General features: G+C 42.8%; 6 protein-coding genes, 1 long non-coding RNA gene, 3 other non-coding genes and 3 pseudogenes across 22 annotated transcripts; 7 read left to right on the top strand and 6 right to left on the bottom strand.

The window, feature by feature from the left end:
- The first annotated feature begins 1,702 nt into the window (after window positions 1-1,702).
- UBA1 (ubiquitin like modifier activating enzyme 1) lies at window positions 1,703-24,246 on the top strand. 3 transcript variants are annotated; one of them, XM_036270597.1, is made up of 27 exons: window positions 1,703-1,827; window positions 2,545-2,652; window positions 10,400-10,516; window positions 10,654-10,712; window positions 10,814-10,982; window positions 11,069-11,203; window positions 12,162-12,268; window positions 12,513-12,603; window positions 12,715-12,847; window positions 13,343-13,440; window positions 13,547-13,693; window positions 13,822-13,998; window positions 14,128-14,232; window positions 14,325-14,405; window positions 14,950-15,105; window positions 16,787-16,952; window positions 17,048-17,244; window positions 18,239-18,303; window positions 18,544-18,739; window positions 19,452-19,526; window positions 19,631-19,820; window positions 21,528-21,616; window positions 21,883-21,975; window positions 22,094-22,285; window positions 23,499-23,600; window positions 23,702-23,802; window positions 23,940-24,246. In XM_036270597.1, exons 3-27 carry the CDS (start codon window positions 10,400-10,402, stop codon window positions 24,073-24,075), a joined length of 3,177 nt encoding a protein of 1,058 aa, XP_036126490.1. In that variant the 5' UTR covers window positions 1,703-1,827; window positions 2,545-2,652; the 3' UTR covers window positions 24,076-24,246. The 3 variants fall into 3 exon arrangements, with proteins under 3 accessions (XP_036126490.1, XP_036126491.1, XP_036126489.1); XM_036270598.1 differs by lacking the exon at window positions 2,545-2,652 and having other exon boundaries at window positions 1,718-1,831; XM_036270596.1 differs by lacking the exons at window positions 1,703-1,827; window positions 2,545-2,652 and adding an exon at window positions 5,556-5,759.
- Window positions 24,247-26,865: 2,619 nt separating this feature from the next.
- Window positions 26,866-38,203, top strand: CDK16 (cyclin dependent kinase 16). 10 transcript variants are annotated; one of them, XM_036270627.1, is made up of 16 exons: window positions 26,866-27,250; window positions 31,942-32,149; window positions 32,713-32,864; window positions 32,966-33,091; window positions 33,213-33,269; window positions 33,367-33,481; window positions 34,118-34,212; window positions 34,310-34,372; window positions 34,617-34,740; window positions 34,880-35,000; window positions 35,103-35,200; window positions 35,284-35,389; window positions 35,475-35,517; window positions 35,642-35,732; window positions 36,792-36,869; window positions 36,955-38,203. In XM_036270627.1, exons 2-16 carry the CDS (start codon window positions 31,948-31,950, stop codon window positions 36,990-36,992), a joined length of 1,509 nt encoding a protein of 502 aa, XP_036126520.1. In that variant the 5' UTR covers window positions 26,866-27,250; window positions 31,942-31,947; the 3' UTR covers window positions 36,993-38,203. The 10 variants fall into 10 exon arrangements, 9 of the variants coding, with proteins under 9 accessions (XP_036126520.1, XP_036126517.1, XP_036126519.1 ...); XM_036270624.1 differs by having other exon boundaries at window positions 27,229-27,250; window positions 35,454-35,517; window positions 36,955-37,469; XM_036270626.1 differs by lacking the exon at window positions 26,866-27,250 and adding an exon at window positions 27,267-27,691.
- Window positions 38,204-41,211: 3,008 nt separating this feature from the next.
- Window positions 41,212-56,569, top strand: USP11 (ubiquitin specific peptidase 11). The gene is made up of 21 exons (XM_036270637.1): window positions 41,212-41,370; window positions 48,330-48,439; window positions 48,609-48,739; window positions 48,927-49,044; window positions 49,434-49,579; window positions 49,697-49,758; window positions 49,880-49,979; window positions 50,328-50,501; window positions 50,605-50,763; window positions 51,113-51,337; window positions 51,470-51,553; window positions 51,665-51,759; window positions 52,641-52,847; window positions 53,517-53,608; window positions 53,777-54,001; window positions 54,092-54,162; window positions 54,390-54,502; window positions 55,376-55,525; window positions 55,610-55,725; window positions 55,892-55,980; window positions 56,056-56,569. Exons 1-21 carry the CDS (start codon window positions 41,225-41,227, stop codon window positions 56,197-56,199), a joined length of 2,757 nt encoding a protein of 918 aa, XP_036126530.1. The 5' UTR covers window positions 41,212-41,224; the 3' UTR covers window positions 56,200-56,569.
- Window positions 41,855-44,664, top strand: LOC118635755. Its single transcript, XR_004960556.1, has 3 exons — window positions 41,855-42,014; window positions 43,318-43,458; window positions 44,168-44,664. It is a non-coding gene; the product is annotated as an uncharacterized LOC118635755 (long non-coding RNA).
- Window positions 56,570-91,324: 34,755 nt separating the features above from the next.
- LOC118635750 (60S ribosomal protein L6-like) lies at window positions 91,325-92,293 on the bottom strand. Its single transcript, XM_036270635.1, has 2 exons — window positions 92,216-92,293; window positions 91,325-92,098 (listed from the first exon to the last, which is right to left on the bottom strand). Exons 1-2 carry the CDS (start codon window positions 92,291-92,293, stop codon window positions 91,325-91,327), a joined length of 852 nt encoding a protein of 283 aa, XP_036126528.1.
- Window positions 92,294-106,055: 13,762 nt separating this feature from the next.
- On the top strand, window positions 106,056-138,509 carry ZNF157 (zinc finger protein 157). Its single transcript, XM_036270618.1, has 5 exons — window positions 106,056-106,088; window positions 108,621-108,826; window positions 135,265-135,391; window positions 135,684-135,779; window positions 136,868-138,509. Exons 1-5 carry the CDS (start codon window positions 106,082-106,084, stop codon window positions 138,091-138,093), a joined length of 1,662 nt encoding a protein of 553 aa, XP_036126511.1. The 5' UTR covers window positions 106,056-106,081; the 3' UTR covers window positions 138,094-138,509.
- Window positions 138,510-155,582: 17,073 nt separating this feature from the next.
- On the bottom strand, window positions 155,583-161,257 carry LOC118635449 (annotated as a pseudogene).
- On the bottom strand, window positions 159,300-159,405 carry LOC118636751. The gene has a single exon (XR_004960737.1). It is a non-coding gene; the product is annotated as a U6 spliceosomal RNA (small nuclear RNA).
- A 95-nt stretch (window positions 161,258-161,352) lies between the features above and the next one.
- Window positions 161,353-207,608, bottom strand: ZNF41 (zinc finger protein 41). Of its 2 annotated transcripts, none has more exons than XM_036270615.1 (5): window positions 207,551-207,608; window positions 185,710-185,955; window positions 173,082-173,208; window positions 172,721-172,816; window positions 161,353-163,801 (listed from the first exon to the last, which is right to left on the bottom strand). In XM_036270615.1, the coding sequence occupies exons 2-5, from the start codon at window positions 185,779-185,781 to the stop codon at window positions 161,751-161,753; spliced, it is 2,346 nt and encodes a 781-aa protein (XP_036126508.1). In that variant the 5' UTR covers window positions 185,782-185,955; window positions 207,551-207,608; the 3' UTR covers window positions 161,353-161,750. The 2 variants fall into 2 exon arrangements, with proteins under 2 accessions (XP_036126508.1, XP_036126507.1); XM_036270614.1 differs by lacking the exon at window positions 207,551-207,608 and adding an exon at window positions 191,437-191,525.
- Window positions 207,609-209,443: 1,835 nt separating this feature from the next.
- On the top strand, window positions 209,444-209,655 carry LOC118636869. Its single transcript, XR_004960833.1, has one exon.
- A 2,537-nt stretch (window positions 209,656-212,192) lies between these two features.
- Window positions 212,193-212,318, bottom strand: LOC118636824. The gene has a single exon (XR_004960797.1). It is a non-coding gene; the product is annotated as a small nucleolar RNA SNORA28 (small nucleolar RNA).
- A 1,506-nt stretch (window positions 212,319-213,824) lies between these two features.
- LOC118636530 lies at window positions 213,825-214,457 on the bottom strand (annotated as a pseudogene).
- A 42,272-nt stretch (window positions 214,458-256,729) lies between these two features.
- Window positions 256,730-257,678, top strand: LOC118636578 (annotated as a pseudogene).
- The last annotated feature ends 29,076 nt before the right edge of the window (window positions 257,679-286,754 follow it).

Raw genomic sequence — 286,754 nt, 5'->3', positions numbered from 1 at the left:
GTCCTCATATATGGCCAACAGTACTAAATGGCACAGCCACTCTGGAGAACTGGCTGTTTCATATAAAGGTAAGCATACACTTATCCTAAGACTTAGCAATCCCATTCTTAGATATTTACTCCAAATAAATGCAAACATGTCAAAAAATTATTTTATGTGTATTCATAGCAGCTGTATTCATAATAGCTAGCCAAAGACTGGTAATAACCTGAACATCCAACAAGAGGAGAATGGATAAATTATGGTCTATTCATATAATGGAATACAACTCAGCGATAAAAAGGAACAAAATACTGATACAAACAATATGATTGAATCCCACAAACATGTTGAGGGGGAAAAGGACACAAAGAATGTAGACTGTGAGTCCACTTATGTGGAGTTCTCAATCAGATGGAACCCATTTACAGTGACAGCAATCAGAGGGTGTTCACTGGAAAGGATTGCAAGGTCACTTTCTGGAACAATTAAAAGGTTCCATATCCTTTTTTCTTTCTTTTTATTTATTAAAAATTGATTTTTAGAGAGGAAAGGAGAGGGACAAAAACATCCATGTGAGAGCACAACATTGGTGGGCTGCCTCCTGCACCCCCTTTACCCGGGATAGAACCTGGAACCCAGGCATGTGCCCTTGGCCCGGAATCGAACTAGCAATGTGTGGGAAGATGCCCAACCAACTGAGCCTCAAAGGTCAGGGCTTTTTATTTATTTAATCCTCATCGGGGGATATGTTTTGACTGATTTTAGAGCGAGAAAAAGAGAGAGAGAGATCATTGCCCTGTGTTCCCTGACCAGGGATAAAACCTGCAACCTACATATGTGCTCTGACTGGGAATCAAACCCGCCACCTTTTGGTGTATGAGAGGACGCTCCAACCGACTAAGCCGGAACAGGGCAGGCTCCATATCGTGACTAGAATGCTTCTTCCTCACTCTCGCCACTTCCGCCATCTTAGTGCGATGGCCTCATCACTTCTTCGCTTTTCCACTGGTTTTTCTGCTTCCGCCTTTCTCCTCAGTTTGTTCTCTCTCCACAAAGAGCAGCAAGATAGTTTATATAGTATGAGTCCTTTCTACCGATCTTAGAATAAAAAACAAATATCTCTGTCTGGCTTACAATAATACCCTACTTGACATGTCCTCCATTTTATCTCGCAGTGCTCTCCCTCACGCCTTTCCAGTTACACAGAATCCCGTGCTCTTCCTCAAACACGCCAAGGACTTCCAACCTCAGGGCTTTGCACCTGATATTCCCACTGTCCGAAATGGTCTCCCCCGTGTTACATGTGGCTGTGGCTCGCTTCCTCACTTTTCACTTGCTATCTTCTCCGAGAGGCATTCCCTGACTACTTTACAGGGGGTATCAGGGGAGGTCTCTTTGAGGTGAGGCAAAGTATAAATGAGAAGGGAAAGATCTGATGGAAGAGTGTTTTGCTTCCTTTTCCACCCGCGAGAGCACCACTCCCGGAATTCCACAGTTCAGGTTTACTTTTTCCAATACCCTGGCCGCGGATGCTCACCACGTGCACCAGGCACCGGCCGGACCGGACTACTACCCCCAGCATGCCTCGCGCTTTCAGGAAGAACCACAGCTTGTAGGGGTGTTTGGGTCTGACACGGCCGCGGATGGCGCAGGAGCAGGGACGGACGCCCCTCTAGCTGAGTGGCTGTGGTACATTCCAACCGAGGCACTCCAAGGCCCCGCGCTTTCGAGCTCCGCGCAAACTCTGGCTCTTCTTGTGCGACGGAGGAGCTGGTTTGATCTTCCGTTGCCCCGTGGCGTCGGCTCATCTCCAGCAGGAAGGCGAGGCTTCGCTCGACGCAGGGGGTGAGTTTGAGTACGGTGTCTCCAAGCCCCTGGCTAGCATTTGAGGGAGGGGGGTTTCTGTTTCGGGGATCCCCCCCAATGGGCATATTTGGAGGCTCTGGGCCCGGGGTGGCTTTTAGGGGAGGCTGTTTTGAGAGGGACCCTTAGGAAGTGGTCTTTGGGGACTCCAGGGTGGGATGTGGGAGTGTTTTAGGGAGTATCCCTTGGAGGCAGGATTTGTATACTCCTCCGAGACAGGGTTTAAGGGGATGTTTGAGGAGACCCTTAGGGTCTATGTATGAGTACTCTGTTCATGGGGCAGGATTTGGGGTGCTCCTTAAGAGGTAAGCGAAGTTTGATGTTCCTGAAGTCAAGGCGAAATTTTGGAACGGCTTGTTCCAGGAGCGGTCCTGGTGACTGTGGGAACGTTTGGGACCAACGTGGCATTGTGAGGGTTATCTGTGGCCTTTGTGACCTCTGGTTATATGATGCGGTCCCTCCCCCCTCGCGCCCCCCCCCCCCCCGTGCTTGGGGACCCGGGGCGGAAAGACTGGAGACATCGAGGCCCACAAATTGGTAGGGAGATTAGCCCCTGGCCCATACTGTGGAGGGTATGCTGGAGCCCTAGGCGCTTCCCGAGGGGACAGGGTGCCACCGGGCCTTGGTTAGCGGCTTTATCCATTATTCATGAGGAGGTGGGGCTGTGAGGAAGTCATTTTTTGCCTCTTTTGCACCTAGTCCGCTGGAAGTATGGCTTGTGAATTATTCAAGAGGGGCGGATCAGCATGCTGAAGGGGCGTTCTACAGTCTGTCTGGCAAACTAGAACTCATTGACTAATCGTAAAGGTGAGTAGCTCCCCGAGTTTTCTGTAGCTTTTCTAGGGGTATTGTGCATAATTCATGAGGGGCGTAGCTTTCATGGCTTTATCTGCATGATCCACTGTTAGCTTTCCCTTATGCTCCAGGATTTAAACCTTTCGTGTAAGAAAGGGACGTGTAAGAAAGGGACGAAGCCTCGAGGCCTCATGCATAGTTCATTCTTTATAAGCCCAGTGATCCCAGATTATCAACAAAGGCTCTAGATTCAAATCCTGTTGATCTTTGTCCACTGTGTGATCTTTGGCAAATCTTTCTGTGAGCCTGAAAAATGAATGTGGGCAAAATGATGATCACATTAGTTTACACTCATTTAGCACTTTGTTAGCCCATTTAATCCCCACAACAGTACTGGGAGATAGCTTATTATTATCACATTTTATAGATGAGGAAACTGGGACACCAGGAGGGTAAGTAATTTGCCTACAGTTACAGTGGCTGAGCCAGCATTCAAACCTAGCCAGTCTAGTTCCAGTCTGTAGTCTTTTTCTTTTTTATCCTCACCCAAGAATATTTTTCCATTTATCTTCAGATAGAGTGGAAGGGAGGAGAGAGAGACATCAACATCAACGTGAGAGAGACACAGTTGGTTGCCTCCTGCACTACCCCAACCAGGGCCAGGGACGAACCGCAACCGAGGTATGTGCGCTTGACTGGAATCGAACCTGGAACTCATTGGTCCGTGGGCTGATGCTCCAACCACTGAGCCAAACCGGCCAAGGCCAGTCTGCAGTCTTAATCAAATGTTATAATCGTGCCCCCCATTTAATGGTACTACTACTAATGTTAGTCATGTAGTACAATGTGCCAGGCACTGTTTTAAGCCTTTTCTACATACTTACTCATTTAAACTCCGTGACAAGGTAGGTTACTATTCTCATTTTATGGGTGGGGAAACAATGGCCCAGATAAGTGAGGTGTCTGGCCCCAGGTCACACAGCTAGTAATCAATGGGTAGAATGATTTTTGTGAGGGTTTAAGAAATCTCTAAGGAGGTCACCTTTGAGCTGAGACCTGAAGGACAAGAAGGAACCAATTTCCTGATCAGTGGCACAATGCACAGAAAGGAAACACCACAGGAGCCACCATATCTATTAATGGGATCTATTGTTTTTCGACAGTGTTGGGTGCTTATTGTGTGCCTGGGGTTTGGTGATCTGGTAGTCTGTCCTACCTATTTAATGTACATTGGTAGCCTTAGTATTCTAGTGCCCTTCTGGGACGGTATTTTTTTTTTTTTTTTATCCTCACCCAAGGACATTTTTGCATTTATCTTCAGACAGAAGGAGAGAGGGAGGAAGAGAGAGAAACGTCGAAGTGAGAGAGATACATTGAGTGGTTGCCACCCACATGACCCCAACTGGAGCTGGGGACAAACTGCAACCGAGGTACATGCCCTTAGTGCACTGGTTCTCAGCCTTCCTAATGCCACAACCGTTTAATACAGTTCCTCATGTTGTGGTGACCCCCAACCGTAAAATTATTTTTGTTGCTACTTCATAGCCAATTTTGCTGCTGTTATGTCTTAGGCGACCCCTGTGAAAGGGTTGTTCGACCCCCACGGGGGTCTCGACCCACAGGTTTAGAATCGCTGCAGCGGAAACTGAACCCAGGACTCTCCAGTCCGCGGATCGACGCTCTAACCACTGAGCAAAACCGGCCAGGACTTAGGGCTTTATTTTAAAAATAATGCCCCAAGTTTGCGGCTTTAGTGGCTGGAAATACTCTCACCCACCCACAACTAATTTTTTTTAATTAAATGAGATTTTATTAATTTGTTTTTGTTACAGATGTTTCTCCTTTTTCCCCCATTGACATCCTCCTCCAGACACCCACAACTAATTTTGTTTACATAAATATATTTACATATTACCTTTGTATTGATATATAATATTTAAAAATTTAACAGTGTCCTGTGCCAGCACTGCCCTGAACTCATTCTATAATTCATAGTCTCTGATTTTGATAATGTATATTGCCTTTATAAGGTAGACTACTATCCCTATTTTACAGGATTGGAAACTGAGGCCCCTGTCAAAGGCATGTAGTGAGTTTGGATGTGGTTGGACCAAGGCAGCCCTGGTTCACATGCAGTTAGTCAGGGGTGGGGAGGAGGCAACTACACTTCCCCTGGGTTTCCCCTGTGGCTTGATGGCTGGTCTTTAATTATTCATGAACAGGAAGGCATGCCACGTTGCCATGCTGGAGTACGGTAATCCTTACTTGCTGGGCAGAGCTGTCCAATCAGCCTCATAAGTGTGTGGGACCTTTCTTGACCTCCCTGATTTCCAGGTTGAGCTGCTGCAGCATCCTTATTTATTATTCATTTGGGGGTGGGGAGTGTTTTCCCTGTAGTAGCCCTATTTCCCTGCTTACAGGGTATTAGATGAAGCAATAGGCGGAACTGTCCCTTTTGTTCCAGCCCACCGGGATTCATGCATTATTCGTGAACGATGCCTTGGTCTCTTTGGCTTCCGGGCTGCTGCAAGATCATTCATTATTCACGAGCAGTGGGGCGTGGCTTCATGTTTTAACATTGACTTTCTTGTTGCCGGGTGTTAAGTCAACCAACCACTTAGCCTCATGCATAATTCATGATCAGGAAGTGTGGGCTTGATGCCCTCTCTTGGTTTCCATGGCAGCCTGGCTGCAGCAATGTGTTCATTATTCAGGTTCAATGGGGCGTGGCCTGTTGTTTTACCTGTTTTCCTACCTGTTTTCCCAGTTAGTGCCATAGTAGCCACCAGGTGGAGCTATTCCTCTTTGAATGAGTCACGGACGGGCTGGGTCCAAAATGGGCGCGGCCTGCCTGCATCCGGGTTCCTGGGGGTGGGGCCCAAGGTTTTGTTCCGGCCTCGCGCTCAGCGGCGGCCATCTTGTGTCGGCTGCTGAGTTAAAGGAGGTGGCAGGGACGAGCGCAACCACTACAGCCGGGGGAGGAGAAGGCGGCTCAGGCGGCGGCGACTCTTAGCGGCCCAGACGTCAGGGAGGAGGAGGAGAAGGAGGAGGGTGGCGGCCGAGCTTGGCTTCGGCTCCTAGAGGAGTTGGCGGCGGCGCGACCCGGGGAACCGGCATTGGTAACGAACGGCTGTTCTCAGCGCCTTGGCAGGGGTTTCGGGATGCATTGGAGGGGACAGGGCCGGCGCTGGGCCAGGCTGATGTTGGGGCGGGCCGTGGCGACTGGGACGCTGGAGATCGGGGTGGGGGGGTCAGATCTTGGGGCGGGGCCGATATTTCCTGGCAGCGATCAGCTAACTATTAAAGATCTTCCCTGGAATCTCCCATCATACATCCCCTAGTCCCTCATTATTTGCCCTCGCAGCTTTAAAGAGGGGCCAGACCCTGGGATGGGAGGATTCATAGGCTTTCACTTCTGAGACAGCTCAAGCATCTTCCTTCAGACATCCCACCACACACACAGTCTGCCCTCAGAGCTTCCAAGGGGATAGACCCTGTGAAAGGCCATTTGGGCCTGGCCTCCATGTCAGAGATCCCTCTTCCACATCTTAGGTCTCTCAACCTCACCTGGCCCTAGCATCTTCCATCAGAAACCCTCTGGGCCCCACACTTCTATTCAGAGGCTCCTAGCATTTACCTTTAGAGACTCCTTTCAGTTTCTAGAATCTGCCCCTAGAGACTGTGTCTACTATAAAAGAATGCCTCCTTTTTCATAGTACCAGTATTTTTTTTAGAAACTATTCCTTGCAGGCCTCAGCATCTCCCTCATCAGATACACCTAAACCCCAGTATCTTCCCTCAGAGCCTCCCACGGGACCAAGCACCAGAGAGGAACTGTTTGGACACGTAATCCTCCATCAGAGATCCCTCTGCCAGCATCTGCCCTTGCAGACCCTGTTGGCTCCTAGCCTCCTCCATCAGAGACTTGCCTCTCAGACCCCACCCTTCACTCAACCTCTGCCTTCAGAAGCCAACCAGGGTTCCAGCTTCTCTCACAGATCCCTTAACCTCATATTAGGCTTCAGAATCTGCCCTCAGAGCCTTTCTAAGTGTACACCATCTTCAGTCAGAGGCCCTCCCTCAGCTTTTGTTTTCAGCTTCATAGGACCCCCAACATCACAGTCAAGATGTCCCTTCCCGAGCAGTCCCAGTTGTCCTCCATCAGATTAGAAAACCCCCTTCTCAGCATCTACTCTGCAAGCCTCTATAAGATCCCACATAACCAGTCAAAGAAACCCAACTCCACTTGGTATGACCTAGCCAATATCTGCTTACTGAACTTTTTTTTTTTTTTTTAAATCCTCACCTGAGGACATGTTTCCATTTTTTGTTCAGATAGAGTGGGAGGGAGAGGGAGAGAGAGAGAGAAAGAAACATCGACGTGAAAGGGACACATCGAGTGGCTGCCACCTGCACGACCAACCAGGGCCGGGGACAAACTGCAACCGTGAACTTTTTAAAGAAACCCAGCTTAGCCTCCCCTTTCCACCTCTCAGAGAAGCTTTGGTCCCTAACCTATACCACTGAGATTGAAACAAGGCCTTTGTGCTCTGGTAGAAATCCCACTCCCGCCCTACCCTGGGCCTCAGCATCCACCTCATAGCCTCCTGGGACTCTGGCATAGATGTCAGAGACACCTTTCCCCATGCAAGTCTCTCTTTTTTTTTTTTTTTTTTAATTTTCACCTGACGACATTTTTTCATATTTTATTCAGAGAGAGTGGGAGGGAGAGAGAGAGAAAAACATTGACGTGAAAGGGACACATCAAGTGGTTGCCAGCCACACTACCCAACCAGGGGCCAGGGACAAACTGCAACCGAGGTACATGCCCTTATCGGGAACCGAACCCGGGTCTCTCTGGACTGCAGGCCGACGCTCTAACTGCTGAACCAAACCAACCAGGGCGCAAGTCCCTATTTTTGATCAAAGATTTCTCTTTGCCACTAGCACCTGCCCCCAAGAAAACCTCAGGGCCCCAGCATCCTCCTGATGGAGGACACCCCTCCCCCCAGACCCCAGCCTTTTCCTACAGCTTCTTTTGGCCCCAGAATCCCCCACCCATTCCAGGTGCAGCTTCCACAGGGCCCAGCAACTGCCCTCCTACCTCCTAGCAGCCTCTGGGGGGGGGGGGGGTGTCTAATGTAATTTCTTGGCGTTTCCCAAAAGATCCTTTCCAAAAATTTGGGTCTTATCAACCTTGCCTGGCCTGCCCCACCTGGCCCTTAAGGACTTCTGACACCCCCTTTCCCGCCTCCCTGGACTCAGACAACTGCCTCCTGACTCCTCTCTTTTATGTTCCTAGGGACTTTTCAGTTAATCCCTCCTAGGAGGCTTGACAGGCCCCAGCATCCTGTGCCCTAGGTTCTTCATTCTAATAACCTGACCCTGTGCCTGCCCTCTCTCAAACCTGCTTCAGGACTCCTACCTCAAACCTTCTCTGGTTTGAGTGATAGAGAATGCGCAGGCTTCAAAATCACCAGTGTGGAGACCTCAGGCAAGTTCTGAAACTCTGAGCCCCCAGTTGAGCTTTGCTGAACAGTTGATAGTAATTTCGTCCTGATTGGGATCTGAGCATATGTTGAGGGAGAAGGGCTATTGATTTTGTGCGGGTGTGGGGGATTTTTAGCTCCTCTCTGGGGTTTCTGCCCCAGACCTCTTCTGCTTGCCTTGAGACTGACCTGTTCCAAATATTTGCAAATGAAATTCACTCTAGAGCAGTCAACCAAAACCTGCTCAGTCAGACCCTTGCTGCTAGCACTAGGGGTCCAGAGGTAGAAGGTGAAAATGTTAAAGATCTCTCTGGCCCTGGATCATTTCACTTGGGAGATGGTGTGTCCCAAACAAGAAAACTAGTGACAAGGCAAGGAGATAAGTAATGCAGGCCGCTGCAGGTGCCAAGGGAGGAGCTTACTTACGTCCTCAGATCACTGAGTTCTGCCCACAGACCTTGATATTTTTAACCTTCCCAGCAGCCCCTTGAGGATATTTCCATTTGTCCCCGCTTTTGGAGAAAATGGGGCTCAGAGGAAGTGAGATACCTACCTAGGTCAGAGAGTCAATGAATGGAAAAATATGATTTGCCTTTGTCTCCCTAATTCACCAAGTCTCTTCCTACCTTTGTTGATTCTTAGCATTCCTAATAATGTAACTGGTTGACTTGGGCCCTAGCCAGCTTCTTGCCTGCTGGGTTCTCCCTCACCCCTCATCCCTAGCACTGTGCCCTGAGTCCTGACTCTATTCCCCCAGGAAGCATTTGGCAAACAGTCCTGCAAGCTCTGGGCAAGTGACTGAAGTTCCCTGGGCCTTTGTTTTCTTTGTGATGTGGGCATAAGGTTATCGGGTCCATGGGCATTGTCAGGATTAGACAAAGCCCTTTGACTAGTAAGTCCTGGGTAGATAGCAGGGAGCTCTTGACATCTTGCTTAGCACTAGAGTGTGATAGGTGCCAAGATGGAATCTTAGGTACATTGGGGATACTCAGTGTGATTAGGTGTTAAAATGGACTCATGTAGAATAGAGGCTTGGAGGAGGCTTAGAAACAATGAGAAATGATTCTCCAGCATCTGAATCCAGTCACGGCCCCACCCCCGGATTTCACTTCCACAGCAGTCTGTATTGTTCTGTCTCTGGGACCTAGTGTGTGACACTTGGCAAGTTAACTTGCCCTGTAAGCTCAGGTTTTCCCATTTGTCTGGCAGGGATGCTCAACCCTGCCTTGCATGGTCAGGACCATTGATGGGATGACATCTGATCACACTGGGAGGCAGCTTTGGCTTCAGGCATAGCAGATCTTGGTCTGGGTCCAGCTTGGTTACTCTCTGTGGGAACCTCAGTCAAGTCATCACACTTCTCTAAGTGAATTTCTTCAGTGTGAGTTGGGCAATGTTATTGCTACTATGTAGTCCCAACCCCATGGGGTTGCCCTGAGAACAAAGTGAAGCAAGGTGCATTAAGTGCTTAGTATGATGTCTATCCCAGAGAGGACTCTAGTAAACACTTATCCTTATCTTAACCTGCTTAAGAGACTTTATATGCAGACAAGGCTTGGGAGGTATGTGTCCTCTCTCTCCCTGCCACTTCTTATTGGCCTGGGTATTTTCTAGAGCTGTGGTGGGAGGAAGGGGGAAGGTTTGGGCTTTGTAAAACTTTTCCCTGAGCCCCTCTGGGGACTGGGTTCTCTGCTATCATGCCATGATGGATGTCCAAGCTGCATTTCCCTCCTGTACTCCTGTCACCGGGGTTAAGGGAGAGGAGAATGGCTTTTTGTTCTTGCCCACCTGTTCTGTGCCAGGCTCTATGGTCTTGTTGTATCGCAGCAACTCCATGGGGTAGGTAATTGGTGTTATCACCCCAATTTTACAGGTGAGGGAACTGAGCTTGTAGTGGTTAAATGCGATCTGTTAAGGAGTGGCAGGCTGACCTGAATCTCTATACCTCCTCTGATCCCCACAAGTACATTCGTCTTGTCACTCCTTTTACCCTACAGGATTGGCGTCTCTCCCTCATTATGCTGGGCTGGGGAGAAAGGCGAATGGCCTGGTGGTCAACAGCATGGATTGCAAGCCAGACCACCTGGGTTCAGATCTTAGCTCTGACAGCTGTGTGACCTTGGGCAAGTCACCTCATCTCTCTGTACCTGTCTCCTCTTCTATAAAATGGGGATAATAGCCCTTAAATCTTGTCTTCCCCCACAGTCGCCACTAACCAACAGAAACATCCATGTTCTCCAGGCCCACCTGACCCTCCTTTTTCCCTCCAGATGTCCAGCTCGCCGCTGTCCAAGAAACGTCGCGTGTCCGGGCCTGATCCAAAGCCGGGTTCTAACTGTTCCCCTGCCCACTCTGTGTTGTCCGAAGTGTCCTCAGTGCCAACCAACGTGAGTGTCTTCTTCCTGGAAACTGGCAGGCGGGGTGATGGGTGGGAAAATCTTTTGTATCACTGTCCATCTGTACACACCCTATGCACCCTACTCCTGCATGTCTCCTTGAACCTGTTCTTCCCCTCTATCCCTAGGGAATGGCAAAGAACGGCAATGAAGCAGACATAGATGAGGGCCTTTATTCCCGGCAACTGTAAGTGGGGTCAAGGTTAGGCGGAGAGGTGGGAGTGGGGCTCTGAGAGGATGTGGTCAGGAGGGCCAGGCCCTGACCCGGCATACCCCCTAACCTGGCAGATACGTGTTGGGTCATGAGGCGATGAAACGGCTCCAGACATCCAGCGTACTGGTATCAGGCCTGCGGGGTCTAGGAGTGGAGATTGCCAAAAACATCATCCTAGGTGGGGTCAAGGCTGTCACCTTACATGACCAGGGCACCGCCCAGTGGGCTGACCTCTCCTCCCAGGTACCTCTTCGCAACCCCTTTCTTCCCTGCCAAGACCCCAGCCCCCCAGGCTCCGTAGCCACTTCATTTTGCCTTCTACTCTGCAGTTCTACCTGCGGGAGGAGGACATTGGTAAAAACCGGGCTGAGGTCTCCCAGCCCCGCCTCGCTGAGCTCAACAGCTATGTGCCTGTCAGTGCCTACACTGGGCCCCTCGTTGAAGACTTCCTTAGTGGCTTCCAGGTACCTCGGGCACAGCCCAATTCTCTTAGAGCCCATCTCTGGTGTGTTCATTGTCCAATATTTAATGGACTGGACGTGTGCCAGGTTTCCTGCTGGCGGTGCAACTAGAGGATGCAAGCAGGATTTAGATGCTAGACCTGCCTTTTCAGGGGGGAATAGATGTGGATAGCTAGATAGTAGTAGTACAGCATAAAGGGTTCTGAGTGCAGACAGGAACCAGACTGCCTTGGTGTGAGTTTCTGCTTCTATTAGTATGACCTTGGGTGGGTCATTTAGTCTCTTGTGCCTTATTTTTTCTTGTTTGTAGACTCTGGAGTGGTAGTAAAACCGACCTCACAGAGTTTTTGTGAGGGCTAAACACTTAAAATAGCAGCTGGCACATGATAAGGGCCATCTGGTTGTTTGTCAAATAAAAACTCCGGGCTGGAAAGAGGAGCCTTGGGAGCTGAAATTTTGCCCTGGGGTGTTCTGGCAGCCAGGGTGCACTGCCATTGAACCTTGAGGTAGGGGTAGGAGTTCACCCTGATGGGGAAGGGTAATAATTCAGGCAGAGGGCAAAGTCCCAAGGATCGTGTCTGAGTAGGCATTGTCTTGAGAATTGGGAGCAGGTGGGTGTGGTAGGAGTGAACTCAGACTTTGGCTGGGACAGTTTTATCTCGTCTGTGTCTCACAGGGCATGGCATGGCATGGTTGTAGGTAGGCAGCAGTGGGTGTTGGCACATGAATGAGTCAGATGTTCTCCAGACTCTGTCCTCCTAGCTGCCTCTTTACCTTGCCTGCCGTGGTCTAGGGATTCGATTTCTCTTCACTTAGTTTCACTGGGTCTGAATCTGATACACAGTAGATACTTTGTGTTTGTGAAAGAGCTGAACTAGCAAAGCCCTTAATTTCCTGAACCCTCCCACCAACCTTTCTCCATTATTCCCACTGCTAAGCCTCCACCTCTGCCTGTCCACAGGTGGTGGTCCTCACCAACACCCCCCTGGAAGACCAGCTGCTGGTGGGTAAGTTCTGTCACAGTCATGGCATCAAGCTGGTGGTGGCAGACACACGGGGCCTGTTTGGGTGAGTGTCCCCACCCTTTTCCCCCAACCCCTGCCAGGCCAAGGTCAAGATCCCCAAGCTCTCACTGCCTTCAATTACCTGGGTTTTAGATTCTGTGTGTTTGCCTCCCCATGTGGCATGAACACCATCTGATTCCTGGTGGGGATGGGCTGATTTGCTCAGCAAGTATTGGCTGCATCTTAAGGGACACATGGGGTCCCCTGTGCATGGAACTTGGGCATCAGCCCTGTTGCCCCCTCTACAGGCAACTCTTCTGTGACTTTGGAGAGGAAATGATCCTTACTGATTCCAATGGGGAACAGCCGCTCAGTGCTATGGTTTCTATGGTTACCAAGGTGAGAAAACCAGCCTTCGGGGTCCTGGCAGGCAGATGGGCAACAGCAGACCTTCTTATCTGGTCCTGTTACCCTGAGCTTACCTCTGAGACGCACTCTTCCTTTAACCAGGACAACCCTGGTGTGGTTACCTGCCTGGATGAGGCCCGACACGGGTTTGAGAGTGGCGACTTTGTCTCCTTTTCAGAAGTACAGGGCATGGTTGAACTTAATGGAAGTCAGCCCATGGAGATCAAAGTCCTGGGTAAGCTTGAGCTATGGAAGAATCAGGAGATAGAAGGTGTGTCCCTGGGCTCTGAGTCGGGGGAGACACACCCTGGGTGTCTGAGTTGAACCAGAAACAGTCTCCAGGGGTCCAACTACAGCTAGTAGGCATGGGGAGAGGTGTTTGAGCTGTTACTGGGAGAACAAGTCCCTGGTATCTACACTGAGGGGGAAAGGTATCTAGTATTTGAACAAAGCAGATCAGAGGATCCACTTATGTCCGAGCTGATTTGGACAGGGAGCAGGGAATGTCTTCCAGTATAGATTTGGGGCCAAAGACAGTGGGGTCTCATGGGCTCGGAGCTGGGTCTAGGGCAGAAGGGAGATGGTTTCTGATGTCCAAGTGGAACCTGGGGTGGAGAAGAGATGGCTTCTGATGTCTGAGCTAGGTCAGTAGTGGATTTTTCCTTATCTTGTGGGTGTTAACGGGTTTTAGGGAGGCTAGGTATCCTGACAGCTTCCCCGTCTCCCCCAGGTCCTTACACCTTTAGCATCTGTGACACCTCCAACTTCTCTGACTATATCCGTGGCGGTATCGTCAGTCAGGTCAAAGTACCTAAGAAGATCAGCTTTGTGAGTGTAGGGGGTGGTGGGCTGTAGGGTGGTTCTGGGCATTTCTAGGTTCTCCATTCCTCTTTTCTGGTTCTGATACCCTGCCCCCCCCCCCCCCCCCCCACAGAAATCTTTGCTGGCCTCACTGGTAGAGCCCAACTTTGTGATGACGGACTTCGCCAAGTATTCCCGCCCTGCCCAGCTGCATATTGGCTTCCAGGCCCTGCACCAGTTTTGTGCTCAGCATGGCCAGCCCCCTCGGCCTCACAATGAGGTGGGTGGGTAATTGAGCCAGCCAGGGCAGATGACCTTGGCACTGAAGGCCCACCATGCCTCTCTACCTGTCCACCCTTTACCACAGTGGCCTGATAGGAACATTCTTGGTTCATTCTGCCCCACCAGGAGGATGCAGCAGAGCTGGTGACCTTAGCCCAGGCTGTGAATGCTCGAGCTGTGCCAGCTGTGAAGCAGGAGAGCCTGGATGAGGACCTCATCCGGAAGCTGGCATATGTGGCTGCTGGGGATCTGGCACCCATAAATGCCTTCATTGGGGGCCTGGCTGCCCAAGAGGTCATGAAGGTCAGCATGGATGGAGAATGGCAGTGTTGGGGTTGAGCCAGGCACCTATCTGACTCCATTACTTGCTATTCTACTACCTTTTGCCTCCATTAACCACTGACCACTTTCCCCCACTTCCCCAATTTCCAGGCCTGCTCTGGGAAGTTTATGCCCATAATGCAGTGGCTGTACTTTGATGCTCTGGAGTGTCTCCCTGAGGACAAAGAGGCCCTCACAGAGGACAAGTGCCTCCCGGTATATGAGTATGGCCCACAGGGAAGGTGCCATTGGGGAGCATTTCTGGCAAGGCTCCTCCTCTTTGACCCTTTTCCCTTCTTATTTCCCAGCGCCATAACCGTTATGATGGGCAGGTCGCCGTATTTGGCTCAGACATTCAAGAGAAGCTGGGCAAACAGAAGTACTTCCTGGTGAGTGATCCCCTTGGACACCTTCTCCTTTCATTTCCCCTGGCCTGTGGACACCTTTTCTGGGGTCTCCTACCTTCTGAGGGGAGGGTCTTTTGGTTCTTACACCTCTATCACATGCCTTTTGCCATTGTCTTGATCTTGAGGGAAATCCTGGTACATCTTTCTGCTAACCCCCCTCTGGTGCTGCCTCCCTCAGATGACTGGTTATTTCTTATAGCCCTGGGACTGGAGTATGTGACACTAGACCAGTGGTTCTCAACCTTCTTAATGCTGCGACCCTTTAATACGGTTCCTCATGTTGAATGTGGGCAGACCCGTCTGGAGATGGATAGAGGAATGGTGTCTTGAAATATGTGTTTTCCAATGGTCTTAGGTGACCCCTGTGAAAAGATTGTTCGACCCCCAAAGGGGTCGCAACCCACAGGTTGAGAACCACTGCACTAGACCCTCATCCAGGTTCTTTCTGTTTTCAGGGAGAGTGAGGAGTAATGGGTGACTTTAAGCTAACCTAGGTTAACCATGCTGTCTCTTGGCTGTTTCCTAGGTGGGTGCAGGAGCCATTGGCTGTGAGCTGCTCAAGAACTTCGCCATGATTGGGCTGGGCTGTGGGGAGGGTGGAGAAATTGTCATCACAGACATGGACACCATTGAAAAGTCAAATCTAAACCGACAGTTTCTGTTCAGGCCCTGGGATGTTACGGTGAGTTGGGGGGAAAGGGCTTTGTCATCTCACTTTTGTCTTGTGTTTTGTTCCTATCCTTTCTGGAAAGGAGGCTTTCCATCTTTTTCTTTCCTTCAGCTCTTTCCATCAGTTTTTCTATCACTCATTCAACAAACATTTATTAAGTACCCTTCCACTGAATCTACAATTTTTCATCTCTTTTTTTTTTTAATCCTCACCCGAGGACATTTTTTGATATTTTGTTCAGATATAGTGGGGGAGAGAGAGAAACATCACTGTGAAAGGAACATATCGAGTGGCTGCCACCCACACGACCCAACCAGGGCCGGGGACAAACTGCATCCGAGGTACATGCCCTTAGCGGGAACCGAACCCGGGTCTCTCCAGACCGCAGGCCAATGTTCTAACCACTGAGCAACCGGCCAGGGCTCCTTTTTTTTCTTTTTCCTTGATCTCTCACCAGTACTGTTGGGACAGTGTGTGTTGGGAATCCTCCAAACTACCTCCAAGTTCAGTGATTCACTAGGAGAACTCACAGGACTCAGCATATAGTCAATTGTATTCACAGTTATAACTTCTTCCAGCAAAGGATGCAGAGCAACATCAGCAAAGGGAAAAGGCACCAGGGTAAAGTCAGGGAAACCAGGCAAAAGTTTCCAAGACTCCTTTCCTAGTGGAGTCACACAGGATACACTTAATTCCTCCCAGTAGCCAGTTGTAACCTGTGAAATGTTGTCAACTAGGGAAGCTTGTTAGAGACTCGGCACCCAAGGTTTTTAATTTTTACTGTGAACTGGTCACATAGGCACTCTGTTGGGCACGTACTCAAGTTCCGTACTTCCAGGAAGTAAAGCATGTATTGGGCACAAACTACATTGTTTGCATAGGTAGACTAAGCACACAGAGCCATCTTTGTCAGGAATGGTAAGAACACTTCCAGAATCCAAGTTCCCAGATGCCAGCTAAGGGCCAGCCTTGCAAGCAGGCCTTTCTTTAGGGAGTGCTTTGTGCCTGCTGGGTTCACTCTTCTCTGCACAAATGGAACCTGGGTTATACAGGATTCTAGCTGGGAAGCTTAGAAGTAGGGGACAGTGTTGTTTATAGTTCATGATAAGTGCTGTGCAAACGAAACAGCAAAAACAAGGGAATTTGGGTAGGTCCAAAACATGTTTGCAGTTTTGATCACAGTGGTTGAGGAAGGGTCTGCAGAATCAAAGGGTGTGAGGGAGTGGAAGAGAGTGCTCCAGGCCACGATCCAGAGGTGGGAGGGTAGTAGGAGATGAACTAGAGGAAATGCAGCCAGCTCCTTTGACCCTCAGTGGAGGTCAGAGCCAGGGTAGAGTTCTGAGCAGAGGAGGGATAGGACCTAACTTGGGGCTTTGAGAAGATCCTGCTTGTGTGTACTGAGATCATGTTTTATTTGGGTGAATGTACCCCAACCCCAGGTGCTGTTACCTGAAAGAACAATAGGTGTTGGGTAGGCAAAAGACCAGATGGGTGGCCTGTTGTCTCCAGTCAGTGTCTGGTCATTGCTTCCCTTTCCACTGAGTCCCTGCCACATTTGTCACTGCTCTAGCCATGTGGCACTGTCACGAACTGTCTCCTGCTAAACCAGGGAGCCTCCTGAGGTTGGTTGGGTGAATGCACAAATAACTGAACTGTTTACCCATTCATCCCTTACTCCCCCACCCCACCCCAGAAGTTAAAGTCTGACACCGCTGCTGCAGCTGTGCGCCAGATGAATCCACACATCCGGGTAACAAGCCACCAGAACCGTGTGGGTCCTGACACAGAGCGCATCTATGACGATGATTTCTTTCAAAACCTGGATGGTGTGGCCAATGCCCTGGACAATGTGGATGCCCGTGAGTTTGGAGGCGGGTGAGGAGGTCAAGGACAGGGTGAGGGTGTCAGGGGTGCCTGTCTTTCTGTCCTCTCCTGATGTCCCTCCCGCCCCTAGGCATGTACATGGACCGCCGCTGTGTGTACTATCGCAAGCCACTGCTGGAGTCAGGCACACTGGGCACCAAAGGCAACGTGCAGGTGGTAATCCCATTCCTGACAGAGTCGTACAGCTCTAGCCAGGACCCGCCTGAGAAGTCCATCCCCATCTGCACACTGAAGAACTTCCCCAACGCCATCGAGCACACCCTACAGGTGAGATCAGCTTTGGTGGGGTAAGGGAAGAGCGCAGGTAGTCTGCCTTTCAGTATCCTGGCCCAAGGCCTTCGCCTATGGCCTTGGGGTGTTGCAAGACTAAGTAAGAAAATGTGCTTTTTCTCAAAACCTTCCTCAATTCCCATCTGGCAGCCTAGGTTTTTAGCATGGTCTTTTTTATTTATATATTTTATTTTGGAAGTGTTTTAACATTTAAACAAATATGGAGTAGTGTGGTGAACATTCAAATACCACTGGTTACCTAGATTGAAGAAATTTTCATGTTTTGTCACATTTTCTTAGATTTGTGTATTTTTTCTTTTGTGCTGAAGTGTGTCATGGACATCACTACACTTTTGCTCCCTGATACTTCAGTATGCTTTTGTGATGGGAAGATGTGTTTTCACATAAAAGGTCTCTTAACCTTGATTTTTTTTTTTTTTTTAATCCTCACCCGAGGACATTTTTTCATTTTTTTTGTTCAGATAGAGTGGGAGGGAGAGAGAGGATGAGAGAGAGGGAGAAACATCGATGTGAAAGGGACACATCAAGTGGTTGCCACCCACACAACCCAACCAGGGCCGGGGACAAATTGCAACCGAGGTACGTGCCCTTAGTGGGAACCGAACCCGGGTCTCTCTGGACTGCAGGCCGACGTTCTAACCGCTGAGCCAAACCGGCCCGGGCTCAACCTTGATTTTTTTATTTATTGAGGCATAACATCAAGTAGGTACACAGAGCTTAAGAATAATTTTTTTTTTTTTTCACACATACACTAACGTAACCACTGCTGATGTCAAGTTCATTGGTTTTTAAATTGAGGTCCTGGGGGTGGGGGAGTGGGGAAGGTTAGGAGCAGTGTTTGAGGGACTTTCCTTCTCCCAGAGCAGTGTTCTTCGTATTTGATTTATTCATTGGTGGTCTTTCTATAACATCTCTGGAAACCCACTTTGTCAGCCATTGCCCCCATGTAATGTGTTTGCTCTGTCTGCAGTGGGCTCGGGATGAGTTTGAAGGCCTCTTCAAGCAGCCAGCAGAAAACGTCAACCAATACCTCACGTAAGTAACCAAATGCACCTGCGTCCCATCCCCTGCCTACCAGCCAAGGCATCTTGTCTGCTTTCCTCACTACTATAACACCCAGCACCAGGCGAACTTCTCATGAATCAGTGGATGCTCAGGCCTCATACCATTGGGGGTCAGGACTAGCTTTCCATGGAGAAAGTGGAGTTGCCCTGGAGCCCACTCCTAGGGCCACTGTGTAATCCTGCCCCTTTGACCACTCCCAATTCCTGATAGAGACCCCAAGTTTGTGGAGCGGACCCTGCGGCTGGCGGGCACCCAACCCTTGGAGGTGCTGGAGGCCGTGCAGCGCAGCCTGGTGCTGCAGCGGCCACAGACCTGGGCCGACTGTGTGACCTGGGCCTGCCACCACTGGCACACCCAGTACTCTAACAACATCCGGCAGCTGCTGCACAACTTCCCTCCTGACCAGGTAATGCCCACTTACCAGGTCCTTTTGGCAGAATCTGAAACAAGAACCTGCTGTGGGCTCCCCCCATGTGGCTCCTCCCAGTTATTAGTCTAGCTGTGGCAGGTGCCCCAAGGCATGGGGATCTCAGAAGAATGATTAAGCCTGACTTGTTTTTCCCATCCCCTTTCCTTTGAGCAGGAGACTTTGTTTCCCTTACTTGTGCTATGGGCTGAGTCATACCAACTCACAGGGCTGTAGGGATTATGGAGGAGAACTTTTGGAGTCAAGAGCACAGGAATCAGTGTGAATTCAACCCCCAGCTCCATTTGCACTTGGGCAAGACATATAACTTCTCATTGCACCTCAGTTTCCTCTTCGGTGAAGTAGATAATAGTATCTACTTCATGGGGATTTTTGTGAGGATCTATTGACATTCACTAATACTAACTTTGTACAGTGTTTGGCAACCCATAAAAGTTAGTTGAATGGCTGTGTGTCTTGCACAAAGCAAATGTCCAGAAATTGGTGGTAGTTTTCTCAGTGAAGTCCCTGCTTCAGCCTGGCATCAGAACCTCCATCTGCAGTCTGGGTCTTTCATGATTGACTCCGGCCCTCTGTGCGTGCCCAACTATAGTGAGTCAGGGCCCATCCAGGGCCAAGGTGAGAAGTTAGGATTGTTAGAGAGGTCTCCACTCTTAGGTCCTGCTCCTCAAAAATCTTTCTACTCCCTTAGCTCACAAGCTCAGGAGCTCCATTCTGGTCTGGACCCAAACGCTGTCCACACCCGCTCACCTTTGATGTCAACAATGTAAGTCTTCCCTGGGGTCGGTGGGTGGGTGGGAGTGTGGGAAGGAGACAGAGACTCCCCAGATGAGGGCTGATGTGCTCCCCCTTCTGGACCCTACCTTCTAGCCCCTGCATCTGGACTACGTGATGGCTGCCGCTAACCTGTTTGCCCAGACCTACGGGCTGAAAGGCTCTCAGGACCGAGCTGCTGTGGCCACACTCTTACAGTCTGTTCAGGTCCCTGAGTTCACCCCCAAGTCTGGCATCAAGATCCACGTCTCTGACCAGGAACTGCAGAGCGCCAGTGCCTCTGTTGGTGAGGGTTTTTGGCCAGTCGGCTAGGAGTCACCACCCCACTTGTTCCCTGCCCAGCACAGCCTCCCCACTCAGTCCTCTGCCCCTGACTCTGCTCTGTGACTCCCGAGGCTTCCCCCACACCTTTCCTTGAGCTTCCCTTCCTCTGAAATTGAAGAGGGTTGGTTAGGGCAAATTCCCTCACTCCTTCTCCCTTACCACTCTCTAGCCCTCAGAACTAGCTGCTTATTTCTCTTCCTCCATGCGTATCTGCCTTGAAAGAAAAGATGTTCTCTGTTTTCTCTTGATCTGTTTATCTGTGGGGGTATGATCTCTACCAGTGTTCTTTCTTCCTTGTTATTTGCCTCCATCTTCCTACCTCCATGTTCCTCTGTATGTCTTCACCCTAGTATTGCCCTCCATAAAACTTCCCTTTCCCCAGATCCCCCATCTCTCTCCCTCAAGTTATACTGTGTATCAGAGGAAAAATAGTAACTTTCAGGGTTTATAGGCTATATAACCTCTGCAGCTATCACCTCTGCAGTTGAAGCACAAAAGCAGCAATACACAACAAGTAAATGAATGAATGTAGCTTTGTTCCCACAACATTTTGTTTATAAAACATGTGGCAGGCTGAGTTTGGCCCATGGGGCCTTAGTTTGCTGACCCTTGATCTAAGTATTTATCTACATATCCTTCCCTCCATTTCTCTCCCTCCATAGATATTGCATCTGTAACTATATTGCTTCTCCTGCATTTCCCTTCCATTCTCGCCACCCCACCCCCGTACTCTCTACATATCTTTTCCTATCTCTCATCATCTCTCATCTTCCTTTGCAGACGTCTACCCCCACATGTTCCTCTCTCTATATTTTTTCCCATCTTTCCTTTTCCCTTCATTTCTTTTCACCCATATACTTTCTTCCTTTTTTCATATATGTATGTATAGGTAGCATAATGTAAAATGTATATAAAACCTCCTACCTATCTCAACCTCTTATATGCCTCTCTTCTCTCCTTTTTTTTTTATCCTCACCCGAGGATATTTTTCCATTTTTTGTACAGATAGAGAGGGAGGGAGAGAGAGAAAGGGAGAGAGAGAGAGAAACATCGACGTGAAGGGACACATCGAGTGGCTGCCACCCGCACGACCAACCAGGGCCGGGGACAAACTGCAACCGAAGTACGTGCCCTTAGCGGGAACCGAACCCGGGTCTCTCCGGACCGCAGGCCGATGCTGTAACCGCTGAGCCAAACCGGCCAGGGCTCTCTTCTCTCCTTTTCATGTCTTCTCTCTCCCCCTCCATATTCTTCCTCTATATCCATGATATCCATGTCTGCATATTTCCCCCCACCTTCTCCTCTGTATATCTTTTGCATCCTCCCTTCCCCCATATTCTCCTCCATGTCTCCTCATCTCTCTGTACATTATTCTCCCCAAGATCTTCATCTCTCCCACCTGGATCTCTCCATCTCTACTTTTTCCTAGTGTCATCATTTCAGTTCCATAGTGTCTCTAGAGGTCTTGATATCCCCCTATTTCCTGTCTTCAGGTTTGTGCTCTGTTACCTTGCTTTACCTCTCCCCCTTGCCCTTCCTCCCAGGTTGGCTTTCGTTTTCAAGTCCTTTATCTACCTGAACACTTTTTGCCCCAACCTGAGTTTCTCAGGATTTTCATCTCGGACCCTGGCCTGAGAACTAAAGAGCTGTTGGTGTCTTCTTTCTGCAGATGACAGCCGTCTAGAAGAGCTCAAGGCCACACTGCCTAGTCCAGAAAAGCTCCCTGGGTTCAAGATGTACCCCATTGACTTTGAGAAGGTGCTGGGTGGGGACCCTTGGTGGGGAGGGGGTGGGGCTAAGCAAGATGGGAGGGCAGAACAGATGTCTATGGATCTGGAGGTGGCCCCAGACCTTTGTAGGGATTGTATCATGGGCTTGCCATGCGGCCCTGAACAAATAGATTGTTCCCAGCCATGCCTTTGTGATCTGAGAGAGCCCAGCAGGTAACTGCAGTGTCCCCAAAGGGCAGTAATTCTCTTCCCTGCTCTGATCCTCTCTTCTCACCTTCCCCCTACCCATAAAAGGATGATGACACCAACTTCCATATGGATTTCATTGTGGCTGCATCCAACCTCCGGGCAGAGAACTATGACATTCCTGCTGCAGACCGGCACAAGGTGAGAGTATCTAGACCTGACGTTTCACTACCCCTCCCAGGCTTGAGTTCCCTGCATTCCATCCCTTCCGTATCTTCCTCCTTAACTACCACCTTTCTTGATTTCTCCTGTCTTACAGAGCAAGCTGATTGCAGGGAAGATCATCCCAGCCATTGCCACAACCACAGCAGCCGTGGTTGGCCTTGTGTGCCTGGAACTATATAAGGTGGTTCAGGGCCACCGACGGCTTGACTCCTACAAGAATGGTTTCCTCAACTTGGCCCTTCCTTTCTTCGCATTCTCTGAACCCCTTCCTGCACCCCATCACCAGGTGAGGCCCTGCATCAGGGAAGATGGGCTTGTGGATGGGGTGTTTTCCATAGAGCTAGCTCTAGTTTGCTAAGGCTTTTGCCAAGTGAGGGTTTCTGTCAATGTGTACCTCCTCCTTTTGTCCACCTCTTGTTCATTTATTCACTCTTTTTTTTTTTTTAGTATCTTCTGTGCTAAGCACTGGTTTTATTCTGCCTGTGGAAGTCCTCAGAAAAGATGGGATATTTTTATTGTGCCCTAGGAGATTGTCAATAAATGTACAATCATAGCAACCAACATTTATTAGGTGCTGACTGCACTAAGTTCTTTTACTTGATTCATTTGTTAGTTCACTTAAGTACTTATTGAACAACTTCCGGAAAAGAGCAGGATAAGGAAGACTTGAGAGTACCAGGTGGTAATGGGGTGGGTTTAGATTTTATTTTTATTTATTTATTTATATTTTAATCCTTACCTAAGGATATTTTTTCATTGAGTTTTAGATAGAGTGGGGGCGGGACATCAATGTGAGGGAGACACATTGATTGGTTGCCTCCCACACGACCCCCACCGGGGCCAGGGATTGAACCTGCAACCGAGGTATGTGCCCTTGACTGGGAATCGAACCCGCGACTCTTTGGTCTGAGGGCCGATGCTTTAACCACTGAGGCAAACTGGCCAGGCCAGGGTGGGTTTGGGATTTTAAATGTGAGATGGTTATAAAAGACCTTGCTGAAAAGATGACATTTGAGTCCAAACTTGGAGGAAATGAAGAGACAGACCATGCAGGCTCTGAGGGGAGGGCATTTCAGACGAGGACCAGCCTCTGCAAGGGTAGGAGTGTACCTGCTTGGCATGTTTGAGAAAGAAGTTGCTAGAGCAGAGTGAGTAAGATGAGTAGAGAGTAGGACTGTAATAATGGAGGGCTTAAACAGTCATGAGGTTTCAGTGTTTATTCAGGGTGAGGCAGAAGCCACAAGAAAGCTTCAGGCAGCCCTGGCCGATTTGGCTCAGCAGTTGGAGCGTCTGCCTGCGGATTAGAGAGTCCCAGGTTTGGTTCCCACTAGGGGCACGTACCAAAAAAAAAGAAAGAAAGAAAGAAAGAAAGAAAGAAAGCTTCATACAAAAGAGGCTTGTGATCTTGCTTAGCATGTCTCTGTATGGGGAGTGGGGAGAGTGATGTGGCTGGACCCTCTGGTGGCCTCTATCACACTGGCCTGCTCCTTGTTCCATAGTACTATAACCGAGAGTGGACGTTGTGGGATCGTTTCGAGGTACAGGGGCTGCGACCTAATGGTGAGGAGATGACCCTCAAACAGTTCCTTGACTACTTTAAGGTGAGGCCCCTTTCCTCACTCTTACCCTACTTGGAGGCGGAGTGTGCATGTGACTGTCCTGTCCACCCCCATGACACTGCTATCCCCCTTCTCTCCTCCAGACAGAGCATAAATTGGAGATCACCATGCTGTCCCAGGGCGTGTCTATGCTCTACTCCTTCTTCATGCCAGCTGCCAAGCTCAAGGAACGGTTGGATCAGCCGTGAGTTGAGTGGCAGGGAGCCTCATCTTTCAGCTATCCCATTCCTGTTCACTACCCTTCATCTTCTGGGCCCCCACCCACCCACCTGCCCTTCCTCCCACCTTCTGCCACCTGACACTCTGTTCCCCTGTCCCCAGGATGACAGAGATCGTAAGCCGTGTGTCGAAGCGAAAGCTGGGCCGCCATGTGCGGGCACTGGTGCTTGAGCTGTGCTGCAACGACGAGAGCGGCGAAGATGTCGAGGTCCCCTACGTACGATACACCATTCGCTGACCCCAAGTACCCCCTCTCTATAGCTCTTCCAGCCCAGGGTTCCCGTTTGATCTCTGGCAGTGGCCCAACTAGCCAAGCCTGGTATTCCTCCTCGTCCCCTACCTGAACCCCTCTTGCCACTGCTTCCTACCTTGTTCAGAACCTTGAATCCTAATAAACAGTTATTAACTCAGATGTGGCATTCCCTGCTGGTTCCAGGGAAGGAAGGGATTTCCTGGAGCTGTGTGGTTCAGGTGGTAACCCAAAAGGCTAAGCCCCACCCCCCAGCTGCCTGTTTCCTGGGCAAAGAAAATGAGAATTACTACCTTCTTCCTCCTGCCCTCCCTGCTTAGAAGGAAGTGGAGGCACTGGTGCGGACATAGAGACTGGGTTACCTGGGTCCAATTTATTTGAGCTGAATTCCAAGTCTATCCTCTTTGTCTCCCTAACACCTTGCCATATTGATGCTGGGTCAGTGTGGCTTATGTCCTTGGGTCAGATCCCTTCCCACCTGGCTTGAAGCTCTCAGACCCTGGATAGGCCTTTACCATCATGGTTCCCGGTGCCAGGAATGCCTGTGGTGTCCTTAATTCAATCTCCCTGCTGGAGGAGGGCCCCATAGTTTTTATGCAAATATTTAACTGAGGACACCTGTAAAGGAAAGATTTTCCTACCCTTCCCCCTGCCCCACAGCTGTTCTGTCTGTCTGAGGCCTAACTTTGAGAAGAGTCTGCTGTGGGTTGCTGATTGGTTAGAGTAGGCAATGGGAGGCTTACCTGAGGCCCTACCAGGACTGCACACACTGTCTGCCCTTGGTCTTGGCTGAATACGCCATATAATTGAAAGCACCAATCTGGCTACTTGGTGCCTGAGGATATCACTCATACCTCTGTCCTTCACCCAGCCACATAGAAACAGACTCCTCAGACCTGGTTATTGGGAATAGCACAAGCTGTCTCAAGGGCCAGCTTCAGACACCAAGTATTATGTGTGTCCTTGGCCACCTTTCTCTTGCAACTTTTTTTTTTTTCTTGAGTGACCTCATCCTTGTACGCTTCCTTTTTATTCCCCACCAGGACACTTGGGACTAAGGTGCTTTACTTCTGGCATCTAGTTAGTGGCGATACTAGCTGTCTAGGTCAAGTGGAGGTTTTCCTACCACAGGTATTTTTTCCATTATTGCTGCTCTAAAGTACCCCCCAAATACTCCACACCTCTGTCCACTGTCTTCACCACTGCAGCATCTGAGGCTTGTACATAAAATTTCTCTGCCCCCTTTCTCCACTATCCCAGCTCCTTCATGGGTACTCGAGATACTTGGTTCACTGGGTCCTCTACCATTACAGCTCCTGATTCTCCAGACACTTGTCTCTTGTTTCCCCACCACAGCTCCTGGTTCCCTTTGCTGCTTTATTTGCATCTGACTGATACCATTCATCCGGAACTCAGAATTCCTGCTTCCATCTTAGTTCCCCAACACATGACATTTTACTTCTGTCATATTTGTCTATCCTTATAACACCATCAAGATAGGGCTCAGTGGGCAGGAGTTGGGTGACTGCACTTAGCCCCCTTTGTCCAGTGCTGCTTATGATAGGAGACCCCAATGGATCAAAAAGATCCCTGTCCTGAGGGGGTGGAGTGCATATTCTAGGGTGAAACCCAGAATAGACAACACAGTGAGTAAATTGTGTTAGAAGTGGATTGATGGTATTCAAAAGGTCTATAGAGCCAGGTCTGGGGATCTGGAATGATGGCCTGGCAGGCATTTTAAAATAGGGTAGTCAAGGGAGGCTTCATGAAGGTGACACTGAAGTAAGGACTTCGAAGAAGTGAAATGAGGCATATGAATATCTGAGGGAAGAACATTCCAAGTAAAGGGAACAGCAAGTGCCAAGTCCTGGAGGCTGGGTTGTGCCTGCTTTATTCAGGAACAGCTAGATTAGTATGGCCGGAGTGGAGTGAGAGGAAGGGTAGGATATGACATCAGAGAAATGATGGACCTGATTGTCTAGCCCTGGTGGGCTTTTGTCAAATAGTATTTCCTCTGCCAGCGTGGTCTGATGTATCACCATTAGTATAAACCTTACTGAAAAAGTAACTGGTGTGAGCAAGGTTGTCATAGTAAAGGTCATCCCAGAAGAGCCGGGGAAGCTGGCTTTGGACGGGGTGCAATAGATGTTCCTGAAGATTGCTGCCGTTTGAGTGGGGCTTGGTGTAGTTTTCCAGGCAGAGAGGTGAGGGATTAGGTCTGCCTGGTAGTGCTTGATACAACAGACACCCAGTAGAACAGAACGCGGGCAGGGCTGTAGGGAGCAAAAAAAGGGTGGCAGGAAAACCCAATTTAGGGTGCAAAGGTAAAACCTCTCATGAAGCAGAAAAAACCCGCTCTCAGCCTAAAGTCGCAAGCATGTGCAGTGATGCACTCGCCCGTCTAAAGGTCCGCCTTTCTTCTCACCGTAGGCTCCACCCCATGAACCTTGCTGAGAGATGGGAGGGGTTAAAAGCGGGATAAAAGACAATTGAACGTTGTTTTGGCCAATCACCTTGCTGTGTGTTTGGCCTATGGTGAAAGGAGCTCAGAACAAAAAGGAGGGCCCGCCCCACGGCGATGAAAACCGGGCAGAGGTGTGGTAGGTAGCGAAGTCACGCCTCTTCAGCCCAGCCACGCCCTTCATTCTTGCACGGCCTCACCCCAGGGAGCAAGTTTGATTGGCTGGGCGACAACCTCAAAGGGCGGGACCATACACCGTCACAGTGGGAATAAGCTAGCGGTGTGGGAGTGTGGGGGAGTGGGAGGGAGAGCAGCTGGGCGGTAAAGGCCAATGATTCAACGGGCAGCCTCTCCTAGAAAAGTCATCTTCTCGCGAACCTTTAAAATTGCTGTCTCCCGAGGCACCTCAAGGGACTAGGACTGACTGCCTCATCTGTCTTTCCTCCCTGCAAAAGTCCCGTTTGCCACCATGGGGATGTACCAAGTGAGATCGAGTAGGGGGAGCGAGTGGTGACTGACAAGCTGCTTACTAACTGCAGCCCACTTGCTAGCAAACTTCTAGCAAGATCGGAACTGAGTACTAAACAACCTCTACACTCCTCCCTGGCGCCGTTCCAGGGCTGCCGCCACATTCCCTGGTGGGCGCGCAATGGCCACGCCCCCTCCCGCGGCGGACGGGTCTTTTGGTACGTGCAGACCGAGGTGAGTCCCCTCCTTCCCACTTCACCCTGTCCAGCGCGTGCGTGCGCATGCGCGGAGCGCGGCGCGCGCGGTAGTTGGGTCGTAGGCTGTTCGGCCCTGGGATCCACCGCGTCTCCGTGAGCAGTGGACTCTGAGCCGCGAGCCGCCGTGAACTCTTGGATTCGAACCGGTGCCGACGAGTTCGGGGGCATCGCCAGCAGCGGCCAAGCTCATGGCCGGCTGAGCGGGACGCCGCCTCCGCCTCAGCCACCGCCGCCGCCGCCGCCTCCTCCTCCTCAGCCGGCGGCGGCCCGGGCCCAGCAGCCATGGCCGAAGACTACTGGGACGGGCGCCTGCGGCGTACAGGAGGAGAAGGAGGTCGCGCGGCCTCAGCCCGGGCCGCCGCCCCAGGCGCCTCCGCGCCGGCCCCGCGGCGCTGAGGTTGCTCGCGCGCCCCCGCCGGTGAGCGCGTCACCGAGACGTGGGGTGGGGACTGCCCTTTCTCCTACAGAACCAACCCAGACCCTAGTCAGTGCCCAGGGGTCTGGGCTGCACCACTGGCAAGGGCCTCCTCCCCGCAGCGAATTGCCCAGAATGCACCAGGGCAGGGGGTCATTCAGGGCCTCCCTGACCTTGGCCCCGCCCTGGGCCCGGTCTGGGAGCTGTGGGTGGGAAGTACTGTGGGTGCTAATGGGGAGCGGGGTGATCGAAGGACTAGAGGGTGTGGAAATGGGTGGCAGAGTGGTGAAATGTCGAGGTTTGCTAATGAGGGCCTGAGTTACAGAGGGGTAAGAGCTGTGTAAGGTTTGGGGTCCATTGTGTGCTAATGGCGGGGGGGGGGGGCGGTGCAAGGAGGTGCAGGGACCTAAGCTTGTATAATAGGTGAGTGGATGTCACAGAAGTGCTGAGATATGCAAATAGGGTTTTAGCTGTAGAAAGGTCCTCTGTGTGTTAACGGGGAATAAGGTGGTAAAGGTACCAGAAGGTGTGCTAATAGGGTCAGGGTTTGAGGTCCTGTGTGGTGATGAGGGTCAGGATGGTGTTAATACTGTGTATTTGTCCCTGAAGGACTGCAGTGTGTGAGGGTCCAGAGTGCGCTCATGGAGGGCAGGGTAGTGGAGGAACTAGAGTGTTTGCTAATGAGGATCAAAGGTGTAAAACGTATGTATGTGTGGTAATAAAAGTCTGAGTAGTATGAGGCCCAGTCTGTGCTTATGTGGGCAGAGTAGCTATCAGCTTTGGATGTATGGAGCAGGGGGGTGAGACAAGTGTCTTAGCACTGTAAGAGGTTCAAGATGATGTGAGATCAGTGTGTGTCCATGAGGACTGGGGATGTCTCTGAGACTAGGTTGTGATAAGGGGCAGGGTAATATATAAAGTTAGAGTGACTGCTAGTGTGGGTTTAGAGCCATGGAGGCGCTTAAATGTATGCCAGTGTGGGGAGAGTCAGCGTTGTATGAGATCTGGAATATGCTAATAAGAGTCAGAGCACTGTGGAGACAGTGTGTGCTTGTGTCCATGGAAGACTGGGATGTGTTGAGGTTCCAGGGAGTGCTAATGAGGGGTAGAGGTGTGGAGGGTTTCTAGTGTGCAATAAGGAAGATGAGAACTGTGAAGGGTCCAAGTGTGAATCAGCAAGGGTTATAGCTGTGGAAGAGTTGAAGCAAAGTGAAATAAGGAACAAGAATGTGTGAAGGTCTAGGTGTGCTAAAGTGGATTTGAGCCATGAATGGCTGAAGTGTGTGCTAATGGGGTTGGGGCTGAATAAAGACTTGTATGCACTAATAAGGGTCAGGCCATTATAGAACCGTGTGTTTTCCCCTGGACATAGGCTTGAGTAAGGGTTCAGGGTATGCTAATGGGGAGGCACTGTGTGAGGCCTAGTTGTGCTAATAGAGGTCAGGGTGAAGTGGAGGTCTAGCTTGTGCTTGTGGGAGGTGGCAGGGACAGGGTAGTAGGAGAACCAGAATATGTGTTAGTGATCGTTGTAGCTGCGGAAGGGTCTAAGCTTGGGTTAAAACAGGTCAGGGATCTGCAAGGTTCACTTTGTGTTAATGGGATTTAGGGCACTGAAAATCCAGTGAGTGCTAATGTGGGTCATCTGTAGAGGGTCCCAAGTGCATGTTAATAGGGGTCAGAATCATGTAGGGGGACCAGTACGTTAATAGGGGGTGAGTGCTGTGGAGAAGCTAACAGGCAGCTGGGCCTGGGAGGGACCCAAGAATGTGGTGGTAGGAGTTAACTTAAAAGGTTCTGTGTTCTATTGGGGCTTTGTGTGCTGGTGGCAGTTAGAGATAAAGAGAAGTTGCAGGTGCTGATAGCAGTTAAAATGGTAGAAGCCTTCTTGAAGGCCCAATGTATACTGAAAAAAGAGGACATGAGGGTCCAGTGTGTGCTTATGGAAGTCCGGACAAGATGAGGATGGTATGTTCCTATGGGCGTTAGTAGAATGTGATGACTGTGTTCTCTCTCCGTGTGGTGTGAGGTGGTGAATGTCCTTGGATATGAGTATTCAAGTTTTACTGCATATTAATGTTCAAGTGTCTCTGTTCACAGGGGCCCACCCAGGGCCCCCTTGCTGTGGGTGTTGCATGGTACAAAGATTTTATTCCCCATCTTCCTAAAAATCCCCCCAAAACTGAACTCTGGAACATGTCCAGCCCTTGGAGTTTCCAGTTAGAGGTCATGGACCCATAGCTCCTCTGGCTCCCTCCTTGTGGTCCATCTAACCCTATTTACAGCCCCATCCTCCCCCCGCTCCTCCATTCCCTGCCATAGCAGACAAATGGGCTGGATATCTGCCATTCAGACACAAGACAGTCTTTTGGGGCTGCCATGCTTCACCTTCCTCAGCCTCTGGTCCAGTGTTCAGCCTCCTGGGTTAGGATTTTATTGTTATTCTGTGTTTTCTGTATGGACATCATTGTCTTTTCTGAGGTCTTTCTATGAGGCTGGCCCCCTCTATCCTCTATCCCTCCTGAGGGTGGTGAGGTCAGGCAGGCAGAAGTGGGGTGTGGGGGCCTCTGGAGTAACACTTGATTTCAAGGTAACAGATGACCCACTTCTCGGATCCAGCCCCAGCCTCATCCTCGACCTCCTATCTAGCTTCACTTCCCTTGGGCCCAGGGCCATCTTAGGCCCTGCTGTGAGTCCAGATGGTTCCTGGGCCAGGTCTTTCCCCCTCCTTGCTGGCCCAGAGCCCAGGAGGAAGCAGAAGAAGGCCAGCCTAAGCCCTTTGGTGGCCCCGTTCCCTCCAGCAGCCCCATCTAGGTAGGTCATCTTCCTGCTGATGCCAGCATCCCTGAGCCACCTTGTCTGGGGTTGTTCATGAGTAGCAGGGACTCACCCTGTTCACCCTGATAGAGATTGGTTTTAGGCCCTCAGCCCCCTGATTTCATTTATTTCTACCATAAGCACTTTTTGAGCATCTACTCTGTGTCAGTCACTGTTCCAGGTCCTCAGGATATAGCCGTGACCTAAACAGACAGAAATCTACCCTGGCGGAGCTGATCTTCTAGTTATGGCGGTGAGGAGACAGACAGTAAAGAAGTAAACCAATAAGTAGATGGTGTCATTTCTGAGGAGGTGATGAGTTCTGGGGGGTAATTGACAAGGTGAGGGAGCTCAGGATGGTTGAGATTTTAAATAGGGTTATTTGTGGAGGGTTATTCATGAAAAAGGTAATATTTGAGCAATGGCTTGAAGGGGGTGAGGGAGTGAGCTGTTTTTGAAATCTGAGGGAAGGGTATTTCAGGTACCAGGAACAGCCAGTGCAAAGACTCTGAGGTGGGACTGCTGGGTGTGGTTGCAGAACAACACAAGGGGGAGGTGAGGCCAGAGAGGTAATAGGGGTGAATGGGGTAAGCCCATGTGGGCCGCATTGAGGACTGGGACATTTATTGGGGGTGATAAGGGAGATGTGATTCATTCTCAAGTAGAGGAGAAATGTGACCTGGCTTGTAAAAATCTGGGTGGGACCCTATGAGTCCCAATCTGATTGGACCTTTCCAGCAGCCCTCGGGACAGCTGTTATGCATTGAGATTCCCCCCACAACCCCACTTAGTGGTTGGATCTGGGCCAGACTCCCACCCCCACCCCACACCCCTCACTTGGGTAGATCAGTGGCATAGTCCACTAGTCACCATGACAATAGTTGCTAGGGGAGGTTGGAGGTCCTTGTGGCCATAAAGAGCAGTCTGCCTTGGTAGCTGGGGGTGATATTGGGTTGGTGCTGGCAGAAAATGCCATTCTATAGGCATACCCAGGACCATGTCAGTCATTCTGAGGTCCTGGGCAGTCCCCCTGCCCCACCCATCCCACCCATGGCTGGTTTCATCACTGCCACAGCACCCAAGAATGCCTGCTGCTCCCACAGTGAGGCTGCCCCCATAGAGACCAGCATTCCATCATTTGGACCCTTGTCCTCATCCATCCATCCAGGAGTCAATACTCAGGTGGGCTATTTAGGAGCGGGGTCCCCAGGGGCTGGCTGTAGGTGGGCAGGCACTGACAAAGGTCTCCATCTATGCCAGGTTTCTAGGAATCCTGAATGGTTCCAGGGCTCCACAGTGGTTGGGTGGGCACTGACAAAAGTTCATGTCAGTGTCCCTCACTAAGTTGTCATGGGTTTTAGGGGGCCCATGGTTGTTAGGCAGATGCTAACATGGGACCCATTCCCATCCATACCTGCCCCCCACCCCTACCCTCTCAGGTCGCCATGGATCGGATGAAGAAGATCAAACGGCAGCTGTCCATGACACTCCGAGGGGGCCGAGGTGTAGACAAGACCAACAGTGCCCCTGAACAGATAGGCCTGGATGAGAGTGGTGGTGGTGGCGGCAATGACCTTGGAGAGGCCCCCACCCATGCTGCCCCTGGGGAACCTTGTTCTGGGCGGGGACTACTCAGTTCTGCACCAGGTGGGTCTGCTGACCACTTCTGCCCCTAGACTGGTTCCTAGATTCTGCCTCCCAGCTGAGTTCCTATTAGACTTGTGTTCTTTTCATTTTTCTTTCTCCATTTTCTCCCCCTGCCCTGCCATCCTCTCTTAATATTGTCTCTATATCTGTGCCCCTTTTGTTGGCTTTCTGCCCAGGCCTTGGAGAGGAAGGGTGCCCTCCCTGCCAGATGCCCCAAACCTCCTTTTACCCTTCTCCTACACTCTATGCCAGTCCCCTCAGGCCTCCTGGTGCCTGCCTGCCCTGGGCCTTTGGCTACCTCTGCCTGCCCCTGGCCCCAGGCTAGCTGCAGTCTCAGCTCACCCCTGGAACCGGGTGTTCCACTAGGTGACTATTCCCCCTGCCCTGTTCAACCTTCCTGACCTGTCTGAACCTCCCTAGGCCTTACCGCCCTCTCCCTGAAGGACCCCAGGTTGCTCTGGGGACCATATGCACACCTGTATGATGAGGGAATATATTCATGGGGAAGAGGATGTTGGGGGTCCTGAGTCCACCTGGCCTGCCCTCCCCGTTCCCACCACCAGAGATTGTTCATGAGGACTTGAAGATGGGGTCTGACTTGAAAATGGGGTCTGACGGGGAAAGTGACCAGGCTTCAGCCACGTCCTCGGATGAGGTGCAGTCGCCAGTGAGGGTGCGCATGCGCAACCATCCTCCTCGCAAGATCTCCACTGAGGTGCTTTAACCCCCCATCCGGGAGTGGGTGGGGCTGAAAAAGAGAGTTGGACCTGGGGCAGTTGAGCTCATGGTCCTGTTTCTCCCTGTCTTGCCTACTAGGACATCAATAAGCGCCTATCACTACCAGCTGACATCCGGCTGCCCGAGGGCTACCTTGAGAAGCTAACCCTCAATAGCCCCATCTTTGACAAGCCCCTCAGCCGCCGCCTCCGCCGTGTCAGCCTGGTGAGCATCTTCTGTTCCTGTCCTCTCCTATTTCCTCCTCCTCCTCTTTCCCTACCTCCTTCACCACTCCCCCCAGACCCCTTCCCTGAGTTTGCTTCAACCTGCCTCCTTTACCCCACAGTCCGAGATTGGTTTTGGGAAACTGGAGACCTACATCAAGCTGGACAAGCTGGGCGAGGTGAGGGACAGCCAGGAGGCCCATGATGGGGATGGATGTCAATGGGAACTCCCTGCAGCCTCAGGCTCCTCTCCTGTAACTGTTCCTCATTCACCAGGGTACCTATGCCACTGTTTATAAAGGCAAAAGCAAGCTCACAGACAACCTCGTGGCACTCAAGGAGATCAGACTGGAACACGAAGAGGGGGCACCCTGTACCGCCATCCGAGAAGGTACAGACATCTGGGAAGATCTGCCCAGGCTTCCTGGGCACTCCCTGTGGTACACACACCCACACCCCCCATAGTGAGAACAGGCTCGAGGTTCTGGTACTTCCTTCCTGATACTCTGGGCTTTATGAGAAGGTGCCCATCACCCACATATCTAGGTAATAATCAAGGTAACTAGGAATCTGGTTGTGTTTGGAGAAGAGGCAGATGAATTAGAAAGCAAAGTTCTTGCTTTGGTTCTGAGAACATCCCTGAAAGTGCTCACCAATTTACTTAATACAGTAGTTAGTTGTAGTCAGAACGTCACATACAATAAATTTGAATTGCATAGAAATTGAGTGTGCAAACTCAGTTCCAAATGAAGCTGCAGGCCTGTGTCCTGAGGATTTTAGCAATGCCCCTTTTGAGAAACCAAAGTGAGTTTTGAAAATCTAGTATCACGTCATCCTGGGGCTGCAATCCCATGTTCTTGTTTCATACTCTTCTCTGAGCCTTAGTTTCCACATCTGGAACATGGGGACATACCTTCCTGGCATCAGGTGGGTTAGAGCTGGTGGCTGTGAGCTACCACCCCAAACTGAACAGGGAAAGTAGGAAGCCCTGGGTGGGGCCCTGACTCTCCTCCCATGTTTCCTTCAGTGTCCCTGCTCAAGGACCTCAAACATGCCAACATCGTCACACTACATGACATTATCCACACGGAGAAGTCCCTCACCCTTGTCTTTGAGTACCTGGTAAGATTGGGTGGCAGTGGATCCCAGGGGAAGGTGGGGAGATGGCCAGGAGCCACAGGATATGAGCCTTCTATCTTCCTCTACCTTCTATCCTCAGGACAAGGACCTGAAGCAGTACCTGGATGACTGTGGGAACGTCATCAACATGCACAACGTGAAAGTGGGTGTGGGGCAGGAAACGGGCACAAGGGGGCCCCCACTCTCCCACTCCACCCCACAAATCTCCCAGAAATGACTTCCCATTTGGCTTTTTTGCTGGGAGGCATTGAGGGCATTTGGAATCCTCTCTTTTGTGAGACAGGGCTCTGGGCTCAGGGTCTGTGTTTGGGAGGGGGAGCAGTGCCTGCTGGGAGTCAGTATGCTGGATATTCTTTGACCTCTGCCTGCCATTCCTGGATTCCCAGCTGTTCCTGTTCCAGCTGCTCCGTGGCCTGGCCTACTGCCACCGGCAGAAGGTGCTACACCGAGACCTCAAGCCCCAGAATTTACTCATCAACGAGAGAGGAGAGCTCAAACTGGCTGATTTTGGTACCCTCAACCTCCCCTTCCTGGTGATCCCCCAGCCTTGCACTCCAAGCCTCTCCCTATCCCATGACCACCTAACCTCAGTCCCCCAGACTGCTCAGGACCACCTCGATTCCAGTTGCCCCTTCTCTCTGCCTACCAGGTCTGGCCCGGGCCAAGTCAATTCCAACGAAGACCTACTCCAATGAGGTGGTGACACTGTGGTACCGGCCCCCTGACATCCTGCTCGGGTCCACAGACTACTCCACCCAGATTGACATGTGGTAAGGACAAGTGGAAGTGGCAGGGGCCACTTGGGTGGCTTGGTCACAGTGGCCAATGAATCAGCTGCCTCCCTATTTATTCACTGTGCCCTCCCTGCCCAGGGGTGTGGGCTGCATCTTCTACGAGATGGCAACAGGCCGGCCCCTCTTCCCAGGCTCCACGGTGGAGGAACAGCTGCACTTCATCTTCCGAATCTTGGGTAAGGAGGGACGAGCCCTAGGAGCTGTGGGGACATGTAGGGAGGCCCTCTGAAATGCTTAGGGTAATGCCTCTTCCCGCCAGGAACCCCAACTGAGGAGACATGGCCAGGTATTCTGTCCAATGAAGAGTTCAAGACACACAACTACCCCAAGTACCGCGCTGAGGCCCTTTTGAGCCATGCACCCCGGTGAGACTGGTGGGTGGGTGGGTGTGTGTTAGGGGCCAGAGTGCCCAAACTCAATTTAAAGCAGGTCCCCTTGTCCTTGTGGTAGACTTGATAGCGATGGGGCTGATCTCCTCACCAAGCTGCTGCAGGTGAGACCACCTTCCTGAGCCAACCTTGGGGCCTGGGGGGTGTGGGGAAATGGGGAGCGTCAGGTGGGGAGGAAGAGAGGCCTACTATGTGAAAGTGTCAATTCTCCCCCTTCTCCCTACTCAGTTTGAAGGTCGAAATCGGATCTCTGCAGAGGATGCCATGAAACACCCATTCTTCCTCAGTCTGGGGGAGCGAATCCACAAACTTCCTGACAGTGAGTGGAGCTGGGGAATGGAGTGGCCTGTGGGGGCTGTGGGGAACAGGATTGCTGTAGACAGCTGAGCAGGTTTTACAGGGCTCTGCTTCGTCTCCTCTAAGGGGGTACACACTTTGTTCACATGGTGTTTATTACAGACAAGTTGCTTAGTTTTCAGTTCCTTTTATCTTTCATGGAAATTTTCAAATATGCATAGTAACAGATACAATATCACTTTACCTTTTTTAAAGTAAACATTTCCTTGTAAGGTTGTATACTAAGAAATGCACAGATCATAAGTATACACAGCACAATGAGTTTTCACAGACTTAACACACATACAGGGCAGGAAATAGGATGTGAAAAGTTCCCCCAAAGTGCCCTCTTGGTTCCTTTAGATATTCCCAGCCTCTCCCCAAGGGTTACCACTAGATAGACTTCTCACAGCTTAGGTAAATTTTCCCTGTCCTTGTACTCTGCAGAAATGGAACCATAAGGGGTGTTCTCTTTTTACATCTGACTTTTTAAAACTTTTTAATATAGATATTTTTAGTTAGATCTATGTTTTATGTAGTAGACCAAATAATAATACGAGTCCCCAAGTACTCTATCAGGTCATCAAGTTGTGGTCAGTCTGGTATTATCTATATATTCCCTCTGGTTATTTTGAATCAAATCCCAGTCTTATTATTCATCTATAAATAATTTTGGCATATATCTATAAAATATTTCTTAAACATAATTATTATTGCACCTAAAAATGGCCCACTTTGCATATCTCCCCACTGGACTAATCTAAATCAAATCCCAACACCATCCATCACCTAGAGTTAACAGGTGATAATTGCAATAACATTATCACACTTGACAAAATTAATGATTTCATGGTGCCATGTAATAGTCTATACTCCGTTTTTCCTAGTTGTAGCTCATTTGTGTGTGGGATTATTTGATAGATGAAAGTCAAGCCTAAAAGAAAAGGCAACTCTTTCTAATTCCCCCAATGGGGCTATATGGCAGGTGGTTCTGGATGGCCCCATGGGTCATTTCCTACTTCTGTCTCCCTTCTACCCACAGCTACTTCCATATTTGCACTAAAGGAGATCCAGCTACAAAAGGAGGCCAGCCTTCGCTCTTCATCGATGCCTGACTCAGGTAGGTGTGGCCCTCGCCCTCTTCCCTGCCCCATCCACCTACTTGCTTGTTCACCAACAGCCATCCGCTCTGCTTTTGCCCGCAGGCAGGCCAGCTTTTCGTGTGGTGGATACCGAGTTCTAAGCCACAGACCCAGGCCCCAGCAGGCAGCAGCTGGAGGGATGCCACACCCCTCACAGGGCAGCCCCCAACTGCATCCTCCCTGCTTGCTGCCTGCCTACCTGCCTGATTCATGCTCGCCTGCCCACATGTTCCCTGCTGCCTGTCCAAACATCCATTGGCCTGTTTGCTGGGTGCTAACAAAGCTCTCATTGCTCCTTCACCTGGTCTGTCTGTCTCTCTCTCTGTGTCTTAGTAGTAGCCGGCGGACAGCATGGCCGTGCCAGCCTCCCACACTGAGGCCAGGCCTATACCCCTCCCCATCATACCCTTCCCCAGGACCACTACCCCATGGCCAGCAGGGGTCCGACTAGCCCAGGCTGGGGATCTCAACTCAGACAAGATGTGGCGATGCCTTGGGTTTGAGGTTTCCCTTGCCTGCTTTCCTGCCTGCCCCACCTGCCTCATGTTGTGTGGGCCTTTTTTTTGTTTCATTCATTGTTTTTTAATTATTTTAAATGAGGTTTTCATTTTTTAAATGCAATATCTCTGTATACAGACTGGCTGGGCCCCACCCCCTATCTGTGGCCCTCCCACAGTATTTTGTGCAATGAAGCCCTGCTCCCAGTCTTTCCAAGGCAGGGACACAGCCCCTATTCAGAGCCCTGACCATCACCAGAACCTGGGGTTGGCTAAGGGAAAGCATGCCTTGACCACTCACCTTCCTACCCACGCCCATCCCCCTGCCTGTCATCCCCAGCCGAAGGGGTACCTAAGGACTACCGGAGACTCTCTGGGAGATGGACATGGTGGGGGGCCCCCAGTCTTTCCCTCCTGCAGTTCTATAGCTGGGTCCTCCTTCTGTCTCAGGGTCTCCCTAGCCTAGCCCTCTTGCCCCCATCCCACTCGGTGCTGTTGAGTAGGGGCCCTGCCAGGAACTGACCAACTCAGCAAGGAGCCATAGTGTGTATATATGCACAGGCAGGGATGGGTGCATGGGGGGTTGTGCCCAAGTGTTAACCCCTAGCCCCTGGGGAGGGTGAGGCAGGGCAGGGACAGTCTCTGGGGTCAGTCCCAGATGGGTGGTTACCTCCCCTTCCTCCACTCTAAACCCTGGGGCCCTCAAATGGGGTGGGAGGGCATGGGTGGGGGCCCTCCTAGTGGGGTTTGGGAGGTTGGGTTCCTGAATGCACCATAATCGCTGTATGAAATATTAAAAAGTCTAAAGTGAAAAATGTGATTGCAAATCCCTGCAGAGGTGAAGGTGGACTTGACCCAGGGTGAGTACTAGGACTTTGGCAAATTCATACCTGGTCCCCATAATCTAGGAGAGCAATGGGAGTGGGCCAGGAACAGGTCATGACTATCAAAAAGGCATCTGAGGGGTTGCACACGCAACAGTGGAGCACTGAATTGAAACAGGGCAGGCTGAACAGAGGAATTAGATTTACCCAAGAATAAATGAGGCCAGATAGAGGGTAGAGACAGGAAGGTATATAGAGGCCATTTGTTTGAAAGACACTTGGACGGCCCAGTAAAACCAGGAGGTAGGGAGGTGAGGCAGAGAGGCCTAATTATAACCACCACATGCCTGACCAGGACGCCATGAGGCAGGCCAGTTGGAGAGAGACTTTAAGATAGATTTTGGACCACTGAATAGGTATGGGAATCCTATAATACTTGGGTTAAAAATCAGGAGTGAGGTCATAAATGGAACTGCAAGTTTGGATCATTGGTGTCTAGAAAATGATAAAAAACCATGGTGAGGCATGGGTGAAATGACCCTGGGAAGGATGCAGTGGTTTGTGAGAGACACAGATGGAATGACACTTCCTGGGACTTGACCTCCTGTGTGAGCATAATGGAAACTTCTAACCCCTGTCTCACCATTTTGGGCAAAGCCAAGAAGAGACATCCAGGCAGAATAGATGGGTTGGGCAGGGCCAGGCAGATGCTACAGGTTATAGCAAGCTCAATTAAGTAGCTGGTTAATGAAGTCCAGAGACCCAAGGGCTTCTAGTTACTCCAGTGTGTTCCTATAAGCTCTTGGTGATAGCTCAGCTTGCAGCCTTATGGTTCCGCAATGGCTGCCGTATCCCCAAAGATGGGAAAGCAAGCAGGGAAAACAGGGCATCCCTTCCCTGCCTGTTTCCTTGGAACAGGTCCAAAACTTCCACAAGTTCCTGTGCCATCCTTTGGCTAAAATAAGATGATATGGCCATCTGTGGCAGCAAGGGATGCTAGGAAAATGAGGACCTTGCAAAGAGGACAGGATTGCCAGGCCAGACTTAGAAGGGCTAGAATTCACACAACTGTTGCTCTAGGAAGAAGTGGTAGGATCATTGGTGTGGGCAGAGGTTGGCCTCTGGAAGGTGGAGAGACCCACTCCAGGTCTGGGGAGGTAGGCCTGTTGGATTGTAGGACCGATGGGCTACCCAGGTAAATGGGGAGGGGAAGTCTGCAGAGGGCAATGAGGAAAGTCAATTCAGAGACAAGATACAGCTGGACTTGAGCAATGTGGCAGGAGCCAAAACTCAAATGACACTCTTGGGGCCCCCCCAGGTGAAAGGACTGCTCCCTTTTCTCAGAGTTTACACAACTGAGTTGTGACACCTCCGTCTGTGCCAGGTGTAGGCTGAGGGCTAGAATCACAGTAATAAACACAATCCCTGTCCTGCAGAGGTTAACATAGAGGTAAATGATGAGATTGTGTGTATGCCAGGGTTGGGGGAGGACTGAAATTGTGCAGGGAGAGGGTATTCTGGATATACTCCAGGGACCTGTGTGCATGAGCTTAGAGAGTGGAAAGGCAAGATGTGTTATTGCCTGTGGAAATGGGTGGTGAAGTGAAGGAAGTTGCTGAAACAGATCCAGAATCATGAGTGTCTTGGGGAGTTTGTGGGATGATTGGGTGGGGATAGCCAACAGACAGACAGGTAGATGCAGGGAGCCAGAGAAACCAACATACACCTGAAACTAATATAATGAATGTCAACTATAATTGAAAATGAAAGTTACCATCAACAGGTAGGGCCAAGAGCCTAGTGCAGTGGTTCAGAACTGGAAATAATCCTGCCCTGCCCCCGAGGGACATTTGGCAATGACTGGACACTTTTGGTTGTCCCAACTGGGGAGTGCTACTGGTATCTGAGTGGAGTCCAGGGATGCAGTGAAACATCCTACAATGCTACCCCCAATGGAGAAATGCCAACAGTGTCTAGGTTTAGAGACTCTGGACTATTGCATTGGTTGTTAAACTTTTGGTCTCAGGATCCTTTTATATAATTAGAAGTTGAGGACATCCAGAAAAAAAATTTTTTTTTTTTTTTTGCTTATGTTTCCTCTGAGATATTACACCGCACATGCAAGAGAATGACAGTGAAAATACTTTTGACTTCCGTGAACCCTCTTGAGAGGGTCTCCTGAACCGTGGAAAGCCTAGAACCACAGTTTGAGAATCTCTGGCCTGGTGTTTAAGGTCACAGCTCTGGAATCCAGACTTGCTGAGTTCCAACCACAGTTCAGCCACTTACAAGCCGGGGCGAAGCAAAGTGAATTAACCTTTCTGGTCCTCACCTTGTCCTGCCTAGGCCTTGGGCGACAGTGATGTTATCTGCTGCCTAAGGCTACTGTTTACCTGCAATAAAGCAAGGCTACTAGTAGTTATTATTGATGTAACTCCGACAAATCCACGGGGCCTGGGGCTGAACTGCCTTCAACATATTTGTTGAGAGACATAAATCTCGTTCAGGTAGGGAAGTGGCCCGAAGGCTGGGTGGCGTTCTGGAGGTGGTGACCTGTTTTGCATTGGGTTTGAGAGACGGGTAGTGCATCGAAAGATGGGCATTCTGATCATGCTAAGAAAAACGCCGTCCCCAACAGCACGGACCGAGAAGACCCAGAACTTTTGTGTGTCCCAGTCCACCTCGAGACCTCTGCCTCCACCTTCCAAACAACCTCTTGCCCTGATTGAACATGGCGTTTGAATTCCACAAGACACTTATGTCTTTCTTAGTTCCCAAATGCAGGTTTAGGTTTTCCCTGCCTATTTACTGGTCGCAGAGATTTCCTCCCACGGTCCGATGCCGCCTACCCCTTGGACGCTTGCACCGCGGGGTCCATTTCCAATATGATAATAGACCCTCGACTGTTTAGGGGGCTCCCTTTCCGTTTCCGGGACTAGAGTCCGGAAGTGGCGGCTGAGGGGCCGCTTCCTATCTCCCACTGCGGGGGCTGTGAGAAGAGGGCGAACGGCGATGGCGGCGGTCGCAGCGAATCTGCCGCCTGAGGTGAAGGATGGAGACCCTCCGCGCGAAGAGGTGCGGGACCTGGACAGCCAGCGGCGCGAGGTCGAGAATGGCGAGAGTGGGCGAGAGCGGCCACTGCGGGCTGGCGAAAGCTGGTGAGGCTCGGCTGCGAGAGGAGACTCGGCTGAAGAGATAGCGGGAGTGCTAGCGATGGTGGGGGACGTGGCGGGGAGGTCCGCAGATCTGCCCTCAGGGTGGGGGAGTGGCCTGTGAGGTCTGGGAAAGGGGCGGGGCCTGTGTGGTGGAGCCTGACGCCTGAGAACTAGATGGGGTTTGTTGTGGAGAGATAAGAGGGCAGGGTCTGCGAAGAAAAGGCCGGCCGCGAGGGTGGGCTCGGGCGTGCGTGGGCGTGCGTGGGCGTGCGTAGGGGCACTTGGAGCCTGGGAAGGAGGCAGTCTCTACAACGGAGGCTGGGGGGCGTGGCCTTCGTGGCGTCACATGGCTCTAGGGGCGGTTGTGGTTGCTTTGCCGCGCCTGAGATGGAGGCAAGGCAGTGACGTCAGGCAGAATCGCGAAATCCGAGCCCGACGGCTGTGGGCGGGCATAGGGAGCCCGCGCCTGGGAACGAGGCTCGTGACGTAGGCCGAGGGGCGTGCCCTGAGGCCGTGGAAAGACTGCAGCAGAGGGGAGGTGGTGCCGGTGAAGCAGAAAATGGCGTCTGCGAATGAGCAAAGTTTGTGACGCGGCGAGGTTTTTGCCTCTGGCGGAGGCTTTCTTCCAAGGAGAAGAGAAAGTGCAGGTGATTGGCACGGGAGGGGCCTTCGATATTACATATGTTTTCTGTTTTACTACTGTTTTGTTTTTGTCATCGGGGAAAAAAGCTATTTTTTAAAAATGCCAATGAGTATCTTCATAAATCGGTTTGCTTTACTGATTTCATTGCTAACCAATGCTTGCAATGCACTGTTACTGGGTTCGTTTTCTTTCTCGCCGAGTTGCATTTCGTTTTTAAAATTGTGAAATGCATAAGCTCTAAATAGATTATATAAAACGTTTATTTTATAAAAATAAATGGTCTGTGCTATTAAAAAATTTCAAGATGGTGAAAGACAAAAGATGAACTATTCCAGATTGAAGGAATTAATGGGAGCTGTAACAAGTTATGATAATTAAATGCAACGTGTAATCCTAGATTGGACCGCGGGAGCAGAAAAAGTAACCTAAAAACCAGACTTTTATCTCATAAAATTAATTTTTTCTCTTTTACTGTAAGAGATGTTAATGGGTGAAATTTGACCAGTTCTATAGATTAGATATTAGTACTGCTAATTTCTTGCTATTAATAATTGTATTGTGGTTTTGAAAGAGAATTCTTAGTACATGCCGAAATATTTAGGGGTTTCATCATGTAAGCAACTTATTCTCAAATAGGTGAAAAAATAAGATATATAAAAATGTACTTAAGGAAACAATGATCGAGCAAATGGGTAAAATTTTAAATTTGGAGCATCTGGATGAAGAGTGTACAGGAAGTCTTTATGTTATTTTTGCAATTATTCTGAGTATTTCAAAGTAAAAAACTTGAAGAATAATAAAACAAAAATTTGTGACTTCAACACGCAAGTTAAGATTCAGACTGTTACCCTAAATATACTTCTGTGCTCTTCCCAGATGAAAATTCCCTTCCCTGTGCCACGGAACACTGTTAACCTGAATTTTTTATTTAGTTGATGTTTTTCCACCATTGTGCGCATTCATAAATAGTATTTGTGGTCTAAGCGTTCATTTTGTGGAGGATATATATGAAATCATATTGGGTGCATACTGTGTGCCTCGTATCAGATGGTACATGGTATCCACATGACGTCATTGGTGACGTCCTTGATCACTTGATGAAGGTGGTATCTGCCCGGTTTCTCCACTATAAAGGTACTCTTTTCCTCTTTCCATACATAGTTCTTTTAAAACATAATTTTTGTCCATCTACTTCTCAAAACGTTTTAACAGCTTCCCATCTAAGGCAGTGTAAATGCTAAAATTCTTACAATAACTTGGAAGGCTTTATGGTTGGAGACTGGTCCCGCGCTCTGATTTCTCCTCAGCTCTCTCTTGATTACCCTCCCCCTCACTCTCTCCATCCGGCCATATTGGACTCTTGCTGTTGTTCGTCTAACGCCTCGAGCGGGCTCTCACCTGACGGCCTTTACAGGGAGGTTTGCCCGTCTTACAGAGTCACGGTACTGGTAAATATATATATATATATCTATTCCTGTTACTGGAAAGACAAAGTCGAAATTCCCTAAATTGGGAATTCGAAATCGAGCTTTTTTATTATTTTTTAACCATTATGTTATAGCTTTCCAGCAAGGAAAAGCCTTAATCCATCCTGAGAATAAACAATAACTGGAATGTTTTTATAGCCCTTTGGAGGTGTTCAGAGTTCCTTATGGGGGTATTGAAAATGTTTTGGAATTAGATAGATTGTGGTTGCACAACATTGTGAATGTATGAAATGCCACTGTATTTGCTTTTAAAGTGGTTAATTATGTTATGTGAATTTAAAAATTATGTTTTGTCAATTTAAAAAAAATATCCCACCAATGTTGATTAAGTATTGAAGCCAGTTTATGTCTGCTATTGTGGATAATATCATGAATCATTTTTCCTTAACTCCATTTTTTTAAAGCTTACCTCTTTAGGTAAGAGCAAAGCATCTCAAGGTTCTTTATTTGCCGTCCATTTTCTAGGGTTTTGCTGCAGTGGTCAGGAAATTTGTGCTTGTAAAGCATTTTAAAGTCATGGACTAACTCCAAAATCATATACCTCATATCAGCAATTAATTAATGTGGCTATCTGAACTGATTTAATTTTAAGAGAGGCTTATATTTCAAGAGTAAATCCAAATATATGATAGTATAGGTTCCTTGGCAAATTTTAGTTTTTCTTTTTGAGGATGAACCATCTACAGGCGTAATTAAATCAGAGAAGGCGGAATGAGTCTCTTCTCTAGAAGATCTATGCAGGGTGTGGGTAGTTTCCTAACAGGTAAGCAAGCATGGGGTTCTTTGTTCAGGTAAAGGAAAGAGGGTGATTGGATTCGGTGTTACAGAATGGATAGTAGTGTGTGAAGGGAAAGCAGCAACATGTTCATTGAAGGTAAGGACTAGCCTAGAAATGTTGGGATTATTCTGTTGATGGAGAAAGCTGCACAGCATAGGGGAACCACTGATTTAATGAAGACCCTAGAACTAAATCAACTGAAATTTTCATGTTCGCTTGGAGACTGAATGCTGCTATAGCTCTTGCAAAAGGTAGGATATGCCTTGGTGACTGGATCTAATTCTTTTGTAATTAAGTCAGATTTTTCATGAACTAAAAGGAAAGGGGATTTGTGACTCTAGAATCCTGAAGGGGGGAATCTTTTGCTAGACAGTCACTATAGCAGTCTTTGTTGCTTGAACACGAGTATGCTTTTTAGCTTGAAAAGTATGCAGTTATTGAAAAAGGTTTACATTAGCATATCTAATTATATATGTGAGTATAATTAACCTAGGACAATAAACTTCGTTTTGTCGTTTTTAAAAATATTAAGTTTGAAAAATAAAATAGCTTTTATAAAAAATTAAATTAATCAAAATTTGGAGAATTTTAGATGAACCTAATTATGCCTATTGTCATTCCTTTTATAGCTTGAAGGAGCAAATTTTTGTTATCTCCCAGAGATAGTTTAGGCATAAAAGACCATTTTAATAGTGTTGTTATTCTGAATTTGGAGCCTGATTTGGGAAGAACAAATCAAGAATGGTTGTTAGAAAAGACAAGGTATAAATTGAAGTAAAAACAAAAAATACTGGAGTCAACTTTGTAAAAAAAAGAAAACAACACAGTGATAAACAGCAAAGATTATTAGGAGCTTAACTTTTATTTTTAAAGCAAGGAATCTTTTTTAAAAATGAGCTATGGTATTTTAAAAATTAGTTTAGGGGATGTCAGAAAGCCAAGAATTAATAATAATTTGGTAACAAAAAAGGAATTTCTAATCTGGCATAAATTAATATGGACATTTTACAGAAAAAGGTCTAAATTCTAATTTTCCTCCTTTGGTACTTTTATGTAACAGTTTACAGCAAATTACTTGTTTATATGCCTTTATATGTGTATTTAGACTTATGCAGGTAGATAAATAATAAATTCAGAACCATGTAATACTACATTTGCCATTTGGACAGGTTAATCATGTCTCTTAATTTATATCCAAGTTTCTATATCTCTGTAATTATTGTAGCTAATATAATTAACCAACTATGTAAATTATTATCTTAACCAAAATAACCAGTTTTCTTTTCTCTAGATACAAGAGAAAACTGGAGGAAAGGGAATATTATTTAATAACTTACTTTTCCATAAGCACATATTTCATAGCATTTTAACAAATTTGAGGAAACACAAGTAAACATAAGTGACTTAAGTAAGATCAGTTGTATTTCTGTATACTGGCAATAAGAAATTAGAAAATTAGCCCTGACCAGTTTGGCTCAGCGGTTAGAGCCTCGGCCTGCGGTCTGGAGAGACCCGGGTTTAGTTCCCGCTAAGGGCACGTACTTCGGTTGCAGTTTGTCCCCGGCCCTGGTTGGTCGTGCGGGTGGCAGCCACTCGATGTGTCCCTTCACGTTGATGTTTCTCTCTCTCTCTCTCTCCCTTCCTGTCTCTCCCTCCCACTCTATCTGTACAAAAAATGGAAAAATATCCTCGGGTGAGGATAAAAAAAAAAAAAGGAAAAGAAATTAGAAAATTAAAATTTAAAGGAGACCATTTACGATAGCATCCAAAAAAAAAAAGATCTAATACCAAGAAGTAAATATAACAATGTGGTTGCTTTTCAATTAGACAATGATCTCTGTATGACTGATGCCTGGGCTGACAGATTATGAGACATCCTAATTTCAGAGTTTTAAAAAAATTTTAGTATCTTTGAATTAAAGAAACATGGTAGTAATTTGTATAAAACTTCAGTCTTCTATGAAGCCTTTAGAAATTCAGGTTGTAGCCAGGTCTGGTTGTTTTGCTTACATCTATAAAGAGTGTTTTTAATGTTAATTTTCCTTAAAAATCTGCTTTTTAAAAAAGAAATTAAGTAATACCTCCTTTTGCATGGAAAGTCCCGTTGAGTTAGCTTAACTGAATAAATTAACCTCATAGACTGTCAATGGAGGCAATGAAAACTGCGAAGGGGAGGGATGAAGGGTCAGAGATTTGTGGCAAGAGCCTCCTTGGTGGGAAGGATGTGTGTCTTTGGCATGAGTGAAGTGTAGGGTCTGTGAGGATCAGAAAAAAAACAAAAACAAAACCCCACAGAAATTGGTTGCCTGCTTGTGACTATCCCAGGGTTTCTCTATTCCTCCCCCCTCCCCCCCAATCTCTCTAATCCTTTATAAACTATAAATAAAGGCCATCTTAAAGAACCCCTTTTATGGAGTTTAATTGCTGGAAAACTAACCCATACAATATTACATATTTTCATCGGTTTTGTACTTTTTAAAAAAGTTTATTTGATTTGAGGCTGTTAAATATCCAGGACAGCCTTTTATGTGTTATAAATTCCATAGCTGAGCAGGTTTGGGAGGAGGAATAGGGATTGTGTGTCTGTGTGTAAATTAGCTTTTGTGTTGAAGCCCTGGGATTAAACAGTAACAGTTAACATTTATTTCACACTTAATATGTCAGATATTTTTCAGACTTGAAAATTTCAGGACATTTTACAAAGGCATATTTCATCAGTCCCAACTGTTTAACCTAGCAGTGCATGTAAAGTTTCTCCTTTAAAAGAGAACTGATGGAGCTGTATATTTAAAAATGGTTCAGATAGTAAATTTTATGTTGTATGTTTTTTATCGCAATGTTTAAAAAAGCTAATCACCATAAATTCAAAAGTTTATTATAAAGCCAAAAGAAATCCTAGATACGAAAATGATGAAAAATGGTGATATGCACTCTTTGAAGGAAAACCTTCTGGTTCTTTCAGCATTTGAAATCTTTTTCAGTTTCTGAGCAGATTTTCAGAATTTACTAATCCATTTCTTAGCTGAACAGTTTTGCCTCCATTTATGTCTTGTTACAAACACTGCACACTTAACAAGGGGCCAAAGCCTAATGACATTAACTGCAAATAACATTTTGAGCCTAACTTAACTAACTGCTTTACACCACAGACAAGTGAATTATTGTCTTTTCTATAATAAAACCTCATGTTTCCCAGCACTGTGGGTGTGGGTTTTTTCCCCTCTATTGAGCACATCTGCTCTTAATCAAATCTCTTCTAATATCTTAAAAAGTTAGGTAATCTAACCCTGGCTGGGTAACTCAGTTGGTTAGAGAGTTGTCCTAATACACCAAGGTTTCAGGTTCCATCCCAAATCAGGGCACACACAAGAATCAACCACTGAATGCATAAATAAGTGGAGCATTAATAAATAGATGTTTCTCTCTCTGTCTCTCTCTCTCCCTGTCTCTCTCTGTCTCTCTCCCCCTCCTTCTCCCTTCCTTTCTCTCTAAAATCAATAAATTAAAAAAAAATTTTTTAACTTAAGTAATCTATCCAAATCTGAGTTTCACTGAATAGGTTTTGCTTCTAATTTATTTTTATATGGTGCTGAAACTTTTTTTGTTGTTTTGAATTCAGGGAGAAACTTTTTTTTTAATCCTCACCCGAGGACATTTTTACATTTTTTTGTTCAGATAGAGTGGGAGGGGGAGAGAGGAAGAGAGAGAGAGAAACATCTACGTGAAAGGGACACATCACATCAAGTGGCTGCCTCCCACATGACCCAACCAGGGCTGGGGACAAACTGTAACCAAGGTACATGCCCTTAGCGGGAACCGAACCTGGGTCTCTCTGGACCACAGGCCAATGCTCTAACTGCTGAGCCAAACCGACCAGGGCAGAAACTTGTTTTTTAAATTGAGATATAATTGACATTTAACTGTCAGTTTCAGGGATATATGAAATTTGTCTTGATTTATAATGTGTTGGTACTTTTAGTCTAATAACCTTGGAAAATGGTAAAACTCACCCCCAGATAACCATGTGACACCCCCTGTTACCTCTCTGGTCCAGGTTCCTTGTGGGGCAGCACTGGTACAAACAGTGGGAAGTGTACGTGAAGGGACGAGACCAGGACTCCAGCACCTTCCCTGGCTGTATCAATAATGCTAAGCTCTTTGAAGGTATCAGACCTCTGCCTCCCCACATCAGCCTAGCCCTGGAGTTCTTTTGCCTTCTGTCCCTACAAATGATCATAGGCCCTTCTCTGTTAGGTCGATGGTGAGATGACCAGATAACTCATTACTTTCCTTCTCTGATTCTTCCTCTACCACCTCCCCCTGCTCCCCACAGATCAAGTAAACTGGAACCTCAAGAAGGGACTGGTAGAAGGTGAGGACTATGTGCTGCTCCCAGCGGCTGCTTGGAATTACCTGGTCAGCTGGTATGGTCTAGAGCATGGCCAACCGCCCATTGAACGCAAGGTATAGTGGATGGGGGGGGGAGTGTGCTAGGAGGTAGATTCTGTGGGGGTAGGAGGAAGGCCTTATAGGCCCAAGATGGGTCCAGACCCTTAGAGGTGGTTGTGCTGCACGCGCGCGCATGTGTGTGTGTGTGTGTGCATGTGTGCTATGTGGGTACACTTGTGTGTGTGCTCTTCCACCCTGTCAGGTCGTGGAGCTGCGTGGCATCTATAAGGTCGAAGTGTACCCAGTAGAACTGCTGCTTGTCCAGCACAGTGCTATGGACACACCTCACACTGCTCAATTCAGCCAAACAGATTCTGTTGGTGAGTCTAAGGGTCACTAACGAGTTGGCATTCCCAGCCACGGGTCATAGCTCGGTGACCTAAGAATGCATGGGGTTCGACTGTGGCAGACTGAGATAGCACTGGGCAGACTTTGAAGGACCGAGAATGCCTTGGACAAGTTGAACAGAGGCCTGAGAGGTCCCAAGTGTATGTGAGTTGCATTCTGGCGGTGTAGCTGGTGTGGCAGAGGACATTCTCTGGGTGTCTCAAATCCTGAGTATGGTTCAACCATTGGAGGATTGATTGGGGGCACAAGGTGTTGACCAAATGCGCAAGGTCTGTGGGGATGAGGTAGGGTCTGGGACCAAGATGGGTCGATTATTCAGGATCCCAGGGCAACCTTGAATGTGTTCCTTTACTCTTCACAGACCTAGTTTTGCGTGCTGCTCGAGAGCAGTTTGTGGTGAGCCCCCAGGAAGAGACACGGCTTTGGGTCAAGAACGCAGAGGGCTCTTTTGAGAGGTTGTGCAACACACGTGTCACAGTGCTTGACGCTGCTCTCAAGTCTGGGCAGGTAAGGGTGGGAGGGCTTTTCTTTCCAGCAATGCTCAGACTGGGGGAGGTGAGGGTTAGGTGCCCATAGGCCCCCCACGAATGCCCTTCCCATTTTTCTTTCTCTTCCTCCAAACAGTTGGTCGTCATGGAGACCCGAAGCAAGGATGGCACTTGGCCCAGCAAACAGCCACGCACTGCGTAAGCCCTTGGGGTGTTTCGTCCAGAGCGGGGTCCTACAGTAGGCCGAACAGTGGAGCCCATGAGCACAGTTCACCTACATGTAATAGACCCTCAGCTGATAGTTTCTCATCCACCACAGGAGCAGTGCATTGAAGGAGGATGAGAACTTCCAGGGCCAGCCAGGCATCTGTGGTCTCACCAACCTGGGCAACACGTGCTTCATGAATTCAGCCCTGCAGGTGGGGCCATTAGGGCTATTTTTGGCACAGTCACAGGGGTGGACTTCAAGCATTGGGGATTGAGGACAGAGCTAGAGGGTCTTCAGGACAAAGGGTCACAAGTCTAATTTCACATGTTCACGTTCCTTCCTGAAACATCAATAGCTTCTCCTGCTTTCTTTTTCTTCTCCCTCTTGTCACTAATTCTTCCTTTTCCTGAGGTACTTGCCGTCTTCTCTCCCTTACTCTTGCACCTTTTCTTCCCCCATCCCATCCCTCTGCCCCTTCTGTCTTCCCCCTTCCTCCTCACCTCCTTTTCTTGGTTCCTGCCATGGTCACCTCTCTCTCCTCTACCTCATTCTCCTGCAGTGCCTCAGCAATGTGCCACAGCTTACCGAGTACTTCCTAAAAAACCGCTACCTGGAGGAGCTCAACTTCTGCAACCCTCTGGGCATGAAGGGCGAGATTGCAGAGGCCTATGCGGACCTGGTGAAGCAGGCTTGGTCTGGCCACCACCGCTCTATCGTGCCCAATGTGTTCAAGGTGTGACTCAGGCCTGGGTTGCCCCTCCCCCCCCCCACACACACACTACACTTCTCTTGACTCTGTTAACCTCTTGCACTGTTGGCCCTGTCCATCTTCTCAGACCAAGGTCGGCCACTTTGCATCCCAGTTCCTGGGGTATCAGCAGCATGACTCACAGGAGCTGCTGTCGTTCCTTCTGGATGGGCTGCATGAGGACCTCAATCGTGTCAAGAAGAAGGAATATGTGGAGCTGTGTGATGCCGCTGGACGGCCTGATCATGTAGGTGTTCCTGAGAGACCTATCCTGAGAGCCCCATTAAAGCCACTAGGGCCTTTTCCTCAGGGAGTCTCTGGCTTCCCTAGGATATCCCACCCCCACCTCAGTCCCAGTCTTGGCTCCAACACCACATCTGCCTCATACTCAACCCAGAGTTCACCCCCACCCAGTCTACTGCCCAAAATAAACCCCAACCCTGACAGTGAGGTCTCTAGACAGTCCTAGCCGTAAATCTACCTCTGAACTTTACCAGTGACCCTAACCTTAACTTGAATCCCATGCACATCCACCCTAAACCATGGTTCCCTCTGTCCTGGGCAAGCCCCACCACCCACCATGATACTGTCAACAGGAGGTCGCTCAGGAGGCCTGGCAGAACCACAAACGACGGAACGATTCTGTGATTGTGGACACTTTCCACGGGCTCTTCAAGTCCACTCTGGTGTGCCCTGATTGTGGCAATGTGTCTGTGACCTTTGACCCCTTCTGCTACCTCAGTGTCCCACTGCCTGTCAGCCACAAGAGGGTCATGGAGGTCTTCTTTGTCTCCATGGACCCCCGCCGCAAGCCAGAGCAGGTATGGGGGAATGGGAACATAATGAGGGAAGTGTAGTCAGAGCCCTCTTGATTACTCTGTTGTGCCTTAAGGTTCCTACACTAACTCCCTGCATGCCCTTCTGCTCTTTTGTGGACACTGTTTCTCCCTTAGCACCGGCTCGTGGTCCCCAAGAAAGGCAAGATCTCAGATTTGTGTGTGGCCCTGGCCAAACACACTGGTGTCTCGCCAGAAAGGGTGAGGCTTTGCGGACGGAAGGAGGGTAGGACTCAGGGACAGGGAGGCCGAAGGGCCTGTGGAGGGAGACCCTACAGACTGACCAGCCCCCTCTCGGCATCCTGTTCCCAGATGATGGTGGCCGATGTCTTCAGTCACCGCTTCTATAAGATTTTCCAGCTGGAAGAGTCTCTGAGCACCATCTTGGATCGAGATGATATCTTTATGTGAGTGAGGGGACCAGGGAGATTGAGGTTCCTCAGGAACATCTTTTGCTTAATAACTTTCCTTCTTTCTACCTCATCCCATTAACAGGGCAACTGCCCTGCGAAAGGCTTCAGCCATGTGCCTTAGTGAGTCGGGCTTGGGGCCAGCAGTAGGGTGGGGTGACAGATCCTCTTCTTTGTTATGTGGGGGAGGGGGTGCTCCTCCTTTTTCTTTATGTTATTCAGCACTTACTTAGCACCTCCTGTGTAGCAGACAACTCCTTTCTCGTGTTGCAGACCTCAAAAACACTAAGCTGTTTTCTGAACATGGGAACATTCAAAACAACATTAAAATCTTGAGTAACTAAAATAGAAAGTGCTTCATGAGTATGAAAGTTCTTTATAAGCCAAGCAGTGTTTTCCAAAAAGAAAATGGTTTTAAATCCCTTTGTCACTAAAAGTTTTTGTTCACTCCCTTAGTCCTTTTTTAAAAAATATTTTTCCTTTATTGATTTTAGAGGGAGAGGGAGAGAAACATCAATGAGAGAGACCCTCAATTGGCCGCCTCCTGCATGCCCCCCACTGGGGATCGGGCCCACAACTTGGGCATGTGCCCTGACTGGGAATTGAACCAGTGACCTCTTGGTGCATGGTCAACGCTCAACCACTGAGCCACACTGGCCAGGCACCCACCTCAGTGCTTTGATAACACCAAAATACTTTATAAAACATCACATAAACAATGTGCCACTTAAATTGTCTAACAGTTTGTAAAGCACAACACACTTCAGACCCTTCTAAAAATATTTTCAGGCTGTGAGGGCTAAGTGGATGGAGCAACGGATCAGTCTGAGAGGGCTTGGGTGTCATGATTGGGCATAACCTGATGTTCATCCCTGCAGATATGAGGTGTCAGGCAGGTCTTCTATCACTGAGAACACCAGGGAGGATGTGGTGATCCCTATCTACCTGCGGGAGCGCACCCCAGCCCGGGACTACAACAACTCCTACTATGGCCTCATGCTCTTTGGTCACCCACTTCTCGTGTCAGTGCCCCGGGACCGGCTGTCCTGGGATGCCCTGTACCACATCCTGCTGTACCGCCTCTCGTGAGTCTGCCCTTAAGGGGACGGGTGGGATCTGAACTCAAACTTGGGTATCTAGCTGCTTGGCTACCACCTCCCTTCCATGGCCACAAGATAGCTCAAACTTCATATGGCCAGAGACGGACATGTAGGTTTTGTCTTTCTCTAAACCTCTGGCTTTGCCACCACCTCTCCTAGGTGCTAGGGATACACAGGTGAACAAAATGGACAAAATACAGGCAACTTCATCTTGTACTTATTGTCTCCTTGGAGAGGCTTGCTTACTTGTGCTTTTTACCAGTAGATTTTCATGGAGTTTATAATCCAGAGTCCTTACCAAGACCAGCAGAGTACTGTGCTTGCTGTCCGGCTTACCCCCTCCTTCATGTTCCACTTATAAGTCCACTCCTCAGAGGCTTTCCCCAACTGAAATTTATAGCAGATCGAGTGTCTGTGTGCCAGGGGTTTTTCCACTTAACGATCCACACTCCTTAACTGTGGCACACCATATCCTCTTTTGTTGGGCTGCATCTTCATCTGTTTCTATGTCATCTCCTGAGAGCTTTAGGGCTCTTTGTTAACAACTTCTTGTGTGGGGCTTACCAGTGGCTTCCCATCACAAGTAGAGTAGAATTCTGGGCTCTGCCCTCCCTACCTGGTGTCCCCCACGAGTCTCCTCTGCTCTTTCCATAGACGCTATGTGACCAGACCTAGCTCAGATGATGAGGACGATGGTGATGAGAAAGGTGAGGAAGAGGAGGACAAGAGGATAGACAAGGATGAGGGTTTGTACAAGCGGTTCTGTGGCCAGAGGGAGGGTTGGGGAGGAGTCAGGTTAAGTCTGATCCCCACAGGGTCCACCTCGATAGTCATTACCTCTCATCCACTGGGGTGCATACTGACCCATCTCTGACATTCTACCCTATCCTAGCAGACATCGAGGATAAGAACAGCATCCCCAAGTCTGGAAATGCAGTGGGGGGGCAGCTCCCAGGACCCTGGGCCAGAGCAGGCTGGGCCCAGCTCTGGAGTCGCTAGCGGGAGCCGGGCCCCTGTGGACAACTCTCCTGGACCATCTCACTGGCCCCAGAGAGCACGGCGCAAGCACCTGTTCACCCTGCAGACAGTGAACTCCAATGGGACCAGTGACCGCTCAAACTTTAACGAGGATACTCATGGTGTCTCCTTCAGCTGTGATCCAGGGTTGGGGAGGTGGGAGGGGTGTTTCCTTGGCAGCAGTGCCCATGACCACCTCCCTCATCCCCTAGCCCAGCCCTACATTGCCATTGACTGGGACCCAGAGATGAAGAAGCGTTACTATGACGAGGTGGAGGCTGAGGTAAACAAGAACCTAGGGATGAGGGGCAGGGGGTGGACCCTTGTAGCTTCATCCCTTCAAATCTTCACACATCCCCCCAAGTCTTCCAAGCTGTGACCACAGAGTTCCCAGGGCTTCATATTCATGTTTTCAAAGTCCATGCTCTAAACTGCTCTGCTCTGTGTGTCTTCCATCCCCACTCCCTTTTATCTGTCCACACCCGGTGGGCCACCACTCTCCCACCCTAGGGCTACGTCAAGCATGACTGCGTTGGGTACGTGCTGAAGAAGGCTCCGGTGCGGCTGCAGGAGTGCATTGAGCTCTTCACCACTGTGGAGACCCTGGAAAAAGAAAACCCCTGGTGAGGGATTAGGGCCTCTGGGGCTCTAGCTGGGTGGGCCCGCCTGCCCAGGTCCCTATTACCTCTAAATATACCTCCTCCTCCCCTCCTGTCACTCTGGCCACCAACACCCCAACCATATTCCCACCTCAGAGCCTTTGCCAGAGCTGTTCTTCGAGGAATTCTTTCTCCAGTTCTGGACAGGACTCCTTCATTTTGTTCAGGTTTCCAGTCAAATGTCATCTTATCAGAGATGTTCTCTTACTACCCCATCACCTCCATTCCTTACCCCACAGTACTCTTTTCTTCCTGGCTGTGCATTACTCCCTGGGTCGGTAACACCACTCGATGTCACATCCTAGATCCCTGTTCACGTCATTATTTGTCTTTGTTAGAGTAAACCCTCTGAGGGTGAAGATTAAGTTCACTGTGTGTCTCCTCACTGATTATAGTAGTGTGGGGTATACAGTAGGTGTTTAATATATCCTTACAGAATAAACAGATAGCCAAAAAGAACAAGACAGTCTCAAAAATAAGAGCAACATCTGGAGCAGCGGAAAGGGAACAGAAATACAAAGTAGTGCCAAAGGACTGAGCAGTGCAGTCAGTGAGTGCCTGGTGAGTGAAATAGGAGAAGAGGAAGCAAGAGGGCCAGAGGCAGGCTCTGAAATAAGACTAGTGCTGTCTTATTGACCAGAAACCAAACAAAAATACACACCAGCACAAAAGCATATACAGAGAAGACAGTTGGTGAGCTCTTCAATGATGAACAAACTACAGTAACAAGCAGGCTAGAAATGGAGCAGCATCTCTGGACTGGACAGGGCTCATGAAGGCCACCTGGTACAAGGCATACCCGGAAAATGTCTGTATTGACTTGAGCTCTGTCTGTAGGTACTGCCCCTCCTGCAAGCAGCATCAGCTGGCCACCAAGAAGTTGGACCTGTGGACACTGCCTGAGACGCTCATTATCCACCTGAAGCGCTTTTCCTACACCAAGTTCTCCCGTGAGAAGTTGGACACCCTTGTGGAGTTTCCTATTAGGTCTGGGGCCCAGGGAGGCTGGCTGGGGGAAGGCAGGGAGGGGGGGAGGGGGCATGCTGGTATTAACCCTCCCCCCACCCACAGGGACCTGGACTTCTCCGAGTTTGTCATCAAGCCGCAGAACGAGTCAGCCCCTGAACTGTACAAATATGATCTCATCGCAGTGTCCAACCATTATGGGGGCCTGCGTGATGGACACTGTATGTGGCAGGGGCATACCCTGGGGGAGGGTGGTCAGGATATCCCAAGGGAGTTACTAGATGTGTGAGTTAGTGGTGAGGTCATCAGGGTGGGAGGAGTGAGAGTGAACCTGGACACCTCTTAGGTGCTGGAGGGTGGGTGAGGACAGCTCCCCCTCTCTTTCAGACACAACATTTGCCTGCAACAAGGATAGTGGGCAGTGGCACTACTTTGATGACAACAGCGTCTCACCTGTGACTGAAAATCAGATTGAGGTGTGACTTTTGTCCTCTCTTCTCCCCATCTTCCCCCCACCTTAGTCCACACTGACTCCCGTTCTCTTCCTGCAGTCCAAGGCAGCCTATGTCCTCTTCTATCAACGCCAGGATGTGGCACGTCGCCTGCAATCCAAGCCTCAGCCTGGCTTGTCTGACCCCCCAGCACCTCCTGCCTGTGATCCCCTACCCAAATCTGAGTTCATGGATATAAACTGAGCAGCACTGGCCCTGCCGCAGGAAAGGAAGCTGTCTCTGCTCTCTTCCTTCCCCTCTCCACTCCTGTCCTCTTACCCATGTTAGGTGCCCCATGCCAGGCATCACAGGCTTAGTTGTGGCTACTGTTCTCTTGTGCCGCCATATTGCTCTTTCCTGGGGAGAAGAGGTTGTGTTTCCTCCCAGCAGTGTGTCCCTGCCTGTGTTTGCCCCTTAGAGCATTAACTTTCCCTTCTATTCTCTATTTATGGTTGTTCCCCTTTCTCTGTCCTCAACCTGAGGTGTACTGAGCAGGTGGTGGTGGTGTACACCTGAACACAGAGTGTATTTTCTTATCAAGACCCTGTACTTTCTGCTGTGTATATATATAAAGTGCCAGTGTGTTCCTTGGCAGTGTGGGGTTTGTTCGTTTTTTTTTGTTCACATACTTACTAAGCACCAGTTGTATGCTGCACGGTTATGTGTACTTATTGAATGCTAGATGTGCGGTGGATGCTGCTCTGAGTGCTTATTGAGTGCTAGTTGTGTGCCAGATGTTATTCTAAGTACTTTTGAAGCACCATCTGCATGCCAGACACGATTCTGAGCACCAAGTATATGCATGCCCACTATTTTCCAGAGCATTTTACACATACTGACTCATAATCTTCACAACAGTCTCACACAAGAGTTGTCATTTCCAGTTTCAGATGGGGAAACTGAGGTACAAAAGTCAAGCAATTGCTGAAGTTATGTTGGGAGATAAGCACATCTCATCGGTTAACACTGGTGTTGGTCTCTGCAGGGGCCATTTGACCTCTGGGCCCTGGATGGAAATCTATGTGAACATGGCCTGCACTACAATTGATGGGGAAAGGTGCACCTGGAATAGATAGGCATGCACTTAGGCAAATATGTGGTTTCTGGGCATGAAGATGTTATGCAGACCATTTCACAGGCCCCCAGTAGTGTCCTAAGAAATGTAGAGGTGGTACATCTGGCCCAAACCAGCCAACCTGACAGGATAAAACTTGTGTCTATGTTGCCTCTGTACTTAACCCCTATCCCATGACCTCAGCCCCCCGACCAGGCAGGATCCCTCCAGCCTCATCCCAGAGAAGAGTGAGCTGGACAATCTACCACAGAATGGCTCTCACATAGTGTGAGCATAAGATGCCATTTAAGCACTGAACATCCCCATCTTACCCCTCCTGTAGGTGTCAGTTATCTCAGAAATGGCTTCGGTGGGCACAGCTGTGGGATGGAGTGGAGTGGACAAATGTGTGGCATCTCGACATAAGCCCCTGATCCTTCACACTGACGAAGGGAATCCTCAGTGGCATTTGAGGGACCATTCTCACAGAGCCTCAACATTTCCCCAGCCTGATGCTGCACCAAACCTACTCTGAGGGAGTCACTCGGCCCAGCATTACTATCCACAAACCCAGTCACACAACACCAGCAAAATTTAAGGTAGTTCCTGTGAGGAACCCCCCAGCCCCCACAACTGACTTAAAGAGAAGTAACAGACTGCCCTGGCCAGTTTGGCTTAGTGGTAGGAGCATCAGCCCAAGGACCCAACAGTCACAGGTTCAATTCCTAGTGAAAGGTATATACGTGGGTTGCAGGTTTGATCCTGATCCCAGTTGGGGTCATGTGGGAGGCAACCAATTGATGTTTCTCTCCCTCCTTTCCACTCCATTGAAAAACCAGTGGGAAAATGTCCTAAGCTAAGAATTAAAGCAAATATTAGTTCTAGGTCTGACTGGATCCAGGAACTCAAAAGCTGTCATTTAAATCTGAGGTGGGCCCTGGCCGGTTTGGCTCAGCGGTTAGAGCGTCGGCCTGCGGTCCTGAGAGACCTGGGTTCGGTTCCCGCTAAGGGCATGTACCTCGGTTGCAGTTTGTCCCCGGCCCTGGTCGGTTGTGCAGGTGGCAGCCACTCGATGTGTCCCTTTCACATCGATGTTTCCCTCTCTCTCTCTGTTCCTCTCTCTCCCTCCCACTCTACCTGAACAAAAAATGGAGGAATGTCCTCGAGTGAGGATTAAAAAACAAATAAATCTGAGGTGGGCTGTATAAACACTATTATCCCATTTTGCAGATAAGGAAGTAGGCACAGCCCTGGCAGGTTTGGTTCAGAGGTTAGAGGGTCAGCCTGTGGACCAGAGAGACCCGGGTTCTGTTCCCGCTAAGGGCATGTGCCTGAATTGCAGTTTGTCCCTAGCCCCGGTTGGGGTCCTGTGGGTAGCAACCAGTTGATGTGTCTCTCACAGTGATGTTTCTGTCTCTCTCTTCCTCCCTCTCTCCCTCCCACTCTATCTGATGAATGCAAAAATGTCCTTGGGTGAGGATAAAAAGATTTTTTTTAAAAAGGAAGCAGGCATAAAGAACTGGTTCAAAATGGGCTGTAAGGACAGAAAGACCTCATTGCCTATGAATAATTAGTCCTGGGCAAAGTCCTCATAAAGTGAAGTCATTTAAAGTTACTTCCCTGAGCCCTGGCCGGTTTGGCTCAGCGGTTAGAGCGTCGGCCTGCGGTCGGAGAGACCCGGGTTCGGTTCCCGCTAAGGGCATGTACCTCGGTTGCAGTTTGTCCCCGACCCTGGTCGGTTGTGCGGGTGGCAGCCACTTGATGTGTCCCTTCACATCGATGTTTCCCTCTCTCTCTCTTCCTCTCTCTCCCTCCCACACTGTCTGTACAAAAAATGGAAAAATGTCCTCGGATGAGGATTAAAAAAAAAAAGTTACTTCCCTGATTTAACCAAAGGCATCTTGAAAAGACAACTTGCATAGGAATCAAGAGAAATAAAAGACAACAGACAATTACATAGAGACATCTCAGGTTAGAATTCTCGGGCATCAGTATAAAGGAGCTATCTTTACTCTGGTCATGGAAATAAAGACGATTACAAGTAAACAAGAGTCCGGCTGGTGTGGCTCAGTGGTTGAGCATCGACCCATGCATCAAGAGGTCACTGGTTCACCCTGGCCCATTTGGCCCAGTGGTTGGAGCGTCAGCCTGCGGACCAGAGTCCCAGGTTCAGTTCCCGCTAGGGGCACGTACAGGGGGCGGGGCGGGGGAGGTCACTGGTTTGATTCCCGGTCAAGACACATGCCCAGGTTGTGGGCCAGATCCCCAGTGGGGAGCATGCAGGAGGCAGTCAACCGATGTTCTCTCTCATTGACGTTTCTATCTCTCTCTCCCTCTCCCTTCCTCTCTCTCTAAAATCAAGAAAGAAAAAAACATTTTTTTTTTTTTAAAAAGAGTTGAAGTAGCAACTGACACCACAGAAATACAAAGGACTATAAGAAAATACTATGGCCCTGGCCAGTTTTACTCAGCGGTTAGAGCATCGGCCCATGGACCAGAGAACCCCGGGTTCGGTGTCCACTTGGGGCACATACCTCGGTTGCAGTTTGTCCCCACCCTGGTTGGGATTATGTGGGTGGCAACCACTCAATGTGTCTCTCTCACATCGATGTTTCTCTCCACCCCCTGCCCCCCGCCACTGTATCTGAAGATAAATGCAAAAATGTCCTCGAATGATAAAAAAGAAAATACTATGAACTATTATATGCCAACAAATTGGACAAACAAGGTGAAATGGAGAAATTCCTAGACTCATACAGTCTTCCAAAACTCAACCAGGAAGAGTCAGAAAACCTGAACAGACCAATAAAAAAAAACAAGGAAATTGAAGCAGTAATAAACTCCCAGCAAACAAAAACCCTGGTCCAGACAGCTTCACAGAGTGGTTTTATTAAACATTCAAAAAACACCTATTCTCAAACTATTCCAAAAAATTCAGGAGGAACAAAGACATTCAAGTTTTTTTTGAGCCCAGCATAATCCTAATTCCAAAGCCAGATAAAGACACTACAAAGAAAGAAAATTACAGGCCAATATTCCTGATGAACATAGATGCCAAAACCCCCAACAAAATATTAGCAAACTGGATGCAGCAATATATTAAAAAGTATTCACCATGACCAAGTGGGATTTATCCAAGGGATGCAAGGCTGGTACAATATTTGCAAATCAATAAATGTGAAACACTACAGAACATGAAAGATAAAAATTATATGGTCATATCAATACATGCTGAAAAAGCATTTGACAAAATCCAGCACCCGTTCTTGATAAAAACTCTCAGCCAAGCGGGAATAAAAGGATCATACCTCAATATAATAAATGCCATATATGACAAACATACAGCCAACATCATCCTCAATGGGCAAAGACTAAAAGTGTTTCTCTTAAGAACAGGAACAAGACAAGGATGCCCTCTTTCGCCCCTCTTATTTAACATAGTACTGGAAAGTCTTAGGCACAGCAATCAGACAAGAAGACACAATATAAGGCATCCAAATTGGAAAGGAGGACGTGAAACTCATTATTCACAGATGACATGATATTGTACATAGAAAACCCTAAAGACTACACCAAATAGCTTCTAGATTTGATAAATGAACTTGGCAAAGTAGCAAGATACAAAACTAACATCCAGAAATCTATGGCATTTTTTTTTTTTTTCCATCCTCACCCGAGGACATTTTTCCATTTTTTGTTTAGGTAGAGTCGGGGGGAGAGAGAGGAACAGAGAGAGAGAGAAACATCGATGTGAAAGGAACACATCGAGTGGCTGCCACCCGCACAAACCGACCAGGGCCGGGGACAAACTGCAACTGAGGTACGTGCCCTTAGCGGGAACCGAACCCGGGTCTTTCAGGACCGCAGGCCGATGCCCTAACCGCTGAGCCAAACCGGCCAGGGCAAATCTATGGCATTTTTATACACCAATAATGAACACTCAGAAAGAGAAACTAAAAAAAAATCCCATTTACCATTGCAACAAAAATTAAGATACCTAGGAATAAACTTAATTGAGGAGGTAAAAGACCTGTTCTCAGGAAACCATAGGACATTGAAAAAAAAAAAAGAGGAAGATATAAAAAAGTAGAAGCATATACCATGTTCATGGATTGGAAGAATCAACACCATTAAAATGGCCATACTACCCAAAGCAATCTATAGATTCATTGTAATGCTATTAAAATACCAATGGCATATTTCACAGATCTAGAACAAATACTCCCAAAAGTTTATATAGAATAAAAATAACAAAATAGCCACAGCCATCTTGAAAAAAAAGAAAAACAAAGTTGGAGGGGTCACAATTCCGGATATCAGGTTATACTACAAAGGCATTGTAATCAAAACAGCCTGGTACTGGCACAAGAACAGGCATACAGATCAATGAAACAGAACAGAGAACCCAGAAACCGACCCAAGACATTATGCTCAATTAATACTGACAAAGGAGGCAAGAGCATACAATGGAGTAAAGACAGTCTCTTCAATAAATGGTGTTTTGCCCAGCTGGTGTGGCTCAGTGGTTTAGTGGTGACCCATGCACCAAGAGGTTGCCAGTTCAATTCCAAGTCAGGGCACATGCCCAGGTTGCAAGCTCAGTCCCTAGGGGGGACATGCAAGAGGTAGCCAATCACTGTTTTTCTCTCATCAATATTTCTATCTCTCTCTCTCCCTCTCCCTTCCTCTCTCTCTCAAAGTCAATAAAAAACATTTTTAAAATAAAAAAATAAATACAGTAGTGTTCAGAAAATTGGACAGGTACATGCAAAAAAATGAAACTAGACCACCAACTCACACCATACACAAGAATAAACTCAAAATAAATAAAAGACTTAAAATATTACTTGTGAAATCATAAAAATCCTAGACAAAATTGCAGGCAGCAAAATCTCAAGACATCACATGTAGCAGAATTTTTACCAGTACATCTCCTAGGGCAAGAGAAACAAAGAAAAAAATTAATACATTGGACTATATCAAACTAAAAAGCTTCTGCACAGCAAAGGAAACCAGCATCAAAATGAAAAGGAAACCCACTGTATGGAGGAGCATATGTGCCATTGATACCTCAGATAAGAGGTTAATTTCCAAAATATATAAAGTACTCATACAACTTAACAAAAGGAAGACAAACAACCCAATTTAAAAATGGGCAGAGGTCCTGGCTGGTTTTGCTCAGTGGTTAGAGCGTTGGCCTGCAGAATGAAGGGTTGTAGGTTCGATTCCCATTCAAGGGCACATACCTGTGTTGCAGGTTCAATCCAAGGCCCCGGTCGAGGTCGTGTGGGAGGCAAACAATTGATGTGTCTCTTTCACATCGATGTTTCTCTCTCTCCCCTTCCGTCTCTTCCACTCTATCTAGGAATTAATGGAAAAAAAAATAATTTAAGGTGAGGATTATCACCAACAACAAAAAAAATGGGCAGAGGACCTGAATAGACACTCTCCAAAAATGACATACACATCGCCAATAGACATGAAAAGATGCTCAACATCTCTAATCATCAGAGAGATGTAAATTTTTTTTAAAGTTTTTTTCCTTATTGATTTTAGAGAGAGAGGAAAGGAGAGGGAGAGAGAGAGAGCATCGATTGGCCATCTCCTGCATGCCCCCCACTAGGGATCAGGCCCACAACCTGGGCATGTGCCCTGACTAGGAATTGAACCAGCGACATCTTGGTGCATGGGTCGACGCTCAACCACTGAGCCACACCGGCTGGGTGACAGTTTCTATTTCTAAGTACTTTAAAGATGTTACTCTACTGTCTTCTTGTTTGCATTGTTTTCAGTGAGAAACCTGCTGTCATCCTTATCTTTGTGCCTGTGTATCATCTTTTTCCTTTGGCTGCTTCGAAGATTTTCTCTTTAGTATCATTTTGAAGAATTTGATTATGACATGCCTTGGTGTAGTTTTCTTCATGTTTCTTGCCCTTGGGTTTCTTTGAGCTTCTTGAATCTGTGGATTGCAAGTGTTTGTCAAATTTGGAAAAACTGCCCTGGCCGATTTGCCTCAGCAGTTAGAGCATCGGTCTGCAGACCAGAGAGGCCCAGGTTCCGTTCCTGCTAAGGGCACATACCTTGATTGCAGTTTTTCCCCGACCACGGTTGGGGTCATGTGGGAGGCAACCACTCGATGTTTCTCTCTCTCTCTCTTCATCTCTCTCTCCCTCCCGTTCTATCTGAAGGTAAGTGCAAAAAAAATATCCTCCGGTGAGGATTAAAAAAAAAAAATTTGGAAAAACTGTGGTCAGGCCCTGGCTGGTATGGCTCAGTTGGTTGGGCATCATTCCACGCACCAAAAGGTTGCCAGTTCAATTCCTGGTCAGGGCACATGCCTGGGTTGTGGGCTCAATTCTTGGTAAGGGATGTGCAGGAAGCAGCTGATCAGTGTTTCACTTTCACATCAATATTTCTCTCCCTCTCCCTTTCTCTCTCTCTAGAAATCAATAAAAATAATTATTTAAAAAAATGTGGTCAGCATGTCTTCAAATTTTTCTTTTTTGAAGCTCCCTGCTTCTCCTTCATGGACTCCAATTACTCATTGTCCCTCAGCTCACTGGTGCTCTCTTCTTCTCTTCCTCCTCCTCCTCCTCCTCCTCCTCCTCCTCCTCCTCCTCCTCCTTCTGATTCTTTTTACTCTGTTTCATTTTCAATAGTATCTATTTCTGTACCTTTAAGTTGACTATATTTCTGGGGGGAATGTGTAATGTACTGTTCATCCCATCTAGTGTATTTTTCAACCAGGACATTGTAGCTGTTCATTTGGGTCTTTTATATTCCCAATGTCTCCTGTTAACTTTTTGAACATATGGCATGCAGTCATACTGATAACTATGGTAATGACCCTCTCTGCTAATTCTAACATTAGTGTCAGTTCTAAGTCAGTTTTGATTGATTGATTGATTGATTATTCTCCTTATTATGAGCTGCATTTCCCTGCAAAGGCATTTCTGGCAATCTTTGGTTGGATCTCAGACATTGTGAATTTTCCCTTACTGGTTGCTGAATATTTTTGTATTCTTATAAATCTCCTGGAGTTTTGTTCTGGGATGCACCTAGTTTTCTTAAAAAGTTTGATCTTTTCAGGTCTTGCTTTTATGATTTGTTAGGCATTTCCAAAGAAGTGTTTGTTCTAAGGCTAATTATCTCCCACTACTGAGTTCTCTGGCCAATGATCTGTGAATTATGAATGTTTCCAGTCTTGCTGGTTGGATTAGCCACTTTTCCTCACCCTGTGTGAACACCAGGCATTGTTCCCTATAACCCTTTTGGATGGATCTTTCCCCAGTCTTGGGCAGTTTCCTCACACACATACACAGAGTGATACTCTGCTGACTGTTCAAAGAAGACCTTCTGTAGATCTCCAGGGTCCTCAGCAGATCTCTCCTTTCCGGTACTCTGCCCTATGGACACTTGTCGTTCTGGTCTCCATGGACTTAGCTCTGTCTCCTGCAGTCGAGGAGTCTGCTGGATTCTGCCTGAGTTCCCCTTCCTGAACTGTGGCCTGGACGATCTTTTTAGGCACTAAGTTGGGGGATTCATAGGGCTCACTTCATTTGTTTCCTGTCTCTCGGGGAATCACTGTTCCTCATTTCCTGATATTCATTGTTTTGTTTTGCTTTTTTATTTGATTTGATTTTGAGAGAGAGAGATCAATTTGTTGTTCCACTTATTGATTGCTTTTGTATGAGCCCTGACCAGAGATTGAGTCCACAACCTTGATGCACCAGGATGACGCTCTAACCAACTGAGCTACCCGACCAGTGCTCTGATGTCCAATGTTCTGAAAACTATTGTTTTGTGTTTTTCGTCAGGTTCCATTGTTGTTTTAGGCAGCAAGGTAAATCTTGTTCCTGTTGCTCCATCTTTGTTGGATTCAGAAGTGCTTTTCCTTAACTTTGTAAAATTTACTTAGCTGTTCTTTTTCTCACTTCTTGAGATGGAGGCTTAGCTCATTAATTATTCCAACTTTTGCCTTGATGTATATTAGGTATATTAGGTACCTTGTAATCTTAGGTAGTAAAAGAGATATATGGATTGTAAAGACCTTATATACACAGATTTATTACCTTTAACACTGTTGGATTCTTTAAATTCTTTCAATCCAAAAACAGTAATACATTTGTGATATGCTTACAGTTTTTTTGTGCTATGATAGTCCTCATCTTGAAAAAAAAAAATTCCTTAATAACTTGTCAAAATAGGATATAAACATGAATATCTATATATTTTTAAAAACTTGTTATTATAGTACCTTTTAAAAAGTATACATTCTTGCTCAGCTGGTGTGGCTCAGTGTTTGAGCGATAACCCATGGACCAAGAGTTTACCAGTTCGATTCCCGGTCAGGGCACATGCCTGGGTTGCCAGCTTGATCCCCAGTGGGGGGCATGCAGGAGGCGGCTGATTGATGTGTCTCTCTCATTGATGTTTCTGTCTCTTTCTTCCTCTCCCTTCCTCTCTCTCTAAAAGTCAATAAAAATATATTTTTAAAAAATTATACATTCTTTCAGTGTAGTAAGGAGATAGGAGAGAGAGAATAATCTGAAAGTTAAAAAGAAATATGGAAGTTTGAAAAAAGTAAGGAGAAGGGAGAACAGAGATGTCGAAAAAAATGAGTAGCACATGATAAACTGAGGTTTACAGTTATAATTTCCATAGAATACAATGCATGGCTGGTCATGGTCCACATGCCATCCCATTGAGCTGGTCACTTCTTGTGTTAGCTACCCTGTGAAATGGTAAAAACACTATAAAAGAAAACTTAATTGTGACTAGAGTTTTTTCATGTTGTTCAGAATGAACAATGTGAAAAAGTCTGGGCAACAAGAAAGGGAAACAAAGGGTAAAGGGAGGTCAAGGAAACATTTTTCATTGCTTTGACGCAGAGGCAACCCTGAGCACAGCTGTGAAGTAGATAAGGAGCTGGAGGACAAGTTCAGAGAGTCTAGTAACCTGCCTGTTGCAGATGACAATTATCAAAGGGTGTGTACTGACTTGGTGGAATTTCTGTGATTACCTGTGAATTATGTATCAAGCAAAAAACATGCAGGGAATCAGCCAAAACGCTGCTACTTGTTTACACAGACTAAGAGAGAAGCTTTCGGGGCTTCTTTGACGTTCTCTGCCTTCCTCTATTCCTAACCTAAGAACAAAAGGCAGATCTGGGCCAAGGTGCTCACTCTTTTTTTAATCCTCACCGACGATATGTTTTATTCATTGATTCTAGAGAGAAAGGAAGAGTGAAGGAGAGAGAGAGAGAGAGAGAGAGAGAGAGAGAGAGAGAGAGAGAGAGAGAAATATCAATGTGAGAGAGAAACATCTATCATTTACTTCCCATATGTGCCCCAACTGGAGATTGAACCTGCAACCTGGGTATGTGCCCTGACTAGGAATCGAGCCCATGACACTTGGGTGCATGGGGTGATGCTGCAACCACTGACCCACACTGGCCAGGGTGATGTGCTCACTTTTAAAGTCAACGGCTTGGCTTCCTCTCTCCACACTCACCCTAATTGCCTAACCCACCTGTACACCAAAGGCAAACAGAAGTTATCTTTTTTAATCTCCTAGGGTCCTAGCCCACTGTTATGGGCTGAACTGTGTCCCCCTCAAAATTCATATGTTAAAGTCCTAACTCTCAGTACCTCAGAATAACTGTATTTGGAAATAAGATCTTTAAAGAGGTTATTAAATTAAAATGAGGTAATTAGGCACGAATCCAATATGACTGGGTCATTACAAGAAGATCTAGAGGCATGAAAGGCACGTGCTCAAAGAGGAAGGACCATTTGTGGACACAGAGGAGATGGCCTTCTGCAAGCCAAGGAACAAGGCATGACAAGAAACAAGCTGCCCACACCCTGACCTTGAACGCCCAGCCTCCAGAACTGTGAGAAAATAAATTTCTTTTGTTTAAGGCCCACAACCCACCAAAGAATGAACAATGTCTGAAACTAGGGTTCCAAGGGACCATCCTCTTTTTCTTTTTTCCATTACCAAGGAAGATCCATATCCTAATCTCTGAGCAGCTCTAGAATCTGGCTTTTTTCTATTCTAGAAACTAACAAAATCTTGGTTTGGGTTTGCTCTAGCAGTTACACTCACTAAGGGGCTCCTCTCTCTCTCTCTCTCTCTCCTTCCCTCCCTCCTTCCCTCCCTTCCTCAGTAGGCTTTTCTGCACCCAGCTGAAAATGGGGCAGGGGTAGAGAGAACCTTCCCTCTGTTCAAAAGGAGACTACTAAAAGCAGCAGATTTTGTGTCCATTTGGTAACACTACTGCTTCTTCCCAAGCTCCCTGTCTAGGTTTAAGCCAACCCTTTCCTTTTGTGATGTATGAATAGGCCTGAGCTTCGATGAAGGTAAAATTTGTGTTTTAAAATAAAATCTGTTTTCAAATTTATCCTGGAGACAAAAACACTTTAATAATGATTAAAAATTGTGTAGTGCTCTAATGCCATAAAAAAACAGTCATGTGTATGAGACTTCAGAAATTACAAAAGCCTTCCAGATACATTCTCATTTGCCCTCTGTGATAATACTGTGGGCTGTGGTGTTATCGATGCCATGTTGCAGATGATGGAACTGCTGCTCGGGAGATTAGGCATTTTGCCCTTGCCCAAGGTCATGTAGCAAGTAAGTGGTATCTTGTAGCCAAGTCTTCTCTCTAAAGCCTCACTCTTTCTACTATTCTATTTCTTCTAACATGTGCCAAAAATAAATTTTATTTGTTTAGAGAAAAAGTATGTTTCAGCCCTCCTTAATGAATTTGATCATGTGTAAGCTTTTCTTTAAAAAAAACCTGGCTGGTGTGGCTCAGTGGTTGAATGTCGACCCGTGCACCAAGAGATGACCAGTTGGATTCCCGGTCAGGGCACATGCCCAGGTTGTAGGCCAAATCCCCAGTGGGGGGCATGCAGGAGGCGGCCAATCAATGTTCTCTCTCATTGATGTTTCTCTCTCTCTCCTTCTCCCTTCCTCTCTCTAAAAAAAAATTTTTTTTTAAGAAAGAAAATGTATCTCTATAATTTGAAGGAGTGAATCATGTTGGTAGGACAAACTCTAGAGATCAGTTAATTATTTTAGATCATCTCATTCTTTAGGCTTACCTCTTTGCATCCCACCACAGTGGGATTAATGCTTTCCTAGTTTGTGAAGGGTTTACCATCACAGGATGAGCACAGGAAGAATGTCAGGTTAATGGGGAATGCTACTTTCTTAGTCATTCTGGCATGATGTTTGAAGTAAGTGGTTTTAAAAAAAGTAAGTAAGCGGTTCAACAAAGCTGGCTTTCTCTAGAAATGCCCCCCCCTCCCCAATTTCAACTCTCTGTGGTAGCTCTTTGTTTTAACCCAGAATTGATAAAAGGAGGTGGTTATTTTGTTGCCCAAGCAGAGACTGAACACCACCTGCTTTGACTACTACAAAGTAGTTCCATGTCTCTACCCCTATCTTTGGCAATGAGGACTCCCACAATGGAATGGCACAGGGCTGACTCTTCATTTTTACAGGACACAGAAATACTGGAAGCTTCAGATTGTGCTATTGTGTAATTTTTAAATGAAGGTGAAGTTTTATTTACAAGAAAACAAATTAAAGAAGAGTTTTTTTGTGTGTGATTTTAGAGAGTAAAAAGAGTTTATAATAATCATAGTTCAAAGTTTACATCTTTTCTGATGTTAAAACTCAGCAGAAAATTCCAACAGAAGTCATTTTATCGGAGATAGGCCAGGGGACTGCCCAGCAGAGTTAGACATATCAAGTGGGCTACTTTTATTGGATTTACAAAATTATTGAATGATTTTTTCAAATGTGTTCGAGAGAGAGGAAGGGAGAGAGAGATAGAAACATTCATGTGAGAGAAACATCGATCAGCTGCCTCCTGCACGCCCTGCACTGGGGATCGAGACCACAACCCAGGCATGTGCCCTGACCTGGAATCAAACTAGGACCTCTCAGTCCAAGGGATGATGCTGGATTCACTGAGCCACACTGGCTGGGTGGATTTACAGAATTAAACAGATGGCAAGGAAATGTATTAAGTGTGTGTGTTACTTGTTGACTATATCTGAAGCCCTAAATCTCTTAGCAAAGAGGTCTCAGCACAGAGAGAAAGTGAGTACCGAACCCACAGCTGGTGTGTGTTTTCCTGAGATCTTTATTTTTTTAATTATTTTTGTGTTTTCCAGTTTTATTGTGATATGATTGACATATTACATAGTATCGGTTTTAGGTGTACAGCATGGTGATTTGACATATGTATATACTACAAAATGATTAGCATGTTAAGTTTAGTTAACATCCATCACCTCACATACCTAGATTTTTTGGAGGAAGAATAGACATCTTCAATTTCTTATTGGAATGCTTTGATGTTTTTTACTTTTCCCATGATACCCTTCTAACACCCTTCCTTATCCTCTCCTCTATGTTTCCTCCAACAGTTTCCTAAAGTAGAATTTGTGGGAAACCTGCTCTTTTTTTAAGAGCTCTTTTTTAGGAGCCAGCCCCTTTGTGTAATAGTATTCCCAAAAAGTCAGGAATTGTGTGTCTATTTTGGAAGTACAATTTTTAAAACCGTAGCAGTCACTGATGAATTTCCCTAAAAGCATAGCATCAAAAAGTAATACTTGCACTTTTAAAGCATAAGTAGATTATAGAATTCGAGATAAAGGAATATATTTGTATTGATTTTTAGAGAACGATGAAGGTAGAGGGAGAAAGAAAAAGAAACATCCATGTGAGAGCGAAACATCCACTGAGAGCAAAACTTCCATCAGCCGCCTCCTGCACGTGGCAACCTTTTGGTGCACTGGATGACACCCAACTGAGCCACACCAGCCAGGGCAGGAGTATCACATTCCAGAGCTTGGTTATGGCCTCAAAATAGTGCTTTGTGTATAATAGATATCATTCTCCAGTGTTAAGGAATGCCTCCCTCATCAGAAGTTAGCATTTTCCAGGGGGTTCTCCGTGCCATCTTACTCTAGGAAAATGTACACACTCAGGTTCTATTCAGAGGTCTGCTTCTAACGCCAGCCTCGGGCTTTGACCTCGTTCTCTACATCTGCAAACGTAATATGTTGGATTTTGCTCTGAGCACAGAATTCTTGCTGCTCTGAGTTTCCATGGTTCCAGGAGCACAGATGAAATAACAGCATAACCTAAATTTTGTAGGAATGTATTGCTTAACTGTGTTTAGCGTGTGTATTAGTATTCTGGGAAGAATATCATTATGGTGGGTGAATTCCCAAACAATGATAAACAATAAAACTGAGAACAATATGGCTGACTGTCTCTATGGCAACCTCCATTAACTACATGTATGCATATTTTACTCATTTTGGTAATTCATATTTTAAAATACAAATGATTTTATGTTTACAATTATGCATTGGTGACCATCATTTACTGTGACAGCAGTAATTATTGGCTGTAGTTTCCGCTCCAGAACCAGGAGAGCTGCGGGGGAGGTACGGGAAAGAAGGAGATGGGTGGAGGAGACACTGAGAGAGAGATGACTCATTTTAACCTTTTCTGGAAAAAAACAAGTGATTACTTCAGAAAAAGATGATGCTAGTATCTACTCCCCCGACCCACTCCCAAACACCTTTCCCACTGATGTATAAAATGCTTTTCTGTATTGACTTTGCCCTTCAACCACTGTCTTCAGGCTTCTGTTCAAGTGGTGTGTAGACCTGAGAGCACTTTGCATTTAAGTGAATCTGGGGGGATCTTTTTGGCAGAGATGCTCAGTTGTCTTATGCATGTTGTGAACAACTCTTTGAGGTCCTCGCTTGCTAAAGTCTCATCATGAGAATTTAAGAACTGCTACAGACCATCTTCAATAGCCTTATTAAACCAGATGGCTGAACAAACTGTAACACGGTGAACCTGAGGCTTCTCAGGGTCATTACTAATATGACAGCCAGTCATATTCAGGCCATGACATCTTCAAGGCACATGCAGTTTGATAAATCACTTTTTTCTCCCTGGCCTTCTGACAATTTTTATTGTGTTGTTAGAAAAGTACCACAAATTTTAATTAATTTGCCAGCTTCACTGTCATCTCCTTTGAGAGCTATGAAATTGCATATTTAAAAAAGGATCCATGCCCGACCAGTGTAGCTCAGTGGTTGAGCATCGACCCATGCACCAAGAGGTCGCCAGTTCAATTCCTGGTCAGGACACATGCCCAGGTTGTGGGCCCGATTCCCAGTGGGGGGCATGCAGGAGGTGCCCAATCAATGTTCTCGCTCATAGATGTTTCTCTCTGTCTCTCCCTCTCCCTTCCTCTCTCTCTATAATCAATAAAGGAAAAAAATTAAAAAACAAAAAAAAAGGATCCATGTCCTGGTTCAGTTGGTTATAGCATCGTCCCAATACACCAAGGTTGCAGGTTCAATCCCTGGTCAGGGCACATAAAAGAATCAACCAATGAATGCATGAATAAATGGAACTACAAATAGATGTTTCTGTTTCTGTTTCTCTCCCTTCATCTCTTTCTAAAATCAATTAAAAAATTTTTTTAAAAAGATCCACAAGGAAAATACCATGTGATTTTACTTATATATGGAATCTTAAAAAACATAAATGAACAAACAAAACAGAAACTCATAGATACAGAGAAGAAATTGGTGGTTGCCAGATGGGAGGGGTTTGGGGGACTAGGTGAAAAAGGTGAAGAGATAAAGTACAAATTTTCAGTTATAAAATAGTCATGGGGGTGTAAAGCATAGCATAGGGAATATAATCAATAATATTGTAATAATTACATATGGTGCCCTGGCCGGTTTGGCTCGGCGGTGGGAGCATCGGCCTGCGGACCAGAGAGCCCCGGGTTCAGTTCCTGCTAGGGGCACACACCAAAAAAATAAATAAGTAAATAAAATAAATAAATAAATAATAATAATAATTACATATGGTGCCAGGTAAGTACTAGACTTATTGGGGGAGGATCACTTTGTAAGGTTTATAAATGTCTAATCACTATGTTATATACCTTAAACTAATATATTGTATGTCAACTGTAATTGAAAAATAATATTTTAAGAAAGAAGGATCCATAGAAGGCAGGGGCTCCTCTGTGATTCATGTTGGTCCAAGGAAGCATGATGTTATTTTATTTGCGTGTTGCTGAGGACCAGGGGTTGAATTGACAATTGAATGGCATGAGCTGTTGTCACAGAAGGTGATGTTTCTTAGAGGGTCTTTTCTTATAACATCTGAACAATTGTGCAGAAACTGCTAATTAGCTGCTCTCCTAAAATATTTTGTAAAAGTGATGCTATGGGTTTGAATGCCCCAGCACAGATTTCTTCTCATTATGAAGGCCTAGGCTGCCCTGGCCAGTGTGGCTCAGTTGGTTAGGTGTCACCCTGTGGTACCGGAAGGTTGCCCGGTCAGGGCAGATGCCCAGGTTGCAGGGTTGATCCCCGATGTTTCTCTCTATCTATCTCTTTCTCCCTCTCCCTTCATCTCTGTCTAAAATCAATAAAAACATATTTGAGAGAAAAAAACCTCCCTTGCTTCCCCAAGCAGGACAAGCAGTCTTCAGCCGAGCTTTTCCTCACAGACAGAGAACTATGGCAACTAAAGTGTTCACAAGGAATGTTAACATATTCAAAACTCTTCCTTATGGCCTCAGGATTTCAGCAAATATCCCTGTCATCTGTCTGCCTGCTTTTTCTGTCACTCCTAAAATTCTGACACCATGCCCATGGTCATAGCCACTCCTGTGTCTATTGGAATATGCTTCCTGCTTTTCTCATTCCCCTTCTGTTTTTCACGCTTCTCTCCAACTCAGCTGCTTCTTTTTTTTTTTTTAATCCTCACCCAAGGACATTTTTCCATTTTTTTGTTCAGATAGAGTGGGAGGGAGAGAGAGAGAGAAACATCCACGTGAAAGGGACACATCGAGTGGCTGCCACCCACACGACCCAACCAGGGCCGGGGACAAACTGCAACCGAGGTACGTGCCCTTAGCGGGAACCGAACCCCGGTCTCTCTGGACCGCAGGTCGATGCTCTAACTGCTGAGCCAAACTGGCCAGGGCTCAATTTCTTATTCACAGTAATTCTCTTAGTGAGAATCAAGGGAGGTTTTTGTTCTCAAAACATATAACCGATTTTTCTGCTTGTTCTGACAGATTTTTCTTTGTTTTTGTTACTGTACTGAGACCCAGAAAAGTAACATTTTCTTTTTCATTTATAAACATTTCTACCTTTTCTCCCAAAGATAGTTCACCACAGTTGAACTATAATATGTGGCATGTAGCACACATTCCTTTCCTTAGTCCTTGAAAATAATTTTTAGCTTTTGTTCTGCTATATTGTTATTCTCAGCTACTTTTTGGAAAGCTCAGTGCAATAACTTGCTGCTCTTTTAAAGGCCATAGTGATTTAAAAACCAAAAGTTTTTATTTATCACCCCAAAAGTCCTAATGCAGCCAATAAAGATTGTGAAATGGCATGAAACAACAGGAGAACAGGTTTCAGGCCCAGAGCCTCCCCCAAAGAGTAAGAGTTAGCTAAAATTGAATAACACTTTTGTTTTCCTTGTATTGACCCCAGTATTTAAAGGGGGAAAGCAATAACTTAGAAAAAAAAAGGTTTTCGTGATCACATAAACATTCTCCTTTAAGAACATAAATTGTTAAATAAAGTTGATTTGACTTTTTTTAAGCCAGTCAAATTTAGCAGTGGGGGGAGTTGATTTGATTTTTAAAAAACGTAAATGAACAGGTTAGAAGTTATCATGTTACTACTATTTTAATCAAAGTAATTCACGATGACTGTAGGGATTTTTCAAATAGCCACACTGGAACTCAGAGAAGAAATAGGAGGGCATTGGGGGGAGGTAGAAGAGGGCACAGGGGGAATAAATGGTGATGGAAGGAGACTTGACCTGGAGTGGTGAACACACAATATACAGAGGGTGTATTATAGAATTGTACACCTGAAACCTATATAATTTTATGAGCCAGTGTCACCCCAATAAATTCAATAAAAAAAGAAATAGAAATGCCAGGTAAAGAAGCCAGATCTTTCTAGTATTTTGCTTCTTACTGGAATATTGTGACTGTTATATAAGTTGCTATGTAACTATGATGCAATTAAAAGTTTGATTAATGTGTAGGATCAAAAACTGCAAATAAAATAAGCTTTTGGCCCTGGCAGGTTTGGCTTAGCGGTTGGAGCGTCAGCCTGCGGTCCAGAGAGATCTGGGTTTGGTTCCCGCTAAGGGCATGTACCTCAGTTGCAGTTTGTCCCCGGCCCTGGTTGGGTCATGTGGATGGCAGCCACTCGATGTGTCCCTTTCACATTGATGTTTCTCAATCTCTCTTCCTTTCGCTCTATCTGAGCAAAAAATGAAAAAATGTCCTCTGGTGAGGATAAAAAAATATAAATAAATAAAATAAAGTGAAAAGAAAAAAAAAAGCTTTTGGTTCTCTTTTTAATCCCCCTCCAGAAGCCCAAATATACATTGAATATGCAGCAGGGTGAGGGTGGGGTGGCAGCCTCAGATCAGACATTGGGAGCCAGAAGGCAACCAAGCACAAAGGAGAAGTCAGCCAGTGTGCAGGGAAAGGATGCCCTTCATACGTGTGCACTGAGAAGACTGTGGCTTGCACACCAGTCCTTGCACTGTACCGACTACCAGTGCTATGGATTAGTGTTGGTGACATTGCCAGAGTACTCCAGCTGGTCTCATTTGTCGGGCATGCATTTTCCATAAACATGAACATTTTCATCTTATTTTCCTGCTTTAAGATTTTGTTTAATGTAACATTATGCTTTAACTTTATTTATTTATTTTTTTAAATCTCACCGACTCTGTAGAGCCCTTTATTTTAAATATATATATATTTATCCTCACCCGAGGACATTTTTCCATTTTTTATTCAGATAGAGCAGGAGGGAGAGAGAGGAAGAAAGAGAGAGAAACATCGATATGAAAGGGACATATCGAGTGGTTGCTACCCGCACGACCCAACCAGGGCCGGGGACAAACTGCAACCGAGGTACATGCCCTTAACAGGAACCGAACCCAGGTCTCTCTGGACCACAGGCCGACACCCTAACTACTGAGACAAACAGGCCAGGGCTATGCTTTAACTTTTTAAAAAAATTTTTTTCTTTATTGATTTTAGAGAGAGAGGAAGGGAGAGGGAGAGAGAGATAGAAACATCAATGAGAGAACATGAATTGGCCGCCTCCTGCATGCCCCCAACTGGGGATTGGGCCTACAACCTGGAGTATGTGCCCTGACTGGGAATCAAACCGGTGACCTCGCTAGGTGCATGGGTTGATGCTCAACCACTGAGCCACACCAGCCGGGTTGTACTTTAACTTTTGAAAGGGGAAAAGAATTGTAACCTCAAGAGGAAGAACATGTTCTGTGTTGTAGTCATCCAGTGTTTGCTCCAGCTCCTAAGCTTGTGTAAGGAGCCCAACGTTAGGTGGAAGAAAGGGACATTGTTGGTCCTACCTCCACGCCTGAGATTTTGGACAAGCCACTTTCCGGACAGGTACAATACTATGTGCTCATTTGATTTAGGCTGTTGTTGGCCTAACTAATCTCCAGATACCCCTTTCACTGTAAAAGGTCTGTGATCTGTGTTTTAAGACTGCACAGATGGCCCTGGTCGGTGTGGCTCAGTTGGTTGAGCATCTTCCTGGGCACTGAAATGTTGCCAGTTCCATTCCTGGTCAGGGCACATGCCCAGGTTGCAGGTTTGATCCATGTTTTGCTCTCACATCGATATTTTTTTCTCTCTCTTCCCCTCCTTTTCTCTCTCTCTAAACATCAATACATTATTTTTTAAAATTAAAAATAAAGACTGCACAGATGAATTTATTTCTTTTCATTGGGATGTTTTTCTGAGAAAATTACAGTTACGATTTCCTGTCTTCCCTTTTAGAATCTCTTAGTAACACTCCACATCCGAGCTCCCACGGGTACACAATGGCTAATGCACTGCAGAGTTCTGCACTCCTCACAGGTGGCAATGCGTCAGGGCTACGTGAGCTGATGTGGGCAATTGTAAGATGAGGTGACATTGGGAAGATGTTTTATCAAAATGCTAAAAGTGCAAGAAGCATATCCTCCCTCGCATTTCTGCACATACATGTCACTCAGGCAAGCAGTTTCTCTCTCTTCTTTTTTTTTTTTATCCTCACCTGAGGACATTTTTCAATTTTTTGTTCAGATAGAGTAGGAGGGAGAGAGAGAAAGAGAAACATCGACGTGAAAGGCACACATCGAGTGGCTGCCTCCCGCACAACCCAACTAGGGCCGGGGACAAACTGCAACCCAGGTACATGCCCTTAGCGGGAACCGAACAGGGGACTCTCTGGACTGCAGGCCGACGCTCTAACCATTGAGCAACCGGCCAGGTCAGCAAGAAGTTTCTAAGCAGCAGTGTGGTGGCAGCTGTTAGGCTACCTTCTCACATGTCTATGGATTCAGCCAGAAAAGAGACAGTGAGGCCAAGAGCATTCAGACAGTGTATTACTTACAGAAACAGCACAAGTAAGACCAGTATGGTGTCAGCTCTCACGTCCCTAGTCCCACAGGATGACAATGAACCAAAGGGGCCAGATGACGGGCAGCACAGGCAGTGAGTTGCTCTGTCATTGAAGAGCCAACTCTCTACCACAGCCAAGTAGTTTTGCAAACATATACAGGAGCCTGCAGCTGTACCCTAAGTGTGGTCAAGGTGGGAAGTCCCAGCCACATCAGAGCCAGGGACGTGGGTGGGAAACTGCCTCATTGTGGCTCCTCACCAGGCTGCTTGTCCTGCTGTGTCCTGGGAAAATCGCAGGACCTTCAGCCAAGACTCATGTCAGATTTCAGTCAAGCTTATGTCTTTGTGGCTTACATGGAGATGCACACGGTCACTATGGTGCCATGGCAAAGCTATTCCTCTGCAGCTTCTTGGCCTGACCTTTTATGTATCAAGCTAAGAATTCTTTTTAGAAGCATGGCCACCCCATCAGATACCCCAAGTAGTTGTACTGATAGAGGCTTGGATGTAGTCCTTACTATAGGCATATCTTGGATATTGTGAGGTCAGTTCCAGACCACCACAGTAAAGTGAGTTATAATCTTTTTGCTGGTAGAAGGTCTCGCCTTCAATTCGTAAAAAATAGAAAAATACACACATCTGTGAAACACAATAAAGCAAAATGCAATAATACGAGGTATGCCTGTATTTGTCTTAAGTGACATAACATGGATATGACCATGGCTATGACCTCCAGTAGAATAATCAGACCCACCTGGAGAACAGACCACAGATGGGCTCCTGGTCTGGATCCAAGACAGCTACATATGTCATTACTCTAAATGCAGCAAAAGGTGTTGGCATTTGCACACACATTGCCTCAGATGGCCAGCAAGGAGACCAGGGCATGGGATCGTCCATCACCAGCCAAGCTAGAGAGTTTAGACTGGTTTGTGTGTGGCAGGCAAGTACAGGCCTGGTGTCCATGTTAGAAGTGGTCCCCCTTACGACATAAACTGCAGCAGGAGTGGAGTCATTTATTACAACAGAGATAAAACAATTTTGTGTGCCTCGTGGTAGACAAACTCTTTGAGCAAAGCTAAGCAGTTCCCCCAAAGCAAGCTGAAGTGTTTCTGAGAATGATGAGGCCACCCTATCCAATAAAGCCTCTCACCACTGCCACTCAGGGGGTCTGGATTCTGCTAATAGGTTTGTAGTAAACTTAAGCAACAGCATTTTCTTGGGGTCCGGGACAAGGTTACCACAACATTCTGAGATGACAGAACAGGTTAGCTGTCCTGCAGGCAAGAGGCAAGAGAGCCTAATGATCCCCCACATACCCCACTGTGCCAAACCCCCCAGGTCTGAGGTGTTCCTTCCCCATCAGTCCAGGTTGTCACTCTCCTTTTGTGACCATGTGATGGTATCCCCAGTCTCTGAAGCACCCATGTCTTCTAATCTCTCCCACATCTGCCTCATACCGTCTGTCTAGACTAATCCTGAGGTAGCCCAGTAGTTTCTTCTTTGTATATCTTGTCACCTCCTACCTTTGATTATTGTCATCAGTTTCCACAACTGCCCAGACCAGCCACCTAACCGGGTGGGAAGAGAAATACCAGATTAGTATCTCCTACCCCCATCTCTTTTCAGCCACTTGCCAAGTCCAGTCACCCGACTTCCTGCAGGTAGGCACGGAAGGGGAAAGGGCAGAGTGAAGAGGCCTTTTTGTGTGGTCAGGGGCTCTTAAGGCCAGTCTGAGCCTTTTCCCCTTCCTCCCAACCTTATGATTAAACATTATCTCCAAATGTGGAGAATTGCCACATCTAGAGCCCATACTGTTTATTTTTTGTGTGGCTGTGGTTAAATTTTTTCCATTGATTTTTAGAGAGAGTGGAAGGGAGGAAAGGAGGAGGAGAGAGAGAAAGAGAGAGAGAGAGAGAGAGAGAGAGAGAGAGAGAGAGAGAGAGAGAGAGAAAGATCGACATAAGAGAAACATTGATTGCCTCCGGCATGCACCCAACCTAGGTCAGGAATGTAACCCACAACCCTTCGGGACACAGGCTGACACTCTAACTACTGAGCCACACGAGCCAGGACGCATACTGCCTGTTTTAAATATATACCCCACTAGCAGCTGATCCCTGATGGCCCACTTATCTTTTTTTAGTTTTTTTCTTTCACAAGTCCATTTTATTTTTTAATGTCATTCACACCTGAAGGTGATACAGGGCATGAAATGCCAGTGAATGGCCTCCTGCCTGGTAATTTTTGCTAAAAGGTGACACCATTTGGTGGTGATTGGATGTGTTCAAGGAATCTAAAATATTGCTCAGTTCACCTAGGAATCCTTGGACAACACGTCGCCACCTGCTCTGCACACGGGATAGTGCCATGCCCTGAATAGGCACCTACTGCAGTGAGTGCCCGAAGACCTAAAGCGGCAGGGAGGGAAGGGTCTAGAGGGTCTATTGTCAGGACTGGCCAGGTCCAGAGCACTGAAGCTATCTGTCATCCAGCTGTGTAACTGGTAGTCTTTTGCCAGGTTCCTTGGCTTCATATACTGGAATCACGAGGCTGTGTTCCGGGGCCCAGTCCTTAATCGTAGCTGGGTTACTGTACCCTGTGCAGCACTGTGTCCAGGTGTCCACGGTTCTACCCTGGGTAGTGCAGGGCTAACCAGCTTGTTGATCCTTAATGAACATCCTAAAAGTGTCCTGTTCCATAGACATCCACCCATACGGGTCACAAACAGGGGTGTGGGACTTGTGCAACCTGCTGCCATCTTGCTTGTCCCCACAGAGGTTGACACTTGATCAGCCTCGATGCCAAACTATACTGTCTGTGAGTCCAGAGGAAGCTCCACAGCTGGCAACTCTGCCCATTAAGCATAGTTTCCCTCTTCATGCAGTTTTTAAAAAAAATCCTCACCCGCCCTGGCCGGTTTGGCTCAGCGGTTAGAGCGTTGGCCTGCGGTCCAGGGAGGCCCGGGTTCGATTCCAGCTAAGGGCACGTACCTCAGTTGCAGTTTGTCCCCGGCCCTGGTTGGGTCGTGTGGGTGGCAACCACTAGATGTGTTCCTTTTACATCGATGTTTCTCTCTCTCTCCCTCCCTCCCACTCTATCTGAAAAAAAAAATAGAAAAATGTCCTCGGGTGAGGATAAAAAAACAAACAAACCCTCACCCAAGGATATTTTTCTATTTATCACCAGATAGAGTGGGAGGGAGGAAGAGAGAGAAACATCAATGTGAGAGAGACACTTCAACTGGTTGCCTCCGGCACGACAAGAACAGGGCCAGGGACGCACTGCAACCAAGGTTGACCTTGACCGGAATTGAACCCGTGACTCATTGGTTTGCAGGCTGATGCTCTAATTGCTGAGTCAAACCGGCCAGGGCTTCATGCAGTTTTTTTAAAAATTTGAAATAATAGCCCTGGCTGGTTTGGCTCAGAGGTTAGAGCGTTGGTCTGCGGTCCAGAGACACCCGGGGTCGGTTCCCGCTAAGGGCACGTACCTCGATTGCAGTTTGTCCCCGGCCCTGGTTGGGTTATGAGGCTGGCAGCCACTCGATGTGTCCCTTTCACATCGATGTTTCTCTCTCTCCCTCCCTCTCTCTCCCTCCCACTCTATCTGAACAAAAAAATGGGAAAATGTCCTCAGGTGAGGATAAAAAAAATTTGAAATAATAATAAATTCACATAAAATTGCCCCCTAAAAACAATACAAAGAGATTCCATGTATCCTTTATGCAGTTTTTGCATAACTATAGTACAAAATCAAAATGAGGAAATTGACATTGGTACAATCCACCCTTTATTCAAATTTCACCAGCTTTACATGCACTCGTGTGTGTGTGTATGTGTATGTGTGTGTGTGTCTCTCTCTCTGTGTGTGTAGTGCTTTCAAATTCTATCACATGTGTAGATTCGTGTAACAACTGCAGTCAAGACACGGAACTGTTTCATGAGCACAAAGAGCCCAGTGCTAAGCCTTTATAGTTTCCCTCCCCCATCCCTGTCCCCTTGGCAACCACTAATCCATTCTCTATCTCTGTAATTTGTTATTTCAAGAATGTTACACAAATGGAATCATACATTATGAAATTTTTTGAGACTGGCTTTTTCCACACAGCATGATTTCTTTGAGATCCAGCTAAGCTGTATTTATCAACAGTTTGTTAAAAAAAATTTTTAATGTTTTTATTGATTTTTAGAGAGAGAGGAAAGGAAAGGAAAGGAAAAGAAAGAAAGAAAGAAAGAAAGAAACATCAATGAGAAAGAAACATTGATTGGCTGCCTCCTGCACACCCCCTGCCAGGAATGGAGCCCGAAACCCAGGCATGTGCCCTGACTGGGAATTGAACCAGTGACCTCTCGGTGCATGGGATGACACTCAGCCAACTGAGACACACCGGTCAGGCAACAGTTTGTTCCTTTTTAATCACTGAATATATTCCATCATATGGATGTACCGCCATCTGTTTAACCATTCGCTCACTGAAAGATATCTGGGCTATTTCCAGTTTGGGGTTATTATGAACAAGGCTGCAGATTTTTATGTGAATGTAAGTTTTCATTTCTCTGAGATAAATGCCCAGGAATGCAATGCTGGGTCATATGGTAGCTATATGTTGAATTTTATAAGAAACTGCCAAACTGTTTTCCAGAGTAAGTGCACTATTTTACATTCTCACACGCAATGTATATACTATGGGTGATCCAATTTCTCTGCATCCTCTCCAGTATTTAGTGTTGTCAGTATTGTTTATTTCAGACATTTTTTTGTTAATCCTCACCTGAAGATATTTTTCAATTGATTTTAGATAGAGTGGAAGGGAGGGAGGGAGGGAGGGAGGGAGGGAGGGAGGGAGGGAGGGAGGGAGAGGGAGAGAGAGAAAAACCATCGATGTGAGAAAGACACATGAATTGGTTACCTCCTGCATGTGCCCTGACAGGGGCTGGGGGTAGAATCTGCAACCCAGGTATATGCCCTTAACTAGGAATCAAACCCTAGACCCTTTGGTGCATGGGCCAATGCTCTAACCACTGAGCAACACTGGCCAGAGGGACACCTGATTTTTGTTGTATCCTGGACATTTTGTGTATTATACTAGGAAATTTGGGATCCTATTTAAATCTTAAGTTTTAGCAGTCAGTTATCCTGTTTAGGTTTAGCATGCAGGTCCTGATCTTTTGGGGCTGGGACTCCAATGTCAATTTAGTTTTAGTGACCTTACAATGTCATTCTGGTCTGCTTTGTTTGCCTGGTGCCCCTGGAGCACCATCTCAGTCTTCACTGGTTACAGGGATGGATGTTGCTTCCCTGGTCCTGTCTGGTGCCCATGAGTGTGGGATGAAAGATGTGAATTGGGCTGGGAAAATTGGACAGCTACATGTAAAAAAATGAAACTAGACCACCAACTTACACCATACACAACAATAAACTCCAAACAGATAAAAGACTTAAATGTGACTTGTGAATCCATAAAAATCCTGGAAGAAAATGCAGGCAACAAAATTTCAGACATCACATGCAGCAGAATTTTCACCGATACAATGCCTAAGGCAAATGAAACAAAGGAAAAAATTAATAACATGGGACGACACCAAACTAAAAAGCTTTTGCACAGCAAAAGAAACAACCATCAAAATGGAAAGGGAGCCCAGCCAGTGTGGCTCAGTGGTTGAGCATCGACCCATGCACCCAGAGGTCGCTGGTTCAATTCCTGGTCAGGGCACATGCCCAGGTTGTGGGCCAAATCCCCAGTGGGGGGCATGCAGGGGGCAGCCAATCGATGTTCTGTCTCACGATGTTTCTATCTCTCTCTCCCTCTCTCTCTAAAATAAATTGATTTTTTTTAAATGGAAAGGGAACCCACTATATGGAAAAGCATAATTGCCAATGATACATCAGATAAGGGGTTAATTTCCAAAGTATATAGAGTATTCATACAACTCCACAAAAGGAAGACAAAGAACCCAATTAAAAAATGGGCAGAGAATCTAAATAGACACCTCTCCAAACAGGACATACAAATGGTCAAGAGACATATGAAAAATGCTCAACATCACTAATCATCAGAAAGATGCAAATTAAAACAACAATGAGGTATCACCTCACACCTGTCAGAATGGCTGCCATCAACAAATCATCAAACAAGTGTTGGCGAGGGTGTGGGGAAAAGGGGACTCTAGTACACTGCTGGTGGGAATGCAGACTGGTGCAGCCATTATGGAAAACAATATGATGTTACCTCAAAAAATTAAAAATTGAACTTCCATTCGCTCCAGTGATCCCACTTCTAGGAATATATCCTAAGAAACCTGAAACACCAATCAGAAAGAATATATGTACCCCTATGTTCATAGCAGCACTGTTTACAATAGCTAAGATCTGGAAACAGCCCAAATGCCCATCAGTAGATGAATGGATAAAAAAGCTGTGGTTGCCCAGCCGGTGTGGCTCAGTTGTTGAGCATCCACCCATGCACCAAGAGGTTGCTGGTTTGATTCCTGGTCAGGGCACATGTGAGGGGCATGCAGGAGGCAGCCAATCGATGTTCTCTCTCATTGATGTTTCTCTCTCTCTCTCTCTCTCTCTCTCTCTCTCCCTTCCTTTCTCTCTAAAATCAATAAAGGAAAATCATTTTTTTAAAAAAAGCTGTGGTACATATACACAATGGAGTACTATGCAGCTGTAAGAAAGAAAGATCTCTTATCCTCTGAGACGACATGGAGGGACCTGGAGAGTATTATGCTAAGTGAAAAAAGCCAAGCAGAGAAAGACAAATACCACATAATCTCAATTTATATATGGAATATAATTAACATATTAAGCTGATGAATAAAATAGGTCCAGAGGCATGGAGTCATGGAGTCATGGAACAGACTGTCATATCTCAGAGGAGGGAGGGAGACGGGAAGAGATTAATCAAAGAACTTACATACATATATGCATAATCAATGGACACAGACAATAGTATGGGGAAGGCCTTGGGTGGGCTGAGGAGGGGGGTAAATTGGGGAGGTGTTGGGGGACATCTGTAATACTGTCAACAATAAAAAAATGTATATCTCATAGTCTGTGTGGAAAGCTGACAGTTTTCAGAAGTGGAACAAGCCTTGAAAGAGGGCAGAATGTCCCATCAGTTGTCTTTTTGATGCAACGTCTCTAGAAGAGGTACAGACTATCCAGTCTAGCCATCCCTGAGGAGACCTGTCCAGTTTCATTTTGCTAATTCTCCAAATCAAAGTTATTTCTGCTCTTAAAGATTGCTCCTATTGCCCTGGCCAGTTTGGCTCAGCAGTTAGAGCGTTGACCTGTGGTCCAGAGAGACCCAGGTTTGGTTCCCGCTAAGGGCACGTACCTCGGTTGCAGTTTGTCCCCAGCCCTGGTTGGGTGGTGCGGGAGGCAGCCACTCGATGTGTCCCTTTCAGGTCGATGTTTCTCTCTCTCTCTCATCCTCTCTCTCCCTCCCACTCTATCTGAACAAAAAGTGGAAAAATGTTCTCGGGTGAGGATAAAAAAAAAAATAAGATTGCGCCTATTAAACAGTTTTAAATAATCTTTTATAATCTGGAGAGAACACTTTTTAAGATTGATGAATGAACTATCTTTTTTTAAAAGCCCATGTCTTATTAAAAAATTTATGTAACATGGCACTTATGGTCAGGGTGATGGCATAGCCCTGGCTGGTTTTGCTCAGTGGTTAGAGCGTCTGCCTGTGGACCAGAGAGTCACAGGTTCGGTTCCCACTAAGGGCACGTACCTTGGTTGCAGTTTGTCCCTGGCCCTGGTTGGGGTCGTGTGGTGGCAACCACTCGATGTTTCTCTCTCCCTCTTCCTTCCTCTCTCCCTTCCGCTCTATCTGAAAATAAATGCAAAAATGTCCTCAGGTGAGGATAAAAAAAAAAAAGAAAAACTACAGAACACCATCATTCAGAACCACCTGACATCGAGTTGAATGGAAGGCCTATAACTACAAAATTAAAGAAGAAGCCACATCAAGACTGGAATGAGAGGTGGAGGGGCGGACAGGTTGCTCCCACACCCACGTCTGGTGGATAAAAACCAGGAGGGACACCTCAGCTGGGAAGGTCCTCCCTGAGAAGTGAGGAGTCCCCACCCCACACCAGGCCCCACAGTTCAGGGTTCCAGTGCCAAGAAAAGAAGTCCCCATCACTTCTGGCTGTAAAACCAGCAGGAACTGAGGCTGAGGGAGGCTGAGGCTGCTGAAACCCCAGGCAGTTCCTCTTTAAGGGCCCTCGCACAGACTTGCATGGACTTACTTGGACTTGCTCCCTCTGAGCTCAGAGGGGAGGCAGCTTGAAAGGCACTAGAGACATAAGGGGAAGAACGGAGTTGTTTGGCATTGGGGCTAGAGCTGGAGGGGCAGCTTTTTCCTGAACAGACTTGCTGTGGGAGGCATTTGTTCCTTTGGTGAGCCCTTCCCTGGGACAACAGACGGCCGCCATATCTGGGACTCCAGCAACCTGGCTCACACTGTTTGCCCTGCCCTGGTGATTCCCTGAGGCCCTGCCCTACCCAAACTTCGGGCCCACCCATGCTGATTCCAGTGGTTTTACCATAAGATTGGCTTGTCTTGGATCCTGCTTCAGATTTTCCTAAAATAAACAAACAGCTTCTGATTTCAGTGAGCCCCATACCTTTCGTTAAGTGGCCTCAGGCCCAGCACTAGAAGCAGCCATCAGCAGATCACTTTGTACCTTATGCCTGGTGGCCTCGGGTAGAACACAGGCAGAGGCTGACTCTGCCCCAGAGCCAGCACACCCAGTGGACAGCTTCAGACCACATCGAAGCACCACCACCCAACCACCTCCACAAGTGACACACTCGATGAGTGGACTCAGTGAGTACCAGAGCCCTGATGAAGTAAGTCTTGCTCTGTTTGTTGGGCCCCTACCCTGCTGATCCTGAAAGGGAGTCAGAGGCCAGTGGGCAGTGGGTACAGCCAGTCCTTGCAGCTGATCAGTCTGAGTAAATCCCTCCCATTGATGTTCCAACAGCAATCAAGACTCAATTACAACAGAAGGGTATACAGTCCACACTAGGGGTGCACCTCGAGGGCCCGGTTGGGGTGATTAGGGAGGCCGTGCCTCTGGACCCTACAAGATACCTACAACAATAAGCCACCCTATGAAGCCTAGGATACATAGCGACTCTACCTAGGACATAGAAACAAACACAGGGAACCAGCCAAAATGAGGAAACAAAGAAACATGTCCCAAGTGAAAGAACAGAACAAAATTCCAGGAAAAGAACTAAACGAAATGGAGATAAACAATCAATCAGATACAGAGTTCAAAATACTGGTTATAAGGATGCTCAAGGGACTTAGTGAGACCTTAAGGAGAACTCCAAGGAACTTAGTGAGAACATCAACAACATAAAAAAGGACCAGTCAGAAATGAAGGATGCACTAACTGAAATAAAGAATAATTTACAGGAAATCAATACTAGAGTAGGTGAAGCCAAGAAGCAAACATATAAAGAGTTTCCCAGACAAGAAAAAGCTAAAGGAGTTTATCACCACCAAACCAGTATTACTGTATAGGCAACCATGTCACTTGCAAATAGGGACAGTTTTTTTCCTCTATACAACCTGTATGCTCATATTCTTTTCCTTGTATTATTATGCTTATTAAGATTTCTAGTACTATGGTGAATAAGAATCATGAAAGCAGATATTCTTGCCCTGTCCCCTATTTTAGAGGGAAGTAATTCAGTCTTTCACCAACAATGTAATGTTAACTGTAGGGTTTTTTTGTAGATGCTCTTTACCAAGTTGAGGTAATTCTCCTCTATTCCTAACTTGAGAGCTTTTTTAAAAAATCAAGAATGGGTGTTGGATTGTGTCAAATACTTTTTCTGAATCAATTAATATGATTGTATGATTTTTTTCTTTGATTTGTTTATTTTCTTTGGTTTTTGGTTCTCTCTATTTTTCCTGCCTTAGTGTGGGTTACTTCATATTTTTTAGAATTCCATCTTGATTTATTTAGTTTTTTTGAGTGTATGTCCTTCCTTGTACAGTTTTCATAGTGGTTGCCCTGGGTATTGAAATACACAAATGAATTTATTATAGTCTACTGTGTATTAATCATGTATTTTTATATTCTGTTTTATGAATCTTTGACGTCTGGGGCCTTACAGACTCTGGAGGGGCTGCCCCTCCAAGGATTAGCCATTTCCTAGAAATAATAAGCAATTTGCCTTTGAGTACACCTTTTAAATGCAAACCAACTAATCCAGAGCCCATACTCTTAACCACCTATCAGGCTGTCACACTCCTTTATCTGATGTTTTTATTTTCCCCTCCCCTTCTTTAAAAATTTAATTAATTTTTAAAAAGATTTTTTAAAATGCCCTGGCCGGTTTGGCTCAGCGATTGGAGCGTTGGCCTGTGGACCAGAGAGTCCTGGGTTCAGTTCCCGCTAGGGGCACATACCAAAAAGGAAAGATTTTTAAAAATATGTTTTTATTGATTATTTAGAGAGAGGAAGGGTGAGAGAGAAACTTCAATAGGCTGCCTCCTGCATCCCCCCCTATTGGGATTGAGCCTGGAACCTGGGTATGTACCCTGACTAGGAATCAAACTGAGACCTCTCAGTCCATGAGGCAATGTTCCATCCATTGAGCCACACCAGCCAGGCAAAAAATTTAATTAATTTTTTGCTTACTATATTACCAGTGTATTATAAAAGAGTATAATTCTGAAACAGCCAGATGGAAGAGATACATAGGGCAAGGTTTGGGGGAAAAGGCACAGAGCTTCCATGCCCTCTCCAGGTGTGCCCCTTCCCAAGATGTCTTCCTGTTTACCAACTCAGAAGCTCTCCAAACACTGTCCTTTTGGGTTTTTATAGAGGTCATTACAGAGGCATGACTGATTAAATCATTGGCCACTGAAGATTGAACTCAATCTCCAGGCCCTCGCCCCTCCCCAGAAATCAGGGAGTGGAGCTGAAAATTCCAACCCTCTAACCACTTGGTTGTTCCCCTGACAACTAGCCCCCACCCTTAGGTAAGTTCCCAAAGTCACCTCATTAACAACAAAACATAACTTACTGCTCTCTTCACTTAGGAACCTTTTTTTTTTTTGGTACATGCCCCTAGCGGGAACCAAACCCGGGACTCTCTGGTCCACAGGCCAGCGCTCCAAACGCTGAGCCAAACCAGCCAGGGCACCACTTAGGAACTTTTCAGGGTTTTAGGAGCTCTATGACAGAAATAGGGATAAAGATCAAATATATATTTCTTATTAGAAATCACAACATCACAGTCCACCCCCTGGTCTTTGAACATGGATCTCTTATAGCAAAACAATCATAAAAGTAAAAGATAATAAACACATTACTAGAATCTCATTTAGTCATTAATAACTATCTAGTCCATCATCATATCATGAAAATGTCTCCTAGAACAAGACCACTCATATTTATGGGTTTCAATTCCATCTTGTGAGGTTCCCAAAGCAGGAGTGGTCTCAGCAAATATGTGGCTTCACCCTTTCAGGCATCTGGTATAATCAAGCTAGGAGTATCATTTCTTGCTCTGAGCCTCTTTTGAGATGTTAATGTAATACCATCTTGGATTTCTCCCATTACATACCCCATTTTTTCATCCCTTACCCTCAGCTACTATTTTTCCTTCTCTTCATTTGCACCCAAACTTTTCCACCTCTGGAAGGGACATTAGGTTTGGCCACTGTGCTGGCCTAGATTGCAGGCAGCAGTATTGGTCTAGCAAGTGCCTCCTCCCCAGTGCTCTCCTGTCCGCGCAGAGTAAGGTTACACAGGTGCAGAAGCAGTGAGTGGGTTGTCTTTACCACCAGGCAACAGAGCTGCATTCACTGTTAGCCACAATTCATCCCGACGGGGTGAAGGAACATCTTGCCCTATCAGGCTCTTAGGAATTCTAACATAAAGGTTAAAAACACAGGTGCAGCCCTGGCCAATTTGGCTCAGAGGTTAGAGTGTCGGCCTGCAGAGTGAGGGGGTAAGAGGTTCAATTCCTGGTTCAAAACCTGGGTTGCAGGTTTGGCCCTGGTCACAGTTGAGAGGGAGGCAATCAATCCATGTGTCTCTCCCACATGGACGTTTCTCTCTCTCTCCCTTCCATTCTATCTCAAAATCAATGGGAAAATATCCTCATGTGAGGACTAAAAACAAACACAAATAAACAAACCACAGGTACAATTTCTTGCTTAGAAATCATCTCTGTTTCCAGCCCTTATTGTTTCAACCCTGGTCCTGCTATTATTGCATCAAATAGAAGGAAAAAAGTTGATAGGATGTGGGGAAGAAAGAATACTAGCACCTTCCCCACCTCCTTGTCTACCGGAAGAAGAAAAATCTATCCAGTAGGAAAACTCCTTTAGCCCCACTCATGTTCATGTTCAATGTGAGCACCCAGCATGAAGGCATGTATGCCAGGCCTTCATGCTTTTATCTCCCTATTTTAGACCATCATTGTTGTGTGTGTGTGTGTAATTCAGATTTTATTGTTTATTAATTATGTCATTCCACACAATTTTAAGTAAACAGTTTGAGAAAATATACTTGGGAGTGTTAAACAGTAATGGCAGTATTGATGAGAGAATATTCAAGTGCTTTACATAAGATAGTAAGAGGCACCACTGCAACCATTGGCCCTCCCCACTCCAGAATTTGTACATTTCATATAAAAAGAGTAAAAATAGTTCATTGGCACTTTATTAGCTTTATTATTTGCAATCTATCAATCATGATATGCTTGAACAATTTCAGAATCTTTAGAGCAAAACAAAGTATTTCTTCCACTAGCAGCTATAGCAGTTTGTTTCTTTAAATAATAAGCAAATCACCCAGCCGGTGTGGCTCAGTGGTTGAGCATCGGACCATGCACCAAGAGGTCATGGGTTCGATTCCCAGTCAGGACACATGTCCAGGTTGTGGGCCTAATCCTCAGTGGGGGGCATGCAGGAGGTAGTCAATCGATGTTCTCTCTCATTGATGTTTCTATCTTTCTCTCCTTCTACCTTCCTCTCTCTCTAAAAATCAATAAAGAAAAAAAATTTTTTAAAAAGCAAATCAACACAACAAAAGCTATACACAAACCCAAAACAAAAGGCATATTTTAGTGACCCTGAATTTTAATATTTTGCTCTATCATATTATTTCAAGAAATAAATGCAACTCAGCTTTTGAAAACGAGATTAGACTTCTTTACCATAATTATATTTACTTTATAATTTAAATGATTTAACTGAAGCCAATGTTAACCTAGTAAAAACCATGAACACAACTCAAAGTGCTCTTATGCTAAGGAAACGTCTTTAAAACATTTTTAAAATATGTTTTTATTGATTTCAAAGAGAGGAAGGGAGAGGGAGAGAGAGATAGAAACATTGATGAGAGAGAAACATCAATCAGCTGCCTCCTGCACGCCCCCGACTAGGGATCAAGCCCTAAACCTGGACATGTGCCCTGACTGCGAATCAAACCAGGGACCTACTGGTGCATAGGTTGAGACTCAACCCCTGAGCCACACTGGCCGGGTAAATGCCTTTAAAACTTAATTGTTGTGCCCGGCCGGTATGCTCAGTGGTTGAGCATAGACCCATGCACCAAGAGGTTGCCGGTTTGATTCTCAGTCAGGGCACATGCCCAGGTTGTGGGCCCGATCTCCAGTGGGGGACATGCAAGAGGTGGCCAATTGATGTTTTCTCTCATCCATGTTTCTATCTCTCTCTCCCTCTCCCTCCCTCTTTCTCTAAAAATCAATAAAGAAAAAAATTTAAAAAAAAAAACAAAAACAAACTTAATCGTTGTGTCAAAACTCAGACCCAAGCTGCACAAGTATAACTGAGGAACCAACAATCTACTCTTCTAGACACCACAGCAGCATTTCTAACTATTTTTAAAGCTGGTGAGCAGATACAGAATCACTGTAAATTACACAAAAACATCAATAACTTCCTGGTAAAACTGCACTAATAGTTTCCTTTATTAATTATTATTTTTTAAAAAATCAAACGTACTATAGTTCAGCATTTGAAATACTTCTGTCTATTATTACAAAGATGCTTGGGTTGAGAAATACATTTGAATACTTGAAAAGAAACAAAACTTGAAATGTGGTTTTATGTTAAATCATTTAGAAAACCTCAGTTACCAAACAACTAAAAATACACAATAGCAGATAAATGGAAATTTATCAAAACCACTGTCGCTAACAATACAAAAATTAAATATTAAGGCATCCTTTACTCCCATCTTAGTATACACAGTGAAGGGAAATGTTTTAAATTGGAACCAGCACTTCTATTTAGATGCTTCCCAATGCATTTGACCAATTCATTTTTTTATATTCTCCTATTCCACATACCATGGAAAGCTTTCATGATCAAACATGATGACTCAAACCAAGAGAAAAGTATACACAAATATTCACTAATTGAAGAGAAGCAGTTCACCCTTGAAAAATAAAAAGGAGCTGCAAAGAATATCATGCGTAAAGCTCAAATGCCAGTATTTAAATTTCTCTGGAGCAGTTTATGCTTCAGTAATTCTGAGAAAAAAGAGACGGACACTTCATTAAGATGAGAAGCTTATTAATATGGATCATACTGCAGAATAACTGTTCACTCAGTATTCTATTGCCCTGGGACAAGAGTTTTTGAAAGAAGCTTCATACTTCTTCTTTTTTTTAATGATAGATCAGTTATTTAATTAGGTCCTTTGTAAGGAATTTAGAACACCATTTTATGGGGATAAAGTCCATTTGTGAGAGCAAACACAGAGCGGAAGTAGCCCTGGAGCTGAGGAACAATTGATTTTTGGCAGAATTTGTGGGTCCACGGCTTTCTGGTCAACCTTGCGCTGCTCAGTAATCTCATATTTCTCTTTCTCTGTGTCGAAGATCTCACCCTCCTGGTGCCTGGGCTTGCGCAGCTTCTTCTTCTTGAAGTAAGCATCAATGAGATGTTTGGGGATTTTCACACCACTGATATCAGTTTTGGTGGAGGTGGCAATGACAAATTTCTGGTGTGTTCTACGCAGAGGAACTCGATTAAGGGACAGAGGTCCAGTCACAAGTAGTAAGGCACTGCTCAGCTGCTTCAGGAAAATCACCTTCTTGCCTCTATGGCGCCCAGTGAGGACGATCAGGATCAGAATGGTCCCTGGAGTGATGCTGGTTCGCAATTTTCTCACATGCTGACTGAAGTGTTTCTCGCCCTGGCTCAACAGCTTCCCAGGCACATCTTCAGTAGCATAATATCTAGGCATTTTGCGAAGTTTAACCACTCGGGTACCACCATTCTTGTCGCCACCAACTGGTTTTGTGACAGTAGCAAGAACTTTCTCCTTTTTCTTTTCAATCCTGGATTTAGCTTCGGAATACTTCCTCTTGTACATGGCCTTTCGGGAATACATAGCTGACCAGGAATATCTGCCAATTTCTCTGACTAGGTCAGGGTTTCGGCTGCAGTGGGGCTTCCCCTTAAGCATCTTGGCCTTGAGGTTACCCTTCTTAATCTTTTTGTTTTTTGTGGTACGTGCCCCTAGCGGGAACAGAACCCGGGTCTCTCTGGTCCGCCGGTTGACGCTCAACCTCTGAGCCAAACCGGCCAGAGCACCCTTCTTAATTTTAACCTTGCCACCAGCATCAGCCTTCTTGGCTCCAGGTTTCTTCTGCTTAGTATCTGGCTTCTCAGGTTTTTCCCCCGCCATCTTGCAAGATGGGAAAAACCATACTTCTTCTTTAAATATATATATATATATATATATATATATATATATATATATATATATAATTGATTTTTTTTTAGAGCATCTGCATTTACCACCAGGTAAGCAAAACCAGGTCTAGAGTCAGTGTCTTTTCCTGTCAAGGCCCATTTGTAGTTCCCCAGGGCCACCAGGTAAGTCTCACTTGCCAGCTTTGTTCTAGGCCTCTCCCCCAGGGAATCTGCCACATAGCCATTTGCACTCTCTGTCTCCCTTCTTGGCAAACAGGACAGTTGTTATTGGCATTTTGTGTCTCAAAAGGTGCAAAAGGATAATGTCTACATTCAGCCCATCTCTGCATTCTGCAGACCCCCTATATCCACTCATCTATGGACCCAGCTGGCCACCTGAAGCAAGTACGTTGGGATATTGGCTTGTCAATTCCAATTACCTTCCAAACCTGGAAAGGAGTTCTGATGGGCATTGACATGTCCTACTTTAAAGCATCTCACAAATTTCCATAGACTCCTGCCCTGCAAGGGCATCCTTTAATAAGCCAGGTTTCCATTGTCCTCCTGCCTGACCATAGGGCCAGGTTATTGGCCACTTCCCAAGAGTCCATATAAACCTAAACACAGGGGCTTTTACCACTGTTCAGGTCTTTCATAACTGCTGCGGAAAAGCATGCAATTCAGACCACCAGGCTGATCTGTTTTACCTTCTTCAGAGTGGTGACCTTCCAAACAGTATGTTGTCCATTCACCTTGGAACTGCTGTCCATAAGCCAAGCAGCTCTTTGCCAGTCAAAGGCCATTTATAAAGCACTGTCCAAGTGAAAATAGAATCCAGCAGGTCCTCACACACTTCCAGAGTCAGTCCTAGGGGAAAAGAGGCTCCCTGTTCGTGAATATCCCCTCCTTGCATTCTCTCAATAACATGATCCTGTATAAAACATTTCCACATTACTGTGGCGCTCTTCTGGGCTCTGCCATCCCCATTAGGGCACTTCTCCAACATCATTGTAGATGTTGTAGGTATTTCCAGTTTAAAGATCACTTTATGCCCTGGTGGGTGTAGCTCAGTTGGTTGAGCATAGTCCTGTGCACCAAAAAGTCGGCAGTTTGATTCCTGGTCAGGGTACATACCTGGGTTGTGGGTTTGATCCCTTGTTGGGGTGTATAAAGGAGGCAATTGATTGATGTTTCCGAGACCGATCGATGTTTCTCTCTCACATCGACGTTTCTCCTTTCCTCTCTCAAAAAGAAAAGAAAAGATTACTTTATGTCCTTCAGTCATAGGGGTAGCTTCAATTAATAATGTCTGATAGCAAGGTAGTAAATGCCATTCTAAAGATTAAAGGTTCAATCCCATAAGACTTCCCCTTCCTTACCACTTCAGATACTAGTCGTAAACCCTGGTTACCCGTACTCCAGACCAAATGGCTATAGGCCAGAGGTTCTCACCACCCCCTCTTTGGGTTAGATTAATCTGCTAGAGTGGCTCACAGAACTCAGAGAAACATTTTACTTACTAGATCACCAATTTATTATAAAAGGATATAACTCAGGAGCAGCCAGATGGAAGAGATGCACAGGGCAAGATGTGAAGAAAGGGTGAGGAGCTTCCATGCCCTCTCCAAGAGTGAGCCATTCTTCCCAAATCTCCATGTGTTCACCAACCCAGAAGCTCTTTATTTCCCCTTCTTACATGAAGAATAGTTTCACCAGATACAGAATGTGCAGTTGAAAATTATTTTCCCTCAGCACTTTGAAAAATGTTATGCTGCTTCCTTCTGGCCTCCAGATGAGAAATCTGCTATCATTTTTCTAAAAGTCTGTTTTTAAAATAATTTGCCCTGGCCAGTTTGGCTCAGCCTGCAGACCAGAGAGTCCTGGGTTCGGTTCCCGCTAGGGGCACGTACCACCAAAAAATAATAATAATAATAATAATTTTGGGTGTCTGGCCTGTGTGGCTCAGTGGTTGAGCGTCAACCCATGCACCAGGAGGTCGCCAGTTTGGTTCCAAGTCAGGACACATGCCCAGGTTGTGGGCCCCATCCCCAATGGGGGGCGTGCAGGAGGCGGCCAATCGATGTTCTCTCTCATCGATGTTACTATTTCTTGCTCCTTCTCCCTTCCTCTCTCCCTAAAATCAATAAAGAAAAAAATTTTTTGAATAAATAAATAAAATAATTTTGCATGAAAAAAATTAGGATATACTAGACATATAACATTGTTTAAGGTGTACAATATGTTGATTTGTTTAATTTATTTATTGCAAGATGATTACCACTATAGCATTAGCTACTACCTCCATCCTGTCACATAGTTAGCATTTGTTTTCTGCAGTGAGAAAATTTAAGATCTACTCTTCAGACAATGTGGAGGTTCAGAATGAGCCACCCCAAGATGTACCTCAGTGGTATGTGGATAATTTTGAGCAAGAAAAACTTTTGCCCCTCATTTTTTTTTTTCTATCCTCATCTGAGGACATTTTTCCATTTTTTGTTCAGATAGAATGGGAGGGAGAGAGAGGAAGAAAGAGAGAGAGAGAAACATCGACGTGAAAGGGACACATCGAGTGGCTGCCACCCGCACGACCAACCAGGGCCGGGGACAAACTGCAACCGAGGTACGTGCCCTTAGCGGGAACCGAACCCGTGTCTCTCCGGACCGCAGGCCGATCGATGCTCTAACCGCTGAGCCAAAGTGGCTGCCCCTCATTTTAACTACCTAGAAGAACTTGAATTAGGGGCCTTGCCTGTAATAAAAGATGATCTCTTTTTGACCCACCTATGTGGCAGGACAAACTTCTATTTACTAAACATCTACTTTTCTTACTATTCTGTAATGACCCTTTGAAGCCCCCGATGCACCTTACCTCTCTCGTCCTAAGTTCAGAGTGTCCTATATATACCCATGTTCCCTTTTTATGAACCTCTTGTGCATATGGAGACTCTGACTCTCTCATGTATGCGTGGTTCCAATACATATGTATACAGGGTACAGCAAAGGTAGGTTTACAGTTGTGAGTACATAACACACAGTTTATTCTTGTCTTATTATTTATTAATTATTGTATTATTTTCCATACAAACAATTGTAAACCTACTTTTGCCCCACTGTGTATATTAAATGTGATTATTTTCTCTTGCTGATCTGTCTCTTGTCTATTTATTAAACCAGTCAAAAGAACCTTGAGGGTAAAGACATCCTCCTCCAAAATGACATTCAAGTATATGATCCATTATCATTAGCTATATTCACCACGCTGTGCATTACAGCTCCAAAACTATCCACTGGTTGCAAATTTGTACCTTTAATAACATCTCCACAATCCCCCCACCCAATCTGCTGTTATTTAAATTGGTGTTCCCCTAAAAGTAATGCTTTGTTTCCCTCTGGCTGCTTTCAAATTATTTTCATTGTCTTTAGTTTTCAAAAGTTTATGATATAGCTTGTCATGAATTTCTTTGGGTATATCCTGTTGAGATTCCCTCAGCTTCTTAGATCTATAGGTTTGTGCCTTTTACCAAATTTGGGAAATTTCATTAATTATTTATTTTATCAAACAAAAAGATTAATTTTCACAGCATAAAGTCTTTTTTTTTTTTTTTATCCTCACCTGAGGACATTTTCCCATTTTTTTTGTTCAGGTAGAGTGAGAGGGAGAGAGAGGAACAGAGAGAGAGAGAGAAACATCGATGTGAAAGGGACACATCGAGTGGCTGCCACCCACACAACCGACCAGGGTTGGGGACAAACTGCAACAGAGGTACGCGTCCTTAGCGGGAACTGAACCCGGGTCTCTCAGGACCGCAGGTCGACGCTCTAACCGCTGAGCCAAACCGGCCAGGGCAGCTTAAAGTCTTTTTAAAGAAAGACTTCATTAGGCCACTGGTAGGAAAAAAAAAAACAAAGTCACGCAAACAAACAAGAACCAGTCTTGGACCATGGAATCTAAACTGCCAGCAAGCACATGGTAGGTAGAAAAGACAAGCATGGCCTTCATCCCAGAGTTTTCCAAGAGTTTTCATACATCAAGCAGTGGGGAAAGATGTAAGCCATTCTGAAAGAATTCACATTAACCACACACAAAGGGGATGGGGGAAGGTGAAGTGGGACTAGTTCAGGGGTAGAAGCAGCAAAGTTCATAAAGCTCATATGTAAACAAGAAGCGGAGGCTCCTGGGGTTCCATGACCCTGGCTCTTCTCTCTTTTTAGATAATCTAGGAAATAACCTCAAAGTTTAAGCAGTTTTTTGTTGATTTTGGGCTGCAGTTGTTAACTATTAACCCCTTTTTGTCTCTTCCTTCCACCCTTTGGCCTGCTGTAATTTGTTAGGACATGAGAATTTTTTCCTTGTCAGTTCACTCTTTGGTCTCACTGTCTTTCTCTTATCCTTCTGCACTTTCACAATATGAATGCTAGGTCTTTTGTTATTGTCTTTCAGGTCTATGAATCTCTGTTCAATAGCTTCAGTCAATTTTCTCTCTGTTGTTCAGATTGGGTGAATTCTAATGATCTGTCCTTTTTATCAAAAATTATTGAGCCCTGGCCGGTTTGGCTCAGCGGTTAGAGCGTCGGCCTGAGGTCCAGAGAGACCCGGGTTCGGTTCCCGCTAAGGGCCCGTACCTCGGTTGCAGTTTTTCCCCGGCCCTGGTTGGGTAGTGCGGGTGGCAGCCACTCGATGTGTCCTTTTCACGTCCATGTTTCTCTCTCTCTCTTTCCCTCTCTCTCCCTCCCACTCTGTCTGAACAAAAAAATGGAAAAATGTCCTTGGATGAGAATAAAAAAAAAATTATTAATTTAAGAGAGAGAGGGAGAAACATTGATGTGTTGTTCCACTTATTTATGTATTCATTGGTTGATTCTTATATGTGCACTGACGGAGGATTGAACTGAAACCTTGGCATTTCAGGATGATGTTCCAACCAACTGAGCTACCTGGCCAGGGTGATCGATCTGTCTTTAATTTACTCATTCTATCTGGTGCCATTTCCATGCTACTACTGAGCCCATACAGTGAAATTTTTATTTCTTTTATTTTTTTTTTCAGTTTTACAATTTCCATTTGGTTTAAAAAATGACTCTTATTTTGTTGCTGACATTTTTCTCATTTGTTCCAAGATAATTTATAGAATTTGTAATTAATTGTTGGAACATTTTTGTGATGGCTACTTTAAAATACTTGTCAGATGATTTGAACATCTGAGTCATCTGAGTGGTAGCGTCAGTTGTCTTTTCTCATTCAAGTTATGAATTTTTCTTGGTTCTTGGAATAATAGATAATTTTCTATTGTATCCTAGGCATTTGTCTATGATGTTAGGAGACTCTGGGTCCTATTAAAATATTTCATTTTAGCCCTGGCCGGTTTGGCTCAGCGGTTAGAGCGTCGACCTGTGGTCCGAAGGGACCCGGGTTCGGTTCCTGCTAAGGGCACGTACCTCGGTTGCGGTTTGTCCCCAGCCCTGGTTGGGTCGTGCGGGTGGCAGCCACTCAATGTGTCCCTTTCACGTCGATGTTTCTCTCTCTCTCTTCCTCTCTCTCTCCTACTCTATCTGAACAAAGAATGGAAAAAATGTCCTCCGGTGAGGATTAAAAAAAAAAAAAAGAATAAAAAAAATATATATATTTTATTTTAGCTTGGCCACTGTGGCTCAGTGGTTGAGCATCGACCCAAGCTCTAGGAGATTGCAAGTTTGATTCCTGGTCAGGGCACATGCCCAGGTTGTGGGCCAAATCCCCAGTGGGGGGCATGCAGGAGGCAGCCAATTGATGTTTCTATCTCTCTCTCCCTTCTCCCTTCCTCTCTCTCTAAATTAAATTTTAAAAAAATTTTTTTTTAAGAAAAAAAATCTTTTATTTTAGCAGCCAGTCATCCTGTTTAGGTTTAGCATGCAGGTTTTGTCCTTGTTTTGGTGCTGTGGTTCCAACAGCAGTTTAATTTTCAGAGCCTTTGTGGTGTTATTTTCATCTGCTTGGTCTAAATGGTGCTTCTGGGGCTCCCACTTGTCTTTGCTGCTGTTGCCTGAGGATTTGGGACTGATTTCTACAAGGCAGGCCTTTGGTGTTTCTCAGTAGTAGAGGGATGTGATGGGCTCCCCTGTCCAGTGCCTTCTGGTTGCCCAGGTGTCTCTGTGCAGGGAAAGGGAATCTTAGACCTGGAAGATCAAAGCAGGTGTGCTGGGCTGGGATGCTCACTGTGGCTGGGTCCCTCTTGCTTGACTGCCCCAGTGCTTCTGGGCAGAGAAGGGGTTTTCCAAATCTGGCCATTTTCTTGGGCCCTTCCTGCGAGTTTCACCCACCAGCCTCACACTTCCTGTTGGGAGAAGGGAATCTTAATTCTTTGGGATGAAGGGACTAAGGTTTTGCCACCCTGAAGCTGCCTTTTTGGCATATTGATTTTAAGTTATTTATTAAGAAACAATACCGGGCCTTGGACAGTTTGGCTCAGCAGTTAGAGCGTCGGCCTGCGGACCAGAGAGTCCTGGGTTCGGTTTCCTCTAAGGGCAAGTACCTTGGTTGCAGTTTGTCCACATCCCAGTTGGGATCATGTGGGTGGCAACCACTTGATGTGTCTCCCTCACATCGATGTTTCTCTCTCTCTTTTCCTCCCTCTCTCCCTCCTTCTCTATCTTCTACCTGAAGATAAATGCAAAAATGTCCTCAGGTGAGGATAAAAAAAAAAGAAACAAGACTCGGGTATGGGGTGGAAAGAGATAAACCAAAGAATTTACATGCATATATGTATAACCAGCGGATGCAGACAATGGTGCTGTGAAGATGGGGAGTTATTGGGGGTAAAAAAGGAGGGTCATCTGTAATACCATCAACAATAAAGATAAATTATAAAAAGAAAAAAGAAACAAGACTCAAGTCTTTGACCCTCCCCCCCTCTTTTGCTCAAGAGATTCAGACAAAGAAACTTGCTTTAGGAAGGGAGCCTTGGGTTAATCATCTTAAGAAACTTCACTCTAGCATTAGTTGGGAAGAGTCCAATTTTGTTAGCTAGATACCCCCTGTCCCATTGTTTCTGAGTTGCCTTAAAATAATTTTTATGTCCTATATGTTTAGCTCTTCCTCAACTACCTGTAAATTGCCCATTCTCACTTCTGAAATCTAAGACCCCATCTCCCTTTTTTCTCCTTTGTCCAAAAATGTCATATATACCCAGTGTTGCCTCACTGTCTGTTGTTTTCACAAGTATGTGAATTTCCCATGTGCACATATTTATTTTATTTTATTTTATTTTTTATCCTCACCGGAGGACATTTTTCCATTTTTTGTTCAGGTAGAGTGGGAGGGAGAGAGAGGAACAGAGAGAGAGGAACAGAGAGAGAGAGAAACATCGATGTGAAAGGAACACATCGAGTGGCTGCCACCCGCACGACCGACCAGGGCCGGGGACAAACTGCAACCGAGGTACATGCCAGTAGCGGGAACCGAACCCGGGTCTCTCTGGACCGCAGGCTGACGCTCTAACTGCTGAGCCAAACCGGCCAGGGCCCATGTGCACATATTAAAACTTTGATTTTCTCCTGTTAATCTGTCTCTGTTAATTTGATTATTGACACAGCTAGAAAATTTTAGAAAATAGGTGAAAAAGTTGCTTGTTTTTGTTTTTTAGCCCCTACAGGGGCCTTTAAGGTAAAAGTTTTCCAGGCCTGGCCTCTTGCTGTGGCTGCACCTCTCCTGCAGGTTCCCCCTGCCTGCCCAGGGGTGCTGATGGGGGAGTGGAATCTCAGCCTCAGTGGAGAAAGAGGGCACTTCTCATGGCCACTTATTGTAAGTTATGTTGTCAGAGGGACTTCCATTTGATCCAGGGAAAGAAAGAGCGTACTTGAGCTGTCTTGTATTGCTAGTTTGGGCATCGGGAAATACTGGGCCTGAGTTGCCTTCTTCTGTTGGGTGAGGGGACGTAAGATGTCCTGCTATTCCTACAGGCCTGGGACTCTAAATGAGCTCACCTTCTTACCGCCTTTCATAGTTTTCCTTTGTCTCTTGTTTTATTTCCAGGGTTGATAGTTGTGCTTAGTAGGAAGGAAAAGGGAGTAATGGGTCTATGCTATCTTGTTTGGACTGGAACCTCCTATTTTGAAACTATTACAGGAGAGCAGAATTTTCCACCCCAAAATATGTTTGCTTGATTTAAGTATTGTTTTAGGGTGGTTGTTTTTAAGAAAAAGCATACACAGGAGAAGCTCAGAAAACCAAGTTGAAGTTATCCTTTCTAAGGAGACATTTACATTTGTAAGGGAAATCTCCATTTGTAAGGGTGTCCTCCTCTCGGTACCAGGAGGACGGGGGTGAGGGGGTGAGGGGGGTGGGGGTGACTCAATCTTTGGAAACCTCTATCAGAGGAGAAGGCGAGGACTTAAATCTGCATAACAACCTTACCCTTGTTTACTGCACTTTTCCTGAAAGCCTCCCTTGGCTGACACCCCCACCCCTAATATCTTTTGTTTTCAGCTGACGATTATATTTAAAGTAATGGTTTTAACCATTTTGGAGAATTTTCCTGGGTCTCTTTCTTGTATACTGGAGGTATACACGTGACAAGGAGAAAATTCTGATGTCCTAAATAAAATTACAGCAGGGCAGAGGGTGCAAGAGGAGAAGAAAAGGGGTTAATCAGTTAACAACTGCGGTGCAAAACCAACAAAAGACTGCTTAAAGTCGGTGGCTATTTCCGAGATTATCTAAAAAGAGAGAATAGCCAGGCGCCACGGAACCCCAGGAGCCTCCGCTTCTTGTTTACACATGAGTTTTACCGACTCTGCTGCTTCTACCCCAGAACTAGTCCCGCTTCACCTTCCCCCATCCTCTTTGTGTGTAGCTAATGTGGATCCTTTCAGAATGGCTTACATCTTTCTCTCTCCTACTTGGTGTATGAAATCGCTTGCAAAACTCTGGGACAATGGACATGTCTGACTTTTCCACCTAGTCATGCTGCTTGTGGTTTAGACTCCTTGTCCCTAGATTGGTCTTTTATTTATTTTTTGTTAGTGTGGATGAAAAGGGGCCACATACTAAACCTGACAACCTCAGGGGGTACCTGGGAGGCGGCCTTACAAACTGACACCTAAAATAACCACAAATGATGGTCTGAAATTAAAACATTTTAACTAAAAGCAGTTTATGGCAGGTGATCACGTCCCAGGCTAGAGTCTTCCCAGACAAAAGTCAATCTTTAGCTTAAATGAACCTGTCTGTTGACTTTTGCCTCTATGACAACATAACTTTGGAATGTCAAGGTAACTTCCCTCTTTCCGGACTCCTCAGGGCACAACATCCTCGTCTGAGCAGAGACCATAAATCCCCTCATTGTTATTGTTATCAAGTGTTAATTGATGACTGTTAACTATCCTGTATCCAAATATGTTAAAAGTTGTATGTGTCTATCATTTTACTTTTTATCCAATCCTAGAGGTCTCCCCTTGTTCCTTTCTCTTGCCTCCTTAATCTATCACCAATGGATTTCATGTACCTACTTACGTCTTTTCTTTTGATTGTAATGTATAAAATAAAGTGCAAAAGTGCCATTCTCTGGAGCATTTTCTCAATCTGTTGAGATTTGGCTTCCCAGGAATTGTCAACAGTTTGGCTCAAATAAACTCACAAAAATTCTTTACAGCTTTGAATGTTTCTTAGATCGACACTAGCAATGTCCAAATAAATCCTTTTTAAACTTTAAATAAAATCTGTGTTTAACACATGTTATTAAACTTTTGTTTTTCTCCTGTTATACCAGTTTAATTATTAGACCAGCCAAAGATTGTAGAGAGTAGAAGAAAAATTTTTCTGACCCTACACTATCAATAATGCCTCTCAGGTCTGACCTCAAACCCAGGCCTCTGTAAACTCTTCCAAGGCCAGTGCTGCACTGGTCTGAACTTGCACGTAGGCTTCTGTCAATAATTCACCACCAGTGTCCATCTCTTATAGATCTCTACCTTGGCCTCTGTGAACTCTTCTTCCATCCGTACCCCTCTGGTTTACAACTCAAACCCATGGCTCTTTCAACTCCATCCATTAATGGCATCTTGTCTAGCTAGTCCTGTGCCATCTGACACGACAGACACTAGCCACATGTGGCTACTGAGCACCTGAATGAGTCTTGTGAGATTGAGAATTGAATTTTAAATTTTATTTATTTTAACTATTGAAAATTTAAAATACTCAATTCAGTTATTGAAAAAATCTGAAGTATATTTGGAATAACTTGTAAATATTAATCTGTTTTCAGCTAAATTTTACAAACTCTAAATACAAATAAAATATTTCTGATGAATATTTAGCATTCCAATTGAGATGTAAATGTAAAATATATATCTGATTTCATATACTTATTACAATAAAAACAATGCCAAATATCTCATTGATAATTGATAACTTAAAAATAATGATTACATGTTAAAATGACAGTATTTTGGATATGTAGTTTAAATAAAATATATTATTAAATTTCATTAGTTTCTTTTTTTTTAATGTGTCATCAGCCTGGAGCCTCTAAGTTTCCTGCTCCTCTTCCACCTGGGTTGGAAATTGAGGCTGCTGTTCTGCGGCAATGATTTAGATGCTCCAGGCAAGAGTGAGAGATTTCATTCCTACTCCTATAAATTTGGAATAGCAAAGTTATTGTTGTATAGCAACAGGGATGTTCCCATTTCAGTGACCATGGAGACTAAAACCTGTCTCCCACACCGAGCCATTGGCCAGCTGCACCATCTACCCAAAGCAACCTAAGGCCTCGTCCTACCTATTTCCACTTTCCACACAGGGCTGTGTCATCTATCTGTACCCCCTCAGCTTATGTCCTGCCCTCCTTGCACTGGACAATGGGGACCTCTGCTGATTTACAGACTTGGCAGCCTCATAGGACTGGAAACGCCACAGTCTGATTCTTACACTCAGCCATTTGCTAACTGTGCCTTCTGTTTCCAGCCTCTCAAGAGTCACTTTGGCTGCATCATTTCCCATGGCAGTGGAGTTACTACCTAGTAACACTTCATCTTAGGCTGAAAAGGCTAAAGCTTACTTCTCCTGCAGTCATTGGCTAATTATTTGTCCATAGCAACACTGGCTAGACCTTGTCTCTCTCACTCTGCACATAGCAACAGGAGTTTCTCCCTGGTAACAGGCTGCTGCTTCATCCCATTGGCCACCAGAAACCAGATCCCACCTCTTGTACACAGCCATTGGCCAAGCTGCATCATCTATCTACAACCCTCAGACTTGGTCTAGACAGGAGAGCTCAAAAGGTGGTCTTTTATTAACTCTTTCACTACCACTATTCATCTTGTTGGCTCTTGAATTTGTTCATTTGTTACCTAATTCACCATCAATGGCTCTCTTGCCAAATTTAAAATCCAGGCCTTTGTTAACATTTCCACCAACTCTGGACCGATTTTTTAACCCCATCAATATTGCTTTAAGTCTAATCTCTAAACTAAAGCTCTGATAACTCTTCCACCTTCATTGCTTATCTGGTATGGTTTAGCATTCAGCCTTCAACTAACTATTGCTCCTTCAATGCCCCCCTGAAGTGGAGCTTGACTTCATGCCTGTTAATTTTTTCATTATCTTTTCTAGGTATACTACGACTGATCTGAAACTCAACCTCTGTGAAACCTTCCAATATTAATGACCTTGATAAAGCCTATCTGATAAAGACCACCAAGGTCACATCCATAGTCTGACGGAAATGGACTTATTAACTTGCTGCAACAAGGGAGATCATACACCATAGAAACTGTGGGAGATCTCGTCTAGGGTAGCCAACTTTCCCCAGTTTGTCCGGAACTTTCTTAATTTTAGCAGTGAATGTCCTTTGCTCCAGTAAACCCCTTAGTCCTGAGCAAACAGGGATGGGTTGTCACCCAAATCTCATCAAAGGGAAAATGGGATTAGTATAGAATTTTGGAGAAGCAGTGAGTTTAGTTTAAATTTAAATAAGCAGTGTTTTGATTAACCCAAAGCAAAGCAAGTTGGTGTGTAAAAGAGTTAATCTTACCTCTAAACTGTGAAGTAGATACAGGGACCTTTTTATTTGCAAACACTAAAGCAAAAATAGATGTGACATGTTTGTTCCAGATGCTCCTAATTTGAAGCTCTGAACCTGGTTTGGAAATGGAGGCTGCTTTTCTGTGTGGCTTAAATCCTCCAAGCAAGAGTGGAATGTTTTGCCCGGCCGGTGTGGCTCAGTGGTTGAGGGTAGACCCATGCACCAAGAGGTCGCAGGTTTGATTCCCGGTCAGGACACGTGCCCAGGTTGTGGGCTTGATCCCCAGTGGGGGGCATGCAGGAGGCGGCCAATCGTTGTTCTTTCTCATCGATGTTTCCATCTCTCTCTCCCTTCCTCTGTCTCTCCAATATAACAATAAAGAAAAAAAAAGTGGGATGTTTTATTCTTTTTTTTTTTTTTTATCCTCACCCGAGGATATTTTTCCATTTTTTGTACAGATAGAATGGAAGGGAGACAGAGAGAGAAACATCGACGTGAAGGGACACATCGAGTGGCTGCCACCCGCAAGACCAACCAGGGCAGGGGACAAACTGCAACCGAAGTACGTGCCCTTAGCGGGAACCGAACCCGGGTCTCTCAGGACCGCAGGCCGACGCTCTAACTGCTGAGCCAAACTGGCCAGGGTGGGATGTTTTATGCTTACTGATATAATTTCTAATAGTCTTTGACTTTAGAGAACAAGGTTTAAGGCTGGAACTAGGGTGAGGCAAGTGAGGCACTCACCTAAAAAGGCAAAATTTAAGGGGAATCAATGGAAAGGATAGAGTGCAAAGGAGGAAGAAGAGAGAGAAAAAAAACATTGATGTAAGAGAGACACATCGATTGGTTTCCCCCCCGCAGGACCCAAGTCGGAGGTTCAGGGTTCAAACCTGCAACCCAGGTACGAGCCCTTGCCCAGGAATTGAACCCTTCGGTCCGCAGGCCAATATTCTAATGACTGAGCCAAACTGGCCAGGGTTGTTTTTTTGTTTTTTCTTTTTAAAAAGGACATTGATGGTTGAAAAGTTGAGATCTAGACAAGACATTGATATTGGAAAATTAACATATGCCTAGTCTCTCAATCTATAAAGGGCACATATGATGAAAGGGTTAACAGCAGTTTGGATTCAGGGTCAAAATACAGGGACATTGATAATGGAATCATTAATAGAGGACATGAATCCAGATTAGAAGAGTGCAACTTAGGTGTCGGTAGAGTTAAAAAGAAAAAAGGCCCAGGTTTGAGATCAGCCAAGGAGGTATTGATGAAGGAAGCTAACAGAGTCTAAGATTTGAGATGTTGACCAGAAGTCACAACAATAAGTTTTGGTAATTTCTTGTAGAAGTGTGTGTGTTACAGCAAAATTCTCACATTTGCCATTCTGCCTCCCATTCAATTCACAAAAACTGCAGGTGAAATAGATAAAATGGAATACTCTGAGAGGCTGACCATCTAACTCTCCTGATTGTTGAGCTGAGGCTCAGAGAGATCTGAATGTCCTTAGGGCTACCCAGCAATCCATACCCAAGGTTAGCCAGGGCATGTTGGGTTTGAAATGCCTTCAGCAGGAGAAAGAGTCCTCTCTTCCTCTTGTCAGAAGTTTCCAGCAGGAGGATATACTTGGAGTAGGCTTTGAAAAATGTATAGTTCAGAGGTGAAGAACACCTAGAATTCTCTCTTCTTTCTCAAGACTCAGTAGCATCTTCTGAATTTCCATACAAGAGAGCCCAAGCAGCTGCAACCCAGTTGACAGAAGTCGAGCACGTCTTGGAGATGCATTTTCATGAAAAGTATGCTTATATTTTTCTAAAAAATTTTCTATTGACAATGTTTTGAAAACATTAGTTGAACATATCGAAGGTTAGCACTATAATTATTATTCCTAGCACTATTTTAGTGGGGTAATAGAAGAAATGGAGATTAAGGGGGATTCAAGTCTCCTCCATACTAATTCCCTGCACACCAAGAGGAGGCTGTACCACCCTGACTCCTCACACCTCTTCTCCAGTGGTATCGCCCAGGAGGGGACCTGCTTTAGTTTGACTTTTTCCCCCTTTTCCCGGTGGTATAATCAAGGCACGGATTGTACCACTCTGACTCCATCCCTCTCTTGCCCAGTAGTATCCGCCAGGAGGGAGGCTGTACCATCCTAACTTCTCCTTTTTCCTAGTGACACCTCCCTGGAGGAAACTGTGATCATGATGTTTTCCCCTCCCCCAGTGGTATCTCCCTTGAACATCTGGCAACATCTCCCCTCTCTCCAGTGATGAAGACTGCTACCTCTGCTCTGTAAACTTTGCCTAGACTTTTAGAACCCAGTTCCAAAGACTTGCTGCCCCTAGAAGCTAGCACTCAGAAGGTTTCTGCCCCTGACCGACGCCCCCCTCCCCTACTTTCTGTGGAACAGCCTATTGTACGGAATAGACGCTAAGATGGCGCCCTTTGTTGAGGGACCCCCTGGGCGCAGCCATGTTCCTCTACCGATAACGTCACTTATGGACAAAGTCTGGGCGGATCCATAACTGCACCTGGTTCTGAGTGAGTAGACCACAGCCTCACAGCCCTTGAGATCGTGTGCGAAATCAAGAGTCCCAGAAAGGGCATCGGCAGGGGTGACGACAGGAAACGATAGTGGCCCTCAGAGGCCGTTTAAATTTTGGTGGCGCGGGGCGCTAAAGCGAGTGCACGAGGGTTTGTGGCTTGACAGTCACTGAGATGATTTTGAGGTGATGGCTTTGTTGGCTTTTGGAAAGGATACACTGTCAGTTACTGGAGTCACTTGGTGGGGAATTAAAGAATCTAGTAAATGGGAGTTCATGCGGGTCAGGGATGGGGATTTCTAGGGTTGTCCGTTTTTAGACTCCTTGCTGTGTCTTGTCAAGTCTTAATAATTAATAAATAGTCTGTCTGTTTAGATTTGTCTATCAGTCTCCCCAACAGTTTGCTAATTTTATTAGTCTTTCCAAAGAACCAACTTTTGGCCTTGTTGATCATCTCTGATATACCTTTGTTTTCTACTTCCTTAATTTCTGCTCTAAATTGTAAGATTTTTCTCTTTAACTTCTTAAATTAAGTGTTAATTTATAACGTTCATCCTTTCTTTGTAAAAAACATCTAAGAACATGAATTTCCCTTTGTCTCTTTAGCTAAAATTTTATATGCATCATCTTATTATTGAGCTTTGTGTTTAATTTTTCTTCTTTGATTTATTCTTTGCATTACTTTAATATAATGCTTTGGAGAGGGTTGACATGTCTATAAATCCCTCTTATCCAGGGATATGGTATTGTGTGACTATTTTATATTAGTCAATTTTTTAAAACTTTTTAAATTGTATAGGTCTAGTTCCTTAAAAAGTTTATTTTATATATTTCCTGCTAACGGGTTTTTCCCATTTTCATTTGATCATTGTTGTGGTAGAGGAAAAACCATCTGCTCATAATTTTATCTTGTATCCAGCCCCTTATGAAATTACCCAATTAATTCTAATAGAGTCTAGTAGGTTTTCTCTTGTATAACATCATATTTTTGGCAAAGAAAGCTGCATTTTAATTTCTTTGCAATGTTTATTCTGATTGTTTCACCTTCTTTTGTGTGAGCCAACACCAGAAAAATAATTCTGAATTGTATCAGACATCTCTATCTTGTTGCTAATTTTAACGGCAATAGCTTCATCATTTTACTTTTTAGCATAATATTCCATGATTTTGTTTTGTAAATGATTTTTGTGATACTTAAGTAATTTATTTCTTCCCTAATTTCAGTTTGAGTTTTTATTAGTAATGACTACTCACTTGTGTCAAATTTTTTGTTGTAAGGTAATAGTAGTATGTTTCCCCTACCCCTAATTTGTTGACTTACTATTGTTGAACCATCTTCATCTGGGAAGAAGAGGCTAACAGCTTTCCCTAGAGGACTTTTCACCTTAAAATGGCAAAATAATTCAAGATGGCAGAAGAAATCCTTTTTATTCAGATGATCAGGTTTCTAGGGTTTGTGTCTTCACAGCCACCCACAAGGTCCCCCTGGACAAATCCTTCCTCTGCCCACTCCATGAGGCTTTAGCACCATTCACTGCCCCAGTTTTGCCCTCCCCCCAAACCCAGATCTGCCTTTAGCCTAGAATTAAGGAATGGGCTGGGTGGATATGGTGTGAATCCCCTTGTGGAGCTACCCAATAATAAAAGACTCTGAGCTCATCAATTTGACTCTAAGAATTATGATTGTTTCCATAATCCACCCTAACACTCAGAGTGGGGATTGCTGAACTTTGAGGGGGTGAATGTGGAATGACACTGGTGACACGAATACTGTTCTTTTAGGATTTCTTGGTGTCTCTGTGGAGCTGTTGCGCATTCTCCTTATTGGAGGTGCAGGATCTTCCTTTCATTCTGACTATAGCCCACCTACAGACACCCCTCCAGTTTTGGAAGTTGGGCTGAGACCCAAGATGAACATGCCAGCTAATGAGACATCATTCCAGAGGTTCTCTGCCTGGGTTCTGGGACAACCTGGCAGATCGTTTAAGGTAAGGAGAAGGAATCTACTGTAATTTTATTTTTTTTAGGTAAATTTAATTTTGAGATAATTATAGGTTCAAATGTAATGTACTGTTTCCCCAGTTTCCCCCAATGGTACACTGTGCAGAACCTTGATACAATATCACAACCAGGATATTGACATACAGAAAATTTCCATCACCACAAGGATGCCTCATGTTGTCCTGTAATAGCCACAATCACTTTCCTTCTTTCCCACTCCCTCCTTAACCCCTGGCAACCACCAATCTGCTCCAACTCTATAGTTTTGTCATTTCAAGAATGTTATATAAGTGGAATCATACAGTAGGTAATCTTTTGGGACTGGCTTTTTTTACTCAGTGTAATTATCCAGAGATTCATCCAGATTGTGGCGTATATGAATAGTTAGACCTTTTTCTTGCTGAATAGTATTCTATGGTTTAAATCAGTCAGTAGTTGAAGGACATCTTGGTTGTTTCTAGTTTTTGGCTATTGTGAATAAAGATGCTGTGATTGTTTGTCTAAGGTTTTTGTATGGGATGAATACACATGAGTGCAATTACAGGACTGTATGCTAAGTGCATTTAAAACAATTAATTGACTTATTTTTTAGTACAGTTTTAGATTTCCAGAATAATTGAAGATATAGTACATAATAGTTCCATATACCATTATAGTCCCCCTCCTTTGACACACAATTTTCCCTATTATTAATATCTTGCATTAGTGTGGTACATTTGTTACAATTTACCAATATTAATACATTATTATTAATTATAGCCTACTGGTTACAGTAATGTTCACTGTGCTGCACCTTCTTCAGGTTTTGACAAATGGGTCATGACCTATATCCACCATTAAAGTTTCATACAGAACAATTTCATCTGTGCTTCAGCTATTCATCCTTTCCCTCTACCGGAACCTCTGACAACTACTGATTTTTTTTTTACTGTCTCTATAGTTTTCCCTTTTCTAAAATGTCATATAGTTGCAATCGTACAGTCTGTAGCCTTTTTAGATTGGCTTCTTTCACTTAGCAATTTGCATTTAAGGTTTCCCCATATCTTTTTATGGCTTGATGGTTCATTTATTTTTTATCACTGAATAATATTCCATTGTATGGATGTACCACAGCTTGCTTATCTATTCACCTATTGAAGGACATCTTGATTGTTCCCAATTTTTGGCAATTATGAATAAAGCTGCTATAAGCATTTATGTACAGGTTTTTGTATGGACAATAGTTTTCAATTCATTTGGGTAAAAAACTAAGAGGACAATTGCTGGGTCACATGGCAAGACTATGTAGCTTTGTAAGAAATTGCCAAACTGTCTTCCAATGCTTCAAATGAGCATTCCTGCTGCTCTACATCCTTGCCAGCATTTGCTGTTATCAGTTTTTTGGATTTTAAAGATTCTAATGGGTGCGTAGTGGTATCTCAGTGTTGTTTTAATTTGCAGTTCCTTAATGAAAAATGATGTTGAACATAGTTTTACATGTTTATTTGCCATCTGTATATTTTCTTTGGTGAAGTGTCTGTTTAGATCTTTTGCCCATTTTTCAATTGGGTCGTTTTCTTATTATTGAGTTTTAAGAGTTCTTTGTATATTTTATTTTATTTTTCTTTATTGATTTTAGAGAGAGAGGAAGAGAGAGATAGAAACATTGATGAGAGAGGACATTGATTGGCCTCCTCCTGCAGGCCCCCCACTGAGGATCAGGCCCACAACCTGGGCATGTGTCCTGACCGGGAATCGAACTGGCGATCTCCTGGTGCATTGGTTGATGCTCAACCACTGAGCCACACTGGCTGGACTAGAGTTTTTTGGTATATTTTAAATACAAATCCTTTATCAGATATGTGTTTTGCAAATATTTTTTCTCCATTCTGTGGCTTGTTGCTTTCTTTTCTTTTCTTTTTTTTTTATCCTCACTCGAGGACATTTTTTCATTTTTTGTTCAGATAGAGTGGGAGGGAGAGAGAGGAAGAGAGAGAGAGAGAGAAACATCGACGTGAAAGGAACACATCGAGTGGCTGCCAGCCCCAAGACCAACCAGAGCTGGGGACAAACTGCAACTGAGGTGTATGCCCTTAGCAGGAACTGAACCTGGGTCTCTCTGGACCACAGGCCGATGCTCTAACCGCTGAGCCAAACTGGCCAGGGCTTGTCACTTTATTTTCTTAACAGTGTTTTTCACAGAGAAGAATTTTAACATTTTAATCAAGTTCAACTTGTCATTTTTTTTTGTCCTGAATCATACTCTCCGTATTGTATTTTAAACATTGGCAAACACAAAGTCACTTACATTTTCTCTTGTTATCTTGTAGGAGTTATTTACCTTTGCATTTTGCATTTAGGTCCAAGATCCATTTAGAGTTAATTTTTGTGAAAGGTACAATTGTATCTAGATTCTTTTTTTCCCTCCCCTACATAAAGATGTCCAGTTGTTTAAAGACCATCTCTTTTCTTTTTTTTTTTTTATCCTCACCCGAGGACATTTTTCCAGTTTTTGTACAGATAGAGTGGGAAGGAGAGAGAGGAAGAGATAGAGAGAGAGAAACATCGATGTGAAAGGGACACATCGAGTGGCTGCCACCGCACGACCAACCAGGGCCGGGGACAAACTGCAACCGAAGTACGTGCCCTTAGCGGGAACCGAACCCGGGTCTCTCTGGACCACAGGCCGACGCTCTAACCGCTGAGCCAAACCGGCCAGGGCTAAAGACCATCTCTTGACAAGGCTATTCTTTCTCCATTGAGTTGCCTTTGCTCCTTTGTCAAAGATCAGTTGACAACATTTGTGTGGGTCTATTTCCTGACTCTGTTTTTGTTCCATTGATATATTTGTCAATTCTTTCACTGATACCATCCTGTCTTTTAATATTATATTTAATATTTTTCTTTATTGATTTTAGAGAGAGATGAAGGGAGAGGGAGAGAAAGATAGAAACATTGATGAGAGAGAACATTGATTGGCCACCTCCTGCATGCCCCCCCACTGGGGATCAGGCCCACAAACAGGGCATGTGCCTTGACCAGGAATCGAACCAATGACCTCTTGGTGCATGGGTTGACGGTCAACCAGTGAGCCACACCAGCCTGGCACCATCCTGTCTTTTTTAAATTGAGGTTTAATAGACTTACAGCAGTATATTAGTTTCCAGTTTACAACATGATCTTTGCATATATTGTGAAATGATTGCCATAGTAATTGTAGTTAACATCTGTCACCATACATAGTTACAGAATTTTTTTCTTGTGATGAGAACTTTTAAGATTTACTTTCTGTTTATTAAAAAGTATGTTTTTATTGATTTTAGAGAGAGAGGAAGGGAGAGGGAGAGAGAGAAACATTGATTGGCAGCCTCCTGCATGCCCTCCACTGGGGATCGGGCCTGTAGCCTGGGCATGTGCCCTGACCGGGAATTGAACCAGTGACCTCTCAGTGCATGGGACGATGCTCAACCAACTGAGCCACGGCAGTCGGGGCTCTCTTTCTTGTTTTCTGATGACACAAATGTTGGTTCTTTTGTTATAGCCCCACAGGCCCTGGATGCACTTTCTTCCAATTTTGTCTATGTCATTATTTTTTAAAATTGTGTTCTGTCTATGCTATTCTGATTGGGTGATTTCTATTCTTCGTTGCTCCATTTCCCTGATGCTTTCCTCTGTTCCCTTTGTTTTGTTGTTGAGGCCATCCATTGAGTTTTGTATTTTGGTTATTGTATTTTTTAGGTCTAAAATTTCCGTTTGGATCTTTATATCTTCTGTGTTTTTTGCTGAGGCATGCTTGTTGAATTATTTTTGTGATGGCTGATTCAAAATCTTTGTTGGATAATTATCTCTGTTATCTCATTTTTGGTGCTTTTTTTTCCAGTTTGAGATTTGTCTGGTTCTTTATTTTATTTTATTTTATTTTTTCCTTTATTGATTTTAAAGAGAGAGGAAGTGAAAGGGAGAGAGAGAGATAGAAACATCGATGAGAGAGAACAGCGATTGGCCGCATCCCGCATGCCCCCCACTGGGGGTCGGGCCCACAATCTGGCCAGGAATCGAACCGGCGACCTCTTGATGCATGGGTTGATGCTCAGCCACTGAGCCACACTGGCCAGACTTGTCTGGTTCTTGACATGAGTGATTTTCAGTTGAAATCTAGACTCTTTGGTATTATGTTATCAGAATCTGGTTCTTATTTAAATCTATTTTAACTGGTTTCCTCTGACTTCAATACAACTGGGGACGATAGGGTACCATTTCTTTTTTTTTTTTATCCTTACCTGAGGACATTTTTTTCCATTTTTTGTTCAGATAGAGTGGCAGGGAGAGAGAGAGAGAAACATCGATGTGAAAGGGACACATCGAGTGGCTGCCACCCGCACGACCCAGGGCCGGGGACAAACTGCAACCGAGGTAAGTGCCCTTAGCGGGAACCGAACTCAGGTCTCTTTGGACCACAGGCTGACGCTCTAACCGCTGAGCCAAACCGGCCAGGGCGATAGGGTACCATTTCATTACTTCCAAGTGGGAGAGGAAGTCCAGGTTTCCCATTTGGCTTCCCTTGATACCTTAGGTAAAGAGCTCCTTATTACTTCTGGGCAGAGGTGGAATTCCAGCTTTCCAGTATGTCTCCCCTGATTCTTCCCTGGGTGGGAGTAGTAATCGTGCATAATTATTGCTTCCCATTACTCCACTGACACCATGCGAGGGTGAGGGCTTGGGCTTGCTGCTCCTTGGCATTGGTGAAAGTCCTGACACCACTCCAGCAGGATGAAGGATGGATGCCTCATTACTGCTGATTTGAGGTAAACCAGGCCTCCATGGTTTCTCCACTGCCAGTACTGAGTGAGGAGCCTCATTACTGCCCAGAAGGTATGAGCCTTAGCTTCACCACTTGATCTTTTCTAATATCACACCATTGTTGTAGCGGGTGTAGCACCTCGTTATAGCCAGACAAGAGTGGAAGTGTATGCTCACTATTTGGCTTTTAATGATGGGATGGAATTGAGACCCACAGTTTTTTCCATGATGCTTGGCTGGGATAAGGTGATTATTTTCTGTCTTGCTAGGTTGTTCTCTTGTCCTTTGACTAGAGAAAGCGGGCTTTTTAAGAACCGTTTTGTATGTGCCCACTGGCATTTTTGGGTTTCCAGCTTCTCCAGCACCTAGTCTGGTATATCTGAGGTAAAAAGCTAACTCAAGGGAATCACTGCTATGTTGTGCCTCAGGTTCTGAGGTCTGTGGCTGGTCTGCTTTCTCTCCAACTGGCAGAATCTTCTTTTCTTTGTTTTATATATAGTGTCAGGGTTTTAGTTGTACTTAGCAGGAAGAATAGGTAAAGTACATTTACTTGGCCCTGGCTGGGTAGCTTAGTTGGTTAGAGCATCAACCCAATACACCAAGGTTGCAGGTTTGATTCCTGGTCAGGGCACATACAAGGGTCAACAAATTGAGATTTCTCTTTCTCTCTTCCCCTCACTCCCCTTTCCTCTCTCTCTCTCTCTCTAAAAATCAACCTTAAAAAAGTACATTTACTCTATTTTTCTGTAAGCAGAGGTCAGCTTAGTTTTTTTTAAGAGAAAAAGAACATAGATCTCATTTCCAGTTTAGATTAAAATTACAGAACTTTTACTTCTTTGATATTATACTTAGGTATCTTTTTTTCAGTAGAAGGATCTTAATGACATTAATGTAATTATTTTCTTGGTTTATCCTATAATTTACAAAGTAATGGAATGATAAAGTAAAACTAATAAGAATAGTTGCCTTCTTTTAAGAAAAGAAAAATTGGGAGTGTTACAGAAATATTTTTCCATGTCCAGAAATAGTTTTCTACATGATTTTAATGGGTACATAGCATTCCATCTTTTGAGCATTTGCAATGGCAGTAAGTTTTCATTGTAATTGTCAATTTGGTAGTGAAATTCCTCAGTTTATTTTATTAAAAAAAATATTTTTCTTTAGCCCGGCCGGTATGGCTCAGTAGATTAAGCGTCGTCTCATGGACTGAGAGGTCCTGGTTCTATTTCCAGTCAGGGCACATGCCTGGGTTGTAGGCTCAATCCTCAGTGGGGGACATGCAGGAGGCAGTCACTCGATGTTTCTCTGTCACGTCAATGTTTCTATCTCTCTATCCCTCCTCTCTCTTTAGAAAAATGAATAAAACATTTAAAAAATATTTTTCTTTATTGATTTTTTTTGTCTTTATTGATTTTAGAGAGAGAAGGAGGGAGAGGGAAAGAGAGATAGAAACATCGATGAAAGAGAGCATCTATCAGCTGCCTCCTGCATGCCCCCCACTGGGGATCGGGCCCACAACCTGGGCATGTGCCCTGACCGGGAATCGAACTGGTGACCTCTTGGTGCATGGGTCGACACTCAACCACTGAGCCACACTGGCTGGGCTCCTCGATTTATTTTTTTATGCACATCAATGATTATCTGCTATTTTCTAGAAATTGAATTTTTGTGTCACAGGAGAGGGATCACTAAACTGGAAGGAATTCAGTGGATGACAGTGAAAAGTCTTACTCTTCACACTGTGCATGGAAATACTATTTGGAGTCTGATGATTCTGAGGCATGCATGGCAACGTTCTCCTTATCATCAGTACTGTACTCCTCCCCAGCTCCTCCTTCCTAGGTCATCCAAAGATGAGTTAAAAATGCTCACATTCCCAGTTAGTTTTTTTATTTATTTACTTATTGCCTTTGTTTTCCTGTAGTTTTAAGAAGCTTCCAAGTATAAGTAGATAAATGTTAGGATAAAAGGAAATAAAAAGAAGAAAATATCAACACAAGTTTTATTTATTTATTTATTTATTTTATTTTATTAATTAATTTATTTTTGTTACAGATGTTTCTCCTTTTCCGCCCATTGATTCCCCCCTCCCCCTCCCTCCCTGCCCTCTCCCAAGCTTTGTTGTCCATGTCCATTGTTCATGCATACATGCATATAAGTTCTGTGGTTTATCTCTCCCCCACCACCACCTGTTCTGGAGATTGTCAGTCTATACCCCACTTCCACGTCTCTGGGACTACCCCATTACTCAGACTGTTATCTTCACTATATTCCACAAATAAGTGAGATCATATGATACTTGCCTTTCTCTATTTGGCTTGTTTCGCTTAGGATAATACTTTCCAGGTCCCTCCATGTCGTCTCAAAGGATAAGAGATCTTTCTTTCTTACAGCTGCATAGTACTCCATTGTGTATATGTACCACAGCTTTTTGATCCATTCATCTACTGATGGACACTTGGGCTGTTTCCAGATCTTAGCTATTGTAAATAGTGCTGCTACAAACATGGGGGTACATATATTCTTTCTGATTGGTGTTTCAGGCTTCTTAGGGTATATTCCTAGAAGTGGGATCACTGGGTCAAATGGAAGTTCAATTTTTAATTTTTTGAGGTAACACCATATTGTTTTCCATAGTGGCTGCGTGTACTAGAGTCTTCTTTTCTCCACACCCTCGCCAACACTTGTTTGATGATTTGTTGATGGAGGCCATTCTGACAGGTGTGAGGTGATACCTCATTGTTGTTCAACACAAGTTTTAGAAGGTAGGCATACTGGTCTAAAGACCTAACAGCTAGAAACTTGAAAGTCTAGATTTAGCACAGTCAGACGCATGAATTACAATGCCCCCACAGAGAAATCAATAATTCCTTTATAGTAAAGATTCCTTGATACTTGAGGATCAACAAATCTTTTAATATATCTTAATATGGATGGTGGAAACAATATCTTCAATTACAACTTTGTCATAAATACTATTACAGGTCTGTGGCTATTTTGTTGTTGTTGTTGTTTGTTGTTAATCCTCATCCAAGGATATTTTGCCATTGATTTTTAGAGCGTGGAAGGGAGGGAGGGAGGAGGAGAGAGAGAGGGAGTGAGAGAAACATCAATGTGAGAGAGACACATTGATTGGCTGCCTCCCTTATGATCTGGACCAGGGCTGGGGATCAACCTGCAACCCAGATATGTGCCCTCGACCAGCATCAAACCTGTGACCCTTCGGTCTGCAGGCTATTGCTGTAACCGTTGAACCAAACCAGTCAGGGCACTAATTTTCTTTTTGAAGCGATTTTTTATTCAGTGTTTAAGTAAGATTAAATGTTGTATGATTTTGCTTGCAGTTGATGAGTGATAAGAGAAAGGCTAAACATAAATTATCATCTGATTGGTTAATTAAGATGCATCTGCCCTGGCCGGTTTGGCTCAGCGGTTGGAGCACCCGCCTGCGGTCTGGAGAGACCCGGGTTCGGTTCCCGCTAAGGGCATGTACCTTGGTTGCAGTTTGTCCCCGGCCCTGTTTGGTCGTGCGGGTGGCAGCCACTCGATGTGTCCCTTTCGCGTCGATGTTTCTCTCTCTCTCTCTTCCTCTCTCTCCCTCCCACTCTGTCTGTACAAAAAATGGAAAGATGTCCTCGGGTGAGGATAAAAAACAAACAAACAAACAAACAAAAAAGATGCATCTGACCCAGAGTCAAATGACTGTGATATACCAGTTACTTTGTGTGGGCTTAGGAGTTTTAGAACAAAATACCTCTAAACAAAACTTACCACATGACAGCATAGGGATAACGAGTACATGAAATACTGCAGAAGAAAGCTGATGGAGGTAAGTTGTGTCAGACCTTTAGATTTTTTAGGCTTCTAAGAGTTGGTTGCCATATGCAGAGACTGCAACCATTTAGTTGTTTTACCTCTTGACTTTTCTAAGTTAGACAGTTTTAACCTATACCCACTAAGCAGGATTAAAGAACACTTTAAAATATTGATTAGTTAGAAAAAAAAATAAAGCAGTCCTACCTCCTAGTATAATTTTAGTTGAATTAAATAATAAGAGAAACAATGATTACTGCACATAATGTTTTAGTTTCATTACATCTGTTGAGTAGAATTTGCATTCCAAGTGTTTTTATCTTCACCATCATCTTAGGTCCTTAGTCTACCTTCCTTTCCTCTTGAAGTCTTCCCCATACTTTTCCAGCACTCCTCTGGCCGATTCTTCTTTATTTCTGAGTTACCAGATGGTGCACAATTTGAGTGTTCTAATGATGTTATCAAAGAAGTCTGTGCAGGAGGAGCTTGATGAAGTAAGAAATTGCTAATCAATATCCGGATGACAAGGCATGCATATGGTACTGTTCCCAACAGTGTCTGTATATTTCCACTGGAAGACTGTACCATGGTCTTCCTGTGTTGGCAGCAAACTGCCATGCTTTTTCTCTAGCATGTACAGGGAACTGGTTTGTAAAGGAAGAACCATCAGAAAGGTTTCTCCTGCATAACATTCCCTCTTAAATTCTATTTCTTCCTGCTTTCAGTAAAGCAGCAGCTTTGGCACTTTCTACTTTTTCCTTTGTCTTTGTGAAACAAGCAGCACTCTGCATGGTCCAGTGCAGTCTGCTGTTTTATATGTCCTTGAGCTGCCCTACTCTCTGCCTTTTCTGTTTTTTTTTTCTCTCCTTACATTCTGTTTGTCAACATTTCTTGCTTTCTTTTATTTTTTATGATTTATTTATTTTTTTAAATATTTTTTTATTGATTTTCTTAGAGAGAGAGGAAGGAAGAGAGAGATAGAAACATCGATGTGAGAGAGAAACATCAATCAGCTGCCTCCTGCACAACCCCCACTGAGGAACGAGCCCACAACTCAGGCATGTGCCCAGACCAGGAACTGGACCGGGACCTCTCAGTCCATGGGACGGTGCTCAATCCACTGAGCCACACTGGCCGGGCTCTTGCTTCTTTTAAAATTCAACATTTCTTTTCCAATTTTCTTCCTCAATTTCCTTCTTAAACTCTCTTTGTTCTTTCGCTTGTCTTTCTTGAAGTGTTTTGGTTAGGTTTTTTTTCACTCTGACAGTGAGGTTCTGGGTAGGTCTCTTATTTGAACATCGACTAGGCTTCTAAGGGGGTGACATGTCCTGACCTTTCTCTTCCTATTTACGTATATGACTTTGTATTAGGAGAGGTGGGTGGTGTAACACAAAATATGGACCGAGAGTTTTTAGCAGTATTACAGAGTTCAAATGAGGGATGGAAATAGACTAAACTTTCTGACTGGTTCCCATTGGCAACTGATGTTTCAGCTTTTAGTGAGTGCATCTTTTGGTATTGATTTTAACAGCAACAGAACTGTTTGAGGATGCTTCTGTCACTTTGTCATCCTACCAACTTGCAGCCATCTGTGTAGACTGTTCATCATCACCTGCTATGAACACCATGAAGACCATGCTGCTCCTCTTGGCCAATGTGATGGCAACTTGAATGGTGCCCAGGAACCACAGCATCACTCCCCTCTCTTCTGCTGTATGTTATAAGGATACTTGTCTTTGGATTTAGGGTCCACCCAGGTAATTCAGGATGATCTCCATTCAAGATACTTAACTATATATGCAAAGATCCTTTTCCCAAATAAGGTAACATTCAAGGGTCTGGACGTTAGCAAGTGGACATATTTTTGGGAGGCTACCATTCAACCCATTACAGTCCATCCTCTGGTCTCCAAATTTACGTTTGTCTTATGTACTAAATAAATTAATCACATCTCAACATCCATAAAAGTCTTAGCCCATTATAGCATCAACTCTAAAGTCCAAAATCTCATCGAAGTATCATCAGCTCAAAAGCCCTAGATCTTGTTATTTAAACCATCTAAGTCAGGTACAGATGGGTTGAGACCTCTGTGTATGATCCATCCTAGGGCAAACTTTCTTTCCATCTGTGAAACGAAAACAAGTTATCTGTTTCCAACATACACTGGTGGATCTGGTATAAGATAGACATTTCTATTCCAGAGGGAGAAATTAGAAGAAATCAAGGGGTCACTGATCCCAAGCAAGTTTGAAATTCAGCATGGCAATCCCATTAGATTTCAAGGTGTCCGAGGGTGGAGCACCAGTGTAGTGACCACTGTAATGAGAAGATTTCTTGAGACTAAAAAATGATGCAGACAACTCCATAGATTATAACAGAATTTATTATAAGATCAGTTCCTTACAGGGATAAGATTGAAACGGACAGGCGACTCAGCAGTCGGTGCAGTTATTCTTTGCTATCAGACTGTTGTTACACTACATTTTTTTTATCCTCACCGGAGGACATCTTCTCATTTTTTGTTCAGACAGAGTGGGAGGTAGAGAGAGGGAGAGAGAGAGAGAAACATCGACGTGAAAGGGGCACATCGAGTGGTTGCCTCCTGCACAACCCAACCAGGGCCAGGGACAAACTACAACCGAGGTATGCACCCTCAGCGGGAACCGAACCCGGGCCTCTCTGGACCGCCGGCCGACCCTCTAACCACTGAGCCAAACCGGCCAGGGCCACACTACATTTTAAAAAATAATATAGCTTAGGTATTAATAACTGACAAGACAAAGGGTAAAAGAATGCAGTGTGTGCCAGGAACCATACCTCCTGGTGGTCTTGTGATAGATGACTGCTTAGAATGGACGCTAACACTAGTTTGATATTTATCTCAGTTGTCATGCCATTCTGGCCATTACTGGCAAGAATCTTTACAGCTACATAGTGTAAGTTTAAGAAATACAGGAAATCATTAACTATAGGCTTTGGTATGCTGGTTGAGAATAGTGGTCAGAGTTCATAGCATGAAAAACGAATAGAAAAGAAATCAGGGACACGAAGATGGAGTTAGTTTTGTTCACAGCTACATCTGTACATAGGCCTGAAAATAATTCTTTGTGGCTTAATGCTCTGCTCTGTGGGCCTGTGGTGGCTCCATCTTTTGGACCTGTGGCAATACTTTCAACCCCTGTACCACCTACTGCTCCATTGGCCTCTATCTCTGGGCTGCATCTCCACCCTCTGATTCTGCCCTTGAAGTCATTCTTCCTTTTTTCGCAAGGTAGCATATGTTTACAGATAGGTAGTTCCATTACACGGTTTCCAACCTGTAAAACTTTAGAAGCCTGACAGCCTTCTCTCATTTTGTCCTGTATCTGTCCTTTTTTTTTTTTTTATCCTCACTCGAGGATATTTTTTGATATTTTGTTCAGATAGAGTGGGAAGGAGAGAGAGAGAAACATTGATGTGAAAGGGACACATCGAGTGGTTGCCACGCACACGACCCAACCAGAGCCGGGGACAAAGTGCAACCGAGGTACGTGCCCTTAGCGGGAACCAAACACCGGTCTCTCTAGACTGCAGGCCAATGCTCTAACCACTGAGCAAAACCGGCCAGGGCCTGTATCTGTCCTTTTGAGTTCAAGCTTGCAGTGTTTCTGCACACATAACATTCCCAAAACAAAAGCCTATGACTCTCCTGTGTAGGTCCCCATTAGATAAGAGATCTTTTTTGTTGTTTTTAATCTTCACCCGAGGAAATTTTTTCTATTGAATTTTAGAGAGAATGGAAGGGAGGGAAGGAAGGGGAGAGAGAGAGAGAGACAGAAGGAGAGAGAGAGACAGACATTGATGTGAGAGAGACACATTGATTGGTTACCTCCTGCATGCGCCCCAACCAGGGATGGAGATCAAAACTGCAACCCAAGCATATGCCCTTGATCAGAAATTGAACCTGTGACCCTTTGGTGCACGGACAGATACTTTAACCACTGAGCCACACTGGCCAGGGCTAGACAATAGATCTTTACCGGATAATCCCATCTCTATTCTTAGATGGTTCAGTGGGTCCATGAGTCATATACCTCATCTCTTCAGGTAAAGATTATCTAGGCACACTCTTGGCTTTCTCTCTATAGCACTAGATCCTAACAGTGAATTTTCTAATTTTAGCATTCTTTACAATATGGATAGGCTGAGATATCCCAAATCATCAAGTGTTGGTTTCATTTTGCTTAATAGTTCCTTATCCAATATGTTTCTTTTGTCTCACCTTCTACTATAAACAGCAAGACAAAACCAGGCTACACCTTCAATACTTTGCTTGAAAATCTCTCAGCTAAATGTCCAAGTTCATTCCTTATAAGTTCTATTTTCCACACAACTGTAGAACACAATTCTATCAATTTTTCTGCCATTATATAATAAGGATAATCTTTCCTCCAGTTTCCAATAACATGTTCCCTATTTTCATCTGAAATCTCACCTTAGAAGCACTTTTAATGTTCATATTTCTATTATGATACACATAATCTCTAAGGTGATAGAAGCTTCCTCTACTGTCTTTCTCACTTCCTTTTGAGCCCTCTACAGCAGTGCCTTTAATGTCCATATTTTTTCCAGTAGTCTCTTCAAGGCAATCTACGCATTTTCTGTCATATGCCTCAAAATTCTTCCAGATTCTACACTTTATCCCAAGCCAAAATCACTTCCACATTTTTAAGTATTTATCACAGTAGTATCTCACTTCCCAATAAAATCTGTGTTCGTTTCCAGGTCTGCTATAACTAATAACTAAAAACTTGGCTTTAAACAACAAAAATTTATTCTCTTATAATTCTGGAGGCCAGAAGTCTGAAATCAAGGTTTTTGCAGAGCCATGGTCCTTCTGAAGGCTCTAGGGGGAGAATCCTTCCTTGCCCTTTCTAGCTTCTAGTGGTTCAAGGTGTTCTTTGGCTTGTGGCTACATCACTATCTGTGGTTTCATGCATCCACTGGGGGTCTCAGAACGTATTCCCGTGGATAAGGGGTGGGGAAGTACTGTATGTATCACCCATTAGTGACAGCCAAAAAACCGCTTGTTGTCTCCATAATATTTTTTTCCATATTTGTCTTCCCCCACTAATGTACCAACAGGATTTGCCCTGAAGAAAATTTGTATATAGCTGTGGAGGCTGCTGTGGCCACTGACCCTCTGCAGTTTGTGCTTCAGGACCTGCAGGAATTCCATCTTGTCCTGCAGGCCTAATTGAGCCTTCAAAAGGCCATTCCACCATTCTGTCAAGCTGCTTCGGGATGGTGGGGGATATGGTAAGATGAGCGAATTCCGTGAACTTGAACGTATTGCTGCACTTTATTTGCTGTGAAGTGAGTTTCTTGATCAGAAGCAATACTGTGTGGAATACCATGATGGTGGATAAAGCATCCTGTAAAGCCACAGATGGCAGTTTTGACAGAAGCATTGTGTGTAGGGAAGGCAAATCCATATCCAGAGTAACTGTCTATTCCAGGAAGGGCAATGCGCTGCCCCTTCCATGATGGAAGTGGTCCAATGGAATCAACCTGCCGCCAGGTAGCTGGCTGATCACCCTGGAGAATGGTGCCGTATCAGGGACTCAGTGTTGTTCTTTGCTGCTGGCAGATTAGGCTCTCTTCTGTAACCAGGTCAACCTTGGTGACTGGAAGTCCATGTTATTAAATCCATGCATAACCTCCATCCCTGTCATCATGGTCATTTAAAAAAAATGTTTTTATTGATTTTTTTTTAGAGAGAGAGGAAGGGAGAGAGAGAGAGAAACATCAATGTGAGAGAGAAACATGGATCGGCTGCCTCCTGCATGTCCCCTACTGGGGATCGAGCCTGCAACCTAGGCAGGTGCCCTGACTGGGAATCGAACCAAGACCTCTCAGTCCATGGGACAAAGCTCAATCCACTGAGCCACACTGGATGGGCGTCCATGGTCATTTTGGTCATGAGTCTACTGAGCTCCCATCTTTGTTCGTACAAGTCACACACACTTCAAGAATCATGTCTGAGTGTGGATCACAAGGGTCAAAAGGCATCAAGAGAACTGTTGCTGTTTGCAGTTCAGAGGCAGCTTACTTTCTTTCAAGACCTTATTTAAATATGGCCTTCTTTTAGGTAGTTTTGTTGTTGTTATTGTTAATCCTCACCTGAAGATATTTTTCCATTGATATTTAGATGGAGAGGAAGGGGGGGAGAGAGAGAGAGAGAGAGAAACATCTATGTGAGAGAGACACATCAATTGGTTGCCTCCCATACAACCCCAAGCAGTGCCAGGGATCGAACCTGCAACCCAGGTACGTGCCCTTGACCGGGAATCCCTCGACCCTTTGGTGTATGGGCTGACACTCTAACCACTAAGCCAAATCAGCCAGGACTATTTAAAAAAATTTTTTGTTAATTCTCACCCAAGGATATTTTTTCTTTGATTTTTAGATAGAGGGGAAGAGAGAGAGAGAGAGGTTGAGAGAGAGGGAGAGAGAAAGAGAGGGAGAGAGTTAGGTAGTTTTATGGAGAGGAGCTAGCAATATTTGCAGATGTGGAATATGCATCTTACAAAATTTAAGTAACCTGATCAGGTGCTGTTTCTTGCTTAGTATCAGGGGTAGGCAACAGTAGCAGTTTATTTTTTTGTTGTCTGTGGAGTATCACGGGAGTCTCCTGCCCAGGGTATTCCTAAGAATTTCACTTCTCCACTCCCTGGGCCCTTGCATTTTTGTTGGCTTTATCAACTAGCTCCTATTGATCATGTGTGTCCCTATTGCATTTAAGTCAGCTTAGCTTGAGCTTCAGTTTCTGATATCATGATATCATCAGTGCAGTCTGTTATTGTGCTTTGGACCTGCATCCAGTCCAAATCTCTTCTAACCAAATTATGACAGTTGAATTTATAACAGCTGGTAAATTCAAATAATTCTTTGACAGTACAGTAAATGTAAACTGGGATCCTTCCCATGTGAAGGCAAATGGCAGTTGACTGTTTTCCAGCATTGTGAGAGAGAGAAGCATTTGCAGAACCAGTCTCCTTCAGCTTCCTTTATTTTCACTGTTGAACCATATCAGGAACTACTAATGCTGTAGGTGATACTAATTTATTTAAGCCTTGTTAGTCTTCCCGAGCCATCCGTCTTTTCTATGGGCCACACAGGGTTATTCTAAGAGAATTTGTTGGACCAGTACTCCAGTTTCTGACATGTCATTGATTAAAGTGGTAATCTCTTTTTGTCCACCGTTTACTCTATACTGCTTCAGAATAAAGACTTGTATAGGCTTGGGCAGTTCTAAAGATTCTCATTTATCATGTGCAATTCATATGGGCCAAATTTTCTTCTGTTTTACAATACTAGATGAAAGTGTTTCCCAGTCAGACATATCCAAATCAGTAATGCATTTAGATGAAGGGGATGTAACTACTTCACATAAAACCCATTCAAACATTCCCATTTTAATCCTAATTTTCACCTTAATTCTATTAGCTGTTGCATCTCTATATTCTACCAATCTAACTATGGCCCTTGTTAGTACTTCCTAATAGATTTTGGAATCACGATGTATTCTTCTTCTATGTCAAAGAGTAACAGAAAAGTTTCTTTTCTACTCCCTGTCCGTTTTAGCCACACATGCACATATGGCCTTGGGTCCCCAGCTGGGTGTTGAGTCTGGCAGAAGACCAAGATAAACCATGAGTCCAGGCTCATAATAAATGAGTGAATGAGAGAGAAGGGAAAGCTCTTCCTTAACATCTAATGACAATTACTAATGTGAAAGAATCATAAAATTTGAAAAATAACCATTTTGCAACCATTGTAGTAATAATTGAGCCAATCAATAATCATTGGTGGATGCCAAAGCTATTGGTTGAAAGTTTAATGAGGAACAAAATATTTATGTAGTCTCAAGGTATGTCCCTGCAGATTACTCATTAATTACATAAGGACAATTGGAAATTTTATTTATTTATTTTTCTTTATTGATTTTTAGAGAGAGAGGAAGGGAAGAAGGAGAGAGATAGAAACATTGATGAGAGAACACATTGATGGGCTGCCTCCTGCTTGTCCCCAGCTGGGGATCGGGCCCACAAACTGGGTATGTGCCCTGACTGGGAATCAAACCGGCGACCTCTTGGTGCATGGGTCGACACTCAACCACTGAGCCACACCAGCTGGATGATAATTAGAAATTTTACAGTGGAGAAATCTGATAGACACTATCTTAACTAAATGATAAGAAATATAAAAACTTTCATTTGAAAATTCCTCATAATCTTACCTTCTGGAGATAATTTTAGGTTTGACAGTTCAGTAAATATCCTTTTGGAAGGCTGACTTTTTTTTTTTTTTTTAAATGAATTTTTATTTATTTTTTTGTTACAGACATTTTACCTTTTTACCCCATTGGCACCCCCCACCCCACCCCCCCTCCACCCTGTCCCCGGCTTAGTTGTCCATGTTCATTGGTCATGCATACATGCATATAAGTTCTGTGGTTTATCTCTTCCCACCCCCCCACCCCCCATCCCCTCTTCTGAGGGATGTCATTCTGTGCCCTACTTCCATGTGTCTGGGTCTACTGTATTCCTCAGACTGTTATGTTCATTATATTCCGTATATAAGTGAAATCATGTGGTATTTGTCTTTTTCTGCTTGGCTTCTTTCACTTAGGATAATACTTTCCAGGTCCCTCCATGTCGTCTCAAAGGATAAGAGATCTTTCTTTCTTACCGCTGCATAGTACTCCATTGTGTATATGTACCACAGCTTTTTTATCCATTCGTCTACTGGTGGACACTTGGGCTGTTTCCAGATTTTAGCTATTGTAAATAGTGCTGCTATGAACATGGGGGTACATATATTCTTCCTGATTGGTGTTTCAGGCTTCTTAGGGTATATTCCCAGCAGTGGGATCACTGGGTCAAATGGAAGTTCAATTTTTAATTTTTTGAGATAGCACCATATTGTTTTCCATAGCGGCTGCACCAGTCTGCATTCCCACCAGCAGTGTATTAGAGTCCCCTTTTCTCCACACCCTCGCCAACACTTGTTGTTTGATGATCTGTTGATGGCGGCCATTCTGACAGGTGTGAGGTGATACCTCATTGTTGTTTTAATTTGCATCTCTCTGATGATTAGTGATGTTGAGCATTTCTTCATATGTCTCTTAGCCATTTGTATGTCCTGTTTGGAGAGGTGTCTATTCAGCTCCTCTGCCCATTTTTTAATTGGGTTCTTTGTCTTCCTTTTGTTGAGTTGTATGAGCACTCTATATATATTGGAAATTAACCCCTTATCTGATACATCATTGGCAATGATGTTCTCCCATACAGTGGGTTGTGGAAGGCTGACTTTTTTTGGATATGACTGTCCAATTGTTCCAGAACCATTTATTGAGAAGAGTATCCTTTCCCCACTGAATATCCTTGACACCTTTTTCAGACATTGATTGACCATATATATGTGTGGGTCTATTTCTAAATTCTATTTTGTCTCATATATCTATCTTGACAAAAAACTACACCATCTTGAGATCTGTAACTTCATAAGTCTTAAAATTAGGTAACGCACATCTTTTCCTTTCTTTTTCAAAATTGTTTTGGCTATTCTAGGTCCTTTTTATTTTCATTATGAGTTTTATGATCAGCTTGTCAATTTTTAATTCTGAAATTTCTTTATTGATTGTGATCAGTATTTATAATATATATTTTTATTTTTAAATTAATTTATTTTTGTTACAGATGTTTCTCCCTTTTCCCCCACTGATTCTCCCCTCCCCCTCCCTCCCCGCCCTGTCCCCAGCTTTGTTGTCCATGTCCATTGTTCATGCATACATGCATATAAGTTCTGTGGTTTATCTCCCCCCCAACCCCTCTTCTGGGGATTGTCAGTCTGTACCCCACTTACACGTCTCTGGGACTACCCCATTCCTCAGACTGTTATGTTCATTATATAATATTTTTATTTTAAGGATTGTTATTTTTGTGCCCTAGTATTTGGTCCATTTTTGTGAATGTTCCATGTACATTTGAGAAAAAATATGTTCTGTATGATCCATTTGTAGTGCCCAGTATATATACAGTCAAACCTCAGTTCTCGAACGTCTCCTATTTTGAACAGTTTGGTTCTCAACCAAGTTATTCACAGAAATAATTTCTTGGTTGTTGAACCAAACTTCAGTTCTTTTTTTTTTTTATCCTCACCCGAGGACATTTTTCCATTTTTTGTTCAGGTAGAGTAGGAGGGAGAGTGAGGAAGAGAGAGAGAGAGAGAAACATCGACGTGAAAGGGACACATCGAGTGGCTGCCACCCACATGACCAACCAGGGCCGGGGACAAACTGCAACCAAGGTACATGCCCTTAAAGGGAACGGGACCTGGGTCTCTCAGGACCGCAGGCCGATGCTCTAACCGCTGAGCCAAACTGGCCAGGGCCAAACTTCAGTTCTTGAACTCACAACCCTTTCATGCTGATACATCAGCATGACAAAAAGGGTCTCTCAGGCCACAAACAAAGAGAATGTGAGTCAGTTTACCACTAAACCTTGCTTGTTAAAATATTAGGAAATTGTGCTGTGAATATTTGTGTGTGTGTGTGTGTGTGTGTTTGCTTTTGTTGCTGGCAAAATGGATGATTAGCACAACTTTAAAACTTACAGAGGCCGTCAAGAGTGCTAATGTTGCTAAGAGTGCGAAAGAAACAGTGATCACAAGCAATAGAAGAGGTAGAAAAACTTATTACTTTGCATAAACGAAAAGCAGTTAGCCAGTGACATCATTTTGGAGGCAGTGGTATATGAAAAAGCGAAGATACTGCATACTGACCTCCTGAAAGGCACCCCCGGAATGAGTGCTGAAAGTGAGTCCTTTAAGGCTAGTAGGGGGTGGTTTGATAAATTTAAGAAAAGCAGTGTTTGTTTATAGATTAAACAGTACATTAGATATATACTGTATAGAAGAAAGGTTACAATTGAATCATTTAGCGATCTGAAATGGATTAATTCAATTTACATGATTTCTGATGGGAAAAAAGTGATTTGGTTTTCAAATCGTTTCTTGAACAGCCTTCTGGAAGGAATTGAATTTGAGAACCAAGATTCCACTATATATGCACACACACACACACACACACACACACACACACACACACCTAAAAGTTCTACATTATATAGCTTGGCCAATGTGGGTCAGTGGATTGAGCATCGTCCCATGGACTGAGAGGTCCCTTTTCGATTCCCAGTCAGGGAACATGCCCAGGTTTCGGGCTCTGTCCCCAGTAGGAGGCGTGCAGGAGGTAGCCGATTGATGTTTATCTCTCACCTCGATATTTCTATCTCTCCAAAAAAAGAAGTCAATAAAAATATATTGTTTTTAAAAAGTTCCACATTATTGACTATGTTGTTTACATCTTTAATATTATTACTTATTTTTTTTTGTCCAATTAGTCTGTTTAATTCTGTGAGTGGTATGTTAAGTCTCTCATTAGAGAATGTTTCTATTTCTTCTTACATTCCTGTAGGTTTTGGTTCCTATAGGCTTTTGCTATGTTACTTTGTGCATAGGTATTCACAAATGTCTTTATTGTTATATCTTCATTGTGGACAGGTTTTTAACATTACAAAGTCTAATAAAATTACTTTTGTCTGATATAATTGCTTCTGGATATTACTTTGTCTGGTATCAGGATTTTAATTCCTGCTTTTATATTGTTTTTACTTGGTAAATCTTTGTCCATTTCTTTCATTTTAGCCTTTTTGAATGACTGTGTTTTAAGCATGTCTCTTATATACATAGCATTGTATTGGGTTCTGCTTTATGAGGCAATGTGAAGACCTTTTTGTTTTAATAGACAGGTAAGCCCATACACATTTATTTGTGTTACCATTTGGTACTATAAATAATACAAATATGTTTGGTTTCAATGATCTCATTTTATTTTATTTATATATTTATTTATTTTTTTGGTACGTGCTCCTAGTGGGAATCGAACCCGGGACTCTCTGGTCTGCAGGCTGATGCTCCAACTGCTGAGCCAAACTGGCCAGGGCTCAATTATCTAATTTTAAATTATGTTGTAATTACTGTGTATATTTGTTATATTTACTGTCTTTCTTTCTCTTGTGTTCCCTCTAAATTTTTTTGGTAATTAAGAAGGTTTATATTTTTATGCTGGGGGTTACCTTTGAGTTAATCCTTTTTTCTTTCTCTTTATTTACTTTTATATTTATAAAAATTGTATATATTTACCGGTTGCCCTATTTCTTTCAAGATTGAGGAATGAACAAAAAAGGGAGGAATTGTAGCAGAGTGAAATGCTGGGTCTCTGTGACTCCATCTTGTTCAAACCTGCTTTGTTCCCATGCCCTTCAGGTCAACAGCTTCTGCTTAGTCTTGCATGTAAACATGCTAATCATTAGAGGAATTCTGCCTGTGGCTTGAGTTTTACAAAAACAGCCCCTCCTATTTCCCCTTCCCTGAACATAAGGGAAGCCTGAAATCTGTATTTTCTTTTTCTTTTAGTAGAGAAAATAGTAGAAAAAATTGAAGTCTATACTTTCTTATGATGGATTTGAGGTACAACTAGGACTCCCATCTTCTTGGTTGGTGCCTTCTTAATTCAATAAACTTTCCTTACTCCTCTCCCCAAATTGTATATATTTAAGGTATACAGCATGATGATGTATATACATAGTGCAGTGATTATTATTGCCAAGCTAATGAACATATTGCTTCACATAGTTACTCTTTTTTTGCGTGTGATGAGTTCACCTGAAATCTACTCTTAGCATATTTCCATTGCTCAGCACAGTATTATTAAGTACAGTCATCATGCCTGTGTATTAGATCTCTCATTCTACATCACTGTAACTTTCTCCTCTTTGACCAACATCTTCCTATTTCCCCTACACCTGGTAACCATCATTCTACCTTCTGCTTTTATAAGTTTGATTAATTTTTTAAAAATATGTTTTTATTGATTGTAGAGAGAAAGGAAGGGAGAGAGAGAGAGAGAAACATCGATGTAAGAGAGAAACATCAATCAGCTGCCTCCTGCACACCCCTTACTGGGGATCAAACCCGCAACCCAGACATGTGCGCTGACTGGGAATGGAACTGGGACCTCATAGTCCATGGGATAATGCTCAATCCACTGAACCACACTGGCCAGGCAAGTTCCACTTTTTTTTTTTTTTTGGTTAATCTTCCCCTGAGGATATTTTTCCATTGATTTTTTTAGATAGAGTGTAAAGGAGGGAGAGAGAGATAAACATCAATGTGAAAGAGACACATTGATTGGTTGTCTCCACAGGACCACCCCTGGGGCCAGAGATTGAACCTGCAACCCAGGTATGTATCCTTAACTGGGAATTGAACCTGTGACCCAATACTCTAACCCATGAACCAAACCAGCTAGGGCGGTTTGACTTATTTTTTAGATTCCACATATAGGTGGGACTATACAGTGTTTGTCTTTCTCTCTCATTTATTTCACTTAGCATAATGCCCTTAAGGTCTATCCATGTTGTTGTAAATGGCAGGATTTCTTTCTTTCTCATGGCTGAATAATATTCTGTTGTATATATATCACATCTTTTTTTTTTAATATACATTTTTTCTTTATGTTAGAGAGGAAGGGAGAGGGAGAGAGAGATAGAAACATCAATGAGAGAGAACATCGATTGGCCACCTCCTGCATGCCCCCCACTGGGGATGGGGCCCACAACCTGGGCATGTGCCCTGACTAGGAATCAAACCGGTGACCTCTTGGTGCATGGGTCGATGCTCAACCACTGCGCCACACTGGCCAGGCATCTTTTTTTTTTTTTTTTTAATATGTTTTATTGATTTTTTTAGAGAGAGAGGAAGGGAGAGAGAGAGAGAAACATCGGTTGGCTGCCTCCTGCATGCCCTGCACTGGGGATCGAGCCCAAATCCAGGCATGTGTCCTGACCAGGAATTGAACTGGGACCTCTCAGTCCATAGGATAACGCTCAGTCCACTGAGCCACACTGGCCGGGCTGCACCACATCTTCTTTATTTATCTTTCAGCAGACACTTAGGTTGTTTCCATGTCTTGGCTGTTGTGAATAATACTCCAGTGAACATGGGAGTGTAGATATCTCTGCAGTATAGTGATTTCACTTTCTCTGGATAGATACCCAGAAGTAGGATTGCTGGATCATATGGTAGTTCTATTAATTTATTGAGGAACCTCCATATTGTTTTTCCATAATGGCTGTATCAGTTGACTTTTTTCTTATTAATCTTTTACCACCTAATTTGTCTTTCAGTTATTACTGAAAGCAGTCAGTGATCTTATTCAGCTTTCCCCTTTCTCTTTCTCTTCTCCCATTTAAAAAAATTTTATTGATTTTTTTTTAGAGAGAGAGACAGAAACATCAATATGAAAGAGAAACATCACTCAGCTGCCTCCTGCACGCCCCTCACTGGGGATTAAGCCTGAAACCCGGGTGTGTGCCTTGACTGAGAATTGAACCAGGAACTCTCAGTCCATGGAACGACACCCAATCCACTGAGCCACACTGGCCGGGCTCTTCTCTCATTGTAGTTTTTCTACTTTGTCAGAACACTTAATGTTTATACATTATGCTTCAACCCACGACCCCCCTCCCCTTGTTTTAATCTTAGCTTTACAGTTAAATATATGAAATGTGCACTGTCAGTTCTTTTGCCAACATTTTCCCATTCATCATTTTTGGTTGGATGATAGTCACTGTCTAGCATTGTGCTGTGCGATAGAACTTACTTCAACAATGGGAATGTTCTGTATCTCTAATGTCCAGTACTGTAATTAGCCACATGTGGAAATGTGCCTAGTCTGACTGAGGAACTGAATTTTAAATTTTATCCCATTTTCATTCATCAACATGTAAATTTAAATGGCACATGTGGCTAATGGCTACCATATTGGACAGCACAGCTCTAATAAATTCCTAAGGAAGGGCACATGTGTTCTGGCACATATCCAACTGTTTCTCTAAAAGCCCTGATATTTGAAGGGTATCTTGGCTGGATATAATTTCCTTGCTTGTACTTTCTTTTAATTTCTTGAAAATGCTGTCTATTATTGCTTTGCTTTGTATGTTGTTTTTGAGAAATTGATGCCATTCTAACTATCTTGCCTTGTAAATTATTTTATCCTTTTGCCTGGAGGCCTTGAGGAATCTAATAGTTTTTAACAAAGCTATTAAATTCTAATAGTTGTATTAAGATATGTCTTACAGTTTATGTTCCAAGTCAGTTTTTTTTCTGGTACCTGTGGAGCCCTTTACTTGTGTTTTTTTATGATCCAGGCTGTAATCTAGCTTGGTAAATATTCATGTGCTCTTGAAAAAACTTAATCTCTATTTTTGAGTGGAAAGTTTGGCAAAGTCAATTGGTTGATTGGAGGTATTCAGTTTTTCTATTCCTTCTTGATTTTCTATTAGTTCCTGTTATTACTAGCAAGTGTTTAAAGTTGGAAGCTATAATTGTAGATTTACCCATTTATTCTTTTGATTCTCTCAGTTTTGCTTCATGTATTTTTTTTTTTTATCCTCACCCGAGGACATTTTTCCATTTTTTGTTCAGATAGAGCGGGAGGGAGAGAGAGGAAGAGAGAGAGAGAGAGAAACATCGATGTGAAGGGACACATCGAGTGGCTGCCACCCGCATGACCAACCAGGGCCAGGGACAAATGCAACCGAGGTACGCGCCCTTAGCGGGAACCAAACCCGGGTCTCTCTGTACCGCAGGCCTACGCTCCAACCACTGAGCCAAACCGGCCAGGGCTGCTTAATGTATTTTGAAGCTATATTATTCAGGCAATCTTCCCCACACTCCTGCTCCCAGGGATCTTCTTTCTTGGTCCTCTGACTGGACAGCTGGGGCTTTAGCATCTCTACTTGGGCATACACTTTTTGCAACCAGATTTGCCCTTAGGGATAAGTGGTGGGAGGTTAGAAAAAGGCAATAGGGATCCTTCCCACACTCTTCAGAACACTGTTCCACTGGCCAAAGGAAAGGATTCCTCTCAATTCGAGTTTGAGGTGCCTGCTGCTGTCCGGTTGCAGCTTTGGCACTGGGGCTTACTTTGAGGCAGGACTGTATGAGAAAAGAAAAGGATTTCTCCCATTTTCTCTGCCCCACAGGGGCCCTCCTTTATTCTTCATGTTATATTGGTGTCCCTACTGACTGTACTTGGCGCTTCTTTTAAGCTCTGTGTTCTCTCTTAGCCATCCAATTTATTCTTGTGGTTTCAGCTAGTACTGAAATGCTATTGCTTCCCACTTCTTGGTCTATGTTAGCATTTTTTTTTTTTTTAATCCTTACCCGAGGACATTTCTGCATTTATCTTCAGATAGAGCTGGAGAGAGAGAGGGAGGAAGAGAGAGACAGAAACATCGATGTGAGAGAGACACATCGACTGGTTACCACACACACAACCCCAACTGGGGCCGGGGACAAACTACAACTGAAGTATGTGCCCTTAGTGGGAACCGAACTCGGGACTCTCTGGTCCACGGGCCAATGTTCTAACCACTAGGCAAAACTGGCCAGGGCTATGTTAGCATTCTTTTTTGAGTTCCAGAATCACCTGCCAGCTGGACGTGTCTATTAGTATGTGCCATAAACAAACACTCCAGCTCAAGTCTAAGATATATCTCAATTTTCCCTTTTGCCAACCTGTGTTTCTCTCCTGTTTTGCTAAATCCCAATATATGGCACCAGCCTCAACCCAGCTGCTCATGCCACTATCCTGGGAGTAATATTGTCACCCTTTCTCCCACTTGATGATATTTCTGTATAATTTATAAATATAAATATATTGTGGGAAGGTCAAACAATATTCTGATGGTATAGGGAATCTAGTATTTTGGAGATTGATGATTTAAAGAAAAAAAAAGTTGAAAATCCCTTCACTGTTTGGTCCCTGAATGTCTCTACAGCCCAGCGATTTTCAACCCTTTTCTCTCATGGCACACAGAAACTAATTACTAAAATTCTGCAGCACACCAAAAATATATTTTTTGTTGATCTGACAAAATAATAGGTATAATTTTGATTCATTCACACTAGACGACTATTGTGTTGGCTGTTGTAATTTTTTTATTTGACAATCTAAAGGAAAAGAGGTCAGTGTTCCCTGACTAAATAGTCAGGTATTGCATGTTTTTAAATTTTTTTTGTGACACACTGGTTGAAAATTGCTGCTATAGCCCTTTATCTCATCATAGCCTGAAGCACTATTTTCCTATCATACTGTGCTATATGTAGTTCTATAACTCACCATGTGTATTTCATGTCTTCCTGCCTTTTCTTTTGTTATTGGCCTATATTCATGAAGAAAATGATATTCTTATTTAAGGATTCAAAGTGCTGCCTCCCTAAGTGAAGTTCAGCCTGATAATACAAAGTGGAATCTAGTTCCCTCCCTTGTGAAAGCCCATTGCACCCTGTACACATGTTCAGCATAGCTCCGGTAACACCTCATCCACATGAATGTGATCATATACAAGCTTCCCTACTAGGGTATGAGCTCCTTGAGAGCAGGCCCTCCTTTCATTCTTTTTGTTTTCCCAGCAACTGGGACAGGTCCAAGTCCATAGTGATAACTCAGTATTAAGTAGTCTTTTCTTCATGAATTGATAAAGTAACACAGAAGCAGGGCTGTTCTACTCCCTGCCCCCTGAGTATAATATCAAGCAAGACAATCATGTGTCCAGTGTAGCTTTTTTAGTCAATTCCCAATGGTGCTCCATTGAGAGAATTAGTTCCCAAACATCTTTTCTATGTGTCCCATTCTGATCATTGCAGATTGTTGTTACAGGGATCTGTGTCTTTCGAGGATGTGGCTGTGGATTTTACCCGACAGGAGTGGTACAGACTGGACCCTGGTCAGAGGAGCATGCACAAGGATGTGATGCTGGAGAACTACAGCAACCTGGCATCTGTGGGTGAGAATTATTGTCCATGTAACTCCTGGTAGCAGGTGTTTCCTTTTTTGGTTGCTGTAATGAGTATAGCCTTTGTAGAATTTAATGATACTTTAGTTTTAGATTCGAGGTTCACAGGTGATTGAACAGTTTGGGGCACCAGGAAGAGTGTGTGTTTTCTCACTTCCCCCGATGAAAGGTTTAAATGGGCCCCCTTCCTTGTGCAGCTCATGAAGATGCACCTTTCTCCTCCATCAGAGGCCCTAAAGCTCAGACAACTTGGCCCACGTCCTGTGCAATTTCCCATTAACAGGCCTCTGCGTGGCCAAACCAGAGATGATCTTCAAGTTGGAGCGAGGAGAAGAGCTGTGGATATTAGAGGAGGAATCCTCAGGCCATGGTTGCCCAGGTGAGTAAGCAAGAACTGGACAGATGGATAACAGGGGAGATAAGAGCCCAGGAATTCAGGTCTAAGGTTATCTTTCGACAGTATTTTTCAGGTATCTTTCTTTAGAGGTCTTTTCTTTTCGAAAATGATTGGAGCCCTGGCCAGTTTTGCTCAGCTATTAGAGCTTTTGCCCAAGGACTGAAGGGCCTTGGGTTTGATTCCCTGTGAAGGGCACGTACCTGGGTTGCAGGTTCAATCCCTGGCCCCAGTCAGGGTCGTGCGGGAGGCAACCAATTATCTCTCTCTACCTCCCTTTGACTCTATGTAAAAAAGTCAATGGAAAAATAACCTTGAGTGAGGATTAACAAAACAAACAAACAAAAATGATTGGGACAGAAGATCTGTATGCTTAAGATGTCTAAATCATACATCCCAATAACATGCTCACACTTAAATGCTTTCTCCTATTTTATGTTTTTTGTGGTTATTTACCACTCTTGTCTATCCCTGCCTGTTTCATCTTGGATACTTATCTTTAGGTAGTCTCTCTCTCTTTAGTATTCTCAATACCTTCCTTCTCTCCATTGCCTTGGTGCCTTCATTCATTCATGAGTGTCAACTATATGCTGGTCATATTCTCGGTGTGGGGATTGCAATCCTGCATGCGGGAGAGACCAGAAGCAAACAAAAACGTACTAATGGTTGGTAGTGAAAAGGAAATCAGTGCAAGATAAGAAGGATAGATAATGATGGGGTGTGTGCTTTTAGGGAATGGGATCAGGGAAGACTTTTTGGTGAGGTTAACATCATTGCACCAACATCAGTGAAGTGAGAGAGATGGAGCCATGAAGATTTTGAATATTCTGGGCACAGAGATCAGTAAGTGTCAAGCCTAGTCTGAGTGATATATCCTAGTAATAGCAAAAAGGCCAGTGTGGCTTAAGTGTGGGTGGTGAGAGTGTGAAGAGGCGATATCAGAAAGTTAGCTGGAGGCCAAATAATGTAAAGTTTTATAGGCTGTGTTAAGCACTTTAATTTTATACTATGACAGGGAAAAGCCATGGTTGGGTTTTGAGTGAAAGAGTGATATGATCCGATTTATTTTAAAGGATCTCTCTCACTGCTGTGTGGCAACAATTCTGTTGGGGGTAATGCCCTCAGGCATGATAATGACCTTCTTCAGCATCAGAAGATTCAAACTTTGGATCAAACTCTTGAATATAATGGATATGGGAAAGTTTTCTACAAGAAAACAGGCTTTGTTGGACATAAAAGAACACACACAGGAGATAAAAACTTTGAATGCCATGAATGCAGGAAAACTTACTGTAGGAAATCAAACCTTATTGAACATCTGAGAATACACACAGGGGAGAGACCCTATAAATGCAATGATTGTGCAAAAACCTTTAGTGCAAGATCATACCTCATTGCTCACCATAAAACTCACACAGGGGAGAAGCCCTTTGAATGTAATGAATGTGGGAAATCTTTTGGTAGGAAGTCACAACTCATTTTACATCAGAGAACGCACACAGGAGAGAGACCCTATGAATGTACTGAATGTAGGAAAACCTTTTCTGAGAAGGCAACCCTCACAATTCATCAGAGAACTCACACAGGGGAGAAACCCTATGAATGTAGTGAATGTGGGAGAAAATTTCGCGTTAAGATATCCCTTACCCAACACCAGAGAACTCACACCGGGGAGAAACCCTATGAATGTGGTGATTGTGGGAAAAACTTCCGTGCAAAGAAATCCCTAAATCAACACCAGAGAACCCACACAGGTGAGAAACCCTATAAATGTGAGGAATGTGGGAAATTCTTTAGAATGAAGACAACTCTCAATAATCATCAAAGAACTCACACAGGTGAAAAACCTTATCAATGTAATGAATGTGGGAAATCTTTCAGGGTGCACTCATCTCTTGGGATACATCAGCGAATTCACACAGGAGAAAAACCTTATGAATGTAACAAATGTGGTAATGCCTTCTATGTTAAAGCACGCCTCATTGAACATCAGAGAATGCATTCAGGAGAGAAACCCTATGAATGTAGTGAATGTGGAAAAATCTTTAGTATGAAGAAATCCCTTTGTCAACACCAGAAAACTCACACAGGAGAGAAACCGTATGAATGTAGTGAATGTGGAAATGCCTTTTATTTGAAAGTACGCCTCATTGAACATCAGCGAATTCACACAGGAGAGAGACCCTTTGAGTGTCAAGAATGTGGGAAAGCCTTCTGCCGTAAAGCACACCTCACAGAACATCAGAGAACTCACGTAGGTCGGCACTTGCCTTATGCTATGGAGAAAACTTCTCTGTGAAGACTCCTCTCACCATTTGATCAAGCCCTTTGGACCATCTGATCACCAGGGTGCCCAGAGTGCACCTGTAACAGTTTGGCTCCTACTTTGTGTGAAATGTCCTGATCCCCTTAGGGGAGAGTTCATTGTTGTTTTTATATCATTTGGATTTCCCTAATTAGTGGTGAAGTTGAACATCTTCCTTTCTGTTGATTGCTTATTTGGGTTTTTCTTCTGTGTGTTGACTGTTTATATCTTTTTGCTCATTGTTTTCCTGTGGGCAGTTTATCTTTTACCTATTGGTTTAAATGTTGTTTTTTTAAATATATGAGTCTATAAAAATTCTTTTTTCAGTCATGTGTGTTGCAGAGATCTTCTTCCACACTGTGGCTAGTTCTTTAATTTTGTTAACTCTTCTGCTCAGGTTTTATGTTTTAATATTATTGATTTCAAGGTGATAATATTCTATGCTTTTCTCCGAAGTTAAAGTTTTTCTTTTAACATTTAGAATTTTAATCTACCTTGAGTTTTTAAAATATAGTATGAATGTTGCAATATATAATGCTATATTGCTTTAAAAAATTTAATATATGGTATCACAGTATGTTTAAACTTCTACAGCTTGCTTTTTATTTATTATCTTCATCTGAGGACATTTTTTTCTTTTTGTTGTTGTTGTTGTTCAGTTAGAGTGGGAAGGAGAGGAAAAGAGAGAGAGAGAGAAGCATCAACGTGAAAGGGACACATCGAGTGGCTGCCACCCTCACAACCCCAACCAGGGCCGGGGACAAACTGCAACCAAGGTACGTGCCCTTAGCGGGAACCAAACCCGGGTCTCTCTGGACCACAGGCCGACGCTCTAACCGCTGAGCCAAACTGGCCAGGGCCAGCTTGCTTTTTTTAATGAAATATTTCCTTTTCAAGATCTGTCATGTTGATAAATATAGGTTCAGTCTATTCATTCATGTCTGCATTTGCCTAGTGAAAGACATTTGTATTGTTTCTGTGTTTAGTGTCTAAATCTAGAAGTGGAACTGGTGGGTCACAGGGTGTAGGCAATGTGCCAGTTATTAAGCTATTGTATGGCAGCTCCAAACGTATTCTTTTTTTTTTTTTTATCCTCACTCGAGGACATTTTTGCGTTTATCTTCAGATAGAGTGGGAGGGAGAGAGGGAAGAAGAGAGAGAAACATTGATGCGAGAGAGACACATCGAATGGTTGCCACCCACACGACCCCATCTGGGGCTGGGGACAAACTGCAACGGAGGTACGTGCCCTTAGCGGGAACCAAACCCGGGACGGGCGGATGCTCTAACAGCTGAGCCAAACCAGCCAGAGCCAAACCCATTCTTTAAAAAAAAAAAATTTGTTACTGATTTTTTTAGAGAGAGAGGAAGGAAGAGGGAGAGAGAGATGGAAACATCGATGAGAGAGAACATCATTCAGCCACCTCCTGCATGCCCCCCACTGGGGATTTGGCCCACAACCTGGGTATGTGCCCTGACCGGGAATTGAACCGGTGACCTCTTGGTGCATGGGTTGACGCTCAACCACTGAGCCACACCGGCTGGACTAGAGTTTTCTTTAGTGGAGGTCTGTTAGTGGCAAATCTCTACTTTCAGAATATTTTCTATTTTACTTTATTTGATAAGCAAAAGCAAATCTTTTACCTTTAATATTTGGTGACATTATGCCATAGTAAGTTGATGCTAAATTAAATACCTTTTTTGCATTTTTCTCTGTTTGTCCCATAATGATTATGATGACCCAGGATATTTGAATCAATCATCAGATGCCTCCCCAATACAGCATACACTTGAATGTACATATTACACTTTCTACATTTTATATATAGCATGCTCTCACCCCCATCTACTAAGTATTAATTAAATTTAGCAAGATGCCATTTCGTCAGTTCTTTCCATCTTCAGCCCATCCATTTAAAACATTAAATTTGATTGGGTGTTTGTTGCAGAACTCAGAGAAACATTGTATTTAACAGTCAGATGGAAGAGATGCACAGGGCAAGGTATAGGGAAAGGATGTGGAACTTTCACGCCCTCTGAGTGCACTACTCTTCCCAAATCTTTGTATGTTCACTGAATTTGTTGTTCTCCAAAACCCATTCTTTTGGGTGTTTGTGGAGGATTCATTATATAGACATGGCTGATTAAATCAGTGGCCATTGATTAAACTTAATCTCCAGCCCTACTTCCCTCCCACGATTTCTTTTAAAAAAAATATTGCCCGGTCAGTGTTGCTCAGTGGTTGAGCGTTGACCCATGTACCAAGAGGTCTCCAGTTCGATTCCTGATTCCCAGTGGGGGGCATTGCAGGAGGTGTCTGATTGATGTTCTCTCTCATCGATGTTTCTATCTCTCTCTCCCGCTCCCTTCCTCTCTCTCCAAAAGCAATAACGAAAAAAAAAATTTTTTTAAATATTATTGGGGTGACATTGGTTAATGAAGTTATATAGATTTCAGGTGTACAATTCTATAACACATCATCTGTATATTGTATTGTGTGTTCACCACTTCAAGTCAAATCTCCTTCCATCATCATTTATCTCCCCTATACCCTTCTCTACACCCCCCACCCACCTTTCCCTCTGGTAATCACCCACTGTTCTCTGTGTCTGTGAGTGTTATTTTCTCCTGCTTAATTCTTTCACCTTTTTCATCCAGCCCCCTTCCTTCGACAGCTGTCAGTCTGTTCTCTATCCATGAGTCTGTTTCTATTTTGTTTGTTTTTTTTATTAGATTCCATATATGAGTGAAATCACACTGTACTTGTCTTTCTCTGACTGGTTTATTTCACTCAACATAATGCTCCCTAAGTCCATCCATGCTGTAAGATTTCCTCCTTTTTGTATGGCAAAATTTGATGTTTTAAAATTATTGTTATGGAAAATTTCAACCATACATAAAAGTAATCTATAATGATAGAAAACAGATCAGTCAGTGGTTGCCCCTGGGATGGAATTAACTCATAAGTGGTAGGAGGGAACTTTCTTCAGTGATTGAACTATTCTTTATCTTGATTGGAGTGTTACTGGGTGTATACAATAGTTGTCAAATGAGTAAACTTAAGATCTGTGCATTTTATGGTGTGTAAATTATATCTCAATTAAACTTTAAAAACAACAATAAAAAGTTCCCTCTTCCTGTTCCACACCAGGAACAGCCTGGGAGAAAACCAGGAATCTTGAGAACTAGATCAGATGAAAGATATTAGCAGTGGGAGACTTAGTTCTCCCAAGGCTTTAGAAATGGTCTTACTCTATGAAAATGACCTTTACTGAGGCCCCATGATGGATCTTACTGCCCCTCTTAGCTACCATCGCTTTTATGGCAATCTCCCTACTTGTGTGTATTTGACTTTCAATAGCCTAAGCACAGTCTCTCCTGATGCTCCATTAGCTACCAGGACAGTAAGTTTGCTCCCCATGACATGTCAGCACAGTGTCTACAAATACCCCATTAGCTTATAGCAGTTCTTATCACCTCTTTTAGCCCAGAGCACAATATCTGCTGACCCACCTTTATCTCACAACATCTTATCACTACTTTTTCTCCAGCCCCACCATTACTCATAACGTCATGTCTCATGACCTCTTTATCTGCCATCACAATTTTTTTGTTTAAAAATTTTTGAGATAAAATTCACATGAGATTCGCAGTTTTAATCGTTTTAAAGTGTACATTTCATTGGTTTATAATTTTAATTTTTCAATTAAGTTGGCATGCTATATTAGTTTTAGCTGTACAACATAGTGATTAGATATTTATATAACTTATGATCACCCCCAATAAATCTAGTGCCCATTACTATTTTTGCTGATCACCATTTGCTCACAGCATAGTGTCTTTTCACTCCTTTAGCCTCCAGCTTAGTGACTGATGATCCTCCATTAACTATCATGTCTTTTTGCCCTCCTTTAGACTCAGCATGGTGGCTGCTGACCTCCCATTAGCTCACAGGTATGTTTTATCACCTTTCTTTAGCTCTAATTTAGTGTCTGCTTGACCCCATGTCAGTCCTCACCACTTTGCCTATTGATTTTCCCATTGACTACCATTCAATTTATTTATTTATTTATTTATTTATTTATTTATTTATTTATTTATTTAAGAAAGTAGTACAGATGTTCCCCTTTTCCCCCCATTGACCCCCCCTACAATATATTTAACCCAATGAGTTCTAATCACAGTTCCTGCTATTCCAACATTAGCTCTCATCACTATGTCTGCTGATGTTTTATTAGCCACCAGTACAGTGTCTTGACCCCCATAAACCCACAGTATAGCACAGTTGCACCAATATGTATCTGCTCTTCCATAATTTGCCACCAGTATGGTGACTTTGACCCTCCTGAGCCCCAGCACAATGTCTACAGAACTCACATGACCTTGTCACGCTGCCTTCTGATTCCCCATTTACCAAGTTTCAGAGTTTTGTTTTTTTTTTACTCTAGGAGCCAGCAGTGTCTGCTTTCCTTAAAATAGCCCCAATCACTACATTATAGCCTGTCAGTGTATCTACTGACCATACATTAATGTCTTCTTATTTATTAGTCACCAGCACAGAGTATGACCTTGAGGGCCCATCACCATGCTTTTGGTCCTTTCTGTAGTTGAATCACTGTATCTGCTGAATCCCACCCTCTTTAGCCACAGTATTGTGTCTTTGACATGTTGATGCCTAAGTACAGTCTGTTGACCCCACATTAGCTCTCATCATAGTGTTTGTTGATCTTCCATTAGTCAATAGTATAGTTTCTTTGACACTTGTGAGACTCTAGCAGTTATTTGCTGAACTTACCTGAGCTGCCATCACTCTGGTGATCCCCATTTAGCCACAAGAACAGAGACTAACAGTATCTGCTGATTCCACACTAGTCTCACCTTGCTGACACCTGTTAGCCATGAGTACAATGTCTTTAGCTCTCATAAGTCCCAATCACAGTGTTGCTGACCCTGCATTAACTGTCATCACTGTGCCTGTTGATCATTAGCCACTAATAGTGTCTAAATGCAATGATGACCCAGTACAGTGCATGCTGACCATACCTTAGAGCTCATCACTGTGTATGCTAACTCTATTACAGTCTCAACACTGTAACTGCTGACTACCAGCCACTAGTTCACATTTCTCAATCATGGTCTTTACTGCTGACCCTATATTAATTAGCATCATCACTGTGTCTGCTAATCTTGGTCAAAAGTAGTATCTTTGATTTTTTTTTTTTTTTTTTTTATCCTCACCCGAGGACATTTTTCCACTTTTTTTGTTCAGGTAGAGTGGGAGGGAGAGAGAGGAACAGAGAGAGAGAGAGAAACATCGATGTGAAAGGGACACATCGAGTGGTTGCCACCCGCACAACCGACCAGGGCCGGGGACAAACTGCAACCGAGGCACACGCCCCTAGTGGGAACCGAACCCGGGTCTCTCGGGACCGCAGGCCGATGCTCCAACCGCTGAGCCAAACCGGCCAGGGCGTATCTTTGATTTTGATAAAAAATCAGCCTAGTGTCTGCTGATTCCACATTAACCCCTTATCACTCTGCTGCTTAGCCATTAGCCACCATTAAAGTGATTTTGTTTCCATCCCAACACCAGCCGCCGATTCACTATCCACATCCATGCAGATGCTGGTCCCTCATTTTCCACTAGTACAATGTATTGACCTCCTGAGTCCCGGCATAAGGCACTCTGCTGGGACTCATTAGAGCCTTCTCTACATTAGAGCTCTTTATAGTTTCAGATGATCCTGTGTTAGCCACCAGTACAATGTCTTTGACCCTCATGAATCTCCATAGCCATGTCTGCTGGCGCTATATCAGCTCACATGACTGTTGTATTCCCACTAGTCATCAGTATAGTGTCTTTGATCTTTGTGATTACTCCCCATACTTTCTAATAATCTTGTATTAGGACCAGTCGTTGTTCCCTGATGTCTGTATGTTGTTTTGTTGGCTGTTCTTTCAGTCCCTACAGTTGTTCCTTGGACTGTGGTGGTTCCTCAGTCTTTCAGACTGCTTTATTATTTTTCTATTTCCTGCACTTCAGAGACTGTTTCTTGGTCTTTGGGCTGTGGCGTGATCCTCAGGTTTATCCCTTGTTACTTTGTCTGCTTTATTGTCCCTCTGACTATCTTCCAAATACAAAGACTGTTTTGTGGTCTCTCCAGATGTTTGACAATTGCTCTGTTCCTCAAGTCCAGACACTGTTTCTTTGTCCCTTCAGCTGTTTTCTTGTTTCTCTGGCTGTTCCCTCAGCCTGAAATTGTTCCCTTATCTCTCTGGCTGTCTCCTAGGTATTTCTAGCTGTTGCATGACATTTAGGGCTGATTTCTTCTTCCATTTTGCTGTTCTAGAGCCTGTCTGGCTGTCCTTTAACTATGACTGTTCTCTGGCCCTCTGGCTGTTTGATAGTCTCTCTGACCATTCACATCACTGTAGTGACCGTTTTCTGGTCCCTGTGGCTATTTTCTAGTGTCCTGGGATGTCTCCTCAGTCTGGCCTATTGTCTGGAACCACAAAGTATCCTGTGGATTCTGGTTGTTCCCCAGTATCTGAAATAGGTTACCTTACCCACTTAGTTGTTACCTCAATCCTTTGTATATTTACACTTCTTCCTTCTACCTATTTTCTGGTTTCTCCAATTGTTTCTCAACACCAAGGACTGTTACATACATTAGATGTGGCCAGGGGCATTAAACAGCAAGTAGGAGTCTCAGGCTGCCATGGGAGTACCTTCCTTCCTCGTAGATCCCTTTAGCTGTGGCTGCCATGGAGAAGCAGACCTTACAGAGAGGCTGCCTGCTTCAGAGTGCTGGTGTGGCTCCTGGCAGGATATTTGTAGTCCTAGAGTCACTACATTTCCTCCCATTATCTTTCTAGAAAATCCATTGAAGTGAGTAAAGTAAGTTTCCACCTGGCCCAGTATTTGGTGCATGTATAAATCTCTGCTTGGGAGAGAATCTGGTGGCTGAGAGGAAGCATGTGGGGGTGACAGCCCTGTGAAGTGTGCAGCACAGGTCCACCTCAATGGGTAGCCTGGGGGCTGGCTGTTCCCTCACCGGAGCCTCAATATTCTCCTCATAGTCCCTACCCAGAATTCTTCTGAGGTCTGTGCTAGGGATGAAGGATGATCCATGGGTATATTTGCCTCTTGGTAATTTTTTCACAAAAATATCATAATAACTTCAGTTGTAATATTACTAACAGTGATTCAATTTTTAGACAGGCAATGTAGCGTATTAATGAAGAACATGAACACTGGACACTGGAGACAAATCTGTATTCATATCCATCCCCTTAATAGTGTCTTAGATACAACACCAAAAGCACAATAAAACAAGAAGGAGGTGAATTTGACTTCAGCAAAATTTAAAACTTTTATACTGCAAATGATACTATCAATAAAGTAAAAAGTCAGCCCATAGAATGGGAGCAATTATTTGCTAATCATATATTTGATAAGAAATTTCTCTCTAAAATATTTAAAGAATTCTTTTTTTTTTTTTTTTTTAATCCTCACCCGAGGACATTTTTCCATTTTTTGTTCAGGTAGAGTGGGAGGGAGAGAGAGGAACAGAGAGAGAGAAACATCGATGTGAAGGGACACATCGAGTGGCTGCCACCCGCACAACCGACCAGGGCCGGGGACAAACTGCAACCGAGGTACGTGCCCTTAGCGGGAACCGAACCCTGGTCTCTCCGGACCGCAGGCCGACGCTCTAACCGCTGAGCCAAACCGGCCAGGGCAAAGATATTTTCTTTTTTTTTTCCTCACCCGAGGACATTTTTCGATATTTTGTTCAGATAGAGTGAGAGGGAGAGAGAGAGACAGAAACATCGACGTGAAAGCGACACATCGAGTGGTTGCCACCCACACGACCCAACCAGGGCTGGGGACAAACTGCAACCAAGGTACGTGCCCTTAGCGGGAACCGAACCCGGGTCTCTCCGGACCGCAGGCCGACGCTCTAACCGCTGAGCCAAACCGGCCAGGGCTAAAGAATTCTTAAACTCAATAAAAAACCCAGAAATAAATAACCCAATTTAAACATTGGCAAAGGATGTGATTAAACATTTCTCTAAATGAGATATTTCAAATAGCTTAAGCACTTTAAAAGCTGCTCGATATCTTTAGGCATCAGGAAAGTGGAAATGAAAACCATGAAATATCTCTTCACATCCACTAGTATGGCTAGAAAAAAAAAAGACAGATAATAACAAATGTTGATGAGGATGTGGAAAAATTGAACCTGTTACATTGTTGGTGGAATATAAAGAGGTGTAGCTGTTCTGGAAAACAATTTGGAACTTTCTCAAAATGTTAAACATGGAGTTACTATATGATTCAGGAATTCCACTCCTGGGTATCCACCCAAGAAAAATGAAAACATATGTCCATACAAAAACTTATACACAAATGTATATGGCAACATTATTCATAGTAGCCTAAAAGTGGAAACAATTCAAATGTCCATCAGCTGATGAATGGAAAATCAAAATGTGGTATATCCATACAATGGTATTATTCAGTAACAAAAAGGAATAATGTACTGATACATGCTGCAACGTGGATGAACTTTGAAAAGATGTTACTTCAGAGAAGCCAGTCACAAAAGACCACATATTGTATGATTTCATTTATATGAAATGTCTAGAATAGTGAAAACTATGGAGACAGAAAGTAGATTACTGGTGTCTAGGGCTGGGGATGAGGGGAGGTGGGAGAAATGCAGAGTGACTGCTAATGGGTATGGGATTTCTTTTTGAGATGATAAAAATATTTTAAAGTTCTGTTGTGATGGTTGTACAATTCTGTGAATATACTGAAATAATTTAATTGTCACATTAAATGGATAAATTTTACTGTATGTGAATTGCATCTCAATAAAGTTTATAAAAGGAAAGTATAAGAATAAAAAAGTATTTTAACTAGGTTATAAAGAATAAAATTTTAATTAGTGCCTGCTTGCATTTGGAAAAAAAAAAAAAAATCCTACCTTTTCCTTGTCCTAGCTGTGCGTCCTTTGGGAAATCATATTACCTCTCTATGCCTTAGTTTCTACATCTATAAAATGGAGATAAAATAATACTTATTAATTCATAGGGACAGAATATTAAATGAAGTTATATATGTAAAGTGCTTAAAACAGTGCTAGGCACATAGCTCTCTGTATTATTACTTGTAATAGTAATGGTAAATAGAATTTAATTTATAATTTAGTAGTGATACATCTTAGTAATGATTACAATATTGCAAATAATGTTTTATTAGGAATGATACTTTACACTATTGGAAATTATGTATAGTAGTAATAATTTCATGTACTTCAGCACCTTTAATTTAACTCGTGATTTTGACAGTCTCTTCCAAAGACATTACAGATATTTAATATGCTTATTGTAATGGTTTTCTTTTTTTTTTTCCCCTCCTGGTACAGAGAGGACACCTTTCGCAGGAAAGTTTATTTGGTTTTTAAAAATTTATCTTTATTGTTGAAAGTATTACAGTGTCTTCCTTTTTCCCCCACTGTAATATTTTTCTTCTGATGATGTTGCTCTCTCCACTGACAAATACCAACATTTTCAAAGACTTCTGAGGACAACCATCCCTCCAAGTGATAATCTTCCTGTTCCTATTTCCAAATAAGGTCATGTTTTGAGGTACTGGGGATTAAGATTTCAATGTATCTTTTTGAAATACACAATTCAACCCATAACAGTTCCTTATTATGCAGTCCTCACTGTGGAAAAATCCTCATGTTTATACACCTCTACCATTTCCAAGCCTACAGATGACAAATTCCCAAGCCCTTTGTAAATCATTCCCTTGAAGAGTCCCCTCTCTTCAGTATGGTATATCCCGTTTCGCAAATACCCAACTGGCAAATATACTGCATTAGTTTTCTATTGCTGTGTAACAAATTACCACAAACTTAGCAGCCTAAAACAACACCCATTTATTATCTCACAGTTCTGTAGGTCAGAAGTCCAAGTGAGCGTGGCTGGGTTCTCTTCTTAATGGTCTCACAAAACCAAAATCAAAGTGTTGGTCACATTGGACTCTTATCTGGAAGCTCTCAGAAAGAATTTATTTCCAACCTTATTTAGGTTATTGGTAATTCAAGTACCTTGCAGTTGTAGCACCGAGGTTCCCATTTCTTTGCTGGCTGACAGCCAGTGGTTGCTCTTTGCTTCTAGAGTCCAACTGCATGCCTCATCATGTGGGCCTCTGTGCCTTCAAAGCCGATTAGGGTGAGCCAAACGCCTCTCATGCTTCCAATTTCTCTGATGTCCTCTTCTGCCACCAGGAGGAGAAAACTGCATTTTTGAAGGGTTCACGAGCTTAATTAGATTAGGCTCACCTGGATTATCTCCCTATTTTAAGGTCAACTAATTAGTAACCCTAATTATATTTGTAAGATCCCTTTTGTTATAATATAAAATAATCATGCAGTTATATCTCATCATATTTACAGGTTCCAACCATATTTAAGGGGAGAAGTTTATATAAGGGCGACAGGGATATTGGGGATTTTTCTTAGAATTTACCTACTGTAACCACTTTTCACTGTCTTCTTATTCATAAATATCCCACTGGAATGTCTCCATTGGTGATCCTTTGGCAAATCTCTTTCATAAATACCTATCCATTGGCAAATCTTTCCTTTATTAACCTGTTGGGGAAAAGATCACCTCATTCAAAAATATCCATTAAAATATCTCCATTTATGAGTCCTCTTGACAATCTTCCCACTGAGAAATAAAAACATTGACATATCAACTATTGATGCCTGCTATTCAAAAATCTTATTCATAAACACCCATTGGCATATTTCTTATAATCCCTGTTGAAAAATCTCTCTTTATAAATAACCCCTATAGTACATACTCCATTGTTGCTGGTCCATTGAAAAATATCTGTATTCTTAAATATCCACCTGATGGTATAACCCGTTTATGACCTTCGATGACAAATTGACTCATTTTTTAAACACCTGCCTATTGGCATATGTCCTATTGCCCAGGTCATTTTACAAATATACTCATCATAAATACCCCTGTTGACATATACCCCAATGGCAATAGCTATTGTATATCTCCATTCATATATACCTATCAATGTATCACCGACTGATAGCTCCACGTTTACCAGGATCTGTATTCATAACTACCTTCCCCCCAGGTTTAACCCCATTGATGATCACTGGTAACAACTCTCTTTTTTCTTAAATACTCACCAAGGGCATAGCTCTCATTAACAACCCAATTTACAAATCTGATTTGCAAACACCTGCCCACTGGTATTTTTTACATTGAAAATCCCAGTTAAACATACTCATAAATTTTTGCCTACTAGAGAATATCTCTTATTGACAGCCTACATTGACATATCTCCCCTTTCTTAAATACTTCTCACTATACCTTACACAGATGAGCACTTAATAAGATACAAGTTCTACATTCATAGATACAAGTTCACTGGCATATTTGTCTCAAACCCAGGTTACAATATTCCCTATTCATAAAAATCACACCAACTTGAATCTATCTCTTATTGACGACCTCCAGTGACAAATCACATTTATAAATTCCTGCCTGTGACTTTTTCCAGCCAAGATGGAGTCACAGAAACTGGAGTTACCCTCATGCCTGGAACAAACAAACAAAACAAAAATAGACAGAATACATTTTTAAAAATGGCTTTCGAGACACTGGATATCAGGCAATGAAGAACAGTGACCTCTGAGAAAAGGGAAACAAATGAGGTTAACCCTATGGTTGATTGGTCCAGCATACTTCCTTGAGAGAATTTCCAGGGCACTGCAAAGAGGAAGAATTGAGGAAGAGGATGGTGAATTCCCTATGTTGAGAAGTAACTGAGTCTAGGGAGAACAAGAAAGCAAGAATTCATAGGGTACACCACCAGAGTGGAGAAAACCTCACAGAGAGAAGATCCAGGTGATCTGCCTAGAGTCCTTGAATATTCTGGAGAGTACTGATCAGTAACTGTGTGAGGAAACTAACTGAAGTCAGGGAGAGAACCATCTGAAAGGATAAGAAGAAATGGTGTCTCATGCTCCCACGGGCCTGTGAATATTGCCTGTTCTCACCAGCCAGACTGGAAAAATAGGTCACGGGATAGAAAATTCAGGAAGCTATTGTCTCAGTAGTGGGGAATAATTAGATACACCTAAAAAGTTAAATAAACAAGACCTGCAAAAATCAAACAGTTTCCACATAACTTAGCTGTGTCCCAGAACAAAACTCAAGATAATTTATAGACATACTTAAATATCCAGTACCCAACAAAGTTAAATTTGCAATGTCTGGCATTCAATTAAATATCAGCAGGCATGCAAACAGGTGGAAAACAGGACACACAATGAGAATAATCAAGCAACCAACCAACCCAAAACTGACACAAATGTTAGAATTACTCAACAAGGATATTTAAAAAGTTATAAATGTATTCTACATGCTCAAAAAGTTAGTAGAGATATGGAAAATAGAGAAAAAGGGCTCAGATATAAGACTTGCACTTCTGGGAAAGTGTAGTAGATGCACTTTCCCCTATTCCTGCCACTAAGTACAACAACAACAACAACAACAAAAACCCTGGAAATGATATTTATAGAACAAACATAAGATGACTTTGAAAGGTGGAGTGTAGAGGGCAGACTTAGGGACCTCAGGACCAAAAAAAGAGCATATTGGTGAGTTTTATGGGTTTTCTTGTTTGCCTCATATATCAGACTATGCTAGAGAACCTGGCAACTAGGAAATGCCAGTAGGCTCAGACAAGAAAAAAAGACCCTATAAAAGCCAGTTTTCTTTAGTCAAAGAACCAAGGAAATTGATAGTCTAACAAGACAGTAAACTTGTAGGAAATAGTTGCTTTACTGCATCCAAACAGTATAGAAAAAACATGTGGCCCAACTCCCACTCATACCAACATATGACAATTGAGGAGCTTATATTTTTACCTTCGACGGGCTCTAAAAGTCATGCCAACCCTTCGTCAAAGTGGTGTCAGAAAAAAATTGATTATGGAGCCAGGACTTTTGTCTCCATTGAGTGGTAACAGGCCTTCCTTAATGTCTTATTTAAATGTATTACACATACTCAGAAACTTAGTAGAGACATGGACATTATAACAAAATAACCACAGTCTGGCTGGAGTGGCTCAGTGGTTGAGCGTCGACCCATGCACCAAGAGGTCGCTGGTTGGATTCCTGGTCAGGGCACATGCCCAGGTTATGGGCCAAATCCCCAGTGGGGGGCATGCAGGAGGCGGCCAGTCAATGTTCTGTCTCACTGATGTTTCTATCTGTCTCTCCCTCAACCTTCCTCTCTCTCTAAAATCAATAAAGGAAAAAACACAGAAACAAAATAACCACAGACTGGGTGACTTAAACAGCAAACACTTATTTCTTCAGAGGTCTGGAGGCTGGACGTCCAAGATCAAGATGCCAGCAAGGTTAGTTTCTGGTGAGACCTCTCTTCCTAAATTACAGATGACCATCTCCTCACTGTCTTCACCTAGCATTTTCTCTGTGCATTCACACCATTGGTATCTCTTCCTCTTTTTTTTTTTTATCCTCACCTGAGGACATTTTTCCATTTTTGTTCAGATAGAGGAGGGAGGGAGAGAGAGGGAGAGAGAGGGAGAGAGAGAGGGGGAGAGAGAGAGAGAGAGACAGAGACAGAGACAGAGACATCGACGTGAAAGGGACACATCAAGTGGCTGCCTCCCGCACAACCCTAACTGGGGCCGGGGACAAACCGCAACCGAGATATGTGCCCTTAGTGGGAACTGAACCCGGGTCTTTCTGGTCTGTGGGCTGACACTCTAACCGCTGAGCCAAACTGGCCAGGGCTCTTCCTCTTTTTATAAGGACACCAGTCCTATTTGATTATGGCTCTATTCTTATGCCCTCATTTAACTTTAATTACCTCCTTAAAGGACACATCTAATATAATTACATTGTGGGTCAGGGCTTCAACATATACATTGGGGGTGGGGTGGGGCAGGGAGGATACAATTCAGTCCATAACAACAACACATAATGTCTTCAAACCAGCAAAGAGATATCGTCAGAGTAGTGGTATGATAGAGAATTAGAACAGGCAATTGAAACATTTGTTGTCTAAAACTGGGGGAGATAGCCCGGCCGGTGTGGCTCAGTGGATTGAGCATTGTCCTGTGGACTGAGAGGTCCCGATTCAATTCCTGGGCAGGGCATGTGTACGGGGCATGCAAGAAGGCAGCCAATGGATGTTTCTCTCTCACACAGGTGTTTCTATCTCTCTCTGTCTCAAAAAAAATCAATAAAATCTTATTTAAAAATAAAATAATAAAATTGGGGGAGATAAAGGCATGAAGGACTGGCTCACATACCTTCACAAGTGTGTGCTCACACTCAACATGGTGGGGGGCAAGGGAGGGTCTCCAATATATAGATTCCTTCAGATTTCAGAAGGATCTGGGAAAGGAGAGGTAGGAGAGGATGCTGGTATGACCACATCACCTCCATTTTCTTATTTTCCTACTGGAGTTAGTGGTCCCAGGACCAATGCTGCAACTGCAGGTGTTGGAAGCATGGATAACCCCCAAGCAAGGAACTTTAATTGTATTTTTCCATTTTTGTTCAGATAGAGTGAGAGGGAGAGAGAGGAAGAGAGAGAGAGAGAGAAACATCGACGTGAAAGGGACACATCGAGTGGCTGCCTCCCGCACAACCCCAACAGGGGCCGGGGACAAACTGAAACCGAGGTACATGTTTATGTCTGAATTCCCAAGGGCCTAAAGTGATAGATTGTGCCTCCAACCCATCTGGCAAAATTGGGGTTGACAGTGAATGCAGCTGTATTACCTACTGGTTGAGATAGACCGCTAGTTCTGCACTTATGTAATGATAACCTATGTAAATAGGAATGGACTGGAGGGGAAGCATTTGCTACACTGTCATTGCTGCTGGAAATCTGGACCAGCACAGTGGCCAAACCTATTGTCCCTTTCAAAGGTGGAAAAGTTTGGGTGAAATTCATTGATAAATAAAGAGAAGGAGGAATAGTAGCTGAGAGTAAAAGAATGAATACATAACTTATACAAGGGAAATCCATTACATTGGTTCCCTGAGAGGCTCAGAGCAAAAAATGATATTGTTTGTTAACTCAATTATATCAGATGCTTGAAAGAATAAAATCGTATGTTGCTAAGATTACTCATACACTGGCAAGTTTGAATGGAAGCCTGCAAACCTGAGTTGCTTTGGGAGACAAACTGGACCAATTGTTGATGACTGAGTGGGACTCTAATAATGTAGCAGTATCTTCTGAGTATTTTATTTTATTTTGGGAAGAACACTTAGGAAATCTACCCTCTTAACAAAAATTTAAATGTACAGTATATTATTGTTGACTGTAGGTACAGTGTTGTATGCAGTTTACATCTATTTCCTTACTGTGATATGGTGTAACACTGGCATTGTTGCTAAGATTATATTTATATTGATGGTCTAATATATCAGGAAATTGAGTTAAAGACTTTTCAGGATATAATACTGATGGGAAATAACTGGTTTGCGGAAGAAATGGATTTAGCTGATCATCAATTAAATAATTTAGCACAAGTATATCATAAGGTACAAATAGAGGTAGATCAAAGAAGAGTAATCAAATTAGTATTAAAATATGAAATTGTATATAATGGCTTTATAGGATGAATTCATTTTTTACCATTGCTGTGTGTCATATAAGTACTATACTAAAACTAGATGCCCAGACAAATATATTTTGCTGTGAAAGAGCTTTGGTCAAAGACTAGGGGTGGCCTGTGTAGTAAAGTATTTAACCTTACCCAAAGAGATGTCTGGCCTTTGTCCTCAGCTTCTGGGAGGTAATCTCTAGGCCCTTGGAATGCCATGCCTAATAGGAATGCCTTTGTTTACCTGGGGGCTTTGTGCCATTCAAATAGTAACTATGATTTAGGATGGGAGCTCAGAGCCACATCAACAATATTATGAAGCCCTGGCCTCAGCCTGCAATCCAGAGAGACCCGGGTTCGGTTCCTGCTAAGGGCATGTACCTCGGTTGCAGTTTGTCCCCAGCCCTGGTTGGTCGTGCGGGAGGCAGCCACTCGATGTGTCCCTTTCACATCGATGTTTCTCTCTCTCTCTCCCTCCCACTCTATCTGAACAAAAAATGAAAAAATGTCCTCGGGTGAGGATAAAAAAAAAGTAAAAACAAAACAAAACAACATTATAAAGGATGAGGGCTTTGGGTCATGAGGCTTGGTCTCCTGAGGGTTGGAAGCTGAGCTTAGCCATGTGAACAGTCAACTGTGCCTACATGATGGAGCCCCATTAAAGCTCTGGACATCAAGCTTTGGGCGAGTTTCCATTAATACCTGGAGAGTAATTCTGTCCTGATTCTGTGGGGAGACAACTGGAAGCTCTCCTTGTGTTACCTTCCTGGACTCCGCCCTATGTGTTTCTGGCCTTTGCTGAGTTTAAACTCTATCATTTAGCTGTAATAAAATGTAACCATGAGTATAATAACTTTCAGTGAGTTCTGTGAATCCTTCCGGTGAATTATTGAACCTGAAGGTGGTCTTCGAGACCTTTGAACTTGAACTTACAATTGGCGTCATGAGGGAAGTTTTATGTGGGGACCATTTCCTCTAACTTCCACACAAGATAAACACACAAATATCAATTATTTTCTATATACTAGTAATTAATAAGAAATTAAAATTAAAAACCAATACCACACAATAAAGTGGAAATAAGACAATACCAAGTAAAATAGCATCACAAATATGAAATACTTAGAGGATAATTTATCAATGTGAAAGACCTGTACACTGAAAACTACAAAATATTGCTGAGAGAAATCAAAGAATACTTAAAGTAATGGAGAGATGTACCTTATTTATGGGTCAGAAAACTCAATATTGTTAAGACTTCAATTTGCCCCAAATTGGTCTATAGATTCAAACCAATCCCAATAAAAATCATAGCAGCTTTTTTGTTGTTGAAATGGACAAACTTATTCTACAATTCATATGAAAATGTCAAGAACTTAGAATAGCCAAAACAACCCTGAAAAAGAAACAACTTTATTGAGGTATAATTTACATTCCATATTTAAATTGTACAGTTCAATGACTTCTTTTCAAACAAAAGTTTATTATTTATTTATTTAATACTTTTTTAATGTTTAATTTTTTTCAGGCTTTGTAAGTTTTATTGGAGCAAAATTTCAACAAAAGGTGGTTTTTATTTATAGAATTTAATGTGTGTGGGGACTGTCCAACCCACTTGGACACAAGTAAACCATGAAGCCTGTTTATGTATTTTCTTATTTGCATACAAAAAATTTGTTTGCTTCACATTCATAAAAATCCCAGTATTGTAAATGACAAATAAACCCTCCCTTACTCAGCCCTTAATTAAATATAAAAACAGCTTCAAAAAACATATAATTTAGATTGGTTTAATCTTGAAATGTAATCTAATAAGACTAAAAACTAAACATTTCTGGTCCTGTACCAAATAGTAAAATACTCAAAGGCCTTTAGGATCCTTTGACTAATTTACATCAACAAGAGAACCTGTTTTTGATGTAGTAAAAGAAATGTGTTTAACTCCAATTATAATTTCAAGCTCTTGTCTGCCAACCCTGTCAGGGGGAGGCCACAAAGCATCATCTCCTTTTGTAATTTCACTGTCATCAGTAATTCTCTTCAAGTATTCCATCACACTCTTATGTATATAAAGCCTCTTTTCTGATCATGACATCATTTTTGTAATTGCTGTTGTTGGCATATCTAAACTTTCCATCTGGCCGAAACTCGAATTCCAGAAACTCGTGTCCGAATTTGCCCTTGTGCCCTACATGGTAGTGCAGGTAGAAATCGCTGTGGCCATGTTTGTTCCCAGGACACCTGCTGAAGGCTCCGCCAATGTGCCACCAGGTGCCTGGGAGTGATGTCCAAAAGTTTATTCTTAAATATACAACAGGCCCCAAGACAACATTTATCCTAACTACAGGTGGCAACAGATATTATGGCAGGGAATCCAGATGTTTAAACAGGAATAGATTTAAGGATCAGCTCAATGGTCTTTAGTAAATTTACCCAGTTGTATAACTATCACCACAATCAAATTCTAGAACATTTATATCACCCCAATAATATCCCTTGTACTAATTTACAGTTAATGCCTGTTCCCATTCTTACCTCCAGACAACCACTAATCAATCTACAGCTCTCTATACATTTTACTTTTCTGGCATTTCATATAAATATAATATACAAATACAAAATTATATATTTCGTGCCTTGCTTCTTTCATTTAGCATAATATTTTTGAGGTTCATCCATGTTGTAGTATTTATAGGCATACCTTGGAGATATTGCAGGCTCAGTTCCAGGCCATGGTAATAAAGTATCACAAGAAAGTGAGTCACAATCTTTTTGCTGGTGGAGGGTCTTGCATTCACCTTGTAAAAAATTGCAACACCTGTGAAGTGCAATAAAGTGAAGCGCAATAAAACTAGGTATGCCTGTATTAGTATTTGTTTCTTTTTATTGCTGAACATGCGACATTTTGTTTATCTATTCACCAGTTGATGGATATTTGGATTGTCTTTACTTTTTTGCCTCATATGAATAATGTTGTTATGAATATTCAAGTGCAAGTGTTTGTGTGACCACATGTTACATATCTTTTGGGTGGATAATAGGAGTGGCATTGCTGGGTCCTATGGTAAATTTATAATAAACATTTTATTTATTTAATTAATTTATTTTTGTTACAGATGTTTCTCCTTTCTCTCCCACTGATTTCCCCTATGATAAACATTTTCGAAACTACCAAACTTTTCCAAATTGACTATACTATTTCATGCATTCACACCAGAAATGTGTGAAAGTTCCTGATTCTCCATGTCCTTGCCAATGTTTGTTATAATTTTTTTTAGCAGTTTTTGGACATGTACAGTGACATTTCACTGTGGTTTTCATTAGATTTTCTCTAATGACTAATGATGTTGGGCACCTCTTCATGTGCTTATTTTCACATCTTCTTTGGTGAAATGTCTCTTCAAATATTTTTGCCCATTTTTAAACTGGGTTGTTTTTCTTCCTTTTATTGAGTTGTAAAAGTTCTTTATATTTTCTGGATACAAGTCCTTTATCAGATACATGATTTACAAATATTTTCTCCCAGTCTGTTTTGTCTTTCCCTTTCTTAATAGTGTCTTCTGAAGCACAAACCTTTTTGGTTTTGATAAAGTCCAATTTATTATTCTTTTCTTTATATAGCATGCTTTTGGTGTCCTCTCTGAGAATTCCTTGCTTAATACAAGGACACAGAGATTGTCTCCTGTTTTCTTTCTCTTTTTTTTTTTTTTGTTCAGGTAGAGTGGGAGGGAGAGAGAGGAACAGAGAGAGAGAGAGAAACATTGATGTGAAAGGAACACATCGAGTGGCTGCCACCCGCACGACCAACCAGGGCCAGGGACAAACTGCAACCGAGGTATGCGCCCTTAGCGGAAACCAAACCTGGGTCTCTCAGGACCGCAGGCCGACACTCCAACCGCTGAGCCAAACCGGCCAGGGCTGTTTTCTGATCTATTTAAAAATATATATGTTTTTACTGCCCTGACTGGTTTGGCTCAGCAGTTAGAGCATCGGCCTGCGGTCCAGAGGGACCCAGGTTCAGTTCCCACTAAGGGCATGTATCGCGGTTGCAGTTTGTCCCCGGCCCTGGTTGGGTTGTGTGGGTGGCAGCCACTCGATGTGTCCCTTTCATGTCAATGTTTTTTTCTCTCTTTCTCTCCCTCCCACTCTATCTGAACCAAAAATGGAAGACTGTCCTCGGGTGAGGATAAAAGAAATATATATATATATGTTTTTACTGATTTTCAGAGAGAGAGGAAAGGAGAGAGAGAGAGAAAAACATCGATGTGAGAGAGAAGCATCAGTTGGTTGCCTTCTGTACGAAACCTGACTGGGGATTGAACCTGAAACCTGGGCATGTGCCCTGACTGGGAATTGAACCGGCAACACTTCGTTGCATGGGACGACTCTCAACCAACTGAGCCACACTGGCCAGGGCTCTAATCCAATTCGAGTTAATTTTTAGTTAAATTCATCTTTTAGTGTGTGGATATCCAATTGTCCCTGCACCAAATGTTAAAAAGACTTTTCTTTCTCCATTGAATTGCCTTCCCACTTTTGTAAAGAATATGTTGACCGTAAGTATGAGGATTTGTTCCTTGACTTTATTTTGTTCCATTGATATATGTCTCTGTCCCCATGCCAGCACCATGCTGTTTTGGGTTACTGTACTTTTATAATAATTTTGAACTGGGAGAGGAGTGTCCCCCTACTTTGTTCTTTGGCAAAATCCTTTTTGCTATTCTTGGTTCTTTCTATTTCTATATATATATTAGGATTAGCTTATCAATTTCTGGGAAAGAAAGCCTTGTTGGAAATTGGATAAAGTTGTATTGAACCTGTAGATCATGAGATTTTTCTTCTTTAGCCTAATATAATAGATTATACTGCATGATTTTGAATTTTGAAGCAGCCTTGCATCACCAGAATAAACCCCACTTGGTCATTATGTATATGTTTACATGTTTCTGGACTCAATTAGCTAATATTTTGTTGAAGATTTTTGCATCTATACTCATGAGGAACAATGGTCTGTAGTTTTCTTGTGATATGTTTGTATGGCTTAAGTATCAAGGTAATACTGGCCTCATAGAGTTGGGGAGTGTTCTCTTCTCCTGTATTTTCTAAAAGATTTTGTAGAGTGTTGATATTATTTCTCCCACAAACGTTTGATGAAATTAAACAGTTAGCCATCTGGCTTTGGTCTTTTGTGTGTGGGGGGAGAATTAAACTTACTAATTGCTTACTATTGCTCATGGGATGTAAAATGGTGCAGATATACAGACCATGTCTGGGTCTCAGATCTCAGATATCAGTCAGCTGTCTTGGGGAGATACTGTGGTGGGATTGGAAGACAAGGAAAAATATTAAAACCACACTGCAATATTACTATACACTGACCATAATGGCTAAAGTAAAAAAGATGGAAAATACCAAGTGTTGACAAGGATGTGGAGCACTAGAACTTGTATACTGTGCTGTTGGTACAGCCGCTTGGAAAATTAGTTTTATTTATTTTTAAAAAATGGAACGCTTCATGAATTTGCATGTCATCCTTGTGCAGGGTCCATGCTAATTTCTCTGTATCATTCCAATTATAGTAGATGTGCTGCTGAAGTGAGCACTGGAAAGCTAGTTTTATAAATTAAAGCTGACTACATGGATACCTATGACTGAGCAGTTTAACTTCTAGATAATACCTAACGGAAATTCATAAATATGTTCACCAGTAGATAGGTACTAAAATATAGCAGCACTATTCCTAATAGCCCAAGCTGCAAACAACCCAAATTTCCATCAACAGCAAGATAGAAAAATATATTGTAACTTATTCACAATGGAATATAACATGACCATGAATTATCTACAACCACATTAAGCAATATAGATGACTCTCACATTCATAATGTCAATGAAAGAAGATAAACACTGAAATATGAAATATAATGTTTGACTTTATTTATATGAAATACCAAACAGACAAAACTAATATATGCTGCTAGAAGTCAGGATAGTGTTTACCCTGGAAGGGAGCAAAGGGAGTGCTTCTGGAGTGTTAGTCATGTTCTGTTTCTTGATCTGAGTATGTTCAGTTCGTGAGAATTCATTGAGCTGTATGCTTATGACATATGCATTTTCTGTATGCATTATACTTTAATAAAAAGATCTAAAATAAAATAAAATTTTATGCTAAAAAGAAAACCCCCTTTTCTCATGAATATTGTAAAAATCATTTAAGGGAAAATGGAAAAGTGTCCATATATCAGTGTTTTTTTGTTTTTATCCTCACCCAAGGACACTTTTTCATTTTTTGTTTAGATAGAGTGGGAAGGAGAGAGAGGAAGAGAGAGAGAGAGAGTAACATCAACGTGAAAGGGACACATCGAGTGGCTGCCTCCGGCACAACCCAACTAGGACCAGGGACAAAGTGCAGCCAAGGTACGTGCCCTTAGTGGAGAGAACCCAGGTCTCTCTGGACCGCAGGCTGATGCTCTAACCGCTGAGCCAAACCGGCCAGGGCTATTAGTGTTTTTTTTTTGTGTGTTTTTTTTTTTTAAATCAATGTTCTTGCCCTGGCCGGTTTGGCTCTGCGGTTAGAGTGACAGCCCATGGACCAATGAATCCCGGGTTTGATTCTGGTCAAGGGCATATACCTTGGTTGAGGTTCATCCCTGGTCCTGGTCAGGTCGTGTGGGAGGCAACCAGTCAATGTGGCTCTATCACATTGATGTTTCTCTCCCTTTCTCTCTCTCCTTCCCTCCCACTCTATCTGATAAGTAGAAAAATATCCTCAGGTGAGGAACAATAACCAAAAAAAAAAGGGCAATGTTCTTTCTAGAGAAGTCTTCCAGTAATTCAACTATAATAAACTATATCTTAAACTAACCAACTACAATGCAAAATGACCTTATCCCATAGCAATCTACACAAAGTACTTCTTAATAGGCATATAGAAAATGAATATATCGTAACCAAATTGGAAGAAAAACAAAATCAAAACTTTACGTATTGAAACCCAATTTCTCAGTCATTGTTTTTCAAACAAGAATCCCAAAGAAAGCAAAGGCTTCAGTGGACAAGACTGGAAGTCCAGAGTCCTGTAGCTCAGGATCAGTCACTAAAGGGATAAGAAGTCTGTGGTCTGCAACTTACATAAAGGATAGCTTTGGGAGTACAGGTTAGAAGGTATGCATAGTTTCTTCGAGTGTGAATCATCACCTACTGCCACAGCATGGAATTAATGAGGGAACAATTGCCACCTTTAGATGTGTGCAACATTTAATAACTATACTCCTGCAACATAAGCTAGAGCTTTGCCTAATTTGCAAATGCATAAAATTAATTTTAAGTTTTAAAATTCTACTTAATTTTCAAAAAATATACCATGGTGACTTCTCAAAGAGAAGAGAAAGAACAATTTTTCATGGCAGTGTCAATGATCACAAAAACTTCTTGGTTCTACTCACAGATCTGCATTCCCAATTAGGTTTCTGCCTTGACTTCAGTGCCCTGAAGGTATCTGGGCAATGAAAACTTTTCTTCCCACCCTAGAAATTTGAAAAAAATTTCAGCCAGTGTTGAGTACTTTTAAATTCCAGGGTATGAAGAAATTAATCAGTGCTAAATGTATAAAGCCCTTTATCCAAAAAGTGAAACATAAGAGATTATAAATCATCTCCTGGGGTCTCTATTTCTACCATTTGTAGGAGCTTGAGAGTCCCTGTATGAATCATGAAACCAAACAAGACTATTGCAAAGGCTTTATTGAATAGTCTCCCTACACATTTAATTGTATATCATCTATGGTGATGCAGTACTTGGATTTGGGGGATATTTGGCTTTGTTTGCCTCCTGTTCACTTCACCTGTAGTCTGTCATATCTACTTTCTCCTGCACAATGATTGCAGCATCAGGCACTCCGCTTCCCCACTGATGCATACCCAGTTATAATTTTCAGCTGAAGGTTTTTTCAATCACTGCCTTTGTCCAGTTTTTCTCCACTATGAGTTTTCTGGTGCTTAATGAGATTTGATCTGTTAGTGAAGGCCTTCTGACATTCTGTACAAGCATAGGGTTTCTTTCCTGTATGAATTATCTGATGCATACTTAATGTTGCTTTCTGGATGAAAGCTTTCCCACATTTACTGCATTTGTAGTGTCTTTCTCCAGTATGAGATTTCTGATGGATAGTGAGGCGTGACTTCCAGGTGAAGGTTTTTCCACAGTCACTGCATTTATAGGGTTTCTCTCTAGTATGGATTTTTTGGTGTGTTATGAGATTTGACCTGTCAGTGAATGCTTTCCCACATTCAGCACATATATTGGGTTTCTCTCCTGTGTGAATTTTCTGATGCACACGGAGTTGTGACTTCTTAGTGAAGCATTTTCCACAGTCATTGCATCCGTAAGGCTTCTCTCCAGTATGAATTCTATGATGTGCAATGAAGTGTGATTTCTGGATGAAGGCCTTCCCACAGTCAGGACAAACATAGGGTTTCTCTCCTGTATGGATTCTCTGATGTACACTTAGTGTTGATTTCTGGATAAAGGCTTTCCCACACTCATTGCATTCATAGTGTCTCTCTCCAATATGAGATTTCTGATGGATAGTGAGGCGTGACTTCCATATGAAGGCTTTTCCACAGCCATTGCATTTATAGGGTTTCTCTCCAGTATGAGTTTTCTGGTGTTTAATGAGATTTGACTGATCACTGAAAGCCTTCCCACATTCAGCACACATATAGGGTTTCTCTCCAGTATGAGTTTTTTGATGTGTGGTGAGATTTGTCCTATGAGTAAAGACCTTTCCACATTCTGCACATATATAGGGTTTTTCTCCTGTGTGAATTCTTCGATGCACATGGAGTTGTGACTTCTTAGTGAATGATTTCCCACAGTCACTGCATTCATAAGGTTTTTCTCCAGTATGAATTCTCTGATGTGTATTGAAATGTGATTTCTGGATAAAGGCCTTCCCACATTCATTGCATACATAGGGTTTCTCTCCTGTGTGAATTCTCTGATGCATCCTGAGTGCTGATTTTCTTGTGAAGGCTTTCCCACACTCACTGCATGCGTAGAGTTTCTCTCCAGTATGGGTTTTCTGATGTATACTGAGGTCTGAATTCTGGGAGAAGCCTCTTCCACATTCACTGCATTCATAAGGTTTTTCTCCTGTATGAATTCTCATATGTCTAAAGAGATATGATCTGTGGAAAAAGGCTTTTCCACACTCACTGCATTTGTAGGGTTTCTGCCCAGTATGAATTTTCTGATGTGTAATGAGGTTTGACTTGAGAGTAAAGGCCTTCCCACATTGAGTGCATACATAAGGTTTTTCTCTTGCATAAACACGCTGAGCTACATCCATTTGGGGCTTCTGAGTAAAGACTTTCTCACTTCTGTTGCATTCATGGGATTTTTCTCCAGCACGAATTCTCTGATGCTCAAAGAGATTTGACTTTTGGGTGAAGCTCTTTACATACTCAGTACATATATAAAGTTTCCCCCTAGTATGAACTTTCTGATGGTGGATGAGAACTTGTTTGTGGCCAAGATGTTTTCCACATTGATTATGTTCACAAGCATTTGCTCCTATATTAGCATTCTCATCCTTAGTACAGGAAGGGCTATGGGCAAAATTGTTGCCTTTTCCAAAAATCTTATCAAGGTTCATTGTTGCATTGCTTTTATTATGATTATGTAAGTTTAAAGTATGCTTCAAACTCTTTTCAATTGTGTCACAGTTATGGAGTCTTCTAATTGATGGAACAAACTTGGTACTCACATGAATTATTTTTTCAATATTTTTACATTCATAGCCTCTCTCTTTAATGAATACTTTCACATGACTTATAGGATTATTTTGGTTTTCTTGATATCTCACCAGCTGGTCAGTATCTTGCCACAATTCTTCTAAAATGGAACACAATGAATCTTCTATGGATTGACCAAATTTCTCACAGTGGAATGAAACTTCTCCAGAAATTCTCTGTTGTTGGGCTTGTCCAATATCCTCATCTAGAAATAAAAAGAAAAGAATGAAAATGACTCAAAGAACAATTAGCAGAGGATAGAGGTTACATGTAGTTCAGACAAGATGAATACAGAGGCCATATGACAATAATGAAAGCAATAAGAATTTAGTAATAAAATTCTACTACAACACTCACTATATGCAAAACAATTATATAATATTTGTGATAAACCAGGCACTGTTCCAAGTGCTTTATTTTATTTTATTCTTACCCGAGGACATTTTCCCATTTTTTGTTCAGATAGAATGGCGGGGGAAAGAGAGGAAGAGAGAGAGAGAAACATCGACGTGAAAGAGACACATCGAGTGGTTGCCACCCACATGACCCAACCAGGGCCAGGGACAAACTGCAACCAAAGTACGCGCCCTTAGCGGGAACCAAACCCAGGTCTCTCTGGACCATAGACCGACACTCTAACCGATGAGCCAAATGGCCAGGGTGTTCCAAGTGCTTTATACATAACAGTTCATTTAATCTTCACTCAACTCTATAAAGAGGTAGCTATCATTACCAATCATGAAACACAGATGAAAAAATAGAAGCACAGAGAAATTATATAACTTGTTGAAGATCAAATAGCTATATAAATGAGAGAGATGGGATTTGAACCCTGGGAATCTATCTCCACTAGTAGGAGGTCTGGATAGTGAGTAGAGTAACCAGAAGAAGAATGTGAAGTCTCTTAAAAGGAAGCCTAGCATGCAAAAGATATTTCAGATGGTATGTCTTTATTACATATCAGCTCTAAAACCTTACTAATCTCTTTGCTGCTTCTTGCTTTTCTCTCTGAACCATTATGAGCATCAACATAAACTTATGTGCATCAAGCATCAATTCCTTTATATCTATAGGAAAAAATCTTACAACACCAGCTATCTTGATATAGAAACACTAAATAGGTATCTGTACTCCAACTCTGTAGCCAGCTGCAAGTTTTCCTTGGTCTCAGGAATATATGCTTCTATTTTGTTTTATTTTTTAAAATATGTTTTTATTGATTTTTTTTTTGAGAGAGAGGAAGGGAGAAAGAAATAGAAACATTGATGAGAGAGAGAAACATCAATAGGCTGCCTCCTGCATGCCCCCTATTGGGGATCAAATCCGCAACCCAGGCATGTGCCCTGACCAGTAACTGACCTGGGACCTCTCAGTCCATGGGACGAAACTCAGTCCACTGAACCACACCAGCCAGGCATGAATATATGCTTTAACAAGTGTAAAATAAGAGAGGAAAAGCCACCTATGGCAGAAACTGCAAGCCATCCACCCAAATCTATTTACCTTTCCTTTTTTTTTTTAATCCTCACCCGAGAACATTTTTCAATTTTTTGTTCAGATAGAGTGGGAGGGAGGGAAATTAAGAGAGAGAGAGAGAGAGAGAGAGAGAGAGAGAGAGAGAGAGAGACATCAATGTGAAAAGGACACATCAAGTGGCTGCCTCCAGCACAGCCCTGGTTGGGTCAGGGCTGGGGACAAACTGCAACCAAGGTACATGCCCTTATCGGGAACCGAACCCGGGTCTCTCTACCGCAGGCCGATGCTCTAGCCGCTGAGCCAAGCCGGCCATTACCTTTCCTTTTATAGTAACAGGATGTAGCTGGGTATTACATCAACCAGCTTTCCTTTGTTCTCACCAGTGGAGTATGAACAGAAGTGATATGTGCCCCTTCCAGATCAGGCCTTAAGACAGTGGGCAAATCTTCTCTATTCCTCCTTTCCTTTCCCACTGGGCACAACAATGACTCAACATTAACCACGCAACTGACAATACCCTAGGAGATGGAAGAACAATGATTTGGAACATGGTCCTTGAGTGATGTGTCAGGATTAGAGTTGACTTGTTGAATAAACCCATTCACCTCAGAATTCTTATATGAGAGGATATACATTTATATTAAGCTTGTTGTTTTACTCCTCTGTGCATATTCAAAATGGATTGTCCTCCATATTAGCTCTAATTTCAGTTGCTATGAATATATAAAGAAATACGGTACCACACATATTGATAGTCAATTTGGCACAATTTGTGTTATAATAGAAATAATTAATACACAATGACTGAAATTATTAACATTTCATGCAGTTGTCTTCCCTTTCCAAATAAATTCTATGGTCCTTTGAATTCCTCTTAGCAGACACTTGAAAAATCCTTCTGAAAGACAGTCAAATTCCTCCTCTATCCCCCCAAATTCAATAAATTTAAGTTTAACTTTACTAAATGATATTCCATGCTTCACTTCAGAAAACTGAAGAATAAGTGTGCCAGTTATCAATGTATAGTCTACCAACTCCAAATTCATGCTTCCTTGTCCACTCTACAAAAATGGGTCTGGGTCTCTCTAAGTATGTTTTTCCTTTGCCAGCTGGCACAATGATGAGTTTGGTCATTAGAGGGTAACGGAGAGACACTGCAGGAGGAAGGGGTTTTGCTGGTTCTAGAGGGCTCACTCGGCACACTTTTTAAGTCCAGCACCAGGCTCCTGCAGTGTGGCTGGCTTTGCTAACATCTGGCTCCTCATGCACACACTGCTTCCCCAGCATCCAGGTCTTGCAGTTTAGGTGGCTTCTTTAGAGCTCAGCTCCTATCTGTAATGAGTGAGTTCTCTAGCACCCAGCTCCGGATTCCTGCAGTGCATTGCAGCCAGTAGCACCCAGCAGTTTACCTTGGCACCTCTCCAAAACAGTAACTCCAGAAAAACACTTTCCCATGATCAGCTTTCTCTGGAACCCCAGAGGGAAGATTCCAAAAGGTTCTGCCAGCATGGTACCTCAGCAACTCTTCTGCCATGACATGAACCACTGCTGGACCTCATCCCTTGGAAGCTGGGGAGGCATTTGTTTGGGTGCTTCATCACAATAGTACAGGTACCGGTTGTTCCTTATTTCCACTATTCCTTTATTCTTTAGAGTTCTCTTTACTTCTACTAGCCATCCCTGTTACTCCAATACAATTATAGCTAATAATCCTTTAAAAAAATTTTCCTTTATTGATTTTTTCCAGTTTTAATTAATTAATTAATTGTTTTTAATTTTCACCCAAGGACACTTTCCCATTTTTGTTCAGGTAGAGTGGGAGGGAGAGAGGAAGAGAGAGAGAGAGAAACATCAATGTGAAAGGAACAAATCCCCCGGGGATAAACTGCAACCAAGAGGTACATGCCCTTAGTGGAAACCGAACCTGGGTCTCTCTGGACCGCAGGCTGACACTCTAACCATTGAGCAAAACTGGCCAGGGCATATGAATTTATTTTTGTTACAGATGTTTCTCCTTTTCTACCCCATTGACACCCTCCTCCCCATCCCCCCCACTCTGTCTCTGGCTTTGTTGTCCATGTCCGTTGGTTATGCACACATGCATATAAGTTCTGTGGTTTATCTCTTTCCTCCACCCACCACCCTCTCTTCTGAGGGTTGTCAGTCTGTACCGTACTTCCACGTCTCTGGGTCTAACCTATTCCTCAGACTGTTATGTTCATTATATTCCACAAATAAGTGAGATTATGTGATATGTGTCTTTTTCTGTTTGGTTTGTTTCACTGAGGATAATACTTTTCAGGTCCCTCCATGTTGTCCCAAAGGATAAGAGATCTTTCTTTCTTACAGCTGCATAGTACTCCATTGTGTATATGTACCACATCTTTTTTATCCATTCATCTACTGATGAACGCTTGGGCTGTTTCCAGATCTTAGCTATTGTAAATAGTGCTGCTATGAACATGGGGGTACATATATTCTTTCTGATTGCTGTTTCAGGCTTCTTAGGGTATATTCCTAGAAGTGGGATCACTGGGTTAAATGGCAGTTCAATTTCTATATTTTTGAGGTAACACCATATTGTTTTCCTTAGAGGCTGCACCAGTCTGCATTCCCACCAGCAATGTACTAGAGTCCCCTTTTCTCCACACCATCGCCAACACTTCTTTGATGATTTGTCGATGGCGGCCATTCTGACAGGTGTGAGGTGATATCTCATTGTTGTTTTAATGTGCATCTCTCTGATGATTAGTGATGTTGAGCATTTCTTCATATGTCTCTTGGCCATTTGTATGTCCTGTTTGGAGAAGTGTCTATTCAGCTCCTCTGCCTATTTTTAATTGGGTACTTTGACTTCCTTTTGTTGAGTTGTATGAGTACTCTATATATTTTGGAAATTAACCCCTTATCTGATGTATCATTGGCAATGATGCTCTCCCATACAGTGGGTTGCCTTTCCATTTTGATGGTTGTTTCTTTTGCTGTGCAGAAGCTTTTTAGTTTGATGTAGTCCCATGTGTTCATTTTTTCCTTTGTTTCTGTTGCCTTAGGTGATGTATCAGTAAAAATTCTGCTGTGTATGATGTCTGAAATTTTGTTGCCTACATTTTCTTCTAGAATTTTTATGGATTCACGGGTCACATTTAAGAATTTTATCCATTTTGAGTTTATTCTTGTGCATGGTGTAAGTTGATGGTCTAGTTTCATTTTTTTGCATATAGCTGTCCAATTTTCCCAACACCATTTATTAAAGAGACTGTCTTTACTCCATTGTATACTCTTGCCTCCTTTGTCCAATATAAATTGAGTATAATGTCTTGGGTCAATTTCTGGGTTCTCTGTTCTGTTCCACTGGTCTATATGCTTGTTCTTGTGCCAGTACCAGGCTGTTTTGATTACAGTAGCTTTGTAGTATAACCTGATATCTGATATTGTGATCCCACCTACTTTGTCTTTCTTTTTCAAGATTGCTATGGCTATTCGGGGTCTTTTTGGTTCCATATGAACTTTTGAAATATTTGTTCTAGTTCTGTGAAACATGTCGTTGGTATTTTGATGGGGATTGCATTGAATCTATAGATTGTTTTGGGTAATATGGACTTTTTAATGATGTTAATTCTTCCAATCCATGAACAAGGTATGTGTTTCCACATTTTTATATCTTCCTCTATTTATTTTTTCAATGTCCTGTAGGTTTCTGCAATTAGGTCCTTTACTTCTTTGGTTAAGTTTATTCCTAGATATCTTAATTTTTTTGCTGCGATGGTAAATGGGATTGTTTTTTCAGTTTCTCTTTCTGTGAGTTCATCATCGGTGTATAAGAATGCTGTCAATTTCTTGACATTAATTTTGTATCCTGCTACTTTGCCAAATTCATTTATTAAGTCTAGTAAAGTTTTGATGGAGTCTTTAGGGTTTTCTACATATAATATCAGGTCATCTGCAAATAATGACAGTTTCACTTCCTCCTTTTCAATTTGGATCCCTTTTATTTTTTTCTTCATGTCTGATTGCTGTGGCTAAGACTTCCAGTACTATGTTAAATAAGTGTGGGGTTTCCTGGAAGTTTTAAATTTCTTCCTTGTTTTCTCCAGTAACCCATTCGTTGTTTAATAACATGCTATTTAGCTTCCATATGTTCAAATGTCTTTGCATGTTCTTGTTGCAATTGATTTCTAGTTTCATGCTATTGTGATCTGAGAAGATGCTTGATATAATTTCAATCTTCTTGAACTTGCAGAGACTTAGTTTTTGTCTTAACATGTGGTCTGTCTTTGAGAATGTCCCATGTGCACTTGCGAAGAATGTGTATTCTGTAGTTTTGGGGTTTAATTCTCCATAGATATCTATTAAATTTGTTCTAGTACTTCATTTAGAGTCTCTGTTTCCTTGTTCGGTTTTTGTCTAGAGGATCTATCCAGTGATGTCAGCATGGTGTTAAAGTCCCCTGCTGTGATTGCATTGCTGTTGATTTCTCCTTTGAAGTCCTCCAGAAATTTTTAATATATGTTGGTGCTCCTATATTGGGTGCATATATGTTTACCAAGGTTATATCTTCCTGTTGGATAGATCCTTTCAATATTATGTAGTGGCCTTCTTTGTCTCTAGTTATGGCCTTCATTTTGAAATCTACTTTATCAGATATGAGTATTGCTACCCCAGCTCTTTTTTCCTTTCCGTTTGCTTGAAAGATTTTTTTCCATCCCTTCACTTTCAACATACGTGAGTCTTTTGTTGTGAGGTGGGTCTCTTGTAAACAACACATATATGAGTCATGCTTTCTTATCCAATCAGCTACTCTGTGTATTTTTATCAGAGCATTCAATCAATTTACATTTAAGGTGATTATTGATATGTACTTATTTATTGCCATTTTTGTTTAGTGTAGTTATATTTTTCTTCCTATTTCTTCTACTAATTACAGCAGTCCTTTTAACATTTCTTGCAGTGCTGGTTTGGTGCTAATGTATTCCCTTAGCCTTTTTTTTGGGTGGGAAGCTCTTTATTTGACCTTCTATTTTGAATGATAGCCTTGCTGGATAGAGTAGTCTTGGATTCAGATTCTTGTTTTTCATGACCTTGATAACGTCATGCCATTCCCTTCTGGCCTGTAGTGCTTCTATTGAGAAGTCAGCTGATAGCCTAATGGGGGTTCCTTTGTAGGCAACCTGTTGCTTATCTCTTGTTGCCTTTAGGATTCTCTCTTTGTCTTTAATTTTTGGCATTTTAATTACTATGTGTCTTGGTGTGGGCTCATTTGGGTTCTTCTTACTTGGGGCTCTTTGAGCTTCTTGAACTTGAATGCTTTCTTCCTTCACCAAGTTAGGAAACTTTTCTGTCACTATTTCTTCAAATATGTTCTCTAACCCTTGTTCATTTTGTTCTTCTTCGGGGACTGCTATGATGCAAATATTACTACATTTCCAGTTGTCCCACAGTTCTCTTAGGCGGTCTTCCTGTTTTTTAATTGTTTTTTTCTTTTGGTTTTCTAATTGGTTGATTTTTTTCTATCCTGTCTTCTAATTCACTGGTTCGGTCCTCAGCTTCCTCTACTCTGCTGTGTAGTCTTTCCAATGTGTTCTTTATTTCTGCTATGTCATTCTTCATTTACACTTGGTTGGGTTTCAATGCTTCTATATCTTTACTCATGGTGTTGAGGTCCTTACTCATGCTGTTGAGCTTCCTCAAGGTCATGGCTCTGAACTCTAACTCTGATAACTTGCTTAACTGCATTTCATTTATCTCATCTTTGGTAGATGTCTCTTGTTCTTTCATTTGGGATTTGTTTCTTTGTTTCACCATTTTGGCTATCTCAGTGGGTTTTTGAACCTGCCAAATTTTCCCTGTAGGTGTTGGTGTTCTGTTGTTTGTGGCTCCCTTTACTAGGTTTGGATGAGTGTGGGAGGGCCCACGTTAAACATCAGTGTCAAGTCTTACTTTCCTGGGTAGATTTGCAAGCCCAGGAACAGTTCAGTTATCCTCTAGCTTTTTGCCTGGAGGCTGTTATTCTCGGTTACCTGAAGAGCCTTGGGTTCTCAGTTGATTCTCCTTTCTGTTCCACAACAAAGCCCAAAACAACAAGTGGGTGGGGGGCGGGGAACATTAGGGTAATGTCAGTGGGTCCAAGGATTTCACCATGGCTCACCTTAAGAACCATCACCACAACGTGGTGGGGGTGTGACATTCTAGCTAATAATTCTTTATGTTAAACTTTCCTTGGTCAAATTAGCATGTTGTTTCTCTCTCCTGATCAGAACCTGAAACATGGTCTTAATTCTGGGAACTTTCTAAAAACAGAGGTAAAAACCTCAGTTACCACACAGTCTAAAATCCTGTTTTTTCCTCTAAGTTCCTGTGAGATAGAGGAAGGAAAAAAAGGAAAGAGCCATATATGCTGAAGTAATTGAGAGACATTTAATGGAACAGTGAAATCTGATCACAGGGTGATAATGAATCATCTGAACAGAGCACAGAATGGAGTCAGATTCAGGGAAGACAATAAATGTGCTGGACATGAAGAAAATGTTTAAAATGTACAGCAAAAAAAAAAAAAAAATCAATAAAATGAAGGGCAACCTATGAAATGGAGAAAATATTTGCAAATCATACGTTTGATAAAAGGTTAATAGTCCAAATATATAAAGAACTCACATAACGCAATGGCAAAATAAACCAACAAACACTCCCCCACAATCCAAATCAATTTAAAAATGGCAAGAGGAACAGAACAGAAAGTTTTCCAAGAAGACATACAGAAGAACAGGTCCATGGAAAGATTCTCAACACCACTAATCATCAGGGAAGTCAAAACCACAATATCACCTCACATCTGTTAGAATGGCTATCATCAAAAAGATAACAGATAACAGCAGGGGAAAAAGGAATAAAATTAAGACACATAGCACAGTATAATTTATATATACTAAAAGAACATACTCATAAACCAATACATCAGGCTTTAAGAGAACACTACACAAATTCAAAGATCAAATGCATTAGAGCAGCTGCCCATGGGAGGAGGCATAAGTAATGGATATGGGGATTTAGAATAAAAAGGAAAAGTTTTTAAAATATCTAAATATACAAGAAAAGAATCTAAGATAAGGGGGATGGAGGTGGACTCAGAAGTATAAAAAGATCCTAGATAAGGCAGAGTGAGCCCTGGCCAGTGTGGCTCAGTTGGTTGGGCATTGTCCCATGAACAGAAAGGTCACCAGTTTGATTCCTGGTCAGGGCACACGCCCAGGTTGCCAGCTTGATCCCTGGTAGGGGATGCACGGGAGGCAGCCAATCGATGTTTCTCTCTCACATCCATGTTTCTCTCTCTCTCTCCCCCTCTTCCTCTCTGTCTAACAATCAATTTAAAAATCTTTTTTTCGTAAGATAGGGTGGTAAATGATCTAGGGTATAGGATTGGTCACAGTTTTCTTGTCAAAAAGCCAAGAGAAAAAGACAATAGATGTGGTAAGGGTCATAGCTGGAGATGGCACTTAGATTTCGGAGGGGCTTCTGTCAACTATTCCCCAAGCAAGTCCAAAAGTTTAGAATTTCCAAGACATGTTATCTTCACAGCCTTTGAAAGGTACCAACATCTCCTACAAAAGTGAGATTTACTTCCATGTCTCCCATCTTCCTGGGTTATACTCACCTGAACAGCTCTGATGTGGGGTTTCCCCCTCCAATGTCCACGGTCCCGCTCCTTGCTCCAATTTGAAGATAACCTCTGGTTTGGGAACTTGGTACCCTGTTAACAGGACATGATACAAGATTTGGTCCAGCTAAATGGGTTTTAGGGACCTTTCAATGGTACTTCCATTTGTTGTACAGAAAAGTAATCACATTTCACAAGGAATAGAGTAATAATAATAAAGCTGAAAATGGACTGAAGAATCTAGACAAATAAAAAATGACACCATTACACTGTTGAGAAGTCCCAGAGCACTCAGCAGCTGAGAATGGAAATAACCCTCCTGAGGCCCCTGGCAGACACATAAGGTGGCTGTGCTTACCGACTGAGAGCAGGTGGCTATAGTTCTCCAGGGTCACATCCCGGTATAGGCGTCTTTGAGCAGAGTCCAAGTGCTGCCATTCATCCCTGCTGAAGTTCACAGTCACATCCTCGAATGACACTGAGACCTGTAACAGCACAATCCTGCTCAAAACAACATGGTCAGGCCCTGGCTAGTATTGCTCAGTAGTTAGAGCGTTGGCTCAAGCACCAAGGGTTGTGGTCTTGATTCCTGGTCAAGGGCATGTACCGGGGATGCAGGTTTGATCTGCAGCCCTGCTCTGGGCATGTACGTAAGGCAACCAGTTGATGTGTCTTTCTTGCATTGATTTTTTTTTCTCTGTCCCCCCTCCCTCTCTACCATCTATGCTCTAAAAGTCAATGGAAAAATATACTCAGGTGAGGATTCAAACAAACAACAGCATGGTCAGCACAGGGGGATAGAGGGAAGATAGATAGGATGTTGTTTTTAATGACATTTATCATAATGTATCATGTAGGATTTTTTTTACTCAGTACCTAGTTTTGCACTTTATTTTGTGAGAGAAAAAAACTTACTGAAGTATCTTGACATTTATTGTGTACTCCATTCATTCATTTATTTAAATATTCATTCTTTTTTTTTTTTTTCAAAAATGAGGATTAAGAGGGACTTTCTTTAAGTCCTCTAATGAAGGAACTAGATACATTCACTGATAAATTCTGTGCTAGGCAATGGCAACAGAGTTGAATAAAATATAGAGAAAATTAAAGACTTGGACACCAACAAAGGAAGACACAAAGGGTGCTAAAAGGCATTTGGAAGAAATGTATGGGGGAAGGCAAAACAACAAAGCCTTTAAAAGACAATATAGATAAATATCTTCATGATCTTGGAGTAAGAAAATAATTCATAAACAGGATACAAAAACATTAACTATAAAGACAAAGATTGATAAGTGTGTCTACAATAAAGTTTAAAACTTCTATTCATTTAAAAGACAGCATTATAAGAGAAAAAAAAGGCAAGCCACAGAACAGAAGATATGTGCAACAAATATTATTGACAAAGGGTCATATTTAGGGGATGTAAATAACTCTCACAAACCAATAGGAAGAAAAGAGACCACCTAGTAGAAAAGTAGGCAAAGGATTTCAACGGGCATTTTACAAAAGAGGAAATTCAAAGCATCAATAGACACACAAAAGGGCTTAACCTCCTTAGTTAACCAGGGGATGCAAATTCAAACCACTACACAACCCCTAGAATGTCTTCATTGAAAAGGACTGACAATACGAAGGGATGAAGACAATATGGTGCAATGAAAACTCTCTCATCACTGATGACAATGTAAATTGGTACAACCATGTTGTAAAGCATTTTGGCATCATCTGGTAATGTTGAAAACATGCATGCACTAGGACATAGTCATTCCAGTTATGGAAATATGCCCAATTGGAATATGTGCATATATGCAGCAGGAGACATGTTCAAGGATATTTACAGCAGCATTATTCAAAATGTGTGTAATATTTCATGATAAAATTAACAGTAATTTAAAAAAATCTATGTTTAGCCTGGCTGGTGTGGCTCAGTGGTTGAGTGTCAACCCATGCACAAGAGGTTGTGGGTTCAACTCTCGGTCAGGGCACATGCCCAGGTTGTGGGCTCGATCCCCAGTGTGGGGCATGTAGGAGGCGGCCAATTGATGTCCTCTCTCATTGATGTTTCTATCTCTCTCTCCCTCTCCCTTCCTCGCTCTAAAAATCAATAAAGAAAAAAAATTTAAATCAGTGTTTAATATAACAGTAACACTATTGACTCTCTTTAGGGAAAAAAATGTTAAGGATACTTTCTTTGTTGTTTTATTTGCATAATCTCTAAGCATATACCCCACCGACACATGCACAAACTAATCAGGACTGTTTTTTCTGTGCTATAGAGAGACCTGGGGTTTCAGGGAAGAGAACCAAATGAATATATTACCTGTTCAAAAAAAAATTAACCAATAGGACCAAAATGGAATATTCATGAGTCTCCCTTGCTTCAACTTGCTAAGTACAGCTAAAAGCCCTCAACATTATATGTAAAACAAAGATAAGAAGAATCTGTCAGTTGGAGAGAAGAAGACAAACTGGCTATGGACCTTAGAACCTGAGCAATGACACAGCAGTGATTTTCCTGAATTTTCTTTTTGCCCCATATATCCTGGACTAGGTGCTGTGGAGGCTGGCAACCCAGAATGCCAATTGGCACAGACAAGAGAGAAAATTTTAGATAACTGCCCTACTCCAGCCAAGCATCACAGGAAAAACTGTGACCCCCCCCCCACACACACACACACCATTCTCAACAGCAAAGGCTGGGGAACCTCATTTCCTGTGGTTAATGAGGCCCCTTCCCCATTCTGTCAGTTTAGGCTAAGTGGGGATCTTGGATTTCCACCCACATCACCTGGTGGAGAGCCTGACATTCCACCCCTGTCCAGCAGCAACAGGTGCTCATTCCCTTCTGGGATGTCAGAGGAGGCCAAGTAGGGAACCTGAACTTCTGCCTCCACCTGGAAGTAAGGAGGAGATTCTCCTTTTCTAGTAGAACAGAGTCAGAGGAGGACTGCTAAACACAAAATTTAAATAATATCCAGAGTCTCATAATTCCCAACATATCCAGGACATAACTGAAAATCAGGCACCATATGAAGAAGCAGGAAAATCTCAACTTGAATGAGAGAAGACAACAGACAGCAACACTGAGATGACACAGGTGTTAGAATTATCTGACAAGGTTTTTAAAGTAGCCATCATAAAAATGCTTCCATATACTTAAAATAAATGTAAATAGAATGTCTCAGGAAAGAGATATAAGATATAAAAGAACTGAATGGAAATTTTACAACTAAAAAAATACAATAACCAAAATTTTAAAACTCAGTGGGTGAGCTCAACAGCTCAATACCAGAATAGAAAGGACAAAGGAAAGAATCAGAGAATGACAATAGAAAAATAGAAATGATCTAATCTGAACAACAGAATGAAAATTGACTGGAAAAAAATGGGCAGTCTCAGGGACCTGTGAGACTATAACAAAAGATCTGGCATTCATGTCATCAGAACCCTAAAAGAAGAGGAGAAATAGTGTGGGGCTGAAAAAGTATTTGAAGAAATTGTAGCTGAAAAATTTTCAAATTTGGCAAAAGATATCAACCTAGAAATCCAAGAAGCTGAGCAAACCCTAAAAGGATAAATCAAAGAAATTTACACCAAGACACACTATAATCAAACTTCAGAAAACTAAATTCAGAAAAAAAATCTTGAAATTAGCAAGAAAGAGAAATGACACCTTACTTACAGGGGAAAAACAATTAAAGTAACAGAATTGCTCATCAGAAACCATGGAGGTGAGAAGGAAGTGGCACAACATTTTTCAAGTTGAAAGGAAAGAACTACCAATCTTAAATTTAGCATAATTATCTAGCAAAATTACCCTTCAGAAATGAAGAGGCAATGGCTAATGAATACATGAAAATATGCTTGACATAATAAATTATCAGGGAAATGCAAATCAAAGCTACAATGAGACACCACCTTACATCCACTAGGATGACTAGGATTAAAAAGTCAGATAATAAACAACAATGAGGTATCACCTCACACCTGTCAGAATGGCTGCCATCAATAAATCATCAAACAACAACTGTTGGCGAGGGTGTGGAGAAAAGGGGACTCTAGTACACTGCTGGTGGGAATGCAGACTGGTGCAGCCACTATGGAAAACAATATGGTGTTACCTCAAAAAATTAAAAATTGAACTTCCATTTGACCCAGTGATCCCACTTCTAGGAATATATCCTAAGAAGCCTGAAACACCAACCAGAAAGAATACATGTACCCCCATGTTTGTAGCAGCACTATTTACAATAGCTAAGATCTGGAAACAGCCCAAGTGTCCATCAGTAGACGAATGTATCAAAAAGCTGTGGTACATATACACAATGGAGTACTACGCAGCTGTATCTTTTGAGACTACATGGAGGGACCTGGAAAGTATCATCCTAAGTGAAACAAGCCAAACAGAGAAAGACAAGTTTCATATGATCTCACTTATTTGTGGAATATAATGAACATAACAGTCTGAGGAAGGGGGTAGTCCCAGAGATGCGGAAGTGGGATACAGACTGACAATCCCCTAAATAGGGGGGTGGTGGGGAAGAGATAAACCACAGAATTTATATGCATGTATGCATGAACAGTGGACATGGACAACAAACTGGGGAAAGGGCAGGGAGGGAGGGGGAGGGGGGAATCAGTGGGGGGAAAAGGAGAAACATCTGTAACAAAAATTAATTAATAAAAAAAGTCAGATAATAAAACTTGTTAATATAGATGTGTGGAAATTGGAAATTTCACACATTGCTGGTGGGAATGTAAAATGGTGCAGCTACTTTGGAAAACAGTTTGGCAGTTCTTCAAATATTATACATGAGTTACCATTTGACCCAGCAATTCCACTCAAGATAAATGAAAATATATGTCCACATAAAAACTTGTACACAAATATTTATAGCAGCATTACTTATAATATTCAAAAGGTGGAAACAACCCAAATGTACATTAGCTGACAAATGGATAAGCAAAATGTGGTATATCTGCACAATGGAATATTATACAGCCATGAAAAGGATTGAAGTACTGATACATGCTACAACATGAATGAACATTGAAACATTATGCTAAGTGAAAGAAGCCAGACACAAAGATCATTATTATATGATTCAATTCATTTGAAATGTCCAGAATAATGAAGTCTAGAGAGACAGAAAGTGAATTAGTAGTTGCATAGGGTTAGGGGAGGTAGGAATAGAAAGAATAGGGTAGGGAGTGATGGCTAAGGGTATGTGTAGGGTTTCATGTTGAAAATGCTCTACAATTGCTTGTGGTGATGATTATACTTGTTTATAAATATACAAAAAACACAGTGAATTGTGCACATTGGGTAAATTGTGTGTCATGTGAGTTATATCTCAATAAAACTTTTATTTAAAATAAGAAGAAATGAAGGGGGAAATCAAGACATTCTCAGATGAAGAAAAACTAAGAAAATGTGTTGCCAGAAGACCTACCTTAAAATAAAGGCTAAAGAAAGTGCTCTAAACAGAAAGGAGATAGTAAAAGACCTTTGTGCCCTGGCTGGTTTTGCTCAGCGGTTAGAGCTTTGGCCTTTGGACCAATGAGTCACAGTTTTTATTCCAGTCAAGGGCACGTACCTCGGTTGCCATCTGTCCCTGGCCCTGATTGGGGTCGTGCGGGAGGCAGCCACTCGATGTGTCCCTTTCACGTCAATGTTTCTCTCTCTCTCTCTCTCTCTCTCTCTCTCTCTCTCTCTCTCTCTCCCTCCCCTTTCTCTCCCTCCCACTCTACCTGAACAAAAATGGAAAAATGTCCTCGGGTGAGGATTAAAAAAAAAAAAGACTCATAACATTAGAAAGAAAAAAATGGAAAGAACAAAAATACAGATAAATACAATAAATTTTCTTTCTACTCAAGCTTTTAAAGTTATATTTGAAATTCAGAGAAAAAAGTATAACATTGTTTGAAGTGGATCTATAGGTATGTAGAGGAAATATTTAAGACAATTTCATTATAAACTGCAAGGGTAAAGGGACTTAAACGAAGGCAAGTTTTCTACCCATCATTGTAACTAGTAAAAGGTCTGTATCAGTAGACCTATGCAGTGATGGAATAGTTCTGTATCTGGATTATTGTACAGGAATTGAAGTGTAAAATGGCAGAGAACCACACACACACTATAGCAATGTCAGTTTCCTGTTTGTGACACTGTACTCTAGTTACGCAGGATGTAATCACTGGGGAAAACGGGTAAAGGGTTACATGGGATCTCTCTGTACCATCTTTGCAAATTTCTATAACTGTATAATTGTTTCAAAATAAAAAAATGTGTAACAAACTACCAATATTATCTTCAGAAAGATTGAAGAATTTAGTGGACACACCAAAAAATATCAGGATGCTATTAAAAAGAAGCATTCACTTCTTCCCTATCTGCCTACCTACACACCTGCCTACCTACCTATCATATGGACTTTATTCAACAGGTTATGATCTATTACTATTATTTATTTTGTTACTCAAATTGTCTCAGATTTGGCCAGAGAGAGCTCCTTCAAACTGACTCCTGTGTGCTTTTGACATGTCCCCATCTTTTGAGCACCTCATTACTTTCCAGATAATTTTGTATACTCCCTGTTCTAACCCTGGAGTCAGTAATTTCTCCAGTTATAGGAACAAGCAGCTCTAGTTCCTATTAGTGACAAGTGGCAAATCACAGTGTGGTCATTAAGCCTGGGAGGCACATCACTGTCCTTTCAGCATAAAAGCGAGCAATGTTTTCCCGTATAATCAAATGTCAACTAATCAATGTAGAAATGACGAGATTAGAAAAACACCATTAGGGAAACAGCAAGTAATTAATTGTTACAGGCAAAAATCATCACTGGATATTAAAATCAGTGGACAAAGTTATGAGGCATAAGATATTTACATAGTCTCAAGGAATCTCCCCACTAAAATAGTTATTAATTACAAAGGGAAAGATGGTAATTACACAGTACCTGACAGATAGCATCTTAGCCAGGTGATCAAAGTTAATTATCAATAAAGGACAAATGAATATTAAATGCCTATTGACAGAGGCACTGAGAAGACCACAGCATCATTTCTGTGATATATTCCTGACAAAAATGAATAACCCGAATCTAATTATGAGGAAGCAAGAAACAAACTCAAATTGAGGGACATTCTTCAAAACTGTCAGTATCATGAAAATCAAGGAAAGGCTAAAGAACCGTTCCAGGTTGAGACTAAAATGGACATGACAACCAAGTGCAATCCATAAACCTAGATTGGATCCTTCATCGGGAGAAATGCTATAAAGAACATTATTGTGACAACTGGGGAAAATGTATATTACATATCGTATATTAGATAACTAAGTAATATACATTGTATATTAGATAGTACTACATTGATGTTAAAGGTCTTGATTTTTATAACTGTAACTGTGATTATATAAGAGAATGTTCCTTGTTCTTAAGAGACAGATATTGAAGTATTTAGGGGTAAAGTTAAAATTATGCCTGCAAATTACTCTCAAATGGTTTAGAAAACAAATTTGAATATATCTGTGTATACATATACATACATTCATAAATTGAAAAGAGGATGAAAGCAAATGTGGCAAAATGTTAACAACTGGTGATTTTGGACAAAGGGCACATATAGTTCTTTGTACTATTCATTAGTCCCTTATTTAAAAAAATATATTTCAAGAGAATCAAAAATTTCAAAACAATCAAAAGTTTAAGACTCTTAGAAAATATAGGTGCATGAATATCATTTAGGCCTTGGAGTAGGTGAGGATTTCCTTAAAAAAAAAAAAAAAAGACAAAATTACACTAAGTATCAAAGAAAAGATCTAATGATTAAACTATGAGAAAATGAGGAACCTTTATTCATTGAAAGATCCTTTGGCCTTTGGGGGCAGGGTTGCCCTCCTTCTGTGAGTGTTCAGGAAAGCAGAGCAGGCAGGGAACTTGTAGTACCTGCTCCACCATTAGCAGCTCCTGAAGGAGGCAGGTCTGTAAGCACTGGATCATGCCCAGCATTTCTCCACACACCAGCTCTCCTGAGCACAGCTCCGAGGGTTGCTGAGAGCAGGATATCCACCTGTGCCCCTAGCAACACACCTGACCTGTCCCCCCTCCATCATGCACGGGCACTCATCCAAGAACCCTGGGGTCAGGCTTGAGGGAAGCTCTCATTCTGTCTGCCCATCCTCCTGACCCTTGCTTTCCTGGCAGTTACCCCAGGGCAGACCAGCAGGTGTGTGGATGACACATGGGAAGAGCCTCAGGGGGGCAGGGAGGAGTGGCTATTTACCAGCCAGTATGGAAGAATTAAAATATCTAGTATCTGACATTGTTAAACATTTTTTAAAAAGATTTTTAAAGCCCTGGCCGGTTTGGCTCAGCGGTTAAAGCATCGGTCTGCGGTCCAGAGAGACCTGGGTTCGGTTCCCGCTAAGGGCACATATCTCAGTTGCAGTTTGTCCCCGGCCTTGGTTGGGTTGTGTGGGTGGCAGCCACTTGATGTGTCCCTTTCACATCGATGTTTTTCTCTCTCTCTTCCTCTCTCTCCCTCCCACTCTATCTGAACAAAAAATGAAAAAATGTCCTTGGGTGAGGATAAAATATATATATATATTTAAAAATATGTTTTTATTGATATTTTAGAGAGGAAGGGAGAGAGAGATAGAAATGTGTCTCATATGGATCAGCTGCCTCCTGCACACCCCTGACTGGGGATCGAGCTCACAACCTGAGCATGTGCCCTGACCAGGAATCCAACCAGGACCTCTTGGTCCATGGGACGATGCTCAATCCACTGAGCCACAGTGACCAGGCAATTTTAAAGGTTTTTAAATTGAGTTTTAGAGAGAGAAGAAGGAAGAGGGAAAGAGAGAGAAACATTTATATGTGTGCGAGTGACTGGGAATACAACTGGCAACCTTTCGGTGCACAGGACGACGCTGAACCAACTGAGCAACAACAGCCAGGGCAATTGTTAAACATTTTAACAACTACCATTGCCTAACCGTTGGCCAACAGCCCAAGCTGGTGGACAAAAGACCACCCTCACCTGTCTCTCTCTCTCTGGGCGTCACTAAGGCCACATTCACAGGGAAAGTGTGCAAAGACCACCACAGGCATTATGAATGTTAACTGATGCAGGATGAACATAGACAAGATACACTGCCCCCAGAGGCCCCTCTTTAATTGTTCTCCACCAAAATAGGCTTTTTGGACCTCACCCTGGCTGGGAAGGCATATGTGGGGTGGTAGAGGAGGATTTTGGAGCTAGATCTTTAGGTGCAAAGTTGCTAACACAGACCCACCCAGATTCCAGCCTCACCTGCCACATATGAAAGGTCTGATATTCTGTGCTGTTTCTGCCATGGAGGATGGCATGTGTCCCTACCACCACCAGGACCCCTACAAAGACTTCCTCATGCTAGGTGAGGACCCCCATTCCAGCTTCTCACAGCTCCCCAGTGAACCAGCAATGCCTCTCTTCAGACATCTTGGTCCCAGCACATTAAGCACCCTCACCCCCAGGCCGTGTTGGGCTGCCAGGATTGTCTGCTCACTGCCCATTCTGTCCCTAGCCATTCACTCTGTCCCACCCTGAGGGCGGCTTTGGGCTCAGATCTCCCTCTCAGGGCCGCTCTTGTTCCTGTCTGGGTACATTTCTACATTTATTCCTGCCCTTCTACACCTTGTCCCAGCCTAGCAGAGGCCTTCCACAACACCTTCTAGGCTGGCTGAAAGTGAACAGCGAGTGCTTGGTTCACTGGGTTCTCAGCTGGGGCCAGATATCCAGGTTCTCTGTGTTTTCCTTTGGCTGGTCTTTCCTGTCCCTTCTGGCTGTTCCCTATTCATTTGACTGTTCCCTGTTCCCTATGACTGTTCTCTGTACCTCTATGCTCCTCCCTCTGGCTTTCCCTGCGCACTCTGGTCCCCTGACTTCTCCCTGTTCTCTCTACTGGTTCTTGTTCCCTTCGTGTGGTTCCCATCTGACTCTTCCTTGGTCCCTCTGGTTACTCTTCCCTCTAAATGCCTCTTGTTCTGAGTGTCCCTTGGTCTCTTTCCTGATGCCCCTATTTATTGCTTCCTCTGATTGTCCCTGGGTCCCTCTTAACTATTCTGTGTTGCTTGTTCTCACTGATCCCTGGTGCATCTGATTGCCCTGTGTTCCCTTTGACAGTTGTCCCTCTAGCTGATCCTTAGTCTATGGCACCACTTTTCTGATTGTGCCCTAGTCCATATGGCTGTTCCCTGGTCCTGATGAGTTTTCTCATTTCTTCTAGTAGACACAGACTGACTGCCATTGGAGTCCTCTGACTACTCTCCATTCTAGATTCTTTCCTGTTTCTTGGGCAGTTCTAGAATGCATTACTAATTCGTTCTCACCTGATGCTGCTCTATCTGGTCCATGGACCACACTTTGTGGAGCGCAGGTTTACTTGGCTGCTAGGCTAGGCTCTGCACCACCCACGTATGCTACTTCTGTGCACTCTGTGCCACAGCTGGATTCTGTACTTTCTTATGCTGCATCACTTACATTATGTCTGACTATTGGCTGAGTCCTCTGTTTCTTGGGCAGGGTGACCAACAGTCCCAGTTTGCACAGGGCTTTTCATATTTTAGCACTAGAAGTCTCCCATTCCAGGAAACCTCTGTCACCCTATTCTGGGGAAATCTGGCTGATCCCCAGCCTCTCCCTGGATTCAGCAACTGTCCTTAGCTTCAGTGCCCTCTGCCTGAGGTCTTTGGCTGCTAACTAGCTTCAAGAAGTGATAGTATGCCTTCTGGGTGTTCTCTAGTCCCTTTATCAGTTGCCTAGTCAGTGAGGATGTTATCAAGCACAAGACACACTTTTAATGGTCATGTCTCTCATTCCCTAGTCCTCTAGGTAGTCCCTGGGGCATCTAGTGGACATCCAGCACACACTTGCTGTTCCCTCTGGCTGGTCACACACCACAGCAGCTGTTCTTTGTTCCATGTGGCCCCTAGTACCTTTCTCTGCCTCTCTAATTGTCCTATGGGACTGTCCCTTCCCTGCCCTTCCACCTGTTCCACAGCCTCAGCAGCTGGCCCCTGCTTCCTTTGGCTGCTACTCACTCCCAGGGTCATCTTTCCAATTCTCACTCCCTGGTCCTCCCCCCCCCTCAGATTTTCCTCTAAACACTGGTACCTTAGGAAGTTGTTTGTCCCGCAGGCTCTTACCCACCTCAACCTTTTTACTTTTTCCATTTATTGAGTCTTCTGTTTCCTCATCCCTCTGGATGGTACCTGATCCCTCTGATTTCTATTTGGTTCCTTTATCTCCTGGTCCTTCCTCCTATTTTGAAATCCCTGATTGTTCTTGGACCTGCTAGCTCTTCCTTGTTCCCCACTATCACCACTTCTCCAGGTCTGACAACTGTTTCTTGGTCTCTCTGCTGTTCCCCAACCTCTAACTTGTGTTTCCCATTTCTTCTGTTTCATCCATTGCTCTCCCACCTGTCCCATGGGCCTCTGGGCTATCCTTCATCTCCGGTAAGTGCACCGTGGTCCCTCTAGCTGTTCCCTGTGGCTATCCCCCATCCCTTTCTTTTACTGGCTCCTTCTGCTTGTTTTCTAGCTTCAGCCACTATTTCCTGATTCAACTGGCAGTTCCCCATTTCTGGGGACATTTTTTTTTTTTCCTCACCCGAGGACATTTTTCCATTTTTTGTTCAGGTAGAGTGGGAGGGAGAGAGAGGAACACAGAGAGAGAGAGAAACATCGATGTGAAAGGAACACATCGAGTGGCTGCCACCCGCACAACCGACCAGGGCCGGGGACAAACTGCAACCGAGGTACGCGCCCCTAGCGGGAACCGAACCCGGGTCTCTCAGGACCGCAGGCCGACACTCCAACCACTGAACCAAACCGGCCAGGGCCTGGGGACATTTTTATTGGTTCCTTGGTATATCTGCCCATTCCCTGCTCCCTGACATCTAATGAAAAAAACTACTCATACACATAAAATGGAAAAAACAACCAAAAGAAAATATAGCTATATGTTAAAACTGGTTAATTTGGGGTAGTGATGGAATTACAAGAATGTTTTATTCTCTTGTATTTGCTTACCTGCATTTTCTAACATTTTCTTGTGAAATAGTAAAATTATGAAATAATAAAAATAAAAATAAATTTTACAAGTTAAATATTATCCTAATGACCACATGACCCTGAGCTCCTGTGACAATGAGCTTGTCCCATAGGTGACAGCATCCACAGGACAATCTGAAGGAGGGAGCTGTCCAGTAGGGTCTGGCTCTCTCAACATCTTCCTCTGTCTACAGAATCTCCAGGGGAACTTTTAGTGGGATACTTGGTCTGGGCTGCAGTGTGGGGAGGGTGGAGAACACATTCAGGAGACTGGGTTCCAGTCCACTACTGTCATTCACCAGGGCAAGTCGCACCCTTTCTCAGGCCATTTTGTTCATTTTTGAAAGGAGGAAGAACTAGAAGGGCCCTAGAGACTGTGGTTGCCCTACTAACAAAAAAAAAGGGATGTTTCTGCCTTATATCAGTTTAGAAGAGAAATCAGCAAATCCCCAGAAACCAGGGAGAAAGGAGGTTCAGGTGGGGATCAGCTGAGCATCTGCAAAGAGCCAGTAGAGTGTGAAGGGCTTGTGCTGGAGGCTAGGATGTAATGTTTCCCTGGCTAGGGTTGGTGGTCACCCCCTCCCAGACACACCTGCAGACACCCTGCATGGAGCTGCCCTGCCCCCACCCCCACCAGGTGTGGTACTGACCTTCATTTCCACCTTTCCCCCATCATCCACGTCACATTTTCCTCTGGGTGTGGTATGTGAGATATGTGGTGCTCACATAGCAGGAGGATAGTGATCTGCCTCAGGGGCAGCCAGTCTGGAATCTGTTGACCCTGTGACGCACCTGCCCCTGCCCTGAGGTCCTGGTGAGAGGTTAGGTCTATGTCCTTACTGAATGAATTCCTGCCCCTGCAGTACTCTCCCTTCTCACCTCATACAACCTGCCATGTTCTTCTGCAGCCAGAGCCGAGGTCCACTGGGGAGAGTTCTGGTTGGCTGGCATGTTTCTGCTGAGCCTCAGCCCTGGGGCTCTCTTGCTGACAACTCTGCTCTTCCCAGCAGCTTAAGGCCAGACAGGACCTGTGGACTCAACCAAAACTGCTGGGGCCAGAAGGAAGATCCTGAAGCCTTCACTCTGGGTTCTGGTCCAGGGACTCCGCAGAGACTCCAAGAAACTCTGGAAAGACAGTGTCCACATGGTCAGTCACTCCACATTCACCCCAGAAATGCTTCCTGGGGGCACCAAGGGATGGCTTACTGTGCTGGATACTGTGGAAGAGAAAAGTCCAGTAAAACCAACACCAAATATTAGGGTAGAATATGAGAAAAAAAACTCATGAGGTTTGTTGTAAAATGAATGAGGATTTGAATTCCAGCTCTGGGGAAGTCACTTTTGCCTGAGTTTCTTTGTATTAAAACAGGATAAAGAGAAGAACTCATGGACATGGAAAATAATGTGGTAATTTCGGGGGAGGAAGGTGGTGGGAGGGTGTGGGTGGAGATAGAGGATAAATGATGATGAAAAAATATATATATTTAAAAAGAAACAGGATAAAAATACCTGTCTCACATGGTTGTTAGACTTAAATGAAGTGATGCTTCTAAAGTACACACTCCTATTTGGCATCTGGAACACACTCCATTAATATTAAATATTGCTATTATAACATGTCTGATATATTTTATTAGGTACCTCATTTAATTTTCACACTCATCCTATGAACTATTATTATTATTATTCCCATTTACCATCAGATAGAGCCATTCAGAAATACTAAGAAATTTGTCTCAAGATCACTCAGATTAGGGGGAAGGACAGAAATTCAAACCCAGGTATGCCTGGGTCCAAAGTATATTTTCTTAACCACGGTGCTGCATGGTATTTTATATAAGGCACAGTAACAGTAAACATTATTTGTGTTTCCTGCTGCCTTCAAAGTGCTTCAGCTGAGAGGTGACCATGTCACATGTTCATAAACCAATCTTTTGTATAATTCAGTGCACATTATGAGCAACTTATAGAACTCACCCTCTTATGTCAAAGATGTAAACATAAATTCATTGTCTACCCCTATCCCCACAATTCCCATCTGGGCCCTGAAGACCAACATGTCTGCACATGCTCCTAAATCATTAACAGACACTGTCTGACAAAACTGTGTCCCAAAGGTGCCATCACCTGGTTTTCATAGGCTCCTCAAATAATCACCAAAACAGGCAACACACCTTCAATAGAAATCAACCATGAATCTGCTTAAGGCCCCTTGGGAGCCAAACCTGGCCTCCTATAAGACCCACTAACTCACAACCCATATATGGAATCAGTGACTCCCATAAATTCCTCAATAATAGACCTTCTAGTCCATCACTTATCAACTCACACAATCCTGCAATTACTAATGTCCACAGGTCCCAATCAATGACCCCTATAGGTCCCCACAAACTGACTCCCAAAGATTGGTAGTCCCAGGTGAATCAATATTCATCACTCAGTGTCCCAATCAATAACTCTCATGGGCCAGCTGGTGTGGCTCAGTGGTTGGGCATTGACCCATGCACCAAGAGGTTGCCAGTTCGATTCCCATTCAGGGCACATGCCCAGGCTGTGGGCCAAATCCCCAGTGGGGGGCATGCAGGAGATGGCCAATCGATGTTCTCTCTTATCGATGTTTCTATCTCTCTCTCCCTAAAATCAATAAAAATAAATTATTAAAAACTCTCATGAATCAATCAATGACTTTAGATACTTGCATCTCCAATTCTTATTAAATTTCAAGAATTTCTACAGAGGTTCCAATCATTTATCCACAGATGTCTCAATTATTTTCCTTCAAGGTTTCCCCAAGACTGTTACTCACCGCCCCAATATGAATGACATCTACAGGCCCTGGATTATCTAATTCCATTTGACCTTACCTCATTGATCCTCCCCCACAGAAATACCCGAATCCTTGACTCCCAGATCAACCCAATCAATCCCAAATCAGGTATGGCATTGAATTTAAAGGATAAAAAGAAAACCTCAACACTTCCAGGCAGAAACATTTTCTTTGCAATGGGAAGGGATCACAATGGCAGTAGACCCCTTATTTACAACTATAGAAGCCATGTTAGAAGAAAACATCTACCAGTTATTGAGAGAAAGTGACTGAGATCCCAGAATTTAAAGCCCACTCTTGCTGAATACCATTTTTTTTTTTTTGGTCAGAGCAAAAGTCAGACAATTTTAGACATAAAAGCATTTATAGTAATAATATGCCAATATTCCTATTGCAGAAGAATACTCAAGGGAATAGTGTAACTAATTATAAACTAAATAGTTACAGAAACCTCATAATCAGAGGGAAGCAGTTTTGAGAAATGATCCTTGCAACTGATATACAGTTATATCTAAATAAAGAAAAATCATGTAACTGAACATTTGGAATCAATAAGATTATTACTATTACTAAGTTGAAAAAATTTTAATACTCTAAGAAAATCTACTGAGTGAAATGAAGAGGATATTCTTCCTAATTCATTCCATGAAGCCTGATACCAAAACTAGACAAAGACAGTACCAAAAAGGAAGAAAGAAAGAAAACTAAAGACCAACATCCCTCATGAACACAGATGCAAAAATTCTTAACAAAATATTAGCAAATATAATTCAGCAATATATAAAAAGAATTATACACTCTCAAAACTCAATATTGAAGAAATAAACAAACCAATTAGAAAGTGGGCAAAGGACATAAAGAGACATTTTACCAAACAAGGCATATGGAAGGAACACATGAAAATATGTTCATCATCCATAGACAAGCATATTCTGAAATTTATATAGAAAGGCACAGCCTCTAGAATAGCTAAACCAGTCTAGACAAAGAAGAATAAAGTGAGAGAATCACTCTAATCAATATTAAAGCTGACTGCATAGGTAATCAAGACTGTGGTTTTGGTAGAGGGATAGACACATAGATGTAGAGGATCCAGAAATAGCCCCACATAAGTATGGCCAAGTGATTTTTGACAAAGGTGCAAAACAATGAAACGGTGCTAGAACAATTGTACATTCATAGGTAAAAAGAACTTCAACCTAGGGGGTACAGATGAAAAGAGGTACAACTTCCAGTTATAAAATAATTAAGTTATGGAAATGTAATATACTTCGGAAAATAGTCACTGGTATTGTAATAATTTTGTATGGTGACAGATGGGGTACTATGTTTATTGTGGTGATCACATCATAAGATATACAAATGATGAATCACTATGTTATACACCTGAAATTAATATAATATTGTATGTCAGCTATACTTTAATAAAACATAGGTTTTAAAAAATAACCTCAGGGGTGGGAGCAGGGAGGAAGGTGTCAATGGGGAAAAAAGGAGGGACATCTGTAATACTTTCAATAATAAAGATAAATTTAAAAAATAATGAAAAAAGAACCTCAATCTAAATCTTACTCCTTTACACAAAAATGAACTCAAAATGGATCAGACTTAAATGTAAAATGTAAAACTATACATTTTTAAAGAAAAAAACAGAGAAGAAAATGTTTAGGATCTAGAGCTAGGCAGAGTGCAGCATGATAAGAAATAGTATTTGGTCTTTGTCCTTGGTTCCTGGCACAGATCTATAATCCTTGGAATTTGCTGAATGCCAGAGCATTTTTTTGTTAGTTTGTTATTCCTAACAAGCTCCTTTCAACCATGACTGAGTTTATGCTGATAAAATTACTCTTAGTGGGCTCCTGGATAACTTCAGGGTTGGGGCTGGTTGCCAAAGAACCAATCACGTAATTAGAGTGCTGGATTAAAATGTTGCAATTTTCAGCCTCCTTCCCCCTGCTTCCACCTTCCTCCCTGGGAGGGGATAAGAACTGGAGATTGAGTTTAATCACCAATGGCCAAGGATTTAACCAATTATGCCTTCTTAATGGAACCTCCATTAAAAAACAAAACAAAAAAAACCCTCCGTAAAAATCCCTAAACAGTAAGATTCAGAAAGCTTCCAGTTTGAACACATAGAAGTGCTGGAAGGGAGTCATGTCCAGACAGTTCATGGACTCTCTGTACCACTTCTCTCATACCTTGTCCTATGTATCGCTTTCATTTGGCTGTTCCTGAGTTGTAACCTTTATAATAAACTGGTAAACATAAGTGTTTTCCTAAACTCTGTGAGCTATTCTAGCAAATTTTGAACCTGAGGAGGAGGTCATGGGAACCACCAATTTATATAAAAAGTATGGGTGGCCTGGAGCTTGTGACTGGCATCCGAAGTGGGGGCAATGTTGTAGGACTAAGCCCTTTAACTTGTTGGATCTGATGCTAACTCCAGGTAGGTAAAGTCAGAATTGAATTGAATTGCAGGACTTTCAGCTGGTGTTAGAGAATTGGAGAATCACAGTTTTTAGACAGGACATCAAAAGCATAAATCCATAAAAGGAAAGACTGATAAACTGGACCTTGTCAAAAATTATAGTTGTTTGTTCTGAAAAAGCCCAGAGAATGGAAAGGATGAAGAGGATAAAAAGATAAGCTACCGATGGGGAAGAATATTTGCAAAGAACACAACTGAAAAAAGACGGGTATCTAGAATATGCAAAGAACTCAACAGTAAAAAAAACCCACAAAAAACAACCTTAAACAATTCAATTAAAAAATAGGAAAAACACACCCATAAACAGGTTTATTATTCATTATCAGGGAAATGCAAATGAAAACCACAATGAGCTATCACCACACATCTATCAGAATGGCTAAAATTAAAAAAAAAAAAATAGTGACAACACAAAATGTTGGTGAAAAAGTAGAAAAACTGGATCTCTCCTACACTGCTAGTGGGAAATAGTACAGAATCCCTCAGAAATAGTTTGGTAGTTTCTTATAAAACTAAGCATGCAATTATCATACAATCCAGCAATTACACTCAAGCATTTATCCCAGAGATATGAAAGCTTATGTTCACACAAAAACCTGTACAAGAATGTTCATAGCAACTTTACTGGTAATAGCCCAAAACTGGAAATAGTTCAGATGTCCTTCAACAAGTGACTAAACACACTGTGGTACATCCACACCATGAAACATTATTTAGCAATAAAAAGGAATAAATTATTGATATTCACAACAACTTAGATAGTTTTCAGGAACATCATGATGAGTGATAAAAACCAACCTGAGCCCTGGCCGGTTTTGCTCAGTGGTTAGAGCGTCAGCCCGCGGTTCGGAAAGACTTGGGTTCGGTTCCCGCTAAGGGCACATGTCTCGGTTGTGGTTCATCCCCGGCCCCTGTTGGGGTTGTGTGGGTGGCAGCCAGTCGATGTGTCTCTCTCACATCAATGTTTCTCTCTCTTCTTCCCTCTCTCCCTTTTGCTCTATGAATACAAAACATGTCCTCAGGTGAGAATTAGAAGAAAAAAAAAACCCAACCCAAATGATTATACTGTATGATTGTATTTACATAGCATTTCTGAAAAAACAAAATTTAGATATGGAGGACAGATTAGTGGTTTCCAAAGGTTAGTGGGGGCAGGAGATAAATGGGTATGGTTACAAAAAGGCTACACCAGGGAACCTTGTGATGTTAAAACTTCAGTATTTTTACTATAATGGTGGATACACAGTTGTACACAGGTTATAAAACTGTATAAAACTTAAAACACACACACCTGAGGAAATCTGAATACGATGGATGAATCGTATCAAGCTCAGAATTTTGGTTGGCATATTACACTTTAACTTTGTAAAATGTTACCACTGGAGGAAACTGGGCAAAGTGCACAAGGGATCACTTTGTCTTTTGTTTTTTTTCATCCTCACCCGAGGACATTTTTGCCTTTATCTTCAGATACAGCGGGAGGGAGAGAGGGAGGAAGAGAGAGAAACATCGACGTGAGAGACACATCATGTGGTTGCCACCCACACGACCCAATCAGGGCCGGAGACAAACTGCAAATGAGGTATGTGCCCTTAGTGGGAACCGAACCCAGGACTCTCCGGTCTGTGGGCCGATGCTCTAACCACAGAGCCAAACCGACCAGGGCACAAGGGATCACTTTGTATTACTTTTTACAGTCACCTATGATCTAAAGTTATCTCAATAAATATTTCAATTTAAAAAATAAAGATGTTCAATGACACAAGCCATTAGGGAAATTCAAATTAAGACAATGATGACATAATCACTACACAGCTATTAGAATAGCTATATTAAAAAAAAATAGTGCTGGGCTTCCAGTCAAGATGGCAGCATAGGTAAATGCGGTACTCACCTCCTCCCACAACCACATCAAAATTACAACTAAACTACAGAAAAATTATCATTCAGAACCACCTAAAATCAAGTTGAATGGAAGTCCTACAACTACAAAATTAAAGAAAAAGCCACATTGAGACTGTTAGGAAGAGTGGAGGCGAGTATGGGCTGGTCCCACACCCATGCGTGGTGAATAAAAAATCAGGAGGGACACCTTGGCTGGGAAGGTCCTCCATGAGGAGTGAGGGGTCCCTGTCCCACACCAGGCACCCGAGATCAGGGTTCCAGTGCCAGGAAGAGAAGTCCCATAACTTCTGGCTAAAAAAAACTGGGAATTGAAGCTTAGGGAGGATGAGGCTGCTAGAGCCCCAGGCTGTTCCTCTTCAAGGGCCCACGCACAGGGACTTACTCAGACTCACTCCTTCTGGGCTCCAGAGCAGGAGAGGCAGCTTGAAAGGCACCAGACTCATACCAGGAAGAACTGAGTTGTTTGGCATCTGGGCAAGAGCTGGAGAGACAGCTTTCTCCCGGACACAGATGCTGGTAGAGGCCTTTGTTCCTTTGGTAAGTCCTTCCCCCATGGGGCCGGCAGATGGCGCCATATCTGGGACTCCAGCAGCTTGGCTCACACTGTTTGCCCCACACTGGTGATTCCCTGAGGCCCTGCCTCACCCAGCTTTCGGGTTCACTCAGGCTGTTTCTGGTGGCTTTACCATAGGAATGGCCTCTCTGGGCACATGCTTCGGATATTCCTATAATCTCTCAAACAAGCAGCATCTGGTCTCAGCAAGCCTCATAACTAGGTGGCCCCAGGCCTGGCACTAGCAGCAGCTGGCCTTGGTTCACAGCTTGGCCTTGCCTGGGCACCTTAATACTCAGCACAAGAAGCAGCCATCTGCAGATAGCTTTGTAGTTTATATCTGGTGGCCCTCGGTAGAACACAGGCAGTGGCTGACCTTGGCCTGCGCCTCATGGGAGGCCCCAGAGCCAACACACCCAATGGACAACTTCAGACCACGTCAAAGCATCACCCAACCATCTCCACAAGTGACATACTGAAGGGGTTCACTCAGTGGGTATCAGAGCCCTGCTGAAGTAAGTCCGGCTCTGCGTGGTGGGCTCTTGCACAGCTGATCCTCCAAGGTGATCAGAGGTTGTTTGTCAGTGGTCACAGCCAGTTCTTGAAGCTAATCAGCCTGAGTAAATCCCTCCCATTGACATGCTAACAGCAATTAACACTATTACAACAGAAGGGTGTACAGTCCACATGGGGGGGTGCAGCTCAAGTGCCCAGCCTGGGTGACCAGGAAGGCTGTGCCACTGGACCCTACAGTACACCTACTATAATAGGCCACTCTGCAAGCCTAGGAGACATAGAAACTCTACCTAATACATAGAAACAAACACAGGGAGGCAGCCAAAATGAGGAGACTAAGAAACGTGTCCCAAGTGAAAGAACAGAACAAAATTCCAGGAAAAGAACTAAACAAAATGGAGATAAGCAATCTAACAGATGCAGAGTTCAAAACACTGGTTATAAGGATGCTCAAGGAATTTAGTGAGGACCTCAAGAGCATAAATAAAAGACCAGTCAGAAATGAAGGATTCACTAACTGAAATAAAAAATAATTTACAGAGCCCTGGCTGGTTTGGCTCAGTGGTTAGAGTGTCGGCCCGTGGACCAGAGTCCCAGGTTTGGCTCCCGCTAAGGGCACATTCCTTGGTTGTGATTTGTCCCCGGCCCCGGTTGGGGTCATGTGGGTGGCAGCCACTCAGTGTGTCTCTCTCACATCAATGTTTCTCTCTATCTTCCCCCTTGCTCCCTCCCGCTCTGTCTGAAGATAAATGCAAAAATGTCCTCAGGTTAAGATAAAAAAACAATAGTAGAGTAGGTGAAGCCAAGAAGCAAAATGAAATATAAAGAAGCACAAAACACCCAATCAGAACAGCAAAAAGAAAAAAGAATCCAAGAATTTGAGATTAGTGTAAGGAGCCTCTGAGGCAACATGAAGCATACCAACATTCGCATCATGGGCATGCCAGAAGGAGAAGAGAGAGCGCAAGAAATCGAAATCTTATTTGAAAAAATAATGACAGAAAATGTCTCTAACTTGTCGAAGGAAACAGACATACCAGTCCAGGAAGCACAGAGAGTCCCAAACAAGATGAACCCAAAGAGGTCCACACCAAGACACATCATCATCAAAATGCCAAAGGTTAAAGACAAAGAGAATCCTAAAAACAGCAAGAGAAAAGCAGTTAGTTACCTACAAGAGAGCTCCCATAAGACTGTCAGTTGATTTCTCAAAAGAAACTTTGCAGGTCAGAAAGCAGTGGCAAGAGATATTTTAAAAAGTGATGAAAAGCAAGGACCTACAATCAAGATTACCCTATCCTGCAAAGCAACCATTTAGAATCGATGGACATATAGTTTCACAGACAAGAAAAAGCTAGAGGAGTCCATCACCACCAAACCAATGTTATACGAAATGTTGACAGGTCTTTTTTTTTTTTTTTTTTTATTCTCACCTGAGGACATTTTTCCATTTTTTGTTCAGATAGAGTGGGAGGGAGAGAGAGGAAGAGAGAGAGAGAGAGAAACATTGATGTGAAAGGGACACATCGAGTGACTGCCTCCTGCATGACCCAACCAGGGCCAGGGACAAACTGCAACTGATGTACGTGCCCTTAGCGGGAACCGAACCTGGGTCTCTCTGGACTGCAGGCCGATGCTCTAACTGCTGAGCCAAACTGACCAGGGTGACAGTTTGAAGAAGAAGAACAAAAATATGAACAATAAAACGTCAATAAATACATATCTATCAACAATTGAATCTACAAACAAAATGAGCAAGCAGAACAGAAACAGACTCATAGATACAGAGAACTTTTTGTTGCTTGCCAAATGGGAGGGGGCTGGAGGGATGGGTGAAAAAGGTGAGAGATTAAGAAGTACAAATTGGTTGTTAGACTGATGAACCCTCAAAGGGAAGGGTAGAGGGAGGGGGGGAAGAGATAAACCAAAGAACTTCTATGCATATATACGTAACCAATGAACACAAATAATAGTGTGGGGAAGGCAGGAGAGGGGGCAAGATTGGGGAGGAGGGGGTCAATGGGAGAAAAAGGGGAGACATCTTTAATAATTCAACAATAAAGATACGTTTAAAAAATGGATAAAGAAAGTAAAAAACAAAGTGAAAAGAAAAAAAAAACTATTTAAATATTACAATGAATACCAAAATATTACCGGAAAACAAGCTTAAAAACAAGTCCAGATTTTTCCGGCTGGTGTGGCTCAGTGGTTGAGCATCAACCCATGCACCAAGAAGTCATGTTTGATTCCCAGTCAGGACACATGCCCAGGTTGTGGGCCCAATCTCCAGTAGGGAGCATGCAGGAAGTGGCCAATCAGTGTTTCTCTCATCTATGTTTCTCTTCCTCTCATTTTCTCTATCTAAAATCAATAAAGAAAAAAATAAAAATAAAAAACAAGTCCAGATCAGAAAACTTAATATCATTAAGATGTCAATATTTCACCAAATGATGTACAGGTTCAACACAATCCACATCAAAATCCCAGCTGGCATTTTTGCAGAGAGTAACACACTGATCCTAAAATTCATATGGGAATGCCAGGGACCTTGAATAGACAAAATGCTAAATAAGAACATAGAGGACACACATTTTCCTATTTCAAAGCTTACTAAAAAACTACACAAACTAACACAGTGTGGTAATGGCATAAGGGTAGACATATAGATGAATGAAATAGAATTGAGAAATAAGAATTTCAATACAATTCAATAGGGAAAAAGGTCTATGACATTAAAGTGCAAGCAACAAAAGAAAAAATAGATAAATTGGACTTCATCACAATTAAATTTTTTTGTGTTACTAGGTTACCACCAAGAAAGCAAAAAGACACACATTAAAAAGAAGAAAAGGAAAGAAAAAACACACATAAAATGGAAGAAATATATGCAAATCATATATCTGACAAGGGACTTGTATCCAGAATATATAAAGAACACTTACAATTCAATAATACAAGGTAAATAACCAAATTAAAAAATAGGCAAAAAAGCCTGGCTGGTGTGGCTCAGTGGTTGTGCATCGACCCAAGCACCAAGAGGTTGCCAGTTCGATTCCCAGTCAGGGCACATGAATAGGTTGTAGGCTCGACCCCCAGTGGGGAGCATGTAGGAGTTGGCCAATCGATGTTTCTATCTCTCCCTTTCCCTTCCTTTCTCTCTAAAATCAATAAAGAAAAAAATTTTAAATAAATAAAATAGGCAAAAAAATCTGAATAGATATTTCTCCAAAGAGGATATACAAGTGGCCAATAAGCACATTGTCTCAGTCCATTCAGGCTGCTATAACGAACTACCTCCGACTGGGTGGCTTAAACAACAAATATTTATTTCTCACAGTTTTGGAGACTGGGAAGTCCAAGGTTAAGGTGCCAGCAGATTTGGTGTCTGATGAGAACCTGCTTACTGGTTCATAGATGGCCATCTTCTTGCTGTGTCCTCACATGACAAAATGGGAGAGGTTACACTCTGGGGTCTGTTTTATAAGGGCACTAATCCCATTCATGAGGGCTCTACCTTCATGACCTAATCACTTTCCAAACACCTCACTGCCTAATACCTTCACATTGAGGATTAGAATTTTTTTCTTTCTTTTTTTTAAAATTGAATTTACTGGGGTAATATTGGTTAATAAAATTAAATACAGTTGTATAATACATCATTTGTATATTATATTGTGTGTTCACCACCCCAAGTTAAGTCTCCTTCCATCACCATTTATTCCCCCTTTACCCTCTTCTACCTCTCCCCATCTCCCTTTCCCCTGGTAATCATACTGTTGTCTATCTGTGAGGGTTTTTTTTTTCTCTTAATCCCTTTGTCCTTTTCACCCAGCCTCCCAACCCCAGGATTTCAACATATAAATTTGGGGGGTACATAAACATCCAGTTCATTGCACATATGCGAATGTAAATGAAAAATGCAGGTTCAGCTGCCTGCCCCAATGAAAGCCAAACTTGTGAGACAGGTGCTGGTGCAAAAAAGGAGAGATGCTTATTCAGGCGCCTCACCACTTGGAAGAATGGTGGACTCTCGTCTCAAAGATCATCTCCTCTTCCTGCTCAAGCCCACAGTTTTTTTTTTTTTTTTTTGGGGGGGGGGGTACATGCTCCTAGTGGGAACCAAACCCGGGATTCTCTGGTCTGCAGGCTGACGCTCCAACCACTGAGCCAAACCAGCCAGGGCAAGCCCACAGTTCTTATAAGGATCGGGAGGGGAGGGCTTTTGTTTTCTATCCAATTACCTTGCTAACTTTTGGTGTACTTGAGTCCTGTCCATTCCTCTTTCTAGCTTTTGGCAGCTCAGTGTAAGAACCGCCCCTGTGCCATCTTGGCTAATGGGGTAGACTCCCCAGCTCTGACTGACTGTCCATGGTAGCAAAAAGATGCTCAACATTAGTAGCCATTAGGGAAATAAAAATCAAGACCACAGTGAGATACAACTTCACACCCACTGGGATGGCTAGAATAAAAATGGCAGACAATAACAAGTGTTGGTGAGGATGTGACATTTGGAACCATCATACATTACTAGTGAGATGTAAAATGGCTTAACCGTTGTGAAAACCAGTTTGGAAGTTCTTCAAAATGTTAAACATAGAGGTATCATAGCAATTCTACTCCCAAGGGAAATAAAAACACACATCCATATAAAAACCTGCACACAGATATTCACAGCAGCATTATTCATAGTAGCCAAAAGATAGAAATAACGTAAATGTCTGACTGGTGAGTGGGTAAACAAAATGTAATATATCCATAAAAAGGAATACTATTCAGTAAAAAAGAAGGAATGGAGTACTGATACATGCTATAGCATGGATGACTCTTGCAAACATTATGCTAAGTGAAAGGAGACAGTCACAAAAGACCACATATTGTATTATTCCATTTATATAAAAAGTCTAGAATAGGCAAATCTATAAGACAGAAAGTAAATTAGTGGTTACCTATAGGTGTAGGTAAGGGGTGGGAATGAGGAATATTTACAATGTTTCCTTTGGGAGTGATGAAATGTTCTAAAATTAGATTGTGGTGGTGGCTGCACATGGCTATGAATATACTAAATACCACTGAATTGTATAAGCTTTAAAGGGGTGAAGTTTATGGTAGGTGAATTATATCAACAAAGCTGTTAGAAAAAAAAAAATCACGTAGCTAGTAAGTGCCCATGCACGATTTCAAACCATGTATAGGCAAGGGAAGGTATTCAATAAATATTTGTTGAATGAAAGAATGAATGAATGAACACTTTTCACTTTCAAATTATTAACAAGATAGGGATACCCTCTATCAAGTATCATTCAACATTGTTCTGAATGCTCTAGCAAATGCAATAGGAGAAAATGAGGAAATAAGAATAAATATTTAAAAGAAAGAGAGTTATCATTGTTAATTGAACGTGATATGATTATTATATCTAGGAAAACTAAAAGACCATAAAAAGCAACTGCAATTTATATGAGAACTTGATAATTGGATTAGATGAAAAAGAAAATGAAATGACAAAAATTGATGGATTCTTTTCCATGGAAACAAAAATATACTATTCACCATGATAACAAAAACAAATGTAAAATATCTAAGAATGCACTTTTTAAAAAGAGGTGCTGGATCTATAAGAAGAAAGCTATAAACTATTATAGTTTTAATGGTTGTTTTTGAATTAAAAAAGTGGTTTAATATTCATGTCAGAATAAATGCTAAAGAAAAGAAAAAACAAACAAACAAAAAGAACAGTGAGGGGACTAGCACCACTGAATATTAAAAGTATGTCTAAAACTGATATAATTTTTTTTCTTTATTGATGTTAGAGAGAGGGCGGGGGAAGGAAGAGGAAGAGATAGAAACATCGATGAGAGAGAACATTGATTGGCTGCCTCTTGCATGCCCCCCACTGTGGATCAGGCCCACAACCTGGACAGGTACTCTGACTGGGAATTGAACCAGTGACCTCCTGGTGCTTGGGTTGATGTTAAACCACTGAGCCACACTGGCCAGGTGACTGATATAATTTTTAAAAGGAGTTGATAAATGTATTAGAAAAAGTAGAGTTCAGAAATAGAACAATACACATGTGGGAATTTATGTGACAAAAATGGCACTTAATTGAGTTAGAAAAGGGTATTCATTAAATAATTGATGCTGACAAATTTTCCATCCAAATTGAAAATACAAACATTGATCCCATCTCACACCACACTCCAGAATAACTTGCAGTTGCATTAAAATTTAACTTTAAAAATTAAAACCATGTTAAACAAATGTTACATTTCTTTAAGCATGAAGTGAGGAGAACTCACTGGGCAAGATAAGACATTCAGACCCTGTACAGGATAAAAACATATCTAATCAGATGCTTATTCTTTCTAATTATATATCAAGACACCTTATAAAAATCAAGATATAAATAGACAAAGGAAATATAATTACAAGAAATAACACAAGGTTAATATCCACAAATTAGTAAGAAAGAGAAGCCACACAAATGAAAGAAGAGCAAAGGATATAAAAATTTTTAAATGCATTTCAATGGCCAATAAAGAGGAAAAGATGTTCAACCATTAGTTGTCAGAAAAATATACATCAAAATAAGCTAGATATCCTTATGTTTGGCTCTCAGAATAGGGAAATTTTAAAAAGTGCTAATATTCAGTGTGGGAGAAAATCTTAGAATGAGCTGTTTTGTATGTTGCTGGTGGGAGTTCCAATTTTACAAGTTTTAGAAAGTAATTTGGTGGTATGCATTGAACTTAAAAACATCCATTCCTGCACCTAATAATCACTCAGATGACAGTCTCTGACTGTAACTGAGAAATCAATAACAGAAATTTCAACGTTTTGGGAAATGAAAATCTCATATCCAAATAACTAAGGGATCAGAGAGAAAACCACAACAGAAATGAGAAAATATTAGAAGTGAATTGTAGTGAAAATGTTACATATCAAAACTTGGGACATGGAGCTAAAATGTTCTCAGAAAAAATCATGAACTTAATTCTTACATTGTACAGTATTATAAAAGAAAATGATTGAATGTTAATGAGATAAGCATTCAAATAGAATTTAAAAATTAAAATGAAAACAAGATAGAAAAAAACACCCAATTAGAGCAGCAAATGGAAAAAAATTAAAAAGCAGGAGGAAAGTTTAAGGGAGCTTTGGGACAATATGAAACATAACAACATTCACATCATAGGGGTAGCAGTAGGAGAAGAATCAGAAAAAGGACTAGAGAACTTGTTTGAAGAAATGACAGAAAACTTCCCTAACCTATTGAAGGGAAAACTCAGGCAACTCCAAGAAACAAATAAACCCAATTAAGATGAACTCAAAAAGACCCACACTTAGACACATCATAGTTAAAATGGCAAACATTAAAGACAAAAAAAGAATCTTAAAGGCAGCAAGAGAGTGTCAGAAAGTTACTGCCTGGTCGGTGTGGCTCAGTGGATTGAGTGTCATCCCATGGACTGAGGGGTCCCGGTTAGATTCCCGGTCAGGACACATGCCTGGTTGCAGGCTCTGTCCCCAGTAGGGGCATGCAGGAGGCAGCCCATTGATGTTTTTCTCTCACATCAATGTCTCTATCTCTCTCTCTTTCTAAAATATCAATAAAAACATTAAAAATAATTTGCCTCTTCCTAACAAAAAAATTACCTGCAAGAGAGCCCTCATTAGACTGTCAGCTTATTTCTCAATAAAAATACTGTAGGCCAGAAAGGAGTGGCATGAAGTATACAAAGTAATGAAAAGCAAGGATCTTAATCCACAACTACTCCATCTAGCAAGGCTATCATTCAAAATTAAGGATAAAATAAAGAGCTTTGCAGACCAAAAAAAAAAAAAAAAGGCTAAAAGAATATACTACCACCAAACCAACCCTGCAAGAAATGCTAAAGGGACTGTTGTAAGAAGAATAAATAGAGAGCCGTGGCTGGTTTGGCTCAGCGGTTAGAGCATCGGCCTGTGGTCCAGAGAGACCTGGGTTCAGTTCCCACTAAGGGCATATACCTTGGTTGCAGTTTGTCCCCGGCCCTGGTTGGTCGTGCGGGTGGCAGCCACTCGATGTGTCCCTTTCACGTCGATGTTTCTCTCTCACTCTCTCTTCCTCTCTCTCCCTCCCACTCTATCTGAACAAAAAATGGAAAAATGTCCTTGGGTGAGGATAAAAAAAAAAAAGAATAAATAGAGAGAGAGAGAGTGGAACACAGGCATAAAGAATAAAAATGGCAACAAATAAGTACCTATCAATAATAACCTTAAATGTAAATGGCTTAAGTGCTCCAATTCAAAGACATAGGGTAGCTGAATGAATAAGAAAACATGACCCATATATATGCTGTTTACAAGAGACCCACCTCAGAACAAAAGACTCACACAGGATGAAGTGAAGGGATGGAAAAAAATTTTCCAGGCAAATGGAAATGAAAAAAAAAAGCTGGTGTAGCAATATTCATATCTGATAAGATAGACTTCAAATGGTAGGCCATAATAAGAGGCAAAGAAGGTCACTACATAATATTAAAAGGATCAATCCAACCAAAGGATATATCCCAGGTAAACATATATGCACCCAATATAGGAGCACCAAAATGTATTTTAAAACTTTTGGAGGACTTCAAGGGAGAGATTGATGCAATACAATGATAATAGGGGACTTTAATACCCCACTGAGAATACTGGATAGATCTTCTAGACAAAAAATTAAAAAAAAAAAAAAAAAAAAAAACAGAGACCCTAAACGACATACTAGATCAGCTAGATGTAATTGACATTTACAGAACATTACACCCCAAAGCTGCAGAATATACATTCTTCTCAAGTGCACATGGGACATTCTCAAAGATAGACCACATGTGAGGACACAAACTAAGTCTCTACAAATTCAAGAAGGTTAAATCATATCAAGCATCTTCTCAGATCACAATGACATGAAACTAGAAATAAATTACAATAAAAACACTCAAACAGATGGAGGCTAAATAGCATGTTATCAAATGATGAATGGGTTACCAATGAGATCAAGAAAGAAATAAAAAACTTCCTGGAAACTAATGAAAATGAACACAAAACAACAGAAAATCTATGGGACACAGCAAAAGCAGTCCTGAGAGGGAAGTCCATAGCAATACAGGCCTAACTGAAGAAACAAGAAAATTTTCTAATAAACTATCTAACCTTAAAACTTAAAGAACTAGAAAGAGAACAAAAAGAAAACCCAGAGCTAGTGGAAGAAAGGAAATAATAAAGATCAGGGTGGAAATAAATGACATAGAGACTAAAAACACAATATAAAAATCAATGAAACCAAGAGCTGGTTCTTTGAAAAGATAAACAAGATTAATCAACCTTTAACCAGACTCACCAAGAAACAAAGAAAGAGGACCCAAATTAATAAAATCAAAAACAAAAGAGGTGAAGTAAAAACAGACCACAGAATACAAAGCATTGTAAGAAAATACTATGAAAAATTATATGCCAACAAATTGGACAACCTAGGCAAAATGGACAGATTCCTAGAATCATGTAGTCTTCCAAAACTCCTGAAAAGACCAATAACAACTAAGAAAATTGAAGCAGTAACCAATTAACTCCCAGCAAACAAAAGCCCTGATCTGAATGGCTTCACAGGGGAGTTTTACCAAACATTCAAAGAAGAACCAACAACTATTCTCCTCAAACTATTCCAAAAAATTCAAGAGGAAGGAAGACATCCAAGCTCTTTTTATGAGGCTAGCCCCCAAATCAGATAAAAACACTACAAAGAAGAAAATATCCCTGATGAACACAGACACCAAAATCCTCAACAAAATATTAGCAAATCAGATTCAGCAATATTAAAAAAATTATACACCACGACCAAGTGGAATTTATCCCAGGGATGCTAGACTGGTACAATATTCACAAATCAATAAATGTGATACACCACATAAACAACATGAAAGATAAAAATCATATGATCACATCAATAGATGAAGAAAAAGCATTTGACAAAATCCAGCACCCATTCTTCATAAAAACTCCCAGCAAAGTGGGAATAGAAGGATCATACTTCAACATAATAAAGGCCATATATGACAAATCTACAGCCAACATCATACTCAATAGGCAAAAACTAAAAGCATTTCCCTTAACAACAGGAACAAGACAGGGATGTCCACTTTCACCACTCTTATTCAACATAGTACTGGAAGTGTTAGCCACAGCAATCAGACAAAAAGAAAAAATACAAGGCATCCAAATTGGAAAGGAGGAAGTGAAATTCATTAATCACAGATGAGATGATATTGTACATAGAAAAGCCTAAAGACTACACCAAAAAACTACTAAATTTAATAAATGAATTTGGCAAAGCAGCAGGATACAAAATCAACATCCAGAAATCATAGGCATTTTTATACAGCAATAATGACAACACAGAAAGAGAAACTAGAAAATAATCCCATTTACCATTGCAACAAAAAAATTAAGATATCTAGGAATAAAATTAATCAAGGAGGTAAAAGACCTGTTTTCAGAAAACTCCAGGACATTGGAAAAAGAAATAGAGGAAAATATGAAAAAGTGGGAGAGTATATCATGTTCATGGATTGGAAGTATCAACATCATTAAAATGTCCATAATACCCAAAGCAATCTATAGATTCAATGTAATCCCTATTAAAATGCCAATGGCATATTTCACAGAACAAAAACTCCAAAAGTTTAAGTGGAACCAAAAAAGACCCTGAATAGCCACAGCAATCTTGAAAAAGAAGAACAAAGTTGGAGGAATCCCAATTCCGGATATCAGGTTATCCTAAAAAGCCATTGTAATCAAAACAGCCTGGTATTGGCACAAGAACAGGCAAATAGATCAAAGGAACAGAACTGAGAACCCAAAGATCAATCCAGGCCATTATGCTCAATTACTGTTTGACAAAGGAAGCAACAGCATACAATGGAGTAAAGACAGTCTCCTCAATTATGGGGTTGGGAAAATTAGGTACATGCGAAAAAAAAAAAAAATGAAACTAGAACACCAACTTACACCATAAACAAGAATAAACTCAAAATGGATAGAAGCCTTAAATGTTACTAGTGAAACTATAAGAATCCCAGAAGAAAATGTAGGCAGTAAAATCTCAGATATCACACATAGTAGAATTTTCACCGATACATCTCCTAGGGCAAGAGAAACAAAGAACAAATTAATAAATGGGACTACATCAAACCTAAAAGCTTCTGCACAGCAAAAGAAACCAGCATCAAAATGAAAAGGGAACCCACTGTATGGAAGAATATATTTGCCAATGATACATCGGATAAGCATTTAATTTCCAAAATATCTAGAGTGCTCATACAACTCAACAAAAGGAAGACAAAGAACTCAATTAAAAAATGGGCAGAGGCCCTGGCCAGTTTAGCTCAGTGGTTAGAGCATTGGCCCACGGATCAATGAGTTGCGGGTTTGATTCTGGTGAAGGGTATGTACGGTGGTTATGGTTGTCCCTGGCCCTGGTTGGGGTCATGCGGGAGGCAACCAGTCGATGTGTCCCTCTCGCCTTGATGTTTCTCTCTCTCCCTCCCTCCCTCCCACTCTATCTGAAGATAAATAGGAAAAAAAGTGTCCTGGGGTGAGGATTGGAAAAAAAAAAAAAAAGACCTGAATAGACACTTCTACAAACAGAACACACAAATGGCCAAGAGACATGAAAAAAATGCTCAACATCACTAATCATCAGAGCGATGCAAATTAAAACAACTATGAGGTATCACCTCACGCCTGCCAGAATGACTGCCATCAACAAATCATCAAACAAGTGTTGGCCAGGATGTGTAGAAAAGGGGACTCTGGTACACTGGTGGGAATTCTGATTAGTGCAGCCACTATGGAAAACAATATGGTATTTCCTCAAAAAATTAAAAATTGAACTGCCATTTGACCCAGTGATCCCACTCCTAGGGATATATTCAAAAAAGCCTGAAACATCCGCCCTGGCCAGTTTGGCTCAGCGGTTAGAGCATCGGCCTGCGGTCCGGAGAGACCCGGGTTCGGTTCCTGCTAAGGGCACGTACTTCGGTTGCAGTTTGTCCCCGGCCCTGGTTGGTCGTGCGGGTGGCAGCCACTCAATGTGTCCCTTCACGTCGATGTTTCTCTCTCCCTCTCCTTCCTCTCTCTCCCTCACACTCTATCTGTAAAAAAAATGGAAAAATATCCTCGGGTGAGGATTAAAAAAAAAAAAAAGCCTGAAACATCCATCAGAAAGAATATATGCACCCCTATGTTCATAGCAGCACTATTTACAATAGCTAAGATCTGGCAACAGCTCAAACACCCATCAGTAGATGACTGGATAAAAAAGCTGTAGTATATTTACACAATGGAATACTATGCAGCTGTAAGAAAGAAAGATCTCTTACCCTTTGAGATGAAATGGAGTATTATGCTAAGCGAAATAAGCCAATCAGAGAAAGATAAGTGACACATGATGTCACTTATTTGTGGAATATAATGAACAAAATAAGCTGATGAACAAAACAGATCCAGAGAAATAGAAGTAGGGAACAGACTGACAAAATTCACAGGGAAGGAGTGTGGGGGGATGGAAAGAGATAAACCGAAGAACTTATATGCATAACCAATGGACACAGACAACAGTGCAGTGAAAGGGGGCGACGGGAGCATGGAGGAGAGTGTCAATGGGGAAAAAATTAGGGACATCTGTAATAAAAATTAATTAATTAAAATGTAAAAAGACACAGAAAAGAAATAATGAAATCAAGGGCAGAGATTAATGACACAGAAAACAAAGATACAGGAGGATCAACAGTCAAAAGTAGGTTTTTGAAACAACCCCATCTCAGACCTACTATCACTGATCCCATGAAATAGCATATCTGATTCCATACGCCTCTCCATCACTATTTCCAAATAAATGCATCACTCACCCCGTGGAACCCCATCATACATCACAGAAACCTTAACTACAGTCTCAATGAACTGTACCACATACCACTTAGACCTTGCACCACTCACCACAGTCCTCATCACTAGCTGATTGACTGAACCCCACAATACTCACCCCACAAACTACACACCATTCACTCTACAGACCACCCATTACTCTCCCCAAGGATCCTCATCACTCACCCTACTGAACTCCCATCATTTGTCTTACAGACCTCCATCACTTAGGCCACTAACACCCTATAACTCACTGTACAGATTACTCCATCATTTGCCCCACAAACCTTCATCACTAATCCCATAGACCACCCATCATACCCCAGAGAACCTGTCACTCACACCACAGTCCCCATTCCTTACTGCACTAATCCCTTATCGCTCACCACACAGACTTCCATCACTTACCCACACATCCAATCACTTACCCCACAGATCCCATCAATGACCTCTAAGGATCCCTCCCCATCAGTGACATCTGAGGACCCTCATTGCTCACCACATAGATATTCCATGGCTCATGGCATAGACCCCCACATCACTGACCATAGACCCCTGAATATTCACCCCACAGTTCCCTAATCACTCACACCACAAACTCCACACCATTTACCCTGACAGACCGCCCCCATCACTCACTCATCTCCTCATCACTCATGCCGCACACAGACTATCCATTACGTCCCCCGCTGATCCCCTCGGTCACCCGCAAACCCCTGCCACTTACTCTGTGCACCTCCTAAGTGACCCCAGAGAAGCCGCATCACTTACCCTACAGGGTACCGTCACTGAGGACGAAATCCATGTCATAACACCCCCATAATTATGTGACTGCTTTAGTGGCGCCAAGTAGCCCGCCTCTGTCAAACTCAGGCCGGGAGCCCTAAGTGTTGAAAGTGCATTTGAGCGACTCTTTCATCCTGCACATGCTCAGTGTCATTTGGGAAGTGACTGTCCGCCGGCATTTACACCAGGTGCCCTCGCGACATCTTAGTGTGTGTGCCTGTGTGTCAGAGGGGAGGCGAGCTTTCAGATTTTCTTTAGTGACTTTTGTCAGGCAACTAACATGGCTGTTCCCTTGGGAGTTTCTGTCCGGGAGTCGCCATCTTGGCAGGGCGGTCCCGGCCCCATCTTCCCCTGTGGTGCTTCCCTGGAGCCGACGGGGTCAGACTTTGGGCTGTGCCAACCAGACTCTGCCCCTCGGACTGTCCCCAGCAGCCGGTGAGGCTCAGGCCGGCTGCTGTCCATTGTCATCACGCAGGTGCTGACACTCGGCTGTGTCCCCGGGGGCCCGCGGGGGCTTCACCCGTCGCCAGCCCCCCCCCCCCCATCCCAGCTGCAAACATTCCGGGAGCAGCCGGACCAGAAATGAGCTCGTCCCCTGGCCCGGCCCCCGCCCCGGTCCCACTGCTCGGGGGACTGAACGGTCCCTGCTCGGCGTGGGCAGCTGGCGGTCGCCGAGCCCGAGGCGCCGCTTCGTGCCCACCTGACGGCGCCTCTGTCCACCCGCCGGCTGAGGGCACCGCCCGACTCCTCGTCTGTCACCGACCCTGGGTCGTTGCCACCGGGGGAATAGTACGTGTCAGATTTAGGCCAGGAAGCGGAAGTCGCCCGCAGCTGGAGTTTAACCGCTCTGGGCGCGAGGAGCTGAAATAATGGAGCGCCAGACACCAAGTATCTGCAGAGTAACTGGGGGGGTCTGTGACATCAGTGCTGGGCCATGCCATCCAATTTTTAAGACCCCATTAACCGACCTTTCTGGTTTCCTTGTATAAACATTAAGGCTAAAGTTCTAAAGATCCAAGTTTTTATTTCTTTTCATTAGTTTTCAATTTCAAGTGCTCATTTGTAACTTTCTTCTCCTTTTGATCCATGAATTATTTAGAAATTCATTATGGAACTTGCAAAAATGCTTTGAGACCCAAAGGGCAAGGGAATGGGTACTCTATTCAGGCGGATGCGACAGGGAGAACAGCCCAGTGCAGCGTGCCCTGGAGCATGGGAAGTTTTGTATGAGAGAGGAGTTTTATAGGGAAGGAAACAAAAGCGCCCAATGCCAGCTGCTTTGATCCGTAGGTGTTTAAATGCAGCCAAAAGGAGCAGTTTACGATTTGGGCAACCTCCGTCCGCATCCTGTTCTCAAAATGAATGACTCAAAGAGAGAATTAAGAGGTAGTGCAGAAAATTTTGCAGTTCCTCGCACCATTTTCCATTTCCCCAAACACAAAGTTAATCCGATGTTAGTGACGTCTATCCTAATTGCTCTGTAGTCTGAGAATGTTGTCTGAATGATGTCTTTGAAATTTGTTGAAACTTGCCTTAAGGCTTATGTACAGAAGCACAGATACATGGAACAGACCGACCATTGTCAGAAGGGACCGGGGAGGGGAACTTGGTGAAAGAAGGTGAAGGGATTAGCCAAAGAACATACATGCCTAACCCACAGAGACAACAGTATGGTGATGGCCAGAGGGAAGAGGGAACCGGGGCTGGGTGGAGGTGGGCAAAAGGGGTGAAAATAGGGACATCTGTAATAGTGTCTACAATAAAAATAAAGTAAAAAGTATGGGCCCAGTATTTAAAAATGTGTCATCTCTTGATCGAAAAGACTGTATTTTCCAGTTGTATTTAGCATATGTGTTTATTGGTTCAAGCTTGTTCATTGGGCTGTTTAAAATGTGAATCGCCCAGCTGGTGTGGCTCAGTGGTTGAGCATCGACCCATGCACCAGGAGGTCGCTGGTTCAATTCCGGATCAGGGCACATGCCCAGGTTGTGGGCCAAATCCCCAGTGGGGGACATTCAGGAGGCAGCCAATGGATGTTCTCTCTCATTGATGTTTGTATCTCTCTCTCTCTCCTTCTCTCTTCCTCTCTCTCTGAAGTCAATAAAGAAAAAAAAATTAAAAAATAAAATATGAATCTCCTTCCTGATGACTTTCTTCTGCCTATGAGTTACTGAATGAAGAGTGAGATTCTCCCACTGTATTGCTGGTAAGTCAGGTTTTCATGGCACCAATCAATTTGTGCTTCCTATATTTTGAAGTTGTATTATTAGATGCAGGTAAGGGTATTTTGGTGATGAATAGATACAGTCAAATCACTTCCCCAAAAGACTATAACTTTACCTACTTTCACCAGCAAAATATGAATTCATTAGAGCAAATCTCTAGCATTGGATGTCCATGCTCTCTTTAATTTTTGCCAGTCTGAGGGCTAGTAGTATTGAACTGCTTTAATTTGCATTTTCATAACTACTTGTGCAACTGAGGATATTTTTCTGTTTGTTGATCATTTTGATTTTCTCTTCTGCTAGTCTTCAAATCCTTTGTCCAGTTTTCTTTGGAGTGATTTTTTTTCTTATCAATTTGTAGAAGCTCTTTGTATATGAGGGATATTAACCATTTGTTAGTTGCACTGCAATATCTTCCCCCTAACTCTTTTTTTTTCCCTTCGATCTGTGATTAGAAAAATATATTCTCTCACCCCAGACCTGATCCTACAGGTTCCGGTGCTCAGGAGTGATGAACTGATCAGCTAGACGAGGCCGGGCTTGTTCCGGGCTGATGATTATCGAGGCGATTCTGATCTGAGCCTGGAAAAAAGAAAAAAAAATATATATATATATATTTAGGATGCAATAAAAGTCCATTTTCATAAATATCACATAGTTTACCTGTAGCCCGTTAAGTGCATTTTATTTTATTTTTGTGTGTGTGAATCTCACTTTATGATTTTTAAAAATTGAAAAATTAGCCCAGCCAGTGTGGCTCAGTGGTTGAGCATCGACCCATGCACCAAGAGGTTACCAGTTTGATTTCCAGTCAGGGTACATGCCCAGGTTGTGGGCCAAACCCCCAGCATGGGGCATGCAGGAGGCGGCCAATTGATGTTCTCTTTCATGGATGTTTCTATCTCTCTCTCTATTTCTCTCCTTTCCTCTCTCTCTCTCTCTCAAATCAATAAAGAAAAAAAAATTTTTTTTAAGAAAAAAGAAAAATTGTACCCTAGCTGGTTTAACTCAGTTGGTTGCAACGTCATCCAGTGCACTAAAGGGTCATGGGTTTGATTTCTGGTCAGGGCACATACCTAGGTAATGGGTTTGGTCCCCTGTTGGGCTAAGTTCGACAGGCAACGGATCAATGTTTCTCTCTCACATCAATGTTTCTCTGTCTCTCTAAAACTCAATAAACATATCCTCGGGTGAGGATTTAAAAAAATTTTAAGCCCGGCCGGTGTGGCTCAGTGGTTGAGCATCAATCCATGCACCAAGAGGTCACTGGTTCGATTCCTGGTCAGGGCACATATCCAGGTTGTAGGCCAAATCCTCAGTGGGGGTCATGCAGGAGGTGGCCAATCGATGTTCTGTCTCATCGGTGTTTCTATCTCTCTCTCCCTCTCCCTTCCTTTCTCTCTAAAATCAATAAAGAAAAAAAGAAGAAAAAATTCTTAATAATTTCTTTCAATTACAGTTTATATTCAATATTATTTTATATTAGTTTCAGGTGTACAGCATAGTGGTTAGACAATCACATACTTTACAAAGTGTTCTCCTGATATTTCCAGTACCCACCTGGCACTGTACATAGTTATTACAATATTACTGACTATATTTCCTATGCTGTACTTTATGTACCCATGACTATTTTGTAACTACCAATCTGTACTTCTCAATCCCTTCACCCTAAAAATATAATCTTAGCATTTATTTCTTTTTCTTTTTATTTATTTTTTACTTGAACTTTTAATTTACTTGGAATTTACTCTGATGTGTAGCATGAGGTCAAGGTCAAGTTTGTTTTTGCTGTGTCAAATAAAAACAAATCCTGATAGATAAGAAAAGACTGATTAGAAAGAAATACTATTACAATAGGGAGAAAGCCCCTATCTCAGAAATCTGCAAGCATCTCATAACCAAACAGAAAAAGGGCCTTTCTTTTATAGCCAGGGTAAGGAGAAGGCAAGCTGAGATAAGCAGAATCTGTGGAGAAGCTGCACAAGTGGTGGGGGTGGGGGGGGAAATGACCAGTAGGGTTTGAGTGGTCAGCTTTCTCAGGACAACCTGAGAAGGGGGCACTTTCCCCTTGTTTTGTGCTTGCTCAGGCTTGGGGACAAGCAGAGTTCAGGAGCCTTGTAGGAAAGAGAAAATCCTGACTGAAGTTTATCTAACAAGCATTTTGTTCCAATTAATCAGTGTTTATGAGACAAAGAATTAGAATTTGGAGGTTCTGTATCTGAACTTGTAGGTAAACGGAGAGGGGGGGCACATCTGTGAGTCCTATCTAAGTCATACATAGAAGTAAGGTTCTTTTCAACAAGCTATTTTCTGGAACACAAAAAAGTAATGGGGTTTCTTAACCTGCTCTGTTTACCACAGTCACGGGGCTCAGATAAAATTCATTATCAGCTGGGACCTTTTATGAAACACATTGTCCTGCATTCATTGAATTAAATAAATATCACTTCTGTAATATAAAGTCACACATGTTTAATTTCATCTGAACTCTATTGTGTCTCTGTAATTTGATTTCAAAGAATTTTTGTTTTTGCAAATTTATTTTTCTAGAAACTCTGAAATTTAAAATTATTTTATCACATTAAAAAATGAATGCTATTTCCCCTAACCCCCAATAAAACAAAAGTATTGAGATTTTGAATTGAATTGTATTATATTAACATAATAGTTTGGGGAGAGTTAATGCTTTTTATTATAATAAACCTTTGTAGCTAATAAGCCTGTGTCTCTATTTGATCATGTCTTATATTGTATACTGAAATGATATTTTATAATCTTCTTGTAAGTCCATTATATTTTTTAAATTTATTCTTAGATATTTATAATATGTTTGTTGTTATTGTTAAAACTTATATTTGCTAATCCTATCTGCTTACTGCTAGTACGGAAAGTACACATTTTTATAATTAAATCTTATATCCAGCTCCTTGTCAAAACTACCTACCAATTCTGGTAGCTTCTTAGTACAGTCTCTCAGGTTTTCTAATTGTACAATTGCATCAGATATAAATATCTTTTATTCAATATTTGATGTGATTATTTCTTCTTCTATTTTCACTGTATTAACTATCCTAGACAGTGGCCACTAAGCTTATGTGGCTATTTTTTTTTTATACTGTCTAAGTCTATATAATGGCTTGTCTGATAGAGGAGAGAACACCAGAATGGGTTAGACTTTGTTGCTATAGCAAGCTCAAGCTGTGTCAGACTGTTTTGATCATCTGCCACATAGTGTTCCTTGCAATTATGTGGCTATTTAAATGTAAATTTATTTAAACTAAAAAAATTTAAATTAATTTTCTTAGTCACCTAGCCACATTTCAAGTGCTCAATAGCCATGTATAGTTAGTGGTGTAACAGTGGGAAATTGTAACCCACCCCACCATTCTTTTGACATAGTTTCTGTAAATGCTGACTGACAAATGTGTAGCTTGTAGATAAGCAACATGTTTGTATAAGAGTCTTAGGAACTACAGAAGATGTAGAATCTGACCTCTAGTCATCCCAGTTCTGGGAGATTTGCTAACCTTCAACTGTAGAACCAGGATGACGTAGAACCAGGATGATAAAGACCAGGATGTCGCACACCAGACCATCACTTGACCAGTTTCCAGATCCTTATCAGAATGGACTGTGCTGGTCTGCACTTAAAGAACTTTTCAACCCCCTCTCCCTGATTTCTTTGTTCTGCTTTCCCTTTCCCTCCTTGTGAAAACCTCTGCCTGCACTGAGGTGGGGGAGATGGGCTTTGGACAAAAGCCCCCATCTTCTTGCCCAGCCAGTTTGGCTCAGCAGTTAGAGCATTGGCCCACAGACCAAAGGGTCGTGGGTTTGATTCCTGGTCAAGGGCCTGTACCTGGGTTTTCTGGCAATTTTTGGAAAATGGTTTTGTCAATTTAAATAATTTCTTTCCATTGCTATTTTGAGTTTTTAGTATTAATATAAATGGCAACTGAATTGTATCATATACTTTTTTATATTAATTAATAGTACTCTGTGGCTTTTCTAAAGTATTGGTATAATGAATTATGGTGATTGATTTATAAATGTTAATCCATATTAGCATTTCTGGAATCATCTCTTTTTTTTTTTCTTTATTGATTTTAGAGAGAGAAAAAGGGAGAAGGAGAGAGAGATGAAAACATCAATGGGAGAGAACACTGATTGGCCGCCTCCTGCATGCCTCCCACTGGGGATTTGGCCCACAACCTGGGTATGTGCCCTGAGTGAGAATCAAGCCAGTGACCTCTTGGTGCATGGGTTGATGCTCAACCACTGAGCTACACCAGCCAGGCTCCTGGAATCATCTTAATGGTTATGGTTTATTTTTGTCTTAAGACACAACTGAATTTGATGTACTGATATTTTATTTAAAAAATTTTACCCATATCCACAAAAAATTATCTCTAATTACCTTTTATTTTGAGCAATATACTTGTTTTGATATTAAGGTTATTCTCTTTATATAAAATAAATTGGGAAATTTCCATCTTTCTCTACGGACTGGTAAAGTTTATGCAACATAGACCCAGTTAGTCTTGATTTATTTAGGAAAGCATTTCTTAATTTCCAGCTGGTTAAGATATTTTAATAATATTTTACTTTATTTCTGTTTTTATTGGATCTTATCAGAGAATGTGTACCCTTCAAAGCACTACTTTTTCTTCTCTCTCGCTTGAAAATTTTATTGGTCCTGGGAAAAGGGAGGCAGGCAGTCCTGCCACCTGCTGAGGGTGTCACAAGCACTCACTGTTTCCCACTGCCATTGATGGGGAGGTTCACATGTTAGGGGGTGGGAGGAGAGGACAGAAAGACCTTGACCTTGGGCCAGAGGCGTGCCCTGCAGGCCCAGGCTGAGGACAGGGGGAAGGAATCCAGGTAACAGGGGTCTAGGACCTGGTGATTCAGCAACAAATCCAGCAGAGTGTAGTCTGCAAAGGAGATCTAGTTGCCTACCACAAGGTCCTGCCTCCACCCCCTGCTTCTGGGACACTAGGGTCTCTCAAAATGCTTCAGGTGCCCAGGCGTTTTCTTCACATAATCCTCTTTGCCCGCTTTGTAGTTGGTATAGATGAGGGTGATGTATTTGCAGTGGAGATCCTCCACGCCACCATTCACCACGTCCACCAGGGCCACCTTCTGCTAGTCCTTCCCATACAGCCCAAGGGAGTGACTCAGGTGTTGCAGGATGGCATTGGACTGGCCCAGATGAGGTATCTATCCTGGAACTTGGGGAGCCCATATAGACAAGAGGCCTTGAGTGAGTTCTGCAGGTCTCCTTGGTCACCACTTCCTCCTTCCAGCTCTGGACCGGCTCAGCCAGCAGCATGTGCATAGCCCACAGTGCCCTTGAACAGGGAAGTAGATGATGATATAGTGTGGCACCGTGGTGGTGTAGAGAAAGGCAGCAGCAGCATCAGAGCTCTTGTCAGAACCTTACTTATTTTTAAATCCTCACCTGAGACTGTTTTTTCATTTATCTTCAGATAGGGTGGGAGGGGGAGAAGGGGAGAGAGAGAAACATTGATGTGAGAGAGACACATCGACCGGTTGCCTCCTGCACGACCCTGACCAGGTCTAGGGACCGAACCGCAACTGAGGTACGTTCCCATGACTGGAATCCAACCTGCGACTCTTTGGTCCTCGGGCTGACGCTCTAACCGCTGAGCCATATTGGCCAGGGCCAAAACCTTACTTTTAAAAATGTATTAATTAATCATTTCTCTGATGCAAAGTTAGACAATTGAATGTTTTTTAATGTTGCAAGAATATAGGAGTAGAGAGTATTCTTGTAAGATACAAAGTTCTTTTTATGTCTATTAAATATAGCTTACTGATTATAATTTTCATATATTTTTTACCTTTAATTGTTTTTGTTAACTTGATCTGTTATATTCAGAAAGGTATAATCTCCCACTACAAATTATGATTTTAAGGTTTTGTTACATTTCCATTATCACATAATGTCTCTTATTTACCTGTTGAATACTTTTAGCCTTGGATTTCAACTTGATAATTGTATCATCACACCTGCTTTTGTTCTGCTTGCCTTTACCTGCTGTATTCTTTTTTTTTTTGCAATAGCAAACCATTTCATTAATTATGAGGACACCTAAAATCAAATGACTGTAGAAGGCAAGATGTTAGGCCAAGCAGTATTGGTTTAGAACATTTTTTTGCATGTGTGAAAATAAAGACTTCTACCATTGAAACGAACTACTACTGATTAAATGGGGATGATATATCCTTGTGTGGCAGGTCCAAGTTGGGGTATTTAATTTTCAGAGCCAATTAGGGTATAGTTACTAAAGATTACTATAATGGCTACTAAATGGTACCAAAGCAGTTGTCAGAATGTCTTGAAATTAAAAAATCAGTGGTCATGTGTAATTATTCATGATGTTTTCAAAATTGAAATGGATGGGCAGCCTACTAAAGTCTTAACTGAAAAGGCATAAATGAAATAGCTCTAGGTCTGGTGAACAGAACCCTGACTTGAATCACATTAGACAGTTGCAACCTCTCGACGCATTCTCAGACCTGAGCCTGTACACAAATTCAGCATACCTTGCACAAACAATAGATTGAATTCCTTGAGGAAGAAATTTTCTATGCATTGAAAAATGTATTACCTGCTGTATTCTTACATAAGGTTCAGTTTTGCCCTATTTTAAATGTGCTTTTAGTAAGCAATACATAGCTTTTGTTTTTAATCCAATTTCACAATCTGTATAGGAAAACTCAATCCATTTTGTTAACGATATGCTTGATTTTCTTTTTTAAATCTTTATTGTTGGATGTAAAATGTATTACAGATGTTCTACATTTTTCCCCCATTGACCCCCTCCTCCCCACTCCCGCCTCCCTCCCACCTTTTCCCACACTATTGTCTGTGTCCATTGGTTATGCATGTAAGTTCTTTGGTTTATTTCTTTCTCCCCCCCCCAACCCCTTTCTCTTTGAGGTTTGTCAGTCTAGCAATGAATTTGTACTTCTTAATCCCTTCACCTTTTTCACCCATTCCCCCAACCCCCCTCCCAACTGGCAACCAACAAAATGTTCTCTGTATCTATGAGAATGTTTCTGTTCTGCCTGTTCATTTTGTTTGTAGATTCCATTGTTGATAGATATGTATTCATTGCCATTTTGTTTGTTCATATATTTTATCTTTTTCTTCAAAAAGACCCTTCATCATTTCATATAATAACGGTTTGATTTTGTGGCTTCCATCAAGACTGTTTCCCCTTTTCTACTTTGTTGTTGTTTATACCTTTTCAATTTCCTTACATTTGCTGTCTCTCTCAAGTTTCTGTTCATTCTCCCTCTCCCTCTATTAGTAATTTGTCGGTTCAAATTACTGCTTATCAATCTTGCTGGTGATTATCCTTCCATTACTAATAAACATGATTCAAATAATCTCTTTTGGTATATTAAACACACACACACACACACACACACACATGCGTTATTTGCATTTACTCCTAATTTCTCAGGAGAATGAACCATTTAGAATGTTTTTACTTCTTCATTCTACCCTCACCCAAAATTTCAGTTCTTTTCTGGGCCAATTTTTAACAATTAGAAGGAATGCTGGGAACATTCCTTCTGGTAGCAGTGGAGCAATTTTGAAATCTCTTTTCATGCCAATATACAAACAGACAGCAATCAGATAGCAAAATCAAACCCATGTACAGCATTCATAATAAAATTAGAGGACATAGTATTACCAATATGGTAGATTTTCTGTAGATATGTCTGCAAACATTATTTTCATTGCTGTATGTGCTTGCTAGTCCTCCCATCCAGATAGGAAATATTTTTTTTCACTCTGTGTCTGGGCTGGTTTAAGTTATGTTTCGCCAATAAAATGTGGTAGAAATGGCATTCTGGGACTTCTGTGCCCAAACCTTAAGAGGCCTTGAACTTCTGGTTTATTGAGAGGGGAAACCTAGACACCCCATAATAAACTCCATGCTATCCTTCTGAAGAAAGAGGTCCTGGAGGATGAGACACCATTTTTTTAAAGGCCATGTGCATGAGAACTAAGGCCACAGCTGACAACTATCACTAAGGTCCCAATCTTGTGAAGAAATCATTTTGGATCCTTCAATCACATTCCAGCTGCCTCAGAAATTATATGGAGAAGAAATGAGCCATCCCCCTGCTTAAGTTCCTGACACATAGAATTATGAGACACAAAATAGTTATTATTTTAAGCCACTAAGTTTTGGTGTAGTTTACTTACATAGAAATAGAGACCTGAAATATCTGTGAATCTCAAAATACACGTGAGGGAGGACAAGCCACAAACAGCCATGAGAACTGCATGGTATAGTTATCTGTATAGGAAAAAGCAGAGGGATGTAAGGAGCATTTGATATACCTGAGAACAGGACAATGATACAACGGTAACAGGGAAGGCAAGCCAAGTTGAATTCAGCAGCTGAAACTGAGAGGCATTTTGCTCCACCTATAACAAGTAAGTGCAAGGGATCTGCAGTAAGGTCTGAAGGGGCTGGAGCAGCTTAATTCCTATGAACTCTTTTTTTTTTTTTATCCTCACCCAAGGACATTTTTCGATATTTTGTTCAGATAGAGTGGGAGGGAGGGGGAGAGAGAGAGAGAGAGAGAGAGAGAGAGAGAGAGAGAGAGAGAGAAACATCAATGTGAAAGGGACACATCGAGTGGTCACAACCAGGGCCGGGGACAAACTGCAACCGAGGTACGTGCCCTTAGTGGGAACTGAACCTGGGTCTCTCCAGACCACAGGCCAACGCTCTAACCGCTGAGCCAAACCGGCCTGGGCTCCTATGAACTCTTAAGACCACCCTCTGGTTCAGTGATTCACTAGAAGAACTCACAGAACTTAGCAAAGCTGTTATACTCATGATTACAGTTTATTATAATAAAAGGATAGATTTAAATAAGAAATGGAAAAGAACACATAAGGCAGAGTCCAGGAGCAAGTTGCCAGTCATCTTCTCCCACTGGAGTCATCTGGCCAGTGCCTAATTCCAGCAGCAAGATGTGGGGCAACACACATGAAGTATTGCCAACCAGGGAAGCTCACCAGATTTTTGGTGTCTACAATTTTATTTGAGGTCAGTCACATAGGCATGGCTGACCTTAGTTACTCAGTTTCTCTAAAGTTCAAGCTGATACTGCATGGTTCAAGGCCCCACCATAAATTATAGATTTATTTATTTAATTAATTAGAGAAAGTTTATTTAGAAAGTCACAGAGGTAGAAGAAGTGAGCTGTAGAAGATGTTGACTCAAGAAACTCGTTAAACAAACAACAAGTGTTGGCAAGAGTGTGGAGAAAAGGGGACTCTAGTACACTGCTGGTGGGAATGCAGACTAGTGCAACCACTATGGAAAACAATATAGTGTTTCTTCAAAAAATTAAAAATTAAACTGCCATTTGACCCAGTGATCCCACTTCTAGGAATATACCCTAAGAAGCCTGAAACACCAATCAGAAAGAATATATGTACCCCTATGTTCATAGCAGCACTATTTACAATTGCTAAGATCTGGAAACAGCCCAAGTGTCCATCAGTAGAGGAATGGATAAAAAAGTTGTGGTGCACATACACAATGGAATACTATGCAGCTGTAAGAAAGAAAGATCTCTTATCCTTTGAGATGACATGGAGGGACCTGGAAAGTATTATGCCAAGCAAAACAAGCCAAGCAGAGAAAGACAAATATCACATGATCTCACTTATTTGTGGAATATAATGAACAAAACCAACTAAGGAACTAAATAGACCCAGAGACGTAGGAGTAGGATACAGACTGACAATCCTCAGAGGAGGGGCTGAGGGAGGGAGGGAGGGAAGAGATAAACCACAGAACTTATATGCATGTATGTATAACTGATGGACATGGACAATAAAGCTGGGGACAGGGTAGGGGGGGTGAATGGGGGGAAAAGGAGAAACATCCGTACCAAAAAATAAATAAATTGCTTTTCATCACTGAGTATCTCTTGCCACTCCCTTCTGGCCTGCAAAGTTTCTTTAGAGAGATCAGCTGACAGTCCTATGGGAATTTCTTTGTAGATAACTAACTGCTTTTCTCTTGTTACTTTTAAGATTCTCTCTTTGTCTTTAATCTTTTGCATTTTGATTATGATGTGTCTTGATGTTGACCTCTTTGGGTTCATCTTGTTTGGGACTCTCTGTGCTTCCTGGACTGGTATATCTGTTTCCTTCACCAAGTTAGGGAAGTTTTCTGTCATTTTTTCAAATAGGTTTTCAACTTCTTGCTCTCTCTCTTCTCTTTCTGGCACCCCCATGATGCAAATGTTGGTAGGTTTGAAGCTGTCTCAGAGGCTCCTTACACTACCCTCATTTTTTTGGATTCTTTTCTTTTTGATGTTCTGCTTGGGTGTTTTTTGTTTTCTTATATTCTCAATTGATGGTTTGCTTCTTGGCTTCACCTATTCTACTGTTGATTCCCTCTAAATTATTCTTTATTTCAGTTAGTGCATTCTTAATTTCTGACTGGTCTTTTTATGCTCTTGAGGTCCTCACTAAATTTCTTGAGCATCCTTATAACCAGTGTTTTGAACTCTGCATCTGTTAGATTGCTTATCTCCATTTTGTTTAGTTATTTTCTTGGAATTTTGTTCTGTTCTTTCATTTGGGACATGTTTCTCTGCCTCCTCATTTTGGCTGCCTCCCTGTGTTTCTATATATTAGGTAGAGTTGCTATGTCTCCTAGGCTTCCTAGTGTGTCCTATTGTAGTAGGTGTCCTGTAGGGTCCAGTGGCACAACCTCCCTGGTCACCCCAGCTGTGCCCTCGAGGTACATCCCTCATGTAGACTGTAAACCCTTCTGTTGTAATTGAGTCTTGATTGCTGTTGGCATGTCAGTGCGAGGGGTTTACTCAGGCTGATCAGCTGCAAGGACTGTATGTAACCACTGACCACTGGCTTCTGACCTTGGAGGATCAGCTGTGTAGGGGCCCACCACACAGAGCAAGACTTACTTCAGCAGGGCTCTGGTACCCACTGAGTCTACTCCTTGAGTGTATCACTTGTGGAGGTGGTTGTTGGGTGGTGGTAATTCAACATAATCTGAAGCTATCTACTGGGTGTGCTGGCTCTGGGCCAAGGTCAGCCACTGCCTGTGTTCCACCTGGGGCTACCAGGCATAGGGTACAAAGTGATCTGCAGATGGCTACTTCTTGTACTGGGCTAGGAGGTGCCCAGGCAAAGCCAAGCTGTGAATCAAGGCTGGCTGTTCCTAGTGGCCTGGGACCACTTTGAATTTGAGTAATTTTACAACCCTGTTTTCTACCTGCAGAATATTAGGAGTCTAACAGCCTTTCTTAATTTTATCTTGTTTGTCCCTTTCAGTCCAAGCTGGCGGTACTTCTGCTGGTATAACATTCTCAAAAACCTTGCAACTTCCTGTGTATGTCACAGGAGTTTACACCATTACACAAGAGGATCCTCCATAAATCTTTCCTCATTAATCCCATCTCTATTCCTGGCTTCTGCTATACAGGTTGAGGGGATCCATAAATCACATGCCTAATCTCTTCAGTACTAGCAAAAGGTTGTGTGGCCACACTCTTGGCCTTCTTTCCAGAGCACACTTTCCTAGCATTGAATTTCCTCATTTATCACCTTTTTCAACCTGGATAGGCTGAGAATTTCTGAAACCATCAAGTGCTGGTTCCTCTGAAACCATCAAGTGCTTAGCAATTCTTCCTTGAGTTAATCTCTTTCCTCTCACATTTTACTATAAGCAGCAAGTAGAAATCAGGCTTTATCTTCAATAATTTGCTTGGAAATCTCCTCAGCTAAGTGTCCAAGTGTATTGCTTATAAATTCTGCTTTCCACATAACTGTAGGACACAATTAAGCTAAACTTTCAGTCACTATATGACAAAGTTACCTTTCCCCCAGTTCCCAATAACATGTTCCACATTTCCTACTGACCTCTCATAAACAACATCTTTTTTTTTTCAAGTGAAAATTTTTTTTAATTTTTTATTTATTTTTTGGTTACAGATATTTCACCTTTTTTACCCCATTGGCACCCCCCTCCCCACCCCACCCCCACCCCATCCCCGGCTTAGTTGTCCATGTCCATGAGTCATGCATACATGCATATAAGTTCTGTGGTTTATCTCTTCCCACCTCCCCACCCCCTCTTCTGAGGGATGTCAGTCTGTGCCCTACTTCCATGTTTCTGGGTCTACCGTATTCCTCAGACTGTTATGTTCATTATATTCCACAAATAAGTGAGATCATGTGGTATTTGTCTTTTTCTGCTTGGCTTATTTCACTTAGGATAATACTTTCCAGGTCCCTCCATGTCGTCTCAAAGGACAAGAGATCTTTCTTTCTTATCGCTGCATAGTACTCCATTGTGTATATGTACCACAGCTTTTTTATCCATTCATCTACTGATGGACACCTGGGCCGTTTCCAGATCCTAGCCATTGTAAATAGTGCCGCTATGAACATGGGGGTACACACATTCTTCCTGATTGGTGTTTCAGGCTTCTTAGGGTATATTCCTAGAAGTGGGATCACTGGGTCAAATGGTAGATCAATTTTTAATTTTTTAAGGTAACACCATATTGTTTTCCATAGTGGCTGCACCAGTCTGCATTCCCACCAGCAGTGTATTAGAGTCCCCTTTTCTCCACACCCTCGCCAACACTTGTTGTTTGATGATTTGTTGATGGCGGCCATTCTGACAGGTGTGAGGTGATACCTCATTGTTGTTTTAATTTGCATCTCTCTGATGATTAGTGATGTTGAGCATTTCTTCATATGTCTCTTGGCCATTTGTATGTCCTGTTTGGAGAGGTGTCTATTCAGCTCCTCTGCCCATTTTTTAATTGGGTTCTTTGTCTTCCTTTTGTTGAGTTGTATGAGCACTCTATATATATTGGAAATTAACCCCTTATCTGATACATCATTGGCAATGATGCTCTCCCATACAGTGGGTTGCCTTTCCATTTTGATGATTGTTTCTTTTGCTGTGCAGAAGCTTTTTAGTTTGATGTAGTCCCATGTGTTCATTTTTTCCTTTGTTCCTGTTGCCTTCGGTGATGTATCAGTGAAAATTCTGCCCCGTATGATGTCCGAAATTTTGTTGCCTACATTTTCTTCTAGAATTTTTATGGATTCATGGGTCACATAAACAGCATCTTTAGACCTGGCCGGTTTGGCTCAGCGGTTAGAGTGTCGGCCTGCGGTCCGGAGAGACCCGGGTTCGGTTCCCGCTAAGGGCACGTACCTTGGTTGCAGTTTGTCCCCAGCCCTGGTTGGGTCGTGTGGGTGGCAACCACTCGATGTGTCGCTTTCATGTCGATGTTTCTCTCTCTCTCTCTCTCTCCCACTCACTCTATCTGAACAAAATATCGAAAAAAAATGTCCTCGGGTGAGGATAAAAAAACAAAACAAAAAATAAAACAGCATCTTTAATGTTTATATATATGTACCAATATTCTGTTTATGATGATATATGTATTCTCTAAGACAATATAGGCTTTTCTATGTTCCTCACCTCTTTTGAGCTTTCACCATCAGTACCTTCAGCATCTGTATTTCTACAGTCTGTTTTAGGCAATCTAGACTTTTTCTGTAATGCCCCTCAACATTCTTCCAGCCTCTACTTATTAGCCAATTACCTTAGTCCAAAGCAATTCCCATACTTTTAGGTATTTGTTACAGCAACACTGCACTAACGGTATAAACTCTGTGTTAATTTCCTATTGCTGCTGTAATAAATGACCATAAAACTTGGTGGCTTAAAACAACAGAAATTTGCCTGGCTGGTGTGGCTCACTGGTTGAGCGTCAACCCATGCACCAAGAGGTCACCAGTTCGATTCCCAGTCAGGGCACATGCCCAGGTTGTGGTCCTGATCCCCAGCGGGGGGCATGCAGGAGGTGGCCAATCAATGTTCTCACTCATCAATGTTTCTACCTCTCTCTCCCTCTCCTTTCCTCTCCCTCTAAAACCAATAAAGGAAAAAATTTTTTTAAATATTATTAAAAAAAAAAACACAGAGAAATTTATTCTCTCACAGATTTTGAGGCCAGAATTTCAAAATTAGAATCACTGGGCCAAAATCAAAGTGTTGGCAAGCCCATGCTTCGGGAAGCTTTAAAAGAGAATTCATTCCTTACCTCTTCTAGCTTCTGGTGGATGTTGGCATTCCTTGGCTTATGGCCACATCATTCCAATATCTTCCTCTGTGGTCACATTTCCTTCTCCTTTTCTATTTGTTTGATTTCCCTTTGCTTCCCTATTATAAAGACATTTGTTATTGTATGTAGTTAGGGCTCACATGGATAATCCAGGATAATTTCTTCGTCTCAAAATCCATAATCAAACCTGCAAAGTCTTTTTTCTTTGCTATATGATAACATATACAGGTTTCAGGGATTAGGACACAGATCTTCCTGAAGAAGCCATTATTTAGCTTACTTCAGTAAGGAAAGAGATTGTCCAGATGAAAGTGGGGAAATAGAGACAAGAAATCTCAGAACAAAATTGCCATAATTTTTAGCACTATGCAAAAACAACAGAAGAGGGAGCTCTGACATTTGAGAAGCTACCCTGAACCCCACCTCTTTCCAAAAGTTAAGGAAAACTAATTTCATATAAAGAAGAGCAACAGAAATGTACATAGGGTAAACCTCACACAATGTTGTTATAAGAATAAAAGCACAAGGGGTAAAATACCATCTTTTTTTTTTTTATCCTCACTTGAGGACATTTTTCCATTTTTTATTCAGATAGAGCCGGAGGGAGAAAAACATCGACATGAAAGGGATGCATGGAGTGGCTGTCACCCACACAACCCAACCAGGGCCAGGGACTAACTGCAACCAAGGTACATACCCTTAGTGGGAACCGAACCCGGGCCTCTAAGGACCACAGGCCAATGCTCTAACTGCTGAGCCAAACCAGCCAGGGCTAAAATACCATCTTTAGAGATAATGAAAACATGCCAGAAACACATGCTCACCAAACAGATCAAAACTATTATCAGCTATTGTAAACAAGCTAAAAAGGTTAAGAAAATGACGTAAAACAATGAAAGAATAACATAAATAAGAACGAGAAATTTCAGAAATAACTGGACAGATCTCAGAAAATATTTGGAAATAAACTAAACAATTCATTTCAGAAGACAATGACAAGGAATACAAAGCAAATAAGTACAACACATGATGGTTTAAGAGAAACAGAAGGCAAAGAGGAGGAAATTTTAAAAAAGAGAAATAAAAAAAATATTTGAGAGCAAATGACAAATATTAAAGTTTAGAAAAAAAGATCCAATTTATACACTGAGGGAACAAACAAATACTAAAAACTATAATTCGAGAAAACTTCCTGGAATAATAAAAATTTGAAACTATATACTGAGAAAGCACAACAGATTTCCTTCTGCTTCTGGCTAAGATAGAATAGCAGGGACCAAATTTGCCCTTCCATCTTAAAGAACTAAAATAATGATGAAATATATGAAACATGGTTTGCAAAACATTGGACACCAGGCAATAAAGATCAGTGATCCTTGAGAAAGGGAAAACAAAAGAAGTGATCCCTGCAAATGTCTTAGCCTGGATAGTTTTCAATCACTGTGCTAAGAGAGGGAATCCAGGCAGAGCCCAGCACTCTTCCTGGGTTAAGGAGATGGACCTGAGAATCCAAGGAGCCCAAGGCAGCTAGGGTACTGGACAGGAGAGAGCTCCAAAGAGATGGAAAGAGCTCCAGAGATCTGTAGAGGGCTCCTCTTAAGTCTTTAGCTGAGTACCCCTAAGCTCATGCTTGTGAGGAAACTATTCAAGACTAAGCAAAGAACCACCAGAGAGGATTAGAGGGAATAATCCCTGGAGTTCACAGAGGGCTGATAATAGTTTCTGATCTTACAGATACAGTGGAAAACCTCATAATTCCCAGGGAATTGAGTAGAGTACTTAGAAGGCCAGTGGTGGGGGGTAAAATTAGCCCTAGATTAAATGCTGCTCTGGTCCTGCCTAATAAAGTTTAAAAGCAAGACCTAAAGGAATAAAATTGTTCACAGATAAATTAATTATGTCCTAGAATAAAGCTTCTGTTCTTATTTATAGAAATACAAAAATATCCAACACCAAGCAAGATAAAATTCACAATGTCTGTCATCTAGTAAAAAATAAGCAGGCATGGAATGAATCAAGAAAATACGACAGCCCTGGCCGGTTTGGCTCAGCGGTTAGAACGTCGGCCTGTGGTCCGGAGAGACCCGGGTTCGGTTCCCACTAAGGGCATGTACTTCGGTTGCAGTTTGTCCCCGGCCCTGGTTGGTCGTGCGGGTGGCAGCCACTCGATGTATCCCTTCACGTCGATGTTTCTCTCTCTCTCTCCCTCCCACTCTATCTGTACAAAAAAATGGAAAAATATCCTCGGGTGAGGATAAAAAAAAAAGAAAAGAAAATACGACATATAATTTCGAGAAAAATAAATGAATTCAAATTGACTCAGAAATGACACAGATTATGAATAAATAGGAAAGAACATTAAAGCAGTCATTATAACTTTATTTCAAAAGTTCAAAAGCCTAACCCTGGCTGGTTTGGCTCGGCAGTTAGAGCGCCGGCCCGCAGACCAGAGAGGCCCGGGTTCGGTTCCCTCTAAGGGCACATACCTTGGTTGCAGTTTGTCCTCAGCCCTCACTGGGGTTGTGTGGGTGGCGACCAGTCGATGCATCTCTCTTGCATTGATGTTTCTCTCTCTCTCTCCCTCCTTTTCTCCCTCCCACTCTGTCTCAACATAAATGCAAGAATGTCCTCAGGTGAGGATAAAAAAAAAAGTTCAAAAGCCTAAATTAAGCATATTAAATAGAGACATGGAAGATTTTTTTAAAAGCCCAAATAGAACTTTTAGAGATGAAAACTATAATACTTGAAATGAAACAAAAAGCATGAATGGGATTAGTAGCAGATTAGACAAGGCAGAAGAAAAGTTTAGTGAATTTGAAGGCATACTAATAGAAACTATCCAAACTGAAATGTAGAAAGAAACACTTTGAAAATGAACAGAGTGACTTCCGGTCAAGATGGCGGCGTAGGGAAACGCAGTATCGCGTTCTGCCACAACCACATCCAAGTTACAACAAAACTACAGAACAACCATCATCCAAAACCGCCTGAAATCAAGCTGAATGGAAGTCCTACAACTACGTAATTAAAAAAAAAAAAAGCAGCTACATCCAGACCGGTAGGAGGGGCGGCGGCGCGAGGGGTGGCGGCAGCGGCGCGGCGGCGCGACGGGCTGGTCCCACACCCAAGTGTGGCGGATAAAAATCAGGAGGCTCCCGTGGCTGGGAAGGTCCTTCCTGAGGACTGAGGGGTCCCCGTCCCACACCAGGTGCCCCGCTCAGGTTTCCAGTGCCAGGAAGAGAAGTCCCCATAACTTCTGGCTGGAAAAACCAGCAGAAACTGAGGCTCAGGGAAGCTGACCTGGCTGGAGCCACAGGCAGCTCCCTAAAGGGCCCGCGCACGGACTGGTCGGACTCTCTCCCTCTAAGCTCGGAGGGGAGGCAGCTCGAGGGGCACCAGAGACATACAGAAAAGAACTGAGCTGTTTGGCACTGGAGCGAGGGCTGGAGAGGGGGCTTTCTCGGGGACAAACGTGCTGTAAGAGGCCTTTGTTCCTTTGGTGAGCCCTTCCCTGGAGCGGCAGACAGAAGCCATATCTGGGACTCCAGCAACCTGGCTCACACTGGTAGCCCCGCCCTGCTGACTCCCTGAGGCCCCGCCCCACCCCGCCCCACACAACTTTCAAGCCCACCCAAGCTGTTGCTACTTGCTTAACCATAGGATTGGCCTGTCTTGGATCCTGCTTCAGGTTTTTCCTAAATTCTTTCAAACAAGCAGCATCGGGTCTCAGCGAGCCCCATACCTCTCATTAAGTAATACACAGAAACAAACACAGAGAGGCAGCCAAAATGAGGATACAAAGAAACAGGTCCCAAATGAAAGAACAGAACAAAACTCCAAGAAAAGAACTAAGCGAAATGGAGATAAGCAACCTAACAGATGCTGAGTTCAAAATACTGCTTATAAGGATGCTCAATGAACTCAGTGAGGGCCTCAAGAGCATAAAAAAGTACCAGTCAGAAACGATCGCTGCACAGTTAGAAACGAAGGAGGCTTTAACTGAAATAAAGAATAATTTACATAGCTTCAATAATAGAGTACGTAAATCCAAGGAGCAAACCATCGATTTGGAATATAAGGAAGCAAAAAACGCCCAACCAGAACAGCAAAAAGAAAAAAGAATCCAAAAAAATGAGGATAGTGTAAGGAGCCTCTGGGACAACTTCAAGCGTGCCAACATTCGCATCTTGGGGGTGCCGGAAGGAGAAGAGAGAGAACAAGAAATCGAAAACCTGTTTGAAACAATAATGGCAGAAAACTTTCCTAACTTGGTGAAGGAAACAGACATACAAGTCCAGGAAGCACAGAGAGTTCCAAACAAGATGAACCCCAAGAGGCCCACACCAAGACACATCATCATCAAAATGCAAAAGGTTCAAGACAAAGAGAGAATCCTAAAAGCAGCAAGAGAAAGGCAGCTAGTTACCTACAAGGGAGTTCCCATTAGGCTGTCAGCTGATTTCTCAAAAGAAACTTTGCAGGCCAGAAGGGAGTGGCAAGAAATATTCAGAGTGATGAAAACCAAGAACCTACAACCAAAATTACTCTATCCTGCAAAGCTGTCATTTAGAATCGATGGACATATAAAAACTTTCCCAGACAAGAAAAAGTTAAAGGAGTTCATCACTACCAAACCGTTATTATATGAAATGATGAAGGGTCTTTTTAAAGAAAAAGATAAAATGTATGAACAAACAAAATGGCAATGAATACATATCTATCAACAATGGAATCTACAAACAAAATGAACAGGAAGAACAGAAACATTCTCATAGATACAGAGAACATTTTGTTGGTTGCCAGTTGGGAAAGGGGTTGGGGGAATGGATGAAAAAGGTGAAGGGATTAAGAAGCACAAATTCATTGCTAGACTGACAAACCTCAAAGGGAAAGGGGTTGGGGGGGTGGGAAGAAATAAACCAAAGAACTTATATGCATAACCAATGGACACGGACAATAGTTTGGGAAAAGGTGGGAGGGGGGCGGGAGTGGGGAGGAGGGGGTCAATGGGGGAAAAATGTGGAACATCTGTAATGCATTTTACATCCAACAATAAAGATGTGGAAAAAAAAAAAAAAAGAAAATGAACAGAGTATCAGCTCTGAGATAAATTCAAGTTGCCTAATATACATGTAGTTGGTGTCTCTGAGGGGCTGGGTGGTGGTGGGGTGGGAGGGATAAAGGAAATATTTGAAAGAGCACACTGTGTACTTGATAATATCTACCAAGAATGACCACCACCAAGTTATGTTCTCATAAATTATTGGACTTAAAAAATTGAGCACATCGACTTCTGGTCGATGGTGGTGTAGATAAACGCAGCATCGCGTCCTCCCACAACCACATCAAAGTTACAACTAAACTACAGAACAACCATCATTCAAAACCGCCTGAAATCACGCTGAATGGAAGGCCTACAACTAGGGAATTAAAGCAGCAGCCACATCCAGACTGGTAGGAGGGGCGGAGGCAGACGGGCTGGTCCCACACCCACGTGTGGCGGATAAAAATCAGGAGGACACCTCGGCTGGGAAGGTCCTCCCTGAGGACTGAGGAGTCCCCGTCCCACACCAGGCGCCCCACTCAGGGTTCCAGTGTCAGAAAGAGAAGTCCCTATAACTTCTGGCTGGAAAAACCAGCGGGAACTGAGGCTCAGGGAAGCTGATGCGGCTGGAGCCCAGGCAGCTCCTTAAAGGACTGCGCACGAACTTATCAGACTCACTCCCTCTAAGCTTGGAGGGGAGGCAGCTCGAGGGGCACCAGAGACATACAGGGAAGAACTGAGCTGTTTGGCATTGGAGCAAGGGCTGGAGAGGGGGCTTTCTCCAGGACAGATGTGCTGTCAGAGGCCTTTGTTCCTTTGGTGAGCCCTTCCCTGGGGCGGCAGACAGCCTCCATATCTGGGACTCCAGCAACCTGGCTCACACTGGTAGCCCCACCCTGGTGATTCCCTGAGGCCCCGCCCCACCCAACTTTCAGGCCCACCCAAGCTGTTGCCAGTTGCTTTACCATAGGATTGGCCTGTCTTGGATCCTGCTTCAGGTTTTCCTAAATTCTTTCAAACAAGCAGCATCTGGTCTCAGATAGCCCCATACCTCTTTTTAAGTAATACACAGAAACAAACACAGGGAGGCCGCCAAAATGAGGAGACAAAGAAACAGGTCCCAAATGAAAGAACAGAACAAAACCCCAAGAAAAGAACTAAGCGAAATGAAGATAAGCAACCTAACTGGTGCTGAATTAAAAATACTGTTTATAAGGATGCTCAATGAACTTAGTGAAGGCCTCAAGAGCATAAAAAAGGACCAGTCAGAAATGATGCATGCACAGTCAGAAATGAAGGAGGCATTAACTGAAATAAAGAATAATTTACACAGATTCAATAGTAGAGTACGTAAATCCAAGAAGCAAACCATCAATTTGGAATATAAGGAAGCAAAAAACGCCCAACCAGAACAGCAAAAAGAAACCAAAAAAATGAAGATAGTGTAAGGAGCCTCTGAGACAACTTCAAGAGTACCAACATTCGCATCGTGGGGGTGCCAGAAGGACAAGAGAGAGAACAAGAAATTGAAAACCTGTTTGAAACAATAATGGCAGAAAACTTTCCTAACTTGGTGAAGGAAACAGACATACAAGTCCAGGAAACACAGATAGTCCCAAACAAGATGAACCCCAAGAGGCCCACACCAAGACACATCATCATCAAAATGCAAAAGGTTCAAGACAAAGAGAGAATCTTAAAAGCAGCAAGAGAAAGGCAGCTAGTTACCTACAAGGGAGTTCCCATAAGGCTGTCAGCTGATTTCTCAAAAGAAACTTTGCAGGCCAGAAGGGAGTGGCAAGAAATATTCACAGTGATGAAAAGCAAGAACCTACAACCAAGATTACTCTATCCTGCAAAGCTCTCATTTAGAATCGATGGCCATATAAAGAGTTTCCCAGACAAGAAAAAGTTAATGGAGTTCATCACCACCAAACCGTTATTATATGAAATGATGAAGGGTCTTTTTGAAGAAAAAGATAAAATATATGAACAAACAAAATGGCAATGAATACATATCTATCGACAATGGAATCTACAAACAAAATGAACAGGCAGAACAGAAACATTCTCATAGATACAGAGAACATTTTGTTGGTTGCCAGATGGGAGAGGGGTTGGGGGAATGGGTGAAAAAGGTGAAGGGATTAAGAAGTACAAATTCATTGCTAGACTGACAAACCTTAAAAGGAAAGGGCTTGGGGGGTGGGAAGAAATAAACCAAAAAACTTTATGCATAACCAATGAACACAGACAATAGTGTGGGAAAAGGCGGGAAGGGGGCGGGAGTGGGGAGGAGGGGGTCAATGGGGGAAAAAATGAGGAACATCTGTAATAAATTCAACAACAAAGATTTTAAAAAAAAGAAAAAACTTTGGGCACATCTACAAAATAAGAGCAAGCGATCTATGAGGGTAAGAAAATTAGATAATCATCAGACTTTGATAGCAAGCTTTTTTTTAGAGATGGAGGGAGAGAGAGAGAGAGAGAGAGAGAGAGATCAATTGGCTGCCTCTCATACACGCCCTGAGTGTCAAACCAGAAACCTAGGTATGTGCCCTAACCGGGAATCAAACCCATAACCTTCCGGTGCACAGGACTGCACTCCAACCAACTGAGCCACACCAGCCAGGGCTGATAGCAACCTTTTATGACAGAATAAAGTAAAGTAACATTTAAGATACTCAAGGAAAGAAAATGGGAGCTAAGACATTTATACCAAGAAAAATTCTTTCAGCTATGAAGGATATGGACAAAATGTTATCGATATGCAAAAACTGAAGGAATAGTGTCCTCATAAGTCTTTCCTAAGGAATCTATTAAAGAACAAGCTTCAGCCCTGGCCGGTTTGGCTCAGCAGTTAGAGCAGAGCGTTGGCCCACGGACCAAAGAGTCTCAAGTTTGATTCCTGTCATGTGGGTATGCAAGAGCTCAGATAATGTAGATATAGTATAACCATGAAAACATTGGGAGAGAATAAGGAGACTATATCTACACTTAAAAACTATTCTTAATAATTATATCAGTGGTGGTGGTTCAAGTATTGCTATTCTGGGACTGAATAAGGTGGGTCCTGAGAAAGGAGTTAACATGCTATCCTTCAAAAGACCTGTTCACAAGGCTGGCCATTGGCTAGAGGCTGGGAACTTGATTTCGGGAAGGTTCCCACCATTCCCTACTTGATAAGGGTGGCTCACTGTGCAAACAGTGTGTTTCATGCCAAACATCTGCTTCCTTCTGGGACCTGGAATATTGGTACGTGCTCAGCAGAGGGTGCCTAATGACTAAACCCCAATAAAAACCTTGGGCACTGAGTCTTTCTCTAATAGACTTCTGGGTAAGAAACATCACAGGTGTTGCTGCGTTTCCGTTGCTGGGGAAACAACATGCTCTGTGTGACCCCTGGTGGGAGGGAGAGACAGCATAAGGAAGCCTGTGCATGGCATCTTCCTGTGTCTTTTTTCTTTGCTGATTCTATGGCATATACATTTTATTATAACCTTAGCCACAAATACAACTGTATCTTGAGTCCTATGAGTCCTTTATTGAATCACCAGATATGGCAGCAGTGATGGAACTCAACAGAACAACTCTGACTCACTGAAATATGCCTACAGCGTTACTCAGGAAAAAGAAAGAAAAAGTAATGGAAGGTGACAAAATCCTGGTGTCTGAGTGGCTATGAAGTTACCTACAGTGTTAAACAGCAACTGAGTTGCCATCTCTTGTAAAAGGTAACAGTTTCCTATGGAATTTGAAAATGATAAATCCAGCCATAGGCAAATTGGCTCACTGGGTTTCCTTCCTGGCTGCTCTTAGCTGAGTTGGCTAAAGGGAGAAAAAAAAGCAACTGGGTTGATGGCTTTGGTTTCTATTTTCTATTCCAAGTAGGAGGAGAAAAGGCCCAAATATTCCTCCCCCCAAAAGCTTTATTATGAACTTAAGACAATAAAATTAGTTTGTAGCTGCTCTCTCTTTCAGGTAGGAGGGAAAAGGGTCCCCAAATTTTTGGAGGCAGGCTTTGAATGGACAAAAATGTTAAAAGTTTGTGTTGCTTTCTCTTGCAAGTCAAAGGAAAATAGCTAAATTGGTTCCCAGGGCTGGAACAAGGCTTCAGATAAACCAGGGGGGAGGGGGGTTAAAAAAAGAAAACAACAACAACAAAACACTCTAGCCTTTTCTTCAGCTTAGCAGCGGCCTCAGCTCAAGGACTGCCCCTCCTTATTTTGCAGCCTTGATCTGCAGGTTGCTGTATAACGTTAACCCTGTAAATGCTGCTTTTAGAGCTAGGGGTTTGAGGAGGAAAGAGGTGTGTTTTGTAAAAGGCTTTGTATTTTTATGGCTATCGCACCTGAGTGTATAATAAAAATTGATGTAAAATATTATACGCGTCATTTCATCAGTGCTAGACAGTTCTGATAGGGAAAGCTGCAAATGGGGGAAAAAGTGTACATGGATCAAAGCTCCCTAGCTTTTTGCTGCCCGTGGGCAGATTGCAATTGTTTTTTTTAAATGAATTAATTTATTTTTGTTACAGATGTTTCTCTCCCCCCCCCACTGATTTCCCCCTCCCCCTCCCTCCCCGCCCTGTCCCCAGCTTTGCTGTCCATGTCCACTGTTCATGCACACATGCATATAAGTTCTGTGAATTATCTCTACCCCACCACCCCCTCTTCTGGGGATTGTCAGTCTGTACCCCACTTTCACGTCTCTGGGACTACCCCATTACTCAGACTGTTATATTCATTATATTCCACAAATAAGTGAGATCATATGATACTTGTCTTTCTCTATTTGGCTTGTTTTGCTTAGGATGACACTTTCCAGGTCCCTCCATGTCGTCTCAAAGGATAAGAGATCTTTCTTTCTTACAGCTGCATAGTACTCCATTGTGTATATGTACCACAGCTTTTTTATCCATTCATCTACTGATGGACATTTGGGCTGTTTCCAGATCTTAGCTATTGTAAATAGTGCTGCTATGAACATGGGGGTACATATATTCTTTCTGATTGGTGTTTCAGGTTTCTTAGGGTATATTTCTAGAAGTGGGATCACCGGCTCAAATGGCAGTTCAATTTTTAGTTTTTTGAGGTAACACCATATTGTTTTCCATAGTGTCTGCACCAGTCTGCATTCCCACCAGCAGAATTTTCACTGATACATCATCTAAGGCAACAGAAACAAAGGAGAAAATGAACACATGGGACTACATCAAACTAAAAAGCTTCTGCACAGCAAAAGATTCAGTCATCAAAATGGAAAGGCAACCCACTGTATGGGAGAGCATAATTGCCAATGATGTATCAGATAAGGGGTTAATTTCCAATATATATAGAGTGCTCATACAACTCAACAAAAGGAAGGCAAAGAACCCAATTAAAAAATGGGCAGAGGAACTAAACAGATTGCAATTTCAACTGTTTGAGTATTGGGAAAAGAACAAGATTCCATAACGAATGTTTTTTTTTTTCCTTGCCTGTTGGAAAAAGGGACAGCATGAAAAGAGAGGCAATCTTCAGGTAAAAACGGCACTTTTTGAGATCTGAAACAGTGTGCTAATGTGCTGTTGTTGAAACGATGTGCTTGACAGAAGAAGCTGCTGGTTTTCCAGCTACATGTTTTTGAGTGAGTCCACTTGGATGCTAAAACTGACAAGATAAAAAGGACTTTTAGGAAAGCCTTATTTGTCACTTGGGCTGGGAACACAGCCATCTGGTGTTTCCTTGTCTCAACTTTGCTGCTACTGAAAAAAAAAAAAAGCCACTGGCTTAAAATTTTTTTTCAATTACAGTTTACATTCAATATTATTTTGTATTAGTTTCAGGTGTACAGCATTGTGGTTAGACAATCAAATACTTTACAAGGTGGTCCTTTCTGATATTTCAAGTACCCACCTGGTACTGTACATAGTTATTACAATATTACTGGCCTTTTAAAAAATCCTTGATTTACAGATCCTAATTGCCCCAGCCTAACTCTAAGCTGAAATCTGAAACAGTCTTCTGCAGCTGTTTGACCCTCACTATGAGTTGTGCTCAACTGAAAGTGCTTCTATCTCAGATTCTGGAATGGTTGCCTACTTTTTTTTTTTTTATCCTCACCCAAGGACACTTCTCCATTTTTTTTTGTTCAGATAGAGTGAGAGGGAGAGAGAGGGAGAGAGAGAGAGAGAGAGAGAGAGAGAGAGAGAGAGAGAGAGAGAAACATCGACGTGAAAGGGACACATCAAGTGGCTGCCACCCGCATGACCAACCAGGGCCGGGAACAAACTGCAACCGAGGCATGCGTCCCTAGCGGGAACCAAACCCGGGTCTCTCTGGACCGCAGGCTGATGCTCTAACCACTGAGCCAAACCGGCCAGGGCTGGTTGCCTATTTAATACAGCTTCCACAGGGCATGAACTAAAAAATATCACAGATGATGATTGTTGATGGCAGCCATTCTGACAGGTATCAGGTGATACTTCATAGTTGTTTTAATTTGCATCTCTCTGATGATTAGTGATGGTGAGCATTTTTTTTTTCAGGTTTCTTGGCCCTTTGTATGTCCTGTTTGGAGACGTGTCTATTCAGATCCTCTGCCATTTTTTAATTGGATTGTTTGTCTTCCTTTTATGGAGTAGTATGAATACTCTACATATTTTAGAAATTAACCCCTTATCTGATGTATCATTGCCAATTATGCTTTCTCATATAGTGGGTTCGCTTTCCATTTTGATGCTGGTTTCTTTTGCTGTTCAGAAGCTTTTAAGTTTGTATTAATTTTTTCCTTTGTTTCTCTTGCCCTAGGCGATGTGTCAGTAAAAATTCTACTACTTGCAATGTCAGAGATTTTGTGGCCTACCTTTGCTTCTAGAATTTTTATAGTTTCACGAGTTACATTTAAGTCTTTAATCCATTTTGAGTTTATTCTTGTGTATGGAGTAAGTTGGTGGTCAAGTTTCATTTTTTTTTCATGTAGCTGTCCAATTTTCCCAACATCAACAAATCATCAAACAACAAGTGTTGGCGAGGGTGTGGAGAAAAGGGGACTCTAGTACACTGCTGGTGGGAATGCAGACTGGTGCAGCCACTATGGAAAACAGTATGGTGTTTCCTCAAAAAATTAAAAATGGAACTGCCATTTGACCCTGTGATCCCACTTCTAGGAATATACCCTAAGAAGTCTGAAACACCAATCAGGAAGAATATATGTACCCCTATGTTCATAGCAGCACTATTTACAATTGCTAAGATCTAGAAACAGCCCAAATGTCCATCAGTAGATGAGTGGATAAAAATGCTGTGGTACATGTACACAATGGAATACTATGCAGCTGTAAGAAAGAAGGATCTCTTATCCTTTGAGACGACATGGAGAGACCTGGAGAATATTATGCTAAGTGAAATAAGCTAGTCAAAGAAAAACAAGTACCACATGATTTCACTTATTTCAGGAATATAATGAAAAAAAATAGGCTGATGAACAAAATAGATCCAGAGACAGGGAAGTAGGGAATAGACTGACAACCTCAGAGGAAAGGGTGGTGGGGAATCAGGAAGAGATAAATCAAATAACTTATATGCATATATGCATAACTAAAGGGCACAGACAACAGTGCGCTGAAGAGGAGGATGGGAGCAGGGAGGAGTAAATATGATACTTGAACTTCATACAAATGCTGACAGGAAAGGGCTTGTATGATTGAGCTGTTGGTTGGTTTCATATTTCTGATACAGAGACTATGTGTGTCTAACTTATGGTTTCTGTCGAAGGTTGCAAGCTAGGGAAGGACATTACAGGGAGTGTGACCCCTTCATCTTCTTTCCACAGATCAAACTCCCCACCCCTTCTCTGAAATGGCTCACTGCTATTGACTTGCTGTGTTCAATTTTCCAGATTACTTGCAGTTTATACCAATGAACTGATAGCCTGACTCTGCTGCCCTCACCTTTCTCTTGCTAGACACACCTTTTCAGGGCATTTGATTATTAAGTGCTGCTGTCCCCAACAAGGGATTGATTTTTTCTAGGCTGCGCACTGGGGAAATGATGGAACCAAGGAAGTGGGAGGTTATGCAAACCCATTTTTTTTTTAAAGGCAAATTCAGGATTCTTCCTGACCAATTCCTGAATATGATGTGTCTTTCTGGTTAAATTGTATAAAAGTGTTTTCCTGAAAAAATGTTTCTCTTCTTCTTGCATGCAACCCTTCCAGAGAAAAGGTCTGAAGGAAAATAAAATGATTAGGAAATGTGAGGTTATGATCACTGAGTGAGACATACTGATGTTGTAACCATGGAGGGGGAAAAAAAAGTCTGGGGTGGTGCCAGGGAGTAGAGAGGGCATTAATGATCTTTTTTTTCTGAACTGGTCCTGGAAGTTTTTCCCTTTTCCTGAAGAAAATGCCCCATAGTATATCCTGGCCAATGTGGCTCAGTTGGTTGAGCATCATCGTCCCATGCACCGAGAGGTCATCAGTTCAAAAAAATCAATAAAACATATATTTTTTTTCATTATTGATTTTAGAGAGAGAGAAAGAGAGAGGGAGAGATAGAAACATTGATGAGAGAGAACATTGATTGGTTGCCTCCTGCATGCCTCCCACTGAGGATTTGGCCCACAACCTGGGCATGTGCCCTGACCAGGAATTGAACTGGTGACCTCTTGGTACATGGGTCGATGCTTAACCACTGAGCCACACGGGCCGGGCAATAAAAACATATTTTTAAAAAAGAAAGAAAAGCCCTGGCCGGTTTGGTCAGAGGTTAGAGCGTCGGCCTGTGGTCCAGAGAGACCGGGGTTCGGTTCCCGCTAAGGGCACGTACCTCGGTTGCAGTTTGTCCCCAGCCCTGGTTGGGTCGTGCGGGTGGCAGCCACTCGATGTGTCCCTTTCACATTGATGTTTCTCTCTCTCTCTCTCCCTCCCACTCTGTCTGAACAAAAAATGGAATACATGTCCTCAGGTGAGAATAAAGAAAGAAAGAAAGAAAGAAAGAAAGAAAGAAAGAAAGAAAGAAAGAAAGAAAGAAAGAAAGAAAGAAAGAAAGAAAGAAAGAAAGAAAGAAAGAAGCCTCGTGGTGTTTCATTCCCATGCTGTTGTGAGCACCTTGAATTCAAATCGACTGTAGATCACACCTGACAGCGCTTGACAATGAAACAACAAGGGTGGCGCCAGCCCCTGAACTTTCTCCATGCAGAGCACCTCCAGATGTTGTCCACATTCATGAAGGGAATAATGGAAGCACAACTGAAGGAAACTGGCTGCTTTCAGGCAGTCCCTCTGAAACCAAGAACTAAACAATTATTTGGTTGGACAGGGTCGGAGGCTCCATAGTGAGAGGCGACGCTGGGGACCCTGTTAATCCATACTGCCTGACTAATGTCTGTCCTGCTCTGGGTACCCTAACAATTATTAGACACCCTTGGTTTCCAGAGGTGCCACCTGTGCCCTCTGGGACTTTAATTCCTGTGTGTGTGCCCTGACTACACCAAAACTATCTCAACCTAGATGGCTTTCGGGTCAGCTTCCACTTACCGATCAGAGTATACTATGCCTGAATGGATGCCACAAGCCAGGTAAAAAGGGGTTAATATAAAAATTTAAGGAAGGCCCTGGCCGGTGTGGCTCATTTAGTTGAGCTGTAGTCCCATGCACTGAGAGGTAGCTGGTTCAATTCCCAGTCAGGGCACATGCCTGGGTTTCGGATATGGGGGGAGTGCAGGGGCTTGCAAGGGCACGCAGGAGGCAGACGATTAATATTTCTCTCACTTCTTCTTTCTTCCTCTCTCTCTCTAAAGTCAATAAAGACATATTTTTTTAAAAGAAATTTAAGGAGGAAGCTATCTGGCTTTCTAAGATAAATCTTTGTGGTTAATGGGATTTATTTTAACTGGTGAAATATAGGACCCCTGTAGGGTATAACTGAGGTTAGTACTCTAGGTTGGTCTCACCTAAGGCAGGGGGTCCTACTGATAATTTTTCTGTAAAGTTGCCTTGGCCAAGATCCAAGGGGTCAACTATCCAGAAAGAGGGCAACAGAGCTGGCTCGAGCCTGCTGAGCCTGCTATCATTTGAAAGTCTTGCTTACAAGGTTGGCCTTTGCCTGGGAACTTGCATTTGGGAAGTGTTCTCACTATTCCTTAACTGATGAGAATGGCTCATTGTGCCAAGACTTTGTGCAAACAGTGTGGTTTATGCTGATCATCTGCTTTCATTCTAAGAGTCTGGAATTTTAGTACATGCTAGGCAGAGTGTCTAGTGATCAGCTCCCAACAAAAACCTTGAGAGCACCGAGTCTCTAATGGCTTTCTTGGGCGGAAACATCAAACATGTGTTGCTGCATTTTTGTTGCTAGGAAACAGTCAGCTCTGCCTGACTCACTGTGGGAGGAAGACAATATAAGGAAGCCTGTGCATGGCATACTTCAGAGTCGGCCTGTGTCTTTTTCCATTGTTGATTCTGTTGCATATCTGTTTGCTGTAATAAACCTTAGCTGTGAATACAAATAAATATATGCTCAATTACTCCTTCTAGTAAGTCACAGAATGTGAGATGGTCTTGGACACCCCTAACACAGTGGTATAAAGTATATGAATGATTTTGAGATATTCTAATTTTATCATCCCCTGTTATGTTCAAGAACCTGTATTTTTGGTGTGGAAGAAAGGAAATACAGATATCATCTAGAATAGGTTGAGTAAAAACAAACAACCTATATTCCTGAGTTTGAATTGGAAATAGTACAATCTCATAAGATAGTTTATTTTTTAAAAAATGTGTCTCTCTGTGTGTGCAGTTTCTAGCTCTGCCTGCTGAAGAGACCTAGAAACAATGAACAACTCTGACACCCACATTGTGGAAAAAAAAAAAAACCAATAACCCAGCATTTTTTTTTTTTTTTGAGAAATGGCTGACTTCAAGTCTAGTACTAGAAATGTAAAGATAACCCTTGAGTCTTGCCATCATAACAGATGCTAAGAAAGCTGTCAAGGCCTAGTAAGATCATGGCTAAAGGACCTGGGAGCCAGCCCAGCAGTTTCCCACTGGCCACAGATGAGACCCTAAGTTCCAAGGAGATCATTGCAATTTGATTGAAACCCATCTATGTTTAAATTAATACATTCACAATAATCTGGTGACTTTTGGAGGATAATAGGAAACCAAGTCATTTTCTTGAAAGCTGGTATATAAAGGGAAAATAATAAAACATGTATCTTGACTTTCCTATATAAACGTGCAGCATTGGTAGCCAAATGATAAATGAGTGAAAGCATCTCTGTAAAAGTATTGCAATTAATAAACAAAAAAGAATTGTTAGAATTTGAATATCACCATTTGCAACCACCAATGAATGGATCTAGGTATTGAACATCTCAGCTGCTAACATCACAAAAAGAATGATACAGGAGATTGTGTTCCCCCTGATGAGAAGACATGCTATTACCTGAAGTTTTGCTAAAGAGATCAAATTTGAACCAAATATGGACTCTGTATCCAGCTGCCAATTTGCAAGAAACAGAGTACAGAGAAAGATATTCAACTAATTGTGAAATTATCTATCTATCTATATATATCTGGTTCCTGGCATAGAGCTTTTAAAATCGTTGTAATTTCCTAAGTGATAAGAGCACTAGGAGCATCTTTTGTTCTAGTATTTGGTCCTTGACCCCAGTTCCTGACACAGAGCTCTTAAATCCTTTGGAATTTCCTGGGTGACAGCAGTGTCTTTTGTTCTAATAAGGTGATTCTGAGTGGTCTCATGAATGGGGGCTGGTAAGCAGAGAGACCAAGACATAATTAGAAGCTTGGATTTTTTAGCTTCACCCTCCTATTCTCCTGAGAAATGAGAAGGGTTGGAAATAGAGTTAATGATCCATTGTGCCTGTATGAGAAAGCCTCCATGAACTCCCAAAAGCATGGGGTTCAGAGGGCTTCTAGGTTGGTGAACATGTGGAGGTGCCTTGCCCTATGCATGTCTTACATCTGGCTGTTCATTTATATCTTTTATCATATTGTTTTATAATAAACTGGTAAACAGTAAGTAAAGTGGTTTCCTGTAAGCTGCTCTAGCGAATTAAATAAACCCATTGAAGAGGTCATGGTAACTTCCAATTTATAACCCATCATCAGAAGCACAGGTGACAACCTGGACTTACAATTGGCATCTGAAGTTGGGGAGAGCAGTTTTGTGGGACTGAGCCCTTAACCTGTGTAATCTGATGCTATCTCTAGGTCAGAATTAAGCTAAATTGTTAGGACACCCAGCTGATATTGCAAAGAATTGCTTGGTTTGGGAAAACCCCACACATATTTGGTGTCAGGAGTGTTGTCAGTGTGGTAGTAGTATGAGAAAACAGGAGAAACATATAGGAGACGTAGTATAGGATTTCAGTACACTGCACCACATGTATGCGATCATCCAAATGTAGGCTGTGGCAACTCTGGACTTGAGTGAGAAACTTGAAAATAAAGAGACTTAAAACCTAACATGTTTTAAAATAGGCAGGACTAAACTACAATGTTTGTGATGTCCACTTGGGTGCTATAATGATAAAGAAATGCAAAGTAATTGCTATAAAGCTAGGGTAATGGTTGATGGGTCGAAATTGGATGGGGCTTTAGGGGTCAGTGGCAAAGTATTTTTTTTTAATTTGGTACTGGTTATAAGGGAGGTTGCCTTATAACAACCCATTAAGCTATACTTTTGTGATATGTGACTTTCTGCATCTATGTTTTATTTTAATTTTTAAAATTCTCACCCAAGGATATTTTTCCATTTATCTTCAGATAGAGTGGGAGGGAGAGAAAGAGACAGAGACAGAGAGAGAGAGAGAGAGACAGAGACAGAGAGAGAGAGAGACATCAATGTGAGATAGACACACACATTGGCTGGCTGCGTCCCGCAGGACCCTGACCAGGGCCGGGGACCGAACCGCAACCGAGGCACGTGCCCTTAACCGGAATCGGACCTGAGACTCTTTGGTCCGAGGGCTGACATTCTAACCACTGAGCCAAATCGGCCAGAGCTATGTTTTATTTTTAAAATAAAAATATTCAAGTCCTGGGCTATTTTTGTTTTATCCCTTGTAGTAGAGAATATTTATTTTAAATGCCCAGTCATTATCCATTTTTATTTCATTTTATGCATATGTTGCCAGAGTCATTGCTTGATACTGTTTTCCTTCTATTTTGAGATTTCTATTCTAAAGTTAAAGAATTTTCTGGTATGTTTTTTTTTCAAACCCAGAACATTGATGGTAAACTCTCTATACTCTTTGCTAAAAATATCTTTGCATTGACCTGTAGGAATTTTCGTACTCATCTTTAAGATAAAGTAGGTGAAAATGAAATAACTGCTTTCTATTTTCACACCTAAAAAGAGGAAGAACTGGAATTGAAACTTGTTAACTTTACTCAGAATTTCATGGTATTTCCAGTATTTCATTATGACTAAAATCTAGAGTCAATTTTTACTGAACTTTGTGTACTGTATCTAGCACTGTGGCCTATATCATGTGCCCAGTAAATTTTAAAAATTAAAAAAAAATTGCCCTGGCCGGTTTGACTCAGCGGTTAGAGCGTTGGCCTGCGGTCCGGAGAGACCCGGGTTCGGTTCCCGCTAGGGGCACGTACCTTGGTTGCAGTTTGTCCCCGGCCCTGGTTGGGTCATGTGGGTGGCAACCACTCGATGTGTCGCTCTCACGTCGATGTTTCTCTCTCTCTCTCTCTCACTCTATCTGAACAAAATATCGAAAAATGTCCTCAGGTGAGGATAAAAAAAAAAAAATTAAATTGTCATAAAATTTACCATTTAAACCATTTTTTTTCTTTTTAAACTTATCTTTATGGTTGAATATATTACAGATATCTCTCTCTTTCTCCCCCTCTCCTCTCTGCTCCTGCCCCCTCTCCTGCCTTCCCCACACTATTGTCTGTGTCCATTGGTTATGCATATATGCATATAAGTTCCTTGTTTTATCTCTTCCTGCTCCCCGCCACCCTTCCCTTTGAGGTTCATCAGTCTAACAACCAATTTGTACTTTTTAAAAAAAATTATTTTTCTTTATTGCTTTTAGAGAGAGAGGAAGGGAGAGGGAGAGAGAGATAGAAACATCGATGAGAGGGAGACATCAATCCAGCAACCTGGGCAAGTACTCTGTGACTGGGAACGAGTGACCTTTTGGCACATGGGATGCTGCTCAACCAACTGAGCCACACCAGCCAGGGCACCATCTTAACCATTTCTAAGTGTACAGTTTAGTAGAGTTAAGTATTTTCACATCGTCGTGCAACCAGTCTCCAGAACTTTTTCATCTTGCAAATCTGAAACTCTGTCCCCATTAAGCACTAAACTCCCCATTTTCCTTCTCCCTCAGTCCCTGGAAACCACCATTCCACTTTCTGTCTCTATGACTTTGACAACTCAAGGTACTTCATATAACTTGAACCATACAGTATTTGTCATTTTGTGACTGGCTTATTTCATTTAGCATGGTGTCCCTAATTTGCACCCCACTAAAATGTTTTAAAATCCTTGTAATTTGAAAAATTTCATACACAAAATAAAATGGTATAACGAGCTGCTAGGAACTGTTACCTAGCTCTAACAATTATCATTACTTTGCTGTTTTTGTTTTATATATTCAGTGAATTATTTTTATTGGAGTTTTTCTCCAACATTTTCTTATGAAAATTTCCAAACATCCAGAAAAGTTCAAAGAATTGTGCAGTGAATACCCATGTATGTATCATCTAGATTATCAAATTAAGATTTTTTTATACTTTATCAATAATTTGCTTTAGCTTTATAACATTTTGCTATATTTGATACATCTCTTCACCCCTCTTAGTGGATGAGAACTTAATATTTGTAAACGTATTAAATTGTAAATGTAAGTTGTAAATGACCCCATGTCATTGGGATTGGGAAGAGAGACTCGGGTCAGATGTTTCAGTAGCAGTGGCAAACAAACACTGATGGCACTCGGGAATGCCAGGTGCTATGGGAAGCGGTTCATACACATGGTCTCGTTTCAGCACAATGAGAAGATCACAGAGTGGTCAAGTGGCAGAGGCAGGATTCAAACCCAAGCCCTGCTGTGTGCACTAATCCCCTGGGTCCAGCTCTGTTCTGCTCACAGGTGTGAGGCTCACACTCACTGCCCTGGGCTGAGCACCAGAACCACCTGGAGAGCCTGGTAACAATCCCCATCCTCTGCACAGGATGGAGGCACCCAAGCATAGACAGTCACCCACCTCCAGCACAGGGAAGGACAACGGGAAAGCAGTAGGAAGAGCAAGTGGAAGGAGTTGAGAAGCCAGGTAATTGAACCTCCCAGCCACAAACCCTGAACTTTGAGTTCCCATGCCCAGGTGTGCTCTTCATACCTGTACCAGCCATTCTCAGATATCACCACATGGTGGATTTTGATGATGGCATGGGAGAGCGCTTGTCCACATTCAGAAACAGCCTAACTAAGCCTTCCTAATGGTGAGGTGGGGCTGCTCCTGACAGGCCCTCCATGGGGTAAATGGAGGGAAAGGTTTGCCATGTAAATACCAGCTCCCTGCTCCCTCTCCTCTAGGAGCCTCCCATGTCCTAGGGCTGAGCACAGCCCGAGCTGCGCTCCCATCCCAGCACTGTCCCATCACTTTGACTGGCGCTCTCACTAGTCCATGAGCTTTTCAGGGGCTGAGGGCACATTTCACTCTACCTCGCAGTCCTAGAATTAGGGCCCAACATGGCTCCCTTAACCAGGGCACAACCTGAAATTCCTGTGCTCCAGCCCCAGAATCAGAGGAACCAGTAAGTGGCAAGGGGATGTTGGTGTTGGTGTCCAATGCAAGCTTCTAATCACGGCTTGGTCTTTTTGGTGATAAGCCCGCATCTAGAAACCCACCCAAAGTCACCCCATTAGAACAAAAGACACTCCTATCACTCAGGAAATTACAAGGGTTTCAGGAGCCTTGTGTCAGGAACTGGGGTCAAAGACCAAATATTAGAACAAAAGATGCTTCTAGTGCTCTTATCACTTAGGAAGTTACAAGAGTTTTCAGAGCTCTGTGCCAGGAACCGGGGTCATAGACCAAAATATATTTTCTGTCATCTCACATCACCTCAAATCACAGGCTAGCAGGGGTAGCATTGGGATTCAAATCCAGATAGTCTGGCTAGAGTCCATTCCTTGAAATAATAAAAACAGGTTATTCATTCTTTTTAAATTTTCTTTATTGACTTTAGAGAGAGAGGAAAGGAGAGGAAGAGCGATAGAAATATCAATGAGAGAGATGAAAGATAACATTAATTGGCCACCTCCTGCATGCCCCGCACTGGGGATTGGACCACAATCTGGACATGTGCCCTGACTGGGAATCAAACCCACGGCCTCTTGGTGCATGGGTCGATGCTCAACCACTGCGCTACACTGGCTGGGCAGGTTATTCATTGTTTTTGCTTGAAGAAACCTCTCCTGTATCTTTCCAACAATCAGGACAGATCATCCTATACTTGACCACCCACTCTGATCTTGGAGTCTATGCCAGAGGTCACTGCTGTGCATCAGTTTACTGGATATCCTTCCAGATCACTTTCTATGGATTTATAAATGTACTGTATGTAGAAAAATATATAGTTTATTTCTGTTTTTTTCTTTTATAGAAATATTCTTTATTGGGATAACATTGGTTAACAACATTATCTAAATTTCAGGTGTACAACTTTATACTACATCTCTATACTTATAAAGGTAGTCTTATTTTTCTGAAAATTGCTTTTCCAATTAAAAATAGAGTTTGAAATAAATATGGCTTAGAGAGATTTCCATATTGATACTACCTGTGGTACTCAGAATAATGACTCCCTCAGAAATTGGAAGATTCTATGCTGCTGCCTTTGAAGATAGAAGATGGGAGCCATAAGCCAAGGAATGCAGATGAACTCTAAAAAGCAAGGAAATGAATTCTTCCCAAGAGCCTCTGGAAATACTGCAGCTCTGCAAACACCTTGATTTTAGCCCAGTGAGACCAATTAGAACTTATGACGTCCAAAACTGTAACACAATAACTTGGTAATGATTTTTTATAACTGGAAAGTTATAATTGTATTTCTTTCTTTTTTAAAAAAATTATCTTCCTTATACCCTCTTCTTCCTTCCCCTACCCCTTTTCTGCTCTGGTAATCACCATGTTGGTGTCTGTGTGTATGACTTATGGGAGTTTTTTTCTTTTCTTTTCTTTTTTTGGTCCATAAGTAGATGAGTGGATAAGAAAGCTGTGGAATACTATTTGGCAATAAAAGAAAGAAATCTTGCCCTGGCTGGTTTGGCTCAGCGGTTAGAGCGTCGGCCTGCGGTCCGGAGAGACCCAGGTTCGGTTCCCGCTAAGGGCACGTACTTCGGTTGCAGTTTGTCCCCGGCCCTGGTTGGTCATGCGGGTGGCAGCCACTGGATGTGTCCCTTCACGTCGATGTTTCTCTCTCTCTCTCCTTCCTCTCTCTCCCTCCCACTCTATCTGTACAAAAAATGGAAAATATCCTCGGGTAAGGATAAAAAAAAAAAAAAGAAAGAAAGAAATCTTACCCTTTATGACAGCATGGATGAACCTGGAGAGCATTATGCTAAGTGAAATAAATCAGTCAGAGAAAAACAAGTACCATATGATTTCATTCATATGTGGAATCCAATGAACAAAATAAACTAACAAAATAGGAACACACTCATAGATAAAGAACAGACTGACAGCTGTCAGAGGGGAAGAGGATCGCAGGGCTTTGTGGAAAAGGTAAAGGAATTAAACTTTGTACTTTTTTGAGCCACACACTTTGTGGTAATTTATTATAGTAGCAACAAGAATATCCTACCTCACCTCACACCTGCCAGAATAGCTGCCATCAACAAATCATCAAACAAGTACTGCCAAGGGTGTAGAGAAAAGGGGACTCTAGTACACTGCTGGTGGGAATGCAGACTGGTGCAGACACTATGGAAAACAGTATGGTGTTTCCTCAAAAAATTAAAAATTGATCTACCATTTGACCCAGTGATCCCACTTCTAGGAATATACCCTAAGAAGCCTGAAACACCAATCAGAATGAATATATGTACCCCTATGTTCATAGCAGCACTATTTACAGTCGCTAAGATCTGGAAACAACCCAAGTGTCCATCAGTAGATGAGTGGATAAAGAAGCTGTGGTACATATATACTATGAAATACTATGCAGCTGTAAGAAAGAAAGATCTCTTATCCTTTGAGACGACATGGAGGGACCTCGAGAGTATTATGCTAAGTGAAACAAGCCAATCAGAGAAAGACAAATACCACATGATCTCACTAATTTGTGAAATATAATAAACAAGGTGGGCTGGTGAACGAAATAGACCCAGAGACATAGAAAGGAGTATGGTTCAGACTGACAAACCTCAGAGAAGGGAGGAAGGGGGAATGGATGAGATGAACCAAATAACTTATATGCATGTATGCATAACCAATGGACATAGATAATAATGCTGGGGTGTTGGGGGAGGGATGGGGAGGAGGATGTCTGGGGGGAAAGGAGAAACATCTGTAACAAAAAAAATTAATAAAAATTGGGGAAAAAAATAATATCCTACCTCCTCATTTTTAACTGCTATATTGTCAGTACTCCCTGATCTGTACTCTGTCCATATATCTATATCTGTATCTGTATCTGTATCCATATCTATAATTATATCCATATCTATCTATATTATATATATTTTTTCCAGTGTCATATAAATGGATTCATCAAGAAAATTTGCTCTGTCTGGCTTTTTTCACTCAGCATAATACTTTGAGATTCATCTATGTTGATGCATGTATCAATGGTTCATTCCTTTTTATTGCTGAGTAGCAATACTCAGCATTGTTTGTATATTCTGTTGTATGAATATCACAATTTGTTTTTACATTCACTCTTTGAAAGAGATTTCAAAGAGATTTGGGGTGTTTCCAGTTTGAGGCAATTATGAATAGAACTGCTATAAACATTCATGTACAGGTTTTGATGTGCACGTAAGTTTTCATTCCTCTATGGCAGAGGCCAGCAAACTACAGCCCATGAGCCAACAAACCCCCTGCCTTTATTTTTCTTCTATCCTTAAGGTTGTTTTTGCTGGTCTAATAATTAGACAGGAGAAAGATTAACAAGAGACAATAACTAAATTTATTTATTAAAAAAATTTTTTTTCTTTATTGATTTAGAGAGAGAGAGAAAGGTAGAGGGAGAGAGATAGAAACATCGATGAGAGAGAACATCAATTGGTTGCCTCCTGCATGCCCCCCACTGGGGATCTGGCCCACAACCTGGGCATGTGCCCTGACCGGAAATTGAGCCGGCAACCTCTTGGTGCATGGGTCAACGCTCAACCACTGAACCACACCAGCCAGGCAACAATATCTAAATTTAACACATACATATGTATGGGAATGTAGGCAGCAAGAATGGCACCAGGTGTTAGACCAGTGGGGTCAGGCTGGGCCTTGGTTCAGCAACCTCAATACTTGAGTTTTGGTTAAGAAAGAATTCAGGCAAGACTCAAATTATAAAAGGAAGTTTCTGCCCTGGCCGGTTTGGCTCAGCGGTTAGAGCGTCGGCCTGTGGTCCGGAGAGACCCGGGTTCGGTTCCCGCTAAGGGCACGTACTTCGGTTGCAGTTTGTCCCCGGCCCTGGTTGGTCGTGCGGGTGGCAGCCACTCGATGTGCCCCTTTCACATCGATGTTTCTCTCTCTCTCTCTTCCTCTCTCTCCCTCCCACTCTATCTGTACAAAAAATGGAAAAATGTCCTGGGGTGAGGATTAAAAAATAAATAAATAAATAAATAAATAAATAAAAGGAAGTTTCTTTAGAAAGTCACCGGTAGAAGAAGTCAGTGGTAGAAGAAGAAATGGGGTCAGGAACAAGTTATAGGAGCAAAAGAAGGGTCCCTTGTAGTTTAGGAGAGAGAAGGGTAAAGGAAACATTACTGGGGTTTGGGGAAGAGGAAGGATATATGAAAGGCACAGGTGTGCTCTAGAGAGGGAGAACTCCCTCCTGCCTGTTTTTGTAAATAAAGTTTTATTGGAACTAGCCACACTGGGTTGTTCTTGTAATGGTTACTTTTCTGCTATAACAGCAGAGCTGGGTAATTGTGACAGAGACTGTATGGTGCACAGTCTAAAATATTTACTGCCTTACCATTTACAGGAAAACTTGACCGACCCTGGAATTCATAAACAATTTTATGGGGTGGCTTCACCGAGTTCTTCCCTCTGGGAGAAACGTAGGTCCACCTACTGGGACCACAGCTCCACCTACTGGAGAGGAAGGTTCCTCTCCCTCAGGGTTTTGGCTCTTATGAGGTCTCCTTTGGCCGCTGCCATGCTACCCTGAGATTGCTTTAGGGGCCTAGGCACAGCAAACTAGAGAAAATAAAAATAAAATAGTGGGGGATTTCCACATTCTCTGAGCATTAGGTATTCTTTCTTTTTTTTGTTTTTAAGCAGACATTCTAGGTATTATAGTTGATTTGCTCATTCAGTGAAATTGTTTCCCAAGAGAATATTGACAGGCCCATTAACTGGAGCTATTTATAAAGCCCCAATTAAGCAGCAAGATTAACAGGAGCCATTGTCACTTTTTAAAGTTCTTAATTAGTTGCTCTTATCAGGTTGTTTTCCTTTGTGTGAATTCCTAGGCACTGAGCCTCCTTTCAGTGTCCTTTTGGAGCTGACAGAATTTATTCCTCTGGGATATTGTTTTCCTGATTAAAATGTGAGATGTAATTTAAAATTTCAGTGCAAAAGTCCATTGACAGTAGTTCTTTCAACCATTACTTATCTTGCTGTCACACAGGGCTGCCTGATTCCTCCTCCCTGATAATGAAGCAGGCGTTCTTTTTTTTGTCTTCCTAAGGCCAGAACTAAAGACCTGGATTTCTGTCTGTGCCACAGTGCTCATGTCCAGCTTCGACCTGCATTTAATTCAGCCTGGAGGGATACTAAACAAAAAGAAAAAATGGTAAACTCACCGCCGTTTAAGTGGAACTTCAAATTATGGTCTTTTTCTCAGTCCTTCTGCCACTATTTACTTTTCCAAGACCTCAAATAACTGGTTCATGCATTTTGTCCAGGCTTTATAGCTAAACTAAATCTGTGAAATTGTCTCCTCTGCAATGTGTAGCCATTGGTGTCTCTGCTCAGATCTTTTTTTTTTTTTTTTTTTATACTTAAGGCTTACTTTCTAGGGGTCACTCCCATGTCTGTACAGCTTAATGTTCAGCCAAAGATTGATCAGAGGTTATGCAAAAACATGTCAAGTCATGTTTGACTTGCCTTATTGCTGGACAGTATTTTCAAATCTCAGGACTTTTACAAGTGTGCCCTGGCTTTTATTTTTTCACAGGGCTTGCTCATGTGTCCTCTGTGCACACACAAGCTCAGTAAGTCAGAGATGTGTGGGTGGTTTAGGTCTCTTCTGATCTCTGCTACACATGCACATAGGCTCCAGTCTGCCTAAGACATAGGAGAGTTTATCAGGTTCCCTGTGGATGTCTCACCTCCCAGATCTCCATGTTAATTTTCTGGCAGACCAGTCCATTGCTTGCCCCCAAGAGGCTGTAAGCTGTGGCTAATGTCACTGCTGGCCCCCTTCCTTCGCTTGCTGCTAAGATAGTCACTTAAACTGGCCAGGCTCCAAATTATGTGAGCCATCTCCAGCAGCTGCCGCAAAGTTCGCTGTTTGCCTGGCTTGCCCTGCCCCGGTTGAACTACTGCATCAACAGCCCTGGTGGAGGGATAGGAGCTACATTGGAAAAAACCACCACAAATTGAACTGCTCTCAGCCAAACTTCAGCAATTTTGACGAATAAAACACTTCTCAGTTTGGAATATGCATTTAGTCTAATTCCAGAGTACTGAAATTGTTGTTTTTGACAGTTTTTCCAGCTTTTAGAGTTGATTTTGGGGGAGAAGATTGATTTGTCAACTTCCTTATTCCATCATGACAGAAGTAGAAGTCTGCCTAGAGTTTTATACAAGGAAAAATCATAGAAGAAAACAGCATACCTGCCACCAACCCCAAACCTCAAATTAAAATCAAGACAGGTCACAGGGACAATTGTACAACCAGAGCCAATACGCTCACAAAATACATCTTCCATTTTATTGTTTCAACCTTTCCATTTCTTTCAAGTGTTTTCATTTAAAAATGAATATAGCTGCATTTCACTTGTATATCCACTCTGAGATTTTCTCTCATTATTATGTGACTTAAATCATTTATATTAAGTGTGATTCTTTGGTCTTATTTCTAGGACAGTGATTCTCAACAGGGAGTAATCTTGTTCTCCCCAAGGGACATTCAGCAATGTCTGGAGACACTTTTTGGTTTTCACAATGATGGTGCTACTGGCATCTAATGGGTAGAGGCCAGGGATACTTCTAAATAGCCTACAATGCACAGTATGGTCCCCCACAACAAAGAAGTTATTCCAGATGTTTGGGGGTTATTTTATTTCTCAATGGCTGTCTCCTAGGGATGTGATCACTGACATCACTGACCCACTACGCACTCAATAAATGACCACTATGTATGCTCTATCTGCTAATTTTCAAAACCTCTTAATCACTGCATCACATTCTCAGCAACACTGACCCCCCATATCTGGTGTTTATTAAAATATTGATCCAGCCCTGGCCTGTTTGGCTCAGCGGTTAGAGCGTCGGCCTGCGGTCCTGAGAGACCCGGGTTCGGTTCCCGCTAGGGGCGTGTACCTCGGTTGCAGTTTGTCCCAGGCCCTGGTCGGTTGTGCGGGTGGCAGCCACTCGATGTGTTCCTTTCACATCGATCGATGTTTCTCTCTCTCTCTCTGTTCCTCTCTCTCCCTCCCACTCTACTTGAACAAAAAATGGAAAAATGTCCTCGGGTGAGGATAAAAAAAAAAAAATATTGATCCAGATCTGCTTCTAACTATGTCCCCCAGGAAACTCCACCTACTTGATCACTAAGCCCCTTAATTACTGACCCTTAATCACTAAGAGGCATATATTTCATAAGACTAAGACTCCACACAGACCACACAAAACATAAGCCAACCTAAGTCACTAGTCATAAAGCCCCTAACAATTGACCCCAAGAGCATCTATAGCCCAGACTCCCTTCAATCACTACCTTGCAGACAACCATAATCGTTGACTTTCATAGGCTTCTCAATCATTTACCTACATATTTCTCTCAATCAACAATTCTCAAAAGCCCTTGGTTGCTTTAGGTAATAGATGCCCATTTTCCTGACTCTCATAGACCTCCAACCCTTGACATCAACAGATCTCAAATCATTGACCCAATAGACACTTAAAACCTGAAATCCAGGATCTCCTACCTCTGACCCAACATACAGAAAATAGCTGCATAGAAACTTGCACAGTGTACTATGAAGTCCACTAATAACTGACCCCACAGATGCCCATCACTCATCCCCCACAGAATATTAACCACCAAAGAATATATACAGATGATAAATAAGCATATAAAAAAGACGTTCAACATTATGTGTCATGAAGGAATTACAAATTAAGGTGACAGTGGGATACCATTACACACTTATTAGAATAGCTAAAATTAAAAATACTGACAATACAAAATGTTGATGAAGATATGGAGCAGCAGGAACAAGCTATCAAGCCATAAAAACACATGGAGGAAACTTAAATGCATATTGCTTAGTGAGTGAAGCCAATCTGTAAAGTCTACATACTGTGTAATTCCAACTACATAACATCTGGAAAAGGCAAAATAATAGAGAGATTATGTTCACAGAAGCACTGTTCACAATAGCCAAGAGGTGGAAGCAACCCAATGTCCATCAATAGATAAACAAATGTGGTATATACATACAATGGAATATTATTCAACCTTCAAAAAGAAAATTCTGTGGCATGCTACAATACGGATGCATCTCAAGAACATTGTGCTAAGTGAAATAAACCACTCACAAAACGACACATACTGTATGATTCCACTTTTATGAGGTACCTAGAGTAGTCAAATTCATAGAAACAGAAAGTAGAAGGGTGGTTACCGGAGGCTGGGGGAAAGGGAAGTGAGGAGTTGTTGTTTAATAGATAGAGTTTCAATTTGCAAGATGAAAAAGTTCTTGAGATCTGTTATACAACAATGTGAATATACTTAACACTACTGGTACACTAAAAAAAAAATGGTTAAGATGGTAAATTTTATGTTATGTGTTAGTTTTATCACAATAGAAAACATTTAAAAAATTATCGAGACAGTAAAAAAATTAGTGGTTGCCAGAGTTTCATGGGGAGGGTGAAAGATAAATAGGTGGAGCACAGTGGATTTTCAGGGCCATAAAACTACTCTATATGATATTGTAATTCTGGATACATGTCATTGTACATTTGTCCAAACCCGTAGAAAGTACAAAACAAAGAGTGAAGCCCAATGTAAACCATGGACTTGTATGTTAAATAATGCAATAGAAAATGTAGAACCTGAAAAAAACAGTTGCATCATGACAACACAACGTACCAAAATAAGTATGTGGAAAGCATATGAGAAGGTAATGTGAATAATAAAATCCTTTTAGGGTATTTCTGTCCTGCCAGCCAGGGTCCTGTCAGAAAACAGATTGGCATCCTCAAACTAGGTAATTCAAGAGGACTAAGAAAATGGCAAAAGTGTAGGCAGGGGTGGGGAAGTCATAGAGAGTGGGTAGTACGCTGGGTCTAAAAACCAGAAACCCTTTAGGACCAGCTGATGGCTTGTAGGGTGGAGTGGAGAGAGACAGATAGAGCCAAAGGCTGCCTGCCAGGAACTGGGAATGTGAGCACATGAAGCATGGGTCACTCCACAGGGACATGATGTTCCCATACAACAAAGCACATGTGGGGATTTCAGCCACTACTTGCTCCCTAGCCAGACCCAAATGAGCCCAACCTTTCCCAAAGATCTCACACTCAACTTTCCACTGACTGCTCACCCCAGGCTAACCCCCTAAGTCTGAGCATCCCCTGCTACTTAGTTTAAATTAAAACCTTGTCACATCAGTGATAGGTCAACCATGATGTGCAGGGAGGCAGTTTACAGAATCTTGATATTGTAAATATTTACACACACACACACACTTCTTCTCTCCAGTTCTATCTCTATATATTCTCTCTCTGTTGATATGAAAAAATAAGTCTGGTAATTTTATTGGGACAATGGAAATACGGGTGCCTTTAAAGTGCTTTATGCTGTTCTGTTTACTCTGAATATTTATAATTAACTGAGATCAATTTATGAACAGAACAAGTTATACAGCTGTTCACATTTTCTATAAAATATCCCAAAGTCTTGCCAATAAAAATTATTTATAATTGTTCTATTTACTTGCTGGAGTCATTTGATACCCAAAGGCGCTGCAATTACTTATCTTCAGTTTTCTTTTCTTTTTTTTTTTATCCTCACCCGAGGACATTTTTCCATTTTTTGTACAGATAGAGTGAGAGGGAGAGAGAGGAAGGGAGAGAGAGAGAGAAACATCGACGTGAAGGGACACATCGAGTGGCTGCCACCCGCACGACCAACCAGGGCCGGGGACAAACTGCAACCGAAGTACGTGCCCTTAGCGGGAACCGAACCCGGGTCTCTCCGGACCGCAGGCCGACGCTCTAACCGCTGAGCCAAACCGGCCAGGGCTTATCTTCAGTTTTCATATTAAAACCTTGTAAGAAGCCCCTGTGTTGCATGGATCTCAGATTATATGCAACCAATTCCTCTGCTTATGTAGCTCATGATGAGAATTGAGACTCAGGGGGTGGCTATCCTGTGAGTTAAACCCTGGATTCTGAGTCTGGGTAACAGGTTTAAAAGCCAGTTTCATTGTCTAACAGTTCCTGTAACCTTGAAAAAACTATTCAATTCCAGTTTCCTCACCTCTCAAATAGAAGTAATAATACCTACCTGACATGGTTGCCATAAGGATTGAGTAAAGTAACAGGTGAACTTTTATTGAGGGGCTTACATGAGCCAGGCAATGGGGTAAGGTCTTGATAAGAATAACCTCATTGAATCCTCATAACAACCATACAGTAGACATTATTATCTTATCTTCCCCATATTATAAGTGAGGAAACAGGATTAAAGCAGTCAGTGCCGTTATTCAAAGTTACACAACTAATAAATAACTGAATCAAGATTAATCCACAGTCAGCCTCCAGAGTCCCATGTTCTTAACAGTGTGTTTCCAGAAGATCCATAAAACACTCATGAGTTGTCAAGAGGTAAGTACTTAGTAAATGGTCATCGTTATCAAGATGAGTAATAAAACAAATATAGTTGACATAGTTCATAAACATCTACTTTTTGTTTTTAATTTTTATTTTTTTATCTTCACCTGAGGACACATTCATCTTCAGATAGAGCTAGAGGGAAAGAGGGAGGAAGAGAGAGAGAGAAACATCGATGTGAGAAAGACACATCGACTGGCTTCCACCCACACGACCCCAACTAGGGTCGGGGACAAACTGCAACTGAGGTACGTGCCCTTAGTGGGAACCGAACCCAGGTCTCTCTGGACCGCAGGCCAACGCTCTAACTGCTGAGCCAAACTGACCAGGGCTAAATTTTTTTTCTTTATTGATTTTTAGAGAGAGAGGAATGGAGAGGGAGAGAGAGATAGAAACATCAATGAGGGAGAACATCGATTGCCTCCAGCATGCCCCCCACTGGGGATCAGGCCCACAACCTGACCCGGGAATTTAACTGGCTACTGCTCAACCACTGAGCCACACTAGCTGGGCACACCTACTTTTTGTTTTAACACATTGTATCTATGAAATAAGGAAGAATTGCAACTACTTTGAATCTGTGACTAAAAGTACTTATTCTCTAAAATGACATAATAAAAAATAATATGACTCCTTAGCTGATGTGGCTCAGTTAGAGCACCATCCCGTACATGGAAAGGTGGCAGGTTCAGTTCCTGGTCGGGGAACCAATCAATGTTTCTCTCTCACATTGATGTTTCTCATTCTCTCTGTCTTTCTCTCTCTCCCTTCCTCTTTCTCTAAAAATAAAATCAAAAAAATAAAATTTGAGGTAGGGGACACAAACAATTAAAAAATATGCTAGTATTTTATCTTCAAGTTAAGTTAATGCAAGATTCCTCATTTGGCCTATAAAAGAATAGAGAATTTACCCGGCCAGTGTGGCTCAGTTGGTTGAACATTGTCCCATGCACCAGGAGGTCCTGGTTTGATCCCCAGTCAGGGAATATGCCCGAGTTTGGGGCTCAGTCCCTAGTAGGAGGCATGCAGGAGGCAGCCTATGTTTCTATCTCTCTCCCCCCTCTCTTTAAAAATCAAGAAAAAACATATTTAAAAAATGGAGAATTCATAGACCTGCACTCTCCAATACAGTAAATGCTAAGCATAGGAATTGAGACTTAAAATACATGCGGGATTTCAACGATTTAGTATGAAAACAGAACGTGCAATATCTCATTATAGTCATGTGCTGCATAATGATGTCTAGGTCAACCCTGGCTGATTTGGCTCAGCGGTAGAGCATTGGCCTGCGGGCCAATGAGTTGCGGATTCGATTCTGGCCAAGGGTGCATACCTCGGTTGTGGTTGTCCCCGGCCCTGGTCGGGGTCATGTGGGAGGCAATCAGTCGATGTGTCCCTCTCATGTCAAATCTCTCTCTCCCTTTCTATCTCTCCCTCCCACTCTATCTGTAGATAAACAGAAAAATATCCTCGGGTGAGGATTTAAAAAAAAAATTGATCTTTAGGTCAATGATGGACTGCATATAGTGTAACTCAGTCCAAACTTGTACCACTTGCCACAGGACAAGCAATGAGTGGAATGACAAGTTGTTGGACGAAGGAAAATGACTTTATTCAGAAAGCTAGCAAGCTGAGAAAATGGCAGACTAGGGTCCTAAAGAACCATATTAAGAAAATACAGCCCGGCTGGTGTGGCTCAGTGGGTTGAGCCTTGTCCCATGGACTGAAGTGTCCCAGTTCGATTCCTGGTCAGGGCACATGCCCGGGTTGCAGGCTTTATCCCCAGTAGGGGGCGTGCAGGAAGCGGTTAATCAGTGTTATGTTTCTATTTTTCTCTCTCTTCCTCTCTAAAATATCAATAGAAACATATTTAAAAAGGAAAGAAAGTACAGAATTCAGGCTTCTTTCATGTCAAAGGAAGGAGAAAACGTAAGGGGCAAGAATTGATTGCTGACTACAGACATCTAGACACTAGCAGGGGTGTGAGGAAGATTGTGAAACCTCTTTGTTCTTAGTCTGTTGACTATAGTTGATGTGAGTCCAGTCGTGAGGTTCCTGCAAATCTTTGATAAACAATCATTATCTTTGAAGTTTTTGCTGGCTGAGTGATTGGGAGGATGCCATCCATCTGCGGCTATAAAGTTCTGTTATGGGTCGACTTGATGGCAAAGTCATCCTGACAGCTGCTGCTCAGGGGATTGGCCAGGCAGCTGTCATAACTTTTGCAAGAGAAGGTGCTAAAGTTATAGTCACAATGTCAATGAGTCCAAACTGCAGGAACTGGAAAAGCACCTGGGTATTCAAACTCAGGTCCTTCATGTCACAAAGCAGAAACAAATTGACCAGTTTGCCAATGAAGTTGAGAGACTAGATGCTCTCTTTAATATTGCTGGCTTTGTCCATCATGGAACTATCCTGAACTGTGAAGAGAAAAACGGGGCCCTCTCAGTGAATCTCAATGTCTGCAGCATGTACCTGATGATCAAGACATTTCTTCCCAAAATGCTCGCTCAGAAATTTCACAACATTATCAACATGTCCTCTGTGGCTTCCAGCATCAAAAAAGTTGTAAACAGCCCTGGCCGGTTTGGCTCAGCGGTTAGAGCGTCAGCCTGCGGTTTAGAGAGACCCGGGTTCTGTTCCCGCTAAGGGCACGTGCCTCAGTTGCAGTTTGTCCCCGGCCCTGGTTGGGTCGTGCCGGTGGCAACCACTCGATGTGTCCCTTTCATGTCAATGTTTCTCTCTCTCTCTCTCTCTCTCTCTCTCTCTCTCCCTCCCTTCCTGCCTCCCACTCTATCTGAACAAAAACTGGAAAAATGTCCTCGGGTGAGGATAAAAAAAAAATGTTGCAGACTTCATCCAGCAGGGTATCAGGTGCAACTGTATGTGTCCAGAAATGGTTGATACCCCATCTCTATAAGAAAGAATACAAGCCAGACCAAATCCTGAAGAGACACTGAGTGATTTTCTGAAGAAACAAGTCTGGAAGATTTGCAACTGCAGAAGAAATAGCCGTGCTGTGCATGTATTTGTCTTCTGATGAATCTGCCTACATAACAGGTAATCCTGTCATAATCAGTGGAAGTTGGAGTCTGTGATTTCAGGATCTCCTTGCTGGGAAGGCAGGCCCTTCCTGTCCACTGTGAACCTGGTTATGAAGAAAACTCAGCCATCATTTCTTTTTGTTAATGGCATAGTAATGAAAAGCCCTTTCTAATGATGTCATTGTTCACAAGTCTGGTTCTTTAAATATGTTAATCTCTAACCTCTTCTACAATCATTGTAGATGACATAAAAGATTAATGAACTCACTGCACATGAATAGTTTTAAAAATAAACCTCAATTTGTTAGCATGTAAAGTAAAATGTGAGGAGTATGAAGAAAAAAAAACACAATCATTATTTTTGTACATACTTCCAAAGGCACTTTCTGGTAAAGGGTTGTTTTTGTATAACTCAAGCTGCAAGCAGAATTCTTCTAATGATTAGCATGTTTACATACAAGACTAAGCAGAAGCTATTAACCTGAAGACCATGGGAACAAAGTAGGTTTGAACAAGATGGAGTCAGAGAAGCCAAGCATTTCACTCTGTTACAATTGGACAGAGGTCCCATAAGATTATAATGGAGCTGTAAAATTCCTATTATCTAGTGATGCTGTAGCCATCTTAATGTTGGAGTGCAATGCATTACACAAATACCATTGTGTTACAATTGCTTATAGTATTCAGTACAGCAACATGCTGTACAGGTTTGTAGCCTAGGAGCTATAGGGGAACAGAATTTGTTACCCTAAATTATGTCTATTTGCCATAAAGATTATTTTAGGCTGGTTAATTTTAAGAAACAGCAGACATGGGAGAAGCTCTGAAAAACAAGTAGAAGTAACCATTTGTGAAAGGGTGTTGCCCTTGCTGTACCAGAAAGAAGGGGAGGACCTTATCTCTAGAGACTTGTATCAATGCAGAAGACAGGGACTTTTATATGCATAACAACCTTACCTTTGTTTATTGTGCTTTTCTTGGTAATCTCCCATAACTGGCCTCCCCCACCACCAAGTTCTTTTTTTTTCTCTTCAGCTGAAGGTGGTATTTAAGGTAGTGGCTTCAGCCCTTTTGGCAAATTACTCAGTTTTCCTGGGTCTGTCTCATGTATACATACAGGAGGTAAAAATGTTATTAAATTTTTGTTTGTTTTTCTCCTGTTAATCTGTCTTTTATTACAGGGATGTCTCAGCCAAGAGCCCAGAAAAGTACAGGGAAAATTACTTTTCTTCTCCCTACATAGCAATAGGCTATACCATATAGCCTAGGTGTGTAGTAGGTTATACTATTTAGGTTTGTGTAAGTGATGTTTGCACGACAACAAAATCCTCAAAGGACACATTTCTCAGAACATATACCCTTAGTTGATAACATGATGAAATAATATAATTGAGGATATATTGGGTGTTAACCTAAACATAAAAGGCCATGGAATACTATGCAGCTATAAGAAAGAAAGATCTCTTATCCTTTGAGGTGGCATGGAAGAACCTGGAGAGTATTATGCTAAGCGAAACAAGCCAAGCAGAGAAAGACAAATATCACATAATCTCACTTATTTGTGGAATATAATGAACAAAACAAACTGATGAACAAAACTGACCCAGAGACATAGAGGTGGGGTACAGACTGACAGGCCTCAGAGAAGAGATAAACCACAGAACTTATATGCTTGTATGCATGACCAATGGACATAGACAACAAAGCTGGGGATGGGGTGGGGGGGGATTGGGAGGAGGGTGTCAATGGGGGAAAAATAAAAAACATCTGTAACAAAAACAAATTAATAAAAAAATCATAAATAAATAAATAAACATAAAAGGCCAAAGCGAGAGGTGTCAGTGTTTATTTGAGATCCAAAAGAATAGCTATTCAGAAATCACTGATTCAGGCAGAAACCCAAATAGTGCTCTAATTAGGAGGTAAAAGCAAGGGGTGCTTATGAGAAAGAGAAGCGGAATAATTGCATGAGTAGAAGGAAGGCATTTCTATGTGTGTTTTATTAAGCAAGTAATTTCTATAGATCCAGATAAGTTAAGACAGTAATGCTAATTCTAAAGAATGTCTTTAATTTTCAGTCCAGTAGTCATAACAAACAGTTGTTTGGAATATAATGCTCCTTTTGGCCCAGTCCAAGGCGGTTCTGGGATGGCAGCTCCAACTCCATTTTAAAGTGTCTCCATTTATGTTGTTTTTCACATTGGTTAAATGAAACGTGGATGAAAAAGAGGGTTCTATGGAAAGTAAACTCACAGGGCGATCTGATGATAAGTTTCTGACTGGGCAGGTCATGGTGAGTAGTCGTGCCCCAGGCCTGTAACTTTTTTAGTAAAAGGTTTTAAGCCAACCCTGTTCATTGCTCTTGTGCATCTAGGTTAACACACCTTTGAAATGCCAGAAGTAACACCCAAAGTAATACCAGAAGTAAAAGAGCACATAACCTTAACTATTCTGTAATCCAATCCCTGCCCTGCTTTCTCCAATCTTCCATGTACATTCCCTCCTTAATTTCAAAAGCATAAAAGAAGCTGTAAAACTGTTATTCTCTCTCTCTTCCTTAGCGCTGCCTACAGAGGTGGCAGCCATCTCCCATGCGGCACCATGGCTGTCCTCAGACCCTTCATGAAACACAAGATTATCAAAAAAAGGACCAGCACCAGTCAGACGATATGTCAAAATTAAGTGTAACCGGTGGAAACCCAGAGGCATTGACAAGAGGGTGCACAGCAGATTCAAGGGCCAGATCCTGATGACCAACATGGGCTATGGGAGCAACTAGAAAACAAAGCACATGCTGCCCAGTGGCTTTCGGACATTTCTGGTCCGAAAGGAGCTTGAAGTACTGCTGACATGCAACAAATCTCACTGTGCTGAGATTGCTCACAACATCTCCTCAAAGAACCACAAAGTCACTGTGGAAAGAGCAGCCCAGCTGGCCATCAGAGTCATCAATCCCAATGCCAGGCTGTACAGCAAAGAAAATGAATAGACAGATTGTGTAGGCATTGTATTTGTATTAATGAAACCATAAATTCTGCAACAACAACAAAAAAAAGACTGTTATTCTCCAGAGCATTTGAAATCTTGCTCCCTGGCATATGTTGTCAATTTGGCTCAAATAAACACAAAAATTCTCTACAGGTGTGGATGTTTTTTATGTCAACAGAAATATCTATATTTGCCCTAACTGGCATCCCCTCCCTCCAGCTTCTGCTTCCCTCATTCTACTTTCTGTTTTTATTAAAAGAAATATGCTCTCTTTTTCTTAAATCCTCACCCGAGGATATTTTTCCATTTATTTTCAGAGTGAGAGGGAGAGATAGAAGTAGAGAAAGAGAGAAAGAAATATCGATGTGAGAGAAACACATTGATTGGTTGCCTCCCCTATGACCCCGACCCGGGCCAGGGAATGAACCGCAACCAAGGTACGTGCGCTTGACTGGAATTGAACCTGTGACTCTTTGGTCCAGGGGCCAATGCTCTAACTGCTGAGCCAAACTGACCAGGGCAAATGAAATATACTTTTTAAAAATAATTTCACTTGTTTCTTTTTACTTTTTATAAAGTGGCTATTAGACCATTTAAAATTACTTATGTTGCTTGCATTATATTTTTATGGGATGCACAGTGCTGGTCCTGGCAGGGCCTGATACTGAGGCCTGAAGCAGGTTACACATAATCATCGTTTATAAAGTTCTAAATTCGGTTGTAAAATCAAATGTCACAATATCATCAAAACATTATTATATAGCCAGGCCGGTGTGGCTCAGTGGATTGGGTGTCATCCCATAAACTGAAAGGTCCCAGTTCAATTCCTTGTTAGGGCACATGCCTGGGTTGCGGGCTGAATCCCCAGTAGGGGGCGTGCAGGAGGCAGCTGATCAATATTTCTCTCCCACATAGATGTTTCTCTCTCTCTCACCATTCCTCCCTCTAAAAAAATCAATAAAAACATTATTATATAAAATAGTATATTGATAACTATATGAACCATAAACCTTAGATTATATTAAAAATGATAAGCCCTGGCCAGTTTGGCTTAGCAGTAGAGTGTTGACCTGAGGACTGAAGGGTCACGGGTTTGATTCCTGTTAAAGGGCACGTACCTTGGTTGCAGGTTCGATCCCTGGCTGTGGTCGGGGCCATACAGGAGGCAACCAATTGATGTGTCTCTCTCACATCGATGTTTCTCTCACTCTCTCCCTCCCTCCCTTCCACTCTATCTAGAAATCAGTGGAGAAAGTATCCTCAGGTGAGGATTAACAAAAAAATAAATAATAAAATGATAAGAAACAGGGTTGGGGAAGGGCATAACAATGATGCGATATATGTTAGATTCCTTCTAACAGATGAGACTAAAAAATGCCATTTTAATCTTAACTTTGACAATTAGAAAAATACAATGTGTTCTAGATTTCAAAATACATATGTTTCACAACCTAATAATATTCTTCTTTTTTTAATAATCCTTACCCGAGGACATTTCTGCATTCATCTTCAGATAGAGTGGGAAGGAGAGAGGGAAGAAGAGAGAGAGAGAAACATTGATGCGAGAGAGACACATCAAGTGGCTGCCACCCACACAACCCCAATCGAGGCTGGGGACAAACTGCAACCGTGGTATGCGTCCTTAGCGGGAACCGAACCCGAGTCTGGTCCGTGGGCTGATGCTCCAATTGTTGAGCCAAACTGGCCAGGGCCCTAATAATATTCTTGATCAGAATTTGATGTACAGTGGATGGGGTGGGGACAGAGGTCCTGGTGGAGTTTGAAACAGTGGGGTAAGTGTCAGGTCAGCCTGGGATATAGGGCAGAAATATCAGCAAAAAAGAGTTGGGGTGGGGGGTGGGGGATGACCAAAGTTGACTCTTGGTCACTGGGTCTTCTTCTCTCAGCCACCTGTCTAGCAGTTGAAGGAAGGGGTCAAATTTGGAACAGGAAATGTTAGAGCCAGAGGTCCAGCCTGTCTTTTCCATCTCCCCCAGCACTGTCAAGTCCTGACTCATCCCTCCATTTATTCCAGTCATGATGACAAACTGGAAGAGAAGTGACATGTCAAGTGCAGACAACCCAAGACAGGATCTGACTAAGGAGAAAGGGAGTACCGGGAATGGAATAGGAGTGGCTTCTGTTTCTCACCTCCACTTCCCCATTTTATTTTGCTACTTTCACCACATTCCCCAGGGAGCACAGGCTTAGCAGGCAGTTGTACTTTGGGCAAAAAGGTGACTCTTTCAGCAACTTGATCAGAAACTATATCTCAGTCCCCCTGTAAGTCAGATCCCATGCACAGCATGGAACCACTCTTTGCCTGCTCCATTGGGTTGGAAGGATGAAGATAGAGTGTCCCTTCCTATTTTGACAAAAGATGCCAAGTTTGTACTTCAACACCCACGTGGGAAGCATTGAGTAAGGGCTGAATCGAATTCCTTATCTGCCATCCTGGACCCAATATACTCATCTGGAATTTACTTTACAAGGCGAGAGCCTGGGCAGTGCTTGAAAATAACTATATTATACTTTGAAATTTTAAATGTCTTTTATTTATTTATTTTTTTGTGGTAAGAAAATTTGGTTTATTTTTTATATATCTCCATTCTTTTGAAATCTTGCTTGTAAAAAAAAACAAAAAAAAAAACCCTGCTTGTCAGTTTGCCAATATTTTAAATTATACTGGTGGCCATTTAATGTATATTGTATTCCACAAAGGTGTATTGAGCACCAGATGTGTACCCAGCACATGTTACCACTGTGTCTTTTTACTTCAATCTCATCTATTATACCAAAGCCTCCAGGCCCACAGTGACACACCAGGTGCTCTGCACTCCCCATTAGGGCTCAGGGCCCAGGACTCAGGGGCATGGATTGCCCTGAACACCATCAGCAACGTGAGGAGGATTTGGGAATGGGAAGCTGCCTTCTTTGTCTGATACATAAACCTATAGGGAAAACTGCAGTTACCAGAAAACTGTAGATTGGGGTCAAAATGTGTATGCTTCTAATGCCAGAAATGGATAGATTTCTTCAGTTTATTAGATCAGTTGAGAGATTCTTAAATGTTTTGAGCAGAGAAATATTAAGAGATTATTTTAAGAAGCCTATGAAGTAAGATTTGGGATTTGGTGTGTGTGTGTGTGTTGGGGGGAAGGTGGAGATCTTAAGGATAAAGGATACCTGGGCACAGGGAAAAGGGAGCAGAGAACTTCGGGTTTCAAAGATGTGTAGGGTCTACACCCAAGAGCCTGGGGAACAGCTGACATGCCCAACTCAAGCCCTGCCCAGGCTCCCCCTCCTGCATAGCCAGAGCCAGGATGCAGCTTGCTTCTTTTATTTGTAGAAAGAGAAGTCTGCATTTATTTCAGTAGGAATTTATACATACTCTATAAATGTGAAAGGTATGGAAAAACATTGCCATACCTGTAGAAAAACATTCTTCATATTTAGAGGGAGTTTTTTGTTGTCATTCTGTGTGTAGTTAACATTTTTACATAGAGATCCATGTGTAGCTTGCATTTTTCACTTCAATATCATATGAAAATCATTTCCCATGATGTTACATAGTTTTGATAAACAGTATTTTAAATGGTTTCATATTTTTAGAGAAACCGTCTATTCTAGTTTCCTTAATTTATTATTTCCCAACTGATATTTCCAATGCTTCCTTTTTCACAAATAAAGCTTGAATAAATATCTTCATCTCTCTGTCCCTGTCCCTGTCTCTGTCTCTCTCTCTGTCACACACACACGCACACACACACACACACCCCACACACACACCCTCTGTCTACTCATCTATCATCTCACAAAAGGAGATGAATATGGACGAGAAAATGGAGAAGATGGACGAGAAGATGGAGGATGTTGAGGAGGAGCGGGATGGAGGGAGGAAGGCTACTCCTTCACCTTAAGGACCCAGGTCCGGAGGGGCGGGGGCGGATCCTGGAGCGAGCAGGACCGTCAACAATGCAGCTGTTGCGGAACCGGGCGGAGCAGCCCTGACTCGAAGGCGGAGGCCAGCCCACCATACTGCGGAGAACCGGCGGGCGCTTTGCCGCAGTGGAACTTGGTCTTGGCCTCAGGCGGTCTCTGGCGCCGCCTGCCGTTCACACTGTAAACCTGCAAGTAGTCCTCTTTCCTTTCTTCGCTTCCTCCATTTTACTTCTTACCTGCTTTTCCCTCACTTCCTCCCCAGTCCCTTTCTAGTTGTCCACTTGTCAATTTAGGGGTCTCAGCCGGAGAAGCCCTAAACAGAACTAGCTGCTGTCATTAGACCCAGGGGAATAAGGAGGCCGAAAGGGGGTCTCGGCGGCCTGGACGGCTAGCAACCTGGCCAGGGCTCAGGCCCCTCTGGGCGCTGTGACGTGAGAGGGACTAATCTTAAGACAAGACTGCTTGCTGCCCAGGCCAGAGCCCCTTCCTGCAGTTCCTGGTCTCTTGCTCTCTGTGATCCTGCCAGAAAAGACCGAACCTGGGGTGCAATGGAGACTGCAAGCCCTGGACCCTTGCCCCCTCCTGTGGGCAGAGGGCAGAGGAAGTGAGACAAGAAGGCCCCAAGTCTGCGGTCCCTGGGGCTGGGACCTGCCATTGTCAAAGAAAACCCAGAGCTCAGCACTAGGTAAAGTAGTAAAAATAGATTTTATTTAGGACTATTGCAATAGGGAAAAACAAACCTTAGTATGGAACCAGGCTCAAATCAGAATATAGCATGGGCAGGTGGGAATTTTATAGATGATGAGGGGCAGTGTCAGGGGATGGGGAGGAGGAGGAACCCATTAAATATGAAGGATGGGGGTCCTAGTTAAACTGACTTAGCAAGATTCTTGCTAAAAATTGAACAATGCAGAGAGGAACACAGAAGTTCAAAAGTTGAGGGCTAGTTGAGAAGTTCAAGGAAGCTGGAGTAGAGTTTGGTCAAGGAGAGAATCTATGTCACTACTCCCTGGTCAAGGACTCTAGAAATGCTTAATAGTAACACTTCAGGACCACAGGACAATTGTTCAGGAGCAGTGGGAGGGCATTGTGGGGGACAGAAGGCAATGACCTCTCCTTGCCCTTTGCAGGTTTCTAGCACTCGGGCTTCCTGGGATCAGCACTCCCCCTTCTCAGTTCAGAATTACCTCAAAACTTGAACCTGGCTCCTGGCTTGAGGGCCTTCACTTGGTTCAATTCCCAGGCTGGGTCATTCCAAGTGGAGCCAGGAAGGACCTCAGTGACCCTCCACAAATCCTGTGTCAAGTTACCCCAAGTGGGGTTCATTTTAACATCCTCTCTATCAGAATCCCCACTTATAAGTTTCTGTGTACTTTTTGTACTTGGACCAAGCTATCTCTCCTGCTGTCCCAGATCAGGGACCATATAGCCTGACCCAAGACATCTAGGAGTGGTTTCCAGGCAAGGCATGACTCCCAGAATCCAGATATGAGGGTTGTTGATTCCAGAATTCAGCCAGCTGCTGCCCCAGGGACCCCACAGACCTCCCAAAGACTGCCAGTTCACCAGGAGGGCTGCCTGGAGGAGGAGGATAGCTGCAAACATTAGACCTTAGTGATCCTAGCCTGGATACTGACTCAGTCACACAATGTAGATCTCAGAGGTTAGATATGTGACTGACCTTCACAAAGCCTGAGGATCTACACACATTTTTCCATTTATTCTTCTGTCCGCACATTCACCAAGTATGTATAGAGCTCTCAGGCAGTTGGAATAAGAAGGAGCTCAGAGGAGGAAAGAAGAAAGATGGTATTATGGCCAAATGCAGTCAGAGGGCATGTGGAGGGGAAGCTGGGAAGAATTGGTTAAGAGGGGCCAGAAAATGCTGCTCCCATGAAGTTACCTTTGAACTAAGCTGTGGGAGGTGAGAAAGAATTTACCAAGTCAACAAAGAAGGTCTGGGGTCTCTTGGCAAAGAAAATAGGTGTTTAGTGGCCTGCCCCCAAGTTCCAGTTTCCACAGCCCAGGGCTGCTCTAGAGCAGGGGAGGTGGGAGAGCTGGGCAATAGCCATAGCATAGAGGACAATGTGAGGAGAGAAACTGTCAGATTAGTGTTGGGGAGGTTGACCACTGGCAGTGTAGAAGATGCATCAGGGGGGAGCAAAAATGGAAGCTGGAGGGCGGGGTTAGGACTGGTGTTGGGCCCTGAACTCAGTACCCTGAGAAACAGAAGATCTTTTTGCCTTTAGAAGACTGGCTCTCACCAAGTTTCCCTCCTCACTGCAACCAATGACAATTTTTAAATATTCCAATGCTCCAGAATCTGAGAATGAGTCATTTGTTAGGATTTCTGCAAAAGTATTTGACCCAAGCCATGTGTGAATCAAGTTGATGTTCTTTCTTTAAAGATGTTTTCCCCCAGAACAAGCTGGTAGCTCCTCAGAGTTCTGCCTGTCGCTTTTTTTTCGAGGGGGGGCGGGTCTCATCTGGTCAGTGACTCACAGTCTCTCCAGTTTGCCAATACTGCCAAGTGGAGAGTATCTTCCTCATTTTTTCTCTGCCCCAAGTCTCAGCCAGGTCCTGAGTAACTGGGACCATGGATGGGGCAGGCCAAATGCAGAGGACAAGGTGGTATCTCTAGTCTCTCTTTTTCTCAGAACTGGAGGTACTTCTTGGTAATGAGGTGGAGCCCAATTTCCTTGAAAGAGACTTTCTTTTCTGCATGTGTTTAACTGATGTCAAAGGTGACAACAAGGTGTAGGGGAGGAAGGAATACTGAAGGGGCAGGGACTGACAGGCACTCAAGAGCTCCCTCATTGCCTTTGATCCAGACATTAGGTACCATGCCTGTCACTTGTCAGTGCTCTTTGCTACCATTGTTGGGTTTGAATAAAGTTTGAAATGTTTTGACTTTGTCTATAAAGACAAATAAACAAAATAAAATGAAAGTCTGGAAGCAAAGAGAATAGTTTTGGAAATGAAAATCATAATCAGGGTGAGAGGGGATGAAAAGTTGAATTAAGGCAAATGCACATACTTCCTTTACAAGCTTCTTGTGAACTTGAAATTAGATTAGCTAGAGGAAAACAGCCAACATGGAACCTGGCATACAACAGATGTCAAATAAATGCTAGGTTGCCACCCTTCTCCTCCCTGGAGCGAATCCTGTCAGAAAGCAAGCCTATGAATGCTCTCTGTGGGTACAGGCCAAGAGGTAAGACTTGTTCTGGTTCCTGATACTTCAGCAAAGTTCCAGAGGGATGCCAATGCTCTTGTAAGCTCTAGAAAGGGCATCTGGAAGAGAGGGAGAACAGGAGGTGACCTAGTTAGCTAGGCTGACACACCTTTCCCAAGCAGCCTTCTTTTTAAGTTAGTCATATCATTTGCCTTCTGCCATTCAAAGACTCCTTCTAAGGGTGGGGGTTTCTGTGGGGGTCTCTACCTGCTCTCTGAGAGGTTTTCAGACTCCCGACATCCTGTGCCCATGACTCCCTGCTCTACCTTGGCAACTTCCCAAACCACTTGTTCATCTTGAATTCAGCCAACCAACCATCTACTGTTCCCAGAAAAAGTTTCAGTCTGGTCTGAGGTCTTACAACAGAGGAAGTGAAATGGATATCAGGAAGGAGGTAGAGACTGTAATATTCCACAACTCAAGCATTGTCCTTCCAACCTTACCAAAGTCTTTCAAACATTAACCCAACCTCAAGCCATCTATGGGGAATAAGGAGTGCTGTATCCCTTCATTTAGAAAGGACAGAAGGAAGGAAGGAAAAAAAGGAACGAAGGAAAAAAAGGAAGGAAGGAAAAAAGGAAGGAAGGAAAAGAAGGAAGGAAGGAAGGAAGGAAGGAAGGAAGGAAGGAAGGAAGGAAGGAAGGAAGGAAGGAAGGAAGGAAGGAATAGAGAAGGAGAAAGAATGAAATCTAAAGACAAGGCAAGGTTTGGAAGAAATAAAAAGAGAGAGGGGGTAGAGAAGGAGAAGGAAGAGGAGAAGTGGGGAGGAGGAGAGAAAAGGGAGTGAGGAAAAGAAGGATAGAGAAAGTGAAAAATGAGGTCTAGAGACAAAGTCTGAAAGGGATGAAGAAAGAATAGGGGGAGAGAGAGGGAAGAGGGAGGGAGAAAAAATGGAGGAAAAGAGAAAGAGGGAGGGGAGGAACCAGAGAAAGAGGAGGGAAATCAAAGGGAGGGAGATCATTCAAGGGGTCCCCAGAGGAAAGGGAGGCTATAGCAGTTCTTAGGTCTCTGGCCCAGTTCTCCCTTCTGATTTTACCCACGTGCCTCAGTGACCTCAGCATCTCTTCAGTGAAGTGTAAGTGCAGGAATACCAGATTTTCTGAGAACCGTCATAATGCTCCCCCAACACCTTCCAGTCTAGGGCATCTACCACTCCAAAATGATAGCTTACAATGTAAGAGGGTATGTTTGAGGGTGAAGGTGCATATCTTAGAGACATTTCTTTAGCATCATCTCCTCAGTGTGTACTACATGCAGTCCAATGTGACTTGTTCCAGAAATATACTCCAGTGAAAAAAGGGGTCCTGCCTGGCCGGTGTGGCTCAGTGGTTGAGCATTGACCCATGCACCAAGAGGTCACCGGTTCGATACCCGGTCAGGGCACATGCCTAGGTTGTGGGCCAAATCCCCAGTGCTGTTTGAAAGACTATGGTAAGGTTGGAAGGACAATGCTTGAGTTGTGGAATATTACAGTCTCTACCTCCTTCCTGATATCCACTTCACTCCCTCTGTTGTAAGACCTCAAACCAGACTGAGACTTTTCTGGGAACAGTAGATGGTTGGTTGACTGAATTCAAGATGAACAAGTGGTTTGGGAAGTTGCTTGCCAAGGTAGAGCAAGGGACCATGGGCACAGGGGCATGCAGGAAGTGGCCAATAGATGTTTTCTCTCATTGATGTTTCTATTTTTCTCTCCTTCTCCCTTCCTCTCTTTCTAAAATCAATACAGAAAAAAATTTTTTTTAAAAGAAGGGCCCTGTCCTCAAGGAGTTGGTGGTCCAGTAGATCTGTCTTCCTGCTGACAGTCTGATGGAGTCAATGTCTTATGCTTCAGACCCCCATGGCCCTGTCTGAGGAGAAAATAGGTGAGGCACACAGGAAGAGATTGATCCTGTCTTGGGGAATCAGGGGATTAAGGCCCTAAAGTCTGAACCTGCCCACTCTGAGATCCCTCTCCAAAAGCCAGGTGTCTCTGCAAAGAGGAGGACAGTCCCCATAAGTTGGTTGTTTCCTTCTGCCGTAGTCCAGCAGATTGTCCCAGGTTAGGAGAGAAACTCCTGTGCAACTGGATGCGTCTGGTGGTGTTATACCCTGTGTTCATAGCCCAGCAAGGCTTGGAGGAGACCTGGCTTGGGCTCCCAGCCCCTGCCAGGAACTCTTTCATTGTAACTGGCTATTTCCTGGCCACCTTGTGAGAGACCACAGCTACCACAGTCCAGGGGCAGGCTGGTACTTGGGGCCCTTCCTTAGCTCTCACTAGTGAAATTGTTTCAATGTGGCAACATGAGCTGCTTCATCCTGGGCCTCTCTCCTGGGTACTTCCCTACTTAGCCCCCACAATAAAAAAAGGTCCTCTACCCACCCCACATATATTTCCAGACTCACTGCCCAAGAGAGAAGGCTAAAGTAACATTTGGTGTGACACTCATTCCAGGTGTCTCTCCTTACAGCCTATAGACAAGACGATCCCTCTCCATGCCATCAGCTCTGCAGTAGTCACCCTGAGCTCTGTGCCTTCACCACCAGCTCACTCTTCCTGTCTCAGACCTAGTGTAACAGGAAAATGGTATATGCCTGTCTTCTAGGGCTCTTTTGTTAATGTATCTTTACTAACTGGAAAGAGCAGAGAGTAAGCCTGCACCAACACTAACAATGCCTAGAGATTCCTATCAAAGGGTTTCAAAGCACCTAATTCAGTGGTTTCTTTGTCATTACTCCAATGTATGGCTGGAAATAAGTGATCTGAAAAAATAAACTCACGGAGTCACAGAACATTTTTTTTTACACTACCCCCAGGTGGATATGAAGTTTAGTATTAAAAAAATAATAGTAATTAAGATTCTAAAGGCAATAAAGTTATGGATATTGAAAATTACATAGTTTTGCTTCCCAGAATGATGATAAAAATGCATCATTTTAGTAATTAACGTGAAAAATTAAGCTTAGCTCATCAATACATATCAGGTGTTGCTAATAAGGGGAGAGGAAAAATGAGCTTTCTAATTTCATGATCTAATACTGTGGCTGGTGTGACTTTATTGGTTGGAGTGATGTCTTGTACATCAAAAGGTGGAGAGTTCAATTTCTGATCAGGGCACATACCCAGGTTTCAGGTTTGGTCCTTGTTCAGTGCATGTACAGGAGGCAACCCATTGATGCTTCTCTCTCTAAAAAAATCAATAAAAAACATATCCTCACTCCCAGCCGGTGTGGCTCAGTGGTTGAGCATCGACCTATGCATCAAGAGGTTGCCAGTTCGATTCCCAGTCAGGGCACATGCCCAGGTTGTGAGCCTGATCCCCAGTGGTGGGCATGCAGGAGGCAGCCAATCAATGTTCTCATCAGTTTCCGTCTCTCTCTCTCTCCTTTTCTCTCTCTCTCTGAAGCAGTGGTTCTCAACCTGTGGGTCACGGCCCCTTTGGGGGTCGAACAACCTTTTCACGGGGGTCACCTAAGACATAACAGTAGCAAAATTACAGTTATGAAATAGCAACAAAAATAGTTTTACAGTTGGGGGGTCACCACAACATGAGGAACTGTACTGAAGGGTGGCGGCATTGGGAAGGTTGAGAACCTCTGCTAAGAAACCACTAAAGCCCTGGCCGGTTTGGCTCAGCGGTTAGAGCGTCGACCTGCGGTCCTGAGAGACCCGGGTTCGGTTCCCGCTAAGGGCATGTACCTTGGTTGCAGTTTGTCCCCGGCCCTGATAGGTCGTGCAGGTGGCAGCCACTCGATGTGTTCCTTTCACATCGATGTTTCTCTCTCTCTCTGTTCCTCTCTCTCCCTCCCATTCTATCTGAACAAAAAATGGAAAAATGTCCTCGGGTGAGGATAAAAAAAAAAAAAAAAAAGAAAGAAAGAAACCACTAAAGCCCTGGCCAGTTTTGCTTAGCCGTTAGAGCGTCGGCCTGCGGTCCCGAGAGATCTGAGTTCTGAGTTCGGTTCCTCGCTAAGGGCATGTACCTCGGTTGCGGTTTGTCCCCAGCCCTGGTTGGGTCGTGTGGGTGGCAACCACTTGATGTGTCCCTTTCACATCGATGTTTCTCTCTCTCTCTCCCTCCCACTCTATCTGAACAAAAAAATGGAAAAATGTCCTCGGGTGAGGATAAAAAAAAAAGAAAGAAACCACTAAAGAAAAAACAAACAAACATTTCCTCAGGTTAGGGTTAAAAAAGAAAAAAGAAAAGAAATATTGTGTCTTCCAAGCAGTTTCCAAATTATATACAAAATCAAATGAATACTTAATTGTTTTCTTTGGTTCTCAGATTTTTTCCCTCTACATTCTCCATGGCTTGTTTCTTTCCAGAAAATTCCCTGGATGAAATTTTGCATATAGCCCAGCAGAGGGCCCTGTGTTCTGAGCCACAATCAGGCATACATAGAAGACACTGCAGACATCAGTTAGGAAATCAGGAATGAGGGCTCTTAACTCCCCGCACTCCACCCACAAGGCTATCTGGTTCCAGTTACAGCTGTTCAACTAACAACAGATGGCGTCTGCTCTTTCTTTTAATCAAGGAGGCAGAATAAAATGGTTTCTAAGAATAACTAGCATCTTAGGAAAATATTCCCTTTATATAATTACCATGCACATATTTTATACTGCAGCTTTTATTCCTCTAAGATTCCTAGTCTCATTTAAAAATGCATTTGAGCCCAGCTGGTGTGGCTCAGTGGTTGAACATCAACCCATGCACCAAAAGGTCGTGGGTTCGATTCCCGGTCAGGGCACATGTCCAAGTTGTGGGCTAAATCCCCAGTGGAGGGCATGCAGGAGGAGGCCAATTGATGTTTCTATCTCTCTCTCCCTCTCCCTTCTTCTCTCTAAAACCAATAAAGGAAAAAAAAAATTAAATAATAAAAATGCATTTGAAAGATGTACAGATGTATAACATAAATGCTCAGAAAAAATACATTAAAGCCCGGCTGGTATGGCTCAGTGGATTGAGGGTTGTCCCATGGACTGAGAGGTCCTAGTTCGATTCCTGGTCAGGGCACATGCCCAGGGTACAGGCTTGATCCCCAGGAAGAGGCATGCAGGAGGCAGCCAATCAGTGTTCTCTCTCACATCAATGTTTCTATCTCTCTCTCCTTAAAAAAATCAATAAAGCCCTGGCCAGTTTGGCTCAGGGTTAGAGCGTCGGCCTGCGGTCCAGAGAGACCCAGGTTCGGTTCCCACTAAGGGCACGTACTTCGGTTGCAGTTTGTCCCCGGCCCTGGTTGGGTTACGTGGGTGGCAACTACTCGATGTGTCCCTTTCATGTCAATGTTTCTCTCTCTCTCTCTCTCTCTCTCTACCTCCCACTCTATCTGAACAAAAAATGGAAAAATGTCCTTGGGTGAGGATAAAAAAATAAATAAAAATAAAAATGTTTTAAAAATCAATAAAAACATTTTAAAAATACATTAAAAAGAAATATATCATAATAATAAACAATGGCTATGACTGAAGAGATTATGGCTGATTTTACTATTTTTTTAAATTATTTTGGAGATTTTACAGTTAGGACAGTTCTTCAGTTTTGAATATTTTTAAAAATTTCTTGAATATTACATTTTCAAAAGAAGAAAATATAGAAGAATGAAAAGGCAAGAGATAGGAAGTAAATACATGCTTATCAAAAATATTGAGCCTTGGCCAGTTTGACTCAGCGGTTGGAGCATCAGCTTGAGAACCAGAGAGTTCCAGGTTCGGTTCCCACTAAGGGCATGTACCTTGGTTGCAGTTTGTCCCCAGCCCTGGTTGGGGTCGTGTGGGTGGCAGCCAGTTGACGTCTCTCTCACATCAATGTTTCTCTCTCTCTCTCTTCCTCCCTCTCTCCCTCCTGCTCTAGCTGAAGATAAATGCAAAAATGTCCTCGAGTGAGGATAAAAAAGAAATATATTGAAAACATTTGGACCAATTTTTTAAAATCTTTATTTAAAAAAAATGTTTAGCCCTAACTGGTTTCTCAGTGGTTAGAGTGTCAGTCTGTGGACCGGAGAGTCCCCTGTTCATTTCCCGCTAAGGGCACATACCTCGGTTGCTGTTTGTCCCTGGCTCTGGTTGGGGTCGTGTGGGTGGCAGCCAGTTGATGTGTCTCTCTCACATTGATGTTTCTCTCTCTTTCTTCCTCTTTCTCTCCCTCCCGCCCTATCTGAAGATAAATGCAAAAATGTCCTTGGGTGAGGATAAAAAAGAAAAGAATTTTTAGAACAGTATAAAATAATGTACACGAAAATGACTCATTTAGTTGTTATCTAATTGGTCATTTTTATCCTTTCAGCAAAAAAGTGCAAGAATCCACTCATGTGCAGAAGGCATGTGACTCTTTTCCAGAAATAAAATTTTAAAACTGCACCATGAATGCCCTGGTTAGTTTGGCTCAGCGGTTAAAGTGTCAGCCCACAGACCAAAGAGTTGCGGGTTCGATTCTGGTCAAGGGCATGTACCTCAGTTGCGGTTTGGGTCCCCGGCCCTGGTTGGGTCATGTGGGAGGCAACCAATTGATGTATCTCTCTCTCCCTGTCTCTCCCTCCCACCCACTCTACCTGATGATAAATAGAAAAATATCCTTGGGTGAGGATTTTTAAAAAATCAAACCCAAGACCCTTCAGTGCTCAGGCCAACACTCTAACCACCGAGCCAAACTGGCCAGGGCTAAAGTATATTTTGAATTAAAGGATCATTTACCCATTTATTCCACAAATATTTAGCGAGTCCCTTTATGTGCCAAGCACTTTTCACACCATGAACTCTACTCCACCCCGCCCCACTCTGTCCTGCAAAAAGGTTTGCCTGCCTAATCTAGATCACAAAAGACTTTCTTATGAGGAAAGTAGCACTGTTATAACTTCATCCCCTATAGGTAGATCCTCTATCCCCCAACCCTAGCTGTCACTTGACCAAACCCCCTTTCATTCTTTAGTTCTCCAACTATTCTTCAGGGACACATTCTCATCTTCTGTGCATTTGCTTCCTCAATACCTTTGGATGGGTATCCTTGTAATCAGAACCTAAATTTGGCTGCCTGCCGCTATGAAAGCCAAACCCAGAGACAGATGCTGGTGAAAAAGGCAAGAGATTTATTCAAGTAGCAGTCACCTGAGAAGATGGAGGACACTTGTTGCAAAGTCCATCTCAACACCTCAGTGCAGGCAGAGGTTTTTATCAGGAAGGAGAGGGAAAGCAGAACAAAGATCAAGGGGAGGGGGTTGAAAAATTCTCTTCGTGCAGACCAGCACAGTCCATTCAGATAAGGATTCTGAAATTGGTCAAGTGATGGTCTGGTGATGAACATCTTGATCTTTGTCATCCTGGTTCTACCTCATCCTGGTTCTATGGTTGAAGGTCAGCAAATCTCTCAGAACTGGGATGACTGAAGGTCAGAGTGTATCTTCTTAAGTTACTTCCTTGGATTCTTATACAAACATGTTTATCTACAGGCTACATATTAGTCAGAGTCAGCATTTACAGAAACTATGTCAAAAGAATGGTGGGGTGGGTTACAATTTTCCACTGTTACACCCTAATCAAACTCTTTGTAGGGCTTCTGATGAACTGTGGCACCAGGAAGAAAAATCCAAGAAACTCTAGAGCCAAGCCTGCTGACCTGGAAGTCCCATGTATGTGTAAAAGTACTGTACTTACAGAATAAGTAGGTTAGTAAGCATTCCCTAGTTGTAAGATGGGCTATTTCTTCTCTTTCCCACCATATTTTATTTTACAGTTTTAAATTATTTATTATAAAATGTTTGAAAACTTAACAGAAAACTTGCAAGAATAGTACAAAGAACTATTCTTCATCCAGATTCCTCACTTAACATTTTGCCCTGTTTGCTTTATCCTTCTCTCTGGCTCTGTCTTTCATCATACACCTCTCTCTCTTTATATATGTATATTTATATCTATCTATATGTCTATATATTATTTGGGCAGGTCATGGTGAGTAATCATGTCCCAGGCATATAACTTTTTTTTTTTTTTTTTTTTATCCTCACCCGAGGATATTTTTCCATTTTTTGTACAGATAGAGTGGGAGGGAGGGAGAGGAAGGGAGAGACAGACAGAAACATCGACGTGAAGGGACACATCGAGTGGCTGCCACCCGCACGACCAACCAGGGCCGGGGTCAAACTGCAACCGAAGTACGCGCCCTTAGCGGGAACCGAACCCGGGTCTCTCCAGACCGCAGGCCGACGCTCTAACCGCTGAGCCAAACTGGCCAGGGCGGCATATAACTTTTTGAAGCAACCCCTGTCCATTGTTTTTTTGTTTTGTTTTTTATCCTCACCAGAGGACATTTTTGCATTTATCTTCAGATAGAGCGGGAGGGAGAGAGAGAGAAAAACATCGATGTGAGAGAGACACATCAAGTGGCTACCACCCACACGACCCCAACCAGGGCCAGAGACAAACTGCAACCAAGGTATGAGCCCTTAGCGGGAACTGAACCCGGGACTCTCTGGTCCACGGGTCGATGCTCTAACAGCTGAGTCAAACCTGCCAGGGCCTGTTCATTGTTTTTGCACATCTAGGTTAACACATCTTTGCAATAAGCATAACCACCCTCAAAAAAAGCCCATAATTTGGTTAACTATCCTGTAATTCAATCCCCATCTTGCTTTCTCTCACCCTTGTGTAATCTTCCTTACATTCCCTCCTTAATTTCAAGTCATACAAAAAAACTGCAAAACTGTCATTGTCTGAAGCACTTGTGATCTTGCTTCCAGGCAATTATTGTCAGTTTGGCTTAAATAAAATCCTATAAAGATTCTTCACAGGTTTAGACATTTTATTTTTTAGAAAAGTTTATTAATTCTCTCCTGAGGATAGTTTTCCATTGATTTTTAGATAGAGTGGAAGGGAGGGAGGGAGAGAGACACACAGAGAGAAATATGGATGTGAGAGAGACACATTGATTGGTTGCCTCCCGCTCGACCTGACTGGGGCGGAATCGAATGAACCTGCAACCCAGGTACATGCCCTTGATCAGGAATCAAACCTGCAACCCTTGGGTCCTTGGGCTGATGCTCTAACTGTTGAGCCAAACTGGCCAGGAAGGTTTTGACATTTTAAAGGGTGATTAGATAGTACTAGGAAACCGTAGGGAGATGTGGGAGACTTTTTGCATGGCGTCAATTTTGTTATAATCTGCTCTGCCATCGCCTGCCCCAAGGCAAGATATCTCTGCATTTCTTTATCTCTGCATTTTGCATTTCTTTAAGTAACCATTTACTCAATAAGCCAGTCTTTGCTGACCTTTTGTTCCTTTGTAGTATTTCCTAGGTTTGCTTTGGGCAAGCCTGGTGCTTGGCAACAGGTGCTTCTTGCCCTATACATTGTGTGAATTACCCCTGAATAAATGAGACTTGATCAGAACCCTGTCTTGTCTCCATTTCTCGAGTCTCTTGTCCCTCCTCATCCTCACTCCCCCTCTAGAGTCCTTGTTGCTCGACCTGCGGGACGGATCAAGTGGCGCCCAACGTGGGGCTCCAGCACGGGGGATCCAGTGAAGGATGCTATTCGAGTGGCCGGCAGAAAGGAAAGCAAAGTAAAAGAAAGTAAAAGAAAAGAGGGGCCCTGGCAGGTTTGGCTCAGCGGTTAGAGCGTCCGCCTGCGGTCCGGAGAGACCCGGGTTCGGTTCCCGCTAAGGGCATGTACCTCAGTTGCAGTTTGTCCCCGGCCCTGGTTGGTCGTGCGGGTGGCAGCCACTCTATGTGTCCCTTCGCGTCGATGTTTCTCTCTCTCTCTCTTCCTCTCTCTCCCTGCCACTCTGTCTGTACAAAAAATGGAAAAATGTTCTCGGATGAGGATAAAAAATAAAAAATAAAAAATAAATAAAAAAGAAAAGAGGGCACGACGTGGAACCTGCTATGTCTGCACCCCTCGGGTAAGTGAACGGCGATTATGGGTCAAGCATTGAGCCAAGATAAGATGTTCGTTGAAGGACTAGGAAAGGCTATCAAGGCACGAGGAGTAAAGGTGAAAATTAAGCATTTGTGTCAGTATTTTGATTATATTAAAGAAGTTTGCGGTTTCCTACAGAGGGAACTATAGATCAAAAACGATGGGAAATAGTTGGTGATGCTCTTAGAGATTACTATAAGACTATGGACCCGAGAAGGTCCCGGTAACTGCTTTTTCTTATTGGCATTTAATAGATGAGATTTTATCTCAGAGACATTCTGATCCTCTCGTTGCCAATGTAGTAGAATATGGCGAGGGTATATTACAGAAAAAAAAAAAAGAAAGGGAATGAAAATGAAAGTAAAGAATGTGAGGATCTCATGTCATTCGATAGTGATAATGAGGAAGAAGCCCTGGCCGGTTTGGCTCAGCGGTTAGAGCGTCCGCCTGCGGTCCGGAGAGACCCGGGTTCGGTTCCCGCTAAGGGCATGTACCTCGGTTGCAGTTTGTCCCCGGCCCTGGTTGGTTGTGCAGGTGGCGACCACTCGATGTGTCCCTTTCACGTCGATGTTTCCTTCTCTCTCTCTTCCTCTCTCTCCCTCCCACTCTGTCTGTACAAAAAATGATAATGAGTAAGAAAAAACCGAGCCCACTCGGAATAAAATTATGCCTAAAAACCACCTATGAGAGGAGCTGTCCCAAAGATCCCTCCCCGCTTGCAACTTGCACCAGAGCTAGATGATATAGAGGCTTTTCCTGTAACAGAAACAGTGGACGCGCAAGGACAGGCTTGGCGCCACCATAGTGGGTTTGATTTTAAATTAATAAAGGAGTTAAAGACCACTGTAGCACAATACGGAGCCACAGCCCCGTATACTATGGCAGTTTTACAATCAGTATCCGAGAATTGGCTTACGCCTGGGGATTGGCAGACGCTAGCCCGAGCGACACTTGCTGGAGGAGACTATCTCCTATGGAAATCAGAATATGTAGAGAACTGCAGGGACATTGCTAAACGCAACGTGCAGGCTGATCTACCAGGCCAAGGGCTGGGAAAAAATAATACGGGTATAACAGAACCCATAGAGCCCTCCCCAAAGACTGATAGGACAGGATTAGGCCATTTTCCATAGGGGTCATTGACACTCCTGTGACCCATGCAGAAAAGATCACGTGGCTATCTGAGGAGCCGGTGTGGGTTGATCAATGGCCTCTAACAGCAGAAAAACTGATGGCTGCACAACAGCTGGTACAGGAGCAGCTTGATGCTTTGCTGGCCACATTGTCCCTAGTAACTCCCCTTGGAATACTCCTATTTTTGTCATTAAAAAGAAATCTGGCAAAAGGCGGCTATTGCAAGACTTAAGAGCTGTAAATAAGACTATGGTACTAATGGGAGCCTTACAACCAGGACTTCCCTCACCTGTTGCCATACCTTTGGGTTATTTCAAAGTCATTGTTGATCTAAAGGATTGTTTTTTCATGATTCCTCTGCATCCAGATGATCAGAGGCAATTTGCATTCAGCTTACCAGCTATAAATTTCAAAGCGCCTATGAAAAGATTCCAATGGCGTGTTCTGCCACAGGGAATGGCTAATAGCCCTACCCTATGCCAATCCTTTGTAGCCTCAGCCTTACAATCAGTTAGGGACAATTGGCCAAATATGTACATTATACATTACATGGATGATATCCTCATAGCCGGGAAAGAGGGAAGCAAGGTTTTGAAATGCTATGAGATGATGTGCGTTGCCTTACGAGACAAAGGCCTGGAAATAGCCCCTGACAAGGTCCAACTCCCAGACCCTTATACATATCTTGGTTTTCAAATGCGAGGGCCCCTAATTTCATGTCAAAAATTAGAGCTAAAATTAGACAAGCTTAAAACCCTAAATGATTTCCAAAAGTTGCTAGGGGACATTAATTGGCTTATGCCCTATTTAAAAATCAGTAAAGGAGAACTTAAACCCCTGTATGATATACTGCAGGGAGATGCTAACCCTACATCTCCCCGTGAACTTACCTTGGAAGGAAAACAGGCTATACGCAAAGTTGAACAGGCTATACGCAAAGTTGAACAGGCTATCCATTCTCAAGCAACCACCTTTATGGATTACACTAAGCCTTCAAAGTTTATTATTTGTAAGACTGCTCTCTCCCCTACCGCTGTTTTCTGGCAGACAGCGCCCTTAATGTGGATCACTTGCCTGCCACACCTAAAAAGGTCATTGAGCCATATTATCAGTTTCCAATCTCATTACGATGGGTAGGGAACAAGCTAGGGAAATTGTTAAAAACTGCTTAAATATCATAGATTCATTTATGCTTCCCTCCAAACTGGTGAAGCCACAAAACATGTGATCAGTCACATGCTAACCACATTTACAGTTCTGGGATGCCCACAGCAATTGAAAACCGATAACAGCCCAGGCTATACAAACAAGTTCAGCCTTCTCCCAATTTTGCAAACCACTCAATATTCAACACATAACAGGTATACCTTACAACCCTCAGGGCCAAGGGATTGTAGAGAGCACATTTGTCTTTAAAGATCACCATTAATAAAATAAAAAAGGGGGAATGGTACCCCACGAGGGGGTCACCCAGAAATATTCTCCCTCATGCCTTATTTATCCTCAATTTTTTAAATTTGGACACTGATGGGCAATCTGCTGCTAATCGCTTTTGGCATACAGAAACTCAAAAACAATTTGCATCAGTACTATGGAAAGATCCGCTAACCAGCTCTTGGCATGGCCCAGACCCAGTCCTCATCTGGGGCCGAGGTTCTGTATGCATTTACTCTAAGGAAATTAAATCTGCCACATGGCTACCAGAGCGTTTGGTTAAACAGATTGATCAAGTTAAAGGAATAGCAGATAACCATATAGATAACTCCAGGGACGAAAATTCGCCCTGAGAGGCTTTTCCTGTTTCTTCTTTATTTCAGGAATGGACCGGAAGGCTGAAATCTTACTGCTAGGGATACTACTGCATCTTTGCCTGCTTGTGGAAGGAGGTTTTGGGCCTCCTCCACACCGTGACGAGCTCCTGAGGGCCTTATTTGGCCCCCCCATGCTTCCATAACCCCCTTTGGAGCGGGCTAAAAGGGGTGCTGCCTTATCTTCTCCCTCTGCTGGGCCCCTTACTTGGCCTTTTACTGATTGTGTCACTCAATGAGGTGATGGCTTTTATCAAGCAGCAGACAGATGCCATTGAGTTGCAATCCATACAGGTCCATTATCATAGACTTGAAATGGCCCACAGAGAAGCTCACTCTAGCTGTGAGTCAGTAAGCTATGACTATGCCCGAGATGGCAAATAGTGAGTCTCAAAAACGTCGTCACCTTGGTGCGCTGGACGGGATAGCCAGAGACGGGCAACTGGAACTCACACGCATCGCCAACCACCACCTAAGACAGGAACAAGGCCTTATGCTGCTTTGCTATTCCAATGACGGGTTCGGACAGGTTGGCACCGTGTGCAAGTTTCCCGACCTAAGACAGGCACAGTCCCCTCAAGGTATTATTTCGGCCTTAAAAAATTAAAGAAAAGGGGGACCTGTGGGAGACTTTTTGCGTGGCGTCAATTTTGTTATAATCTGCTCTGCCATCGCCTGCCCCAAGGCAAGATATCTCTGCATTCTTTATCTCTGCATTTTGCATTTCTTTAAGTAACCATTTACTCAATAAGCCAGTCTTTGCTGACCTTTTGTTCCTTTGTAGTATTTCCTAGATGTGCTTTGGGCAAGCCTGGTGCTTGGCAACAGGTGCTTCTTGCCCTATACATTGTGTGAATTACCCCTGAATAAATGAGACTTGATCAGAACCCTGTCTTGTCTCCATTTCTCGAGTCTCTTGTCCCTCCTCATCCTCACTCCCCCTCTAGAGTCCTTGTTGCTCGACCTGCGGGACGGGTCAGGGAGATATTTACTATCCCAAATATGTTCACATTTCAAAGTGAGACGAAACCCAGGGCCAGTTATTTACATTCCAGAGGACTCTGTAGGACTAGGATCATGTGCAATGGATTCTGTCTGTCTCTCAGAAGGGAAGAGGGTGGGCAGCTGTTCAGTTCCAATATAAACTCCCAGAATCCTAATTTTGGTATTCCTATCCCATAGTTCAATCTCTGTACACACAGTCCTGTTCATCTGGCTCTGCACTGCCCCAGAATGGGGAAGAATTGGGGTAAAGAAAAACTGATGTAGTTGTTCCTGCAAATAATAATAACTTGCCTTGAAATTTTGTATTTACTTTTAGTATAATATGAATAAGTACAGATATTAAAAGTTTATCAACTATGTCGGAGTATATCTCCCACTAACAAGGACATCACTCAAAAGTTACAATTCAGTTATCAAATTCAAAAAATTAAAATTGATACAAATATGATCTAATCTACAGTTCTTATTCAAATTTTGCCAATTTTTCTAATGAGGCCCTTTAAAGCATTTTCCCCATTCAGGATACAATCTAGAACCACACATTACTGTTTTGTGTTTTTTTTAAGAGAGAGAGAGAAAGTGAAAGGGAGAGAGAGAAACATTAATCAGCCACCTCCCACATGAAACCTGGGTATGTGCCCTTACTGGGAATTGAACCCACAACTTTTTGTGTACAGGATGCTCCAACCAACCAAGCCACACCAGCCAGAGCATCATATATTTCATTTAATTGTCACATTCTTTTTTTTAAATTAATTAATTTATTAGTTTGTGTTACAGATGTTTCTCCTTTTCCCCCCACTGATTACCCCCTACCCCTCCCTCCACACCCTGTCCCCAGCTTTGTTGTCCATGTCCATTGTTCATGCATACATGCATATAAGTTCTGTGGTTTATCTCTCCCCCACCACCCCCTCTTCTGGGGATTGTCAGTCTGTACCCCACTTCCATGTCTCTGGGACTACCCCATTCCTCAGACAGTTATTTTCATTATATTCCACAAATAAGTGAGATCATATGATACTTGTCTTTCTCTGTTTGGCGTGTTTCGCTTAGGATAATACTTTCCAGGTCCCTTCATGTAGTCTCAAAGGATAAGAGATCTTTCTTTCTTACAGCTGCATAGAATTGTCTCATTCTTTTTAGGCACTTTTAATATGGAACAGTAGATTTGTCCCAACATTAACTTTGATCATGTGCTTAAGGTGATGACAGCAGGTGATTATTCTTGCCTAAATCAAGAATGGTTGAAAGCCCTGGCTGGGAAGCTCAGTTATTTAGAGCATCATCCCCATATGCCAAAGTTGTGGGTTCGATCCTTGGTCAGAGCATATATAAGAATCAACCAATAAATGCATAAACAAACAAATTCATGTCTCTCTGTCTCTGTATCTATATCTGTCTCTCTCAAATCAATAAAAAAGGAATGGTTGGGAAATGGTGATTTTTAACTATTATTTTTTATACATTTAATAATTGTGTTTTATTATAAGGCACCTGGTATAGGGTTGAATGTTTTTATCAACCCTAGATTCATATGTTGAAAACCTAATGCCCAAGGTGATTATATTTGGAGGTAGGGTCCTCATGAATGGGATAAGATCTCAGAGAGCTCACTTTCCCCTTCCACCAAGTGAGGACACAGAGAAATACAGTAAAGGTTACTAGACTTAGTAGTTGCTGGTTTTAAGAGCCTTAAAACTTTAAGATAGAAAATGAGAGAGAGAGAGAGAACAAAGCATTAGGTGATGAGTTACAATGGGTTACAGAAAGGATCTTAAATATCCTAGGGCCTAACAGTGCCAATATTGCTCTTCAGAATTAGGAAGTACCATATATGATGGGAGTCCAAACTTTTAAAGAAAAAACTTTAAGAGAAACATCCTTCTGTGACATTAATAGCTTTGGCACTATGTGTTTTTAGTATCAATTAAAATTCTTCTAACATTACAATACAAATTACATTGTTTTAGGAGCAAGACTGGAAATAAAGGAGTGGACACAGAGTTAGAGAACTAGACTAAGCCCTGGTGAGAAAGGCAGGTTTAGGTCCCCTCATTCTGTCCCTGGCAAGTTTGGCCTCCTCATGCTTGGGATCAAGGAAGGAAGAAGATAGGTCTGATTCTCCTTTTTTGCTCCAACCTCATCTCTGCCAGCATCTGCCTGGATTATCCCAATTTTAGACTCCTCACTCTACATTAATGCTATAAGAAATCTTTTTTTTTCTTCTGTTTTATAAAAGGGTTCCCAAGAGATAGAATGCTATTTAGACTGGATTTTTGCTTCTTTTTTAAATCCTCATCCAAGGACACTTTTGCATTCATCTTCAGATAGAGCAAGAGGGAGAGAGGGAGGAAGAGAGAGAGAGAAAAATCGATGTGAGAGAGACACATCGACTGGCTGCCTCCCACACGACCCCAACTGGGGCCAGGGACAAACTGCAACTGAAGTACGTGCCCTTAGTGGGAACTGAACCTGGGTTTCTCTGGACCTCAGGCCAACACTCTAACCACTAAGCCAAACCGACCAGGGCTTGACTGGAAATTTTGTATTATCTATAAAATTGTAAAGGTTTTCAGGTGAGTTTGCATTTGTGATTACTAAGAACTTGTTAGTTTTTAGTGATTTCCCAAGGGAACACTGATAAAAAGACATTTTGAAGATTTTCCTTCCATGCTGTTTGCTAACGTCATCTTTGCTCACATAGTTATTGAGACCATGACTTTGAGACAGGAATGAGTAATCTAGAGGAAAGAAATGGTCCTAGATCCCCATCCTTGAATGAGAAATATAGTGTATTAGTCTTCTGGAGCTGCCATAACACAGACTGAGTGGTTTAAGCCACAGAAATTTATTTATCACATCCTGGAGTCTGAAAGTCCAAAATTAAGGGGCTGGCAAGGTAGGTTTCATTCTGAGATCTCTTTTCTTGGTTTGTAAGTGGCCACCATCTCACCATGAACATATGACCTCTTCTTTGTGAAGGGAGTAGAAAGGGGGAGAGGTAGGAAGGAAGAGATGAAGGAAGAGAGGGGGGGAGAGGGGCAAAGAGAAAGAAAGTGTGTGAGTGCTTTCTAGTGGTCTCTTCTTATAAGGGCACTAATCCATCAGATCAGGGAAATAAACATGGTATTTTGTTCAGACAGAGTGGGAGGGAGAGAGAGAGAGAGAATCATCGACGTGAAGGGGACACATCGAGTGGCTGCCACCCGCACGACCAACCAGGGCTGGGGACAAACTGCAACCGAGGTACGTGCCCTTAGCGGGAACCGAACCCAGGTCTCTGGACCACAGGCCGACGCTCTAACCGCTGAGCCAAACCGGCCAGGGCAAGAAAAAAAAATTTTTAATTAAAAAAAAAAAAAAGTCTTTCAGGCAGAAGACAAATAATACCAGATGGAAATCAAGGTCTACACAAAAGATTGAAGACAACTGGAAGTGGTAACTACATAGGTAAATATACAAGATTTTGTATATTTAAATCTCCTGAAAATATAATTGCCCATTTAAGCAAAAACAAAACAAAACAAAAAAAAAACATATTATGGGGTTTATAACATGTAAAAGTATAATGCATACTTTTATTATGCAATAGCATAAATCTCAGGAGGGAAGAAATTAAAGTACATTATTGTAAGGTTCTTATACTATATATGAAGTGATATATTATCACTTGAAGGTAGACTCTGACAAGTTTAATATGTTTAATTAATTAATTTTTTTTATCCTCACCGGAGGACATTTTTCCATTTTTTGTTCAGATAGAGTGGGAGGGAGAGAGAGGAAGAGAGAGAAACATCGATGTGAAAGGGACACATCGAGTGGCTGCCACCCACACAACCAGGGCCGGGGACAAACTGCAACCAAGGTACATGCCCTTAGCGGGAACCGAACCCGGGTCTCTCTGGACCGCAGGCTGACGCTCTAACCACTGAGCCAAACCGGCCAGGGCAAGTTTAATATGTTTAATATAAAGCCTAAAGCAACCACTAAAATAAAAGTTATAGCTCCAAAGTCCACAAAGTCCATAACATGGACTCTTCATAAAAATATTCAATCCAAAAGATGGCAGAAAAAGATAAAAGAGACACAACGAACAGATAGGACAAATAGAAAATGAATAGCAAAATGATAGACTCAACCATATCAGTAATTACATTAAACATAAATGGTCTAAACACCCAAATTAAAAGGCACACAGATTGTCAGGTTAAAAAGCAGGGCACTATTATATGCTTCCTACAAGAAACACACATTAAATATAAAAACAGAAGTAAATTAAATGGGAACAGATACATTGTGCTAACACTTTATGGCTATATAAATAACACATGTACCTTTTAGAGCAAAGAGTATATCATAGATAAGAAGATCATTTCATAATGATAAAGAAGTTCATTAATCAAGAGAATATAACAATTCTAAAAATTTATGCACTTAACAGAATTTCAAAATACATGAAACAAAAACTGATAGAACTGCAAGGAGAGAGAGAGCTTTCACTACTCTTCCAAAAGCTGACAGAACAAGTAGGCAGAAAATCAACAAGGATATATAATAGTAGACATGAACAACACTGTATTAGTCTGCTCAAGCTGCCATAACAAAATACCACAGACCGGGTGGTTTAAACAACAGAAATTCAGAAATTTATTTTCTCACAATTCTAAAGACTGGAAGTCCAAGCCCTGCCTGGCCAGTTTGGCTCAGCAGTTGAGCATTGGCCTGCGTACCAAAGAGTCTCGGGTTTGGTTCCCGCTGGGGGCATGTACCACAAAAGAAAGAAAGAGAGAGAGAGAGAGAGAGAGAGAGAGAGAGAGAAAGGAAAGAAAGAAAGAAAGAAAGAAAGAAAGAAAGAAAGAAAGAAAGAAAGAAAGAAAGAAAGAAAGAAAGATTGATTGGAGGTCCAAGATCAAGATATTGGCAAGTTTTTTTTCTCCTGAGGCCTCTCTCCTTGGTTTACAGACTGCTGCCTTCTCACTCTGTCCTCACATGGACTTTGTTTGTGTGCATCCCTGGTGTCTCTTCCTCTTTTTATAAGGACACCAGTCCTATTGGATTAGGGCCCCAACCTCAAGATTTCATTAAACCTTAATTAGTTGTTTACAGGCCCTATTTCCAAATGTAGT

This window comes from Molossus molossus, unplaced genomic scaffold (assembly GCF_014108415.1).
Source record: "Molossus molossus isolate mMolMol1 unplaced genomic scaffold, mMolMol1.p scaffold_m16_p_2, whole genome shotgun sequence".
In the NCBI taxonomy this organism is placed as follows: Eukaryota; Metazoa; Chordata; class Mammalia; order Chiroptera; family Molossidae; genus Molossus; species Molossus molossus.
This window is presented reverse-complemented; position numbering and strand designations above follow the sequence as displayed.

Coding starts and splice junctions, on each gene's coding strand:
- UBA1 (XM_036270597.1), top strand. CDS start 10,400: ATGTCCAGCTCGCCGCTGTCCAAGAAACGTCGCGTGTCCGGGCCTGAT. Junction 13,694..13,821: donor CCCCTCGGCCTCACAATGAG/GTGGGTGGGTAA, acceptor CTGCCCCACCAG/GAGGATGCAGCAGAGCTGGT. Junction 18,304..18,543: donor AACGTCAACCAATACCTCAC/GTAAGTAACCAA, acceptor AATTCCTGATAG/AGACCCCAAGTTTGTGGAGC.
- CDK16 (XM_036270629.1), top strand. CDS start 31,472: ATGCCATTCTATAGGCATACCCAGGACCATGTCAGTCATTCTGAGGTC. Junction 32,865..32,965: donor CTCGCAAGATCTCCACTGAG/GTGCTTTAACCC, acceptor CTTGCCTACTAG/GACATCAATAAGCGCCTATC. Junction 33,482..34,117: donor CTGTACCGCCATCCGAGAAG/GTACAGACATCT, acceptor TGTTTCCTTCAG/TGTCCCTGCTCAAGGACCTC.
- USP11 (XM_036270637.1), top strand. CDS start 41,225: ATGGCGGCGGTCGCAGCGAATCTGCCGCCTGAGGTGAAGGATGGAGAC. Junction 50,764..51,112: donor CCGCTGGACGGCCTGATCAT/GTAGGTGTTCCT, acceptor TACTGTCAACAG/GAGGTCGCTCAGGAGGCCTG. Junction 54,503..55,375: donor CTGGAAAAAGAAAACCCCTG/GTGAGGGATTAG, acceptor CTCTGTCTGTAG/GTACTGCCCCTCCTGCAAGC.
- LOC118635750 (XM_036270635.1), bottom strand. CDS start 92,293: ATGGCGGGGGAAAAACCTGAGAAGCCAGATACTAAGCAGAAGAAACCT. Junction 92,099..92,215: donor AGGCTGATGCTGGTGGCAAG/GTTAAAATTAAG, acceptor AAAAACAAAAAG/ATTAAGAAGGGTAACCTCAA.
- ZNF157 (XM_036270618.1), top strand. Junction 108,827..135,264: donor AACCTGGCAGATCGTTTAAG/GTAAGGAGAAGG, acceptor TTGTTGTTACAG/GGATCTGTGTCTTTCGAGGA. Junction 135,392..135,683: donor CAGCAACCTGGCATCTGTGG/GTGAGAATTATT, acceptor TCCCATTAACAG/GCCTCTGCGTGGCCAAACCA.
- ZNF41 (XM_036270615.1), bottom strand. CDS start 185,781: ATGCCAGCCAACCAGAACTCTCCCCAGTGGACCTCGGCTCTGGCTGCA. Junction 173,209..185,709: donor AACATGGCAGGTTGTATGAG/GTGAGAAGGGAG, acceptor GTGCTGTTACAG/GTCTCAGTGTCATTCGAGGA. Junction 172,817..173,081: donor TAGCCACCTGCTCTCAGTCG/GTAAGCACAGCC, acceptor TCCTGTTAACAG/GGTACCAAGTTCCCAAACCA.